Source organism: Accipiter gentilis, chromosome 19 (assembly GCF_929443795.1).
Source record: "Accipiter gentilis chromosome 19, bAccGen1.1, whole genome shotgun sequence".
Taxonomy (NCBI): Eukaryota; Metazoa; Chordata; class Aves; order Accipitriformes; family Accipitridae; genus Astur; species Astur gentilis.
The window spans coordinates 28210644-28482043 of record NC_064898.1 but is presented as its reverse complement, the minus strand read 5'-3'; the positions used below and the strand labels follow the sequence as shown (position 1 = coordinate 28482043).

General features: G+C 56.4%; 17 protein-coding genes, 1 long non-coding RNA gene and 2 other non-coding genes across 42 annotated transcripts; 11 read left to right on the top strand and 9 right to left on the bottom strand.

The window, feature by feature from the left end:
* Positions 1-9374: 9374 nt before the first annotated feature.
* Positions 9375-42872, bottom strand: LCMT2 (leucine carboxyl methyltransferase 2). 3 transcript variants are annotated; one of them, XR_007508837.1, is made up of 15 exons: positions 42765-42872; positions 42353-42477; positions 40101-40182; positions 39569-39749; positions 37046-37202; positions 36421-36610; positions 35886-35993; positions 34052-34142; positions 31595-31852; positions 30428-30658; positions 26520-26617; positions 20673-20860; positions 20448-20583; positions 16450-17700; positions 9375-9574 (listed from the first exon to the last, which is right to left on the bottom strand). XR_007508837.1 is itself a non-coding variant. In XM_049823178.1 (15 exons), exons 1-14 carry the CDS (start codon positions 42801-42803, stop codon positions 17533-17535), a joined length of 2052 nt encoding a protein of 683 aa, XP_049679135.1. In that variant the 5' UTR covers positions 42804-42872; the 3' UTR covers positions 9375-9574; positions 17494-17532. The 3 variants fall into 3 exon arrangements, 1 of the variants encoding a protein (XP_049679135.1); XR_007508838.1 differs by having other exon boundaries at positions 34052-34094; XM_049823178.1 differs by having other exon boundaries at positions 17494-17700.
* Positions 42873-60304: 17432 nt separating this feature from the next.
* On the top strand, positions 60305-73243 carry LOC126048328 (uncharacterized). Its single transcript, XR_007508843.1, has 3 exons — positions 60305-60442; positions 60521-60703; positions 72814-73243. It is a non-coding gene; the product is annotated as an uncharacterized LOC126048328 (long non-coding RNA).
* A 308-nt stretch (positions 73244-73551) lies between these two features.
* On the top strand, positions 73552-127821 carry DCHS1 (dachsous cadherin-related 1). 3 transcript variants are annotated; one of them, XM_049823171.1, is made up of 21 exons: positions 73552-73672; positions 77820-79630; positions 98147-98335; positions 98448-98679; positions 99747-99983; positions 100362-101381; positions 101588-101775; positions 106737-106833; positions 107004-107161; positions 109203-110037; positions 110349-110588; positions 111061-111186; positions 111488-111697; positions 112295-113158; positions 113519-113632; positions 118474-118685; positions 118867-119021; positions 120346-120476; positions 120990-121276; positions 122079-122217; positions 122480-127821. In XM_049823171.1, the coding sequence occupies exons 2-21, from the start codon at positions 77879-77881 to the stop codon at positions 125092-125094; spliced, it is 9801 nt and encodes a 3266-aa protein (XP_049679128.1). In that variant the 5' UTR covers positions 73552-73672; positions 77820-77878; the 3' UTR covers positions 125095-127821. The 3 variants fall into 3 exon arrangements, with proteins under 3 accessions (XP_049679128.1, XP_049679130.1, XP_049679129.1); XM_049823173.1 differs by lacking the exons at positions 73552-73672; positions 77820-79630 and adding an exon at positions 80448-80505; XM_049823172.1 differs by lacking the exons at positions 73552-73672; positions 77820-79630 and adding an exon at positions 92245-92309.
* Positions 127822-133582: 5761 nt separating this feature from the next.
* On the top strand, positions 133583-139981 carry TPP1 (tripeptidyl peptidase 1). Of its 2 annotated transcripts, XM_049823179.1 has the most exons (13): positions 133583-133668; positions 133849-133938; positions 134010-134149; positions 134230-134380; positions 134974-135095; positions 135883-136082; positions 136305-136503; positions 137775-137963; positions 138203-138275; positions 138604-138724; positions 138920-139078; positions 139156-139293; positions 139793-139981. In XM_049823179.1, the coding sequence occupies exons 1-13, from the start codon at positions 133658-133660 to the stop codon at positions 139931-139933; spliced, it is 1734 nt and encodes a 577-aa protein (XP_049679136.1). In that variant the 5' UTR covers positions 133583-133657; the 3' UTR covers positions 139934-139981. The 2 variants fall into 2 exon arrangements, with proteins under 2 accessions (XP_049679136.1, XP_049679137.1); XM_049823180.1 differs by lacking the exon at positions 133583-133668 and having other exon boundaries at positions 134253-134380.
* A 176-nt stretch (positions 139982-140157) lies between these two features.
* Positions 140158-142183, top strand: TAF10 (TATA-box binding protein associated factor 10). The gene is made up of 5 exons (XM_049823187.1): positions 140158-140350; positions 140740-140897; positions 140984-141048; positions 141197-141311; positions 142014-142183. The coding sequence occupies exons 1-5, from the start codon at positions 140158-140160 to the stop codon at positions 142101-142103; spliced, it is 621 nt and encodes a 206-aa protein (XP_049679144.1). The 3' UTR covers positions 142104-142183.
* A 532-nt stretch (positions 142184-142715) lies between these two features.
* ILK (integrin linked kinase) lies at positions 142716-152111 on the bottom strand. Of its 5 annotated transcripts, none has more exons than XM_049823186.1 (13): positions 152022-152111; positions 147778-147877; positions 146306-146471; positions 145887-145982; positions 145627-145723; positions 145430-145513; positions 145176-145261; positions 144792-144901; positions 144417-144544; positions 144022-144143; positions 143836-143935; positions 143615-143745; positions 142716-143402 (listed from the first exon to the last, which is right to left on the bottom strand). In XM_049823186.1, the coding sequence occupies exons 2-13, from the start codon at positions 147864-147866 to the stop codon at positions 143253-143255; spliced, it is 1359 nt and encodes a 452-aa protein (XP_049679143.1). In that variant the 5' UTR covers positions 147867-147877; positions 152022-152111; the 3' UTR covers positions 142716-143252. The 5 variants fall into 5 exon arrangements, with proteins under 5 accessions (XP_049679143.1, XP_049679140.1, XP_049679142.1 ...); XM_049823183.1 differs by lacking the exon at positions 152022-152111 and adding an exon at positions 149999-150108; XM_049823185.1 differs by lacking the exon at positions 152022-152111 and adding an exon at positions 149924-149992.
* Positions 150419-165971, top strand: RRP8 (ribosomal RNA processing 8). 3 transcript variants are annotated; one of them, XM_049823175.1, is made up of 18 exons: positions 150419-150729; positions 150809-151022; positions 151147-151603; positions 151725-151854; positions 152189-152295; positions 152429-152525; positions 155555-155725; positions 158925-159233; positions 160024-160106; positions 160535-160673; positions 161161-161295; positions 161395-161518; positions 161681-161817; positions 163415-163528; positions 164041-164222; positions 164474-164699; positions 165076-165286; positions 165466-165971. In XM_049823175.1, exons 1-18 carry the CDS (start codon positions 150631-150633, stop codon positions 165732-165734), a joined length of 3204 nt encoding a protein of 1067 aa, XP_049679132.1. In that variant the 5' UTR covers positions 150419-150630; the 3' UTR covers positions 165735-165971. The 3 variants fall into 3 exon arrangements, with proteins under 3 accessions (XP_049679132.1, XP_049679133.1, XP_049679134.1); XM_049823176.1 differs by lacking the exons at positions 150419-150729; positions 150809-151022; positions 151147-151603; ... (1 more) ...; positions 152189-152295; positions 152429-152525 and adding an exon at positions 153342-153510; XM_049823177.1 differs by lacking the exons at positions 150419-150729; positions 150809-151022; positions 151147-151603; ... (1 more) ...; positions 152189-152295; positions 152429-152525 and adding an exon at positions 153697-154294.
* A 10659-nt stretch (positions 165972-176630) lies between these two features.
* Positions 176631-177874, bottom strand: TIMM10B (translocase of inner mitochondrial membrane 10B). The gene is made up of 3 exons (XM_049823241.1): positions 177706-177874; positions 177449-177544; positions 176631-177346 (listed from the first exon to the last, which is right to left on the bottom strand). Exons 1-3 carry the CDS (start codon positions 177742-177744, stop codon positions 177071-177073), a joined length of 411 nt encoding a protein of 136 aa, XP_049679198.1. The 5' UTR covers positions 177745-177874; the 3' UTR covers positions 176631-177070.
* A 76-nt stretch (positions 177875-177950) lies between these two features.
* Positions 177951-185453, top strand: ARFIP2 (ADP ribosylation factor interacting protein 2). Of its 3 annotated transcripts, none has more exons than XM_049823240.1 (9): positions 177951-178070; positions 179065-179172; positions 179358-179466; positions 181088-181198; positions 182218-182333; positions 182583-182804; positions 183125-183282; positions 183393-183567; positions 183910-185453. In XM_049823240.1, the coding sequence occupies exons 2-9, from the start codon at positions 179074-179076 to the stop codon at positions 184063-184065; spliced, it is 1146 nt and encodes a 381-aa protein (XP_049679197.1). In that variant the 5' UTR covers positions 177951-178070; positions 179065-179073; the 3' UTR covers positions 184066-185453. The 3 variants fall into 3 exon arrangements, with proteins under 3 accessions (XP_049679197.1, XP_049679195.1, XP_049679196.1); XM_049823238.1 differs by lacking the exon at positions 177951-178070 and adding an exon at positions 178127-178653; XM_049823239.1 differs by lacking the exons at positions 177951-178070; positions 181088-181198 and adding an exon at positions 178139-178653.
* An 800-nt stretch (positions 185454-186253) lies between these two features.
* LOC126048166 (FH2 domain-containing protein 1-like) lies at positions 186254-190764 on the top strand. The gene is made up of 11 exons (XM_049822758.1): positions 186254-186475; positions 186690-186860; positions 186943-187004; positions 187475-187577; positions 187659-187744; positions 187818-187918; positions 188001-188071; positions 188162-188269; positions 189409-189479; positions 189654-189930; positions 190021-190764. The coding sequence occupies exons 1-11, from the start codon at positions 186254-186256 to the stop codon at positions 190762-190764; spliced, it is 2016 nt and encodes a 671-aa protein (XP_049678715.1).
* A 3284-nt stretch (positions 190765-194048) lies between these two features.
* On the top strand, positions 194049-202071 carry TRIM3 (tripartite motif containing 3). 8 transcript variants are annotated; one of them, XM_049823279.1, is made up of 12 exons: positions 194049-194102; positions 195332-195494; positions 197431-197668; positions 197835-197986; positions 198074-198254; positions 198511-199234; positions 199347-199450; positions 199525-199692; positions 199764-199944; positions 200596-200666; positions 200785-200925; positions 201304-202071. In XM_049823279.1, the coding sequence occupies exons 2-12, from the start codon at positions 195364-195366 to the stop codon at positions 201454-201456; spliced, it is 2244 nt and encodes a 747-aa protein (XP_049679236.1). In that variant the 5' UTR covers positions 194049-194102; positions 195332-195363; the 3' UTR covers positions 201457-202071. The 8 variants fall into 8 exon arrangements, with proteins under 8 accessions (XP_049679236.1, XP_049679235.1, XP_049679234.1 ...); XM_049823278.1 differs by lacking the exon at positions 194049-194102 and adding an exon at positions 194763-194811; XM_049823277.1 differs by lacking the exon at positions 194049-194102 and having other exon boundaries at positions 195052-195494.
* A 1568-nt stretch (positions 202072-203639) lies between these two features.
* Positions 203640-207572, top strand: HPX (hemopexin). The gene is made up of 10 exons (XM_049823511.1): positions 203640-203725; positions 203978-204048; positions 204197-204277; positions 204789-204955; positions 205328-205481; positions 205737-205949; positions 206088-206189; positions 206396-206526; positions 207010-207154; positions 207238-207572. The coding sequence occupies exons 1-10, from the start codon at positions 203661-203663 to the stop codon at positions 207462-207464; spliced, it is 1356 nt and encodes a 451-aa protein (XP_049679468.1). The 5' UTR covers positions 203640-203660; the 3' UTR covers positions 207465-207572.
* Positions 207573-209738: 2166 nt separating this feature from the next.
* Positions 209739-216898, top strand: APBB1 (amyloid beta precursor protein binding family B member 1). Of its 3 annotated transcripts, XM_049823225.1 has the most exons (14): positions 209739-209770; positions 210234-211015; positions 212956-213146; positions 213236-213292; positions 213373-213458; positions 213649-213685; positions 213997-214134; positions 214222-214349; positions 215033-215147; positions 215338-215422; positions 215634-215717; positions 215816-215931; positions 216010-216186; positions 216260-216898. In XM_049823225.1, exons 2-14 carry the CDS (start codon positions 210394-210396, stop codon positions 216425-216427), a joined length of 2004 nt encoding a protein of 667 aa, XP_049679182.1. In that variant the 5' UTR covers positions 209739-209770; positions 210234-210393; the 3' UTR covers positions 216428-216898. The 3 variants fall into 3 exon arrangements, with proteins under 3 accessions (XP_049679182.1, XP_049679183.1, XP_049679184.1); XM_049823226.1 differs by lacking the exons at positions 209739-209770; positions 210234-211015 and adding an exon at positions 212327-212513; XM_049823227.1 differs by lacking the exons at positions 209739-209770; positions 210234-211015; positions 212956-213146; ... (3 more) ...; positions 213997-214134; positions 214222-214349 and adding an exon at positions 214763-214886.
* An 83-nt stretch (positions 216899-216981) lies between these two features.
* SMPD1 (sphingomyelin phosphodiesterase 1) lies at positions 216982-220582 on the bottom strand. The gene is made up of 6 exons (XM_049823228.1): positions 220325-220582; positions 219045-219808; positions 218398-218569; positions 218234-218310; positions 217616-217761; positions 216982-217527 (listed from the first exon to the last, which is right to left on the bottom strand). Exons 1-6 carry the CDS (start codon positions 220547-220549, stop codon positions 217118-217120), a joined length of 1794 nt encoding a protein of 597 aa, XP_049679185.1. The 5' UTR covers positions 220550-220582; the 3' UTR covers positions 216982-217117.
* A 3202-nt stretch (positions 220583-223784) lies between these two features.
* Positions 223785-226913, bottom strand: CCKBR (cholecystokinin B receptor). The gene is made up of 5 exons (XM_049823198.1): positions 226677-226913; positions 225331-225582; positions 224975-225239; positions 224716-224843; positions 223785-224415 (listed from the first exon to the last, which is right to left on the bottom strand). The coding sequence occupies exons 1-5, from the start codon at positions 226837-226839 to the stop codon at positions 223901-223903; spliced, it is 1323 nt and encodes a 440-aa protein (XP_049679155.1). The 5' UTR covers positions 226840-226913; the 3' UTR covers positions 223785-223900.
* A 311-nt stretch (positions 226914-227224) lies between these two features.
* Positions 227225-233308, bottom strand: CNGA4 (cyclic nucleotide gated channel subunit alpha 4). Its single transcript, XM_049822757.1, has 7 exons — positions 232464-233308; positions 230426-230536; positions 230190-230296; positions 228510-229505; positions 227983-228434; positions 227685-227839; positions 227225-227399 (listed from the first exon to the last, which is right to left on the bottom strand). The coding sequence occupies exons 1-7, from the start codon at positions 233306-233308 to the stop codon at positions 227225-227227; spliced, it is 2841 nt and encodes a 946-aa protein (XP_049678714.1).
* On the top strand, positions 232240-244419 carry FHIP1B (FHF complex subunit HOOK interacting protein 1B). The gene is made up of 13 exons (XM_049823237.1): positions 232240-232330; positions 232832-232875; positions 237699-237984; positions 238070-238672; positions 240399-240557; positions 240626-240712; positions 240860-241027; positions 241223-241302; positions 241547-241716; positions 241835-242872; positions 242953-243131; positions 243230-243392; positions 243734-244419. Exons 3-13 carry the CDS (start codon positions 237847-237849, stop codon positions 244027-244029), a joined length of 3081 nt encoding a protein of 1026 aa, XP_049679194.1. The 5' UTR covers positions 232240-232330; positions 232832-232875; positions 237699-237846; the 3' UTR covers positions 244030-244419.
* Positions 244420-264476: 20057 nt separating this feature from the next.
* Positions 264477-267229, bottom strand: RPS11 (ribosomal protein S11). Its single transcript, XM_049823499.1, has 5 exons — positions 267137-267229; positions 266652-266783; positions 266360-266435; positions 265526-265655; positions 264477-264649 (listed from the first exon to the last, which is right to left on the bottom strand). The coding sequence occupies exons 1-5, from the start codon at positions 267149-267151 to the stop codon at positions 264526-264528; spliced, it is 477 nt and encodes a 158-aa protein (XP_049679456.1). The 5' UTR covers positions 267152-267229; the 3' UTR covers positions 264477-264525.
* Positions 265223-265315, bottom strand: LOC126048536 (small nucleolar RNA SNORD35). Its single transcript, XR_007508891.1, has one exon. It is a non-coding gene; the product is annotated as a small nucleolar RNA SNORD35 (small nucleolar RNA).
* LOC126048522 (small nucleolar RNA SNORD35) lies at positions 266129-266221 on the bottom strand. The gene has a single exon (XR_007508877.1). It is a non-coding gene; the product is annotated as a small nucleolar RNA SNORD35 (small nucleolar RNA).
* Positions 267230-271400: the final 4171 nt, after the last annotated feature.

The window sequence follows — 271400 nt, the reverse complement described above, 5'->3', positions numbered from 1 at the left end:
CATGTCGGAGCCAAAGCACTCGTCAAAAGGTGCGACATCTCAATGGCAGACGCCAGGCACATAGTGGCCACCTGCCCCCATTGCCAAAAAGCACCCCTGTGGTCCAGCGGAGTTAACCCCAGAGGTCTTAGGGCCTCGGAGATTTGGCAAACAGACTTTGTCCTCTGCCAATTGTTAAAACCCAGAGTCTGGCTCGCCGTAACAGTCGACACATATAGCGGCATGATTATTGCGACCCAGCATGCGAAAACGAACTCTAAAGCGAAAATCCAGCATTGGCTAACCGCTATGGCATGGCTTGGTATGCCAAAACAAATTAAAACAGATAATGGCACAAACTTCATTTCTAAGTCGACTCAAGGGTTCGCCACAAAATGGAACATCACCTTAAAACAAGGCATCCCCTACAATAGCACAGGACAAGCCATCGTAGAAAGGGCGAATCAAACTCTAAAATCTAAGCTAGAGACCCTAGCCAGAGCAGAAGGGTTCACCAACAATATCCCTCCTCCAGAACAACCACGCTTATTAGCCACCGCCATGCTAGCGTTAAACCAATTTCCAAGGGGAGATCAAACACAGACCCCTTCCCAAAAGCACTGGGCCACCGAAGCCTTAAAAGAAGGTCCACCAGTTAGTATCAAAAAAGAGCTAGGAAATTGGGAGTCAGGATGAAAGTTAGTCCTGACAGGTCGGGGGTACGCAGCAGTAGAAAAAGACAACATTATTAAGTGGTGTCCTTTAAGGTCGATAAAACCTGCGTTGCGTAACGAAACTAACAAAACCTCTGAGTTTCTTTTAACAGGTCTACAGCTGTGATTCCTCTCGTCAATTTCACATTTCACCACCAGAGCGAACACCGTCGATCCCGCGACAGCATCTATGCCTCTGTGTCTCCCTATTCCTAAGCTTAACTTATACAGTACAGGCAAGATCGGACATTCACCCCTATCAGCCATGCACCTGGACACTCCGCAACCCTACAGACGGTAGAGTAATAGCACAAGTCGTGTCTAACACCCCTAGTTTTATTGTTAGTCTCAAAGACATATTTAACTTTCGAGGAGAGAATTGCATTAACTGGCAAACATATTGGTGTCCCGGTTCCAACGCCGGGAAAAGCTACTGTACCTATCCCGGTTATCGGTTCTGCGGATATTGGGGCTGTGAAACTATCGTAACCAGTAATCGGTGGAAACCGCCCAAGAGAGATAACTTCCTGTACATAAGCTACTGGCCGCCAGAATACAAACAACCCACCTTTGCTGTAGACGGGATGGTTAGTGAAAGGGGAAGCTGTTCCCACTTAAACGTACCTTAACTCCCTATCTGAAGTGGCATTACAGAATAGGCGTGGACTGGATCTCCTACTTATGCATCAAGGAGGTCTATGCGCTGCCCTTAATGAAGAGTGCTGTTTTTATACCAACCATTCAGGAATAATTAAAAAAATCTATGGCAGAGCTCCAAGAAAGGCTAGAGCGACGCCGCAAAGAATATTCTCAGCAAAATTGGTTTAATTCGCTCTTTACCCAATCCCCCTGGATCGTCACCCTTATATCTACTTTGATGGGACCAGTTATCGTTATTGTTCTCACGCTTATAATCGGTCCTTGCCTTTTAAACAAGCTAGCTCAATTTGTTAAAGCCCGCCTAAATCAAATTGATGTTATGTACTTAGAACAAAGACAGCTTGTTTAGTTATAACAATTCGCTTGAAACGCATTATAAGTAACTAATGTATTATAGTTGCAGTTTTGTGTATCTGTCGGTGATCTGTCTTTGCTTGTTGTTACTAACACAGTTATATAAGTTTATTTGTTCATGGAGGGGGGGGAAATGTGGTTAGACAGGTAACCCGATCGGAAGATTTCGCGGTGTACGGAAAGGTAGGGCCCCACCCCCTCCAGTTACGTTAACCAATAGCAGTTCAGTGGTGACGCAAGCGCACCGTGGCTATATAAGGAAGCAACACGGGGAATAAACGCTTTTCGCCATCCACCACATTGGTGTCCGTGTGTGACTAGCCCGAACGGCCTGTATGTTTTGCCATCGTGTCTTCTCCGAACCGGGTCGCCTTGCCTCACAAGAGGCAACAGAGAAGCTGTCGTCTCCTGGCTTAGACAAGCATACTCTTTGCTGGGTGAACAACTGGCTGGATGGACGAGCCCAGAGGGTTGCAGGGAATGGGGTTAAATCCGGTTGGCGGCGGGTCACTAGTGGTGTTCCCCAGGGCTCAGTGTTGGGCCCGGTTCTGCTTAACACCTTTATTAACGATTTGGACAAGGAGATCGAGTGCCTCCTCAGCAAGTTTGCCGACAACACCAACTTGAGAGGCAGAGTCGATCTCCTTGAGGGTAGGAAGGCTCTACGCAGATATCTGGACAGTCTGGATCGATGAGCCGAGGCCAACTGTATGAAGTTCAGCGAGGCTGAGTGCCGGGTCCTACGCTTCAGTCGCGGCGACCCCGTGCAGCGCTATGGGCTTGGGGAAGAGTGGCTGGAAAGCTGCCTGGCAGAGAAAGACCTGGGGGTGCTGGTTGACAGCCAGCTGAATGTGAGCCAGCAGTGTGCCCAGGTGGCCAGGAAGGCCAGTGGCATCCTGGCCTGTATTGAAAATAGTGTGGCCAGCAGGAGCAGGGAGGTAATTGTTCCCCTGTATTTGGCACTGGTGAGGCCACACCTCGAGTACTGCATTCAGTTTTGGGCCCCTTGCTACGGGAAAGACGTTGAGTTGCTGGAACGCATCTGGAGACAGGCAACCGAGTTGGTGAGGGGCCTGGAGCGTCAGTCTGATGAGGAACGGCTGAGGGAACTGGGGTGGTTTAGTCTGGAGAAAAGGAGGCTGAGGGGAGACCTTATTGCTCTCTACACCTACCTGAAAGGAGAGTGTAGCTAGGTGGGTACTGTTCTCTTCTATCAAGTAACTAGAAATAGGACGAGAGAAAATAGCCTGAAGTTGCGCTAGAGAAGGTTTAGATTGGATATCAGAAAAAAAATCATTTACTGAGAGGGTTGTCAGGCATTGGAACAGGCTGCCCAGGGTAGTGATGGAGTCACCATCCCTGGAGGTGTTCAAAACACACGTAGATGTGGCACTTTGGGACATGATTTAGCAGGCATGGTGCTGTTGGGTTGATGGTTGGACTTAATGATCTTAGAGGTCCTTTCCAAATTTCATTATTTGATTCAATGTGATTTGATTCTATTCTAGGGAGCAGAAGAGAGATGTAGCAAGAAAGGAAAAAAAGGAAGGGAGGGAGAACAAAGAGAGAGAGACACAAAGACTGGAAGAAGGACAAAGGGATGGCAGAGGAAAAAATAGTGATAGGCTGCAGGAGAGAGATGGAGGCATTCAAAAAAGACACAGGGAGCATGACAGAACGAGAGTGAGAAAAAAGGGACAGCAGGACAGCACTGGAGGAAAAAACAACTGCTTGATAGGCTGTGAGAGAGATATGGAGGAAGAGAGAAAAGAGAAGGGACAGCTAGCTGGAGAGGGGGATACAGTTAGAAAGGATAGAAGAGGGAATGGAACAGAGAGAAATACAGAAAAGATGGCAAGAGGAAGCAGGGCAGAGGGACAGCAATAGAAGAAAAAAGGGAGAGGGATCTGGACAGATGGAGAAAAAAGCAGAAGGAACAGATACAACATGATATGATGGGACAGGAAGTAACACAGAGCGACAGATGAGAATAATGACAAGAGATAGAGAGAGACTATGAAAAGCACGGGAGGTTGGAGAGAGACAGAAGACATGAATAAAAAGAGCAGGGAGCACCACAAAGGGTCAGAGAAAGACAAGAACAGGAAGGACAACAGGGACAGTGAAATACAGAATAACCCCCCCACACCCCACCCCCCATATTATCCACTCATCAAGCCCATTTGAGTTACACAGTACCTCAGCCCCTTTAAGGAAAGTAACACATTCCCCGAGCCCCTTTTGGCGCCACACCACGCCCAAGCCCCTTTCAGGGTTCTCTAGCTACAGAAACAATTTCAAAGTTGTGCAATTACTAGAGCCAGGAATGCACCCCCTTTCCATTAACCCAGCAGCAGCTACATTTACCTCAAAGTATCTACAGCTCGCCCTTGGATGCCTAATTCCAACAGACACTTTCACTTACTTCAACAGCTAAGTTTACCTATGGGCACTAAACACCCATGCTTCCCTCTACACTTCCCTTTGTGATTGCCATTAGTACTGTGATTCCCACAAGGTCACCTAATTACCTGTCTTTTTTTCATTTTGTTTTTAGTGCTTCATTTGGTCCATTGCTCATTCCACATACTTTCAGCTATGTCAGTATTTAAAGTCCAATTCTACAGCATTCTTTTTCTACAATATATAGAAAAGACTTATGGCCTCACTGGTCAAATATTTGACAGTATTAGTTCTAGTCCTCTTTCAATCATTATTTTTACAAATACATTTAAACTCCAAAAAATTTAGCATTACCTGAAGAAGAAATGCCACTATTTAGTACCTGCAATTCTCTACGGAGTGGTCTTTTCCACACTCCTCTCTCCCATTACATCCGTCGCTGCACATCCAGAAGTTTTACTCCCTGAGGTGACATTACCTGCACGATCCCTGTTCCCGGGCAGCAAACGAGGGAGCTCCGCTCATCTTGACAGACTGTCCGCTTCCACACCTCGACACAAAACCAGAAATTGAAAAATTTCATTACATCACAAGCTACAAAGAGCACCCAAATATTTTACAAACCCACCACAGAAAAATACAGTTACACTCACACACTTCACAACCCTGGCCTACTCCATGCTGACCATCTAGTCCAACTCCCCCCACCCTTCGCCTGCAAAATCCTCAACTGTCTCCCAAAGAACATCCACCGAACAACATATTTCCCTGTGCTGACTGGCAATTACCAGGTCAGATGGGGCTTTCAGCAACCTGGTCTCGCAGAAGGCGTCCCTGGGGGGGTTGGAACTAGAGGATCTTTATGGTGCCTTCCAACCCAAACCATTCTATGATTCTATGACATTCAAATCCAACTGCAAAACTCCTCTGAGAATGGCTGGTGAACTCTCCTCCCCTTCCCCAGCAGTCCCAAAACTTTAGAAACCCCTTTTCTTCTCCTCAACTGTCAGGAAAGGAACCCCACTGCTTTCTGACACCTCCTGCCCTCAATTTGCACCCCTGAACCCCCTTCAGTGCCTACTCCTCAGGAGCCGCTCTTCTGAGACACATCCCAAATTCTGGGGCCACCTCCTCACCGACAGCTCCCCAGACACTCTGAGCTCTGCTACATGCCCACAAAATAAAGTCCCAAGGCTTGTAATCTATGAGGGGCCTGCCACAAGCTGCAAAGATTCTAGGGACAACTTGGCATTCTGTGGGCAATGAGGAAAGGCATCCCAAACCCTGAAGGGCACTGTGCCTCACGGCCCTTCTGCTTTCTTCAGAAATACTAAAACTCCATATACAAATATATACAAGATGCTCACCCTAACCCCTGCTAAACAATGTCACCATCAGTCCCGTTAAGAGAGATATCAACAACCTACACAGCATACAGCAGAACTGGTAAAAAAACCAATGTTCCTTCTTCAATAAAGTTGGGAATTCCAGGAAAACACAATGCATGAAGAATTAAAAAAACAAAAAACAAACAATGCATACTATTAAACCATCTTTCTATCACTGAACACTCAAAACAATATTACTGACCTGGAAAAAAGAAGGGGGGGTAAGCTGCATACAAGTGTGTCGTGGTTTCAGCCCAGCCGGTAACAAAGGACCACGCAGCCGCTCGCTCACTCCTCCTGCCCCCCCTCCGGTGGGATAGGGAGGAGACAGAGGAGAGAAAAGGAAAAAAAAAAAAAATGGAACCTCGAGGGCTGAGATAAAGGCAGTTTACTGGGACAACACAAAACAAAATTACAACAACAACAAGAACAGTACTAATGAAAGAGTATACAAAAAGAGTGATGCACAATGCAACTGCTCACCACCCTGAATCCGACGCTCCACCACTTCCCCCACCAAAAGATGAGTGCTCCCCCCAGCCCACTCCTCATTTATATACTGAGCATGATGTCACACGGTATGGAATAGCTCCTTGGCTAGTTCAGGTCAGCTGCCCCAGCTATGCCCCCACATCACAGGTTCCTGTAAAAATTAACTCTATCCCAGCTGAACCCAGGACAAAGTGTTACTTTCTACCACACATGCTGCTGAACCTTGACTGGTCCTGAAGCTCTTACCTCAGGCAGACACCTCTTCCCAAAGGGCTGAGCCACCTCAAAAAGCTGCAAAGCACTCAAGGAAGAGCTGAGCACCAACACCAGAGAAACCCAGGAGCACAATGAGCTCCCTCAGCAGAGGCTGTGGCTCAAATACCCCCGAGCCCCTGCCCACCACCCTTAGCACAATCCCCTGGGGAAGGGGAAGGGCAAACCACCAGATGTTATAGGGTCAGCTGGAGGGGCAGCAGCACTGTTCTCACCTGCCTTAAATTTACAGCAAATGAGACCCTGAATAGAGAAAGTAACCCCCCCAGGAAATGACACTACTTGCTCCTGTACTACAGCTACACCTATTGCATCAGTAACATGAGCAGGTAGGGAATTCAACTTAATTTTTCTGGGGTGTAGATTGAAAATGATAGATGTCTTTCTAAACTAGGTAAGAAACTAGCTTATTAAATGGTGGTGTGTCAGAAAGGGCATGGCATGGCAGTTCGTGTGGGTAGGACGCAGCCCCCACCTCCCCCTCCCAGCTCGAGAAGGCTACTGAACCGGTGGGTATCGGCCTCGGAAGGAAACACTGGTATGGCTGCCACTCAGCTGAAAGCCATTGCTAGGAAAAACATGGCGATGTGGATAGAGCTAGGAAAAATGTAGAAAGAGAAATTAAAATGCAACTGGGTACAAGAAACATGAGAAAGCAGTAAAAAATAGGGAGCCACAGAGAGGGAAACGTAGAAAAAAAAAATTATAGATGAAGTGGTACAGGGCAGAGTTGGCAGAAGAGTAACAAGTTTTCAGGAGCCAGGCAGGCAGGTGGGCCAGTGGAGGGAGAGATGGAAGGAGGAACAGGCAGGGAGGCGAACGGAGATCTGGGGAAGGGTGGCAGAGATGGAGCGGGATGCACGCAACTGAATGCGCGACTCTCCGCAGCTCCTGGCGCCGGCAGGAGACCCTCACTGCCCCGATGCTTTTCTCTCCGCCTCGGCGGCAGGCGCCTCAATGCTCCTCTCTCACGAGGCTTCCCGGTGGCTCGTGTGTGCGGCCAACGGAGGCGCCGAGCTCCCGGCGCCATGCGCTACTGGCGCGCTCTGTCAGGGATGGCTCGGAGGGATACTTCCTTGCCATGGGAGCTGGCTGTTCCTTGCTGGATGTGGCTGCCTGTGGGACCCCCTTGGATTCCCTCCTCAGACGGTTCACCTTCATCAGCTTCCTCGGGTGGGCGTGCCTGGGCAGACCCCTCCCCAGCTCAAGGGAGGGATTCCAAAATAGGAACAGTGAGCTGGATGGAGGGGGACATCGAAATAAAACTTAAAAAGCAATAGGGTACAAGACACATAGGAAAACATGAAGAAATAAAGGCAGGGAGATAGACTGGGAGATACATAGAAGCAAACGAGAAAGCCGCGGGATACAGGAAACAGGAAACAATTTAAAACCAGGGACATGGAGGAAGGTAGAGGAAGAAATAGAAAAAAAATTCAAAAAGCGGCAGGGTACGATTCACATGGATGCAAATTAAAAATTAAGGCCAGGAAGCTGGAGAGAGTCATACATATAAAGAAAATTTTAAAACCAACAGGGTAAAGGAAAGAGTGAGAAGAAATAAAGAAGAGGAAGAGGGAGCCAGATAGAGGGAGGCATAGAAAGTTTGACAAGAAATGAGGTAAAAAGCAGAGGCAATTTCCTGGTTTTGGCTAGATAATTTTCTTCCTAGTAGCTGGTATAGTGCTGCATTTTGCATTTAGCATGACAATAATGTTGATAAAAGACTGATGATTTAGTTGTCGCTAAGCAGTCAAGGATGTTTCAGCTTCTCCTACTGCCCTGGCAGTGGAGGCTGGGACTGCAGACAGCTGAGCCAAATGAACCAAGGGGGTATTCCATACCATATGATGTCCCAGCCAGTATATCAACTGGGGAAGTTGACCCCTAACCCCAGGCCCTGACCCCTGGCCTTGAGCCATGACACCGTGACCATTGATCCAACGGCCTTTTTCACCCTGTGACCATTGACCCCTGGCCCAGTGAGCCTTTGACCCCCTGACTTGGCGAGCTTTGAGCCTGACCTGTGGTGACCATTTCACCCCCGTGACCTTTGACCTTTTACCCAGTCACCTTTGATCCGTTACCCTGGTGACCTTTGATCTGTGACCCCACCCCCAGTGACCTTTGCACCATGTGATCCTTGACCTTGATGACCTTTGAATGTTGACCCAATCCTGTGGCCTTTGACCCCTGATCTGGTGACATTTGAACTCTGACCTGTGACCTATGACCCCAGTGACCTTGACCCCCTTGACCTTAGAGGTCTGTGACCTTTGACCCATGATCTGGTGATGATTGACCCGGTGACCTTTGACTCCTGACCCAGCGACTTCTGACACTGTGACCTTTGACCCTGACTCTGTGACCTTTTACCTCTGACCCGTGACCTTTGGCAATTTTTGACCCGGTGACCCCCTAACCCTTGACCCTCTGATCCAGTGACCTTGACCATTTGGCACCCGTGACCTTTGTTCCCCTTGACCTTTGACCCAGTGACTTTTGACTTTGAGTCCTGTGACCTTTGACCATTGACAATGACCTCTTGGTGATCTTTGACCTTTTGATCCCTTGACATTTTTCCCCTGATCTGGTGACCTTTGACCTTTTGACTCCAGTCCAGGATTACCTCTGACAGTGACCTTCAACCTTTGATCCTGACCCATGACCTTTGACCAATGGCCCCGGAGGCCTTTGACTCGTGCCCCCTGGTGACCTTTGAGCCCCCTGACCCCAGTGACCTGTGGCCTCTGCACCCCCCAACCTTTGACTTCCGACCCCTTGCCTTTGACCTAGTTAAGTACAGCAGTACTGCAAAGTTGCAGTAGAAAATAGTTTCTGCCCTGGGAGTAATATTTTTTTAACTCTTTACTCCCAGAGACTGAGCCATCGGCTACTGCTCTTTTGTTTTAAATTTAAGTTTTACAATAGCAACTTCAAAGTTTTACAATACATTTTTACAACAGCCACTTCAAAAAACGCACTATAAAATTACTTCTGCTGTGGTATTAATTTTTTTATTTTTTTACTTTTTTATTAAAAGAGTAAAAAAAGGCTCCTGAGTCTGTCCTGAGTGCTAGCACACTCAGTGACTGTACCATATTCTACTTTTTATTTTATATTTTATTTGATTTCAAAGTTTTACAGAGCATTTTCCAATATATGTCTTTTCCACATTCCTCGCTACCATTACGTCCATCGCTGCACATCCAGAAGTTATACTCCCTGAGGTGACGTTACCTCCATGATCCCTGTTCCCAAGCAGAAAACGAGTGAGCTCCAGTCCTCGTCACACACTGTCCACTTCCACACCTAGGCACAAAAATAAAAATTAGAATTATCATTAGATCACCTAAAGATTTTACAAACACACCATGGAATAATAAATACAGTTACACTCACGCACTTCACAACCCTGGCCTACTCCATGCTGGCCATCTAGTCCAACTCCCCCCACCCTTCACCCACAAAATCCTCAACTGTCTGCCAAAGACCATCCGCAGACCAACATAATTCCCTGCCCTAAATGGCAATTACCACATTCCAGGGGAGCACTCTACGGGAGTGCCATTCCTGGGAGCCTTGAAAAAAATCGCCCTGCTGCCAAAACCCTGGCCCAAGCCTGACCCCCGTCCAAACATTGGCGATAACATTGCCTCACAGAGCGCCCAGGTCCAGGGGAAAAAAAAAACCCAGCCAGCAACTAAGCAGCTGCTCGCTCACTCCCACCACCACCCAGTGGGTTAGGGGAGAGAATCGAGGGGAAAAAAAAAAAAAAAAGTAAAGTAAAACTTGTGGGTTGATATAAAGACAGTTTAATAGGACAGAAATGAAGATGATAATAAAATAATTGGAGATAATAATATACAAAACATAATACTTTAAGATAATATACAAAACAAGTGATGTGCAATGCAATTGCTCACCCCTCACCTACCGATGCTCAGTATAGTTCCCAAGCAGTGATCAGCATCCCCTGCTCCCCACCCCCAGTCAACTCCCCCCAGATTATATACTGTGCATGTCATCATAAGGTATGAAATATCCCTTTGGCCAGTTTTGGTCAGCTGTTCTGGCTGTGTCCCCTCACAACGTCTTGTGCGTCTCCAGCCTTCTTGCTGGCTGGGCATGAGAAGCTGAAAAATACTTGACTTGTTTTAAGTACTACTTAGCAACAACTGAACACACCAGTGTGTTATCAACATTCTTCTCATACTAAATCCACAACATAACACTATACCAGCTAGAAAGAAAATTAACTCTATCCCAGCCAAAATCAGGACACCAACAGACAAGAAAGAATTAAAAAGTAGGGACAGGAGGTAGGTAAAAGCGGATGTAGGAAAAAAAATTAAAAAGCAACAAGATTAAGAAAATAAAGGAAAAAAATTAAAAACAGGAACATCAAACTAAATAAACAAAATTTTAAAAGTGACAGCATTTTTAAATTACATAGCACAGACTAGAATAAAATATAAAGACAGTGAAGTGGATAAAAGTAGATAAAAGAATAAAAGCAACAGGTCACAGGAAATAAAAAATAGGGTTAGACATCTTGATAAAAGTAGACAGAAAATTTTAAAAGTCATAATTTAGAGAACAGATAGGAAAAAAAGAAACAACAGAAACAGAAAAATACATAAAAGTGGACAACGAAACGAAATTCAAAAGTGAAGGCATTAAGAGAGGAAAAAATTTTAAAATAGCAAAAACCCCTAAATAGACGGTGTGAGAGCCTGAAAGAGTTAATGCCTCAAACATCGTGGTGGGGCAAGTTCTGCTCAACAAACTCTGCATAACAAGGAACCCTGCATAGCAAGGAACCACAGGTGAAAAGAAGCAGATCAGCACCCATCAGCAACAGGAGGGGGAGGGCATGCCAGAGGGTGCACAGCTCCCTGTTCTGATAAAAGCTGTTCTGATCTGCCCAGCAGGGCAATTCACCAGGCTGTTCTGATATGCTGAGCGGGACAGCTCACCGTGCCTGACCATCTGCAGGGAAGGGCAAGTTACCCCCCACATGACCCCCAAGTCCCAAAGGCTCACACACTGCTCAGGACACCTAATTAACCTAGTAAGTTCGAGTGCCTGCCCAAAGGAGGGGCAAGGACAATAAAAGGACACAAACTGAAGCCCCAGGTGTGCAAGCCCACCGGGACTGGACCCCTCAGCTGACTGAACCAATGCTGGACCCAGGACTGGCGGAATCTTTCTCTTCTCTCTCTCTCTGTGTCTTGTTTCTCTCTTTCTTTTTCCTTTTCTGTAATCCCTACATTTTATCCCTGTAAACATAAACCGTTGACCAAGTCTGGGACTAGGAAGTGAACCCAGCTGCCCCTGGGCTCCTCTGTGAGAAGGAGTCTAGAAAGCAAAGGGGTCTGCTCTGAACCTCCTGACTCGACCGGAGGGCTCTCTATCTTGTCTTCCCTGAACTGATCCAAAAATAAGCAAGGCCTGTAGTATATGTTTGGTGATGTAGGGTTAGCACAGGTTACACAGTTTACTGACGTACTTTCGTGCCAATTTTTGTGGTGAGTGAATAAAGTTGAGTTTTGTGAGTTAAAGGATCCCTGGTGTCGTTTCACTTTAATCCTGACCTGGGAATCAGCAAACCTGAGTTGTCATCCTGAGAAACTGAGATGTGACAGACAAAGACATAGAAAGAAAAATTTTAAAAGCAACTGGGTACAGGACATACTAGAATGGATTAAAAAATAAAGACAGCAAACTGGCTAAAAACAGACAAGGAAAGAAAATTTAAAAGAGATGGGGTACAGGACAGGAAAATTTTTAAAAAGGGAGTGACATCTTGATAAAACTAGCCATAGAACGGAAATTTTAAAAGTGACAAGATGCAGTAAAAGGGAAAAAATTAAAAATTGGGACAGAAAACAAGATAAAAGTACACCTAGAGAAAAATATTTGAAAAGTAAAAGGATTATGAGAGAAAAAATTGAAAAATAGGGAGAGTGAGCTACATAAAAGTAGACATAGAAAATTCTAAAAGCAATGCAGTTCATGACAGACAGGAAAGAATTAAAAAATAGAAACACTTACTCGATAAAAGACAACATAGAAAGACCATTTTAAAAGCACAGCATTAAGGGATTAAAGGAAAAAATAGGGACAGCAAACTAAAACAGAGACATAGGAAATTTTAAAAGCAATGGAGTGTAAGACAAAAAAAAATTAGAAAATATTGATAGGCTGAAAAAGAGAGAGATACATAGAAAGTAAAAGTGATGCGGTATAGGACAGACAGGAAAGAATGAAAAAACAGTAATATGCAGCAGCATAAAAGTAGACATAGAAGGAAAATTTATAAAGTGATGGGGTACAGGACAGGAAAGAATTACAAAATAGGGACAGAACTGGATAACAGAGAAAATTTTTAAAAGTGATGGGAATAAGGAAAAATGGAAAAGAATGAAAAATAGGGACAGCAAACTAAAGAAATTAAGATGTAGAAACAAAATCTAAAAAGCAACAGGCTACAGGACAGACAAGAAAGTATTATACAATAGTGACAGCAAACTAAATAGAGAAATAGAAAGGAAATTTAAAAGTGATGGAATGCAAGACAGCAGAAAAATTAAAAAACAAGTGAACTGGATAAAAGGTGACACAAAGAAAATTTTAACAGTGACAGCATTAAAGAAAGGCTAGGAAAAAAAATAAGGATAGGGAGAATGATAGAGAGACACAGAGAAAGAAAGTGTAAGAAGTGGCAGGGTACACGACAGCCAGGAAAGAATCAAAAAGCTGTGATACACTGCTTGATAAAAGTAGACATAGAAGGAAAATTTAAAAACTGATTGCATACAGGACAGGAAAAAAATTTAAAAATAGGGAGAGAAAAATAGATAAATAGAGATATGGAAAGAACATTTTAAAAACAATGGGGTGCAACACAGAGACAAAAAAAAAATATATATATATAGACAGTGAACTGTATAAAACTAGCCATAGAAAGAAAAAATTTAAAAGCAACTGCTTACATGACATACGGGAAAGAATTCAAAAATAGGGGCAGCAAACAAATAAGCAGACACAGAAAGAAAATCTTTAAAGTTAGATGGTACAGGACAGAGGATAAAATTAAAAAACAAAGACAGTGAATAGGTTAAAGTAGGCATAGAAAGCAAATTTGAAAAAAAGTGACAGGTGTCATGGTTTAACCCCAGCTGGCAACTAAACACCACCCAGCTGCTTGGTCGCTGCCCCCCTGCAGCAGGATGGGGGAGAAAAATCAGGAAAAAAAAGTAAAACTCACAGGTTGAGATAAAGGCAGTTTAATAGGTAAAGCAGAAGGCACACAGACAAGCAAAGCAAGACCAGGAATTCATTCCCCACTTCCCCTCAGCGGGCAGGTAGGTGTTCAGCCATCTCCAGGAAAGGAGGGCTCCATCCTGTGTAACGGTTACATGAGAAGACAAATGCCATCGCTCTGATTGTCCCCCCTTCCTTATCCTTCCCCCCAGATTTATACGCTGAGCATGACACCATATGGTCTGGAATGGCCCTCGGGTCAGTTGGGGTCAGCCGTCCTGGCTGCGTCCCCTCCCGGGTCCTTGTTCAGCCCCAGCCTGCTCCCTGGTGGGACACGGTGAGAAGCAGAACGGCCCTTGACTCTGTGCGAGCGCTGCTCAGCAATAACAAAAACATCCCTGGGTTATCAATGCTGTTTTCGGCACAAATCCAGAACCGAGCCCCATACGAGCTACTGGGAAGAAAATTAACTCAATCCCACCCAAACCCAGCACAACGGGGTACGTGACAGAGGCAAAAGAATTAAAAAATGGGGACAGCTAACTAAACAAACAGACATAGGAAGAAAATTTAAAAGGTGATGGGCTACATGACAGACAGGCATAACTTAAAGATGGTAAATAGGTTAAAGTAGACATAGAAAGAAAAAGTAAAAAGCAATGGGGTACACAACAGTGAGGAAAAAATTAACAAACAGTGATACACAGCTCGATACTAGTAGACATAGAAGGAAAATTTAAGAAGTGATTGGGTACAGGACAGAAAAAAATTTTAAAAATAGCCGCAGTGAACTAAAACTGAAAGATAGAAAGAAAAAGTGACACAGGGGCACAGGACAGAGAGGAAAAAAAAAAAAAAGACAGCGACCTGGATAAAAGTAGACATAGAAAGCAAATTTTCAAAGCAACAGGGTACACAACAGACATGAAATAATTAAAAAATAGCAATAGGCAGCTTCATAAAAGTAGATGTAGCATCGTGGTTTAACCCTGGCTGGCAACTAAGTACCATACAGCTGCTCACTTACTCCCCAACAGTGGGATAAGGGGAGAATCAGGAGGGTACATGTGAGAAACTCATGGGTTGATATAAAAAGTTTAATCATTAAAAAGACATTTTTTTAAAAAGTTGTAAGAGGAAAAGAAAAAACAGCAAATGAAAACAATTGCTCACCACCAACTGACCGATGCCCAGTCAGTCTCAAGCAACTGGGTACAGGACAGAGGGGGAGGAATTAAAATATAGGGTCAGGGAGACAGATAGGGTTAGACATAGAAATTAGATTTTAAAAGTAACAGGGTACAAGGCAGTGCAGAAAAAATAAAAAACAGAGAGAAGAAGCTGGTCAGAGAGAGGCATATTAAAAATTCAAAAGGCAACAGGGTACTGGGCAGACTTGACAGAAGAATAACAAGTTTTGAGGAGCCATACACAGAGGAGGGCAGGCAGAGAGGGAGACAGAGGAAGGGAGGCAGGCAGACATCTAAAGAAGGGTGGCAGAGGTGGGCCAGGGTGTAGAGGAGAGGATGTGCGACTCACCACAGCTCCTGGTGCTGGCAGGAGGCCTTCACCGCCCTGTCGCTTCTCTCTCTGCCTCTTCCTCCTCCCCAGTGCCAGCTGCCTGACCCTCACCCACTTGGCAGCACGCAGTGGACGCCTCAATGCTCCTCATCCACAAGGCTTCCTTCATACATGGTGGCTCACGCATGTAGCCAGCAGAGACTGGGGACAGCTCAGAGGGATCCTTCCTTGCCACAGGGACTGGCCATTCCTTGCTGGAGTCACCTACCAGCCAGATCCCCTTGGACTTCCCCCCCAGCCAGTTCCCCTGCCCAGGCAGACCCCTTTACAGCTGGAGCCCCTTCACACAGCAGGGGCAGCCCCATCCTCAGCCTCACTGGCCACATCTGAGGCTGTCCCAGCCCCAGCAGGAGCCCATCAGGAACAGGGGTAATTGCCAAAGCCCCACAGCACATCATCCCTGCCCCTGCACTCACCCACATCCAGGGACACGGAGGAGGCAGGAAAAATTTATTAATTCACATAAGAAATCCTGGCAGTGAGTTGGCTACAAGGCTCAGTGCCCAAAGGCAGCAGGATGGGGGGATAAAAAGGAAGAGAAAAGCAGGAGGAAGGACAGAGGGACACAGAGGTGCAAGACAGGGAGCCAGAAAAGGGGATGCTAGGAACAAGAGAGGGACAAGAAGCAGGAAAACGGTGCAGAGAGAGAAGAGTGGAGAGACTGAGCAAAACAACAGGGATGGAGATGGAGGAATAAATAATAGAAAGCAGGGGAGAGAAGGGGAAGGGACTGGCAAGACAACAAGATAAAGACAGGACAAGGGACAGGGAAACATTCTCAAGTGATACGGGAGAAGAAACAGCAAGAACTAGAAAACAGAAACAGGGAGCCAGGTAGAGAGAAAAATTGCAAAAAAGCAACAGCATACAAGAAACATAGGCAAGACCTAACAACTAGGCACAGGGAGATAGAAAGAGGGAGATGTAGAAAGAAAATGTAGGAAGTGACAGAGTACAGGACAGAGAGGGAAGAGTTAGGAACTAGAGACAGGGAGATGGATAGAAGGAAACAGAAAGAAAATTTTGAAAGCAACAGGGTACAAGAATCAAAAAGTAGGTACATAGAGCTGCATAGAGGGAGACGTAAGAACTAAATTTGAAAAGCAACAGGGTACAAGAAACACAGGCGAGAAATTAAAATAAGGTCAGGGAGACAAAGAGAGGGAAAAGTAGCAAGAAAATTTCTCCAAACTCTCCCGTTTCCCTGCTGGGATGAGACCTTTTGCAGGAATTTGGTACATTTATCTTTTTGGCACCTACAGGAATCCAATTAATTATAAGGGGTTCTGAAGTAATTGAATTTAAAGAACAAAAACACAGTGATACAAAAATACCACCTGAATTGGCTGGAGTTCCCAGAGAATTTTGGCGTACATCAGGAGATGAAGTAGGATTATTGAAATCTGCTGAACGAGTTGTGATAAAAACAAAAGGAGGGACTCCTCCTTCAATTCAGCAATATCCAATTATAAATGAAGCTATTCCCAGCACTGAAAAACAAATTGTGCATTTTTTGGAAAAGGGGATTTTGAGAGAGTGTCGTAGTCCCTATAATACCCCAATTTTGCCATAGGGTATTTTAGAGATCTCCCTTTCTCATTTTCTAGTTTATACTCCAAGGAATCTCTGTCCAGTACTTTTCCATGGGGCTTTCCCCAAAATAAAAACCTCCCTGAACTAATTTGGCCATCCTATATAAAATACAGACAGACAGAAGCATAGGTCTCTTCTCAAGAACATCATCCTAGTTTGAACACTGTTCTCAAACACTGTGTTCCAAGCACAGTCTCCTCGTCATGGCACCTTCCCAGGCGTAGAAGAACAGTTCAAATGTTAGCAATGAGGCTGAGTCGTGATTTCACGTAGCATCCCCCCACCCCTCTCTTATCAGTATGTCATTATGCTCCCAAGAAACAAGCAAGGGCTACAGCTAGCAGGGTCTGAGCTGCTGGCAACAAGTCAGAGGGGCATGAGTTTGTCGTATCTAGACTAGACATGACTTTTTGAAACATTAAAGTATGACCTACGATACACTTCCTTTCACTTATTTAATTATGCATGACTGAACATTTCCAATGGCTTTTTGACTCAGTGATTTCACTGTACCTCCAAGTCAGCACGGGTGCAAAGTCATGTCCCTTTTGAACACAGCACTGTTCTTTGTTTCAGCTCTAAGGACTACTGCTATCACCACAGAGCTACTTTTGAGATACTTTATTTACAGCAACACAAAGAGTAGTACAAAAAAAAGACAGATGAGATATGCAACCCCTTGTCATAACTGTCCCTCCTACTCCCACCTTTACAAATTCATTCTGGATACAAAAGCTTTGTGGAAACTTTTTACTGCTCTTGCATGTACAAGTGAATAGATGTCTTGCCACAGTGCAGCAGCATGGCTCAGTCCTGTTTGGTCCCAGTCAGTGGCTGGTCAGGATGTTGCTGAGGCTCAACGAGACAGGCTTTGGGTTCAGGTGCGTGCCAAAGGAGAAGCAGTTCCCACCACCGCCAATAAGCAACAACTCCTTCTCATTTGGCAGAAAGACACTACTATGATTATGTAGCATTAATGGCCACTCCAGATGCTCCTAAAAAAGGAAAGGAGATTTTGAACATACAGGACTTCAAAACATGTGTACCTTATACAATGCTGTAGAGATATTTCAGATGGTACTTTCATTAGAAAGTTAAGAACAACCACATTACGTCCCATCTAGGACCATTTAGTCCACTATACCACAAATGTGGGCAAAATTAGATAGCTAGAGAACACAGGAACAAGGAAACCACGATATACTCCTCTAGTGTTCGCCACCCACCCAACAACTTGCAGTTCAGTGATTTTTAATGAGAATGTCTTTTTACTCCCTGAACTTTAATGTGTTTCCTTCCAAGAACACAGCCAGTCACTTTCTGAATCCGTGTAACCTTTGGCATCCATCTCCTGTGGTAAGGAGTTCCAGAGCTTACCTATGTTTCATATGAAGCACTCTTTTGAAGCATATTGCCTGCTAGCTTCTTTTGATGTCTCCTAGTTCTTATATCAAAAGAAGCAATGAACAGTCATGGCCTCTTCACCACAAAGGAGACAGCCTAAAGTATAGTTATACATCTGAGGTCCACGAAACATCTGATTTATAACCTGTGTATCTGACAATCTGCAAAGAAGCTCTGTCGTAATGACCTCTAATATTCAAAAGGCTCAGGAAAGTGAACCCTGGAGACACACTTGTGGCAGATAACAGACTGTAGCTGTAACAAAACTGCTGTGTTGGCAATTCATTTATTGTTGGGGCCGCCGGAATATGAAGAGGACAGGTTGTAGAGGCTTCCCTTGTAAAATGCTCAAGACAGAAGGCAACTTTTATGAGGGTACTCTCGTCTGTATTCTTGGAGAAAGTTTAAGGGATAGTGATTAAGAGAGATATATCTGCCCATGGTAACCATTCCACAGCTTTTTCAAGCACAGAGAAAGCTGCCAGCCAATGGTTCTGGTGCTATCACCTTCTAATGCATGTATCAAAGCAGTAATACTAATAGTATCCAGTATGCACAGAAAATCACCGACAATTCCAGTCTTTCAAAACTTGGGACCAATCCACATACACTGTACAGTACTATCAATACTTTAGCACAGTACTGGTAGGTTCAAGAGCCTACAGAGTTTCACCTAAGTCAAAGCAAACAGCCCATAAACAAAGGCAGCTACCAATCCATCTGCATTGAATGGAAAGTTCTATTCTTTTAGATAGAACTTCAACTTTATTATCACCATACCCGTCCTCACTGCTATCCAACAAAAGTAGCCTATTTTATCTAAAGAACCCTAGGCCACTTAAAACTTCTGCTGTAGAGAGTAAGAAAAAACTAAACTACACTTAAACATACTTCATGCTTTATGCCCTCAGGAAAATGCTGCAAGGTCAGCCAGATGCATGCATGCTACCCATTATAAACAACAGACCAGTCACGAATTCCAGTTTCACCAAGAACAGGATCCATAGGTACAGGTATCTAAAGAAATTTGTTTCTTTACATAAAAGATAAATAAAAACTTGTCAAGCAACAGAAGCTTTCTCATAGAATCATAGAATGGTTTGGGTTGGAAGGGACCTTTAAAGGTCATCTAGTCCAACCCCCCTGCAATGAGCAGGGGCATCTTCTAGATGGGACATGGGACAGAGACAACTAGATCAGGTTGCTCAGAGCTCCGTCCAACCTGACCTTGAATGTGTCCAGGGATGGGGCACCAACCACCTCTCTGGGCAACCTGTGCCAGTGTTTCACCACCCTCAGCATAACAAATTTCTTCCTTACATCTGGTCTGAATCTCCCCTCTTGTAGTTTAAAACCATTATCCCTTGTCCTGTCACTACAGGCCCTACTAAAAAATCTATTGAAAGGCTGCAATAAGTTCTGCCCGGAGCCTTCTCTTCTCCAGGCTGAACAACCCCAACTCTCTCTCAGCCTGTCCTCACAGGACAGGTGTTCCAAGCCTCTGATCATTTTTGTGGCCCTCCTCTGGACCCACTCCAACAGGTCCATGTTTTTCTTGTACTCCAAGCAATATTATCACAGATGAGGGCTACTCACAGATTTAGACTAAGTTTTGCCCAGAGTATGCCAAAATCCTGCTATCCTGACATCACCTGTATGATTGTTCTTCACTGAATCATAAAACAGAATCACAGAATAGTTGAGGTTGGAAGGGAAGTATCACCTAGTCCAGCCACCCCTGTTCAAAGCAGGCTCAACTACAGCAGGTTGCTCAGTACCTCGCCTAGTCCGGTTTTTAATATCTCCAATGATGGAGACACCACAGCCTCTCTGAGCAACCTGTTCAGTGTTCAATCACCCTTACAGTAAAAAGTTTTCTTATGTTTAAGTGGAGTTTCCAGTATTTCCATGCTGTTTTCTTATTGTACTTCAGGCAGCAGCTATAGCATGCAGCAATTTCCACCATGAAGTTTTTAATTAAATTATACCTCCATAAAGACTAACTGAGGCTCTGGTTTGATCTGTTCTCTTCTTCCACAGACATCCTGAAATTACTATGCTTGTGCCCATCTCAGTTCTGCTCACCCTGTCTGGAATAGAGGAGCTCCATGCCCTACAGTCTTCTGCACACTCGGACTCTCCCTCTCTTAACATTATTATGATCTCTGGGCTGGCAAAAGCACTTCAAAATTAGATTCTACCTTGAACAGGGAATGTTTATTCCACTTACAAATTTGCCTACTTTGCATTCCCTACTCCACTTCAGGTAATAGCCCTAAAGTTACCATGTTCCTTCACACAACACTGTTTACCTTGAAAGAAAAATTTCAGTACTTACCACATTAATCGTATAGTCCAAGCAGAGACCAGTCATTAAGTCAATGACAGTGATGCCTGGCACAGAGGATGAGTGAAACCACACGCCACCAACAAGCAGAAGTTTTCCATCATGAACATGTGCAGTATGTGAATACCTGTGAGTTCAAAATGAAATTGAACTCCATTAGTAACAGAGGTAGGTAGAGACAGGCCACGGATTCACTGCTGAATGCTGTCTACTTACCTTGGGATGAGAGGAGGGTGAGTCTCTACTGTCTGCCACTGAAAGCCATGTTCAAGCTCCCTCAGAAAGAAAACTGAACCTAAGGGCTGCTCAGCTGCTCCCAGACCTCCTGCAACTAGCACTCCTCCTTTCCAGCTACATGCGCTGTGAGAGTGACGGCTTTCTGGTACTGGACCCTCGACAGGAATCTAGAAAAACACAAGTCCAAGGCTGAAGTTTGCCAAGCTAAGTGTCTTCTTCATGTCCAGGCTCTTAAAAGATCTCTTCTGTTGCATGTCCTGTGGGATGTAATATTCTTTCCTGCCACAGGATAGGAACAGTTGCTGGAGGGGAACAGAGTAAACATGATAGGCAACAATCAAAAAACCCCAACCTACACATGTTCCTCTAGGGACAGCTAAGCAGAAGTGTTTCCATTTACACCATCTCCAATACTTCTCTGGCCCTCAGCATATTTAATATCATTCAGTCTTTAGAGGGTTTTATTTCTGCACATTTATTAGAGGTTACTGTATTTGCATTCTTGCATGCTGCTTTCTGTTCAAGACATGCACCTGAGAACCACAAGTGTACAAACACATAGACTAATGCAGTGATCAGTAAAGCAGGTGATTGGTGGTTCAAACCACAGAGCAAGATAAAATGCTGAACTGCAGTACTAATATGCAGAAAGGAAAGCTTTAGTGCTTGCACTAAAGGAAAAAATGTAAGATGAGGGGTTTAATGGAGTATCATAGCAAACAATCTGTGGAGAAAATTTTGGAGGCCATCTGGTCCATCCCTTTCTCCTAAAGCAAATTCATCTATTATCATCTAGAGGGATTGTTATTTAATAGTTTCGAAAGTCTGCAGTGACAAGAATTTCTCACCTCTTTAGGCAGTCTAGGGCTGCTCTCCAGCCTCTTTTCCCCCAATTTGTATGTATAACCAGGATTACTCTGTCCTAGGTACAGAATCTGGCACTTGCTCTTGTTAAATTCCATATGCTTGGTAACTGCCCAGCTATCTAGAATCACAGTATCATTTAGGTTGGAAGAGACCTTTAAGATCATCAAGTCCAACCGTCAACCATGCCCACTTAACCATGTCCTGAAGTGCCTTGTCTACATGCTTTCTGAATACCTCCAGGGGATGGTGACACCACCACTTCCCTGGGCAGCCTGTTCCAATGCCTGACAACCCTTTCAGTAAAGAAATTTTTCCTAATATCCAATCTAAACCTCCCCTGCCGCAACTTGAGTCCATTTCCTCTCGTCCTATCTCCAGCCACCTGACAGAAGAGACCAGCACCCACCCCACTACAACCTCCTTTCAGGCAGTTGTAGAGAGCAATAAGGTCTCCCCTCAGCCTCCTTTTCTCCAGGCTAAACAACCCCAGTTCCCTCAGCTGCTCCTCATAAGACTTGTGCTCCAGGCCCCTCACCAACTTGATTGCCCTTCTCTGGACACGCTCCAGCACCTTGATGCCTTTCCTGTAGTGAGGGGCCCAACACTGAACACAGGACTCGAGGTGCGGCCTCACCAGTGCCGAATACAGGAGAACAATCACTTCCCTGCTCCTGCTGGCCACACTACTTCTGATACAGGCCAGGATGCCGTTAGTCTTCTTGGCCACCTGGGCACACCGCTGGCTCATACTCAGCCGGCTGTCAACCACCACCCTGAGGTCTTTTTCTGTCAGGCAGCCTTCCAGCCACTCTTCCCCAAGTCCATAGCGTTGCCCGGGGTCGCTGTGACCCAAGCGCAGGACGCGGCACTTGGCCTTGTTGAACCTCATACAGTTGGCCTTGGCCCATTGATCCAGATCTCTCTGTAAGGCCTCTCTACCCTTGAGGGAGTCCACAGCTCCTCCTAGTTTACTATCATCAGCAAACTTAATGTACATTCAATTCCTGCATCCAGATCATCTGTAAAAACATTAAAAAGCACTGGCCCTATAATTGAGCCCTGCAGAATCCCACTGGTGACTGGCTGCCAGCCTGGTGTAACCCCATCTACTGTAACTTTTAGAGCCTGGCTTGTCAGCCAATTGTTCATCCATCATATTATGGACTTGTCTAGCTGTATGCTGGACATTTTGTCCAGAAGGATACTGTGAGAGACAGCATCAAAAGCTTTGCTAAAATAAAATAAAAAAAAAAAACAAAAGCACATCTACTGGCTTCCCTTGGTGAACTAGACAGGTGACCTTGTCATAAAAGGAAATTAAATTAAAGCAGGACTCTCCCCTCATGAGGCTAGGTATGACGAATGACTGTGTTGTCTCTCAAGTGTTTTTCAGTAACTCCCAGAATAACCTTCTCCATAATTTTACCAGGCACCAAAGTGAGACTGACAGGCCTGTAATTACCAGGCTCTTCCTTCTTATCCTTCCTGAAAATTAGGACATTTGCCAGCTTCCAGTCAACTGGGACCTCTCCAGACCCTGAAGATCATTGAAAAATAATGGAAAGAGTTCCTGTAATAACATCGCCCAGCTCTTTCAGTACTTTGGTATGAATCCCATCAGGCCCCATAGATTTATGTGCATCCAGCTGGAGCAGCAAGTCTCGAACAAGTTCAGAGTCAGCTGGGAGTTTATCATTCCCCCAGTCACAGTCTTCCAACAGTGGGTTCCGGGGGTCCCAGAGCCCACCATCCATATTAGAGGTGAAGAAGGCATTGAAGTCTCCACTTCTTCTATGTCCCTATTTGTGAGGTGACTGACCTCGTCAAGTAACAGACCAATGTTATCTCCAATTGTCCTTCTGCTGTTAATATATTTTAAAAAGCCCTTTTTGTTGTCCTTCACAGTACTGGCCAGCTTGAACTCTAATGAAGCTTTGGCCACAGGAATTTTCTCCCTACAGTGGCAAACAGCATCCCTGTAGTCCTCCCATGTCACTTGTCCTTGCTTCCAATGTCCATACACTTTCCTTTTCCACCTAAGTTCTAGAAGAAGATCCCTGCTCAGCCAAGCTGGCCTTCTGCCCCACTTGCTTGACTTCTGACACTTGGGAATTGCCTACTCCTGTGCTCTTAAAAAGTAACCAGCGTTCATGGACCTCAATGCCTTCAAAAGCAGAATCCCAGGGGACCTTACTAACTAGTTCCTTCAGCAGCCTGACGTCCCCATATCCAGCATCGAAGTTTTGCTGGCAGTTCTTCTCCTACCGCCAAGAATTTGAAACTCAACTACTTCATGGTCACTGTGACCAAGACAGCCACCAGTCACCACTTTGCCCGTGAGTCCTTTGCTGTCTACACGCAACAAATCTAGGAGGGCACCTTTCCTAGTTGGCTCCTTTAGCACCTGCACCAAGAAGTTATCTTCAACGCGCTTCAGAAATTTCCTGGACCTGTTTGTGTCTGCTGTATGATGTACCCAGTTGACATCTGGGAAGTTAAAATCACCCATAAGGAAAAGGGCAGCTGATCTAGAGGTTATCTCTCAATTCCTTATAGAATAATTCATCGGTGTTGCTGTCCTGGCTGGGTGGTCGATAGTAGACTCCCACAACAACATCTGCTTTATTTGCTTTCCCCTTAATCCTTACCCAGAGGCTCTCAACCATGTCGATGCCAACTGCAAGTGCCATACAATCCCACCCCTCCCTTGTATACAGCACCACCCCCCCCTGCCTTGCATGCCCTGCCTATCCCTCCTGAAGAGCCTATAACTGTCCATTACAGCACACCAGTCACAGGACTCATCCCACCAGGTTTCTCTTATGCCAATGATGTCATGGCTCTGGGACTGGGCCAAAGCTTCTAGCCCCTCTTGTTTATTCCTCATGCTGTGTGCATTAGTATAGAGACATTTCACATTTGGTCCAGTGTACTCAGCACATCATGGAGCAGACTGAAGGACCTTGCTAGCACACCATCCCTCAAACATTGGCATGCCATCCTGTGGCTAATCACTAATGAGCCTGGTTTTATCACTTTCCCCCTTCAAATCTAGTTTAAAGCTCTTTTGACGAGCCCTGCTGACTCCTGTGCAAAGACCCTTTCCTCCCTTTGAGAAAGGTGCACCCATCTGTCGCCAGCAGGCCTGGTGTCATGCAGACTGACCTGTGATCAAAAAACCCAAAATTCTGCCAGTGACACCAGTCACGGAGCCTGGTATTGATCAACTGGGTCTACCTGTTTCTTCCAACATCATTCCCTGCAACTGGAAGGATAGAGGAAAACACTACTTGTGCTCCTGAACCCTTAACCAGTCGTCCCAAGGCCCTGAAGTGTCTTTTGATCGCCACTGGACTTCTTACTGCAATTTCATTGCTGCCTACATGAAAAAGCAATAATGGCTAACAACCCAAGGGCCGTACCAGTGTAGGAAGTTTTCTTGTAACATCTTTGACCCAGGCCCCATGGTGATCACAGACTTCCCTAAGAAGTGGGTCTGGTCAGCATATTGGGCCTTCTGTTCCCCTCAGAAGAGAGTCTCCTGTAACAATGACGCGTCTTTTTTTCTTAATGGAATGGTTTTGATGCAGGGTGTAGGCTGACTTAACCTTGGCGACACCTCCAACCTAGACGAGCCATCATCCTCATCATTGTTTCATTCCACGTTCAGAGCCTCATACCTATTGTACAAGGACACCTGGAAAGGTGAGGTAGTCACGGAGGAGATGTGCCTGGCGCACCAGGCAGGAACTTGTCACCATTCTCCTCTATCCCTTAAATCACCACATTCTGCCACATGGAGAGAGGACAGGGAATCTTCCATATCATGTGTCCTGTCTGCCTGACAGGTCTGTCCCAGGCAAGGTAGGGTGCGGTTCCAGTAGACAATCTCCTTCTCAGACTCCCTGATACTACTCAACCTGTTCTCCTCTTCCCAGAGCTCCTCCACAAAGCGGGGGAGTTCCTCTACCTGGATGCACCTCTCACAGGTGTGCCCACTACTGCCGTCCAGTACTGATGTAGGAGTAGTACACACCCTGCACCCTGACACCTGGGTAGCAGCATGTTCCCATGGGAGCTCTGCCTGGGAAGCTGCATCAGCCGCGGACACAGCCTCCTGCTGGGTAGAGGCCACCGCTCCCTGCCCGAGCCAGCAAAGTTACAGCACCCTGCCATGCAAACTGCTGCGCCAAGCCCTGGCTGACACACCATGCCCTGTCTGCCTGCCCTGGTCACTAGCATTCCTTAGGGTTTTCTTTTAGAGATGGCGGGGGATGCTTGGCCATGGTTGCTCCTGGCCCCATCTCTGTGCTCCCCTGAGGTTTCCCCAGTTCAGGAAACATCCCTGCACATCGCGCTACAGTGGCCACTGCAGATCGTGCTGGCACCGGAGCTGCTTGCCTCGGTGACTGAGAACGCTGACAGGGAAATCTTATCAATGTGTATAAACGCCTAATGGGAGACAGGAAAGAAGACAGAGACAGAACGTTCTCAGTAGCATCCAGCAACAGGGCCAGAGGCAATGGGCACAAACTGAAATACAGAAAAACCCACTTAAATATAAAAAACCCCTCACATTTTCCTATGAGGTCAAGCACTGGAATAGGCTGCCCAAAGAGGTTGCGGAGTCTGTTATCTTTGGAGATAATCAAAACCCAACTGGACAATACCCTGAGCAACCTGTTCTAGTTAGACCTGCTTTAAGCAAGGGTGCTGGACCAGATGATCTTCAGATGTCCCTTCCAACCTCAACTATTCTGTGAAGACTGTATTCCACTAAATAGCAAGGTGTTTAGAAGTTAGCTCTAACTCTAATCACCGTGAAGTGTGACAGTACTACCAATGCCATCCACTTCAATATGGTAATAACACTGTGATTTAGTTGGGCTTCCAATACAGCAGCATGCATCTGTGAAGTGAAGGCAATTTCTACTCCCCAGGGCCTCCCTAAGTTCTTACCACAGTGCAGGAAAGTTCCTGAGCGTGCAGGAAATACCAATCCCCTAGCACAGGCTCCATTGCAGAGCGGCCACCATACAGAAAAAGGTACTTCTCGCCTACAGAAAAAGACAACCAGGAGAAAAGATAAGTTAGAATTTGGTATGTCACAAAAGCAAAAATTTCCATTTGCATAGAAGGGAAGCTGACCAAAGATAGAAATTAAGGCAGTCAGGCAGAAGTTTTCTACACTATTTATATTAAGACATCCTGCAACCCAATGAACATTTCCCTACTTTAGCAATAAATGCAAGAAATTGTTTCATAGATACAGGAATTACTCTTGTATCTAGATCTTTTATAAGACACATGAAAGACTAAATAGTTTTACTAAAAAGCTGCATTCTTCACATTTGCGGTCATTCAAAAGACAGCCATCATCCACTACATTACATAGTTTCTGAATGTTAAGGTCTGAATGGAAATCACACACTGTAGTCCCAAAACCAAAAGGAGAAAACATGGCTTTTAATATACCTGATAGACTTAAGGAATGAAAATTCAGGCAATGGAAATATTACACCTGCAGAACTAACAAAACTATAAAACCCTAAGTACATAAATCATAGCAACACAATGACATTTATCCCAAGAAAACAGATAAATCCTCATAAAATAGCAAGAACGTGTGTTTGTTCACACAAAACAGAGATAATGATAATTTAAGTGTGTAGGAGTTAATCTGGAGAAGCCTCAAAAAGAAGGTACAAAAGTACTTTGGATAGATGTCAAGGATGTGTGTTAACTGCACTGTGCCCTGTCAGCTCACTTCTTCATAATGGACTGTGCAGATAAGACAAGTGTTGGTCACTTACTTCAGCTACAAAGCAAAATCAGGGGAAAAATAAGATGATATGATACAGTCTGACAAAAACAAAACCCAATGTATTATTTATAACATTTTATTTTCCCATTTAGCATTTGCTTCCTTGATGTAAAATATTGACTGGAAGGCTGAACTCTAAACTACGTTATGGTGTTAATTAAACACTGCTTCACAAATTCAAAGTATGCTTCAGACTACACTAACAACTACTTAACAACTCCCCTGGTGTTCCCCTTCAATAGCTCCCTGCCACCTAGCGGAGAATTAAACAGCTTAAAGAAATGACAGCTTTCACGCTTGGGATTCCACCAAGTCCCACCACTGACTTGCTAACAACCGCTGAAGTTTTTGCCCCTTACAGTCAATATCTTTTACTAGACAAACCTTCAGCGTGCCACTGCAAGGCTTGATTCTAGACCTATTCAGAACTACTGAATATTTGTCAATTGCTACTAGAAGAGTAACATTTCTTCTGAGGCACTTCTCCTGGATTAAGAGCTAGGGATCCTGCTCCAGAATGCTCCAGAATTAAAATGTTACACTTCAGAGAGGAAGTTCTGAAACTTCTTTCTGGTGTGATCAATCATGAATAACTTTAGCCATAAATGATCTCAAAGAATCGGTCTTCCACAAGAGATTATTTCCCTAGGTTTCAATTCTACTTAACACTGGGTATTATGTGGTTTAAGAAATACCATATTTCAAGTTTCAAGAAGAGATCTCAAAGCCTCTTTTAATTTCTTTTCTACTGGTAGGCTTGAGAAGTGGGCCAATACGAACCTCATGAAGTTCAACAAGGCCAAGCACAATGTCCTGCACCTGGGTCAGGGCAATACCTAGCATCAATACAGACTGAGGATGAAGGGATTGAGAGCAGCCCTGCAGAGGAGGACTTGGGGGTACTGGTGGATGAAAACTTAGATATGAGCTGGCAATGTGCACCTGCAGCCCAGAAAGCCAATCGCATCCTGGGCTGCATCAAAACAAGCATGGGCAGTAGGTCAAGGGAGGTGATTCTTCCCCTCTGCTCTGCTCTCATGAGACCCCACCTGGAGCAATGCAACCAGCTTTGGGGTCCCCAGCACAAGACAGACATGGACGTGTTAGAGCGGGTCCAGAGGAGGGCCATGAAAATGGTCAGAGGGCTGGAACACCTCTCCTATGAGGAAAGTCTGAAAGAGTTGGAATTGTTCAGCCTGGAGAAGAGAAGAGAAGGCTTTGGGGAGACCTTACTGCAGCCTTTCAATACTTGGAGGGGGCTTATAAGAAAGACTGAGAGAGACTACAGGGCCTGTAGTGACAGGACAAGGGGTACTGGCTTTAAACTAAAAGAGGGTTGATTTAGATTAGATATAAGGAATAAATTCTTTACTATAAGGGTGGTGAGACACTGGAGCAGGTTGCCCCGAGGAACTGTGGATGTCCCATCCCTGGAAGTGTTCAAGGTCAGGTTGGATGGGGCTTTGAGCAACCTGATCTAATTGAAGATGACCCTGCCCAGAGCAGCGGGGGGTTGGAACTAGATGATCTTTATAGGTCCCTTCCAACCCAACCCATTCTATGATTCTATGATTTACATAATGGCAGAACGGTATTCACCATTCTGGGTTTTGTTCTTTTAGTAGTAATTCATAGCGCTAAGAATTCTTAACATTTGTTTTGCTTTTCTTTTAAGCATCTGTTCATCATTACAAAGCCTTACTGACTAGCAGTCCTACGTTATGTGCTAAAAAGCTCACCTGCACACCCACAGAGGACCATAGAGGCAAAACAAGGTGGGGAAACCCAAATAACATCCTGCCTCAGCTATTTCCAGACCCATCTCAAGAGAGCAATCAAGCCATAAAATGCTCATTTCCTCATGCACATGGGGAGCACAGAGAGGCAGCAGCAGTTGTGCAGGCAAGAGAACCCCAATTACACGCTTATAGAAGCAGACCATCTGTTCTGGCTCCTCCCAGGGCTGTCCCAGGAGAACTATCAGCCCCATTGTCCAGCTGTGAAACCCATCAAAATGAGTGAACAGGACCAACTCTCTGGAGCACTTTTGAGGGGGTACTGCCTAGGGGTATGGGACACATTATAAGATGCTGAGGAGAAGCATTGGGGGTTTGCATAAGACTTAATATGGGATGCTCAGGAGGGGAACAAGAGGCAGGAAAAGGCATGGGTTTAGGTGATTTGGGGAGGTACAAACACAGGAAGACAGAAGGATAAAAAGATAAAAAGGGCTAATCATACGTAAACAGGTTGCTGGTCAGTATGCCTGTCTGGCCACATCCTGCACCTTAAACAGGAACAGCTGAAATGAGTCTTTTTCATCTGTGGGTAGGTGTGTTTGTGAAACTGCAGTTACAAGTATATATTGTAGCACTTTGAAAAATACATTATGAGCTTTTTTCAGCACTATACAATCATACATACTTTTTGATTTCTGCCCTGCATCTAGAAAACTAACAAGATTGCAGCTCATCTGTAATAGAAGTAATTATCACAAGGTACAAGTCAACCATGTATTAATGGCATAGATGATTGAAATCCTGCTCAGTTGTTGGATCAACCAATTCAGTTGCTCAGTTCAGGAAACTCAGCTGAGACTGTCCAGTCTCTCCCTTTTGTCAGATTTAGTAAAGCCTCTCACAAACACTTTCAGACTTGACAAACAAAAAAGGCACAACAAGAACTGGGTAGATATAAGGAAAATATATTCAAATGAAGTTTAAGCCTTAAGTCTTTAAGCCCGCAAAAACAAATCACCACTGAACAAAATTTTTTATTAAATGTAATTGGATTCTCTAAGTCCTGATGAATCTATCAAGATCATATTCTTTCCAAAATGTTCAGCAAAAAAGCTATTGTTTCAGCCAAAGGAACACTACGCACCAACATTAACTGTATAGCCTGTACTACATAAAAAGTTAAGGCAATATCATGACAGCTTGCCTTTTAGACCTCATTGTATGGACAGGACTGCCCCATATATTCTGAAATTTGTATACTTCCGCATACATACAGCCATTTCCACTCTTTCTAGGCTTTTTACCTTTGAATATTACTTCAGTTGTACTGTGTCTCCAACGCAAAGCAGCTGGTTCAGCAGCAGGCTGCAGACTTACAAGCTCCACTGTAATGTCATCTGGGTCTGACGCATTACAGGTTTCAGGGAACTTTAGCCACAACATTCCCAAGCCTGCACTTGATGGGGATGTTCGTCCTCCTACCACCAGGGCCAGGCTGTTCGAGAGACATGACACAGTATGGTACAACCGCTCAGCTGTGGAGATTCAAAAAAAATCACAGTTCACACAAATCTTTCTCCCACAAAATTTATAGAACCATAGAATCATTTAGGTTGGAAAAGACCCTTAAGATCACCGTGTCCAACCGTTAACCTAACGCTGCCAAGTCCACCACTAAACCACGCCCCTAAGTGCCACATCTATGTGTCTTTTAAATACCTCCAGTGATGGTGACTCAACCACTTCCCTGGGCAGCCCATTCCAATGCTTGATGGCCCTTTCAGTGAAGAAATTTCTCCTAATATCCAATCTAAACCTCCCCTGGTACAACTTGAGGCCGTTTACTCTTGTCCTATCACTTCTTACTTGGGAACAGGGATCGACACCCACCTCGCTACAAACTACTTTCAGGCAGTTGTAGAGAGCGATGAGGTCTCCCCTCAGCCTCCTCTTCTCCAAGCTAAACAAACCCAGTTCCCTCAGCCGTTCCTCATATGACTTGTTCTCTAGACCCTTCACCAGCTTTGTTGCTCTTCTTTAGATGCAGTCCAGCACCTCAATATCTTTCTTGGAGCGAGGGGCCGAAAACTGAACACAGTATTTGAGGTGCGGCCTCACCAGTGCCAAGTACAGGCAGATGATCGCTGCCATAGTACTGCTGGCCACACCATTTCTGACACAAGCCAGGATGCTATTGGCCGCCTTGGCCACCTGGGCAACTGGGCACTCATCGACCAACACTGCCAGGTCCTTTTCTGCCAGGCAGCATTCCAGCAGCTCTTCCCCAAGCCTGTAGCATTGCATGGGGTTGTTGTGATCCAAGTGCAGGACCCGGCACTTAGCATTCAGAACGTTCAGATCTCTTTGACTGCCAGCATAATTGCACTGTGACATCGCTTTTCCACTAGATATCATTTTGTTCTTAGCACAAAAATGTCTTCCTTGCACTTGCCATCAGGATGGGAACTCACCCCATCTTTTATCAGGATTTTCCTTTTTCACACAGCCAGCTTTCCAGTAGCCTGCATGCTTAATTAGCACATGAAAATTTCTCATACGGCAGTGCTGTCCATCCTCCTCCCCAAAGCCTCCAGTGGTGAGAATCACATTGGGTTTTATAAGAACAGAGTGGTGACCGTAACGTCTCAGGCCAGAAATTTCAGAGTGCATTGCACACACTGCTGCAGTGATACTCCCAGCCATCCTGACAGTCTCATCACGATGAGGAACTGTAAGCCAAAGAGAAACAAAGAACTTACGCACAAGGAAGAACCAAGGACTACATTTTAAATGCGAGATCAAGCAAGTCTGTTCAGCTTTTCAAGAAGACAAAATTGTGAAGCAAGTTGACAGAGCACACAGACAATCTGACATGCCCTCAAAATCAAGCTGTAATTGTTTAAACTACCACTGTGCCAACTTTCAACTTCTGCTTACTGGTCCCTCAGCTCCTGACAGTTCTGAGACTGCTTTAATGGGGTGGAGGTAAGACTGGCTAAAAGACTGCAGTGTCCTAAACTGCTGTAGCAAGATAGAAATTACTGCAATACCTTCAAAAGGAGTACCTTTCTGATGAAGACAGTATTTGGCTACTTAACTAGCAAAGAACAGCAGAAAAAGGACAAACACCTGGAAGCTGGATTTCAAAGTTTCTTGCTAGAATTTGATCCTACCTTCACAAAAGCATTGAAATAAAGTTCTAAAGCATGAAGTATAATCTCTGTTAATTCCAATGGTCATACTACAAGAGAATATTTTCAGCTATGTAAATATCTTCTCTCTAAATACTATATCCCTTAGTATGAAACAAGCTTTCAACACAGGACTCTAGCTCACCTCTGCATTTTACAAATTGTTTTCTTTTAATCAGTTTTGAATTTGCATCTTCTTCGTTTCAATCAAGTGCCTTATTCTTGTGTTATAAGAGATGATAAGGTGGAGGAGAAGCAGCACTCAGTCTCTTTTTTTGTATGCCATACCCAGAAAAATGGCCTGAATGTTGTTTAGTACAAGACACTACTTTCTGTTGTTTGATGAAGTAAAAGATTTCATCTGCTTGGACTTAAATCTCTTTCTACAGATGGATCTTTTTAAGACTGAGGTTTTTTTTCATTTTGGAAAATATACTTAAATCATGCTCTGTTTGGAAAATTTAGTACTTGCACTGTCTTGAACAGGGACCCAAACCTATTTGAGAGGATAGTTGGGGGCACATACTGGTATTTGAGATGCACCTTTTGCCATTACCAGTAAAAAATATCTAAGCATGGATAATTTACCAGATTTTGAAGGCTCTTGCTATCAGTTTTGAATACAACAGAGACAGCAGCAGAAAGACCCTATTCCTGTCTCTAATGAATGAAGTGTCTTCACTGTGTTAATGTCAGTTAAGCAAATGTCAAATTATTTTTTTTAACGTAAGGATAGGTCCTATGCATTTAGGAGACTTTCAGGTTTTAACATAAGGACCAGTGACAATCACACAGTATATTTAACCACACCCACATTCACTTAGCTTCGGTTTCACTACATGTTTTCACACCTAACCAAGACACAACACAATGGATTCAGTAGCCTTGTTGGCTTAAGGAATGCCATCATGCCTTATCCTTTTGTGGCTGCTTTTCCTGCTCCCTAAAACACAGATTTCAACTGAAAGTTGCAGACAGAACTACTTGTGGTGCTATACTGTGAACAAGACTAGTGATGTGAAACAGGTTAAAAATAACCTTCTGTTTTCCACCCTGAAAAAGGAAGCAAGCAGCTAAAAGCAGGAATTTCTTGGACTGCTACTGCTGCCAAGTCCTTTTTATCATGGAAACACAGTCTTGGTCTTGGCTTTTCCCCAGAGGTACCACTTTTCTCCCAGCTGATAAAAGCAACATACAGATTTAATAGCATTTCAGAAACAGAAATACTACACGTACAATTCCACCCACAGGGGATAACAGAACAGAAACTGTGACATGCTCCTGAGTGCTCTGCTGGACAATACTTTGATAGTGCAGTAAGTAAAACATAACAACCTTTTGGGAGCTGGAAGGATAGAATGGCTCAGAGAGTCATGTATGGAGGCAAGTGGGAATAAGTTGAAAAGGGAGAGTCTGTGGGATCCCAAAAATAGGAGGAGGAACAGAGCAGACTGGCATTGCAGCCATGCACTGGAGGGCCCTACGTATAAACAGAAGGAAGAGCTGTTCAGACTGGAAGGTTCAATAAACTGAAAGAATTAAACTGATCAGAACCACCAGAGTCAGGACATTGCCCTGGCCTCCCTATGGACAGCAGCACCATTGTTAGAAGGATGGAGAAAGCTACCCGCATGGCAGCATCCCATCTGTTCCTTCCAGAGTTTTATTGTCTCCTAAAACCTCTCAGAGAAGCCTGCATGACATAAAAGAATACTACGAAAACTAGTCAGTATGTACCTCTCATATTGGATAACAACGGAGTCCAGGAAGGTTCCATCCCCTTTGATGCAGTCAAGACAAAGTAATGAGAACATTTCAGATGCCATTCCTGTAGCAAGCCCAGAGAAAAACAAACAAACAAACAAACAAACAACAAAAAAAAACAATCCCCCTCAAAATCTCAGAGCAAGCAGTAGTAAGGATCTCAGAATGGCCAGGGTGATCAAATCAAAGACCAACCTAGCCTAGCACTGTTTCTAACAGTGGCCAAAATCAGAAGACTAAAGTTGAATCTGAGAAAGAGCAAGTATATAAATACTCTCCTCACTCCAACCTTCAAAAATTTACAGCTCAGGGATTTTCTAAGCAAGAAGCTGTGTCTTTATATTGAACAATCCTTGACGGATTTCTCATCCGTGAACCCATCCAGTTGGTCTTTGAACTCACATAAACTCCTATCACCTCTAACACGGCAAGGAGTTCCACAGCTTAATTATACATTGCATGAGGATATATTCAGCCAACTACGTGACTGGAAGGTATAACCATGAATTTAAAGGGTGCAAGAAACCACAATATTGGCATCATTGACCCAAATTCTACCAGAAGTAAAAAGCATCTTTTGAAAAGTGATAGCCAAAAATTAATGTAAATACCAAAAATGGAAGAATCCACTATTTTTCCCTAGGCTAATTATTCTAAAAATTAGTCGCCCTCAGCACTAAGTGTGTATTTTACATTTCTTATCTAATTTGATCAAGCTTGTTTCCAGCAAGACCTTGAACTTACTTTATCTCAAGGGCTAATTGTAGACCTCTCTGTAATCACATATCTTACTCCTATGCACATTTTTTCAGCTTGGACTGGTGTACATGTTAACCTCCTCTACAAGGAAAATTATAAAAAGTCCTTTCTCACTGTATGAGCAATTGCCTTGATCTACAATAATTCTTGTACACATTTCTACACCACTTTGCAAATCTGCCAGCATCTTTCAGTCATCCCTTTTGCATTCATGAAGCAGAGCAGATCCTGCATGTTGGCGAAATAAATGCAAGCACATTAAATTGTTTTCATACTGTAGGCTGTTAAGATTTCTAGAGAGAATTATAAACAGAGAACCACAAAATCAAAAGGGAAACTTGTAGTAAATATCCTACAGGATATTTATCTCAAAGTTACTCAGTATCTTTGACTTACCTTCTCTTCTAGACTTCAAATAGTCACAAACTTTGCCAGCAGTTAACATTAAAATGGCAAAGAACAGTCATAGTTAAATTTCAATCATTAATATAGGAATACCTGTACAAAGTCAGACAAAAAATACCTGAACGTAGTAATCTGTATCCAGCAATGACAAACAGTAATAGCCTACGGAAATACAAGACAGCAGTACAAGTGCAATCTACTTCCCCCAGGAATGGTCCCATCCATTTGCAGTCAGGAACCTCACATCAGGCGTACTTTTACGTATTCAGTAATCCTCAATGGATTTCTCGTTCATTAAAATAATTGCCTCTTGAACCCATGCAAACTTTTAGCATCTACAACATCTTTTATACCACCAGCTAGTTTGCTATGCTAAGACTGTCTCCTTGAGAGACCACTCACCAAGGAAGGAACACAAAGCTTTTCTAGCACCAATGAGAGTCTTCTTCCAATGCTACTCGCCCCAGCTTCACATTGAGCTTCCTGCAGGCTCTGTATTAACTAAATCTGATTCAAGATCCTTTCTGACTACATGAACACCTATACCTCAGAAGCTCTTGTACAGAACTGTGATCATAAGAAATTGCAGACACCTTACCACATCAAAGCTAGGTCACTGGTGTTCAGAATAAAGGAGGGTTACCTCATATTCATCAAAAGGCTCCAGAGCCTGCACTCTTTGCTGCTCATCTTCTGGAGTACAACAGGTGAAAAACTCATTCATATCCATGACACTGCACTCAGTCCAGCCCTAAACCAGAAATCACTCAAAATTATTACCTCTGGAAGGATAGAGGATCACTTCGCAGAAGAAAACAAAGACCCTGAAATAAACACCTGCAGGAGCCTTTAAGACTGTCTAGCTGGAACAACAGCAGACCAGAATCTGGTGAAGATAAATCTCTTACCTGTAAAGCTCTTAAGAACTTAATTTATTATATCTAAAGTCTCACAGGAACCCACCTTGCCTTAATCCCATACCAGAAAGTAAGCTGCAAGTTGGTTGGAATGACCTTCAAATGACTAGTCATGCTACTAGAGAAGGCAGTGTCTCAGCCTTGGCCCTGTTTGCTTCAACCCGTAACTGACACAGCTGATGACTTCTGAAATTATTTAATGTTACAATCTTTCCCAGATAAATCATGCTTCATGTGTGCCCTAGAGCTGCAGGTACTTACCTTTTCAAAAAAGCGCCTCTGCTGTGCCTCACAATCAGGGTACTGTGCCAAAGAATGAAGTACCGAGTTCAGCTGGCTAAAATGCTGCTGCATGACATGTCCAAAGGGGTCCTCTGGGTGCATCTGCTCATACAGCAGAAAGCACGCCTGAGAGAAATGGTCTGCTGCCCATTGAATCAAGGCATCTGACCTGTCAGGCAGATTGTGCATAAGAAATTAAATAACTGAGGGCCCAACTATCATCTGGCAGATGCTATACATCTTCCTGCAACACCACAAAGCATGCTATTAAGGCATCCTGACAGAGGTAACAGACAAAAGAGAATCCTGTGCTGGGGACTTACGAACATCTCCTCCCCACCTGTGCAGAGAATTCAGGGGATGAGAAGAAGAAACTCAAAATCACTTGTTCGAGGCTTTTCTTCTTTTTTCCCTCCCTTTTAGGATGTAATGTGGACATCAATTACCCCATCACAACTACGATGTAAGGAGTTGTTTGGGACTTCCACAGAATTCCTGAGGCTTTACTTATAAGACAGCAGGTCTTCCAGCCCCAGGTGATGTACATACAGAGAAGCTTGTTCGTTTCATTTTACCACCTAGCTAACAGGATAACGCAACTGACCTGCTATTTTCCATGTAGGTGAGCACCACCTCTGCTATGAAGAGGGTGGGCATTCCATTGTCCAGTCCTGCTTCCTCGAGGGCTCTCTCCAGCTCAGACAGCTCTGATAAATCCACTCCCAATAATTTATAATCCTCTCCAGAAAAGGCAATGACTCCTGGGAGACAAAAATGATACAATCTCACTATAGCACTGATGCAATACTGAGACCAAAAGGGACAAGTAGGAAAATCAACCCCACAGGCAATTGCTCACAAGGCTGTGCCCATCAAGTCAATTTCTTTGGGCCATGTACAACAAAATCCCCATCACTAAATGAATCATAAAGGGACAGTGTCAAGAAGCGATCCGTTAAATGCAGACCTAAAAGTCCATTATTCCTAATGCAAATTTCACCTACAGATTTCTCATAGAATTATCACATTTACTATAACAACAAAACTTTATCATATTTACTTTAACAACATTTTTATAGAACTACTGTAATTCAGAATCAAATCTTAAAGGCTGTCTTTTATAGACCTCTCAGTTTAGGCTCAGAAAGTACCATTGCTTTGACAGAATTTGAATGGTTTGCCTCACAACCATAAAACCATTCTTGAGATTTTGGGGGTCTGTTTGTTTGTTTTTTAAATACATGTCATTTCTGTAAAACAGCATTGAATCCTGAACCAACACATGCTAGCTGTCTGCAAACACCAGGACTAATCTCACAGATCACTGTTCTCAGGAAATAAGGTCCAATTTATGATTTGCAAGCATTACCATGACATACCTCCATACTCCGTAAGAGCATCATAAGCTATAGCTTGTTGACCTGTTTCAGCCAAAACCAAACATAGACAAAGCTAATTGTAAAGTACATTTAGAAACCAGCTACTCTGTACCAGTACAATCCAAGAATTAGACCTGTCCTGAGAACTGTTAATCTATACTGTTCTCAAAGGCATCCATTACCAGAGGCAAAATGGCCTTCTTCAGAAGCCCGTCCCAGGGTTCCCTGTTAATTTCTTCTAACAACTAACTTGTCTATCCATCACTTCCTGCCCTCTGGACACAGAGAACAGGGTATTCCCAACTCTTCTGACAACCCGCCCACCTTTTAATTTAAGTACTTGAAGATTATTGGTATGGACAGAATTCTTTGCCACGGGATGCTGCCAATACTAAAAACATGAATGGATTGAAAAGGAAACTGAACAAGCTCATGGAAGAGCTACTAAGACTTGTTCAACTGCTCACAGGAGCCAAGGACTTGTGCTCTGCACCTACCTCTGTAGCTGTCCTCCATCTGTATTTAAATTGATTATTACAGTCTAAATGTAGCAGCTTACATATCTATGTCTCTATTGTATTTCATTCCACATTTTCCAGACCATTCATGCACTTTGTCAAAATCCTACTCTCATCCACCATATTGCAACTTTCCCTATTTCTTGCTGGTTTATTACATTTTCACCTTCTACAGCGTATCATCTAAAATATTAACGGAAACCTTGAAGGAAATCAGGAGAAACCTCTAGTGAATCCCATACTTTACATTCCTCCATTTTGCCACTGAACTGCCCCTTAGTACTTAGCTAGCATAATAATCCTTTCAGCTCTGCTTAAATTCTACAGTAGTTTTATAAGGCTCATTTTTTCCTGCCTTGGATGGAAAAAAAATTCAGGTAACATAACGACTAATGTTTTGTTACAGTCAAGACACCTAAGAATCATAGCTTCTCTCCTACCCATAAACCCCATAAATCACAGTATAATTTAGGTTGAAAGGGGCCTTTAAGGTCATCTGGTCCAACTCCTTGCTCACAACAGTTACCTGTATCAGGTTGCTCAAGGCTTTGTCCAGTCAAGCTCTAACTATCTCCAAGGGTGGAGATTCTACCACCTTTCTGGGCAACCTGTTCCCATTTCTAACTACTCACATGGCAGAAAAAAAAAATAAAAAATCATTATACGTAACTGGAATTTCCTTTGTTGCAATGTGCAACCATTGCCCCTTGACTGTTTGCTTCATGCCTCCAAGAAAAGTCTGGCTCCATCCTTTCTATACTCTCCCATTAGGTAGTTAAAGACTGCAGTAAGACTTACCTCCCTCCCTCCCAACCTCCTCTTCTTAAGGGAGAACAAACCCAGTTCTCTCAGCCTCCCCTCCTATGTCACGTGCTCTACCACTTTATAATTTGTGTGACCTCTCACTGGACATGCTGCAGTTCGCCACTGTCTTTGTACTAGTGAGCCCAAAGCTGGACACGGTACCTCAGAAATTGTTACAGAAAGAAACTGAACTTGGTTTGATATAATACGCTCCTGACAAATCCATTCTGGCAGCTATACATCATCTTATTATCTCCCAATGCTTATGAATGATTTATTTGTCCCAAAATTTTTCAGAAAATGAACATGCTTTTCATCTACAACTTCGTAGTTCCTCTACCATCGTATCTCACTTTTTAAAGGATGAAGCTATGTTTGCTTCTTCTAAACATTTAGTAACTAGAAAACCTTCCATAAATATCGTACCTAATTCTTCCCCTCCAGTATCTCCCACCAGTGCTGACAACTCTTTCTTTCTTTTGATCAGAGTAGCTTTCTGGCATGCCACACTTGGGAAATCCACCTCATATACCACAGTGTGATGCAGAAGACCTATGTCCTTCAAACGGAAGTATAAGGAGTCAAAGCCAGCACCTAAAGACAGGATCTGCAGAGAAAGTATCAGAAAAAGTTATACTCAACTCTAGCAGCATCCTGAGCATCTAGGTGTGAAAAATATTCAATCACATCATCTGCAGAGTGACAAAATCAGACAATCTCCTGCAAGAGGTAGAAGAATTTTGTGTAGTTATTGCCCCCTCCCAGATACTTCTGTCAAAGGGACAAATGGACAGACTCAGCAGTGCCAGTCAGATTCTCCGTGCTCTTCAAAAAAGATCCTCTTCTAGGAAAGGATCACAACAGATGCACTAATAAGCTACTGCAGTGCCAAGATGCCAAAAAGACTTTTCACATATACAGTGGAAATTGCTAGTACTCCCAGACAAAGAAAATGCACCTGTGTCCTAGGGTAGCTTTGGGTCTTCAGCAGGAAGTCTTGAATGCAGTGATCTACAGCACGGGCGCGGATGTAATAACCCCTGTGGAATGAAATTCAGTTGTAATCACTGTCCAGGAACCCTATTTCTCCAGCACTGGCATCCTCCATTTCAAAAAAACTGATTTTTTCTCTCTCAGCTTCTACCCCACATTTATAGACCTGCACTGGGAAACATCTGATGATTTGTCGTATCTAAAGCTTGTTAATAAATACAGATCTCCTGTATTCAGTAAGTGTATTAACCAACAAGATTATGGATAACCCAGAGAAAACGTGTAGATATCCTAGCTGGACCTGTTCTGTTTTACATAAATAAATACTCACTGGATGAAAAAGTACGAATTCAGACAGTTAGGATGCTCCCCTGCAATGTGGGTGGCCAATACCAGAGTTCCTGCCCCAAATCAGATGCCATAACAATATGAAATTAATTCCTTTACTTACAAGAGGCTATTGGGTATAACAAAATGAATGACACTGTGTGCAAATGCAGCGAGAGGTGAACAAAAAAGGGAAGAGAAGCAAAGTCAGGAAAGGAATTTCATTCTCTGTTTTCTGAATGCATGGAAGTCTAACTCCTGGAAAGTGATTACTGTTTGCCTAGTCTGGTAGGGACTGGCGTCTCTTTTTCCTTGGCATTCTCTTTTATTGTGTTTCATCATGTCCCCACCAGGCTTACCAGTTCCTATCACCCCCTTTAGCAAGCCAGTTGTCATCCCCACGCCTCGCAGGGACTAAAGACTTCACTAGATACTCTAAGACGTCCCAAAATTCGTCATGACAGTGTTGACAACTGCAATACATAACTCTTTCTATGAATTTAGTTTGGCATGCCAATGCCATGTGACAAGTCAACACAGGCTCAGCTTCCTGACCTGATGAGCAACACTTGTTTTCATAGGCCTGCAAGCTTCTGCTTGAATACCACTTCCCCCCCCCCCCCGCCCCTTGTCCTGGTTTTGGCTGGGATAGAGGCAATTTTCTTCTTAGTAGCCAGTACTGTGTGTTTTGGATTTAGTGTGAGAATAATGTTGATAACACACTGATGTTTTAGTTGTTGCTAAGTAGCGCTTATCCTAAGTTAAGGATTTTTCAGTTTCCCCTGCTCTGCCAGCAAGCAGGTATACAAGAAGCTGGGAGGGAGCATGGCCAGGACAGCTGACCTGAAAGAGCTGAAGGGATATTCCAAACCACAGAATGTCATGCTCAGTGTATTAACTTGGGGGAGTTGGCCAGGAAGGGCAGACTGCTGCTCGGACATCAGTCAGTGGGTGGTGAGCAATCGCACTGTGCACCACTTGTCTTTTCTCGTTGGTTTTTATTTTATTCCTTTTTGTTATTATTATTATATTTTTTATTATTATTGTTAGTATTGCATTTTATTTTACTTTTGTTATTAAACTGTTCTATCTCAACCCACAAGTTTTACTTTTTTTTTTTTTCCTATTCTCCTCCCCATCGCACTGGGAGGGGGGAGGAGCAAGCAAGTGGCTGCATGGTGGTTAGTTGCTGGCTGGGGTTAAACCACACCATCCCTGAATGAAATTCCTTTAGCAACTCACAGACACTTTGACTGCATTAAACTATTAGCCTTGTATTACTTGTAAACTCCACTACCATGTTAAGTGTAGAACCCTCTACACATGCACATTAAAACATTCGTGCTTGTGTCCTGCAAAGCTCCAGAGAAGACCTGCTAGTCAGTCACCACCAATTCAAAAGATAATACTGTTTCCCTGAGCCACCAAATACCTTACTGAAATTGTAATGTTCTTGAGAATTAATGAGAAAACCATTGACATGCTAACATTTTTAGTACATTAGTTTTCCAATCTTCCCGAAAGCAGTTTTCAGCAGCATTGAGTACAGGAGTTAGGAACCAGTACAGCCACACATTTCACTCAGGACAAAGCTTTCGATTTTTGCCCACAAACCATGTAAAAAAAAATTACACTAACAGTCTAAAAAGGTTACCTTCCCAAGAGACAGCGCTCTGCAAGTTGCCACTCCAGTCACCATGCGTACCTCCCTTAAAATGCATTTTAAAAAGCTGTGCCTTAAACAACAGTGACAACTCAAGGGGCCCGGGGAATCACTAGGGCCCTTCCACACCCCGAGAGGCGGGAGGCAGCGAGCCCCACGCCGACCCGCCGGCGCCGGGGCTCGGCAGCCACAGAAGCCGAGGGCCCCGCGCAGCGCCCGCTCCTCACCGGTGCACAAGCGGGGCTCGCCGCCGCCGCCGCCCCACCAGGAGCTGCAGGAACCGGTCCTGTACGTAGCCCCGCGCCGCCGCCGAGCACTTGCTGACGGCGCTGCTGCCGCCGGTGCCCTGGACCTGCCGGGACAAGGACACGTTTAAGGTCCGCGGCGCCGGCGCTTCCGTCCGACGCCGCGGGCCGGAAAGCGGCCGGGCCTAGCGGGGCGTGACGGCGGGGCGAGGCAGCGCCAAGGGGGGCAGTTACGCCCGGCGCCGCCGAACCCTGTTCACGTCCCAGCCTCCCCTCCCCCCCCCGCGCCCGCGTTTGCCTCCCCTCGTCCCCCGAAGCCAGTCCGGGCCCCGCCACCCGCGCCGGGGCCACGGCTGCGCCGAGGGGCGGCGGCGCCCGGCCGAGGGTCACTCACGGCGGCGGCGCGCGGGGCGCCCGGACGCCCGCGGCCCATCCTGCGCGCAATGGGCCGCCGCGCCGGGAAGGCCGACCGCACCGTCGGGCGCAGGGAGTGACGCGCCGCGCGCGGCGCCCGGCGGAGGGAGCGTCGGGGGCGGAGGCCTGCCGGCGGAGCGCGCCCCCTGGCGGGCCCGCTCCCGCCCCGTGCGTGTCCCGTCCCCGGGCGACTGGCCCGGGCTGGCCCCCCCCCGCGTGGGATCCCGGCCCCCGGGGTCCCGTCCTGGCCGCCCCACTCTCAGCGCTGCAGCCGCGGTACCCGGCGGACCCGCAAGCGCAGTCCCGTACCTGGGCCCGGTAGCGAGGGAGCGCCAGGAGCGCGTCGCCATGGGAACGGGCGGCCTCTGGGCGGTAAGCGGCGGGGCGGGGGGAGAAGCGCTGCCTCAGGAGCGGGGTGTGGAGCTCCCCGGGGCGGGGTGCCCATCATCTCCTGGGACGGGGCGCGGAGCTCCCCGGGGCGGGGCGCCCATCTCCCGAGACGGGGTGCGGAACTCCCCGGAACGGGGTGCGGGGCTCCCTGGGGCATGGTGCCGAGTTCCCTGGCGGGGTGCAGAGTTCTGTGGAGGGGTGCAGAGCTCTGCGCAGCAGGACCCACAGCCGTTCTGCCCCTGCTTGTTCCCTGGGCTGCAGTTTAGAGCAGAGCTGGCACTGGTGACTGCCTGTGGTTTGGGACATGGTTTCTTGGGGGTTCACAAGCTGGCAGTGTTGAGGACAAACAGGCAGGGCCATGGGAGTATCTATGGTAGAGGAGGTGAATGTTTAGTGCTATTTCTCCTTAGGATTTGTACTAGGTGGTATAGAGGAGCCGTGGTAGCCTGAGCTATGTAAGATGTCAAGAGTACTATGCTTACTGTCCCACTCAGTATCTCTACACATCTTGTACTCCACAAATTAGTATGTTGTGTATTACATAAGTTACAATCTCAAAATGTCACTTTTATAGTGAATGGTCAGTGTTCATATTTCTGACTGGGACCCATAAAGCTCAATCGTCAGCCCAGTGCTAACATTTTATCAACAACTATGTGGAAATTTTTCTCTGAGGTGTATTTTATTACTGTTGCCTTTTAGGTGGTTCCTGGCATATCTGAAGTAGCTAGTCTTAGCTGCTGCAGTTATAGCACAAGATACAGCACATTATGGTAGCTCCTATATTTCTATTTGTATTCTAGATGTTTGCACAGTTTCTGCAGAGGTCAAGGCTTCCTTTTCGTCCAGGTTCCCTTTTCCTAGCTGTTCATCATTTTGTTGATCTTGTCACATCTCTGGGATCTGGGAATCATATTTTGATTTAGTTACAGGTTAAGACTTACAGGGAATGCTAGCCCATCATGCTGGCACTTCCGATCCTACAGGATTTCCAATTTTACTAGCATCTTGAGAATTATGATGGAACAAACACATGGCAGCAAGTTGGGGAGTGGCCACTGAACTCACTGCATCCAGGCATTCCAGGAAGTGCTTTCCAGTTCTATGTTTCTATATCCATAACAGCCTTCTGTGCAAACTCTGTGAGCTGACACTGAAACATGAACGGGGCAACTAGGGTTTAAAACAAGAACACAGACCCAAATAGTTTGGGGGGGCAGACAGGGGGCTGGGAGGTTAGTTTCCTGTCCACACGTGTGCTCCAGGAAGGGAGTCTCTATATCAGATTACCTTGATAAAGGGTGAGAAGGTGGTGTGCAGCCATTCTTGGGTCTGCGTGTCCAATACCTAGCTGTCACAGATATAAAATCCTGTAATCACTCATAATTTTATCAGTCTCTGGCTTAGAAGCAGATGGCATTTTTGCTTCTATGTCCTTCTTAGTTTGGAAGGATGTTTTGGAGCCTGATTGCTGTAGTAGCTAGACATCTCCTCCAGATTTCTTGTTGCATGTATTAATGGCCAATTTATATCCATTTATTCTTGATTCACAGTTAATCTGAAATTGTTCCTTTACCTTTCTGGCACTGACTTCAATTGTACAAGCAGACAGATTTATCACCTCTTGGTCTGTGTTTTGCCAGACTAAGGCTAGCTAAGCAAGTTCTGCTACTGCGAAGTAGAAAGCTTTTAAATACATTTCTGATACGGGATGGATGCTGTGTGCGGAGGGTATGCTGTCATAGACCTGGCACTGCCCTCTGGTTTGGACTTCTTCACAGGCTGACACGGGGGAGGGGATGCCTCTTCCCTGGTGTGCATGGGCAACCTTCCCCTGCCTGGTCTCTCCTCCCACTCCTCTGATGATTCCCCTGGGGCTCTGCACGACATTCAAAGCTCGTAAGGAATGCACAACTCACCCCAAATAACAGAAAACACATAGCAGAGCAGCACAAGGCATCTAGGGGCCCCATGCTGCTCCCACCCCCAACTGGGCAGGCGGTCTGAAGAGAGGGGAGTACATAATGAAAAGCATTTGCCGCAGCAGCTATCTATAGTCTTTTGTGTTTGGGAGCAGGCAAGAGACAGGCGTGGCCCTGCCTGCCTGACCTCAGAGTTGACGTCAGAGAACCCCAAATGAATAACAGGGAGTGCTCCAGTGAGAGAAGCACAGCCAGGCTACCCAGCATGGAAGGTGAGACACCAGCACCACTAAACAAAAGAGATAAAATGGGAGGTATTGTTCCCACAGAAGGGTACTCTGTATCCACAGTATCAAGACTCTGGCTTCAATTCAAGCTGGGCCAAAGAAATTTGTGTCTTTCTATGGGCTGACTCAGAAGCACAAAATCAGTACTTCTGATCTACTACTAGCATTTTCCCTTACCTGTTGTGCTTTCTTAACTACTTGGATGCATGCTGAAGGTTACCAGTTGCAGCTCCATATCACCTTGCACCAAGGAAACAGTTCTAGGAATGATAAGAACGTAACAGATCTGTGTTGTGCCAAGCGGTAGGACTGTGTCTTAAGAATATTGTTACCCAAAATACTTGATTCTAATGCCACTGATATTGTCCTGTTGCTCCCAGTCACTGCAAGAGTAGAGGGCTGGATTCATCTGCCAGTCTAGGACAATGTGGTAAGAATTGGATCCAGGAGAACATAGGGTATGAGTCTCAGATTTCGATCATTTTATTGTAATGTAATACCACAGAAAGGCCTCAGTGACAGGGCAAGGCCTTGTCGGGTTAAGGCCGGTGCGGCAAAATGTAGAGGTAAACAATATAACTTGTAAGTCTTATACACCCATGGAAGTCTTGAGTGTACAACCTAAATACTTTGTAAAATACATCTGTGTCATCAAAGAGACTGTGATTAACAAAACAAGATACAATCACAGAATCATAGAATGGTTTGGGTCGGAGAAGACCTTTAAAGATCATGTAGTCTACCCCCCTGCCAAGGACAGGGACATCTTTCACTAGATCAGGTTGCTTAAAGGCCCATCCAACCTGACTTTGACCACTTTGAATGCAATCACAGGAACCTACTTTCTAGTCATTGTTAAGAATGTAAACGTCTCAAAAAAAAATCCATCACTATCAAGGAAGATATTGTGATTTTCTCATTCCTTGGTGTTCAGTGGAATCTTTTCACCTTCAAAAACAGTGATGGAAAGGAAGTTTAGAAGATATCCTTAGATACTAATGGCAGTGATATTGGAAGTGGAGAGAAGAAACAATCATCCTGTGTCTTGTCACAGAAGTTAGGAAGCGCAGGAAACAGTTGCGAGGACTTTTAAAAGATAAAAAGAGTGGTTTGTTTTATTGTCTTGTAGAGACTGTGCAGTAGAGATGGGGGAACTGAGGTAAGGATATTGGCTAAAATACTAGCCTGGAGGGATAACATTTGCACCAGTATTATAATGGGCTTAGATTTGTGACTCAACAAGGAGGGTAGAAAGAACCAGCTGAGGAGATCTGAGGACAAAGAATGTTGAGGTGGGGTTTTGTTTTTCTTTTGTTTTTCTTTTGCAGAGATCTTGGACCTAAGGATCGTGGGGAATTACCAGTGCACTGATATTTATAGGATGAAAATGACATGTCTTGTGAAATTGTTGGACACGTAATACAGTATCAACCCTGGACAAAATAGTGGAAGGGTTGACTGCACATTGTAAGAGGGAGTGATGATTGCCATTAACTATACAACCAATATACATTTCTGAGAAAGATAATTACATGTCTGTTTGGAATACTACCAGTGGAGATATGTCGATATCCTAGGAGGTTTGCTTCCCTGTTTTATTCCCATGCAATACTGTGGTCTTTTAAAATCTCCTTGTTAATAATTCAGAACTTCATTAAATGATGTTGTGCATTCCATGTTGAAGGACAAGAGCATGACCTTAGGCACTGCTATGATCAAGTCTTTCTGAAACACTACCAGAGCTTTCTGAAAAATGTCTTGATGTCTTCTCCTTTCAGGAGGATGCTCATACACTTCATGTGATACCAACCTTCACTCTGCCTTTCATCTGTTTGGTGGGAGGCACTCTTCATCTCCTTACCCACCACAGAGTGTCTGTACTACCTGCTGCTTTCCCCATTTTAAGTAACACATTACCAAATGTGTCTGTTGCATTTACATTCAGTGATTCTCTATATTTTGTGAGTAAACATGGATTGGGGTAAAGCACCTCTCTAATAAACTGATATGGCACTTTATGCTGTATTACACTTATGTTCGTGCTATTTAAAGACCTTATGACACCATCTCAATTTGCTTTTTCTCTCTGAACAGGTTGAACTCCAGTTTGAGTTATTGTCCAGTGTGGATTTTTTTCAAAGAGGTATGAGCAAGATAGGACCCTTCAACTTCCATTGAGGGAAGTTTCAAAATTAACCTTTCTGCCTGTGTTTAGGGGCCTGATGTATGGGGATGCTGCTCCTCCAGCTGCTTTAATCAGCAGACTCAAGCTTTTCAGAGCTCCCGTTGTATTTTGGAGATAAAGACCCTGCCTTGTTCTTCTCTCCAAATGCAAAAATTATACACTGGCTGTTTCACAGTTTCTTTGGTGACTTGAAAGCCTTCAAAAATCTGTATCTTATATTGTTTCTTCCTCAAATCTCTGTCTCAATTCCCCATCTGTAAAATAGGGATAAGACTAAATTTCATACCTCCAAGAGGTGAAGCACGAGAAAAAAAAAAGAATTTTGGCACATCATAGATAGATAAGGGATTTCTGTAAGACATTTGTCAGTAGTACATGAAGAGCCGATTAAACACTGAGAAGTAATTCATCAACTTTTGACTTAAACTCTGTTGCTGTATTTTACAATGGATGATTGTCAGCCAGCAGGGTTGTTTCTAGGAGACTTCCCCAGAGCAGTTCATGGTTACAGATTGGTGGCTGTGCCCTGGAAAGCAGGAATTAAATGATTTATTGATTGCATTAGATGACCAATAGAATATGAGTTCTCAGTTTGATGAAACAGCTAGACCAAAAGGTATTTTGAAAGGTATATAAGGAGGACAACATCATAGGATAGGATAGGATAGGATAGGATAGGATAGTTCAGTTGGAAGGGACCTACAACAAGCATCTAGTCCAGCTGCAAAGAAGGATGGATTGGTATTACATACATATATTTCATTAGTATAATAATTACTGGCACAATGTCAGAGTTCTGGGATCAGCATTTTGAACCCATTCTGGTTACAAGTTGAAAGGAGTTCTGGTTTGAGGTCTCCCCTATATTCAGAGATTGAAAGCATAGAGTGTCTTCAGTTTTAAAATGGTTGTAAAATTAACCAGTATGGAACTACAACAGCACTTTCAGAAAAAGAAGTCCAATCTGTATTTGGACTGTGAGTAAATTTTGCCAGGGTCCCAGGTACGTGATGCCTTCTGTGTTCCCCTGGCAGGTGACATTATTTCTTAGCAATTTCCAATTTCCTGATGTTTCAAGGATCACCAGTATTATATTGCCATGTTTGCCAGCAGACATAGCACTGCTTTCCCCAAATTAGAATTCCCTATCCACATGATGTTAAAACCAGAATCACATTCGCCATTTTTTTCCTAGGAGGCTCAGATGAACAGGACTAACAAAGGGAAAGTATATCCCCAGTGTCCTAACCCCCAGTTCTGCAACCTCCCATTCTCTCAGCTTCATCCTGCTATTATCTCTGCTCCCAGGAACTCATAACCTAACACAGACATCTAGCCAGTCTCCAGGGAGTCTCTGGTCCATGAGTTTGGTCTTGTTTATAGCATCTGAGCCACAATGTCATCACTTTGGGGCCCCACACATAGATGGCAAGGGAGGAAACAATATAAATTATGCTGGCCCCTGCTTTCTTGTGGCGAGATCTGTACTTGCCAGAAGCTTCTAGCCTTTGTTCTGGGCTGGGAATGAGTTTCATAATGGAGAGGGAGGCACTTTCTATTCTGAGTGGAGAAAGTAGTACCAAGGAAGGTTTTAATTGTCTTCCATCAGTGCAGAGCAGCCAAGCTGCTTGCAGTTGCAGGAGTTGATGAACAGTGCAGTCCCAGTCCAGTCTATTACAGTGTGAAGGGCTGCAGGAATGAACCATATTCTCACCCCGTGGTAAAGGGGTCCTTGTTGGAGGATGACATCAATTCTTAGTAAGATCCAGAATAGAGCTCTTCCCAAGAGGAGAGGACTCCCTCTGCCAGACTTGGAGCAATAGAGTAAAGCAAACATCAATTAGAAATGGAAGAGAAGTACAACAGGCTTTTCTCACCTTTGTCCCATCTCTAAACTCTGCTTGAGGTGACATTGTACTATGGAGAATGGCACTCTGGGCTTGTCCTTCTAACCTGTCCTAATGACTAATGTAGAGCTTGGGCTACTGCTGTTCATAGCCTAGCAGGGAATGTTGCAAACATGTGGAAGATTTTCTTGTCTTCATTTTTATGCCTTGCCTTGCAATCATGCTCTTTTCCTCTGGGGTAGCCTGGTACAGTCCAGCACTTCAGGGTCCTGCTATGAAAATTATCTGCTCAGCATTTTTCAAATGCTTTGAGAGAGGGTTCTTGTTTATGTGTCATTCATACTTTTTTATTCCTCCTGTCTTGCTGATGCTAATTCTCCATCTTGTTACCTTTATCTGTTAGTGGTTCACATTACCTTTACTAGATCCTTCCTTTGCCTTGTTTTTACTTTCCCATTGTAAGTATAAATCAAAATCCTGCATCCCTATCACACGAGCTGCTACTTCCTTCCCTCCCCCTTAGTTTAACTAATATTTCCTTCCATCTTTTCTGCTTACTCACCAGGTCATGTTGCTGATTTTAACATCACCTTGCCTTCTCCTGCTGTTTCTGAAATGGCCTTTGTAAAAAATGCATCTGTCCTTGGCATCTTCATGGCCTCCCTGTCTATGTCCTGAGTCCTTCAGAGACTTTGATGCCTTTATTTGACATTTCTCAAGGTCTAAACTCCTGATGAATCATGTTGCTTGAATCGGGTCAGGCTGTGGGGGAATGGTGCTTTTCCCTTGCTGCCTCTTCCCTACCCTGCTTCCTTCCCTCTTTTCCTCTTCAGAGCAGTGCTGTGTTCAGCTTCTTAGTTTTGCTCTCACCAGGTCCACCCTGCCAGCATTTCTCTCTTCTTTCAACTTCTGGCTCTTTCTCTTCTTCTGCTCACATTCATTGCTCACACTTCTCCACTGGCTAATTCTCTTCATGCTCTGTTGTCCTCTACCCTTGATTTATTTTCCCCTTCTCTTCCATTACAAGGTCAACCCTGAAAGTCCTCAGCCCTTACACGCTCCTGGGATCTCTTTCACCTCCTGTACTGATATTAACAAACTCCCATGAACAGTCTGAATTCTGCCACTTCACTGCCTTTTCTCCCACTCTGATTTTGCCATCTTCCTAGATTAAAATGAGAAGGTTCAAAGTTTTACTTACTCACTTGTCCTCAATTTCAGGTTTCTTTAGACTGTTTTAGCTCATTTCTCAAACACTTTCCTCCTCCTGCTTTCAGTTCTTTCTTTGAAAGAGCTCTCTGCTTCCTCCCACAGGAAGGGAACAGGAAATAACCTCTTCTTTCCCTTTTTCCTTGCTTTTTCATTCTTCTCCTCTTTCTTCTCCCCATCACAAATGCAGAAATTTCTTACCTACTTTATTCTGTTATTGTAATCCCAGGTAACAGTTCTGAGGATTTCAAGTGCAGCATTTCAAAGAATTTATGTGACTCATTGTTTTCTCTAGAAGGGAAGATGAAGTTTATAGATGGTATTTTTACAATGAATAGGGGGTTTGCGGCATAGTGAGCTCTGGACTTCAGCCTCCAAGGCTACAGGATACAATGTGAGTGAGACATAAAACCTGTGATGCACAAAATCACTCAGGAACAAAGCAAATGCTGTCAGATGTGTTAATTTTCTGTAAATGACACCTAAAACCTTATATTTGTCTCCTTTATTTGAGAAATAAAGAATCAATAATAAGCATAAAACGGAAGACCTGTAGTTATGTGTAATGTAGGTGAGGGATAATGTTTTTCAGAATTACAGGGTTCTAAAAGCTGCATATTGTTCACTCTGTTACATAGCTGCTAAAGCCACTGCATGTCCAAATGTTTCTTAGGTGAGTGATGTTGGGTATGTTGTCTCTCTAAGTGCAGATCTGGACACTGGATTGGACAGACCTGGGAAAGTGCTAAGAGTCATCTTTCACCTTTGACAGTAATGAAACCAGAAAAAAAATGTTCTTATTCTATATTATAATAGACTAATTCCACTTGGAAGGGACCTACAACGATCATCTAGTCCAACTGCCTGACCACTTCACGGCTGACCAAAAGTTAAAGCATTAAGGCATTAAGAGCATTGTCCAAATGCCTCTTAAACACAGACAGGCATGGGACATCGACCACCTCTCTAGGAAGGGTGTTCCAGTCTTTGACCGCCCTTTCTGTAAAGAAATGCTTCCTAATGTCCAGTCTAAACCTCCCCTGATGCAGCTTTAAACTATTCCCACCATCCCATCCTTGCATGCCAGGGACCAGGGCTCAGCACCTCCTTCTCCACTTCCCTCCTCAGGAAGCTGCAGAGAGCAATGAGGTCATCCCCAGGCTCTTTTTCTCCAAACTAGACAAACCAAGAGTCCTTAGCTGCTCCTCATAGGACATGCCTTCCAGCCCCTTCATCAGCTTTGTTGACCTCCTCTGGATGCATCCTTCTTAAATGGTGGGGCCCAGAACTGCACACAGAACTCAAAGCAAGGCCACACCAATGCTGAATACAGTGGGACAATCCCCTCTTTTGACCGGCTGGTCACGCTGTGTTTGATGCACCCCAGGATGCAGTTTGCCCTCTTGGCTGCCAGGGCACACTGCTGGCTCCTACTGAGCCTGCTGCCGACCAGCACCACCAGATCCCTTTCTGCAGGGCTGTTCTCCAGCCACTCCTCTCCCAATTTATACTTGTGTCCAGCATTACTCCATCCCAGGGGCAGAATCCAGCTTTTGTTTTTGTTAAATTTCATGCCATTGATGATTTTCCAATGCTCCAATCTACCTAGATCCCTCTGCAAGACCTCATGTCCCTCAAGAGAGTCAACAGCACCTCCCAGTTTAGTAGATTCAGCACTTAACTAATAGCGCATTCAAATCCTGCATCCAGATCATTGATAAAAATATTGAACAGCACTGGCCCTAGGATTGAGTCCTGAGGAACACCGCTAGTGACTGGTCACCAGCCAGGTGTAGCCCCATTCGCTACAGCCCTTTGAGTGCTGCCGTTCAGCCAGTTCTTCACCCAGCACACCATGTACTTGCTCATCTCACAGGTGGACAATTTGACCAGAAGGAAACTGTGAAGGACAGTATCAAAAGCCATACTAAAATCCAGAAAAACTGCATCCACCGCCTTCCCTTCATCCACTAGATGGGTGACCTTATCATAGAAGGGTATCAAATTAATTAGACAGGTCTTTTGCTTTGTGAACCCATTTTGATGGTGTCTTGTCCTTTAAATGCCTTTCAATAGCACCCAGTATGATGTTCTCCATAATTTTTCCATGTACTGAGGTTAGAGTAACAGGTCTGTAGCTTCCTGGGTCTCCTCTCATGCCCTTCTTGTAAACTGGAATAATGTTGGCTAGCTTCCAGTCAGCAGTGACCTCCCCAGACTCCCAACACTATTGATAGATGATTGAGAGGGGCCCTGCTGTAACATCCGCTAACTCCTTCAGTACTCTGGGATGAATCCCATCAGGCCCCATGGACTTACCAACTTTCAAATGAGACAACTGGTCCCTTACGATTTCAGTGTCCACAAATGGAAAGTCACTGTTCCCACAGTCATGGTCTTCCAACTCAGAGGACTAGGCAGTCTAAGGTCTGTCATTAGCATTAAAGACTAAGGCAAAAAAAGCCTTGAAAGCATTCTGTGAGTCCTCTTTCAGCATTAGAGGTAACTGGTGCAGCAAACATGCCCATCTAGAATAGGAAAGGAGTGCTGAAGACTTTGCTCTAGTCTCGAATGTCTTTCAGTGTGCATGGAAGAAAGGAGTAGAGGATGCCATGACCAGATGAAATTGGGAAGCATCCAGCTTACATAGCATAGCTCAGGAAGCAAAAGCATAAGCAAGCTGTCTCCCTGGGTTTCCAAGCCTGGAGAGAAATGCTTCACATAGAAATTTATCCCAAATTAACAGAGACAGCCATCCACTATTCTGCCTTCTTGCTATCCATCCATTTCCTCAGCCATGCTCACATTAGATCAAGAGCCTCACAACTGTAACAGTGGCACATAATATTCAAGTCAGCTGCACAAGTCAGCCTTAATAAGAGGGGAAGTAGGAGAGCTCTTAAGTGCCCTGCCTCCTAGTAGATCAATACCTGAGTATGTAAAAATTAATCTTGCTCTGCAACATGCTAACAGGCAACTTTTGGAGTCTTGGTGTTCTAAGAAAAAGACCCACACAGTTAAGATTCACAGAGGAATTCTAACAAGAGGAATTAGGTCAAAAGAATCGAGAGAAACGAGCGTTAGAGAAGAGTTTCTTGCAAAGGGAAGGACTGTGGAGAAGTAGAAGGTGACTTGCTACAGGATTCTGTGATGCAGCTCAAAAGCATCTGAACTGGCAACAGCAGAGTGCCCTACATTAACAGGAAGCATCATTCACTGGCCAGGTGCATTTTTCTGTCTCTAGCAAATGTTTCTATAAACTGCTGCAAAGAAACTACTGTAATACCTGCAGCATCATCAGAGTTCAGCTGAGCACCCCTCAGTGATGATCAGGGTATTCCCACAAAATTAAAGCTTGCCCTCCCTCTGCACAGTACCAGCTCAAAGCCTCCAGATAAGAATAGACCCACTGGATGTTTTACTTTTTGGACTGATGTCTTCATTTATGGGGTATGCATTTCACATCCCTCTCTATACAGGTGGTGGGCATTTCTTAAACTGATGACAATAATGAAAGCAAACCTTTTAGCGTGAGAAAATTTATGCCCAAATCTTAAGTAACTGGGTTGTTTCAAAAATTAAGATAGAATGAAACTATATTTCAGTTTCTCATAAAAGCAAGAAAAGGTGTCCTAGTCTGTGTACAAAGCTGCTAGTAGCATTCTGGGGAAGTGTTATGATATGCTTCCTCTTTTCTCATGTTTTTCTAGGTATGTGCTGTCAAAGAGAAGACACTAGGTTAGATGGATCTTTGGTCTAACATACCATGATTATTCTAATGTATATGTTATGATACATATAAAATATATTAGAATAATGTCTATTTATATACATATATTTATAATTTATATATATAAACACACACCCACCACCACCCCAAACACACCTCTTAGCTTTGTCAGTACTTCTTCTAAGGCATTTTTTTCTCTTTTGGATGCTGATTGGGATTATGACAGCTCTTTGGGGGGTATTGTTGGTTTACTGGAGGGGTTTTTTGCCTGCAGTTTTAGAACTGAATAGATAGATGTAAGAACTTGCAACACACTAAGAGTTTGCCAGCTCTCCCTTTTGTATAACACAAACACACAAGCTCCTGAGAAACACTGTGAAGTTTTTCTTTTATAAGACATCTCATCTTCCAGAAAAAAAAACCAAAACAACGTCTGTATTGAATCACAGAAAGGTGCTTAGTGTGTATAGGCCTACACTGCTGAAATAATACTGATTTTTGAGGATGGTGGAAGAGAAAAAAAACCTGAAAGTGAAGTTTCAACCATTTCTTGGACAAAATGTTTGTTTTAGTGAAATCAGCGCAGCTTCACTGAGTTACACTCGCTATGGTAATACACTTCTGAAGAGTTAGAAATTATACTTGAACTGCCAGTGGAATTACAGAGATGAGTAATCATCTAACAGAGTAAAAAAAATCTGAATTTTTCTGATTCCTCTGCTATTGTGACCCCTGCTTACATCATTTTACTTTGAACACTTTTTGAGGTTTGTCAGATCCATAATGAATGGACAATGCTTAAATTGCCTAAGGTCATATTTTTGCCTTCATTAAAGAACCACAGAACCTGTGGCTTGGGGCAACCCCCAGTATCAATATGGGGTGGGGAATGAAGGGACTGAGAGCAGCCCTGCAGAGAAGGACTTGGGGGTACTGGTGGATGAAAAGCTGGACATGAGCCATCAAGGTGCGCTCGCAGCCCAGAAAACCAATTGTATCCTGCTTGATGATACAATATCCAGGTTGAGGGAGGTGATTCTGCCCCTCTACTCTGCTCTCGTGAGACCCCACCTGGAGTACTGTATCCAGCTCTGGGGTCCTCAGCACGGGAAAGACATGGACCTGTTGGAGTGAGTCCAGAGGAGGGACACAAAAATGATCAGAGTCTTGGAACACCTCTCCTGTGAGGACAGGCTGAGAGAGAATTGGGGGTTGTTCAGCCTGGAGAAGAGAAGGCTTTGGAAAGACCTTACTGCAGCCTTTCAATACTTGGAGGGGGCTTATAAGAAAGACTGAGAGAGACTACAGGGCCTGTAGTGACAGGACAAGGGGTACTGACTTTAAAAGAGGGTAGATTTAGATTAGATATAAGGAATAAATTCTTTACTATACGGGTGGTGAGACACTGGAGCAGGCTGCCCCAAGAAACTGTGGATGTCCAATCCCTGGAAGTGTTCAAGGTCAGGTTGGATGGGACTCTGAGCAACCGTATCTAGTGAAAGATGTCCCTGCCCATGGCATGGAGGCTGGACTAGATGATCTTTAAAGGTCCCTTTCAACCCAAACCATTCTATGATAACCACAGAACCACAGAATGACTGAGGTTGAAAGGGACCTTTGGAAGTTGTATTGTCCAAACCCCATGCTCATGCAGGATCAGCGAACTGCAGATCTCCTCAGTGAGCTTCTTTAGACTCATAGGTGCAAATCAATTTGGCCCGTTGATTTAAAAAAAGCGTTTATTATTGCTAGACTACTGTTTATTATCTTCTAATGTTTTCATCTTGTTTCTCACACATACAAAAGAGAATTTTGGCTAACTATTCCTTCTTGGTATCAACAACAGTTTTACTGTCTCCACATAACAGACTACCCTATGCTAGATTTCTTTGTTCTTAGTTTACTTCAAAAACAGAAGCGTACCATTTTTATTATCTTTAGTGCCGTCAGGGTTTTATTCTTTCTTTTTCCCTTTGCTTCAGTTTTACATGACCTAGGAATTATGTCACTTAGAAGTTATCTATTTCCCCTTCCTAATTGCCTCCTTTTCTATTTGCAGGATACAGATTTGACTTATGCCAAAAGCAGGCATGTTCCCATAATTAAAACTTTTGGCTTTTTTGCAATCCATGGTAATGTAGCACTGAATATTCTTATCCTTGAAAACCTCTAATCCTTGAATCTTGTTGACCTCTTCATTTAAGTATGTCTTGCAGTTATAAGATCTACAGTCTAATTTCATGTGTAACCATGAGTTTTATCTTCAGAACAGTAGGATTCAGATTAATCTGGGATACAGTTACTATCATTCATAAATCATAAAACCACAGAAAGAGTACTGTGAATCAGCCTGTCATCTTGTAAAACACATGCCACAGAACTTCCCTGAATTATCTTTTCTTTGACTCACTAACATACATTTGGGGGAAAAAAAAGAAAAGAAAGAAAAAAAAACCCAAAAAACACACACAAACACATTTTGATTCAGGAGTTACCAATGACCAGAAATTCACAACATTATTAGTTAAGTTGTTCATTTGTGACTTAGGCTGTTTAAAGCTTGCATCCTGCTTTTGAGCTGAATTGGTCTTTTTTGTAAGATTCCATCCAGGACAGTTTTGCATTCTGTTACAATCAAGCTAACAGACCTGTAATTGTTCAAAATACTTTTTAAGAAATCTCATCCTAAATATAGGTACTGCATTAGATACTTACCAAATATTTCACTTCTAATGTGGTAGAATTGGTTAAAAATTGTTTCCATTAACAATTGCTACAGTTATGTATGACCATTCTTTCCATTCTGGGTTGCAGAGGCAATGTAAGAACCAAATTAAAATTAAATTCTAATTGTTTCCATCTGAGAAATGAGCATTTCCATACCCTTATTACTACTAGCACCTGTGCTTTTGACACCATGCTTCTCAGGTGTAGAAATCAGCCTCTTTTCCATTTCTATAGATTCTAAGTTTATCTTTATTATCTTTTTGAAGTAGTTATTCATACAGGGAAGTCTGGTTCCATAGCCAATGAAAGTGTGATATTGGGCCTCAGTTCAACAACAACAAAACAAACAAAAAAAACTGGTTGAAATTTTAGACTGTTAAAACATGGAATGGGATTCAGAGTGCTGAAGTACTGTAACACTGCATCAGAGAGTGCCATAGCTTCAAAGGGAATACCGAGAGACACCTTAGCCAATGTGCTTCTATCTTCAAGAAGGGCGAAGAGGAAGATCCAGGGAACTACAGGCTGGTCAGCCTCATCTCAGTTCCTGAGAAGGTGATAGAGCAAATCTTCCTGAAAACCATTTCCAAACACAAGGCAGCAAGAAGGTGATCAGGAGTAGTCAGCAAAGATTTATGAAACGAAAATCATGCTTAACTAACCTGATAGCCTTCTACAATGAGATGACTTGGTGTAGGAGGGGAGAGCAGTGGATGTTGTTTGCTTCAACTTTAGTAAGGCTCCAGTTGTCCCTGCTTTGAGCAGGGGAGCTGGACTTGATCTCTAGGTGTCCCTTCCAACTTCAATTATTTTGTGATTCAGTCCTTCTTATGAAGACCACATATATTCTGGTTTGGAGGTACCCAATCCCAGTTTGTGAAACAAATCTTAGTAAAACCAAGGACTCTTATGGACTTCCTCATTTTCCAGCATTATTTCCTTCACTTCTTCATTTATTACAGAGAATAATTATATGGACATAACCCACTTTTTCCATTGTTCCTTAAGGTATCCCACCTCATTGACACTGTCAAATTGAAACACAGGATTGCATTTAAACATACAAAAAGAATTTCTCCTGTGAGGGGGGTCAAACACTGGATCAAATTGCTCAGGGATGTTGTGTAGTCTCCTGTCTTGGAGATATCAAAAACAAAACCAGACGCAGTCCTGAGCAACCTGCTGTAGTTGACACTACCTTGAGCTGACAGTGCTTGCTAGAAGTTCTTCAGATGTCCCTTTCAACCTCACCTATTCTATGATTCTTTGATTGCTTACTATCTTGACATCAGCACAAAACACTGTCATTGTCACCCAACATTAAGGGGACAGTCATGCAGTACACTAACATCAGGGAGGATAATTAGAGAGTCATACAATCATAGAATGGTTTGCGTTGGAAGGGATGTTTAAAAATCTCTAGTCCATGGGCAGGGACATCTTTCACCAGATAAGGTTGCTCAAAGCCCCATCCAACCTGACCTTGAACGCTTCCAGTAACCATATGGGTTAAACACTTCTCACTTCACCTTTAAAAACACCTACCTGCAGGGGATGTTTTTTCCTTCTTCCATTTGAATTGTGGGATACTTTATGTAACTGCAGAGAATGTGAGTCTCACAGCTATTGCATGGAGTCACAGATTTTAAAGCCAGTGTTAGTTTACCCTTCATATCTTTTTTTCATAAGCCTTAGTGTGATTTTAAATTTAACATTTCAAAATTTATGATCCTCTTCTCCTCTCTGATATTCTCTTTGGTGAACGTGAACAGGGAAGGATCTTACCTATGATTGATGATGGAAGTCTTTGGCAGCCACTAAATTGCCTTCAGGTCACAGGCACACAAAGCAGACAAGGTACAATTTCCAGTTTATAGCATTTATAAATGTCTTCCTTACAAAATCTAAACACCTTCCAGAAGTTCATTAGGTAGGACTATAAAACCTCTCTGATGTGCTCCACTGACAGCATCCATGAGGTAGGGGATGCAGTAAGGAAAGGTGGAAAAAATGGAGCATGTCTATATAATTCTCTGTCTACAGTAAACTGAGATGAGGCTGACTGGCCTGTGGTTCCCTGGATCTTCCTTTTTGCCTTTCTTGAAGATAGGAGTGATATTTGCTTTCTTCCAGTCCTCAGAAACCTCCCCCAGTCACCATGACCTTTCGAAGATAATCAAGAGTGGCCTTTCAGTAATGTCATCCAGCTCCTTCACCACTTGTGGGTGCATTCTTTCAGGTCCTAGGGACTTGTGTAAGCCTGGTCTGATAAAAGTGGTCCCTAACATTACCCTCCTTCACTAAGGGTAAGTCTTCCTTGCTCCGGAGTTTCCATTTGGTTTTAGGGGCCTGGGATTCCTGAAGGCTGCTTTTCTGAGTGCTTTGTCACCAGGGTGCTTGCCCCACAAGCAGTGGACCCACATTTTCCTTAGTTTTCCTGTTGCTGCTGATATACCTGCAGAAGCTTCTCTTGCTGCACTTCACATCTCTTGCCAGATTTGACTCCGGGTAGGCTTTAGTTTTCCCTACCCCATATCTACTTTCTTGGATAACATCTCTATACTCCTCCTGGGTTACCTGTCCCTTCTTCTGTCTCACAGTGGCCTGAGTTATTTTTAGATATTTAAGAATCGTTGTCTCATAAACCAAATCTACTTTCTTCCTCCTGCTAGGAAGGTTAAAGGTTATGTAAAGCAGAACCAGCTAAGTGGTTGTTTATAGCCTGATTCTGCTGTTGGAGGAGCCATGCAGCTGTGATTTAACCTGGAGGTCTGAGTAACCTTTTAAAGTGTGTGGTAGTCTTATACGTGCATTTTTAACTTATGGGATGTTTTTGCATTGTGATTTGGATTAGAGCGTTTGATGTTTCGTAATGGTAACATCTTTGTCAAGTTATGTGCGTCAGAGCAGCTTAAACTGCAAGTTAATTTTTTTTCCGGGTTTTTAAAATAATTTAAACACGATAAATTTAGCACACACACACTGGTCTGTGTCTGGGACTCATAAGCAATGCTCCAACACAAAATAACCAATAATCCTGAGATTAAGACTGTGTAATAGATAAACTTCCACTAGATGGAGCTGTATCATACCAGTTCCTTCCTTCCTGCCTGCCTGCCTGCCGGGGGGGAGGGGGGGTGAGAGAGCAGAGGAGGGTGTGCGCTTCTGTATCGTCCTCGCTAGTTTAAGAACCACGGCTTCCTGTGTCTATTTGCGGCGGGTATATTTAGTGCAGTTCAGACCTTATATATGCATGCAGCATATTTAGCACGGGCCGTTTGGTCCGTGCACATTGTTGCCAGTTTGCCTGCTGGCATGTAGAGGAGGATAGTGTATTTGCGGGATATCACATTGCATCCCAGTGAGCATCAGTTCTGGATAATAATTTGTCAAAAGCAAAAAGAAGGTCAGACCATCTGCATTTTTCTTTTTCCTGGAGGAATCATCAGATCTTACTTCAGAACCTGCCCCTCTGTGACAGAGCAGAGCTTCAACCCAAGCTGTTGAGTGAGGAGAACTCAGGTGTAAGTGGGTGATTCCTGGACAGTCACATCGCCCCTGCAGACTCCTCCCAGCTCCCTGCTGCTAGGCAGAAGAGTCCAATGGAGCCGACAGCATGTGGGTGAGACTTGACTCTGCTGATCTCAGAGCCTTTCCTTCCTGAACAAACATTTTCCATTCTGAAATAATCACCTCACTATATATAGAAAACTGCTCCAAAGCAAAAGCCATGTACTTTGGGAAGGGATATTCCTCAAATTGTTTTTTTCCTTTTACAAAACACCAGCAGGCCCTTTGCCATCCAGCTTGTATCTGTCTGTGAACACCCTTGATCAAAGGCTCATGTTTACCTCACACCAAAATAATCGGGATTCCCCATGCAGCTCCTGTGCTCCCCACCCCCACCCCATGGATCTGAGACCACGTCTGTAATCACAATCCACAGTATTTCGGAAACCACCTCCCCATCTCACTTCCTCCCAGCTGATTTTCAGGGGAACAGAAGGAGACTTGTTTGCTACCAGGGAGGAAGTCCAGGCCTTAGTGAGCAGCTTTCTAAGAGGCACCTATGAGAATGGTGCGTTTTAGTCAGCGTATGCTTGCAGAGGCCGCTGCCAAATGAGGTCACCCTGCTGCAGAAACGTGGATGAAGAGATTCCAGAAGAGGAGGATGGAAGAAGCCAGGACAGGAAGTAGAGCAGTCAGTAGCACAGGGCTCAGCTCCGTCAACTCCCCTCTCTGGAAATGTTGATTTCAGTTTTATCTTGGCTCACAGACTAAAACGTATTAAATGGTTTCCTTCTCATCATTCTCTCATTCCCTTTTCTCATCATAAAAATAATTTCTTGGTTTGACACAGTTCAGCCATCAATTTGGGAAGACTTTAAGGGGGCAAGCAGCACAGATTCAGAGGGCAGTTCAGACGCTAGGACCAGGTGACACTGTCTGTGTCTTTTGGGAATCACAAAGCTCATAGAACTTCAGGGAAAGATTCCTCTTTCAAACCCTGTAACTTCTGCTGAACTAGCACATCTCTTGAGAAAGATCATAGAATCATAGACTACCAGGTTGGAAGGGACCTCAAGGATCATCTCTTCCAACCGTTCTTGGCAAAAGCACAGTCTAGACAAGACGGCCCAGCACCCTGTCCAGCCGAAGATGGACAACCTTGACTGCTAGGCATCTGTTATGCCTTTTTCTTCGTTATTCTAGTGATTAATTCCTCCTTCCATTGAACTGTTGCTCTTTCAGTTTGTATAACTGCAGTTCTACCCCATTGCTCCTGTTCTGCCTTCATTTGCTAGGTTGAAACATTATACACAATTAAAATTTTTCTTTCTTACCGATACTTAGAAATCACTTATTTTTTTAATCTTTCTGAAGCTCTCCATGTGGAAACTTGTTCTACGGATCTTGAGTCATTCTTATGACTCTTCCCTGACCACTTTGGGTTTTCTACAGTCTTTATAAATATCGAACATTACATTTACATCACTAAAGCTGCAGTAATATAATTTCCCTATTGTTCTCTGGGCTTCTGTTTAATCAGTCCATACTTCCTTGCAGATTATTAGTCAGGACAGTAAACCACATTGATAGAAATATTAAAATTATTATTATTTCTTGGTAGGAAGATTATCCACTTGGTAGGAACAATAAGCTATACAGGTAGAGACTGAGAAACAACGGTCTACACAGTAGTTCTCCATGTTTAGTTTATAGTGACTTGTAGGCTGAATATGAATCAGCTGAGGATATGTTGTTGCAAAAAACAAATAACATCATATGAGATGGTATAAACAGGCATATGACTTGCAGGATGCATAGGTATCATTTCTGGCTGTGCTTTGCTGTGATAAGGCCCTTAGCCACAGTACTGTGTCCAATCTTAAGTCAGTGCACTTCACAGAATGTAGACAAATCTGAGAAAGTCCAGAGGAGATGATTAGAGGTTGAGAAAATACAGTATGGAAAGATTAAATGCTCTGGGGCAGTTTAGCTTAAAGAAGAGTGAGAAGATGTGATAACCACCTTGATTTGTAAAGGACAGTTGCAAAGAAAACAATCTATTTCCAGTGTTCATGACAGATAGTACAAGAAATAATGGGTTTAAATAATAGCAAAGAAAATTTAGCACTGAATAGATTGACTGGCAGGTTTATGAAGTCTTCATTATGGGAGGACTTTAAGACCTAGTTAGGTACACATCTGCTGAGCATGACAGGGACTTCTGGGTTCAGCTGAACCCTCTTTGAGGTATGGGAATGAAGCAGCTGACAGCCCTAGATTTTTTTTTTCTACTGTTTAAAATCTACCTATACTATGCTGTTTAGAAAGTACCTGCAAAGAATCTAACTGCTATCTCACTTGTAGCCTTATCCTTCCACGCTCTTTGTTGTATCTACTTACTTGTCTTCGCTTTCGATTATTTTGCCTTCTGGGCATGAATTGTCTTATTGCTGCACTTGAAGTCTTAACCTTTAGATGCTGCTATAACTTAAAATAATACCAAATGAGCTGTTTGAGAAGTCCCAAGCTGAATTACAAGAGAGCTGCTAGTTGGGAATGCAAGGAATGGGGAAAATTAAGAACAAGTCCAGGGCTGGGGCAGATGAAACGATGAGCAGTGGGACTCCCAGCCTGCAAGATGCATGGTATAATGTAAGTTCAAGACAAGGAGGTAGCAAGGAGCAATGTTTTAAGCCCAACTATTTCACAGGTTTTGCTGTGCTAGAAAATTTCTCTAAAAATGAGGCAAGGTTGACAATCAAGTGTTCAGGGCATTTAGGACTGTACTAGATAGAGCCCTGGAAAATAGACTGTGGGAGTCCTTACCAGCCTACCATAAGAAAGATGGGAAGCAAGGGGAGGTGATAGCTGGGCAACCTTACTTCAAGCATGATGTAGCATAAGTGTGACGTTAAGACCACTGCTCAATCCAGCTGCTTCCAGCACTGCCAGAACTTCACCACATTTCCAAGATTGTAAACGTTCTCAGAAACAAATTAACAAAAGCCATGAACTCTACCTGCTCTACCTTAAAAACATCCCATTAGATGCAGCCCAGGGAGCCGACCTTACATTCAGGGCTCCAGGCTGCTTGTGAACAAACCCTATAGCACAGAAATATGCCTGTTGCAAGGACTTTATGACAGGAGCTTTGTGTCCATCTAGACAAGCAGGAGATGCAGAAGAACTCTTCCACTGTAAGGTTCAAAGCTGTCTAGTCAGGTTCCATCCAGCAGCAGTGCACTAGCAGCATTTCCTTTTGACCAGGCTGTGAATATAGAGCTGCAAAGCTGAGGTACCTGCTCCGTTTGCTAGGTGAAATGACCTTGCAACTTTTTCTCTGTATTTCATGGATTTCAAGGGCATTCCAAATGGCAGAGGCAAACTTGGGATCTCACCTGAAAAAACTTACTTCTGTCTTAGGGAAAGCTCCTTCCTTCCCCCCCCCGCAACCCCAGCCATGTATCTTCCTAGCAGGTGCCTGTCTTCTTTTATTTTTAACGTCCATTCTGAATGCAGGAAGCCTTTGCTTGCTGTGAGCATCCGGGAATCAGAGCCTAAACACATCCTCAAAGGATTTCCTGTTTGGGACTTTTCAGCCAGACTCTGGCCTGCAAGAGTGGAAGCCTGTGAGCAACTTAGTCCTGCTGGGCTACCTGCCAGATTGCTCCTATCCAGTTCAGGAGCAAGATGCCATCTAGCAGGAAGGTGCTAAACTGCCAGACCACATCCCACCTGCTATGGATGAGGGTGGGAACATGCAGAGTCCAGTCCAGGTGGGGATGTGCATGACTCCAGGATCAGGATCATTGTGGTGGCAGAATAGAAACATGAGAGATAGCATGACATCCCATTACATTGGAGTATTTGCCTGTAGATCTAGGGAAATGTAAAGCATGCAGAGAGCATGTTTTCTGTGCTGCCTTCCAGCTATGCTTTGGTCACTGCTGGCTCCAGTTTGCCATGTTTCACCAGCTCCTATGTTATTTCAGTTTCTGAAGTTCACCAAAGCACTGATTAATCCAAAGAACTCAGTCATCTCCCTTCTTCATACTCTGGCCTCCATATCATTAATATTAAAAGGCATGACACAGCTGGGAGCCTTGCAGTCTGGTCCCAACCTTTACTACTGCCAGTATCCTTCTGCCCTGAATAGCTGAGTAGCATATTTCTGCTCTTGTTTCTGTGTCTTAGTTGCTCTTACAAGGCATAGCTTGACTTACATTTTTCTACCAGTCCACATACAGCTCCAAAGATACTTGCATGTCAGAAAGACTATCCAAGATTTCTCTGAATGTCCATGCCCATCATATGGATCTGTTCTCCCTCCTCTTGGCAAATGGCTCCAAGAATATATAGTAAATTAGAATTTACTAGGAGACCAGAAGGAATCCACTAATTTCCATCTCTAAGTAGAGGCAGCATTTGTGTAAAAATTGCAAGTCTGAGAGGAGGGTTGTTTAATGATCTGAGGTAACACCATGGGGCTGAAGAATAACAAACATCACAGATACTGAAGAAAGGAGGACTGAAGTGAATGACCTAGGAGAATGCAGATTGCTTGCAGTAGTATAAAGGATTCAAAGCAGATTTTAAAGGGAAATGATAATTTGAAAATATGACAATAAATGGCAAATGTGATCAAATGCAGCAAGTTTGCTAAATCATGCCAGACTAGCACATTAGACAACTTTATAAGTGATTTTTTGGGGGCCAGGAAAAAAGGTTGATCAGACTGCCTGCAGTGCTACAGTAACACATGAGAAATTATTTATTCAAATGGAGAAAACAGAAACTAATACAAAACACGTAAGATGCGGAAGACTGGCAGAAAAAAAGGAGGATTACCAGTAAATCAGAAGTTTTATGCTTGATGAAATGCACAGTCTTTTCAAGGATCAGTTTTGGAGCTCATCTATTTAATTTTTTTCAGTAAAGGTCTCAGCCCCACCTCCCCCCCCCCCCCCCCCCCCCAAAAAAAAAAAAAAGTATGCTGATAAGTTTGGTCAGTGACACAAAGAAGCAGCATAACAGAAATTGAATGAAATTCATAGTAGACCACCCTTCATGGTTAAAAGGGGTGTCCAGAAATACATAGTTCCAACCTCTCATTTGAAGACAGACTGTCAACAATACTAGGTCGGATCAGCCTTGAAAACTTGCAAGGAGCTGAGATTCTCAGCCTCTGTGAGTAGCTTTTTCCAGTGCTGCACTACCCTCCTGGTGAAAAAAATTTCCCTAACATTCACTCTGAATCTCCCAAGCTGACATTGTTACTGTTCTATTGTCTGCTACTATGGAGAAACATTTGGTTCCATCATCTTTTTAACCTGTCCTTCAAGTAGCAGTAGGGTGCCATTAAAAAACCCCTTAGCCTACTCATCACTAGACCGAGCAAGTCCAGCTTCTTCAGTCTCTCTTTATAAATCAGTCGTGTGTGCCAGGCCCCTACCTATCTCCTACAGGTTTTCCATATCCCTCATGAACAGGGGGAGCCAAAAATGTACATAGGATTCCAGGTGTGGCTTCACCACCTCCCAAGTCAAGGGGGATAATTATTTCCCTTGATCTGCTGCTCACCCTTCTCCTAATGCAATGCAGTAAGTTGATTGCCTTATTTGCAATGGAAGCATACTATCAACTCTTAATTCAGTGTCCACCCCTACCTCCACATTCTTTTCAGCAGGACTAACTCAGCCAGTTGGATCCCAACCTGTACCAATTATGTATGGGGTTATTCTGCCTCGGGTGCAGAACTTTGTACTTCTCCTTATTGAACTTCATGAGGTTTCTGCTAATCCGATTCTTTGAGTTACTAGACATGTCTCTGGACCAAAGTTCTGCTGTGCAACATATCAGCCACCCCTCCTAGTGTCATCTGCAAACTTGCACCCTGTGTCATCATAGAATGTTAATGAAGATACTGAACAATACTGGGTCCCAAATCAATGCTTGGCATGCTTTGTTGGCTGCCAGGCTCCAACCCCATGTTGAGTCATTGATCGCTATCCTTTAAACCCAGAGGTGCAGCCAGTTTTCAGCCCACCTAATGCTCCATTCATTCAGCCCATACTTCCTCAGGTTATAAATGAAAATTCTGTGGGAGCCGCTGTCAAGGCACTTTGCATCCACTGCTTTCCCTTCATCCATATAGCCAGTCATTTTGTCAGAGAAGTTAATCAGGCTGGTCAAGCACAATTTGTGCTTGCTAAATCTATGCTGACTGTTCCTGATTGCCTCCTTGTTCTCCATATGTTCAAAAATAGATTCTGAGAGAATGTGGTCCATGAGTTTTCTGGGAACAGAGATGACCCTGACAAATGGGTGGTTCTTTGAGTTCCTCCTTGCCTTTCTTAAAGGTGAATGTAATGTTAAAATCATAGAATGGTTTGGGTCGGAAGGGACCTTTAAAGGTCATCTAGTCCAACCACCCTGCAATGAGAAGGGACATCTTCAACTAGATCAGGTTGCTCAGAGCCCCATCCAACCTGCCCTTGAACACTTCCAGGGATGGGGCATCGACCACCTCTCTGGGCAACCTGTGCCAGTGTTTCACCACCCTCACAGTAAAAAATTTTTTCCTCATATAGTCTGAATCTACTCTCCTTTAAAGCCATTACCCCTTGTCTTATCATTACAAGCCTTTGTAAAAAGCCCCTCTACATCTTTCTTGCAGACCCCCTTAAGGTACTGGAAGGCTGCAATAAGGTCTCCCCAGAGCCTTCTCCAGGCTGAACAACCCCTAACTCTCTCTCAGCCTGTCATCACAGGAGAGGTGTTCCAAGCCTCTGATCATTTTTGTGGCCCTCCTTTGGACCTGCTCCAGTATGTCCATGTCTTTCCTGTGCTGAGGACCCCAGAGCTGGACACAGTACTCCAGGTGGGGTCTCACGAGAGCAGAGTAGAGGGGCAGAATCACCTCCCTTGACCTGCTGGCCACACTTTTTTTGATGCAGCCCAGGATGTGGTTGGCTTTCTGGGTGGCGAGCGCCCATTGCTGGGTCACATCCAGCTTTTCATCCACCAGTACCCCCAAGTCCTTCTCTGCAGAGCTGTTCTCAATCCCTTCATTCCCCAGCCCGTATTGATACCAGAGCTTGCCCCAACCCAGGTGCAGGACCTTGCACTTGGCTTTGTTGAATCTCATGAGATTCACATGGGCCCACTTCTCGAGCTTGTTCAGGTCCCTCTGAATGGCATCCTGTCCCTCATGTGTGTGAACCACACCACTCAGCTTGGTGTCATCTGCAAATTTGCTGAGGGTGCACTCAGTCCCACTATGTCATTGATAAAGATATTAAACAGTACTGGTCCCAATATGGACCCCTGAGGGACACCAGTCATCAGTGATCTCCATCTGGACATTGAGCTGTTGACCACTACTCTCTGGATGCAGCCATCCAGCCAATTCCTTATCCACTGAATAGTCCATCCATCAAATCCATATCTCTCCAATTTAGAGAGAAGGATGTTGTGGGGGACCCTGTGAAAGGCCTTACAGAAGTCCAGATAAGATGACATCAGTAGCTCTTCCCTTGTCCACTAATGTAGTCACTCCATCATAGAAGGCCACTAGGTTGCTGTCATGGTTTAAGCCCAGCCAAATAAAGCACCATGCAGCCACTTTCTCACTCCCGCCTCCTGTCCCGGTGGGATGAGGAGAAAATATAAAGGCAGGCTTGTGGGTCGAGATAAGGACTGGGAGGGATCGCTCACCACTTGTGTTCCTGGGCAAAAGACAGGCTCAACTTGGGGAAGAAACAAAATCAATTTAATTTATTACAAATTAAAACAAACCAAGGATATTGGGAAGTAAAACCAAACCTGAGAACACCTTCCCCCCCAGGCCTCCCTCCTTCCTGGCTCAATCCCACTCCAGGTTCTCTCCACCTCCTCCCCCCAGCAGCGCAGGGGGACAGGGAATGGGGTTGGGGTCAGCTCACCACACCTTGTCTCCACCGCTCCTTCCTCCTCAGGGGGAGGACCCCTCACTCGTCCCCTGTTCCACCATGGGGTCCATCCCACAAGAGACAGTCCTTCACAAACTTCTCCAATGTGGGTCCTTTCTGCAGGCTGCAGTTCTTCCTGAACTTCCCTGGCATGGGTCCTTTCCACAGGCTGATCTTCAGTCACACACTGCTCCAGCATGGGCTTTCCTGTGGAGTCACGGCCATCTTTGCGGGCCTCCGCTCCACTGTTCACCTCCATGGGCTGCAGGGGGACAGCCTGCAGTCTCACAACAGGCTACAGGGGCATCCCCTCCTGCCTTCCTCACTGACCTCGGTATCTGCACAGGTGTTCCTCTCACCTTCCAATCTCCTCCCCCACTGCAGGTTTCCCCTCTTAAATCTGTTCTCCCACAGGTGTTACCACTGTTGCTGATGGGCTTGGCCTGGGCCAGAGGTGGGTCCAGGTTGGAGCCAGGGAAGCTTCGAGCAGCTTCTCACAGGAGCTACCTCTGTGGCCCCTGCCCTGCTACCAAAAAAACCCGCGCCACACAAACCCCTAACAGTTGGTCAGGCAGGACTTGACCTTGGTGAAGCCACCCTGGCTGTCTCGAATCAAATCCTTGTCCTCCATGTGCCTTAACATAGCTTCTAGGAGGATCTGTTCCATGATCTTCCCAGGCACAGAGGGGAGGCTGACAGGTCGGCAGTTCCCAGGGTCCTCCTTTCTACCCTTTTTAAAAATGGGTGTAATGTTTCCTTTTTTCCAGTCACCTGAGGCTTCACCTGATTGCCATGACTTTTCAAATCTCGTGGAGAGTGGCTTGGCAACTACATCAGTTAATCCCCTCAGGACTCTGGCATGGATCTTTTCAGGTCCCATAGACTCATGTATGTTTGGGTTCCTCAGATGGTCTCAAACCTAATCTCCTCTCACAGTGGGAGGGACTTTGCTCCCCCACTCCCTGCCTTGAGGTCCATCCACTCAAGAGGTGTGGAAAGAGAGGTTGCCAGGGAAGACTGAGACAAAAAAGTTGTTGAGTAGACTCAGGGAATCATAGAATCATATAATTGTTTAGTTTGGAAAAGACCTTTAAGATCATCAAGTCCAACCGTTAACCTAACACTGCCAAGTCCACCACTAAACCGTGTCCCTAAGTGCCACATCTACATTTTTTTAAGATACCTCCAGGGATGGTGACACAACCACTGCCCTGGGCAGCCCATTCCAATGCTTGACAGCCCTTTCAGTGAAGAAATTTCTCCTAATATCCAATCTAAACCTCCCCTGGCACAACTTGAGGCCATTTACTCTTGTCCTATCACTTCTTACTTGGGAAAAGGGATTGACATCCACCTCGCTACAACCTCCTTTCAGGCAGTTGTAGAGAGCAATAAGGTCTCCCCTCAGCCTCCTTTTCTCCAGGCTAAACAACCCCAGTTCCCTCGGCCGCTCCTCATAAGACTTGTTCTCTAGACCCCCAGCTTTGTTGCTCTTCTTTGGATGCGCTCCAGTATCTCAATATCTGTCTTGGAATGAGGGGCCCAACACTGAACACAGTATTTGAGGTGCAGCCTCATGAGTGCCGAGTACAGGTGGACAGTCACTGCCCTAGTACTGCTGGCCACACTATTTCTGATACAGGCCAGGATGCCATTGGCCTTCTTGGCTGCCTGGGCGCTCTGCTGGCCCATATTCAGCCGGCTGTCAACCAACACCCCCAGGTCCTTTTCTGCCAGGCAGCTTTCCAGCCACTCTTCCCCAAGCCTGTAGTGTTGCATGGGGTTGTTGTGACCCAAGTGCAGGACCTGGCACTTAGCCATGTTGAATCTCGTACAATTGGCCTCAGCCCATCCATCCAGCCTGTCCAGATCCCTCTGTAGAGCCTTCCGGCCCTCAAGTAGATCAACAGTCCCACTCAACTTGGAGTTACCTGCAACAGGCTGAGTACCTCAGCCTTCTCCTTATCTGCTGTTACCAGTTTGCCAGTCGTGTTCATCGGGGGAGTACACTTTATTTGACCTTCCTTTTCTGGCTGACATACCTATAGAAGCCCTTCTTACTATTCTTCGCATCCTTTGGCAAGTTCAGCTCCAGCTGCACCTTGGCCTTCCTGACCTCATCCCTAGACAACTAGGCAAGGTCCCTATACTCTTCCCAGGATACCTGTCCCTGCTCCCACTGCCTGTGCATTTCCTTCTTGCCCTTTAGTTTAACCAGCAGGTCTTTACTCAGTCATGCTGGTCTCTTGCCTTCCTTTCCTGATTTCTAACACATGGGGATCAAGAGATCTTGTGCTCTATGGAAAGTGTCATTAAAGATCTGCCAGGTCTATTAGCTTATTTCCAGTCATCAAACACCTCTCCAAAGGCACAATTTTTTATATGTAATGGACAGCAGCCTTGTGATCACATCAACATCTTTCAGCACCATCAGCCCCACGTATTTGATTAATCTATCAAAAAGTAAAAGTTAATGCATTTGAACCTATATCAATAAAGGCGCTGCTGCAAACACCAAGATATTAGAAACCATGGAGAGTATATGCCTAAATCACATTGTGGATCTTGGTCTTAGCAAGGTATTAGAAAATATTGGGCCAGAAGCTGGAAATTAGTCAGAAACCACAGAAGAGGAAGAATACCTGTGTGAGTCACATGTGAGATAGTAAGATGATGCAACTATGAAAAAGAAAATGCCATCCCAAAGTGCCACAAGCAAGACATTTCCAGTAGAGAAAGGAAGCCTTCCCTTAAATGCTTTTCTATAAGGTGCAGATGACATTTCTTCAGAACACAGTGGGAATTCTGATCTGCTATATTAAAGAGACATTAATTTAAACTAGAAGACATACATATGGAAGAGCAACTAGAATAACAGCAATGGATAGCTGATCATAAGAGTAAGAGCACATGGTTTGTTTCCTTTAGAAGAAGAGATGCTGAATGATATGCTTACTGCTGTTTCTGAAAATATCTGGGAGGGAATAAGGTAATGTAAGAAAAAACAATTGTAGACAAAAATAAAGAGAAATAAGGACACAATAGCTAAATCAAGGCTGAAATGTCATTGTTAAAACTGGAACAGACACAAGATTGTAAGGACCATGTCATTGGGAGTCAGATCAAGACTCCCTCTAGCCCAGGCTCCAACAGTGGCTATGAGTGGATGCACGGGAAGGTGTGGAAGAACAGGAGAAGCATAGACACGATATTTCACCTAAGGACACCTCCAGACTGAACTCTTTGTGACTCACATGACTTCATGGGCTGGAGGTGGTGTCCTCTATTCAGGAACCCTCAAAGGATTTCTCTTCTGTGAACTAATCAGGCACCTCTTGGGCCAATGTAGATTTTGAGCATCCACAGCATTCTATGGCAAGAAGTTCCCCAGATCCACAGTCCCTCACATGAAGTACCACCTTCTTTTGTGTATTTTGATCTTGGCTTCTGTTAGGCTCATTTCATGCCTCTTTCATATTGGAAGACACAGTGAACAAAATCAGCTCCACAGAGCTGAACAAAATCACCCTCCACAGACCACTCATGATTTCATTGTTCTCTTCCCCATTTCCCTCGTTTGCCTCCTTTCCAGAATGAAGACTCAATTGTTCCATGCACTGAAGCTGATCTGGACCTTTATCGTCCTTGCTCCCCACTTCTGAGCTTTTTTCCTGCCTTCCTGTGACCGTCTGAAGATAGATGTAGGAAGAAATAAACTGAATATATTATAGCTCAGTGAATTTATGACATGAATTGTAAGATGTGCTGTTCAGGGTCAAAAGGATTTGTTTCTCCAGGGTACCTTTAGATCAGTAAAAGTAATCCAGAGTTACTTTTTATTTCTAAATCCAGATCAGCCTAGGTGGTATTCAGGAAGGGATGCAGACATGCAAATCTTGAAAGGCTCCTTCTGTATGAAATTAGTCTGGTGGTCCATATTCTCTGTTTGAATTGATTGTCACTGATGGAAGAAACTAGACATTTTCCTAATGAAGCAGACTGAGCTGTGGCCTTCATAGCACATGATCTTAACAATGGACTGTCACCACCTGTAGTCAATGGCAGTTTCTCTACTAAGAAATAAAAGAAGGCCCAGTAGTGATTATCAGCCTGGAGGCTGAGTGGCCCCCAACAGACACACCGATACTGCTGTGACCTGGCCCGTCTGGAGCAGAGAAAAACGGTCTGGGTGGTCAAGCTGAGCCAGGGAGGAAGCCACCAGCAGAGAAGCCTAGACAGTCACTCACCAGAGTCTTGGTTTGTCTCTTGGTAGGCTGGTGGGGCCCCAATCACCGGCAGCGCAGGCACTACAGATGAGTACCTTCCAGCCTGGACATTGGAAGCCCTGCTGTGAGGCAAGGTGGTGGCAGGTTACAGGTACTTGGGCTCTGGGCTCTGTGCTAAGCAGGAGCTGTGGCAGAGAGCAGAGAATGGGCTGTGCCTCTGCGATCGTGTCCCCACATGCCCTCAATGTCACCCACAGCCCCCCTCCATCCCCTGCCCGGTCCTCTCCTCGCCCCGTCCCGTCCCACCGCTGCCCTTGCCTCTTGCTCCTGCCTACCCCTTCCCATTTTCCCGCGCTCCCGGCGCCCGTTGCTTCCTCCCCGTCCCTCTTTACCCCGGCTCCAGCCCTTCCTCCCCCTCCGTGCCAGCCTTTTCCGCGACGCTGCTCCCTGGCCCCTCCGTGCCCCGTGCCCGCCGGGCCGTCCCGTCGCCCCGGACCCCTGCCCGGGGCCGCTCCGGGGCCGCGCTCTGCCGGCGCGCTCCGGTGGCGGGGCGGGGATGGGGGCGGTGGGGGGAGCGGGGGGCTGAGGGCGGCGCTGGGTCGGGTTTCAGCAGGAGCCTCCGCGCCGAGCCAGCGCCGACCCGCCGCCTGCCGCCGAGGGCTCCGCGGGGCGACCGCGGCACCGGGGCGGCCGCGGCACCGGGAGGCCGGCACACCGAAACACGGGAGCGGCCGCGGCACAGGAGGGCACCGGAGCGGCGGGGCGGGGGGGGGGGGGGGCGCCGAGCGGCCAGCGGTGCCGAAGCCACGGCGGCGGCGGAGCGCCAGGATACCGGAGCGGCTGCGGGACGTCTCGGCGGGGCCGGATCCTGCGGGATGTGAGCGCCGCCAGCGCGGGACGCACGGTGTAAGTGCCAGCGCAGGGGACCGACCCGCTGCTGCTGCCCCGCCGCCCGCGCCCGGTTCTCCGCACGTCGGCATTGCCGCACGGCGGGCCGGGCGGGACCGGGACCGGGACCGGGACCGGGACCGGGGCCGGGATCGGGACCGGGACCGGGGCGGGGACCGGGACCGGGACCGGGTGCTTTGTTCTGCCTCTGCTGCGCAGACAATGGGGCGGGAGGTGGAGGGGGGGAGCGAGGGGGGGCGCGCCCGCGGCGGCGCAGCACCGCGGATCCGCGGCCGGACCGGCCTCGCCCGCGGCGCGGCGGCAGTGGGGCCGGCGCTGGCAACGGACGAGCGGGACGGTGCGGGCGCGGGACCGCCGCCGCCGGGGCAGATGCGCCGCGGGGCGGGCGCGCAGCGGTCGCGGCAGAGGAGCCGCGGAGGCGCCGGGCGGCGGCTGCGGGCCCGAGCGGAGCGGAGACCGGGGCTGGCAGAGCCCCGGCGCGGGGAGTGCACCGTGCGGGACGCCCCGGAGCGCCCGGGGACGGGGCTGTGCGCGGGGACTGGGAGCACCGGCAGGCGGTGGGCCCGGCGGCTGGGCAGCCCCGAGCGGGGCGAGGAGCGCCAAGAGCCGGGGGGACCGGGCCGCCCCGGGGCTCTGAGGGAGAGAGAACCCCGACAGCCGGGGGGCACCAGTGGACAGGGGGCAGACAAGGCCCTGCCGCACCTCTGCGACGGGCATACAGCATTGGCAGGGGCCAGGTCCGTGCTGAGGTGCATGTGGGCTGGGATTGTGGGAACTGGCTAATGCGTGAGGAAATTTTATTAGAGCTTCCTTTGCGGGGGAAGTGTTTTCAGGGACAGGACAGCCTGCAGGAAGCCCTGGTGTGGCACAGAAATGGGATGCGTAGGGATGCAGTGGAGCTTGACTGCATCTTCATTAGAGGATGGTCACCACCGCTGGCCACTGCTCAGAGCTGATATCAGAGGGAAATGAGTCTGTGTGGCTGGACTGGGAGTGAGCAATGAGAAAAGCATATTCCAGGTCAGTGACTGGTGCTCAGCAAAGATGAAACAGGCTTCTGAATCCTTCCTCATCTGGACTGAAGTCTCAAAAACATCATTACATGAGTCATGGCCTCTCATGTGAGACTTTGGGTATGGCATTAGCAGCATCTGCAGCTTTGATGGAGCTTTTGCACAGCAAGCGCTCTGACATCTGTTTGTGGCATGCACAGTGGGTGCCATCTTTCCAGCGTCTCTGCTGGGGCCGCTGTGGGCCTGCTTCCCCTTCCTCATGGCTGACAAGAGATGCGAGGTGCCACTGGCAGGCAGGCAGGGATGCATGCAGTGGTCCCTCTGTAATGCCATATCTTTTTTTTCTAAATGTGACTTATCTGCTAAGTGTAGGCTGGGCTTTCCTGGTGCCCTGACCTATCAGCCCTAGGCTTGGAGATGCTTATGTATATTTGCAGCTCACTCCATTTTAGCTGCCATTCCTATCAACATCCTTACAATGGCTTTGGGCCCCAGACACCTCTCTGGACATATTCTCATGCTAGCAGTTTTCTTCAGAGACTTCTGCTGCCATTTTTCACTAGGGAACTTGGTGCCCGATGGTGGGAGGGACGGAGAGGGAGCAGGGCAGTCTGGCTCACATTACATAGGCTGGGCCTGGACCAGTCAAGCCAGCCCCTAGCACTGAGCTATCTGCTAATTGGAAGCAGCTGTTCAGATTTGGTGACTCTGCATCCACTGAGGTCACTGCTGCCTTCCTCTATGACCCAAGCCTGCAAACTTCATAGGAACAGAAGGCTGCTAGTACCATGGATGCCCTTCTGCCGATCCTGGACTGGTGCAATCTGGCAACCTGGCAGTTGCATCTCCTGTTGAAGACGTAGCTAGGCTCTGAAACTACCCACTTCTATCCAGGGAGGATGGAAAGTTTACAAAGACTTTCATCACCACTTCCCCACCCCAAGGACCCTAATTTCTGTTCCATGTTTGCTCCAGTGCTCTCAGCTGCTCTTCACGCTCCCCAGATTTGCTTTTCAAGTTTCTCTCCTCCCCACCAGCAGCCCATAAAGCCCTGCTGCACTCCCTTCTGCTTCTCAGGAGCCACATCACTAATCAAACCAGGTGGTTTTTCCCCATATCTGTGCCCTGATCTGTTCCAGCACTACCCAAGCCCTTTCAGCTTCATCCTGGCCTCAGCCACTGAGATTGCCCCAGGGAGCCTTGTCCTCTACCTGTTTTTCTAGTCTCCTTTTTATTTAGTTTTCGTCTAACCTCCTACCAAGGCTTTAAACCCTCTCCCTGTACCCTCCCATGACCTGAACAGCTGGGTCACAGTTAGGACGGTGCAGTTTCACCACAGAAGCAAACTTGGACCCCATTCCCCCAGCACTGCATGTTCTGGATGTATGCAGTTAGCCCTCCATCTGGGGAAATTTAACTAGCTGCTACAGAGAGAGAGAGAGCACGAGCTGTCTCGGACCACTGAGTTAATGCAGATCCCCAGCTAGCAGCCCACAGGGATGGAAGTATCTTCTATTGACTTCTGCTCCTGAGAGATAATGAGGATTCATACTTGCTAAGTGCAAGAAGAGTGTGGGGATTTACTTGCCATAGACCTCAGGCACTGGATGCTTACTGAAGTAAACAGACACTTCTTTATATGTACAAAACACTTTTTAATATTTTTCTTTCTGTCACTAACCCAGGATTTCCACAGGGAAAACCAATCTAAACAGCTGACCCAAGGTGGGAAAGAGCACCCAGGAATAATCATCCTGTGTCCCCTGGAAAGGGTTAACACTGCTGTAGGTTTCTTTAGGTCAAGGGCTGACAGTCCCCAAACTAGGCGATGTCAGCCACCTCCATCCCCCAAGACAGGGAGGTTCCTGCCGTCCTGCATCTGACATGAGCGGCTCCTGAGTGTGGTTATGGGACCAGCAGCAAATGCTTTCAAGAGAGTCCAAGTGTGAGCTCATGCTGCCGCCATCCCTGCAGACCACTAAGCCTCGTTTACCGGGGGCTGAAAGCAGCACTGAGGCTGGTGATCTTCACAAGCTCCTTGACTGCTGAGTTTCTCTGGCTATTCACAGGGAGGGTGGGCAGACCCCTGGGGGCTGACAGTCCTTGGGCACTGGGAGCATGTCCAGCGTGTCCAGTAGTGGTGTTGCTGCAGGGAGCTGCTCCTCCCTGCTCGTCCCTCCCCCACTGCTGCAGTGAAATGAAGCTACGGCAGGGGGAAATGAAGTGAAGGAGCCAGAATGAGCAAGGAGCAGTGAGAAGGAGACAAAGGAGGAGAGTAAGCAGTGGAGGGTGTGGGACCGGGAAGGAGCCAGAGCAGCTGGCAGTTCAGAGGGAGTTGCTGCGTTCCTACTGTACTGCCACCACCCTCCATGGTACCAGCTTGGGGCATCCACAGATCTCTATGCCAGTCCAAACAATGGGCCCTGTCTGATTTTATCCTGGGCTTTCCCAGCTGTGGGTACATCCTTTGCAATACAGCCATTCTGATTTATTGTTCACTGGATGTAAGCCTGCTCCAGTTCTGCTTCTCCCTCCCAGGGACACCAGATTTGCACTTCATGGGGTTTTTGGCACCTAAATCCCTGTTGTCCTTAAAAGCATGCTACTGGGGGTGGGGGCTGGGGGGGTCTCAACACGGTCACTTGTTGAGCTCTCTCCCATTTTGAGACCAGCTTTTTTCAGGGTGGAGAGGTGCTAGGCTGCTGTTCATCCAAAAATCTCTGTCATCTTGCAGGCAGCTCTCTCAGCCTCACAGGAAGCATTCAGCTGTTAAAGGCACAGGAACACTCTGCTCTAGGGCAGCTGGCTCCAGTGTTGCCAGGAGGGCGGGTGGTTGGGAAGAATGCTTGACTATGTAGGAAACAGCTTATGTGATAGGGTACTAGCCGCTAACCTCAGCGCACTGTCAGGTGTGATCTGCTTAGCTGACATTAGGTGCTGCCCCAGGTCTTCATTCTGGGCACCCTCTGCTCTGACACATTTTCACCTTTGCTCCTTGTGAGGGATAGGTGATACAGAGCAATTGAGCAGCAGGTATGTGACAGGCCTTCCCTCTTTAGGTTTTTTTTTTCTCCTGTCCTTCCTTTGCTGCTCCCTCTTAACCAGCATCCTCTGGTCTGCATTCCATGCAGGATTAAAGCGCACACTGCAAAGGAGATCAAGCCACCCTTTGCTCTGCAAGTCACTAGCAATGGAGCAGATGAAGGGGTCAGCCATGTTTCTGCTGGAGCTGCTAATTCTTGGGGGCCTGAGAGCAGGGAAGGGCTCTGCCGTCCTGGGCACCCTGGATCTACAAATCGATGAGGAGCAGCCAGCTGGCACCATCATTGGGGACATCAGTGCTGGCCTGCCCCCTGGAACTAGCGCCTACATGTATTTCATCTCGGCACAGGAGGGCAGCGGAGTTACCACTGACTTGGGGATAGATGAGAACACCGGTATCATCAAAACAGCTCGTGTCCTGGACCGAGAGACTCGGGACCGCTACAGCTTCATTGCTGTTACCCCAGAGGGCATCACAGTAGAAGTGAACATCCAAGTGAATGACATCAATGACCATGCTCCAGCCTTTCCCAAACAACACAGCACCTTCCAGATCCCAGAACACACACCCATTGGCAGCAGATTTCCCTTGGATCCAGCCTTTGATGCTGACAGTGGCCTACTCAATACACAAGGCTATGTTATTAAGGGAGAGAATGTGGGGCAGGCCTTCCGTCTGGAAACACGTCGAGGACCAAATGGAGTCCTGTATTTGGACCTGGTGGTCAGCAATGTCTTGGATCGGGAGAACCGTTCATCATACTCGCTGCTGTTGGAAGCCTATGATGGTGGCTCTCCTCCCCGGAGTACTCAGATGACGCTGGATGTGTTCATCCAGGACATCAATGACAATGCTCCTAGCTTCAACCAGAGCCGCTATCATACTCTCATCTCAGAGAATTTGAAACCTGGTAGCAGCATCCTGCAGGTCTTTGCCTCTGACGCAGATGAAGGTGACAATGGGGATGTAATTTATGAGATCAACCGGCGGCAGAGTGATCCTGACCAGTACTTCACCATTGACTCCCGGACTGGAGTCATCAAGCTCAACAAGGGTCTGGACTATGAAGTAAGGAAGGTGCATGAACTGGTGGTGCAGGCAAGGGATAAGGCTGTCCATCCTGAGGTCACTACAGCCTTTGTCACTATTCATGTGCGTGACTACAATGACAACCAGCCTACCATGACTATCATCTTCCTCAGTGAAGATGGCTCCCCGCAGATCTCTGAGGGAGCCCAACCCGGCCAGTATGTGGCACGCATCTCTGTTTCCGACCCAGACTATGGTGAGTACTCCAATGTCAATGTCACACTGGAGGGAGGGGATGGCAAGTTTGCCCTCACTACCAAGGACAACATCATCTACCTGATCTGTGTGGACCAGCTTCTGGATCGGGAAGAAAGAGACTCCTATGATTTGCGGGTGACAGCTACTGACTCAGGAACACCCCCACTCCGGGCAGAATCAGCCTTTGTGCTGCAAGTGATGGATATCAATGACAACCCTCCACTCTTTGACCAGCAGGAGTACAAACAAAGCATCCCTGAGGTTGTGTACCCAGGCAGCTTTGTCCTCCAGGTGACAGCTCGTGACAAGGACCAGGGTCCCAATGGGGAGGTGCGGTACAGTATTGTGCATGGCCATGACACCCACTCCAGCTGGTTTGCCATTGACCCTGCCACAGGCATCATCACCACCGCTGCCCCACTGGATTATGAGAAGGATCCTCAGCCTCAGCTGACTGTGCTGGCCACAGACAGGGGAACCCCTGCCCTCTCTTCTTCAGCTGTAGTGTATGTGGCCCTGCAGGATGTCAATGACAATGAGCCAGTGTTCAGGAGTAATTTCTACAATGTGTCCCTGAAGGAGAACACCCCTGTTGGGACCTGCTTCTTACAGGTAGGTACAGCTGTCAGGAGCTGAGCTTGAGGAGGGCATGGACAGGGCTGTGAGAGGCTTGGGATGGGAGACCTGCTACTGATGGCTGTTTGATGCAGTTGTCATGGCTTAGATGGGCAACGGTTGCAGCAGGAATGCTAGAACAGAGATCCTTGTGCTCAGTGTGAGTCGGAAATGGGGCAGAGCACTGTTATACCCTTTCTGCATGCGAGTACTGGGTGGCATCACTGACACTATGGGCACACCTCCAGGATGTCCTTTGTGCAAAGCAGTGTTGACCTCAGCTAAGATTGGGGCCCACTGTGCCAGGCCTTGCTTGCACAAGTGTGGAGCTGCCTTGCAGGACAAGACACTCAAAATGGTACTCAGGAACATGAGTAAGACCTCTAGGAAGTTGCTTGTAGCCAAGCAGTTAACTGCTTTCTCCCCTGTGAAGTCATCAGCCTAAGTTCATCAGTGTTAGGCTGGTTGTGAACATTGGCATTAATTATGCACAACTGGTATCGTTATATTACCTTGGAAACAGCACCTGTGGGATTTGAGCTGAGAGACTGTGCTGCATCAGCCTTCGTGTAGTGAGGGGTCACAGGTGCGGCCTGGAGAGCTGCTGCCCCTCTGACAGGTTCTGCAGACCCTGAGATGTGCCAGTGATGCCATTTGTATTTTGTATATTTTGTGTTCTCTGCATTTGCTGTTTCAGTCACAGCTCCGGCCCTGGAGCCCTGGTTGCTGGAGACAGGTGATGGAGCCCGTCTGAGCCGGGATGGAGAGATGTGGGGCTTGGGGCTGACAGTGGGGAACTGGTGCAGTAGTGCAGCAAGGCACTGCCAACCAAGGCAGCATCCAGACTGTCTGTTGGGACAAGCACCTGTGAGGTTTGGGGCACTTCTTTGCTGGAGTCATGGGGCACTGGGATGTCTGGCTGGGGCCGTGAGGAGCTCTGGGGCCAGGTGGTGAGCAGTGCCCATGGGGCCAGGAGGAGGGGGCAAGGGGGAGAGCAGGAATTCTGGGGCCCATGAGACAAGGCAGGAAGAGGTCCTGCGACCTGGCCAGGGAAAAGGGCCTCCAGATTGGCCTGGAGGAAGAAGTGGAGCTGGTAAGAAAAAACACTCTATGGGTGCAGTGCTGGGGCATGGCGGGGTGTGAGCATGTGGGCTAGTGAGTGTGGGCCATGCAGGGCGTGTGAATGCAGAGGACTGACAATACGGGATGGGAGTGCTGGAGACGGGCTTGTGGGGTGGGTGAGTGCAGGGGACGGGGGGGGTGGAGGAATGGGGTGGAAGGAAGGGCCAGGTGTAGAATAGAGAAGGGACATGGGGCAGGGGCAAGTATAGGATGCAGCAGATCTGGGGGGCGAGGGTATGGAATGCGCCAGGGTGGGATTGCGGGGGGGAAGTCTGGGCAGAAGAAGTGGGTGGGAGATGAGGAGGAAGATTTGGGTTTGGTCTGTGCAGGGCAACACTCCACACTGTCCCAGGTGGGTGGGAATGGGACAGGACCAGGGCTGGGGACAGAGATGGGGAAGGGGTTGGGGGTGGGTTCAGGGACAGAGTCAGAGTGGAGGAGCCATGTGTCCCTGGGTGAGCGTGGAGGCCCCAGGCGCGTGCAGGGATGTCTTGGCTGCAGCAGCCCCCGAAGGGAGGCCCCCCCTCTCTCTCCTTCTCCGTGCCTTCCTGCTCAGTGCCGCTTGCCGTGTGGGAAGGCGTTCTGTAAATGCAATTGGAGATGATGGCTGGGCTCCTGACTGTGAGTGTAGGGACAGGCCTGAGAGAGAGCAGGACCTGAGGAGGAGCTGGGGCGGTGCGGGGCCATGGAGATGGCACAGAGAAGCTGGTCCAGCTCGTGGCTGCCTGGCCATGGTGAGGCCAGTGTAGCGCAAGGGCCAGCCCAGCTCCGCACTGTGCAGGGGAAGGTTCTGGCCCGGCGGCCGACAGCAACTGAGGGTTTGGCCAGATTTCGATGGTCTTGGCTCAGCCCTCATGTTTCATTTGGAAACGGCGCGTCTGGGCTGAGCGCAGGTAACTCCCGCGTGGCCTCGGCACAAAGCAAACAGCTCACACATCTGCTGCTGCTTCCTCTGAGCCGGGAAACGTGAGAGGATGGGAAAGGAGGCTGGCCAGGCTGCCGGCTCGGCACTGGGCCGCAGCAGGAGCGAGCCAGGTCGGGGAGCCGGGTAGAGCTGGGGCAGGGAGCCTAGGTCTCAGAGCACGGCTGCCCAGTGGGCCACCCCTCAGCCACAGCATCCATATTGCCCTGAACAGGAGGGCTTCATAGGTGCTGCCAGGGTCCATGGTGGCCAGCAGCCGGCACCATGTCCCATGGGGTCACCCATGTCAGGTGTGCTGCCCCACAGCCCCTGTGTGCAATTACTCCCACTTGACTACATCTGTCTGTGGCTTCTAGGCATCAGGGCTCATCCTGCCTTGGGAGGTTAAGGGGTCTCTGTCAAGGTCTGGATTTGGTCCAGGTGTGCATAATGGTCACAAGAGCTTAGGGCACAGGCAGGCCCTGCCAACATGATGTGCAGGACACAGGACAGCCTCCAAGGTCAGCACAGAACTGAGTGGGTTCAATCCTCTGCTGGACTGCCATGTTTCTAAGCAAAAAACCTGGGAGGACCAGGTCTATTTTCAGATGGTGATATCTGCTCTCCGTGGGCAGGACAGAACAATGGGGAACTGGGGAGTCCACGTGAGTGACCAGAGGAGACTTGAAGAACGGCTGCAGGTCTCCTGCTCCCTTGTACACCCCATCTTTTGCCAGGTCGGTCTTTGTGTTTGGTGTACGAACAGAGACGAGCAGAGCAGGTTGCTGGCCTGAGCTCCCAAGAAAGAAAACGGATCTCATAACATCTTCTTTATTTATTACTTGTGTTTATCATGGGCCAGGTCCCACAGTAGCAGACTCTGCATGAGCACTAAGCAAAGGAAATAGCAAACTCACAGTCTGACATGAGAGAGAAACACCAGTGGAGAAGCAGCCCAGGGAATCAGTGAACACGACACCAGCAGAAAATAGAGCAAGGGATAGTCACTGACTGGTTGTCTGTTTCTCTCTGTGGCCATGAGTTGATAATATAGAAGCTTTAGGGCTCATCAGACTACATTTGAATGCTATGGTTATGTGATGTGAAGCACTGTTCTGGTATAAATTCACCCTGCTGGCTTAAATTTGTTTTAAACATTTGACTTCGTACCAGCAAGCTACATGCATGGTCAGATACTGTCTTCCTGGGCCTTTCTAACTTTTCATGCTAAATCAAGTATTGTCTGTCCTCTGGCAGCCAGCATAAAGCACAGAGAGCTGTGTAAACCCCATGTTGTGAGCACAGGCTGATTTGACAGAAATGTGAATGAGATGAGATGGTGGATTATTGATTCTTGCATAGATCCAATATTAATTATTTTGCAACCAGGGTTTACGTATTTCCTTTGTACCCATACACACAATTGTTGGGGAACAAGACCATCAGAAATCAAAGCTGACCAGCAACACACCTAACATGTAGTTGTATCTTGCAGTTTTGAGGACAAGCCTGATGAGTTTTGAAGTTTGAGTACTGATTTGTGATTCTGTGGGACTGGCTATCCTGCATGCACAGCACCGGGACAGCTTCTTGGCCTGTGCCCAAGATAGGAAGACCTGCATGAAGTGCTGTAGGCTAGACCAGGCCACATATACTGTATTACTGAAAGAGAATCTTGACGGCTAATCCTGATGCATCGGTTATGCTACTGAAGGGGGCAGCTGTGAGAGGACATGGGGAGCAGCCATGCACAGGGACTGGAACAGCAAGAGGACTAATGCTCACCGACTTTGCTGCCAAAGAGAGTGGCGGGAGGTGGGGAGGACATTACTACATGCATTCGTTTTCTTGGGACACAGGATTTAGCACTAACCTATTTTCAGACCTTTGCACGACATAAAGCAGGCCTCCCCCTCCTCAGAAACAAGAAGGCAAGCTTCCTGAGGCAAGATGGGGAGACGCCTGTGAGCTTGCTGGGGAGCAGAGTGAGGCGAGAGAGCACATCATGCTTCTGGAAGAGCAGGCTGTAATGTGGGAGAGTCTGGGGGTACACAAGGAGTGGGGACATGGGGGAGATGCTGGTACATGGGGAGGTTGTGGGGGAGGTGAGTGCTGTTGTTACCGCCAGAAGAGCTGCGTTTGTTCCAAATTCCTGTGAAAGTTATTTCCTTGCGCTGCCAGCAGCCTCCTCCTGGGCTTGGCACAGCAGCCAGCGCCATGATTAATTCAAGTAGCATTTCCCCTGGAGCTGCAGCAGCTTTTCCACTGCAGCCGAGAGGCCCCAGCCCCTCGCTCTCCTCTCCCCCCATGCTCCGCTCCTCCCCCCAGCCCCCTCGCACAGCTCCCTCCTTCCTCTACACCGATCCCCAGCCCCCTCACAGCTGCCCCTTTTCCCTCACCTCTGCTTCAGCCCCGGGCCCCTTATAACCCCTCTTCCTCCCACAGTCCTTGCTCAGACCCTGCCTCCTCCATGTCTGCCCACAGCCCCACACCTGTGCACGCTGCCCTCCAACGTGCCTGTCCCTGCGCCTCCCCTCCCAGAGCCCCAGCCCACCAGCATCCCCCCCCCTCCGCCCCACTCTGCTCCCTCTTGTTCTCTCCACACCCTTTGGTTGCTGCTAGCTGCTGTTGCCTACTCCCCCAGGGGCCTTTGCTGTTTTGCCCCCAGGGCAGCTCTCACTGGCAGTGCTCTCTCTCACCTGCATGGCCCTTGGGACACCCCAGCCTCTTCCTGCTCCCCATCCCTGCTCCATCTCGTGCTGCCCTGAGCCCCAGCCTCACCTGCACGTCTTGCCCAGCTGTGTCCCATCTCTCTGTGCAGACCTGCTCTGTGACCACTCTCTGCCTGACCTCTGCACAGCCAAAACCCAGCCCAACACCCTGGAGTCCTTCTTGGCATCAGTGCCCCCCCATGAGGCCATGGCCAGACCCTGTCACTTTCCACCCTGCACTGTTGCTGCCCCACTCTAGCCCGCCACCTTGACCACTCATCCTCTGCAGAGGCCCAGCTTCCCTGCCCTGCTCAGCTCCCAAACTCCTGCATGCTCTGCTGGGGCTCCCAGTGCCCTGTAGGTCCCTGCTGCAGCTCCTGTTTCACCTGCCTGCTGCTCCCCCAGAGAGGACACCTGGGTGCCCATGTGTGAGCTGTGCTCCTCCTCTTTCTGTGCAGAAAAGGCAGTGTTCACCCCAGGCTCCTGCAGCCTGTTGCCCAGCCTCGCCTGCCACGGTCCTACATCCCTGCCAATGTCTGTGATTAAACTGCTTCTCCTCCTCAAAACTGAGGGCTGTACCCCATCCCAGAGCAGTGCTGGAGGCCATAGGCTGCTCCTCTTCTCCGTACCTTGGTGTGTATGGCTGTGGCAGTCCTGCGCCTGTCCATGCCTAAGCTGTGGCTGTGGGGCTGCCAGTCAGAGCCCTTGCCAGTGCCCTGTAGCTGCTGGGCTGCGGGGAGCTAGCGGTAAAAGCAGGCAGTGCCGGCAGCTGTGCAGAGGGCTCCCCCGGACATGGCGCTCCCTGGACCCTCAGGGTCTGACCCTCGCCTCGGCCACGTGTGCTGGACAATCGCTGGGGCTGAACCCTGACCCCCGCTTACTCCCCCGAGGCCTGAGCATGCTGGAGGCTGAGATGCAGCCCGGGAGCCAGAGACTGCTCCTGAAATAGCAGCCGTGGCCGCTCCCTGGCTGCTTTTAGCTGGTCAGCAGCTGTGCCAGGGCTGGGGAGGGCAGGATGCCTGGCACACAGTCAGGCAAAGGGAGCCGTGCGTGGGATCATTGACCACACTGGCGCCAGCCTCCCCTCCTCTCCCACCAAGAGCCGTCACTCAGAGGGGCGGGAGCCCAGAGCCAGATGTTTGCCAAAGCCACAGCGTAACATGTGCGTAGCAGAGATCCAGCCAGGGCAGGGCTCCAGATGAGCTCCCTGCCTGCTGACTGTGCTCGCTGGAGGTGGGGAGGATAGCCAGAGAATGGAGGCCTGAGCTGCTGAGAAGCTCTCCATCCCTTCCCAGCGCTGTGGACTGGGGGGGGGGGGTGTGTGTGTGTGTGCGGTACATGGGTCAGCAGTAAGGCTGGGAGGGCAGGGGATGGCTGTGTTTGAGGGGCTCTGGTGTTTGCTATGTGGGTCTGTGGGAAGGAGAAGCCTTGACTCCTACAGGTGGTGCAGCTGAGGAGCCCAGTGTGGGGCTGTGCTTCTCCATCCATCCCCACCTCTGGGACACGTAAGAGCTTTGTGGTGCCTTGGCTCTGCTCGTCCATCCTGGCTTGCTTGGGGACTAGGAGGAGGGCATGAAATAACAAGGCCTCAACGCCCATCTTTGTCCTCCCAATTCTTCATGCAGTGGGGAGAGGCACACTTGACCAGCACCTGCCCTCCTTCCCTCACAGCAGTCACACCTCCCTAAGACTGGTGCTCTTGTTTCTTTCTGCCTAACCCTGAGCCATCTTGCTGCTCTTCTTTGTCATCCACTTCTGTTCTACTTTGGCCACAGCTCTCCCATGAGGTGCTCTTCTGCCCAGCTACAGTAGCTGCAGGGTGCACAAGCGGAGTCTTCTCACCAAACTTTCAGGGAAGAAGGGGCAGGTAGCAGATGCTGCTGCACAATGCTGGCAGGGCTGTTGTGCAGGGCTGGTGGAGTAGATCAGCTCTCTCAGAAGGGCTGGAGCTGAATGGGGAACTGGGAGGTTCAGGAGGGCCTTTGGCTGGAGATCACAGAATGATTGAGTTTGGAAGGGACCTCTTGATACAATCTAATACAACACCCCTCTGCTCAAGCGGGGCCATTCAGAGTCAGTTGCCCAGGTCCATGTCCAGATAGCTTTTTGGTACCTCCAAGCATGGAGACTCCACCACCTCCCTGGGCAACCTGTGCCAGAGCTTGGTCACGCTCACAGTGAAAAAGCGTTTCCTGATGTTCAGAGGAAACCTTCTCTGTTTCAGTTTGTGCCCATTGCCTCTGGTCCTGGCACTGGGCACCACTAGGAATAGCCTGGTGCCATCCTCTTGGTGTCCTCTTTCATGTAGGGATTATATCCCCCCTGAACCTTCTCTTCCCCAGGCTGAACAGTCCCAGCTCATAGAAGAGATGCTCCAGTCCCTTCATCATCTTTGCGGCCCTTCACTGGACTCTCCAGTATGTCCATCTCTCTTCTATGCTGGAGAGCCCAGCACTGGACCCAGCACTCCAGCTGTGGTCTCACCAGTGCTGAGTAGAGGGGCAGGATTACCTCCTTCAACCTGCTGGCAACACTCGTCCTGATGCAGCCCAGGGTACCATTCACCGCCTTTGCAGCAAGGGCATATTGCTGTTTCATCTTCAACTTGGTGTCCACCAGGACCCCCAGGTCCTTTTTTGCCAAGCTGCTTTCCAACTGGGTGGCCCCCAGCATATATTCCTGCACAGGGTTGTTCTTCCCCAGGTGCAGGACTTTGCACTTCCCCCTGTTGAACTTTGTGAAGTTCCTGTCAGTCCATTTTGCCAGCCTGCCAAGGCCCCTCTGGATGGCAGCACAATCCTCTGACATTCAGCCACTCTGTCCAATTTTGTGTCATCAGCAAATGTGCTGAGGGTACACTCTGCCCCATCATCCAGATCATTAATGAAGATGTTCAGCAGGAGTGGACCCAGTATTGACCCCTAGGGTACACTGCTAGCTTCTGGCCTCCAAGTAGACTTCGTGCCACTGATCCCCACTCTCTGGACTAAGCCATTCAGCCAGTTTTCAGTCCACCTCACTGTCTGCTCATCCAGCCCATGCATCAGCAGCTTGTCTGTGAGGTTCTTATGGGAGACAGCGTCAAAGGCCTTACTGAAGTCCAGCTAGACAATATCCACTGCTTTTCCTTCATCTACCAGGCCAGTCATTTATCAAGTTGGTCAAGCATGACTTCCCCTTGGGTGAAGTCATGCTGAGTACTCCTGACGATTTTCTTGTCCTTCATGTGCATAGAAATGGTTTCCAGGAGTAGCTGCTCAATCACCTTCCCAAGGATCGAGGTGAGGCTGACTGGTCTGTAGTAACCTGGGTCCTCCTGCTTGGCCTTCTTGAAGATAGGAGTGACATTTACTTTCCTGCAGTCTTCAGGCACATCTCCCAAACACTATGATTGGGCAAAGATTATTTGAGTGGGCTCGCAAGCTCCCTTAGCACCATGGGTGCATCCCATCAAGGCCCATGGAATTAATCTATGTCCAGTTTGCTTAAGAATTCACTGACCTGATCTTCTTCATCAAGGGTGCAGCTTCCTTGCTCCAGCCTTCATCCTGGTCTCTGGGACCTGGGATTCCTGAAGACCAGTCTAACTAGTAAAGACTGAGGGAAAGAAGGCATTAAGTACCCCAGTCTTTTACTTGTCCTGTGTCACCAGGTCCCCCGTCTCCTTCAGCTGTGGGCCTACATCTTCCATAGCCTTCCTTTTGTCTTTTGTCACCTATGCACTTATAGAAGCCCTTCTTCTTGACTTTGACATCCCTTTCCAGATTCAAATCCAGTTGGGAGTTGAATGCAAACAGCTACATTTTCATGTAATTACAATGATCAGTTAGTGATTTCAGCAGGAAATGCCCCAGATGTATTCCCTGACCCCCTCCATGGTAGTGGCCTCTTCTATGCTTATGAAAGAAAAGTCTTCAAAACATAGCATCAGGTTCATCCCCTGGGTTCCTTAATAGATTCTTGGGTGCCAAGGGGCACATGCCATTTCATTTGTGTCCATTATATGGAAAGAATAATATATTTTGTCCGTCAGTTTCATCCAGTTTCTTTTCCTGACTTGACATCAGCAACCTGATCTAGTTGAAGACGTCCCTGCTCATTGCAGAGGGGTTGGACTAGATGACCATTAAAGGTCTCCTCCAACCCAAACTATTCTATGATTCTATGATTTTTTTAATGCAAAAACAACAGTAGCATATCCCAGCCTTATGCTACCACTACATTGTGCAGTTCCTTTTGCATTTACTGTCCTATCCCTTTTCCCCTTGCCTCTCATCCTTTAGGCCTTTCCCAGTTCTCCTCCCTGGCACACAGATGGTGATTGTGCCAAACTAGCTATTTTATTTTAACGTTTTGCATTTTTGTGTGGTTTTCAGTTAGTACATTTCTCTTGCTGGCTTGCCTTTTAAATACTAGCATTCACATGACTGTCATGATATTCATAGGTCTGAGTTTACAGTATCTGGCTAATCACGTCTCTAAATATTCACTGTTTGTCATGCATATAGACTTGAGAACATCCTCAGCCTTTTTATGGTGGTCACAAACAACTTCTGTAGACACAGAGAGGCTGCCCAATGTACAAAACATCCTGTTGGGGTTGTCTGTAACAGTTCACTGCCCACTCAGCAGCTGCCAGCATTTGAGTGCCTTTGTCCCTTCTCCCCCATCCTGCTCTGGGCCATGGCTGCAGCACTGATTAACAACTGTCTATACTAAACATCATATCTCCAAAGTCTGCAGTGAAATGCAGCTTTTCCCCTAAGGATGCTGTTGGTTTCTGGCCCTGGAATCAATCTCCAGCCCCTGATCTACAGCTGGATCTCCAGGTTGTCTGCTTCCTTCAGCAGCACCAGGATGCTGGCCTCTGGTTCAGGCTGTCCCCTCATATTGAAGTGGCATATTCTCCCTGGCTTCACCCTGCCTCTCCCTCCTCTTGCTTCACTTGTTTAGTAAAAAAAATCTTAATTCCCCTCCATCAGGTTTTCCTCTGCAGCCCAGCTCTTGGTTTGTGCTGCTGCACAGTGTGTCACTTGTTCTCTCTTGTATTCTCTTCTTATTTCCCTTGATTTGTGTAAGGAGGAAACAACAAAAACCAAGCATACAACCTATTTCCAAATAACCTTAAAATTGTCAGCCTATCTTGTTAGGAGTCAAGTATGAACTAGCACTGAAACATTAACTAGTGACGGGCACAGGATCCTGCTGACCACTGCTGTCTTTTGCCTTAGTGTATCTTGTTCCAAGCCAAATACAGTGGGTGTCTCATGGCCCTTGGGAAGGGGGTTGGTTCATGCTTCTTTCTCCCTTACCCAGTGATTATTTTCTCTCTTTGGCTACGTATCACCTGGGAACTCTCAGCCGTGTGCTAGCTCGAGGAGCCTGTACCTTTGCTAGGACCCAGGAGTGGAAAGAGTTTTAGGAAAGATGGACCCTGGACATGCTGGAACTGTGAAAACACCCAAGACAGAAGTTCAAGAGGTGCTAGAGGTGGGCCTAGGCTTAGTGCAGGGGGTCAGTGAAGCCAAGGCAGTGCCGCAGGAGAGAAGCAGCCAGCAAGCAAGGTTTGGGGAACAGAGAGTGAACACATGAATATGTGTACATTCTGCTATGTGACACAGGTGAGTAGAGGCTTTGTAGGATTAATATACTGAATCACTGCTGTTTGCAGTGTCTGGGAGTGTCACTGCATATTTGCGTGTCTGGGAGATGTAGATTCCGTTGGAAAGACCTCCAGCGAATCTGTACCTGTTGGTCCTCACTGGACCTCAGCACGCTGTGACCCCCGCTGTGAGTTATGGACAGAGGTGGGGGCAGCTGCAGAGTCACATGGTGGTATATATATATGTGGAGAGATGCTAGGGTGCTGTATGACTTTGGCTTGGTGCAAGGCTCCTGCCCTCTTGTAGGGACACAGTTATCTGAGGAAACCTCAACTAGTCCTGCAGCCCTCTGCCTATAAGATTAACAGGGATTTGAGGACTGTGTTGCTGGAACCTTCCGAATGCCTTGCATTTGCCCAGCCCCATGGGCACAGGAAAGGAGTGCATGGGTTCAGAGGAAGAATTGTGAACTAGCCTGTGTGCGACTAGGAGAAGAGGAGGGGGAAAATCTATTGCTGGGACTGGCTGGATTTGCTGCAGCAAATCTGGGGCTGCTGCTGAGTGTGCAACGGTTGTGAGTCCTGAGATAGGGATCCTACAATGTTCAAGACAAAGGGCCATATAGCACAGGGCTACATTGAGTGCTGAACAAGGAGCCAAAGAGCAGCTATAGTACAGCAGAGCAAAGTTCTGTATAGCAGGGTAAGCTGTTTTACTAGTGTCCAATAGCCTGTGCTGGGGAAAGGGTGCAACAGCTGGATCACTGAGTCATAGAGTAATTCAGATTGGAGAGACCTTGGGAGGTCGTTGGTCCAACCTCCTTCTCGAAGCAGGGGCAGCTGTGGGGTCAGACCAGGCTGCTCACAGCCTCATCCAGTAGCATCCTGAAAAGCTCCAAGGAGGCAACCTGCTCCAATACTGGACGGTCCTCACAGGGAAAAAGCTTTCCCTGGTGTCCAGCTTGAAGTTCTCATTTCCACCAATGCCTGTAGTCTCTTCTTCTCTTGTTGTGCACCACTGTGAAGAGCCCAGCTCCATTTCCTCGAGAAGCTCACCGTCAGTGCTGGCAGCTCCCTCTTAGGTCTGCAGCCTTCTTCCCTGAAGGCTGAGCAAGCTCCGGTCCCTCAGCAGCTCCTCACAGGGCAGGTGCTCCAGCCTCTGACGGGTGCAGTGGCCGCCCCTGAACTCGCCACAGTTTGTCAAGGTCTTTCCTGTACCAGGGGCCCAAAACTAGATGGGGTGTCTAGATGTGGTTTAGCAAGGGCTGAGTAGAGGGGAGGATAATGCCTGCCCTCGACCTCCTGGCTGTGCCCTGTTCGTGCAGGCCAGGGTGCTGCTGGGCTCTCCTTGCTGCCAGGGTGCACTGTGGCTCACGTGCCGCTCGCTGCCCACCCAGGTCCCCGGGACATTTTCCCCGGAGCTGCTTCCCCAGCCTGGCAGTCCCTGCCTGTGCTGTTGCAGGGGTGCTCTGCTTCCTGGAGCAGGACTTGGCATTTGTCCTTGCTCAGTTTCGTGGGGTTCCTGTCGGCCCATTCCTCCCTCCTGCCCACGTCCCTGGGGGTGCAGTCCTGCCCTCGAGCATGCCAGCTGCTTCCCCCTCACCAGGCTGGTGTCATTTGTAACCTTGACGAGCGTGCCCTGGGTGCCTGCCCTGGGTCATTGCTGAAGATGTTAAGCAGGCGAGGTCCCCGGGCTGGTCCCTGTGGTGCTCTGCTTGTCACCTGCCTCCAGACAGAGCACAGCTCGTGAACCACCACCCTCCGAGCCCAACCCTCCAACCCTGTTTTTACCCACCTGGTTGTCCAGCCCTCCAAACAGTAACAGCCTGCCCTGGGTATGAGGTTGGTGGGAGAAGGTGTAAAAAACCTTCTTAAAGTCAAGGCAGTTGTCATCCACAGCTGTCATCCATTCAACCACAGATCCCATCATTGCATCACAGAAAGCAAACAGGATGGTTGGTCCATGCTGTCTGTTCCCCTCCCAGGCTCCTCCATGTGGCCAAAAACATGCTCCAAGAGGACTCGCTCCATGATTCTCCCAGGGGCTACAGTGTCACTGACAAGACCAGACCATCATTTTGGCCTTTTTTGAAGGTGGGGTGCAATATTTGCTTTCTTCCAGTTGTCAGGGATCTCCTCCAATCTCCACCACATTTGCCAGAGCAGCCCTGCAAGTCTGTTTCTGTCACCATCCATTGATGCAGCCTGTTGGGTCCCATGGATTTGTATGGATCAAGTTCACAGAAGAAATCTTGACTCAGTCTTCATCCCTGTCTGGTATCTCTCTGAACCCTTTCAAAAAGCATGGAGGCCTGGGAGACCTTGTTGGTGAAGACTGAGGTAAAGGAGGCATTGAGTGTCTCAGTCTTATCTGTGTCTCCTGTCACTAAATCACCCACTGCATTCAGAAATGGGCCTTTATTCAGCCTTCTACTACCAAGGTAGTGGTAAAGGCTCTTCTTAGCACCCTCAATTTTCCTTGCAAGTCTCAACCCCACATGAACATTGACTTTCCTGACACCATCCCTACATGCCTGGGCAACGTTTGTAAATTCCTCCTTTGTAGCTTGCCTCTGCATCCACCACCCATATGCTGCATTTTTGCATTGCATCTTAGCCCTAAGGTCCCTGCTTAGCCAAGGCCATCTGCTGGCATGTCGCCTTGTTTTCCTGAGTACTGGGATGGACTGTTCTTTTGCCTGGAGTATGCTGTCCTGAAGGCTCGCCAGCTTTCCTGAGCTCCCTTGGCCTTTAGAGCTCCCTCCCAGGGGATTCCTCCTACCTACCGGTTCCCTGTATAAGCTGAAGTCCTGCTTGAAGTCCAGAGTCTGTACTCTGCTATTGTCCTTCCTCACTCCCTTTAGGATCCTGAACACTACTACTTCATGGCCACTACAGCCAAGGCTACTGCTCATTACCACATCCTCAACCAGTTCTCCCTTGCTAGTGAATAGCAGATCCAGCTATGTGTCACCCCTGGTTGGCCTGGGAAATTGAAATTCTTCATGAGACCCAGGCGCTGTGATCCAGAGGCTTCCCTCAGGTACTGCTGCCTCCTTGGCAGCTTCAACTCAGGGATTTCCTGGCCCAGCATTGATGTCCTTGTGTTTAAAGCCTTTAGTGATTTTTCCCTGTGAATGTGGGTAGTTGCTTTCTGAATCTATACAATTTGATATCACTGTGCCCTGAAGCGAGGAGTTCTGCATTTTTTGCATTTTTGTTGAACCCTGCACCGCCAGCGCACCTTCACAGTTTGAGGCTGTGCTGTGCTGCCCTGCAAGGAGAAAGGCAGACGTGAAGAGAGATGGAGTGCCTCAAGCCCTGGCTACGCTCTCCCGCCCATGGTCAGGTGCTGGCTCTGCACAGCCACAGCAGAACTGTGGAGCACCACTGTATGGCCAGGGGATATCCTGGGTAAGGGGTGGTGGAGGAAGCTGGCAATACAGGGAGGTGACAGAGGTGTCACAAGGAAGGCACCAGTCCTAGTGCATGTATGAGGCCTGGGACATGATGGAGCTGTGTGGGGCACAAGAGGCAGGTAGGGATGGGGTGTGCTGTGGAACACGGGAGAGGTGTAGTAGCCTGTTGCAGGCCAGACCCAGCCATGGCTATCACGGTGTGCAGTGCTGGGGGACACCAGTACTGCCCTGGACTGAGTGGGCTCTAAGTGAGGCTGTGTGAAGGCTGGCCTATCCCAGGAGCATGCTGTAGGCAGAATGAGAGGACAAGGCATGGAGGGAGAGTAATGCTCCATGTGCTGTGCACAGCTGCAGCAGGTTCAAGAGAAATACCATGCTTGCAGCCAAGCACATCTTAACAAGGCCGAAAGACAGGCAGGAGCATTGGCCCTGTGCTTCTCAGAAACCCTGGCCTCATTCTGGACTCAAGCAGGATGCTCTGCAGGACCCTGAGTCTCGGTCTCCCTCTGTCTTCAAGACCAAGGAGCTGATTGCTGTCAGAAGCACATCCGATGTGCAATAGCAGGATGCATTCTTGCAGCCATTATCTCCTGATGGCAAAGGATTTCCCTTTGGAGAATGGGGTCCTACAGGATCAAACAGGAAAGCGACAGGCCAGAAAACACTCTGACTGTGCAGCTGGTTTATCCAGGAAGGGGATGGGTTGCCTGGTCCACCCACCAATACAGAGAGGGTTTCTGAGAACAACTGCCCCTTAGTCTTACAAGCACAGAATCGGACTCGGGTAGTAGCAGTGATCAGAAGTAGGTCTTCAGCAGAGAACGTAATGAACCATAGAAACAATTCACCATGGCTTCCTTCTCACTGCTGATCTGGCTGGGTCTGTGAATGGGAACATCTGGACTCTTGATGTCAGAGCTCCAGGGTCACCACACTCCCTGCCTCATGGAGCACCCTCTGGAGTCCCAACATGGGAGACAGTGCTGGGCTCTGGCATCACTGCTGTCTGACAACACGACACGGAACATTTTCACCCAATATGGGGAGTCTCCCTGCACTTCTGCTTTGTGAACACTTCTGTTCTTGGCACATGGGATTCCAGCTGTGCATACTGTAGTCTTGGGCAGAAACACAGCACTTCGCCTCTGCACATTGTGCCTGGTGTATCCGTGGTGATCCTGTGAGCTTGTGCAGGTGTCCTGTGCAGATGAGGTGACCCCACTGCTTTACCCACATCTCGTATCTGCATGCTGACCCTGAAAGTTCATGCAGGTGTCTTGTTCCTAGCTGCAGCCTTCTCCTCTCCTTTCTCCTCTCACATAGCTCCTCCTGGGAACAGCCAGTCTTGGCCCTGCAGGGTGTTCAAAGAAGTCAGAGGGGAGGGTGCTGTAGGGGCTCCATTCAGGCTCAGAGCTCTGACTCCTGCTCCCACACATTCAAGCAGCAGGCCTTGCACAAACCCGAATGGTGTGTTTCCTGGGTTGTCCTATAGACAGCTTAACCCCATTTCCCTCTTATTTCTCAGGCAAACATCAGGAGCCTCATAAGTAAGCTACAGTAAAATCAAGCTGTCCAAGATTTGGGGTGGGTGCTAAATACAGAGCCTGGGGCTGCCCTGCACTAGCTTCTAGAATTGTTCCTAGAAAAATATCCAGACTTGGTTTAAAAATTTCCAGGAGTGATGAATTCACCACAGGCCTTGATGAGCCAATTTGGTGGTTAATTATCTTCACAGCTAAAAATGTGCACCATGTCCCAGACTGCGTGTGCTCTGCAGTCTGCAGCCATGGTCCCAGCTACACATGCCATACCTGGTGGCTGAACAAACCCTGTGCTGCCTGTGAGAGAAGTCCCCAGGAGGCATCACCCCAGCTGCAGCAGGGATCAGGCTAGCCCCAGCCCATGGAATGCACACACAGGACATCAGCAGTCTGCAGGCACTGCTTGCCTATGGGCAGGAGAGCTCGGCCTGAGGGATGCACCAGCCACAGCCCCACTCCCTGTCCACACAGTGGCAGAGATGCCAAGCAAACTGTCCAGCTGCCCCAGACTGACACAGTTAGCTGCTCCTTCAGGTGTTTTGTTGTTCCTGTGGCTTCTCCCTGAGCACTAGTTTAGTACCACCCCTCCCAGTGAGATTAGGACCAGATGCAAGTCTCCTGTAGTGGTTGCACCAGTGCTGGTGTAGCAGTGACATGAGCTCTCTTGGACCCTGTGTGGGCTTGTACAGGCAGGGTTTGTGTAAGACCATTGGTCCACCAGTCCCACAGCAGGATGAGGAAGTGGGGTACTGGACACATGAACAGGGAACTTTTCAGAGAATGCTTTGCCCTGGCTTTACAGCTAGGTTTGGCTCTGATGCCAGACTGCTGGCTCCATGAGGCAGTCTTGCAGGGACATGGCTCTGGGTACCAGGGAGCAGACAGGGAGATGGTGCTGTACAGTATAATAGTGAGAGCTTAACTGTTTCTCCCCTGTTCCCCAAATCGGACCCAGCTCCTGTGGCAGAAAGCTGGATTTCTGGATAGCTTCCCCTGTGGGTATCTTAGGATGGTGACCATCAGAGGATGGTTAAGGTGGGGAACATTAAGGGAGGCCATTCTGGAAGCACCAGAGCCCTTGGCCCGAGGAGCCTAAGGAAAATATCTTACTCTGCTGCAGAGCCTGTGACTGTACAGTGTATTAAAGCAGCTGACATGCATTTTAGAGTGGTTTCAGAATGGTAAGCAGTTCATTTTGAAGGAAAGAAGTTATTAATTTGCCATATAGTGCCTATTCTAATCACTGTCGCAGCTTATCAGTTTCAGGTGCGTTTCCATCTGCAGTGGTAGAGAACGCTACCAGCTAAAACCCAGGCATGGCATACAGCTCAAGTCTATTGGTACAGGGCTTTTAACCCAGTAATAATATCCAACATGGAGCCAGAATACAGGTAACCTGAATACAGGTTTCCGCAATGTCAGTGAGGTCAGATTTATACTTGCAGATGAGCAGCTCCACGGCAAAGGGAGCTGGGGCAGGAGGGAGGGAGGATGTTGAACTCAGGGGTTCTGATTTCCCAAAGTGCTTTCTGGCTGGGCTGCTGTCATGGCACCTGTGGCTCTGAGTGCTCTGCAGCTGGAGCAGGGAAGGGGGATCCTGTTTCATGGTGCTTCTTCTGGCAGCTGCTGCAGGGTTGGGGAGCAAATACTCAGTACAGGGAGCATGGTGCTCTTTGTAGATGTGCTCTCAGCTTCTCCCCTCCGGCATCCCCTTAGACCGCAGGCGGCAGGGCAGGAGAGCTGGTAAGGGTGTGTTGCAGGTGCTGCCTCCCCTCCTTGGAGACTGTGGATCACAGGGCAGGAGAACTGGCAATGGGCTATCTCAAGTGCTGCCTCCCCTCCCTGGGGTGCAGAGCATATGGTCACGCGGGGCGGGGAGGTCCCACCTCTACCCGATTTATTTTTTCTTCCCTGGCCCAGCCATCCTCTGTACTCTCTCTTGTTGTTCCTCCATCTCTGATGATCGGGTGAGTGGTTCAGGTTAGGGGCCCTGCCCGAAGGAAAGAGCTGTTTGCAGCCCCCAGCTGGGCCCTTTCCTTGGCGCGCGTGCAACGTTCCTGTGCTTCTCGCTCACGGGAGCCGAGGCCCCAGCGCTGCTGCTGGGAGGAGCTGTGGCTGATGAGGCCTGAACTCCACTTCACCCGGGCCTGGCCCAGCTGCCTCCCTCCTGGCTCCGTCCTCTAGCTTTGTTCTCTGTGCAGAGCTCCCAGCTGGTGGATGAGCCATGGGCAGTGATGCTGGGGTCAGGGGGAAGGAGCTGTTTTCTGCTGACCTGAGCTCAGCAAGGAGCCCAAGGAGGACCTGAGGCCTTGTAAGCAGGGAGCAGCTTTAATCCTTCTGCTGTGTCTGTAACTGCTAATGCAATTCATGTCCTTCATGGGCCCTGGCTGTCACAGGGCAATGCCACCCTCAGCCATCATCCTCAGAGCCCAGGGCTGCTGGGCACAGAGCTCTGAGAGCAGAACAAAGCCAGGGTCATGGTGAAAAGGGGGCTGTTGTTCTTCCTTGTCTTGTCTGAAGCATCTTTGCAGAAAAGAAGGAGCAGAGGGCCAGGGGCAGCTGCTGCAAAAGTGTGGGTTGTCCCTGGCTGGCTGATCAAGCAGCATGCAATGTGGATGCTTGGCTGCTAGATCCTTGGCATCTGTCTGAGGCTTGGACTTTCTGCACCCCCTCTCCGTATGGCCTTTTCCTTTGCTAAGGCAAGTCTGTTGACCTGGGTCATGGATGTTGCCCCAGGGGTGCAAGAAGGGAGATGTCGCCCGAAACAAGGCACCTCCGGTGGTGCAGGGACCCATGGCAACACTGTAGATAGAAATCATGGTGCAGCTCTTGCAAGTCTGCAATGCTGTGCTCCCCCCTCTCTGTGTCCCCTCAGAGGGACTGGGCCAGCATAGGCTGATCCTGGGGTGCCCTGCAGCTGCCTGCAGCACTGCCCAGGGCACTGTCTGCAGCCAGTGAGCCCCTGGGAGGCCCTGTCCCCTTGCAGGGAGGGCTGCAGAGGAAGTGGTGGCTTGTCTGGGACAAGAATCGCAGGGCTGAGGTGGTAACTGTCAGTCTGCTTTACTATGGCCAGCTTGGAGGACTGTGCAGTGGTTGTGGCCATGGAGCAGAGGGCAGCACTGGATCGTGGAGATGATGGTGGTGACAGGCACCACCTGGTGCTGGTGGTCTTCTCTGTGATGCTGGCCCTGCTTATGTAGTGTCTTCCCTCATCCAGGTGACAGCCACAGATGCAGACAGCGGCACTTTTGGCTCCCTTTCCTACTCCATTGGTTCTGGCATCGGCAGTGTTGTCCCCACGCAGTTCAGCATTGACAAGCACACGGGGCAGCTGTGCACTGTGCAGCCTCTGGATCGTGATGAGGGCACGTCTGCCTATGATTTTACCATCACTGCTGTTGATGGGGTGAGTGCTGGAGAGGCCGCGGGGATGTGATACTGCTGACTCAGCACTGTGCAGGGTATACTGTTGTCCTTGCCCCTGCTCTTGCACCATCTCTGACCTGGTCCTTCCACAGGGTGGCCTGAACTCCATGGTGTATGTGAAGGTTTTCTTGGAGGACATAAATGACAACCGGCCAGTGTTTTACCCGCTGGAGTATGCTGCCAGCATCAGCACACAGAGCATGCCAGGTACAGCTGTGCTGCGTGTTACTGCCCACGACAAGGATGAGGGGCTGAATGGGAAAGTGACCTACCGCATCGTCCAGGGAAACTCACCCCCTCTCTTCTCCCTCAACAAGGACACAGGTGAGAGAGCTCAGAGGGCAGCCAGAGTTGGCAGCAATCAGAGCAGTGGGATGCGGGCAGGTGTAAAAGCCACCCTGAGGGTCACTGCTTGGCCATCTCAGCAGTGCAGTCTGCCACCAGAATATGTCTGTTTCTCTCCCTGCCACATCTTCCCTGCCTCGGCTTCTTGAGCCTCTGGCATCCCCTTCCCAGACTGTCTCTGACCTCTTCTTTCTGCTCCCTGCTCTGTTCCTCATTTGTCCCGTCTTCCTTCCTCTCCCTCATTCCCCATCCCTCGCTTACTGTGGCTTTCCTCTTGCATGCTGCTTACTTAGCCCCATCAGGCTGTATCCTGTTTAGTTTCTTGTCCCTGCCCAGTTCCCTCCTCTCCCCTGCTCAGTTTACTCTCCTTCCCTATAACGCTCTATCACATTCGGTCCTACCTTTCTCACTGGCTGCATCTGCTCTGCCTTGCTTTGGACACCAGAACAAAAGCAGTTTCTGCTGGGGAGGTGAGTGCATGGGCATGTGGTGCCAGGGGCTCTCAGCAGGATGGGAAGGTGTCCTGTGCTCAGTACAGGCATTAGAGTCTCTCCACACTGGTTCCCAAGTTCTTGGAACATGACTGGTATGAGACAGGCCTACCAGCCAACCCAATCCAGGGCCACCTCCTTTGTAGGACCTGTCGAGGATGGTCCTTCAGTTTCACATCTCCTCCGAGAGCCTCCCCACAGCCCAGATCCCATCTGCTGTGTGGTGACTCTCACCCTGCACCCCACAATGGAAGCCCTATTCCCTCCTTTCCCTCTCCCAAGACCTTCCCTCTGGCTCATTTCCCCCAGCCCTTACCACTGTTTATCTCAGGGCTGTGCTTAAGGTTGAGAAAGGAGGATTTGGGGAGGCTTTCCCAGGAGGGTTCCTCTCCTTTACTTCACTTCTTCCATGGCAAACTCCTCCCTGTGAAGCGCACATTGTTTGCTGCCCCCTTAGGTCTTTCTTTTCGAGCTTATGGTTTGGCCTGTTCTCTTGGTGCCAGATGACAGGCAGGGGTGCAGGCATAGTAGCCTCTGAACTGCTTTCTTCCCTAGGTGTCATCTCCCTCTCGTGGTCCCTGAGTGGTAAAGCCAACACCCTGGTGCAGCTGGTGATCTCTGCAGAAGATGGTGGGGGCCTCCAGGCACAGCCAAATGCCCGGGTGAACATCAGCATCGTAGAGGGCACGGTCTCACCCCCTGTCTTTGAGCAAGCTCAGTACTTCTTCACAGTGCCTGAGGACATGCTGCAGGGTGCCAGTGTGGGGGCTGTCCGGGCCCAGAACCCTCCAGGTACGGGCTTGTCCCTTTTGTATGCAGTCACTTTCCCTGTCCCTGCATCATCTTGAAGGTCTAGTATCACACTTCGTCACAGAACAACCCTGTTCTGGGAGCTCCTTGCATGCACAGAGGCACGCACATCCGAATGTGCACCCGTGCGATTGTCATTCAACTCAGTGCATGCTCTCACACATGTGGTTAGACACATGTACACACACACTTGTGCACATGCATCTGCGCATACATGCACGTGTACACAGTGCTACTGTACAACTCCTGAACAGTCTGCAGCAGACAGCACTGTCCAACCCTGCTGCTGTCTGTAAGGGGGCTGAGGACGTGAGCCAGGTACACAAATCATTCTTCCTGTCTTCATTTCCTTGTCCACAGGTCATGCTGATGACATCTTTTATTCCATCTCCTCGGGGGATCCTCATGGCTACTTTTCCATTGACTCTGCCTCCGGGCAGCTCCGCACCAGCCTGCCTCTTGATCATGAGTCCCAGGCAGTCCTCATTCTGGATGTCCAGGCCCGAAGTGGTTCACCTCCTGCCTATAGCAACACACGTGTGAAAATCTCTGTGTCAGATGTGAATGACAATGTGCCAGTGTTCCCAGCCCCCTCTGACTCCATTCTGCTGCCAGAGGCCACAGAACCTGGGACTACAGTGTACACTTTGCAGGCCGAGGACCGTGACAGCGGTGTCAATGGTCAGGTGAATTTTGAGCTGCTGTCAGGAGGTGATGGCACCTTCAGTGTGGAGCGCTCATCAGGGGCGGTGAGACTGATCGGGGCCCTGCAGTATGAAGCCAGCGCAGCCTACAGGCTGGCCATTGTGGCCCGAGACAATGGTGTTCCCCAGCTCAGCTCCACATTCACGCTGCTGGTACATGTGCAAGCCGAGCACGACAATGGGCCCATCTTTGATACACTCACCTACCGCGTAGAGGTGCAGGAAGGTGTGCCTGTCTCCACCCGCTTCCTGCAGGTGCGGGCACTGGCACGCGATGCAGAATCCGTGACCCTTACCTACCACTTGCGTGCAGATGGGGATGCTGCCAGCTTTGGCATCATGCCTGAGAGTGGTTGGCTCTATGTCAAAAGCGCGCTGGACCGGGAGACACGAGACCTGTATGTTCTCACAGTGCTGGCCTCAGCAGGAGGCAGTGGTGCAGGAGGGGAAGCCCGGAAAACAGGCACCAGCACTGTACGGATCAGCATCACTGATGAGAACGACAACAGCCCACGGCTGAGTGAGGAGCGTTACTTCTTCACTGTTCCTGAGAATCAGGCTCCTGGTAGCAGTGTGGGGAGGGTGATGGCAAGTGACCGGGACGCTGGGCAGAACAGCCGACTCACCTACCGCCTGCTCCAGCACGATCCCAACTTCCTTATCCACACACAGACAGGTGAGAGACTTCCTGGCTTCCTAGGCTGGGGCTGGCTGGGGAGAAAGCCCAGGGCAGGTCAGAAGTGATGCAGACCAGGCCAGTGCAGGAACAGAATATTCATCTTCCTACCCCTGCGGTGCTGGGCTCCCCAGCAACATGCCTGAGCGCAGGCTCTTCTTTAAAGCAGTTTTTGGGCTGAGCTGTGTCCCACTTCTCCCTCACAGGGGAGCTCAGCACCAAGCATAGCCTGGACCGGGAGCAGCAGTCCAGCTACCAGCTCTTGGTGATCGTGCAGGATGGGGGAGCACCACCCCGCAGTGCCACAGGAACCATCTATGTCACTGTGCTGGATGAGAATGACAATGCTCCTGCTTTCCTTCATGTGGCCAGTGGTCAGGAGCTGCCCGTGCAGGTAAGGGCAGCAGGCTGGAGCTCTGGTGAGGCAGGGGTGTGATAGCCGCTGGGTTTGGGGGCACACAGTTCTGCAGGCAGAAAGGGAGTAGGCAGGGGCACCCGGGGGAATATCAGGGTGGGAGGTAAGCAGGCACAAGTTGCGTCCATGCAGCAGCCAGGGCAGTCTGGTAAATCTGATTGAGATGTGGTAAGATGGGCATGTCCTTGGGAAATACAGACATCCCTGTGCACGGAGCAGGTGAGGACTGCAGAGGGCTCTGAGACCGATAAGACTGACCAGCAGGCAGATGCTCTTGGCTCATACATGCCTGCAAAGAGGGAAGGTGAAAGGGAGCCCTAAACCTGACCCACACAGCCAGGGATAAAACACTTGTGAGCATGGAGGCATGGGGTGCCATTAACTTTTAGGTCTTGGGACTTTTGCTATAGCCACTTGTCTTTCTGGGAGGTCAAGAAAGCACTGCCCAGCTGGACTTCGCACCCACAAGGATTTTCTGAGAATCTGCTATGGGTTCCAGCCCAGTTTTCCCTCTCAGCACTGTGTGGTGGCAGCGGTCACCCGGGCACTGAGTGTGCTGCAGATGGAGTTATGTCTGTGCTGCTCAACAGAAATGGGTGAGGACCAACCTCCACCCCCATCCCCAGCCGGCTGCATCTGCTCTCCTGTGGCCCGTGTGGAGTGGCACATGTGGCGAGGGCTTGCTGGAGCTGGCCGAGTGGCACTGGCAGCAACAGAGCAGGATGGGCAACTGAGGCCCTGTCCTCATCTCTTCTGCACAGAGCGGGGAGAACCTGCAGCTGAAAGGATGTGCTTGCTCTGCACATTGCTGCACTTCAGGCAGTGTGCTCAAAGCCACTCGCACTGTTTTGGGTTTTACACATCACATTGATGGCCCCCTTTCTCTGTTGCAGGTCCTGCCTGAGCTGCACACCAGAGGCAGGTCAGAGCAGGCAGGACTGTGTTGGCAGGTCAATGCCACACCTGGGTGGCCATCAGCACAGGACTCTGGGGACACTCTGCAACTCCAGTCAGGCCTCCCCTGTTCATTACTTTTTCCCTTCCTGTTCCAGGTCGCAGCCATCCTTTGCCCAGCCTTCTTCTTGCATGTCCAGCTGGCACTCTCTGCTTGCAAAACTGTCTGGCAAGGCTTGGCCTGGATGAAGGCATCACTCAGGGCCTGGTGGAGGCAGAGGCAGGCAAAGTTAGTCTTGTCCTCTCTCTGAGCAAGGCTCTGGTCTTTGAGTCGCTCCTGCAGGCCAGGGACCAGCCAGCCGTGGCATTGCTGAGACTGCAGCTGAACAGGCTCTGCAAAATGGCATTGCTCACACTCTGTGTCTGCAGTCTGCTGACTTGCCTGTCTCCTGTGCGGGGACACCTGCAACACACTCACACAGCAGGCTCTGCAGTTGATTCCAGTGTTTGGGGGCGTGAAATGCTGGGAGTGTCCTGCTAGAGCTCAGGAGGTCTCTTCTCCTACAAAGGTACCACAAAAGCATATGCATCCTTCAGGAGACAGAGCAAGGCGGGGACAGATTTAGACTCCTGAAGGCAGGTAAATGCTATGACAGTTTTGAACGAAACAGATATTTGGCCACTTTGGTTTGAAGCTGTCCTGCTAGAAACACTGGTAGAGAAGGGTGAAGCACAGGAAGAGGCCAACGTTAACCGTGATTTAGGTGTAGAAGAAAGGCTTGGAGGGAAAAGTAAAAACTGAATGATAAATGCAAAGCTCCATGATTTATTGCAGACTTGGCCAGTGAAGTATATGTATCAATGGTCATTAGGCAAAGCAGAGGGATTTTTCTGTATCAGCACCTTGCTTTAAGCATCGGCTAGAGGATATCTCCCACTGTAGGGTTGCAAGATAAGCTTGTCAAGCATATTGGTAACACACTGGCAGGATCAGGTGGTGTTCACACAGGAACTACAGTAGTAATGGATCCTCTCAAGGAACAATCACTAGGAGAGGGGAGAAGGAGCAAAGGGAAGGAAGCAGTGGTCTGTTTTCAGAGAGGGGGGTGTTGCTGGTGGGTGCCTAGGACTGGTGCTGGTACCCTTGCTATTTAGCATTTTCGCATACCCTCCAGAAGAGGCGATTGTTGATGTTATTGGTCTATTTGTAGTAATAAAGGTGAAGGCTCCCTGTGAAGAACTGTAGAAGGATCTTGTTTTACTGTTCAGTCAGGAAAGAAGATGGGAGATGAAATTCACTGTTTCCAACTGGAAAGTTTGCCATGCCAACACGCATGGCAAAAACCAATATGAATTTCACTTACACAGTGGTGGGCTCTGAATTGGCTACTTAAGTTTAGGGAGAAGATTTGGGCATTGTAGTGAATGCTTTGTGAAAACATCAGCTCGGGGATCAGCTGCAGTCAAAAAGGCAAATCAAATGCTGAGTTTTATTAGAAAAGGAACAGAGAATGAAAGAAAACATCATTGCCCTACATTTCAAATTCTGCACACACTCTCTGCCCGGCCTCCATTCCACTAAATAAGCAGTAATGCTAGAAAAGGTTCAGAAAAGGATGTTAATGTGATCTCCAGTAGATAATGATTTCCATGCAGAAAGAAAATACTTGAACATTCTTTGGCATGGAAGAAACTGCAGGAATATAACAGAGGTGTGCAGTGAATGGCACAGAGAAAGTAATGGGGAAATTAGAAGTTGCTTTTTTTCACAACACAAGACCTAGGCAGCTTCACAAGAAATGACCAGCCAGCAGGTTTAAAATAAACAAAGGCAGTACTTTTTCATGCAGAACATAATTAAATTGTGAAATCATTGCCAAAAGTTGCATGGGTTCAAAAGTAGATGAATTCATGGAAAGAAAAAAATCCATCAAAGGCTGTTGAACAAAAATATGATCTGTGGCTCAGGAAGTGACTTAGCCACAGACTGCTGGAAGCTGGGAAGGTTTCACAGGAGGATTATTCCATACATACCCTATTTCTTGCATCTTCTCTACATATCCGCTGCCAGCCACTGTCAGAGCTATGCCAGTGATTGAGATGGCTCTCTGATGTTTGGAGCAAGCTTGTATTTGCAACAGCCTTCTTGGAGGGTGGACATCTGACCTGGACAAGCCTGCCTGGTAGCAATTTTACTAAGGCTGAGGTTTTTGCAGGGGCAAGACCACTTCTATTGTTGTTTATTCCTCTGTTTGTGCATCAGAAATGGCATTTGTACATGGAGCCTGTATGGATGCTGCTCATTTAACTCCTCTGATGAGTCACTGCTTTCCTCAGATGGAGTTTGATTCCTTGTGGAAGATGAGGGTGACCATACATGCGAAGCAGGAGCCCCTTATATCCTGGTTGAGGGCGATTAGGGACAGCATGAGGGGCAGGCCCTGCCCCAGCCTGTTACACAGGAGGAATTGGAAGGGGCCTCCTAAGCATGGCCCTGCTCAGAGGTGTCCACACAGACACTCCTTTTCATAAACAGCCAAGCTATATTTAGAAGGTCTTCTGCCTCCATCACTGCTGTGAAATGCTGTTGCAGATTCCTTGATCTGGTAGTTAGAAACCATCTCTTAATTTCCAGCCTAAACTAATTTCTGACCACTTTATACTCATTTGTTCTTGTGCCAATATTGTGTTTTTGCTTAAATAGCTCTTCTCTCTCCTTGGAATTTCCCTCCCCTTTCCCCAGTGTTTACAGAGTGCACTCACATCACTGCTTGGCCTGGCTAAACAAGTCCAGCTCCTCTGGTCTCCCCTCCCCACGCACCACCAGCATGGTGCCAGCAGCTTGTGCAACAGCATTAACGCTTGCCTCCTCTCAGGAGCTTGCAGCCTCTTTCCTTGAATTCTTGTTCAGATTCCACTTGTCTTTTTCATAAATGCATTAATGTGGTATCACACAGAGATCACCTAGTACAGCTGGATCTGTGAGGATGATTTGTGCTGTGGGATGTGCTGATAGGATGTGAATTTGAGGTCTTTAGTCTCAGGATGTGAATTTGATGTCTTCTGGTGTGGAAGAGACTGCAGAGTCTGTGCCAAGTGGGGAACCTGCTCTACCACTGAGGTGTGGGTAGGTGCAAGGAGTCTGTGCTGGAGGAGAGACAGGTCTACCAGCAGGCATGGGTTGTTTGCTGAGGATACTCCCAAAAACTGACAGGTGGTGAGGGGCAGTAAATGGGGATGCATCCATTTCCATGCATCCATTTCCATAATTATCCAGGGAGGGTGCTTGCATGCAGTGCTATTGCATGTGGTCTCTGTCAGGAAGCTGGTAACTCACCTCAGAAAGTGGGGTTAGCTGAGCACGTGCATAATTAATGTCTTGATGGTACTATGATGCACTGGCATAAAGTGGTGGTATTCAGTGCCTACAGACAGGCAGTCAGCAATGCTAACCACGAACAAAGGAGAGAAGGGAAAAGCCCTAAGAGCCTAGGTGTCCGAGCCCAGGAAGAACAGCCAGCTGCATTTCCAGAGATCGCAAGCCTCCCTGGGCTGGCTGGTGGGAACTGAGGAAATCGCCTTCCATTGCCAGGGTGACTGGCCTCTGAATCTGTGAGTGCTCACACCTTGCATTTGCAGCTGAAGAAGTCTGTTGAGGGCAGAGAGAACCAGGACTGTCACGGAGCCCTCAATTTTCCTGGTTGTAGAGGCTTTGGGTGTAACATGGGTGACATAGCCTCCTCCCATCACCATGCAGCTCACTGCTGCAGCATGCCCCAATGCTGCTAAGCTGGTTGTTAAACAGGGCAGAATGGGAGGACGGCTAGCAAGGCAGAAACTGCCTTTGCCAGCTTTGCTGCGGACTTCTCCATGTTGTCCAGCCTCAGGCACAGCCTGTGGGTCTTGTCAGGGGGGTCTGTGCCTTGGGTGAGGTGCAGGGCTGGTATAGGAAGGTGCAGATCCTGTACCGACCGTGCTCAGGGGTTTGGGGGGGTAGTCTGAAGGGTGCCCTGTGCCACTCAGCTGCTCCCTGGACTGTGCTGCAGGTGCTGGAAGAGAAGCCATCGGGACTTCTAGTCGCCTCCCTGCAAGCCAAGGACCCCGATGAGGGTGAGAATGGGACCATCATCTACTCACTGATAGGTATGAGCTGCAGAACTGACTGATCTCTGCCTTGCAGCTATCACCCTTGGGGGCAGATGGGTGCCCACTGCCCAAGCCCTGCCACACCACGCCCCCTCCTCCATCCCAACCTGCCCCCTGCCTTCCCTCTTCTCTGCCTTGCCCTGTAGCATTTCACCTTCTTTCTGCAGGAGCCTGGGCAGAGCGTTTCACACTGCACATGGCTACTGGAGAGTTGCGGACTGCCACAGTTCTACGCCGGTCTGATCGTGCTGAGTACATCTTCACTGTGACAGCCAGTGACCGGGGCACGGTGCCTCGCAGTACATCAGCCATCATTCGCATTCAGGTATCCAGCACCCTCAGCTCCTCTTGTCCCTGCACCATCTACCCCTTGCTCGCTTCTCAGAGGACACCATCCAACTACTTGGCAGCCTTCCTTTGCCTTCATCTGAGGACACCTTGCTCAGCTGTTGATCCAGCCCTAAAATCTGTGTGGAGAACCTGGGATGGGAAGGGGTGGGTCCATCTGCCACTGTGCATGTTCTCATTTGTAAAGTGGTCAACAGCATTAATAGTAAGCAGTTCTGTCTTTTCCAGACTTAGACAGACAACCCGGTCCTAGCTATGCTGTTGCAGAGAAGACCTTAGAGGTCCTCTGCACAGAGACATTGATTCTTCCCAGCATCTACTGAAAACAGTGTGCTTGACATGCAGGGTGTTCTTTACATCTCTATAACTTTGGCACTCACTGTCTGGTGTATTGGCCTAGACAGCCAAGTCCTTTCTCTGTTGCTAGTAATGAGCTTCCTTTTACAGCAAGAGATTCGTTCCCTCCCAGTCAAGGCACTTTCACAGTACACCAGTTCACATCTTCCTGTCCCTGTTCTTGCAGTTCGTAAGGCCATTAGACTCTCCTTGTTTGATGTTCTGCTGCTTCTCTGTGCTGGCAGTGCCTTCTAACATCATCAGCAATTTCATAACACACTCAGCTTTCTTTTGCCCTTCCACCTATCAAAAGTAACTGTCAGCACCAACAGCCATCTCTGCAAAGGCCCGCTAATCACTCTCCTTGAGCCAGTCGATTTTTTAGTCCTTTCCATCACACAGCCACACTGATACTGCACCTTTCCCCGGTTAAATGAGTGATCTCTCATGTGCTGCTGCATCAGAGCCCAGCTAAAGCCCAGGCAAGCTAGATACACTGCATTTCCTTTGTCCTTGAGGAGAGAAGAACTGTGTTAGCCTGGCACATCTGCCTTTAGCCATTCCACAATATGTTTTACACCATTTCCTTTTTATGCCATGTCTGTAACTGTTCTTGTCATTAAAGTTGTTCTACAGCCTTCAAAGTGTTGAGGCCGACTGGCAGACTGATTGTCCCTGAAGTGCTTGTTTGCATTCTTCTACTGTAGCTATGTGCTTTACAGTTGCCAGTTTTGATCCCCTCTGGGCTGACAGTTCTGCTGTATTCTCTTTTTCCCCAGCTCCTTGACATAAGCGCACTGAGTTCTTCAACACGTTTTCCCTTCAGACAACACTATGGCTTTTCATGCATCCTCCCTCCCATCCACAGGTGTACCTCATCCCCAAATTAACTTCAGTATCTTTAATAAAAGTAGTGGTAGTATTTATTTATCTTTGGGTCACACCAAGTCATCTTTCTTCTCTGTACCTCTCATCTGGATGAGTGTTACCTCTCTTCTTGCCCACTCTTGCTTATGTTTTGCAGAATGGTTTCTGCTGGTGTCTGTTGCCTTTGCAGTATCTAACACAGCCACAGACTCACAGGCTGGTTGAGGTGGGAAGGCACCTCTGAAGGTCATCTTGTCCAACCCCCCTGTTCAAACAGGGCCACCCAGAGTCAGTTGCCCGGGACCATGTCCAGACAGCTTTGGACTGTCTCCAAGCATGGAGACTCCACCACCTCTCTGGGCAATGTGTCAGTGCTCAGTCACCCTCACAGTGAAAAGTGTTTCCTGATGTTCAGAGGGAACCTCCTGTGTTTCAGCTTGTGCCCAAGGCCTCTGGTCCTGGCACTGGGCACCACTGGGAAAAGCCTGGCTCTGTCCTCTTTGCACCCTCCCTTCAGGTATCAATATACTTCGATAAGATCCCCCCGAGCCTTCTCTTCCCAGTCAGCAGCTCTGTCTGTCCTTACCTGCCCTAGCTCCCCAGGTGAAGCTCATCTTTCACCCTGTCAAACCCATGCTTATCCCCAGTACATTTTTCAGGCTGCTATTCATCTGTTAGGCCACAAGAGCTGAGACCTTGCCTCCTGAGACCTGCTCTCTGCGGGCCCCATGTCCCCCCCTCCACCAGCTCCCTGATAGGACCTCCTGGCACCCAGCACCCTGGTGCATGCCCCTCACTGCTGCCTCTCCTCACAGGTACTGCCATCCTCCCGGGTGCTGCCACGGCCTGATGCCACTGTGCTGAACCTGCACCCTCTGGAAGGGGTCAAGCCGGGGTCTGTGATTGGCTCGGTGGCACCCCCAGATGCCCCTGCAAGAGGACAGCTGACCTACACAGTGGTAGGAGGTGGTGGGGATGGCACCTTTGTGGTTGACAGTGTGACAGGGGAGATTTATGCTGCCCGGGAGTTGGACTATGAAGCTGGGGCACGGCACGTGCTTCAGGTGAGTGCTGAGGATACGCAGCATGGCTATCCCTCCAGCCGACTGGTGCTGGTACAGATCCACGTGCAGGACTGCAATGACCAGGCACCCACCTTCCCTGAAGACCCCATTACCATCGTGGTGCCCGAGAATGCCCAGGCTGGCTCATCCATCTTCACCTTCCAGGCGCTGGATGGGGATGGCGTGGGTCCCAATAGCCAGGTGCGCTACGCCCTGCTACACCAGAAGCCCCCTGGGGCTCCCTTCCAGCTTGACAGTCACTCGGGGCTGCTGACCCTTCGCCAAAGCCTTGACCGGGAGGCTGCTGCCTCCTTCCTCTTGGTGGTGGAGGCCACAGACCAGGCCCGCAACATCAGCCAGCGCCGCTCGGCAGCTGTCACAGCCCGTGTGTTTGTGACTGATGAGAATGACAATGCGCCCATGTTCCTCTCACCTGCTGCCGTCAGCGTCATGGAGGACCAGCCGACGGGGTTCGTGGTACTGCATGTGGTGGCCCAGGACAACGATTTGGGAGAGAACGGGCGTGTGAGCTACTCATTGCGAGCGGGCAACAGTGATGGCCGCTTCCACCTTAACGCCGGCACTGGTGAGGGCCCAGCAGGATGCAGGGTGGGCAGCAGGGACACTGGGAACACAGGGGCTGAGGAGGGCACAGGGATACATGGGGATGTAGTGTGGTGCACAGGAGGAGAGCATGGGCTGGGGAACCCGGAGGAGGGAGGTGGGGTGCTGAAAGCCCTAAGCATAGCACCTGCTTGGCATGATACTGCTGTCTCTCTTGAGACCTGGCTGTCCCTGACTCACCCCAGTGCCTGCAGTCTTGTGATAGCTCTGTCCTGGGAGCAGTCGGGCCTGGTGCTGTACGGTCCCAGCTCGCCCCTCTCCCTGTGCCTGCAGGTGCACTTTCCATTGTGCGGGCCCTGAACCGGGAGGAGGTGGTGCAGCACAACCTGACCGTGGTGGCCATGGATCATGGTTTCCCACGCCGCTCCGCCACACAGCTACTGTCCGTGCTGGTACTGGATGTCAACGACGAGGCTCCCACTTTTGAGAAACCTGAGTATGAAGCACACATCATGGAGAACTTGCCAGCTGGCAGCCCTGTGCTGCAGGTGCTGGCCATGGACCGGGACCTGGGTGAGGATGCAGGGTGAGGGTGAGCTGCCCAGTTTGGTCAGGGGCCCTTCCGGAGATGCAGCACCCGGGACTGGGTGCACTCTGATCCCTTCCACCTGGCTTGGAGAGCCTGGCTGACTGTGGAGGGAAGGATCTTGACCTAGCCTGGAGATGAGAGATGGGCTGAATCCTGGGAGAAGCTGAGGATGAGAACAAGGACTGTGATTCCCTCTGCTCCCCAAGAGAATGGTCTTTATTCCCTGGAGGTTCCTTGGCCCATCTTCACTTCCACAAGCTGGGCTGGGCTGGGACCTCCCTCCATCACACATCTCTGCCCGTGCTTTACTTGCCAGGGAGTGAGATCATCCTCTCCTGCAGCCTGTGTGACCCCTGGGCTGAAAGCCTGGGAGGAGGGAGGTGCAGGGCTGTGAGCCAAATGAGAGGCTTCTGGGGTTGCTTCTGGGCTGCCCTTAAACCATGTTCCTCCCTGCAGGTGCCAATGGGCAGGTGTCCTATGGGGGTCTCTTTGGGGGACCGTTCTCCATCCACCCACAGACAGGGCTTATTGTCACCACACATGCCCTGGACCGCGAGGAGCAGGAGCAACACGTGCTGATGGGTAGGGCTGTGCTGGCACATGAGGGGGGTGCAGCAGGCGTGGGGGTAGGAAACATAGGGGAGGCAGATGGGTGCTCCCCACTGCTGGGGTAGGGCAGTATTGCAGGGAGGGCAAGCCATGGGAAGTGATGGGGGTTTGTGGGGCATGTAGGGTTGTTGGGTGGTTTGAGCATGCAGGAATGCCAGTGATCCCATGCCTGGCTGCCCTTGTGATTTTCTGTGCATTTGCATATGATGGTCTATCTTGATAGTAGCTCCCAGTCAGCAGGGTAGCCTGCAGTGCTCTTGCTGTGTTCCTGCAGTCTATGCACGGGATGGTGGCCTTCCCCCCAACCTCTCCAAGGCAACTGTGCGGATAACAGTAGGGGATGAGAATGACCATGCACCATACCTGGAGAGTGAGTCCTGCTCTGTGGAGGTCCCTGAGAATCAAAGCCGTGTGGCACTCTACACCCTGCGGGCCACCGATCCTGATGGAGGCGAGAATGGGCGCTTGGAATACCACGTGGCAGGTGAGGTGCACAGGGAGCTCTGTAGCTTCTTTCTCGGCAGTAGGTAAGGGCTGTTCACCCTGGTTTGCTGGTGGCTCTGGGAAGCATCAGCTGTGGCAGTTCCTGTTCCACTTAAGTTCTCTCCTGCTCCAAACCACATGTAGCTGCTGCCACCTCTCAGCCCTCTAGTTTCTCTGTCCCCAGTAAAGAGCACCCCAAGATCTGGACAGGCTGCACTTCCTCATTCCCCATGGTCTTGTCTGGTTCCCCAGGCTTGGACTAGTTCCATACCTCTCTTGGGTGCTCTGACCTGTTGAATTTACAAGTTGCTAAGTGAGATCTCTCTGCTGTTATCATGCCATGCGTTATCTGGGGGCTCCCTGTGGCAGCAGCACTGGCCTGTAAGCTCTTGGAGCCAGTTCTTACACGTACACACACAGACCTGGACCAAGGAGGTTCAATCCCACTGGGCCCTTAAAGAAAACAGCTCACTCTACCCTCGGTGCTGGGCCACAATGGGATGGACTTCATGCTGTCTTCTCTGGGCAGCACAGGGCAGGTCCTTCCTCGTACCAATTATAGTCATGCTGTCTTTTTATTCCCTTTCTTCTTTTCCAGATGGAGACCCTGGGCAGGATTTCAGCCTAGACCCAGTCTCCGGTGTCCTTTCCACTGCACGTGCCCTTGACCGGGAGCAAGTTGCTTCCTACAGCCTCACAGTGGTGGTGCAAGACCACGGCACCCCTCCGCGCAGTGCCACCATGTCAGTGAACGTGCGGGTGTTGGACTTAAATGACAATGCACCTGGTTTTGCTCAAGCCACCTATGTGGTGGAGGTGCCAGAGGACTTGCCTGTTGGTGCCCTGGTGCTGCAGCTGGTGGCTGAGGACCCCGATGAGGGCACCAATGGGCAGGTCTCTTACTACCTGGGCAATGAGTCACTTGGCATGTTCCAGGTTGAGCCGCAGAGTGGGCACATCAGAAGTGCCCAGGCACTGGACCGGGAACGCCACCCCAGTTACAGCTTCCTGGCCAAGGCTGTGGACTCAGCACCATGGGAGCCCAAGAGCGCAGCTGTGCGTGTCATGGTCACGGTGCGAGATGTCAATGACCATGCCCCCGCCTTCCTGCACAGCCCCCTCACTGTCAACTTGTCCCGCCACACATCACTCAAGCAGGTCGTGGCCACCATGAGGGCAGAGGACAGGGATGCAGGTGCCAATGCCTCCATCCTGTATCGCCTTGCCACCCCCAACTCCGCCTTCGCGATCAACTCCTACACAGGGGATATCCAACTGCTGCAGCCCCTGGGCTCGCTCAGCCAACGCCAGCGGACGCTCTTCATCCTGGCCACAGACCTGGGGCAACCGGCACGCTCCTCTACCGGTGTGGTGGTGATCCATTTGCAGGAAGAGCCCTACCGGGGGCTGCGCTTCCCCCGGAGCACCAGTGATGTGGCCCTGCCAGAAAATGCTGCTCCAGGTATCAGCTTGGCAAAGTGACCGGCAAGTGCTGGGATGAAATGGGACAGGAGCGGAAGTGGGTGCTGGGCTGACAAAGCTGTGGGAAACTCAAACCAGGGAGCACTGCAGGGTCTTGGGAAGTCCCATTATGCTTTGGATAGACCCAAGGGACTGCAGGGTCTGACTGGTGCCCAGGCTGTCCAGGGTGGTAATCCCCATGGGTTTGCCTCAGGGTGTTCAGATCATTGTAGGCAGTCACAGGTGCCTAGTTGCTCCTAGAAGGTCTTCAGGGGTCACGGTGAGAACACACCACCCTGATGCTCTCCGCCACCTGTCCCAAGACTCTGCTGTCCCTTCACACTATTTAATTCACTTCCAGGCACTGCTGTGGCAAGCATCCAAGCTATGCACATGGGGGGCTCTTCTGGGCGCATCACGTACAGCATCGTCAGCGGCAACGAGAAGAATACTTTCCTTATCCAGCCCAGTTCAGGTACAGCACCAAGAGCACCTGGGGAAGCAGCAAGTGGGAGGCTACCTGTGCTCTGCCAATGCCTGCTCAGCTATCACAAGGCTCAGAGCCATCCTGAAGGCACAGGAACACAGCCTACACCTCTATACCAGTAAATTAAATAGTGTTAGTATTTGGACATGGACACTAACCTGTCATTGTCTAGAGGTTTTTAGCACAGCTCCCAGCACAATTTTGGTTCCTCCTAACTGGACCTTTCCCCAAAAACTCCTAGGCCCAATTCAGGAGTTAGCAGAGGCCAGGACCATCACTAAGATGCAATCTGGGTGCAGCCCCTGCCTTAGATGGCAAATCCAGCCAAATGACACAGCCTATGTTGGGGCCTTGGAGCCAGGCACCTGGACTGTCGCACTTTATTCTCTGGTGTGCATGTAGCTGCTGTGACTGCAGCACTGCTGTGGATTCATAGTTGTCTCTGTGCAGTCCCAAAGGTAACAATAAACGGGGAACCACTCACTGTCCAGTGAGGATTCTAAGGGAGCCCGGAGCCCGCCCTCTGCACCAAACTCTTCCTTGAGCAGTCAGCAGGTGCGGAACATATCAGTGCTGCTTGTGGGTGGCTGATAACCCAGGCAGAGCAGCAAGGCAGGTTGCAGACTGCCCAGTGACCCTGAGCAAGCTGGCATTGTTTGCACTGCATGCTTGAAAGGGCAGCCTTTGAAGGGCCACACATCCCTTGGCATCAGGGAAAGCCTGGCTGAGGGTAGGGTGAGGGGTGCCTCGCTGTGAGGTTAGTGCTTGCCCTGTAGTTTGGAAGAGACTGGGATATCACAACCCCCAGTATCAATACAGGCTGGGGGAAGAAGGGATTGAGAGCAGCCCCACGGAGAAGGACTTGGGGATATTGGTGGATGAAAAGCTGGACATGACCCAGCAATAGGTGCTTGCAGCCCAGAAAGCCAACCACATCCTGGGCCGCATCAAAAAAAGTGTGGCCAGCAGGTCGAGGGAGGTGATTCTGCCCCTCTACTCTGCTCTCATGAGACCTCCCTCTGGAGTACTGCATCCAGCTCTGGAGTCCTCAGCACGGGAAAGACATGGACGTGTTGGAGTGGGTCCAGAGGAGGGCCATGAAAACAGTCAGGGGGCTGGAAGGCCTCTCCCGTGAGGACAGGCTGAGAGAGTTGGGGGTTGTTCAGCCTGGAGAAGAGAAGGCTCCAGGGAGACCTTATTGCAGCCTTTCAGTACTTAAAGGGGGCTTGTAAGAAAGATGAGGACAGACTTTTTAGCAGGGCCTGTAGTAGGACAAGGAGTATGGTTTTAAACTGAAAGAGGGTAGATTTAGATTAGATATAAGGAAGAAATTATTCAGTATGAGGGTGGTGAGGCACTGGAGCAGGTTGCCCAGAAAGGTTGTGGATGCCCCATCCCTGGACACATTCAAGGTCAGGTTGGATGGGGCTCTGAGCAAGCTGATCTAGTTGAAAATGTCCCTGCTTCTTGCGCGGGAGGGTTGGACTAGATGACCTTTAAAGGTCCCTTCCAACTCAAACTATTCTATGATATTGGAAAGTCAGTCCTTGGAGCCCAGACATCAAGCTGGAGCTTCTTGTTAAAACCCCATTCTCTTGTGCCTCCTAAATGGTTGGGTTTGGGACAGGATCCCAGGCTGACAGAGATCTTTCTGACACTGTGCTTGTGCCCTCTGCAGCCCATGGCCACTGTGCAGGTCCTTGTGAGCCACCCATGGTATGGCAATGCGTTGGCGCCATGATTAAGTACTGGCCACTGCAAGTCACCCGTGGGCATGGTGGGAAATGCTCAGCTATGCACAAGTACCCATCTGAAATCACAGTGCCCATGGCAGCCCGCTGTCACCATGCATCCCCTCAGCTGCCATACAGACTCCTCAGCACCCTGGTGTCACTGCAAGCCACTCACTGCTCCGTTCTTCTGCTGCAGGCAAGCTACAGCATGGGCACTGAGAGCACTGTGGGGAGGCCAGACCAGCACATTTTCTCATGAAGGGGGTCCGAACCCCCATTAGGGGATGGCCCCACTGAGTCCTGAGGAGCCTGAGCTGCAAGTTTCCTGCTGCAGCCTTGCATCATGGCAGCCAGCCAGCATCATGCTGAGCTGCCCCCACAGGACTGCCTGCACCCCGGCTGTCCCACAGGGCCTGATGCCACCTTGCAACAAAGCTACACGCACAGCCTGACTGCAATTCCTCTGTCACCTGGTGCATGCCAGCACCCAAACAGAGTAACCCCCAATCCCAAACTGAGCTCAGGAGTTGGTAGTCTGCAGTTCCTGAAACCCAGAGTCAATGGGCAGGTGTACTAAAGTCCCAATCAGGCTTACAGAGGTCTTTGACTGTGGAGAGCTGTTGTCCCCAGGGCTATTCTGCATGCTTTCAGTTCCCAGGGACTGCTGCCTGTGAAGGAGCAGGCTTCACACAGTGCCATAGGAGTGTGTCTGTCTGAAGCTCCCATTCAGGAGTGAGCATTTGATAGCTATGGAGCTGGGCCAAAGCTGCTATGTCCATGAAGGCAGGGCTGACAGGGTGGCACCCTGGCCAATTCTGTCTGGTCCCTGAGCCAGCACCCAGGTCTCTGAGCCAGCAGTCACCATGCTCCTATGTGCACCCGGGTCTCTCAGCCACAGCCTACATGGCTGCCATTATAGCCTGCAGGTGAAAACAAGCCCAAGTGACTCCCAGGCTGCCCATGGGGCTGCCAGAACCATGCCTTGTCCTGTCTGTCCAGTTCAGAGCCAGGCTATGCGAGAACAGCAACTGCTCAGATCTGCCCAGTGGTCTGCCCCTGAGCAGACCTGGTGCAGCACAGCACCACTGCACCAGCTTACAACTGAACCCCTGTGCCAACAACTCAGCTGGAACAGACCTCACAGAGCCCTTCTTCTCCTCTGTGCTTTTCTACCCAGGTCTGCAGCCAGAACCTACACACAGGGACCGTGCTCCCCACTGGGAGGCTAAGACCTGTGAGGTCAGTCATGCAGAGAGGTCCTGTCTCCCTGCTGTCCTAGGTAGTATGAGCAGGGCTCTGCTACACCATGTGCGGCTGTTACACTGGTCTGCGTAGCAAGCTGCCATGCTGTGCAGCAGCAAGGCCTGATGGGGTCACAGAATCACATCCACCCCCTGTGATCACTGTCCCTTTGCATCCCTTCATCTTGCCTCTGCTCAAGCTGTGTGTGCCAGTGGTTCTCAGAATACCCTGGACATGTCCTGGCTGCACCTCTGTTGCACCTTGGTTGCTGTGGCAATACCACTTCATCTCAATGAGGAAACATTTCCCTCAGGCAAAGTGCCCAGAATACAGGATTTTTCCCTTAAAACATGTCCCTCCTTGAGTCTGGTTTGTCTGTAAGGGCTGCCCTGCTTTCTCCCAGGGCAAGGGACTGTATGCTGCAACCAGATACGGGGTGCTGGAGCACCACAGTGAAGGAGGCCAAGGGAGGCTGGCATAGTGCTGCTCTCCTGCCCTGTGCCAGCTGCCCAGCAGTGCTACACTGGGCCCCTGTCCTTCATCTCTGCTTTGATAATGGTCCAGTACATGGGCACCAGTCCATGACTGTCCTCAGCCATCCCCAGGCTTACGTCCTCACCAGGGAGGACCAGAGGTGATCTCCACAGGAGGTGTGTCAGAGCTTTGCATTGGTGAGCATACTAAAGTGCCTGCTTTGGACAAGAGCAGAGCTAGGGCATGTCACAGGAGCATACTCAGCCCCATACTGTGGCACCTCAGGCTCTGCTGCTTCTGTCCCAGGCAGGAACAACCCTCAGAAGGCAGACTGCTGCTGACTGCTTTCCTTGTATTTTCTCTGGGCCAAACCAGACCTGGAGGCAGGGCCTGCTCTGGCAGCCAAATGGTGCTGGAGGGACAAGGAAGCACAGCTGGCTCCCAGCCCTTGGGTTGCAGGAGGTGAGGACACAGCCATTCTCCAAACCAGGCCACCATGCTGGTAGCTGTATTCTGTGTTTTCCATTCGGACATACAGCCTGATTTCAACTGTGTGCATTGGAACTCATTTTATCATGCAAAGCTGGCCGCAGAGCTCTTACACAGAAGCTAAGTTTGTCCAAGGCCACATAGCTGTTCTAGATGCCTGATATGGCATCCCTATCACCTGACCAGTTCACCTGGTGGTTGCATGTAGATGCTGAAACAGGCTGCAGAGAGAGTGAGGCTCCGCAGGACTCCCCAAGGCAGGAATTCAGCCACAGGAGCGCAGTTCTTCCTCATTACATTTGAATGCATGCCTGTAGGAATGCTGCCAGTCAGGATATCTTTTTGGATGCCCTCCACCTTCCTGTGTGGGACAGCAATACCTTGTCACTACAAAAGCCCAGGTGCACAGTGGCTCAGGAGGACAAGAATGGATGTCTGTCCTCAGACCCCTCGCAGAAGAACTGCTGGCAGCTCCTACAGTGTCTTTGTAAGGATTTGACCTAGACTAACAGATGCAGTTTGGTGAGTTTGGCTTGGATCTTGATGAGCTTGTGGAGCAGTATGGGGCTTGACATGGAGCAGTTCTTTTTCAAACTGGCCATGCCTCAGATGGTGTCTTGATAATGGGAGGACTATTGCATGCTTTAATGTAAACAGAAGCTGTCTGTCCTGCGCAAGGTGCAGGATTTATCACCCAGGGCAGCTCACTGGGACTGATAAGAAGGCTGTCAGTTTGGAAAGGGCTCAGAAGAGCTCAGTGTGTTTGTTTGGTCTATTTGAGAATGGATGGATGAGCAGAGGGATGGACTGAGTGTAAGGGAACAAAAGAGAAGATGAGGGATAGATGTGCTGGCTCTTCACTCACCTCATCCTGCTGTTTCCCTGCTCCAGGTGCCATCTCAGTTCAGGACTCCAGCAGCCTGGATTTTGAGGCCAGCCCCCGGCTGCGCCTTGTGGTCCAGGCAGAGACAGCAGCTTCCTTCAGCTTTATGGCCATAAACCTTAACCTGCAAGATGTGAATGACAACTTGCCACGCTTCCAGCTGCAGAACTATGTGGCGTTCATCTGGGAGTCACAGACCTATGACTCACCAGTCATCCAGGTATCACTGCAGGCACAAACAGGGGCATCTGGAACTCTGGCCTGCCTCTCTGCTGGGGTGAGGGGCTGGGGGCCTGTGCCCTGGGCCTGGGGCTGGCACCTATGGATAGGTCTAGTCTTGGAGGTTTGTGGTTTGCAGGGCTCCACAACTGCACTACTGAATCTCTCCTGTGGCTTTGCAGGTCCTGGCAGATGATCTGGATCAGGGAGCAAATGGGCAGGTGACTTATGCCATCAACCAGTCCCTGCCAATGACAGGCTTGTACCACATAGATCCTCAGACTGGCACTATCACTACTGCTGCCATCCTGGACAGGGAGATCTGGTCCCAGACCCGGTGAGTGGAGACAGACTAACTTGTGCCTCAGATATGAGGGGGGCATAGCTGTGGAGCAGCATCGCCAAGGCTGCGGAGGATACTCTGCTACTTTGTGCCACCCAAAGCTGTCTCAGCCCTGTCTGTAAAATGTTTTTGCCAAACAGCAGGAACTTAGGCTTAGTGTTAATATGGGGAGCAAATGGTGTTGAAGGCATGACAGATGGCTGTGAGATGAGCCAGTGCTCTGTTCAGCCTGGTCTCTGCAAATCTGAGAAGATTGGCAGGGGGGGCAGTGGACTCTTCAGTGGTTGCATCCATTCCCTTCCGTGCCTGCTTAATCCAGACCACATATGCTCAGTCCCTTCCCACTCCCATGCATTGCACCCTTCTGCCCTGCCACACATGCTCCAGGTGCTATGCACTGCCCCGAACCCTCTTGCAAGCCCTCCTGCATTCAGTGCAGGTGCTCTGGACCCCTTGCCGTGTGCACACACTCTAGACATCATCCAGCCAGTCTAGCTACATAAGATAACGGCAAACACTACAGACAATGAATTTAAGACTTCCCCTGCCCTTTTACACATGCATCGTTCAGATGCAAAGAACAACTTCTGCCACCCCACACAGGCTACGTTCTCTCCCCCATATGCTCCAATGGCTACATGTCTCTCTCCCCTCATGCCAGGCATGGGGAGGCCTACGGCATTCATTCTGTTCACATACTCATCACCATTCCTTAAAGAGGCTCCGTGCATTCCCCAACACCCAGATTGCTCCAAATGCCTTTCTCCCTGCACCCCACAACATGCTCTGCCTGCATCATCTCCCACACACATTCCAGACTCTGGCCCCTTGCATAGACTGAAAATGCTACGGGTGCATCCACTACGTCCCCTTGCAAAAGCCTCCAATCACGCATGCATCTTTTGTCCCACGTGCCCATGCGAGGTCTGTGCATGAATACACTGCTCACCACATGCTCCAAACACTTGTGCCCAGATTCACTGCCTGCTCATATGTTCCAGGTGCTGGACACAAACCCATTGCCCTCCAAACACGCACCTCAAATATGCATCCATCTGCTGTCCTGCCCCACCATACTGTGGATGTACACACATCCACTGCCCCACACATGCATTCCAGATGCTCTGCACATATCCATTGCCCCAGACACTCCAGATGCTGTGCATAGTTCCACTACCACATGTACACACTCCAACCCTGTGCACACATGCAGTAATCCCCTGACATGTTCCAGATGCTGTGCATGCATGCATTGCTCCCTCACACATATGGCCACACATCTGTGAACCTTGTGCTGTGCCCTTGTGCTTGCCCACAGTTTGGTGGTAACGGCAATGGACAGAGGGACTCCGCCTCTTGTGGGCTCTGCCACGCTGACCGTCGTGGTGATGGACATCAATGACAATAGCCCCACCATCCCGTTTCCCTGGGAGGTGCGGGTCCCAGAGAGTAAGTGCAGCTCAGCCCCATGAGGTAATGCGTCACTGATGGCAAAAGCTGAGGCGCGATGGACACCTGTGGGTCGGGAGAAGCCCCCATAGAGGCCTGTCCATTCCCTTGCCAAGGGCTGGCTTGTGCTGACCCGCTGGCTGAGCTCCCCCTGAGCTCTTCGGCATTGCCCTGTATGTGATGGCCTGGGGCTGGGGGTTGTACAGCCCCTATGCTGCAGCTGTGTCCTGAGGGAACCAGTTGAATTCCCAACTCATCCCTGGACCTTGCTCACACTGTAGGGGCTCTGGCTGCACACACCTGCCCTGCCTGCTCTCTCTCCTTGGCCTGTGTGCCCTGTGCCTGTGCCAGCCTTGGCCTGCCCTGCCTAGCTCCCAGGACCTTCCCCTTCACCCCTAGCATCTCCCCCTTGTCCCCAGTGCTCAGGCTCTGGACTGAGCTGGTCTCCCACCACATGAGCCAGGTCTTCTCCAAGGTGGTGGAGCTGCTTGCTCATGCCTTGCCTCTCCACAGACACACTGCTGGGCACCCAGATAGCCCAGCTGACCGGGAATGATGTGGACTCAGGCCCCGCGCTCTCCTACACGCTCATGCTGGATGGTGATGCTGTGGGCACATTCAGTGTGCTGCGGTATGGGGGACGCATTGCCCTGACGGGGCCACTGGACCATGAACAGCGCAGCCACTACACTGTCACCTTGCGTGCCTCTGACACCCGCCATGAGACCGAGGCCAACCTCACTGTCGTTGTGGAGGATGTGAATGACAACGCACCGACTTTCAGCCAGGGCTTCTATCAGGTACTGTGCACACAGGTGTGCCAGGCAGTGTGGACCATCCTGCACGAGCCCCTCTGCTGCTCCTGCCTGGCTCACCTGGCCTTACAAGGCACAGAGATCCCCTTGAGGATGGGTCTGAGCCCATCCTGGCCCCTCTCTTCCTGGGCTCCCATCCACATCCTGACACCTGTCATGCTGTCACTGTGGCATGGACAGGAGGCTGAAACCAGGCACATAGCACTGGGATCAGCAGCTGCGGGCTTGCACAGCTGCATGCAGACGGTTCATACTGGAATAGGTGGGAACAGTGGGAAGGCCAGAAGTGGTGGGAGATGGGTCACAACCTGGACAAGTGTTTCTGGCGAGACCTGTGCTGAGGGCCCATAGGCAGATCACTGGATGAAAGCTGACTTTTGCAGTGTGCTACATCTCTGGAGTAGAGGTGGGAAGCTACAGAAATGCTTGAAGGTTGTGAGAGCACAGACCAATGGAACTGTCTGTATGTGCTGTTTGGCACACCAAAAAGACAAGAGCTGTTTTGATTTGTATAAAATACCCTCTGTGGAGAAAGTATCAGCTCTCAGAGTAGCAGAGCAAAGTAGAGAAAAGGATCAGGAACTCAATGCTGAAGCTGGTTGGGAGTCGCACTAACAAGGCTAGGTGCTGTGCAGGTGGGATGGGCCCCCTCAGTGTGCCAGCCATGAGCTGAGCCACCTTGGCTATCACTGCCCTGACCAGCCCCAGACCTTCTCCCAGCCCTGCTGGCTGGCTGGAGAGACCGCATGGGGGACCTGGCGCTGACTGGGGCTTCCTCCTCTTCCAGGTGACGTTGCCAGAGCACACGCCTGCAGGCAGCATCATTCTCACCGTGAGCGCAACTGACCCAGACTCAGGGAGCAATGGGAATGTCACCTTCCACCTGGCCGTGCCCAGCCCTGACATCGCCATCGACCCCAGCAATGGTGCGTGCTGCTGGCTGTTGTGTGGGCCCCATCTTGTGGGTTGCTCTGACAGTGCCTGCAGAGGGAGGTGCTCCCATGCTGGCCCAGGCTCAGCCCCTCACCAGGTCACAGTCTGGGTTGGCCAGTGAGGCAGACATGGTGGTGTGTCCATCGAGCGCTCCCACCACAGCATCCCAGATGCCTGTTCCTCCAGCCAATAACCCTAACACTCTTCCCAGCTCCCTGCTGGCCCCATGCTGACTCTGGCTTTGTGCCCTCACAGGGACCCTCTTCACCATACGGCGGGTGGAATTCGACGCCAGCCAGCCCACCCTGGACCTGGTGGTGGAGGCCCGTGACTGTGGCTCTCCCAGCCTCTCATCCTGGGCCACAGTGCAGCTCCAGGTGCTAGATGTAAATGACCACAGCCCCAGCTTCCAGGTGCCACACTACAATGCCAGTGTCCCTGAGGACCTGCGCCCAGGAACCACCGTGCTAACGCTAGAGGCAGGTGATGCTGACCTCTCCCGGGAGAATGCCGGCTTCGACTACACCATCGTCAGTGGCAATGGCGGCAATGCCTTCCAGGTGGAGAGCCGGGTGGCCTGGGCAGGGGGGCATCTCCGCACTCAGGGTGCCTTGGTGCTTGTGGAGCCCTTAGACTTTGAGGCCATCCCGGTCTACAACCTCACTGTGGCAGCCTCAGACCGGGGCCTGCCACAGCGCAGCACCACAGTGCCTGTGCTCATCACCGTGCGGGATGTCAACGACAACCCACCCGTGTTCACCCGAGCTGAGTACCGCACAGCGGTGAGTGAGAGCGCACCACCCGGCACGGAGCTGCTGCGTGTGGTGGCCCACGATGCTGACTCGGGGCCCCGTGGCCATGTTCACTACACCATCAGTTCAGGTGACCAGCATGGGCTTTTCCAACTTCACGAGAGCACGGGAGCCCTGTGCCTGGCACGGCCCCTGGACCGGGAGGCCCAGGCACTGCACGCACTTGTGGTGCAGGCCACGGACGTGCCAGGCGGACACTTTGCACTGGTACCTGTAGCCATCGAGGTGAAAGACGTCAACGATAACAAGCCGTACTTCCCAGTGGAGGTGCTGAGTGCCAGCATGCGGGAGAACCTGCCTCCTGGCACACTGGTCACCACGCTGCGTGCCGTCGACGCAGACACCGGTGTCTTTGGGGAACTGCGGTACACAGTGCTGGAGCAGCCAGTGGGTGAGCCCGGCATGGCAGAGGGCCGGGATGCCTTCGCTGTCAACAGCAGCTCTGGGGAGCTGCGCTCCCGACTTACGTTTGACTATGAACGAACCAAAGCCTTCCAACTCCTAGTCAGGGCCACTGATGCTGGCAATGCCTCCGCCACGGTGACTGTGCGGGTGCTGGTGACAGGGGAGGATGAATATGATCCCATATTCCTGAGTCCCTCCTTCAACTTTGAGGTCCCTGAGGGCGCCCACAAAGGGCAGAGCATCGGGCGGGTGCTGGCAACAGATGAGGATGAGGGGGCCGACGGCGTCATACTGTACTCCCTGGCAAAGCCCTCGCCGTACTTTGCCATCAACCAAACCACAGGCACCATCTACCTGCGTGTGGACAGCCAGCCCCAGGCTGGGGCTGGGCGTGCCAAGCGAGAGCCACGCGAGATGAGCCTGGAGGTGCAGGCACGCAGCCCCCTGCCCGCATCCCGCTCGGCCTCTGTGCAGGTCACCATCGACGTCACACACACCTCCTTTGGCCTCGCTCCAGATCTCAACCTGCTGCTGGTGGCCGTGGCTGCCTCACTGGGGGTTGTCGTGGTGCTGGCCGCTGTGGCCATTGTGCTGGCGCTGGTCCGCTCTCGTCACCGCCGGGGCCATGAGAAGCCAGAGGGGGACAGCCCGCTGGGCCGCGTGCAGAGTGGCTCCCTGCAGAAGCTTGGCCGCGAGGAGCCGGCGCTTCCCGGGGGTGAGCACATTTACCACCAGGCCCTACCAGGGTACGGGGGTGAGCCGGCAGGGCCCTACACGCGGGGCGGCTCGCTGGACCCCTCACACTCCAGCGGCCGAGGCTCCGCTGAAGCTGCTGAGGACGATGAGATCCGGATGATCAATGAGTACCCTCGCGTGGCCAGCATCACGGCCTCCATGCAGGAGCACATCTCTGCCCGTGGCCCTGACTCTGGCATCCAGCAAGATGCTGACCAGCTCTCTGACATCTCCTGCGAGCCGGCCGCCCTGGAGAGTGCCCAGTGGTTCAAGAGCAAGAAGGGCTCCGGGCTGCTGCTCCCGGGGCCGCCCCCGCAGCTGTACCGCGAGGATGGAGGAGGCAGTGCCTTCCTCGGCGTGCGCTGTGGCCTCAGCGTCTCCTCACCGCCTCAGGACTATGCCTTCCCAGAGGATGGCAAGCCCTCCGTGGAGGGCTCGCTCACTGCCATCGTGGCCAGCGACGAGGAGCTCCGTGGCAGCTACAACTGGGATTACCTGCTGAACTGGTGCCCCCAGTTCCAGCCGCTGGCCAGTGTCTTCACAGAGATTGCCCGCCTCAAGGATGAAAGCTCCCTGCGCAAGCCCTTCCCGACCAAGCCCAAGGCAGAGCCCAAGCCCCGCATCGACCCCCCACCCCTCATCACCTCAGTGGCCCACCCGGGTGCCAAGTCTGTGCCCCCCAAGCCACCGCCGGGCAGGACCTTCCCACACCCATCCTCCCTGCGCCGCTCGCCCATCAGCCATGAGGGCTCCATCTCGTCCTCTGCCATGTCACCCAGCTTCTCCCCCTCGCTGTCCCCGCTGGCTGCCCGCTCCCCTGTGGTCTCGCCCTTTGGAATCTCACAGGGGCCTTCTGCCTCCGCTATCAGTGCCGAGCACTCGCTGGAGCCCCCCGAGGAGGCCGAGCTCAGGATTTAGACCTGGGCCCATGGACTCCTCCGCCCCACCCCACAGCCATGGGGTCAGGAGTGGGGCCAAGCCCATGGCTGCTCTGCGTGGGTGCTAATCCTGCTCTCCTAGCACCTTGCCTGGTCTGGGGCCCCCATGGGCTGTGGGTTCCTTTGTCCTTTGGGGCCGTTGCCTCCTGTCACTCCCTGCGGTCTGGCAGACTCAGTGCTGGTTTTGATGCCCTATGGACTGCTGATCCTAGTGCCAGCACCCCAGGGCGATGGCTCCTTGTACTGCTCATGGTGTCTCAGATCAGCGCCTGGCAGGATGGTGCTTCATGGTACTCTGTGCTCTGAGAGAGGCTGGGAGCAGATGGGTGCTCTCTGCCCTGCTGTGCCGGGGTGCTGCAGATTGCAGACCCTGCCCTTCCCCAGCCACTTGGCACTTGCCTAAGCCACACAGCAGCCTGGGTGCAGCAGGACGCTGAGCCATCCCCGCTGGCCCCTTCCCCACAGGAGGTCGCAGGGCTGGGGAGAAATGTTCCCAGGGCAGGGATGCACTGCTCAGCAGGTGCAGCCACAGCAGCCTGCCGGCCTGCCTATGCTGCCTGCGGGGATGGGGATGGCTGAACCTGCTTCCTGATAGTGAGGGGCAACCCATCCCAGGTGAAGCTGGAGTGGGAGGAGAAGGCAGTGCCCACTTTCTGCTTGCCTATCCGTGGCTGGTGGGGGGAAAGGAGATCCTCTGGGGTGTCTCAAGACCTTCCACCTGCCACCACTGCATGTGACCCTTTTAAGGGATCTCCTTCCTAGAGCTGCTGGGGAGCCCTGTTCCTCAGGGCCTGGGCTGGGAGGTGGATGCCCTGCTCAGCATGGGAGCCCCATTCCTGGAGAAGCTGCTTCAGGGGCCAGGTACCACTCTGGGCTGCGGGTTGGCTGGGGTACTGGACATGGACACTGCCCAGGCACCAGGTAGGCTGTGCAGTGGGGCTGGCAGGAGCAGCAGCATGAGAGCTGCAGCAAAGCTGACCCCGAGACAGCCTGGCCCCAGGAAAGGCAGCAATGTGGCCACTCAGCAACACAAGCCAGTGACCTCCTCCCACTCCATCTGCTCCAGGCCTGGTGGCCAGCCTGCAGCTACAGGGGAGCAGGTGGGAGGGGGTACCCCAAAAAGCTACATGGCCTGAAGCTGGCATGGTGGCAGCCAGCATGTTACCTTACAGCCACTGGGTGGGAAACTGGGCAGCTGGCCTCCCCCAGGGCCCTGCAGTGTGACATGCTCACCAGGACAGTCTGGGCCACCAGGGACACCTCCAAAATATGGGTAGGTGCCAGACTCCCAGCTCCCAGGCCCCAGCCCTCTGTGCAGGGGCTGCTCTGCACCACCCCTTCATGCCATGTTCTGAGCGTGGTATAGAGCCAGACTTCAATGGGGCAGGTCCCCATCCTCACTCCAGCACCACTCACAGAGCCGGCCTCACGGCTGGTGTCATGCTCACGCTGGGGTCAGCTCCCTACCCAGTGCTCACCCCACAGCCCACGGCTGCTCACAGTGGAGCAGGCACGCATTGCGTGGCCCTGTGCCCTGGGGGTGCAGTCCTAGGGCCTGCCACTGCCGCCCTGGATGCTCACAGTCGCTGTGATACACACACGGGCATGGGTGCAGAGGGAGGGCCTGGAACAGGGCATGTGGAGCACTTGCGGCAGCCCCAAATACAGTCAGCCTGGGTGTGAGCATATTTGTGGTGTCAGGGAGGAAGCCCAGCCATCTGAGAAGGAGGTCTGGCAGAGTTTCCTTCCTATCACACTTTTCCTAGACCCACTCTGTAGCCTCAGCCCGAAGCATGTCGGCACCATGGCTGCAACCCCAGCCCCAAATGTTTTATCACAGCAGTGAAAACCCATCACTTTTGCCCACTCCCCCCCACTAAGAACCATCTGCCACTGCAGCCACATCTGTCGTGGTCTGAGCCCTAAAGCTCCCAGTTTGTGCTGCAGGTCCCAGCCTAGCCTGCACTGTGGGTATTCCCACACTGCGGGCAAGCGCTGCACCCTGATCCCCACAATGCACATGTGAGTGGGTCCCTGGTGCCGGCAGCCCTGGGAGCTGTCCTGGGCACAGGGCAGTGACATGGGACAGGGATCTGCAGCAGTGATGGTGGCACCAAGGCAGCTGCAGGGCCATGCCTGCACTGCCTGGGAACCACGGAGGACCCAAGGCAGCTCTGGGAAGGGAGGATGGGTTCTGCCTCACTCAGCGCAGGGACAGCCCATGGAGGCTTTTGGGGCGGGCACCCCTCATCCCTTCTCTCCTGGATGGGCTGTTCTGCTCACAGGCACTGTGGGGAGCACGCCAAGGGTGCCATGTGCTCCCTTAGCCCTGCGCAGGCCTGCAGGGTGGCCAAGCAGCCCTGCTCCCCCCTGCATGTTTGGGACAGGGGAACACAAAGAGCTCACTCCACCCCCCCCCTTGCACGCTACATAGAAGGGTCAGACACACGGCAGCCCCACTTTGGTCTGGGGGAGTACAGCCATGGGCTGCTAAGCCCAGCCAGGAGCCAAGCCTCCAGTTATTTATTTTTACACATTGTACTACGATTCCTGTTTTCTACTTTGTTTGTACCTTTTGTATCGTGTCTCGCTGAGCTGCATGTATTGGGCGCTGCTCATCGGCCTGCACACTGGGCCATTCCAGCACAGCCTGGACCCAAGTGCCAACTTCTCAAAGAAATGCCTTAATAAACCACACTTGTTTGTACAGAGATGGACATCATCACTGCTGCTCTGGGCTCGCATTGTGCTGGCACTGTGGGCCCACCGGGTGCTGGGGAGAAGCACCAGCAGGACTGGCAAGCGGGAGACTGACCTGAGGCACAGTGTGGCTCAGCATGTGGCTTGGCTGCCGGCAACATGCCATGAGCCACAGGCACCCAGGGGGGACCTGCACCCTGCACGTGGCTCTGGACAGTTCCTTGGGTGGGAGACCTGGGACTAGCTGGGGCACGTGTGCTGTGCTGTGGCTGCTTCTGGCCCCTGGGACAGATGCTGCCAGCTCCAGGCAGCCCTGCTGCCTGGCCCCAGCTGCCCACCTCCTGGCCTTAGCAATGGGTCAGGCCAGCACACGAGGTGCAGCTATTTCAGCCTTTTGCACAGCAGAGGAAATCAAGAGCCCGAGCACTGCACTGTGAGCCTGGCCTGGGTGCCTCTGACTCCTCCTGTGGTGCATAGCATGGCTGCACGTGTCCAGGCATCGCTGCACACGTGGCCCTGGCCAGGCCACCGGCACCACTACATCATTCAAGTCCCTTTTATGAGAGGCTGCCGAATCTGGCTGGTGAGGCTGCCACAGTGCTGCGGCCCCAGGTCTAACAAGTAGTGAGGTTGAGCATGTTTTCCCAACAGGCGCACACACACACAAGCACAGGTGTCCAAGACACGTCTACATGTGCGCACACAGCTAGCCATGCAGAACAACATGGACAGACATAAACAGCACCAAACAGCCTCATCCTGCTCCCCTCGCTGGCTGACGAACGTCTGTTAGCAGGAATATACACATACAATGTGGAGTTCTCCAGTAGCTGGGATTAGACACAGTCTGCCCAGTCGGTAACCCTGGACTCCCAGTCTCCCCAGTTGCTGACACCTGGACATATGAGTCCCTCAGGCCATAGTCCCACTCCAGTTGCTACAGACACGCCCCACCCCTCCACCCCCATTACAGACACCAACACACGGATAGACACACACACTGTGGATCCCTGTGGTAAGTGGGCTTAGAAAATCAGTCTACCTAGTAGCTTGCCTTTGGATCTCCTCCCCCACTGCTGTGTAAGACACAGATAGACAGAGACACACAAGTGGTTCTCAGTTGATCTCCATACCCTATGGTCTCTCTGGCAGTTGTCTAGGACTCTCCTGATCCTGCTGGCAGCCTTCTCCCCTGTGGTCCTGCCACACACACGCACATGGACACACACGCACACGCACAGGTACATGCATGTGCCCACACACACACTGTGTCTCTCCCCTCCCTCCCACACCACTTCACCTATTCACTGCCTTGTCCAGATTGCTGTTTGCTAGCAATGGCAGACTTAACGCACCTATGCTCACTCTCCAGTTTCTGGCACCATGGGCACACTGGCCCTGTGACCTGTGATCTGACTCCATGCGTCTGACACTGACACACACATGCACACAGAATGGAGTCCCCCCTGACCCAGGAAAATAGAAATTGAGTTTGAGAAGAAGACAGGACAGGCTGTGCAGTCATCAGATGCAGGACATGGCCAGACAAATGTACTGACCATCAATCCAGTGACATGTGACCAGACACTTTTATCCCATTTTCCCATTCTTTGTTCCCCCCCCAAACCACCTTGAAGCCTCTTTCCTCACCTTTTAGTTCCTCTGTGTCGTGGTTTAACCCCAGCCAGCAACTAAGCACCACACAGCCACTCACTCACTCCCTCCCACCCAGTGGGATGGAGGACAGAATAGAAAAAAAGTAGATCTTGTGGGTTGAGATAAAGACAGTTTAATAGGACATAAAGGAAGAAAATAATGATAGTGATAATGATAATAATAATAATAGCATGGCAATAATAATAAAAAAAATGGAATATACAAAACAAGTTATGCACTATGCAATTGCTCACCACTCACTGACCAACGCCCAGTTAGTTCCCTAGCAGCGATCTGCCCTGCCCTTGCCCCGGCCAACTCCCCCCAGTTTATATACTGGGCGTGATGTCACATGGTATGGAATATCCCTTTGGCCAGTTTGGGTCAGCTATCCCAGCTGTGTCCCCTCCCAGCTTCTTGTGTCCCTCCAGCCTTCTTGCTTGTTGGTCATGAGGAGCTGAAAAATCCTTGACTTGGTATAAACACTACTTAGCAACAACTGAAAACATCAGTGTGTTATCAACATTATTCTCATACTGAACTCAAAACATAATGCTATACCAGCTACTAGAAAGAAAATTATCCCAGCTGAAACCAGGACACTCTGCTAAACATGCCATAGTAAGTCTCACGCAATCCTAAAATGCTCTGTGTTTTGCCTCTCGTAACATCCCATACTCCTAGGCAGTGCCCCTTCAGTCTGTGGCATGATGGGGAGAGCAGCTCCCATTCACTCATTCTGATGGGTGCCACCCTCAGACCATGGGGTTGATCATGAGCCAGTGACAGCCTGGGCAGAGCTGGGGAAGGGTGTCCCGTTCTCTGACTGGGTTATTGGGGTTCCTCTGCCTGCCACTGTTTCTCTGTGCTACTTTATCACATAACCTAACACCTTCCAGCTCCCTGACCAGTAGCACCAGTAATGCCAGTGCGTGCCAAGCATGCTCTCCGCTCTGTGGCTGAGACCAAGGGGGTCTTTTGCCATCAGGAAGGACCTTGATGTTACTGTTCTCCCCTGGCATTGCCTGACCTCGGGTGATCCCAACTGTCCAGAGGAGGGGGCACAGTTGCCTCCATCTGCAGGAACAGCACGCAAGCATACCTGGGGCGAGAAGAGCTCCACCAAGGACACCTTGGCACCTTCACTGCATGCTCAGGCTCTCTTGTCCCCTGCCTGCCACAGACCAGCTAGTCAGACTAGCAGCAGATGCTTGTTAGAGTAATTAGCTCTGGCAGGGCAACCTAATCTTTGCTGGCCAGACAGATCCAGGAAATAATCTCCTGCAAATCTCATCCCACTTAAAGTCCTGCCCAAAGCTGTAACCAGCTGGACAGCTGGGTGGGCTGCAGCTCTCTAGCAGCGCACACTGCCCACACCCCAGGCCCCCAGCCAACGTGACTCAAGGCTGAGCAGTGGTGAGTCCCTCCAGGCTGCAGCTGTAGCTGCTGGGTCAGTCCCACACAGGCTGGGGCAGCTGGCTGGGGGGTCCAGGGCAGCCAGGAACCAGGAACAGGAAGGTGGGCCACCCCATAGGTGGTGGGCCAGGGTGAGGGTTGGGACATGGGAAGGGCTGCGTGTGCAGGTGCAGGACAAGGAAGCAGCAAGGGCTGCATGGCTGGAAGCACAGTGCAGCAGACTAGGAACAGCCAGATGTGGCCTGGGTGCAGGGACTGCGCTCTGCCCTGCAGCTGCTCATTCTGGTACCGTCAGGGCCCCACGCACCTCCCTGCACGTTCCTAGTCTTTCTCTCCTCACAAGGTCCTGGGAAGGGTCAGCACCCAGGGCCACCTCCAGCTGGGCAGACCCATGCTTTGGCACTACCCTCACACATAGGACGGGTGTCTTCCAGCCCTGACAGGCAGCTACCTCCGTGTGGTTCAGGAGCAGGAGGTTCCTGTGGCACAGTGGAAAGCTCTTCCCACCAATGAGGCTGGGGGCACAGGGCTTGGCTGGGTGTGAGGGGATGCTGGGCTGTTCCCTCCAAACCTTCTCTGCTGCACTGGGCCCCGTGTCCCCTGGCCCCCAATCCCTAATGGCTGCCCTGCACCCACCATGCCCAGCCCTTTCCCCTGTGTTCCCAGGCCACTGTGTCCCCCCACACAGCTCCCCTTGCTCGTCCCCCTCACCCCGCAGGGTGCAACTGCACGGCTTCAGGCAGGCAACCAGCTCCAGCTGCTGCAAACCACACAGCGCCACATGCATGGAAACTCTACATGTGTTTCTAATTGCAGGGACCAGAAATGCCCTAGGGCTTTGCACAGACATTCATGCTATGGGCAGCACCCACAGAGGAGTGCTGGCATCCTGCAAGGAGTGGAGATGGAGCAGCAGGTTCCTGGAAGACACATGAACTAGCCTCAAGGTGGCAGGGAAGTACCTAGGAGGCCAGACAGGGGCATGGGTGAGCCTGAGGAACGCGGGCTGAGGTCCCAGCATCAACGAGATGCTGAGTGGTGTTCTGTGAACAGGAAAGATGCTGATTAAGCCCCAGTGGGTCTCCTGGCTGCCTCCCTTCACCCAAAGGGAGCAGGGCCAAAGGTCTGCAGCAGACACTGCCCGCCTGGGCAAATGGCATCGCCACCTCTCAGCTGCACCCTTGGTGCAGCTGGAAAAGCACTGCCTGTACAGCAGGGCTAAAAGCAGGAAGGTGAACAGCAGGACTGCTACAGCCATGGCCTTTCCTAGGAAAGGACCTTCACCTACCCTGCAACAATCTAAGCATCAGCCCACTTCTTTAGTGGTGCCTCGTGCTGCTACTAACACAAGAGAGACCCTCCGGGCCTCTCTCCCCCTGGCAGCTGCAGCTCCGGACAGCCACAGCCAGCTCTGGCGTGGGAGGCATGGCAGCCTGGGCCAGGCAGGTGGTTTTCCCATTGTCCGTCTCTTCCTGGCTTGGACTCTGCTCTGCAGAAGCAGGAAAGCAACTGGGAACTGCTGGAGCCACGGTATGCAGCATGTCTGTGCATGTGACCAGAGCTGGGACAAGGGCTAGGCTAGCTGAGCCAAACTGGCCTGGGGCAGATGGGATCGCAGCACCCTCTGCCTTACCATCCACCTCCAAAACCCCCTCCAGTACTGCCCTTGGACTCATGGGCAGGGGGACAATCTCCAAGGATGACTGAGGCACCATTTCCAGAGCTCCCTTGCAAAAATTGCTTGAACCTTCCACAACCCCGAGATCTGCAAGTATCATAATACCACTTTTGTGATCCTAATTAGGAGAGCTCCTAGGTGGGAACGAGTATCTGAGAGAACAAGCACAGGAAGCTGAGAGCTGCACCTCAGCAGCTGTGGGAGCCAAGTGGCTGCCTGTGACAGTGCCAGCTGGACAGCAGGCTGTACTACTTGCTTGGCGGTGTGGTGTGAACATGACTCCTGCCGAATGGCCCATCACCACCTCACAGCTCACTCCCATGACCGAGCAAGAACACGTGCTTATAGTCCTGAGCCTCCCCCGTACCCTTGTCCCCCTGTGCTCCTGACTGACCAAGACACCCAGTGCCCACAGCTTCCCCACGTCCCTGCATGCAGCCCCAGGTGGCTGTGGTGTGGATGCCAGCAGGGCCAGGCAGCGGCAGACCTAGACATCCAGGTTGCGCAGATGTGCCCTGCCACCGACTCCATGCCTCCTGGCTGTTGCTGGACTCTGCGCACAGAGGACAGCCTGGGTGCTCATGCCCTGGGGCTGCAGCCTGCTCATACGGCTCACTGTCCCAAGCCCTGGGGTAGGCACAGAGGAACAGATCCCAAGGGGGGCTTAGACCTTCCAGTCCCTTCCCAGCAGCCACCCTTCAGAGCCAGGTTCCAGCCTCACGGAATGGGGACCTCCAGCCCTGCCCTCTCTGTGCAGGCCCTGCTGTTCAGAGCATCCCTCCCTTGCCAGGGCCTGCATCCCCCCACAAAGATCTGCTCCTTGGTGGGGGTGCTGGGCAGGACCCCTGCCCCTCCCCAGCCTGGCGGCGCGGCCCCGCTGTGCGAAACGCCGGGGAGGATCGGCTGGCACCGGTCCCGGCACTCCGGGTCCCGGCGCAGTGCTCTCGGCCACAGCCCGCGGCCCCGGGGGCACCCAGGCACCCGGCGGCTCTAGGGCCCTGCCCACCATGTGACCGCGGCTTCGGCCTCCTCACGTGACCGGGAATCATGCGTCCGCACACGTGATCGGGGCGCTGCGGCGGGAGGCGACGGGATGGCGCGGGGGTAACGGGGACCGGGGGTTCGGGGGGGTCAGGCGGGGCTCCCCGGCCCGGGGGTGACGGGGGCTTGGGGTGGGGGGGGGTGTCAGGCAGGCAGCTGGCGGTCCCCGGGTTTGCCCTGGGGCGGCAGGCGGCCCGGGTCCCCGCCGGTGCCCGCTCTGCCCTGACCGCCCGCCCGTTGCAGGTGTCGGGGGGTCCCCGCCGTGCTGGCGCTGTGTGCGGCCGCCTGGAGCTGCGCCGCGGGGCCGACCCTGGAGCGTGACCAGCCGTTCCGGTAGGTGCCGGGGTCGGTGGGACAGGACACGGGGCGCCGGTGCCCACCGGCCGCTCACAGCCTGCCCGCAGCGTGCCCCCAGGCTGGACCCATGGCGGACGCGTGAAGCCCGGCCACGAAGTGCAGCTGACCTTCGCCCTCCGGCAGCGAGGTGTGGGGCGTCTCGCCCAGCTCGTCGATGCTGTCTCAGACCCCCGCTCGCCACGATATGGTAACGACTGTGTGCCTGAGCCCGCCAGGCCCCATCAGGCCCTGCAAGCAGGGTGCTCTGACCCTCTCCGTGCCTCACAGGCAAGTACCTGTCCCTGGAGCAGGTGCGGGACCTTGTCCAGCCATCCCCAGCCACGCTCATGGCAGTGCTGAAGTGGCTGCAAGGCCATGGAGTTGAGACCTGCAGGAGTGTTACCACCCTCGATTTCCTGGAGTGCCGCATGCCAGCGAGGTGAGCCCTGGGTGGGTCCGGGCCCCGCTGTGGCGGTTGTGCCGTTCCCACAAAGACAGAAGAAGCCAGACCCTGCCCCTGCCTGCTGCGACTTCCCCTGCCCCAGGGCTCTGCAGTGCAGTCCTGGTGATGGAGGGCTGAGCCGCATTTCTGCCTGGACTTGAGGGCTCCACAGCTAAGAGCCAGCTGCCTGTGTGCCCGGTCCCAGTGTTGGGGGGAGTCACAGCCAGTGATCCGGAGTACTGGAAGCGAGGCGTGCACATCTGTTAGGTGCTTGGGCCAGCCCCGCTCCTCCTCTTGCCTTCTGTGGGGCCACAGAGGCCCCACTGGAGGACTGGGGGTAGAGTTGCAGGGGACCCTGCAGCGTCAGAGCTCTGGTTCAGTCTGGTGATGGGAATTGGTAGGGTATGGAAGGTGCTCTTTGCTTTATGAGGTCACCTGTGCTGGTGGGAAGTGGAGCTCATCCCTGACTCATCCCAGCAGCAAGTGGAGTGGAAAGGGTGCAGGAGGCAGGGCAGAGAACGGGTATGCTGCTGCACAGGCTCGCTGATAGTGGTGCAAATCCTGGCGCGGTGGCTGTCCCTGTGTTGCAGCACGGCCGAGCGCCTCCTGCCAGGGGCTGAGTTCCACCGCTACGTGAAGGGCCAGCACAGTGTTGTGCGCTCCCCACTCCCCTACGCTGTCCCGGAGGAGCTGGCTGAGCACATTGACTTTGGTACGTCCTACACAGGGGAGCTGAGGCTGCCCAGAGCTCTCACTGCCTGGGGTGTGGGTGGGAGGTTAAGCATTGAGCAGCCAGGAGTGGCCATCTCGGTGTCCCAGAGGACGGTGTGGCAGGCCCTCTAGCCGTGGTCCCAGCTGCCCCAGGCCGCCCTGAGGAGCTTTGTGCATAGGATGTAGATGTCCCATCCCTGGAAACGTTCAAGGTCAGGCTGGACGGGGCTCTGAGCAACCTGATCTGGTTGAAGATGTCCCTGCCTGTTGCGGGGGGGACGGACACTAGATGACCTTTAAAGGTCCCTTCCAACCCAAAGCATTCTGTGATTCCATGGTGTGGACAGGCGGCAGGCAAAGTAGGTTTTTTCCTACTGGTGCAGAGAGTTTGGGTGCAGCCTGTCTCTGTGGATGTGCAGCTGCTTCTGAGGTGGAAAAACTCCCTCCTGTGAGTCCCTTTCACGTGGGCTTCCATGGCTGTTCCATGAGGAGAGCAGAGGGGTGCCAAGCTGCAGTAGTGGCCTGGCAGTGGGGAGGCTGAGCTGTGCAGCCTGGGAATGTCTGTGAGGACTGGCAAGGAAGCCGAGGGAGCAATTCCTCACCTCCTGTGCAGCGCTCGGGGCAGGTGCCGCAGGGGATGGGGTCCCCCAAGCCCTGCTGCAGGCCAGCCCTCCCAGACACAAAGCCTGAGTGAGGATGGTGAAGGAGGAGCCAAGGGGCCATAATACTGTCCTGCCGGAGCTCTGGGCCCTAACAGCTTCTTCTTTTCCTGCTTGCTTGCGCACCAGTGGGTGGCCTGCACCGGTTCCCTGCGGAGAGAAAGGTGGTCAACAGAGCCTGGGCCAAGAGGGAAATGGAGTCAAGGCAGCACTATGGAGGGAGAACAGCTTTCCACCTGGGCGTCACACCTTCCATCCTTCGTAAAAGATACAACATGACGGGAGGAGACATTGGGCTACTGCCAAACAACAGCCAGGCCTGTGCCCAGGTAACTGGTAGAACTGGTTCCGGGTCAGATGTCTGTAGGCCATGGGAATTCCACACATTGGTGGTCCCAGGACAGCTGTGGGGATTCCTCAGCTGCTGGTGGGAGCACCTGGTGGGCTAGCATTTCACAGACCTGTGCTGGGCCAACTTTCTAAGTGAGGAGAAAAAAATGTACCTTGTTATTTCAAGAGAAGATAACCTTGTCTGCTCCTTGTTCCCCCAGTTCTTGGAACAGTATTTCCACCAGGCCGACCTGGCTGAGTTTATGCAGCTCTTTGGCAGCAGCTTTGGCCACCGCTCTGAGGTTGACCAAGTGGTTGGGCACCAGGGCAAGGGCAAGGCTGGGCTGGAGGCCAGTCTGGATGTGGAATACATCATGAGCACGGGTGCCAACATCTCCACGTGGGTCTTCAGCAATGCAGGTACTGATTCCCCTCCAAAGTTGCCTGGTGACTCCTTCCATGCCTCCCACTTGCTGTAGCACCAACACACCTGTCCACTGTTTTGGGAAACACTTGTTCTCTGCATAAAAATGGCTGTACTGGGTCTATCTGGTATCTGCCAAAGGGGAACGCCTGGACTGGGCATACATGAATGGTCCGCTGGCTGTGGCACATCCCCAGAATGCTTTCCCAGCTACTACAGGCACACACCTTCTGGGCTTCCCAAGTTGGAGCTGACGCTGGTTTCTAATAGCTCATAGGGAAATCGTCTTCCATTGATTTGTGTAGTTGCTTTTGAACCCATGTGAACTTTCAGCATTCAGAGTATCCTGTAACAGGGGCATCCACACCGCAACTACACAATGTAAAGTAGTTGCCCCACTCTGCTGCCTTTCTGTGGAGGGAGAGCACAGCAACTGTGTCATATTATTTTTTTTCTGCTTCTTTGGGGTTGAAGCTGATCTCACTTGTGAATCTACCAGTGGTGTGGATAAAGGAGAGTAAGGCAATTTGAGAAAACAAGGTTGCAAAATAGTCTGCACAAGCATGGCTACGGTGCCGTAGGACAAAGTGTCATCTGTCCCAGATCTGAAACTGGCTGAACAGGAGATGGAGTGCCCTTAGGACTGCCAGCTCTGTCTTCCTGACGGTGAAGGCAGACACAGCTCGGCATTAACTTCCACGTCCTCCATGCAGTTACTGATGTGGAAAGGGCACAGAGACGGGCAGTTACGTGAGCAACTGAGAGTGAGAAGGGGTGGCTGGAGCTCTGCTCTTCCGACCTCATGGAGAAGGATGAGGGGCAGGAAGGGACCCTGGCAGGTGGTGGTGGAATGTACATCATCAGACTACTCTGGGACCCACTGTTGGGTTAGAGGGGCCAAGGCTTGGCTGAGTCTCGGAAGGGCTGCGTGGCTGCCTGCATGCCAAGGGTGGCATGAGTGTAGACGCCTTGCTGTGGGGTTCGGGGGGACCCTTTAACCAGACCCGCTGGCAGAGCAGGAGCCAGGTGCCATCCATGGTGACAATCCCCAAGATGGGGCGTGCTGCCAGCAAGAGCTCACAGGAGAGCTCCAAACCAGCTGTGCCGTGGATCTGCTCTCTGTAGGCAGGGCAGGAGCTGGAGGACCTTCAGCTCCTGGTGCTGGTGGTGCTGTGGAGGCATGGTGTCCCCCTATGCTATCCCCCACTTTCCCTCGAGCCTGGTGTCCTAGGAGGAGCAGAACCTGCTCCCCACTGTATCCCTGCAGGGAGGCATGAGAGCCAGGAGCCCTTCCTGGCCTGGCTGCTGCTGCTCAGCAACATGTCATCGCTGCCTTGGGTGCACTCTGTGAGCTACGGAGATGACGAGGACAGCCTGTCACGAGCCTACATGGAGCGTGTGAACATGGAGTTCATGAAGGCAGCTTCCCGGGGCTTGACCATCCTGTTTGCCTCAGGTGTGTGCTGCTGCTGGCATGGCGCGGGTGCATCCGAGGCTCCCGGCACAGCGGGAAACCTCTGTGCTGAACACCAAACAGGGATGCTCTGCCTCTGGGCAGCCAGGATCCCCTGCCTGGGAATCGCAGCCCGGGAGGTTGAGAGACCCCCTCCCCCGGGTTGGTCCTGGGAGCATTTGGTGGGTGAGGGGCAGCTCGAGTGCTGCTGGATTACCCTGTCCGTCCATCTCTGCTGGCAGGTGACGATGGTGCTGGGTGCAGAAGGGTGTCTGGTGGGAACCACACTTTCCGGCCCAGCTTTCCAGCCTCAAGGTAGATGTGAGGAGGTGAACCCGGGGCCTGCGGGGAGGTGAAGGTCTGCGCAGAGCCGGTGGCTGCAGCTTGCCCGCAGCCGAGGCCAGCCAAAAGCTGCAGCTGTGGCACTTCGAGGCCCAGCCCCTGGCTGGCTGCTGCCTCCCGCTGGTTTTGAGCCCCTTTGGGGGTCTCCTGAGGGTCAGCCCCACCAGCGTGCCCAGGGACGCTTGCAGACCTCGGAGCTGGGGGCACCTGTGCAGCTCCTGGGGAGGGGGCTGGCGTGTGGGGTGCCACTGCAGCCCCAGGCAGTCGGGTGCTCACCCACCATGCCCACCTGTCCCCCCAGTCCCTACGTCACCACTGTGGGCGGAACGTCCTTCAAGAACCCCTTCCTGGTGACTGCAGAGGTGACGGACTACATTAGCGGAGGGGGCTTCAGCAATGTCTTCCCCATGCCCGATTACCAGGTGAGGAGGCGCCTGCTCTGCCGGACGCCGGGGCCCGGGGGGGACCACGTGGCGCTTGGTGGGGGTGACGATGGGCCACGGTCGGCACAGGCAGCCCCGGGGCTGGGCCGCAGGCCAGGGGAAGGAGGGACAGAGATGAGCAGGGGCAGAGTTCCGCTGCCAGGCGTCCCACTCCTCGCCTTGCGCTCTCCCCAGGCCGCGGCAGTCAGGCACTTCCTGCGCTCGGCCTCGAAGCTGCCTCCCAGTTCCTACTACAACAGCAGTGGCCGTGCCTACCCTGACCTGTCCGCCCTCTCTGACAACTACTGGGTGGTGACAAACCGCATCCCGCTGCCCTGGGTGTCGGGGACATCGGTAAGGAAGACGGACAGCCCTGGGCCGGTCGGCATCGGCGGAGCTGCCAGGTGCTGAGGCAGTCGTGTGTCTGGCAGGCGTCCACGCCTGTGGTGGGGGGCATGGTGGCCCTCATCAACGACCGGCGCCTGCAGCGGGGGCTTGCGCCCCTGGGCTTCCTCAACCCTGCGCTCTACCAGCTGCGGGAGCAGGGGCATGATGCCGCGCTCTATGACGTGAGCTGGGGCCGGGGCTGCCAGGGGAGCGGCTGGGTTGGTGCCCATGGGTACTGGTGGGGAGGCCTGGGTCTCCTGCTTGGGGTCGGGCAGGGCAGGGCCAGCAGCGTCCCGGGGGGGGGGGGGGGTGGTATGCTGCCTTTCCGCGGGACCTGTGTCCCGGGGGTGGGGGGGTGTCTCCGCTGCCTTCCTGCGAGGGGTGAGGTCCCCTTGCGCTGCTGGGAGCGTTGGGGGGGGGGGGGGGGGGGATACCGGTGCTGCACAGGGGTACGTGTCCTCGGGTGGATCCGTTGCTGCCTGGGTTGGGGGGGCGGCGGGTGTCCCGGGGGTTCCCACGCCCCGTGGGAGGGGGTGTTCCCGGGGGTTCCTGTCCCGCTGTGGGCCGCGGGTGTGTGTGCGCGCGGGGGAGGAGGAGGGGTGTCCCCGTCGGTCTTCCCGCCGGGGGGGGGGGGGGGCAGGGGGAGCCCCTTCCCGGCCGTGCTGAGGCCTGTCCCCGCAGGTGACGCAGGGCTGCCACCTCTCCTGCCTGGACGGCACCGTGCAGGGACAGGGCTTCTGCGCCGGCCCCGCCTGGGACCCCGTCACCGGCTGGGGCACCCCCAACTTCCCCCGCCTCCTGCGGGCGCTGCTGGCGCCCTGACCCCGCCCGCCCCGGGGCAGGGGCGGGGCCGCCGCGCGCCCGCGCGGTCCCGAGCCGGGAGGCGCCGGCGCCAATAAAGCCGCGTGGCGCCGCCCCTCCCGTCTCCGTCTGTGCCGCGCGCCGTCGCTGGGAAGCGGGGGGGGGAGGGGCGCCGGGGCCAATGGGGCGGCGCGCCGCGCGCAGGCGCGGGGGAGGTGGCGCCCGGTGTCGCGCGGCGGCGGGCGATGAGCGGCAGCGCCGAGGCCGACCCCGCGGCCGCGGCCCCGGCCGCCCCGGCGCCGCCCGCGCCCGCCCCCGCCGCCGACAACAAGCCCAGTCCGGCCGCCGTCGGCAGCGGCGTTCCCGGGGCGGCCCCGGGCGCGGTGGGCGGCGCGGCGCGGGGAGCCGAGGGCGGCGCGGCTGGCGGCAGGGGCCCCGGTGAGCGCGGGCGGGACGGGGGGGGGGGGCGGGGAAGCAGAAGGGTCGGGATACGGGGCGCTCGTAAGCCGGGGGAGCGCCGGGGGGCTACGGGAGGGAGGAGAACGGGGCCGGGGGGGGTCCCCGGCGGCGGGAGCGCGGGGATGGGGGGGGGGCCCCGAGGACAGGAGCCAGGCACAGGGGTGTTCCCGGGGGGGCGCGCGGCCCGTGAGCGTGCCCCGAGCTCGGGCACCGAGCCTGTCCGTCCGCGTAGCCCGTGGGTGCCTGCGGGGTGCGGGGCCCCGGGACCGCGGGGCTCCTGGGGGACCGGGACCGGCGGGCGGGGGGGACCGGGTAGGGCCGCGGCTGCTCCCGAGGAGAGCTGCCCGCTGAGCGCCCTGTGCCCGCAGTGCCAGTCTCCGCAGCGGTGGCTGCAGCTCCCCCGGAGGGGGCTATGTCCAACGGGGTCTACGTGCCACCCAGCGCGGCCAATGGGGATGTGAAGCCGGTGGTCTCCACGACGCCGCTGGTGGACTTCCTCATGCAGCTGGAGGATTACACGCCCACGGTACACGGGAGGCACTGGGGGCAGGTGGCACGCAGGTGACGGGCTGCCACAGGGAGCGGAGTTCCTCCAACTTTTCTCCTGTACAGATCCCCGATGCTGTCACGGGCTATTACCTCAACAGAGCAGGATTTGAGGCCTCTGATCCACGCATGTAAGTGGCAGAGCGTGGCCTCGAGGGCCCTCTACGGGGTTTGATAGCTGGGATGCTCCCTCCCACCCCCCCACCTGAAATTCCTTAATCCCAGGGGTGCTCTGTGCTGTCTGTGTGAAATTATCCCTTCTCTTTCTCTGCTGGGCAGCATTCGTTTGATCTCTCTGGCCGCACAGAAGTTTATTTCTGACATTGCCAACGATGCGCTACAGCACTGCAAGATGAAGGGAACAGCCTCGGGCAGCTCCCGCAATAAGAGCAAGGTGAGAGAAGGACAGAATGGCTGCTCGGATGAGGGGAAACGTCCTCTCCAGGGGCTGTAGCAAGCTAAGCTGTCCACCTGTTAGAGTTAATTGCTAATTAACTAATTGAATGCGGGGATGCAGAATGTAGAGGGTCTTGAATGTGTTGTGCTCCTGAAGGGTCAACACGTTTACTAATAAGCAAGGGCTCCACTGGTGGAAAAGGGGCGCTGGTGAGAAAATGAGGTGGGCAGCACAGTTTGTGGAATGTTGCTTTGATGGATTCACAGGAACGTGTGAGTAGCTGCACGTCATCAGATGGAGGGCCATCTAGCCCTGCGTCCTCCCTCTGACAGCGACCAAAACTCTGATGCTTGGGGAAGAGCATAAATGGGGAGCGAGCGTGTAGTGGAATTCTCCCAGTCATCTTCCGTTTGTGGTTCGCGGGCCTCGTGAGGGTGATGTTATTTATCTTTATAGCGTTGAGTAATGCTCAACGTCTTTCTGTCTATTGAGCAGCTGTGTGCACAGAGCAAACGAAACGTGTGGTACCTAAGAGCTGGTTAATGCCCCAAACCCTGGCCTGCAGCTGCTTCGGGGAGTTGTGCACGTATGGGTCACCACAGCTTGTAGGGGAAAAATCCTAAATCCCCAAGGTTTTGAGGAATGCCTGGCAGCTTAGCTCGTCCTTGCTGTGACTGACGCTACTCCTTGTCCCTTTAGGATAAGAAGTACACACTGACCATGGAAGACCTGACACCAGCACTTGCAGAATATGGCATCAATGTGAAAAAGCCACATTACTTCACGTAAAGACTGAGGGATTGTCACTGGGAACTTTTTTAGGGTTGCTTCTGTGCCATTAAACAGCTGGGTAGTTTTTTTTGTGGAAAGGCATCTTGTCTCCTGCCTGTGTGCTAATGCCCTGCCTACAAGTAAAAGAGCACACAAGCTGGCCTGCTAGGGCCTCTGTTCTCACTACACTAACAAAAGTTGGTCCCGTGCCTTTCAAAGGCCGGCACAGAGAGGTTGGTTGTAGGGCTCATAACTGGTGGATTCTAGTTGCACTGTCTGCCGTTCCCAGGAGGGCTTAGCCCTGCCCCAAGAAGCTGAAGGAAAGGGTGTAGTGGGAGCAGGACTGCCCACAACTCTTCTTCTCTTTGTCCTCCAAGCATACCTATTGTCTCTCAAGAGGAATGCTCAGGGGCCTGCATTGACAGCCCTGTAGACAGGGCCAGGCCCATCTCTCAGGAGCGGAGGGTGCTGTTAACCTACCTGCTTTTCCTTGCTCTAGTCACTGGAGCCTTAGTACAGGTGCAGATCCAGAGCCTAGGACTCTGCAGTCTGTTGGGCAGCCCCCGCATCAGCCTCACCCCCTTTCTGTGGACAACACCCCGTGCACATATGTGCCTTTCCACCAGCAGCCAGTTTTCATAACACGTTTATTTCAGATGCTGGTGGCTTTTCCGCATGGCCTGGATGGAAATGATAGAGTGAAGCGCGAAGCTGGGGTGGTGCTGGGCGCAACAGGCAATTTTCACCCTACTGTCCTTAGTAGGGAAGAGCACCAGGACTGGGCGTTGCCTAATGTGAGACTGTTAAGTGGGTGAGCTGCTCTGGGCCTGGGGATGAGGGGGCCGGGGTGGCTCCACAGACCTGTCCCAGCCTCACAGTTAGCAGAGCCTAAGCCATGCTCAGTGTCGTGGGCCAGGCCTCCTGCTCAGTCTCTGCCCGCAGCCGCCAGGGAGGATGGAGGTGCTGCCATAGATTTGGTGCTACAGTGTCTGAAGCCTGCAGAGCAGCTCCAGAGAAGGCAGCGTTTTCTGTACCGTGTGTCCATGGCTGGCTCAGGGTGAGGGGGCATTCCCTGCTCCCCCTTGGCTCTGGGGTTAAAGAAGGCACTTGGGGGATGGCGGGGAGGGGAGCATGGCAGCATCGGGTGGCTGGGAGGCACCTCCCTCCCTACTTCTCCTGCATCTTCTCCAGGATGGGCACAATCATGTCAAACTTTGGGCGCTTGGCTGGGTCCTCATTCATGCAGATCTTCATCAGCTTGCAGATGTGGGGGGATATGCCGGGTGGGATGGTTGGACGTAGCCCCTCCAGGGCCACCTGGGAGCGCAGGAGAGCAGGGCAGGATCAGAAACCTGAGCCCAGCCCTGCATCAGAGAGGCAGAGCCCATCATACCTCTGGGAGGAGTCGGAGTGGGCTCTCCTTCAGTGGGGGCCTTGCCTTGCCTCCCCTCCCCTCCCCGCTGCCTGCTTAGGCCCCGTTCTGCCCTGGCTGATCTGGAGTGGTGCGCATTGCCCAGCCCTCTCCTCACCTTCATGCCTATCTCCATGTTGGACAAGTCTGCAAACGGCACCTCACGGGTCACCAGCTCCCACAGCAGCACTGCAAAGCTCCACATGTCAGCTGAGCGCCTGTTAATTTCCTCCGGCTTCTTCTGCAAGGCTGTGGGGAATCCAGCATAGGGGGCTGAATGGGGCTGAGGTGGAAGAAGGGGCCAAGCAGCAGCGGGGGGCCTGGCTACCAGGCACTCACCTTCTGGTGCTACCCACGCTGGTGCGTACATCCTCCCTGGGCACTGGAAGGAGAATTTCACGTCAGCCATGCTGATCCGTGCTGTCATGTCTTCATCGATCTGGGGAGAGAGAGGTGGTCAGAGAGGAGCCTGCCCTGCCCCGGTCCGCAGGAGGAAGGGCTGGGCCACACGATGCTGACACTCACCATGATGCTGCGGCTGTTGAGGTGGTGGCGTGGAATGAGGGGCTCCAATGTGTGCAGGAAGGCCATGCCCCGTGCAATGTCAAAGGCAAATTTCACTGCCTGCATCTGGTCCACCACGAAGTCTGCAGGGAGGGAGGCAGCATGAGCGTGAGTGACAGCAGGGGGGTGCCACGTCACTTGTGGTGTGTGTGGGAAGGTGTGGTGGTGTTGGCAGCTACGCCACACACGGGATGTGGGGAAGGCATGCGGGCTGGAGACTGAGCTTGCCCTGGGCCCACCCTGGTGTTGCAGCTGGGGGGGACCCCTGCCACCCCCCAAACACATGGAGAAACAATTTCTGGAGGATGGGGAGACTAGCTTCTGCCCCTGGCTCTGTCACCCCCATCGGCACTCACTTGTCCCCTCATGTAACACGTTGTAGAGGGAGCCATAGGGCATCCAGTGGCTGATGACAATGGGGTGGGGTGCGGGGGGGGACTGGCAAGCGCCAAGCACCGGTAGCACGTTGGGGTGAGAAAAGATCCTGCAAGAGAAGTGACAGCCCTGAGAACAGTGGGTGCTGCCCATGCCCCCTCATCGCTCCCCTGCCCTTTACACCAGTCCCGCTGCACCGTTCTCCCAGGGCCTTCTCGCATCATCTGGGCCCTGCTCAGGAGCACTCCCACCCAACCCTACAGACCTGGTTGGCTCTTGCCTGTCTTGTACTCGGCTGGAGGTAATGTCTGCCCTCAAGAGCCACGGCTACCTTGGGGAAGGATGTTGGTACTCACCGCAGCTTTGGGTATTCCTCGTTGAAGTCTCGGCTCTTGCGAGTTGTCCAGTCCCGGATTTTCAGCATTTTGATGACAATGTCATTGCCTTGCCAGCGCCCTTTCCACAACTGCAGGGAAACAGGTGGAGACAGTCACTGCGGGAGGGCCACACGGTCTCCGAGCATCTCCCAGCCCCTTGTGCAGGGCTGTGGGGCCAGCAGAGCCCAGAGGACCGAGAGGTCCACAGCGACATGGAGCGACTGCAACAAAGAGAGCCACACGCCCGGATGTGGAAACCCACCAGGCCGTTGTGCCCCAGTTCTGCGCTCCACAGCCAGCAGAGAGAGCAGTGATCTGCACGGGTGCAGCTACCCTGTCCCAGGGGACAACAGGCCTACGTACCTCTCCTGACTGGTTCTCATTCAGTTTTTGGCTCAAGCTCAGCTGTTTGAAGTCTATTCCAGCAAGTTTGTTAAGAGTCCCGTTTCCTGTAAGAAAAGGAGGAGATGCAGCCTGTGGCTGCATGGGCCTTCCTCCTGAGGTCTGCCTGGGACCGCAGAGGGAGGCAGTGCCAGTGGGGTGCCTGCCCTACCGCACAGGAGAGCTGTGCTCTCCCCTGCAATGGCATGCCCCGTGAGAGAAGGCTCTGTCCTTACTGGGACGCGTGCGGGTCGTGCCCTTCCAGAAGGTATCCTTGTAGGGGATCTTGGTGAGGCTCTGGCCCAGCTTCTCAGCACGCTCTGGAGAGGGACAAGGAGTTGGGCAGCATGAGCAGAGAGCTCACTGATGCTGAGCGCAGGGGCTGCAGCAGGACCCAGAGGCAGGTCATGGGGTCAGGATGAGAACCTATTACCTTTCAAGACCTCTCGCAGTGGTGTCTTGGCTTTGTCAATGGGTGTCTCGCCATATTTGTTAGCAATGCTGACCAAGGCCCCATTGCCCACCAGGTCCTGAGGGAGGAGAAAGCACGCATCTGCACAGTTTGCTGTCCTCTTCTGAGCCTCTCCATACACACCCAGCCCTCCTGCCTCAGCCCTCCTCTCCCTCCCCATGCTCCCCTCAGCGCCCTCCCTCGCCCTGGACTCCTGCCTGTGTCCAAGTGCTTCCACTCACCTCCGCCACCTGGTCATGTCCCCAAAAGCAGGCGTAGTGCAGAGGCGTGTTCCCATGCTCGTTCACTGCATTGATGTCTGCTTTGAACTGGATCAGCTGGGGGCAGGAGGACAATCCCCATCAGTCTTGAGCAGGTCCCCTTCCACCCAGCCAAGGGCAGGAACACCACCAGCAGCATGTTTGCTGCCTTAGTGCTGCCAAGGTCTGCTGTTGGGAATGGACTGAGGCTGGGTGCAAGGCTTTTGTGGGGCAGGTGGAGGTGCTCAGAGGTGCCAAGGTGGGGATGCAGTAAGCTCATAGCAAGGAAGCCAGCAGGTGACAGTGGGGAGCGAGTCCTGGGTGGACAGGGCAGAGGGCTGCACAGAGTCCTGCTCAGTTTGCCACAGGTAGGGTGCTTGCTGGCTGCGGGAGGCAAGTACCTTCTGCACGATGTCGCGGTGGCCATGGCTGGCAGCCAGGTGCAGCGGGGTATCATCACCGCGGTTCATCACGTTGATGCGTGCTCCCCGCATGATGAGCATGTCGACCACATTGGAGCGGCCCTCACGGCAGGCCCAGTGCAAGGGGCTAAAGCCATGGTCATCCCTGCGGAGATGGCAAGGACAGCTCTGCTGATCGGCTGCAGCCTGCCTGCTGTGTCCTCCCTCAGCATGAGCAGGGAGAGAAGGACTGAGCATGGCCAGGATGCTGCTGACAGCACCGCAGCCAGGCAGGTATCACCCTGCGCACCCGCCAACAGGCCACGGCAGCAAAGCGGACGGGTTGAGCAACTCTCCCGCTCTCTCCCATCCCCACAAGGGCCCCGGAGGCCCTGGCCAGATCCCATCTCCAGGGCTGAATCACAGAGACGCTGGCAAGAGCTGGATCCCCCTCCCCCGTCCCCCCTTGGCTCCTGCAGTGCCTGGCCAAGTAAGGGAGGAGGAGACCAGCCAGGCCTTAAAAGGAGATTAGGGCCTGGCAGGCGGGGGCCACTGCATCCCCAGAGCCCCTCCAGCCCCCCGGCACGGCAGACCCCATCTGCCCTCCGCCTGCCCCGCACCGCCCCTATGGATAGGCAGGCCAGCTAGCCCCGCAGGCAGGGGGTACCCCAGCACAGGCACCTGGGACCAAAGCGCCCCAGTGAGTGCCAGCTGACCCCCAGACCCTCAGGCATGACCCATGGGACTGGGACAGGTCTGTGTGACTGGGACGGCCAGGAGGGACTGAAAGAGATGGCCAAGGGAAGGCCCCTTCTTCAGAATGAGTTCAGGGAAGGTGCTGCTGTGGCCTGACAAGGGATGGTCGGTGTGCGGGCAGAAGGCTGTGCCTGCCCACAGGCAATGGAAGTGTCTGCTCTAAATCTTGTGCCTGGCCTGAACGCCACTCCTGAAAGGTAGGCGGGCCGCATGTCAGACCGCGTGGTCCTGTGGGAGCTCCCAGAGCAGGAAACATGCTGTGGGGAGGAGAGATCTGGGGCAGGGCACAGGTCGGCCGGGCAGGAGTGCCCTGCAGTTCCCAGCCCTCCTGTTAGACCCCAGCCGTGATCCCACATGTTAGCTGCAGTGCTCCCAGGAGAGGGGACAGTGGAAGTGGTCACTCAGACACACCAGCCACACTGGGGATGGGGAGATTCTCCCCAGCACCCCCAGCCCAACCCCTGGCCAAGACACGTCCCGTCCCACCAGGAGCAGTGGCGGCTGAGGAAGCGGCGGGAGGATGTGCGGCCCTCATGCCTCAGCCATGCGGTAACTTCCTCCCGGCGGGGAGGAGCCGAATCCCACCCCCTCCCCAGGACACGGAGCAGAGCGGAAACGAGCCCCGGCCCTGGTCCAGCACCCTCGGCCTGTGACGTGGCCGAGCTGGGGACAGCAGCCCGGTGGGTCCAGCCCGGGCCAGGTCTCCTCCTGCTCACCCCTGGTTGAGGTCGTTCTCGGTGTTGTCCAGCCAGAGGCGCACGGCCACCGCGTTGCCCTCCCGGCACTGCGTGAAGATGTCGTCCATCGTGGCTCTTGCTGTGGGGAGGGCTGTTGTAAGGACACGGGGCCCTGCTGTGGAGCAGGGCTTGCTGCCCCCCTTTCCCACACAGCCCTGGGACCTGGACATCGCCTCCCACAGCCCCTCTGCTCCTGGCAGCCCCTCAGCTGGGGCACCTCCCAGGGGGAGCCAGGACAGGAGCCCCGCATCCCCCTCCTTGGCAGCCCTGTGGAAAACCATGGGGACTTGCTGAAGGCTGGGGACAGAGCTGGACTCAAAGCTGAAGGGGAAGTTCACGACTGACTCCAGTGTCACGGGTGCCTGCAGCAGTCCGCAGGAAGCAGATCTGGCATCCACAGGCTTATCTGCAGGCCCAGCCAGGCCCGGATGCCTGCATCTCCCAGTGGGGGAGCGGGTCAGGGAACAGAGCTGGAGGAAGTCCAGCACCACCCTGCATGGGATCCCACAGCTCCACAGACCCTCCCGATCCCCAACTCTGACCCAGGCTTGGCTCAACTTGGCACAGCATCATGCCCAAGAAACTGGGACCCCAACGGCCCACAAGCTCCCCCTCTCTCCACTCTAAACAACAGACACCCCAGCCCAGAGCCAGGTAAAGAGCACACGTCCTGGTTCCATTTTTAATCCCTTGACAACAGCAGCCCCACAGAGACTCAGGGATGCACTGCCCTGAGCTCCCCAGCAGTGCGGGGCCGTGCCTGGCAGGTACTTTCCTGTCTGGGGGTCTACAGCATCAAGCAGGGACATGAGGCTGCCCGCAGCTAGTCCCACAGTGCAGGTACAGGGACAGACTGAGCACGATGGCCCCGACGTACACCCATGAGAGCTTAAACCCAGCGCCCCTCGGGGCCCCCGCAGGGCCTGGCGCTCGCCCAGCTGCAGCAGGACCCCCACCCGCTCTGCGCAGGCGGACGGTCCCGGCGTGTTCCCTGCACCTGGCAGCCGGCCTCTGAGGACAGCCGCTCTGCCCGTGTCACACGCTTCAGGCGGCTACGTGGGGCAAGGGACGCAGGAGACTGGCCTCACAGCCTGGAACCTCAAAGGGGCCTCACAGGCACCAGAATTGGCTCTGGCACTTCCAGGGCAGTGCCGGCTCCGCTCCTGGCTCACCAGCTGCAGAGGACAGAGCAGCCCTGCCTGTGAGCTGCAAGGAGCCAGTGCCAGGCCCTGACCCGACGTCCTGTGGGTCCTGCCAGCCCCAGGGCTGATGGTGCTGCCCCCAGACTGGATTTTTCACTCACCCACCTGGGACGGGACCAGGGAAGGGGCACCCCAGCAACACCTCATCCCCGTCTCAGACCCACGGGCCTTGCATCCTGCTGTCACCGCCACCTCTCCTCCACCAGCTGTGTCCCCCGCCTGTCACCACACCAGCCCCTGCCTCGGTCCTGGCCCGGCTGCCAGGCCTCCCCTGGCTCCTACCCGGGCTGAAACGAGGGTTCCTCTACTCCCCCATGGCCAAGTAGCCACGCCAGCCCTGCTGAGCCCCGCCGTGGACCCTTTCCCCACCACCCAGGCCGCCTGCCCCCCCCCTCCCCGTTCCCCGTCAGACCTGACCCAAGACCCTTCCCCGAGACCAGCTGCAAGGACCCCACTCTTCCCTGAAGCCCCCCAACCCCTTCCCGCACAGCCCCAGCCCTGCAGACCCCAGACCTCGACCCAACCGCGGGCCCCAGCCCGCCCTGTCTCGTTCCAGCGGCGCTGACCCCCCGCCAGCCACCGGCACAGGAGCCCCGGGGACGGCCCCGCGGATCCCTGCCCGTCCTCAGCCGGCCCCTCGCCCCTGACCGCCCCAGAGACGGCTGCCACCAGCCAACCTCTGCCCGCACCACCCCCGGGCCCTGCGACCCCCGCTTTTCCGTTTCCTGCCCCGGCCCGGCCCCTGCCCACCCCCCGGCCCGGCCCGGCCCCAGCCTGCCCCTGCTCCCAGCCTGCCCCAGCCCGGGCCCACCCCAGACCAGTCGCAGCCCGCCCAAGCCCACCCCGACTCCCACCCGCCCCAACCCCAGCCCAGACCGGCCCCGACCCGCGCTCAGCCTGACTCAGCCCGAGCCAACCCGCACCCCCGGGCCAGCTCCCTCCCGGGCGTGGCCTCCACCCGCAGTCGGCCTGGCCTAGCCCGGACCGGCCGCCCTTACCGGCTCCGGCGGCGGCGCAGGGCGGCGGCTCGGCGGGCGCGGGGCAGCGCGTGGGCCCCGCCCCGGGCCGTCCGCCGCCAGCGCCCCCTGCCGGCCACCCACCGAGCCGCACCGGCTCTGGGCTGCGCGCCACGGGCACGGGGCACGGGGCAGCGGCCGACCGCACCGTAGGCGGCACCGGGCGCGGCGAGACCGGGCACGCAGCCTGGGCAGGGGGCGGGGGGCGCCGGCCGGGGCGCACCGAGCTGGGGCGGGGCGAGCCGGGCAGGGGCAGGGCGAATGGGGCTGGGGGCGGGGCGAATCAGGCTGGGGCAGGGCGACCTGGGCAGGGGCGGGGCACACGGTGCCAGGGGCGGGGCGACCTGGGCAGGGGCGGGGCGCCGGGGGCGGGGCGAAGGGGGCTAGGGCGGGGCTATTTAGTCTGGGGGCGGGGCACCCGCGGCACGACCCCGCGCGGCCAGGTTCCTCGGCCTCCCGTCCGCAGGGTGGCGGTGTTTCGGCAGTTGCTGCCGGGGCCGCTCTGGGCCCTCCGCGCAGGTAGCCCGGCGGGGCACACGTGGGTAACGGCGGTGGGGTTAGGCCGCGCCGCAGTCGCCGTTCCCGGCCCAGGTGGGCCCCGCGGCCGCTGGGCTATGTTCGCAGAGGAGGAGTGGAACGACGGGGCGGAGGGCCGCGCTCGGGCCCAGGCCCGGGCGGGGCCCCACGGCGCCCCCGAGGGCCTGGGCCGGCCGGTAAGGGGTGCGCGCAGGGGGGCCTCGGAGGGCCGGTGCCTGGGCGCGGGGGAGGTGACCGGTCCCCCGCCCCCCACAGGCCCCCGCGGCAGCGGCGGGGAAGCGGCGCCGGCGGCTGCCGGGGGACTGCGCGGCCGAGGCCGACTGGGATGGCGAGCCAGCGCGGAAGCGGCCCGGGGAGCGGAGGCAGGCGGCCGGGCGCCGGGCTGCGGCGGCGAAGGGGCGCCCGGCGGGCTCCGGGGAGCCCCAGGCGGAGCGGGAACCGCAGCGGAGCAGACCGCGCCCGGATAGAGGTACCGCCGCCCGCCCGACGGGGCCGGCTCCCGGGGCAGGCTGGGCCTGCCGGGGGTCCCAGGATCGGGGCCTGGAGCCGTCCGCCGCCGTCCTGACTTGCCTCTGGGTCCCCCCCTACCCCAGACGCGTCGGCCGAGCTGCCGGCGGAGCGGCGCCGGGGGAGCGCCGAGCCCGGGGCGCTGCGGACGGGGGCTGCAGACGGGGAGACGGCGCGGAGGCCGAACAGGAGGCAGCGGAGGAGCAAGCGGCAGCAGAAGAAGGAGCTCCTGGCGGGGCCCGGAGGGGAGCAGGGCCCGGGCAGGCAGGCGGCGGTGGTTTCAGGTGCCCCGGGACCGCCCGGCCCAGATGCGGCACCTGCGGGACGGTCGGCGGCCCTGCGGGCGCGGATGGAGGAGCGGCTGCTGTCTGCCCGGTTCCGGTACATCAACCAGCAGCTCTACACCTCCACCAGCCGGGAAGCGGCACAGTTCTTCCAGAGCGACCCTGAAGCATTCGAGATCTACCACCGCGGCTTCGCTCAGCAAGTGGGGCGCTGGCCAGAGAACCCCGTGAATCGCATCATCCGCTACCTGCGTCGGCGGTGAGCGGTCAGAAGCAGGAAGCGCCAGGCCCAGGGCTGCCCCTGAGCTGCGGGGAACCCGAGGAGGTGGTGAGGGGAGTGGGAAGGGGCGTTCTGAGCCCCCACTCCCCCCCCCCCCCAGGCCAGCCTCGCTGGTGGTGGCGGACTTTGGGTGCGGTGACTGCAAGATTGCGAGCAGCATCAGGAACAAGGTGCACTCCTTTGACCTGGTCCCTCTCAGCCCACTGGTCACCGTCTGTGACATGGCCAAGGTAGGGGGGCCAGGCAGCACAGAGGGGATGGGGTGAGGGATGGCAGCTCCATGGGGAGGGGACGGTGGCAATGCATGCACCCCACTCCCCAGGCTGTTGGTAGGGGTTGGGGGGACAGGAGTTGTGATCAGGGATCCTGAGGGTCCTGTATGCAAGAAGGAACACACCTCTGTTCGGAAAACTGGGGCACCTCCCGTCTGCAGGCTCCTCGGAGAAGATGCTGGGTTGAATCCAAGAGCCTGGGAAGCGGCAAAGCACGGAAGGGCTGCCCCGTCACCATCCTTCTCCTCCTCCTCTTCCTCCTGGGGCGGGCGTCCCGGCTGGTGTCTGGCAGGTGCCTTTGGCAGCTGAGTCGGTGGATGTTGCGGTGTTCTGCCTGGCGCTGATGGGCACCAACCTGCAGGAGATCCTGGAAGAGGCCAACCGCGTGCTGAAGCAGGGGTAGGCAGAAATGTGCACGGGGGCCAGGAGGCATCGGGGTGAGTGGGGAGGCGCAGGTTGGCGGTGAGGGGTGGAGGCACTGGGCCGTGGCCAGGGAGGTGCTGCCACCACTCAGGGCTGGGGCGTTCCACAGGGGAATCCTGCTGGTGGCAGAGGTGGCCAGCCGCTTTGAGGACACCCGAGCTTTCGTGAACGCCGTGGCTCAGCTGGGCTTCAAAAGCGTCTCCAAGGTGTGTCCTCAGATATGCACAATGCTGGGTGCACCGGCAGCCAGAGACCAGCCTTCCTGCTCTGGTGGCAGGGCAGCATGGCCCAGCCTGGTGCCAGCAGGGAGCAGGCCTGGGTGTGGTGACAGCGTATGGGGGTTTGGGGGAACCTGGGGGCTGCAGTGCTGGGGTCTGGGATGGAGTATGGTTGTAGGGGGGAGCTGGAGCCCAGCCTGGTGCCAGCAGGGAGTGGGCTCAGGGGCAGTGATGGTGGATGGGGGTAGCAGGGGACCTAGAGCACGCAGGGGCTGTGGTGCCGAGGTCTGAGGGAGCTGTGGGGGCCCGTGGTGCTGGGGTCTGGAACGGGGTCTGGGGGAGGGGGGGGCCGTGGGGGTTGTGGCATGGGGGTTAGGCGTACCCGGGGTGCAGCGGGGGTTGTGGTGCTGGGGTCGGGGGGAGCCGGGGCCCACTGGGGACGTGGGGGGGGGGGGCGGGGCGGGGCGCGGGAGGTGGTGTTGGAGCCCGGGAGTGGGTTGGGGGTGCCGGCTCCCGCGGGGAGGTCCAGGCGCTGAGACGGTGCTGCCCCAGGACCTCTCCAGCGCCTTCTTCCACCTGCTGGAGTTCGCCAAGACCGGTCGCCCGCGCCGTCACCGCCCCGCACCCGGTCTGCGCCTCCGGCCGTGCCTCTACAAGCGCCGCTGAGGGCGGGGCGGCGCGGCCCCGCCCCGCGCAGGCGCAGTTCCCAATAAAGCCGCTCTTTCCGCAAGGCTCTGGCGTCCCGGGGAGGGGAGTGGGCGGGAGGGGGAGGCGGGGCGTCGCGGCGCCTGCGCAGTGCGCGCGGGGCCTGCGCGGCGGCGGCGGCATTTCCTGCCGGGGGATGTCGGGGCCGGGCGGCCCGGGCCCCGGCGGGGGGAAGCTGGACATCAACCGCGCCGGCGTGGCCGAGCTCGAGGGCGCGCTCAGCGGCATCGGCCGCCGCCGCGCCCGCGGCATCGTGCGGAAGAGAGAGGTGCGGGTGGGCGGCGGCGGCCCGGCGCCGCTGCTGAGCGGCCGGGCCTGGGCGGGTGGGCGCCGCGGACCCGGCCCAGGAGGCAGGGAGGGGGCGGCCGCTGAAGCCGGCGGGGACAGCGCACGGCGCGGAGCAGGGCGCCTCGGCCGTGCTGCCGCCGCGGGGAAGCGGGTACGGAGGTGCCGGACGAAGCCGCCCCCCCCTCCCCGGGGACGGCCTGGGCTGCGCGGTCCGGCCCCGGGGCAACCGACCGCCCCCCTGGCCCGGCGGAGCTGGGGGGCGGGCAGCGCCGGTTTTCTTCGCTGTCCGCAGCCGCGCCCGGGCGGGGCCGCTCCCCAGGGCGAGGGCCGCCGCTGGAACCGGGGCCGAGGGAGGCTTTGCCGGCTCGCTGTGTGCCGGGCGAGGCCCGCAGGCAGCCGCGGAGTGGGTCAGCCTCCCGGCGCTGGCCGGGTCAGCGGTCCCCGGGGGCAGAGCTCTTCCCTTGCACAGGCGGGCCGACCCGGCTCCGCCGTCCCCTTGTGTTTGGGGTAGAGTCTCCGGGGCAGGTAGCAGGTGATGGTGAGTGCCGAGAGCGGAAAAAAACGCCTTCCTGGGTGGAATGGGCAGGAGCAGGAAGGGGTAGAAGCCTGTCTGGTGTGGTCACGCTGGGCTGGAAATCCTGCCACTCTCCGGGGGTTGAGTGTTCAGCTGTGTCGTTTGGAAATGACAGAGTAGGAGAAAAGCCTGCGTGTGGTAGTCACTGACAGGATGACTGAGCTGCCAGTGTGACACAGCCACAGAAAAGGTAAGCGTGATATTCGGCTGTATCTGCCGTGGCACTTTTTTGCAGTGACGGGAAAATCAATGCCACTTTTTTGCCATTAGTGAATGCCATGAAGAACTGGCAAGATCACAGCTGGAATACGGCATCCGTGTTGAAATGGGTAGAGGGGCGAGGCAGGAGAAGTTGGGGGAAGGGGAGGCTAGCTTGACAAGGCAAGACTAGAAGAGCTTGACTTTTTTTGGCCTGGAAAAGAGGAGGCTGAGGGGCGCAGGGTCACCAGCTGTAAATACAGCAGGAACGTAAATACTGGGGAGGTGGAAGAGCCATTTAAACAAAAGGACTGCTGGTGTGAGAACAGGTGAGGATGGCTTCACAGAAGTGGGGTGCATCACTAGAATTGTGCTTTTTGGTAAAACCATTTATAGGGGAGAAGCAGCAGAAGTGCCTCAAAATGGTGCATGACGGATTTGAAAGGATGGTTGGAACCTTGTCTTGGCCCTGATGTTTGTGTTAGTTGGAAAGGGTGGATGCTTTCAACCCTGGAGTCCTGCCGCCTTGGTAACAGCAAGGCCATCCCAGTTGGGCTTAGGCTTTTAGGCCTGTGGCAGAAGCCACTTGCAGTCCGTGCGGGGTGTAGGTACGATTGGTGGCAACACATGGTTCTGAGTGCAGGACTCGGCAGCATTCGACCTGGTGTTTTGCAGGATGGTGGGTGCCTTGCACAAGGACACGCATGTGTGCATGCCTGTGCCTGTCAGGAGGCAGGGGCTGTTGCCATTCACTGGAGCCGCAGACAAGGGAGATTGACTGTGTGGTCCAGGGAACGCTCCCAGTCTTGGTACTAGTCAGCTAGAAGGCACAATTCCCCTTTCTGACCTTCTAGCCTTTGCTGTTGGGCCACTACTCGCCTTGCTAATAGCAGCTCTGGTGCTGTTGCCCATTCCTTGCAGTCATTGCAGTTGTCGCTCAGGGCAGGAAAAGTTTGTGGAAACAGGAGGGATTACATGGGAACAGCTGTTCTGGGCATAAGGCATCCCTTACCATGGATGGGGAGCAGTAGCAAGGACTTGCAGTACAAAGGCATCTACCTGCTGTGGCACCCCAACCCTCTTTACCCTGAAGGCCTAAAGGGAGCAGGTGGTTGTAAGTGAGATGCAAGCTGGTAGGTCTGGACTGGCTGAGAAAGAGAGCCAGTCTGAGGAGGGTGTGAGTAAGCTTGGTCCTGCTTTGAGGCTGGTGCCTGGGTTTCTCAGTTCCATATCGAATCTTCTCTCCTGACAGGAACTGAAGGGCTTCAACTCACTCGATGATCTTCTCCATGTCAAAGGCATCACCACTCGCATCCTGGAGCTGAACAGTCAGCGGATGACTTGCAGGAGGAGGCCAAGCAGTGAGGAAGCTGCGAGGGTGAGCCCTGGTCTGCAGGGGGACAGTAAAGCTCCTGCGCCTCAGGTAGGAAAAGAAAGGTAGGATTCCCCTGCCTACCTGATACGGAGGTGATCCTCCCTCCAGCAGTGCAGGAATTAGGGAGGGGGATCTTGCACTGGGAGAGGTGGTAGCTGGTAGAGGGACAAAGGAGGTTTACAGGGGAGGAGTCATATCTGCTTGGGCACTGGAATGGGGAGGCCCAAAGAATGCTGTGCCCTTTCAAACAGCTGAGCGGTCTGTCCACAGTCTCCCTCTAAGGTGGCAGCTGGCTTTGGGGAGGATCCTGTCAGGGAGGCTGAGATACTCCGGGCCCAGCTGGCTTTGTGGTGTCCTGCCAGAGGCTGCAGTGGCCCCTGAGTACAGAGCCTTGCTGGGAGCTGCTCTGGCTGCTGTGATGCGTCTGCCATGACATCCCTGATAGAAAAAATGCTTTGACCCCAGAGGACACTCGTGGCTTCCTGCTGCCTCCCCTGCCCCCAAGCAGCTAGCCGTCCGTAGGTCTCCTGCAGACAGTTGTTAAGTTCCACTAATTGTTCATCGCTGGAGGCCAGAACTGGGCGTGGAGAGAGATTCTTCCCCTGGACCGACAGCTGAGGAGGCCAGAGTCCCTGTCTCTTGCCAAGCTCTCTACCCTGTCATCCGCCTTGTCTGCGGAGAGCGGCAGCCAGCACGCTGCCTGCTTGGGCTGGCACACACCCAGGTCGGCTCTGGGGACTTCTTCAGGAATACATCTTCCTGCGTTGCTGTCCGTGGGGCTGAGGAAATTCACTTGCCTAAGAGCAGCTCTGCCCTGCCAAGCTTGAGCGTGCTGTGTGGGCAGGGGAGGATGGTTGTTGGAAGGTGTTTTACTGCCTGGGAGATGTCAGTGACTGTCCTGCCCCCCTGCTGCCCCAGGAGTGTTGTCACAGGGTGTGTTATTATCCAAGACCTAGATGTGACCCCCAATTCTAGATGCCAGAGGAAGTGCTTGAGAAGCCCGGGTTCAGTGCTCCCTCCTGAAAAGGTGTGTCCAGATGGGCTCTTGTGTTGTGTCTTCTCATCTGGCCACCACCTCTCTGCCCGAGAGTCCAGTCCTGTTCCAAGCCCACCTGCCAAACAGGGTCCAGTCTAATTGGGTGGTGTGAAGAGATGACCAATCTGCCTTTGATCTGGGCAATCTGTCCAGGGATAGGTGCTTAAGCACATGTGTGCTGAGGCCTGCTTTCTAAATGGAAATAAACCCAGCCCTAACTGCGATAAACGTTGTAGTGCTTGGTAGGAGCCCTATAAAGCAGCAGGATTTTCTTGTTCACCAGGTGTATTCTTCTGTTGTGACCAAACCACCTCTCCATTTCTTTTCTTCTACAAAATATTTTCTCCAGATTTTGAATCATTTGGGGGAGGAGGTAGAGCAATATCTTCCAAGTTTTAAGCATTCTGTTTAAAAATGTGGATTGGCCATTGCAGAACTTGAGTGTGTAGGACAACACAAGGGGTAGTACTGCTTTCCTGCTCACACTTCTCCACTGTTCAGACTTTTTAGCCTGAAGCTTGTGCTTAGTGCGACCCCTCAATCCTTTTCAGCTTTATAGCAGGCACAGTCCCAGGTGCCTAGGTGGCCCTGCTCTCTCTGTCTTTAGGTGGAGAACATTGTCTCTGGGTGTATTGAAATGCATTTAATTTGGGTGAGCCTAGCTTACCCAGTGATGCAGATCACACCGTGTGACTGTCCTGTCCTTGCTACCTACACAAGTCTTAGTCTTAAAATGTAATCGGAAAAGATTTTGTCTACTCCCATATCATGAATAAAACAAGTATCGACTACTGTGGTTTTCCACACGCACCCCTCCTTACTGGTCTGCACTAGGCCCATCAGCAGAAAATCTGCAGTTTCCCATTAACAGGTACATTTTGAGATCTGTTCATTGGCTCTTTCTTGATATAAGCCATCTCATCCAAAAACCATTTAGGGGCTGTGGCCTGCCAGTGCTTTCATCAGAAGCCTGTGCCCTGGTCTAATGCTTAGAAGTCTATGAGTACGTCTCATCAATGTGATTTATGTAATACTTTCTTTAATCAAATGTAACACTTCAAGGAATAAACTCAACTTTATTTTAAAAGACCTATTTTCATAAAGTCTCATCAGCTGGTACAAAGCATGTCCCTGTCATTTATCTTGTTCTTTTTGAATCCTGCACTGGTCTCTCTATTGCCAGATGTCAGGCTATGTAAAGACTCATTTTTCTACTGCCTTTCTCAGTTTTGGCACAATTTTCACACTCTCCTGGTCTTTGCAGTTTCTCCTGTATTCCAAGATTTACCAAAAATAATTGCTGTGGGCCAGCGATCTCCTGACCTACTCTCTGGGACTCTTAGGTGCAAATTATACTGGGCTGCTGATTGCAATGTTTCATTGGTATATTGGAAAACAGTTCCTCATTCCCATGTGATACAGGGGCGTTGTTCTGCTTCCGCCAAGTAATTACTGAATGTGTCTGCTTTTTTTTTTTTTTTTTTTTTTTGGTGGTGTTACTCACGGTGCTGCTTTGGGGAGGAAGGGTGCAGATGGCATTAGATGGACACACACTACTCACGACCTCTCAAGTAATTGTTGCTCTTGGTCAGATTGGCTGGAGGGCGAAGGGACCTTTGCACCATGCTGAGGGCTGAAATGCAGCATGCACCTCCTTTCTGATGCTGGGGTCCTGCCCAGGCATGGCAGTTCATGTGTGCGGCAGCTCTGCTCCCTGTTTTGACAACTGAAGGGCAGAAGAGGGCTGTTTCTAGCTGCAGGCCAGGAGATGGCTCGCTCTGCAGAGGTGGAGCTGGTGCTCGCGAGTTTGGCATTGTTCAGCAACACTGATGCTCCTGCAGTGTTTGTGTTTTCTGCTCAGGTACAGAGTTGTCAGCTGCCACGTAATTTGGTCACATTGCAGCTGTGCTTCCCTATGGGGCTGGGAAGTGACCTGTCTCCAGATAGTGCTTGGCCATAGCTGCCCCTTGACCCCAGAGAGCACCTTAGCTTAGTCATCTGCTCCCCTCTTCCCATCTCAGGCTCTGCTTAGCTCGTCGCCCCCTCTTTTGTACTGCAGAGGGAAGCCCTTGTGTTCCTTGGGCTGTTGGTCTCACTGGCAGCCCCCTCTGCTCCCCAGCATGTCCGCCAGCCCGGGCGCCAGGGCACCCTGAGAGCTGGGGCGCAGAGCTGCAGCAGACAGGCCTGACCCTGCCTCTCCCTATGTTGTAGGTGGTAGCTGAGGAGGAGGATGTTTCGGGCCCCTGGGAGCCGGAGCGCTCTGGGAAAGGGAGCCCAGGGTCAGGACCAGAGGCTGATGGCTCCAGTGGGCAACGGGTGCAGGAGCCGGTCAGCTCTACAGTTTGCGGGGAGCAGGAGCAGGAGGAGGAGGAGGAGGAAGAAGAGGAAGAGGGCAGCTGCTACAGCGAGGAAGGGGAGGATGGCAGCAATGTCTACTTCTATTACACCATCGGAGAGCGCTGGATAGACTACTTGCAGCGGACAGAGGATGGTGGCCTCCTCCGTCATGTGCGGCCCAAGGTAACCCCACTGGGAGTGCAGCCTGAGGCAAGGGCTTCACCCCAAAGAGCAGGGCTGCCCCCTGGCAGGAGCTGATGCTGGCATGTTGCCCATGGTCCTGACCTGGTAGCTGGTGGCCTTGGAGCCTATCGGCACCCACTGCTTGCCGTGGCAGTGGTGCCAGAGTGGGCCATGGCCTGCTGTAGCACTTCAAGCTGCTGCTGTATGGGATGTCTGTCTGGCTGTCGTCGGTGCTGCAGACCCCTAGGACACGCTGGGCTGCTGCAGGCCAGCCAGGGAGCTCAGGGCTGTCAACTGGGTGCTGGCTGGTCTGGGAGCCCCACAATGCAGATTGTGCTCAGCAGTTGTTGGCCTGCCTGGCTGTTAGGGCTGGGGGAAGCAGGCACTGTCCCAGTCTGTCCGAGTGCTGCTGGCAGTCCCTAGCTGTGCCAGGCCCCAGTGGAGCCACCCTGCTCTGCACTGGGGTCCCTGCGTTGGAGTGCAGAGCCTGAATTGGGGCAGCAGGAGTCTGCTGGGGGATCAGGCAAAGGCCTCAAGGAGGTTTCTGCGGGACGTGGGCACTATGGTGAGAAGCCCTGGCCAGCCCGGAGTGCAGGGCTGCAGCTGATGCCTGGGTCGGCTACTGGAGGCGGCCTTCAGCTTCCTTCTGCAGGTCCCCTACGTGAGTGTGGGCTTGGAAGACTTGCTAGGCTGGGTCTCCTACTCTGTCGCTTTTGGCAGAAAATCAGTGACACAGAATGTGCGCAGAGGGCTCTGCTCCAGCCTACTTTAACTTGTCTTCTCCTCGCAGATGAAGCGGAAGTCGGAGAATGGCCTGGATGGCAGGGCCCTTTCCCCTGGTAAAAAGCTGTGCAAGGGCTCTGAGTACAGCAGGTAAGATGGGTGCTCTGCATGCTGAACAACGAGCTGACCTGGGGAGTGGGAAGACCTCCTTCTACCCGTCCCATCCCTCAGTCATCTAGGTGTCCTGCTGAGATTGTGGAGTCTCCATCCTTGGAGAGACAGAAAAGCTATCTGGGTGGCCCTGCTTTAGCAGGCGTTTGGACCAGATGGCCTCTGGAGGTGCCTCCAGCTTCAACCAGTCTGTGATTCTGTCCTTCTGTAGAGCAGGCTGGGCTAAGGGGACTGCATGTGTAGCTGTGGTCCCAGTGGAAGTGATGGGGAAGGGGGTTAGCTTGGTGGGAGGGTCATAGCTGGTGGTTTATGGGGACCTCTCTTTTGAGAACTGTTTGCACAGTATGGCCCAGAGTAGCACTGGCATATCTCACCTTTGCTTTGGTCTCTCCCCGGCTGTGGTCCAGGACACTGGGTCCCTGCATGCCCAGTCCCACCACCACCTTTGGGGACCTGCGCAATGCCAAAGCAGGCCAGGCACGGCGCCGCCGCATCCCCTCAGTTGCCCCTCCTCCCGAGCTGCAGGACTGGCTCCGCACCTTCCAGGTAGGCTCTGGAGCATTGCCAAAGGGCTTGCCTCAGAGGGTACTGAGAAGCTTTGGGTTTGATGGGCAGGCAGGAGGGGAGCCAAGCCCTAGGGACTCTGTCTGTGTGAAACCCACCACAGGCAGGGGTTTGGGTCCCACGGTGGACTTCTAGTGAGTTTTTGCCTCAAGTAAAGGAGCACAGAAGTGGTATTAGCCCCACTCTTGCTCCCCGTCATCCTGGAGTGGTGTTGCTTTGTCTGCCATCACACAGCACCTGTGTTCCATCTTATATGACTCATGGAGCTCCCAACCCCATCTCTGTGGCTCCTCTCTGTCTTGGGATCTAGGTAGCAGAGCCCTGGCCTGCTCCAGAAGTCCGGCTAGCCCGTCTTGCCTGTGCTGGTTGGTGTCTCTGCTAGAGTTGGGGTGGGGGCATAGGCACTGCACAGAGCCACAGGGGAGCCTGCCATGTGTGCAGGCATCATGACCGATGTCCCTCTTCTCAGCGCTGGAGTGGCCCGGAGAAGCTGCTTGCTCTGGATGAGCTCATTGACCGCTGCGAGCCTTCTCAAATCAAGTACATGATGCAGGTCATTGAACCCCAGTTCCAGAGAGACTTCATTTCCCTGCTGCCCAAGGAGGTGAGTTGAGGCAAGGGACAGGCTGGCCCTGGTGCTGGGCAGCAGTTACCAGCCATGGGAGTCCACTGTGCCCTTGTGATTTGGCTTCCACTTCTGCAGCTGGCACTCTATGTCCTCTCATTCCTGGAGCCTCGGGACCTGCTCCGTGCTGCCCAGACCTGTCGCTACTGGAGGGTCTTGGCTGAAGATAACCTGCTTTGGAGAGAGAAATGCCGTGAAGAAGGTAAAGACCCCTCCTCCATATGGCACGTGGCACGTTGTGGCTGGGATCTGTGGTGGGGTAGCCCACAGCTCCCACATACGTGCATCATCTTAGCTCCCCAATAGGGTGAGGACATGGACCACCTGTGTAGTTTGAGGCATCCGCTGTGTTTTCCTCCTGCAGGCATTGAGGAGCCCTTGAACTTGAGGAAGCGGCGCCTGCTGAGCCCTGGATTCATGTACAGCCCCTGGAAATTCGCCTTCATGCGGCAGCACAAAATCGACATGAACTGGCGCAGTGGGGAGCTTAAAGCCCCCAAGGTGGGTGCTTTCAGGAGTCCTTGCTGAGAACCAGATGCTAGAGCTTTGACGTGTAGGAAGCTAGTACAGGAAGGAAGTAGCTGAGAAATGACCATGACCAATAGGCTGAGAACAACACTAAGAATTTTGTAAGTGCCTCAGGAAAAGATTCACAAACCTGACCTGTCTTCTGGAGGCACAGGCCAGAGGCATTCACCTGGCAATTTTTGAATTTAAAGGTCATTTGAAGCTGTAGGTCCTGCCAGCTTCCTGCAACTCCTTTCCCTGCTTGTAGAGAGCAGATCCACAGCACAGCTTGCTTGGAGCTTTCCGATGTGCTCTGGCTGGCAGCACAGCTGATCGCAGGGATTGCTACAGTGGGTGGTACAGGGCTGCAGTTCTGCCAGCAGAAAAAGTGTCACCCTGGACCCCAGAGAAGGGCATTTCCATTCCTTCACCCTTTCTCTGAGCACCTGTGGCAAGGCTGTAGCCAACCTTGACATCGAGGGAGTGGTACAACCCTTCTGGGGCTCAGCCAAGCCTTGTCCCTGGTACAGGGCTCCAGAACACTTGGGTGTTCTCTCCCTGCCAAGGTCCCTGCCTGCCCCTCATCCCTGTCCAGCAGGCAGGGAGAGCAGAGCCCCAGCCACCCCTTCTCTTCAGGTAACAGTCTCAGTCCTGCTGCTCTCCACCTCCAGAGACTTTTTCCAGGTCCCCAGTGTTCCCAGCCCCTTCTCTAAGCCCCTGCCTCAGTGGCACCCAAGGTGAGCAGTAGGGCTCTGCATGGTGCCGTCGCTGCAGGGGCTGCACACCCCAGCAGCAAATTGGCATGAGGCAGCCCTTTCCTGAGACCCCCAACACCCTCATCTCGGCGCCTGCCGTGAGCAGAGCTCTCCAGGGCGCTGCCAGCAGGGACGTCTGCCCCCAGGGACGTCCACCCTGTACCTGTCCCTGGCTGAAAGGAAGTTTAATACGTTCCCTGCAAAGGGCAGCTCTGGGTTTGTTTTCACACCAAGCTGCTGCTTGCCCACAAGGTGCCCCTCCTTGTGGCTTGGCCAGGTCTGTCTGACCTGCCTCCTCCTTCCCTGGGACCCTGCCTAACCTGCCTGAGCTCTGCCCGCCTGCAGATGTTGCTTGGTCATTGCCCACCTTTGCTGCTCTCTTTGCACATCACCATGTTGGGGAGGTGGCAGCTGGTGCCCAGCTGTTTGTGCACTGCCTGCCTTTCACCATGTAGAAAATGGAGCTGAGGTCCTAAATGTGCTCTGGGTGGTGGCTGCCAGCTTTTGATCTAGGACAGAACAACAGCTCTGAGCTCGATAGCTTGTGCAGCCTTAATAGCCACGAGGGTCCATCCATGTTCTGGAGTCCCCAGGTAGCCCACTGTCCCGCAGGAGAAGCCGCCAAATGCCTCCCTGGCTCCTGCTGTAGCTGCTGCCCCGCAGAGAAGCAGCAGGGAGGTGGCACGTGTTACAGGGACCCATCTCTTCTTCCTCCCCTCAGCACTTACTGCTTCCCTGCCATTCTCAAAGGCTGCTTTTGAGGCTTGAGGTTCGGCAGGCTCCAGTGCTCTGAGCTGCCCTCACCTCCCTCCTTACTCATGTTGTTCTCCATGCAGGTGCTGAAGGGACACGATGACCATGTCATTACCTGCCTGCAGTTCTGTGGCAACCGGATAGTCAGTGGCTCAGATGACAATACGCTCAAAGTGTGGTCAGCTGTCACGGGGGAGGTGAGCTGTTGTCCGTAGTAACATCATAGGGCTGCTCCGCTGGCACGCTCAGGAGTCATGCTGATCCTCTGCATTGCCGCAGGAATGGGTGGAGGTGTGAGAGGTATAGTGGACTTTTAGGTGGGTTTATCTTCTCTCTGGGGAGAGGATTTGACAGATCCTGTGGCTGCAGGAACAGTGGGAAGAGCTGTCTTAAGCTACAAGTCTGTTGGTGCAGTAACAAATGAGCAACAGTTGGCCACACATGTGTTTTCACTGGCAGTCAACAAGTGTAGACTGCCTTCCTGGAGATCCAGGAAGGGCAAGAAACTCAATTGGGTTTAGAACAGCAAGTGATCATTATCACAGAGAGGACTCTGGTCGGGGCCTGAGTCTGTCTGCAGGGAGGTGGATTGCTGACCTGAAGAGCCTTACTGATCCCTTGCCTGGAGGAAGTCCTACACTTTGCTTTTCTTTTTTGCTGTGTTGTTCAGCCTTTCCCAAACCAGTGTCTCACATCTTGTTCTTTGCAGTGTGTGCAGACACTGGTTGGCCACACAGGGGGTGTGTGGTCTTCCCAGATGAGGGACAGCATTGTCATCAGTGGCTCCACGGACCGGACACTCAAAGTGTGGAATGCAGACACAGGCGAATGCGTGCACACTCTGTATGGGCACACGTCCACAGTGCGCTGCATGCACTTACATGGGAACAGGTATGGGCGTGATGGTGTTTGGGGCCTGGTCTGTGCTCTGGAATGGGGCAGATTAAGCTGTAGAAGCATTAGGGGCCAGGGCCAGTCTGGCATGGGATACAGGGCAGGTGAAAGTGCCGAGGTGGTCAGGGCTTGGGCTGATCTGAGTAGCGGGGGCTACTCCTTGGGGAAGCTGGTGTGCCTGGGGTTATCTCAGATGAGCGACATCCAGAGTCGACATAATCAAGCTCCAAGCTCACCCTTGCCCACAGGGTTGTGAGCGGCTCACGGGACGCCACTCTGCGCCTCTGGGACATTGAGACTGGGCAATGTCTGCATGTGCTGATGGGGCACGTGGCTGCTGTGCGCTGTGTGCAGTACGACGGGCACAAGGTGGTGAGCGGTGCATACGACTACACAGTGAAAGTGTGGGACCCCGAGAGTGAGAGCTGCACTCACACACTGCAGGGACACACAAACCGCGTCTACTCCTTGCAGGTAATACCCTGGCTCCCCCTTCCCTCCTGCTCATGCGCTGCAGGGACATGAGCCCTGCCTGTTTTGGCAAGTAAGAGGCTGTCTCTCCACCCCATGCGCATGCTGCAGGGATGCACAGGCCATGTGTGTTCCCTGCAGGTGAGACACTCTCTGCCCCTCCACCCTGACCCACACACACACACGCACTGCGGGAACACCCCCCCCCATGTCCGTTTCCTGGAGAGAAGATGCTGCCAAACACATGTGTACCCTGATCAGCCAAAGGGGACGTGAGCACATCACTTAATCTGCCATGCCTCAAGTCTCTGACGCTGGACTGCCAAGAACACTCCTCTTTCTGGGCAGGCCGTGCTGATCTGTCTCCCTCTCTTGGCAGTTTGATGGGACACACATCGTGAGTGGCTCTCTGGACACGTCAATTCGAGTGTGGGATGTAGAGAGCGGAAACTGCCTACACACCCTCATGGGGCACCAGTCACTCACGAGTGGCATGGAGTTACGTGACAACATCCTTGTATCTGGCAATGCTGACTCCACAGTCAAGATCTGGGACATCAAGACGGGCCAGTGCCTGCAAACACTGCAGGGTAAGTGCGGGAGGATGGAACAGCTCCCCTCACTAGGGCTGTTGGAGAGGGTTCATGTTGCTCCTAGCTGCCGGACATGGCAGGGGCAGGGCAGATGTTGCCCAGCAGTGGGTGCTGCTAAAGAGCCTGGGGTTGGAGGTGGGAGCACAAGAGCACTAACAGATACCCTCTGCTTCCAGGGCCCAGCAAGCACCAGAGTGCTGTGACCTGCCTACAGTTCAGCTCCAAGTTTGTGGTGACCAGCTCAGATGATGGTACCGTCAAGCTCTGGGACCTGAAGACGGGCGAGTTCGTGCGCAACCTAGTTGCACTGGAGAGTGGGGGCAGTGGGGGCGTAGTGTGGCGCATCCGCGCCTCCAACACCAAGCTTGTGTGTGCAGTGGGCAGCCGCAATGGCACAGAGGAGACCAAGCTGCTGGTGCTGGACTTTGATGTGGACCTGAAATGAGCCTGGCCAGTCCAGGTTGGGATGGAGGATCCCGCGGGCTGGGTGTAGCAGCTGGTCTTGGTGGGGCTGGCCCCGGAGCAGGCGCTAGCCCCCCGCGGGCTGTAAATACTGTTTGCAGCTGTCTGGGCCTTATTTATATATGTGTGAACTCCCTGTGGGGAGCCTGCGCCCGGCTGGGGCACTGTACAGATGAAGCAGCATGTTTTGTACACACTAATATATCGATTTATTTCTGTACCTGGGGCCTTCTTCTCCGCCCCTGCTGTTCCCTGAGGCCTTCCTTCCTGGAGCTTGTCCCTTCCGGGGGAGCAGCTGGTGCTCCCGTTTGATTGCAGGCAGAAGTACGGAGGGTGGGGGCTTTCCTTAGAGTCACTGACCTCAGGGACCAGCTCTCTCTTCCTGCACACACATGCCTTGGTCTGGTGGAGTGCCCTCTGCCAAGAGTCCCATAGTCTGTGGACTCCAGCTTCTTTATTTTGGGCACAGTAGTGGGCTGGCAATGTGCACGAGGCACTGAGCACACAGCGTTGGGGAGATCTTGCTGGGCAGTACCACAGGTGGCACAGCCTGATGGCTAGCCAGGCATGTAGGCTCATGAAGCTGTCCTAGGAAGATGTAGCCCCATCCCATTGTGCCTGAGAGGGAGCAGTGCTGTGAGCAGACATGGGTTTTTTTCCTTCTGCACTGCTCTGATCCAGCCAGAGGGAAACAGACAGGGTTGGGCAGAGTGAGAGATGGTACAGCAGGCAGCAGCTGTCTGGGCAGCACCTGGAAGTGGACCACAGGCAGATGAGCCTGGGCCTGAGCTTTGCTGCAGGCAGGGGTGTGTCTGTGGTGGGGAGGGTAGCACTACCTGCTGGCCCAGCTCTTGGGACCTGCCCCCTGAAGCAGTGCCAGTGGGAGGTGGCATGGGTGCTGGAAGGCAGAGAAGTGGGAAGGCAGCGCAGGCTGCCCTGCCATTGCACTCAGGTAGGTGCATACCTACATTTCCAGCTGCTTCCCTGGGACCTGTGGCCCTACGGGGTACAGCACAGCCACAGCCTTGGCAGGCACCCTTCCTCCTTGCTGCAGTGCTCGCAGGACAGCAGAGCAGCAGGGTGACTGGCAGCCCCCCCTCCCTTCGGGCCATCCTGCAGACAGCTGAGGACCTTTTCCATGCTCCTCCAGCAGCAGCTGCTGCAAGGGTCAGGGCTTGGTCCTGAGATTGTCCGTGTTGGAGATGGCTTCTGCCTCCTGTCCTTGTGTCTGTGGTTCTGTTGCAGCCCTAATAGCAGCGCGAGGCCCTGTTCTGCTAGAAGCCTCAGGGCTGCATGCTGGGAACGGAGGAGATGGGAGAGCATACGTTTTCCCGGCCTTCCCTTTCCCCAAACACATGTGCTGCCCAGCTTCTCTAGGTAAGTTCTCATTCTTACCCACGTTGAGGCAGCCCCAGAGAGGGATAAGGAGGCTCCGGGATTCAGAGAGGAGCTGGGCTGCAGTGTCCGGGCACTGCTGAGCCAGGCTCTGCATAGCAACTGTGTCTCCATCCCGAATACAGCCTCCATAAAGAATTGACCCTGAAAGCAGAAGGAACTGTCATCAGTCCAACTGGTTTGTAGCATCCTGAGCCCAGTCTTCCCAGCCCCTGAAGGCATGGTTCATGCTGTGTGCTGCTGCGTGATCGTGGAGCTGGGAGAGCAGCTGTGGGACTGCACAGGGGCAGCAGGTGCGGGCTCAGGCAAGGGGAGCAGTGCTGCTGTCGGTGCTTGGGGCTCACTGTTGGCAGTGTGCAATGGCACAGTGCATGGCACCAGGAGCGCCCCGCTGTGCCCTGCTGTGTGTGCTGGCACAGCGCCTGGCTGTGGGTGTGCAACAGGAGTGCTGTCAGGTCCAGGGCATCTTGCAGGAGATGGTGACAGTGCGTGGGTGCTGCAGGGTGCAGGCTGTCGGTCCTGCCTCTCCCCCAGGCAGGGAAGGTGTGCAGGGGTGGGTTGTGCCATGGCCACGGGTGACTGTACCACCAGAGGCCCATGATGGTCCCCCACCCACCTGCAGCAACACAGTAATGTATTCGACGCATCATGGAGCAGAGTGAAAACCCTCACTAGCACACCATCCCTCAAACATTGCTCTGCCACCCCATAGCTTATCACCAGTAAGCCTGATTTTGTTCCTTTCCCCCTTTGAACCTAGTTTGAAGCTCTTCCAAGTCATAAGCAAAAATACTTCTCCCCCATTGAGAAAGGTGAGCCCCTCAGGCCCCAGCAGTCCTAGTGTCACATAGATCATCCCCTGAGACCATCCCCTGGGCGCTTTAATTGGTAGCCTACAGGTGCATGTGCTGGGTCAACCTCCATGCAAACCATGACGGTAGGCTTGTTTCACCCATCATTTCTCCATGCCTCTGCAATAGCAGCTGCTGGTGAGGTATGAACCGAGCCACATACAGCCGCCTGGCATGGAGAGCAAGCCTACCTGGGCCTGCTGTTGTTTCAGATGTGTCTGTACAGCCAGTCATCTGTACCTTCATGCAAAGCACTACTGTCCAGAAAAATTGCCCATCAGACCATTTCATATACACACTGTGCATCACCCATAAAAAGCCAGAGTTTGCCCTTTCTGCTCAGTTCCTTCCAGCCAACAATCCTCGATTCTATAGAGCCAGTGAAAGACAGGGACAGGAGACAAGGTTTGGCTCACCAGCGTGTCCCCAAAAGCCTTTCAGCATTTCACACCAACACCGTCCTAGTGCATGTGGAATGCAGAAGGGTTCTCGGCTAGGATAAACCAGCAAACTGACTCAAAGAAAGCATGAGTGGAATGGCACACCATGGGCCATGAGAGGGTGAGGGGTGCTTGGAGCAGGGGGCAAGTAAAGGAGCTTGTAGACAGATCTCGAAATGCAGTGAGGTAGGTAAGGCCAGGGCTTTACCTGTATCACTCTGCTGACAGCAAAAGGGAGTGTGTGAGTGCATATGTACACACACAGACACATGTAGACCCATGTGTGCACACTTGCACAGGCTCACAGAGCCTCTGGGGACGTGGCAGGGGTCAACTTGTGCACCTCTACAGTGATGTCTTCAAGGTTCCACCTTTGAGATCTCTGCAGGAATGACCAAGACCGGAGATGCAAAAAGGCCGTGTCTCATTTTCCTGGGAGCAGATGATTTGTCCAGCAAAGGATGCTGACATTGTGGCAGACTGAAGAAACCACTGACAGAATCTCTCCAATTTTCTGCAAACAATACAAAACTGGGAGGAGTGGCTGATGTGCCATAGGGTCATGCTGTCATCCAGAGGGACCTCGACAGGCTGGCAAAATGGACTGACAGGAACTTCACAAAGTTCAACATGGGGAGGTGCAAAGTCCTGCACCTGAGGAGGAACAACCCTGTGCAAGAATATATGCTGGGGGCCACCCAGTTGGAAAGCAGCTTGGCAAAAAAGGACCTGGGGGTCCTGGTGGACACCAAGTTGAAGTTGAAACAGCAATGTGCCCTTACTGCAAAGGCAGTGAATGGTATCCTGGGCTGCATCAGGAGTGTTGCCAGCAGGTCAAAGGAGGTGATCCTGTCCCTCTACTCAGCACTGGTGAGACCACAGCTGGAGTGCTGGGTCCAATGCTGGGCTCTCCAGCACAGAAGAGAGATGGACATACTGGAGAGTCCAGTGAAGGGCCGCAAAGATGATGAAGGGACTGGAGCATCTCTGCTATGAGCTGGGACTGTTCAGCCTGGGGAAGAGAAGGCTCAAGGTGTCCGTGTCTATTTGTATAAATACCCGAAGGGAAGGTGTAAAGTAGATGGACCCAGACTCTTCTCAGTAGCAACCAATGAAAGCACAAGAGGCAACAGGTGCCAAAAAAAAAAAAAAAAAAAAAAAAAAAAGGAGGTTCCATTTAAAAAACATTTTTACTGTGAGGATGGTCAAGCATTGGCACAGGTTACCCAGAGAGGTTGTTGACTCTCCCTCCATGGAGATTTTCAAAACCCAACTGGACATGGTCCTGGGCACCCAGCTCTGGCTGACCCTGCTTGGGCAGGGGCTTGGACTGGATGATCTCCAGAGGTCCCTGCCAACCACAGCCATTCTGGGATTCTGTGCTCATGCTTCAGCAATGAGCTGGCAGGTTGGAGAGCAGATTGGACAATAAAGATGATGGCTGACTCAGAAAATGCAGATCTGTCTATAAAAACACAAAGAAGCCTGTACATATGTGTGCCGATGTCTGTGTGTGCACATTATATACAGGCCTTCAACAATATAAAAAGAGGCCCTTCATAGGGCACAGGGGAGTGAGAGAAAAAGGTGGCTATAAAAAGCACCTGGTACAGGAACAAGTGCTTTAGTGGAAAGGGCATACCCCACTTTTTTTAAGACAATATAAATGCAAAGGGAGAAGAGAGTTTAGAGCATGACATGATAGACATTGGTGCAGTGAGATACCGCATTCAGAAGTGCTTGTCTGCAGACATGCAGTGAAGGTGCACATACAGACAGTTAAAACTCAAGGAAGGTCCAGACACTTCAGCCAGTACAAAGGGGATGATGGCAGCGCCGCATTCTGGCGCTACGGGGATGCAGTCTCGGACAGAGGCAGTGCCACAAGGCAGCACAAGCAGGTAGGGCTGTGGCAAGGGAAGACTGGAGTGAGCCAGGTGGTTCAGCAGCTCGGCTTTGCCTCAGCTTTACCTTTCACATATATGCAATAGTAGAGTGGTTTGCTCTCAGACAAACAAACTGCGCTGCTCGGGTGGTGGTTAGCCTATTACCAAGTGAGGTATGCTCTTTCCCAGGTTTGAGAGCTGGATAAGCTGCGCACACTGTATGATGGGAGACTTGCAGTCTGGTGGTGCAACTGTGAAGTAGCTTCCAGGTGAAATCCGGTGCAAAAGGGGTGAACAGCTATTGTAAGATACACTGAGCCAAAAACCTGGGGAGATGAGACATGCAGTGATCTGGAGGACAGGAAAGAAATGGAGCAGAAAGCCTTGCCAAGAAGCCCGCTGATCTATGCAGCAGGATGAGATCTGGCATCTCTGGGTAGGTCACGAGTTCAGAATTGCTGTAATAAGCCATCATCAGCTGCGCTGTGAGGGTCCACTTATGCCTGTGAGCTCCTGTTGCACTAATCAGCTGCACAAAACCTCAAGCAGTTGTGCAAGCTGCAGTGCACAAAGATGTGTCATCAGCTGCTGTACACTGCCCTCACCCTGCTCGTTACAGTAAGCAATTTGGCAGCCATTGGCCAAACAAATCTGTCCACTTGCCTTTAGGATAAATTATTTCCCCAAAATAGTATAAATCACCAGGGCCCCTAGTTTAAACTGTTCTGGATCATTTTGCCTTTTCAAAGATAGCTGCAAAATGTCAGTGACAAAGGAATAGAGTTCAAGAAAGGAATCTTAGTTCTCGTCCCACACATACACTATCTTCTTGAAAGCCTAGGCAGATGCCATTGTTCTTGGCTGAATTTTCTGTGACATTGTTTATGGGCAAAACACATCTTTCCCAGTGGAGAATGCTCCTCCCAATGGAGGAGCTTGTCAGAGACCTCTCCAATGGCTCCAACTCCTCTTTTTCATAGAATTGTAGACTGCCAGGTTGAAAGGGACTTCATGGATCATCTGGCCCAACCTTTCTTGGCAAAAGCACAGTCTAGACAAGGTGGCCCAGCACCCTGTCCATCTGAATCTTAAAAGCGTCCAATGTTGGGGAATCCACCACTTCCCTAGGGAGATTATTCCAATGGCTGATTGTTCTCACTGTGAAAAATTTTCCTCTTGCATCCAGTTGGAATCTCCCCAGGAGTAACTTGTACCCATTACCCCTTGTCTTTTCCATGTGACTCCTTGTTAAAAGGGAGTGTCCATCTTCTTTATAGCCACTCTTAAGATACTGGAACATGGTGATAAGGTATCCTCTAAGCCTTCTTTTCTCTTCTTTTCTTCTTCTTTTTGGCTGAACAAACCCCATTGTCTCAGCCTTTCCTCATAAGGCAGGCTTCCCAGTCCTTGGATCATCTTTGTGGCCCTTCTCTGGACCCTTTCCAGCCTGTCCACAGCTTTTTTGTATAGCAGGGACCAAAACTGGTCACAGTATTCCAGGTGTGGCCTGACAAGCGCTGAGTAGAGTGGGATAATGACTTCTTTATCTCAGACTCTGGGAGCTGGACACCAGAGGAGAAAAACAACCAGGAGAAAAGTAATGCCAAACAGCAGGACTGACAGCAGTTCTGCCGTGTGATGGCTCGCCTGGGGAGGCAAATGAGCAGCCCTCTGGGAAGAGGAATTTCTGGCGCCTGGAGCTGCTCCATGCAAGCCTGGAACCTGTAAAGATGACAGATACCCCGAGGGTCCTGTCCTCTGTCACTGCCAGACATCAAGCTGCCAGGTTACAGTGAGGATTCTCATATCAGTCTCCCTGTGCGTGGCTTCACACACTCACCTGCTTACGCACACAGACAGGCCTGCCAAGACTTTCTGTCTATAATCTGATTAGGAGCAATAACATGGATTAAAATAAGTGCATGTGTGTGAGGAAAATGACGTAATTGCTGTTAAGGACACCAGCATTTCTTTTACAGCTGACAGCTCGGCACCACGCGTCTGTCAGAGTTGTCTTGGGACCGCGCTCTCCGGGGAAGGGAACTGGGTGTTTTCTGCAAACATCAGCTTGCCCTATGTAGGAGAAATGCTGTCTCATAATGGAAGGGCTCAGTTTGGGAGATGGATGCTGGAGCCACTAGGCAGCCCAAAGTAAATCACTGGAGTGCCTGGAACATTCTAATCCATAAATTTTAGCACAAAGGGTGCTGCAGACAAATCTTTGAGCAAGACTAGCTGACAGCCGGGTGGCTGTGGGGCCAGCGTCTGTGCTCCGCTGCGTTGCACAGCAGTGAGCAGAGGACAGTCGCAGCCAGCAACAGGTGTAGCTGATGCTGCAAAAATGTTCATTTCCCACAGCTAAGGAAAGCTCACATTAAACTCAGTCAGGAGGAAATTTTCAGACAGAAGCAGCTTGTGAGATCTTTTCCACTTTCTTCGGCTGTGAAGCTGTCGGTTCTTGGCAAGCAAGAAAGGACAAGAAATTTAGAAGGATGTTAAGTATTTGCTAGAACATAACACTTTGAAATCAACAGACCTAAATAACTTGCATTACGCAAATCAGCTTTTATTAAAGCTGTATTCTAAGACAGACTGAAAGAGCAACTGCTGCCCCACTCAGCAACCGCTCTTGGTCAGACCAGAATCCAGTACAGGAATGGAGCAAGCATCTTTTCCCACCAAGGATGCACAGCCTGCTCGCTTGCTCCAGCCCTCTGACCACCCTTGCTGCCACTCCCTGGACCTTTTCCAGTTTGAGAAGAGGACCATAAGGAGGTTCTCTTTTGTCCTCCACTATTACCTTCACTCCTTTTCGTAGCACTTGATTTGCTTTTTGACCATCCCTGAGAACTGAACTGCCATTTGCATAGAAACAGCTGTCATCCCCTGGAGATCTGACCCCTGAGTGGCAGTGGCCAGCTCAGAACTCATCACTTCACAGGCAAAATGTCAAATGGGTGCCCCTTTCCATTTATTTACACTGAGTTTATCCTGCCCCTGTATCACACAGTACTGCGATGTCCTGCTGCAGCTCCTCAGAGCTTAATTAGCTGTGTTAGCTCAGTGCTGTGAATAGACTTTCTCGCCTCCCTCTCTGCCACAGTGCGTCCAGATCGCTTGTGCCCAGGCTGACCAGCAGTGGTCCCCGCAGGGGTCTCTGTGGTACTTCCCTGGCAACCTCTTTCTGCAGGGAAAAACAACCTTCTCCCCTGCTCCTGTTCTTTACTCAGTCACTTCCCAACAAAGGACCTGCCCCCTTTCTCCACGGTACCAGTCGCTCCTCGGCAGCCTTTGCCGAGGGACCTCGCCCAGGCAAGGAAGATGTTCTGCCAGGCACCCTGTGCCTACACTGCGCAGCTGCTTCGGGGACCTCTCCCGGCTCTCCGCTGGCAGCCAGACTGAACCTCCCTGGTAGCACTGCTCACAGCTGGCCACTGCCACAGCACAGCTGGATTTGCCATCTAAGGACGTATGGCAAGAAAGGCCCTGGAAAAATATCAGAGGGGCTGCTCTTATGTGACAAACCTTCAACGGGCTTCAGTTTTCAGCATCTGCAACAGCTTAGCCCCTTAAACGTGGCAGATGGGAGATCCATGTTAACTATGAGCCAAAGAGGAACTGCACTGCAGAGGTCCCTTCCCCTTCCATTCCTCCAGCTCCTGCACGCTGGTAAATGCAAGGGCAGATGATGCATGGTGCCAAGAGCTTGCAAGTATTTGAAAGAGATGATAAACAAAATGAAACAAATGGCCCGAGTTCCCTCTTTTTTGTCAAATCCATCTGTTGTCACACAAAGCCATCCCAGCAGCTTCTCCCGACCCCAACTGACTCAGAGCAGCGCTACGGTGTGAAGCAGCTATGGGCTGTGCCAGCACAGGGTGCAGCCGTCGGCAGGAGCAGCCGTCGGCACGTGGGTTCAGCCGGAGACAGATGCCAGTGCGGGTTTTGCATCGTTGTGGTAAGAGGTAAACCAATACTGGGTCACTGAGAATTCGGAAAAATGTGCCAAGGTTTACTTAATCATAGCCAGAACTAGAGCCTGACATCAAATGTATGTTAAGCTTATGCTCTTTTATTTCTGTTGTATAAATGTTTCCAGTCTCTGCAATACAAAACCCAAACGCTCACTGCACCGGAAGCAAGCATGCTGCTTTCAAGTGAGGCCATCTCTTGCCTATGTCGGCTCCAGGCTGGCCAAAGCCGGGATGTGCCATGCCCTGTGCTGCCCAGCAGTGCCCGAACCGGTGGCACTGTGTCGGGGGCTCCGCGGCAGCACCACACCCCAGCAGTGATGGCTGCTCTGCACTGGCTCCTGCACTGGGGCAAGCGCTGGTGAGGCCACATCTGGGCCCCACGTGGGGCTGAAGCCCCTGGCCCATGCTGGTGGCAGCCCCGCAGCCCCCAGCCATGGCACAGGGTCCCAGCGTGCGGTGAGCAGGGACACCAGCCTCCGTGGGCTGGGCTGCCGGACCCAGGGAGAGGAGGGCAAAGATGCCTCAGCCGGTGGCTGTCCCTCAGGGAGGTGGCGGTGCCAGCTGGCTTCCAGCCCCAGCAGCCTGTGTGGGGCCGGAGCAGAGCGGGGCCTGGGGCACCTCCCGGGCAGAGCGCCAGTGCGGGCACCCAGCGCCCACGCTCCACTGGCATCCGTCAATCCTCGCCAGTGAGACAGGAGCCGGAGCGGCAGCATGTGCCGGTCAGGCACAGGCCAAGGCTGGATGTTTACATGGTTGCCAGCAGAGGCAACACCCTGCGCACTCCGCGCCTGTCACCATTGCAAATGAGTGGTTTGGGCCACTTAAAGAATCACCGTCAAGGGTACTAGCAAAAGTGATGCAATAGCAGTTTATAAAAGTGCGACTTCACAAAGTTGGATGGCAAGGTTCGCTCTATTACTTAACACGTGGATGAAGCGTACAAAGGAAGTCAAGTTGGAATCAAACTAGAATGATTTATGCAAAGACCAAAGACACAAAAGGGTAGGGGAGCCCCTCCCATTGAGTCACAAGGTTCAGGGAAGACCCCCTTGCTTTCTAAACTCCTGAAGGACCTTAGGTGTGGCTGGATCCACTCCTAGTCCCAGACTTGGGCAACGGTTTATGTTTTAAGGGATTATATGTGTGCAGCAGCAGCCATCTAAGATTCATCCACAGTTTAAGGAGGATCACAAGATTTAGCAGCACTTAATCCTTGACTAATTGAACATTTACAAAGTGATTCAATAGTATTTACTACAATCACAACAATGACTTAATTATAGATTCGAAAGGGCAATATTTATACTATACCTACTATCGGATACCCAGGTCAATTCACACACGCACACAGACAGACACTAAGAGATAGATATAGATATATACAAACAGAGGTATACCTGTTAAAAATTACCCATTCAGTGAAACATTCACGTCAAATGCCTCAGCATTTCTCAGCAGGCAAAGGGTTGAGCTTCAACGGGCAAAGGGTATCAGCCCAGGTCCCGTTGTCAGCTTTCAGCAACGGTCCTCCGATTTCTGCAAACTGGAGTCCACAAGCTCCAAGAAGCATCCCCCTCAGTGGGAGATGCTGGTCACAGCCCACTGCAGTCCAGGAGAGCTCAAAGGGCCTCGCTTGGGACCGCCGTTTGTCAGTTTGTGAGATGACTGGCTTTGGTCGGTGTAATTCCATTCTAGCCATTAATTCTTGTCAGGCAATGACAAAAGTGAGTTACAACACAGGCAGCGGGAGTCTCAGGTACAGATCCAGGCAACAGGAGCCCAAGGTGCAGTTGGGGGGTGCCTAATTGTCCTAACTCACTGTACTGTAGTTGGGATAAGGAAGTACCGGACTGTCCCAACTCGCTGCACAAGAACACAACATTGGCTGGTCCTGACGTTGCAGCGTGGCCTGGGGGGCTGCACCACCACACCAACACTGCTGGCACGCCCTGCACCACCCGGGAAAGCACTTGGCCTCAGTGGCTGGACCTGGCAAGCCCCAACCCGCCATAGCCTTGAACTGACTGAAGCCCACCAGGTTCAGCTGCCTCCACCACCTTCTTGCTGTACCCAGGGCCAGACCTGGCTGTGCTCCACAAGGATGGTTCTGCTGCCTCACTGAGGAAGGGCTCATACCCACAGAGCCATACCCTGCAGCCTGTTCTGATGCCAACAGCCAAAGTGGGGAAGGACTCCAAAAGGGCTCCCAGAACGAGCAACACCAACCCTGCACCTCAGGGAGAGGAGCCCTTGCCCCCACGGGGTGCACCATCCAGGAGGGACCAGCAGGGCCATGGTTCTACTCACCCTCATGACACATTAACAGCAAAACGTTAATGAAAAAATGTTTTATTATCACTAGGAAACCATTTCCTTGCAATACTAGCGCCCCAGGTCTGGAGCAGGAAAACCAAGTGCAGGAGCTGTTAGGAGACAGTTCAGGAGGGAACTCCCCTGGCCGGAAGGGCAGACACTGCCATTTCTTTTTTGGTGCACTCTGCACCCCCCACCAGCCCCAGCCGGCACAGAACAGGCTTGGCCACTGCCAGGAGGCTCTCAATGCTGACACTCTAGAGGACGCAGACACTCAAGGCCAGGTCTGGGTGCAGAGTGGATCTGCGGCTCCGGAACAGGGCTGCCGGCAGCACGCGGAGGCCCAAACTGCACCACAGTACCAAGACGTTACTTCTCCCGCTGGTAACGCGGGGCCTGGCTCCATCCTGTCACCATCCGGCCCACCACTGCCGTCGTCAGAACCAGGATGACAGCTGTGCTACGTGCCAGCACCCGGAGCCCCTTGCGAGGGTCCGCCGGGGCCCGGAGCTGCCAGCGAGTCAGGAGCGGTTCCTGGTCCCCCAGCCCCCAGCAGGGCAGGCGTCGTCGCCGCCACCGGTCCCTCCGTGGCCGAGATCTGGGACGCCTGGGCTGCGCTGGCCTCATAGTCGGAAGCGCGGCGCTGCACGAGGGAGGGCATCAGTGCCACATAGGCGCGCATCAGGCGGTGGTTGGAGTGGACCAGCTTGCCGGCGCAGCTCTCGAGGCACGTCTCCTGTGGGACGGGGAGGATCAGAGCGGCGAAGGGGGGCTCCAGCCGGGGCCTGCCCGCCGGACCGTGGGCTCTGGCCACCCCCGGGCAGCCCCGCGGCCTCACCTCGCGCCGGGTGAGCAGGCGGTAGTTGAGGTTGGAGACGCAGTGGCGGAAGCAGAGCTCGGTCATCCGGTTGTAGACCAGCAGGAAGTCCCGCAGCTGGAAGAGAGGCGGCACTGGCACACGCTCACCCCAGGACCCCCGCCAACCCGGCCCCCCTCTCCGCAGCGCCCGGGCCCCCACCAGCCCAGCCGGCCCGACCCCCCCCCCCCCGGGCCCCCAGCCGAGCCCCCGCCAGTCCCGGCCCCGGCCGCCCTCACGCTGCGGAGCTGCTGCTGGTGCTCGGCGCCTGGCTCCATGCCCTGGGGGGGGAGGGGTGAGTCTGCCCGGCCCTGCCGCCCTCGGCGGGGCCGCGCCACCCCGGGCCGCCGGGGCTCCGAGGCGGCGCTTCCGGGCGGGAAGGGCTCTTCCGCCCCGCTTCCGCCCGGCGCCACCGCCCGCCGGTGACGCTACGTCCGGCCCGTCTCCCGGCGGCCCCTGCTGGCGGCGGTGACGCGGCTTCCGGCGCGTCCCGGGCCGAGGCGGAGCGGGGCTCCCGAGCTGCGGGCGGGGGGCCGGGCCGGGGGCACCGGTGGAGGAAGCGGGGCCGCCGGGTGCCCGGGAGGGCGGGCGGGTGCCCGGGCAGGTAAGCCCGGCCTGCGGGGTAGGGGGGGTCGCCGGGGGCCGGGCGCTCCCTGGGCTGCCCGCCGTCTCGCAGTGGAGAGCCCTTGGGCGACCGCCGGCCCCGTCTCCTCCCGTGCGCTCGTCTCCGCGCGCCAGTGCCGGGGTGGGGGGGCCGTTGCGGGGGCCGTTCCCCAGCCGCGGGGGCTGCCGGGGGGGGGGGGAGCCGCGTCGTCGGCACGCAGGCCTCGTCCCCTCCAGGCAGGGCAGGGCCCTCTCCCGGGGGTCCGGCTGCCGTCGGGGCTGCGGCCCCGCCAGGGCAGGCAGCTAACGGCGCCGCTGGAGTGCCCGGAGTCACCTGCCCGGGAATGTGCTTGGACCGGTCTGGGCGCAGCGGGGCCCTCGCTGCTGCTCCTCCCTCCGGTGCGCGGCCTGGCTTGCCGACGTGGCTCTTGGCTCCCTTTTCCCGGGCTCTGGGCCAGGAGCTGGTCTGCTGCAAAGCCCCGGTTGTCCCGGAGCATGGTCTGCCACCCAGCTGGGACAGACGGACTGCTGCTGCGCCCCGGAGAGCCGTGAGGGCCGGGGGAGAACCATCTCTTCTCCAAAACGTGCGAGCCGTGGGCTGAAGGGGCGGGAGGGAACGTGCCAGCCATGCTCCGGTACCATGAGCCAGAGCTGGGGCTGGCTTCTCTGGGACGTGCAGCTCTGCCAGGAGCGTTCTGGGAGCCAGGAGGCTGCGAGCAGGACCGGGGCGGCGTGTCCCGAGGGAATGCCGTGCCGTGCAGTGTCCGCAGAGGCTGCTCGGTGCATGCGGCTGCCAGCATGGGTCCAGCTGCCTGCTGTCCTCTGCCTGTTCCCTGGCCATTGGGAGCTCATCCCAGGCCTTGGCCCCGTGGGCTCCTGGCCTGGGAAGCCTGGGATTTCCCTGGCTGGGTGAAGCCCCGGGACCCCAGCCACACAGGGTGGTCTCTGTCTCTGCCTGGTCCCCAGGCTCCAGTAGAGCATCTGTGTCCTTGCAGGCCCTGAGGATGTCAGACGGGATCATGAGCAAGGCCGCCACCATGGAGATCCCCATCAGCAGCAACGGGGACACGGGTAGCCTGCCAGAGGATGACGGCTTGGAGCAGGTTTGTGGCTGAGGCCGGGTGGGGACGTGCCGGACCCTGGGATGTTGTTTTTTGGGCTGTGTGAGGTGGGGAGGGCAGGGCTGTGCCGCTCTGCCCCAGGCCCTCTGCTTCAGGGCCGGGCCGTCCTCTCAGCCATGCGTCCCAGCTCTGTGCCTCAGCTGCCTGTGCTCCTCCCTCCGCTCCAGGACCTGCAGCAGGTGATGGTATCGGGGCCCAATCTCAATGAAACCAGCATCGTCTCTGGCGGCTACGGGGGTACAGCTGAAGGCATTATCCCCACCAGCACCATCAAAGGTAGGCTGGACCGCGGCACAGGCTTGCGCAGATGGGGCTGGGGCAGTGGGGGAAAGCTGGGGCTGCGTGACAAGGGTAGTGCTGCTCCTCACATGACGGCAGAGGTGGGATGGAGAGGCTCCATCATGGGAAGGAGGCCACAGCTTGCCTCACCACCCTCTTGTTCCCCATTGAGCTGTGGGAGCCTGTGGAGAGGGAGGTGTGCTGCTTGAGCCGCAGGGCCCAGGAGCCTGGTCCCTCTGTTGGGGCACGGCCTGTGGTGGTGCCAGGCAGGGAGGGCTGACCCCCGGCCGGGCCTTGCGGAGGGTTCTGTGCACAGGCAGGAGCTCTGTCTTGAGCCTCAACCATGTGGTACAATACCTCCTCCCTGGGATGGCGGCTCCTGCCAGTGCAAGGCGGATCCTTCCCTTTCTTCCCTGGCGGTCTTGGGCTGTGCCGATGGGCTGGTGGAGCCTGGCTGCCTGGGACTGGAGGGGCCGCCACCCCCTAACCCCGCTCCTCTGGTGCTCCCCAAATGCCATAACTAACAGGGAGGCTGCACGGGGTGCTGTGGGAGGGCTGGGCCCTGGGTGCTCCCCTCTCTTGCAGGTGTGGGGCCTCCTGCTGGGGACGGCCCAGCCGGTCGCGTGGGGGACCTCGGGGCCACAGGTAGTGGCTTGTGGTGCCTGGGCTTTACAGCGTACTGACGCACAGCAGCTCTCAGGCTCCTCCTCCAGTGGTGAGGAAAGACTCCAGTGTCCCACCTCTTCTCTGGTCTTGGGGAGCTCTGGGGATGCGCTGGTGCCGGTGGTTGTGTCGGGGATGGCCTGCCCGTGGTGGGATGGGGCAGGGTGGCTCTGAGCCCTACTCTCTCCGCTCATTTCCTTTTCTTGTTGCTCAGGCTGGTCCTGGGGTTGCGGGTGCTCCTGATTGCAAGGCCCAGCTGCGAGCATCCTGCCTGCCAGGCAGCAGTGTGGGCAGGAGTGCCACAGCCCCAGGGCCCTGCTGCTCCCCACACCCCCCACGGAGGTATGCCCAGGCATGGGGCAGCGGTGGCCCAGTGGGTCCACGGTGAGCGTTGGTGGTACTGGGCTGGGCTGGGCCAAGTTGGCACTGCCGAGGCAGCTCTGGTGCAGCTGTGTCTCTCGCCCTCTGTCCCTCATGGTCCTATTTCACACGAGTCTCTGTCCCCTGACTTGCCCAGTGGGCTCTTCCGCAGCAGACAGCTGCTCCATGCTGTGCTAGGCTTGAGTGAGTTGATTTGCACAGGCGGAGAGGACGTGTGCGTTTGCTCCCAGCCTGCTGTGCCGAAGAGCAGCACGAGCGGGTGGCAGAAGGAGGTGTGTGCTGTGGTTGCTGTCCCTCTTTGTCTGTCACGTTGGGCCTGTCCAGCTCTCGGCTCATGGGGCATGGTGACGCCAGCTGATGGGACAGAAGGAGTGGGGAGGGAGCACCTGGTGCGGGAGGTATCCGTCTGGCAGCCAGCCATGTCTTGTGATTTCACGTCACACTCATCTGCTCCCCTTGCTCTCCCCTGCTGCCATCCCACCCGCACACTCATCCTCTGTCCTGGCCGTTCCTGCCCCCATGCCCAACACACCGCCCCATCTCCTCTTGCCCCTCTCTGCTCAACACCTGCCAGCCCCTCCATTTCCAGGCTGTCTTGTCCAACCTCACCCACCCCGAGGACCATCCGTCTCCCCCAGTGCATCTGCCGCCAGCAGGATGGCCAACCAGGCGGGTGCTTCAGCAGGTACTGTGGCCACCCAGCCCCTGGCTGGCACTCTGTGGCCCCCCCCCCCCCCCTCCTGAGCTTGGGCCCCTTGCCCCAGGTTAGGGTGCCTGGTTAGTGCTGGGGTCCCTTGGAGCACAGAGACTTGGCTGCAGCCCCACATAGTCACCAGCGTGCAGGCAGGTGAGCCCGCTGCTGTGGGAGGAAGACCACCACTCACCTCCCCCAGCAGCCACAGCAAGGTCTTGGTCTGGGTGCTCTGGGGGGAGAGGATGGTGCTGCCAGGGCACTGGGTGGCTCAAAGGTGAGATGCAGATGGTGCCTGGCTGTGCGAGGAGCCCCCGTGGGTTGCCTCCCCCAGGTGCTGCCAGTTACCTCCTCTCTCCTCTGGCCCACTTGGTGAGGAGAGGGGTCAGGCAGGATGCTGCTCTGGGCTGAGGGGAGCACAGTGCAGCATGGAAGGTGCTGGGACCCTGTCTGTAAGAGCAGGGGTGGCTGGGCTGGTGATGAGGTAGGCTGGGGTCAGTGCCTTCTGCAGGGTCAGCTGCCACTGCTGCCAGTGCCGGGGCCCTGCGTGGGACCTCTCTGGAAGGGCTCATAGGAGCAGGTTCCCTGCTGTGTGCACGAGGTGTTGCTTCGTGACGCCTGCAAGCCAATTAGGCACGCAGCAGTGCAAGATGGGCTGGAGCCCATTAATGCTCCCAGTTTGTACCCTTGCTGCTGGTGGGGGAGAGCTGTTCCGGACTGGGGCCTGAGCAGGGCAAGGTGCCTAGTGCTGCGCCACTGCAGGTGCAGTGGCAGCTTCCCAGGCAGGGCTGGGTGTTGCCTGGACCACAAACCTGTTGTGCATGGGCTTTGTTGAACCCCAATGCAGCCCTGTGGCAGTCCTGTGCTCCTCCCAGTGCCCTGAGCCCTCTGGGTGCAGCCACAGTGCCCCACTGTGAAGGCACTGTTGGTTTTGAGTGAGCAGCCTGGCCTGTGTCATCACGGGTGCTGCTGCCCTGCTGAGCTGATGCCATGTGGGGCTGTGTCTGTTCCAGGCTCCGGGCTGCACCAGCCCCACCCCAGCCCAGCCGTCGGAGGAGAGGAAGTTGTCCGTGGCATCGCCGTGGAGAAGTTTGACATTGTCAAGAAATGGGGTATCAACACGTACAAGGTGAGCTGCTTCCCAGGACCATCAGGATGGTCTGGCTCGCTGCCGGGGCCACCGTGCAGCAGGCTGAGGAGGGTTGGGCCAGCCCCTGCACTAGGGGCAAAGGAGCAGTGGGAGGTGGAGGATGCATCTGGGGATCTCCCTGCAGAATTTGTGGGGACAGCTGTGCTGCAGCTGCCTGCAACAGCAAGGAGCCGTTCCCGTTGGCCAGGGACCTGGGGCCTCCTGATGCCTTCCTCCCTCACCCTGCAGTGTACCAAGCAGCTGATCTCGGAGCGGTTTGGCCGGGGCTCCCGCACCGTGGACCTTGAGCTGGAGACGCAGATTGAGCTGCTCCGGGAGACAAAGCGCAAGTACGAGTGTGTGCTGCAGCTCGCACGGGCTCTCACCAACCACTTCTACAGCCTGGTGCAAACACAGCATGCCCTGGGGGATGCCTTTGCGGACCTCAGCCAGAAGTCTCCTGAGCTGCAGGTATGCCCACAGGGGAGGTGGCACCTGCCATGCCTCTGCCTGTGCTGCAGCCCCTTGTGGCTGGGGAGGAGACCTAGAGACCCAAATCAACCTCAGGCTCTGCAGCACGGCTGGGGGCAGCTCTCAGCTCCAGGTGCTTGAGGAGAAGCAGGAGGAGGCTGGGGATAACAGTGCTCAGTGAAGGCTGTGGGGCAGGGGAGAGTGTGAAGGGCCGTGTCCCAGCACCTCCTTGGAGCACCCAAGGCCAGGCTGATTCTGGGCATGTGGGAGGAGAGAGGGGGCCTTGCTGCTATGGACCCTGACTTGTCCTCCTCTCCCAGGAGGAGTTTGGTTACAATGCAGAAACACAGAAACTGCTCTGCAAGAATGGAGAAACACTACTGGGGGCTGTCAACTTCTTTGTCTCCAGCATCAACACGCTGGTGAACAAGACCATGGAGGACACGCTCATGACGGTCAAACAGTACGAGACAGCCAGGTAGAATGGCAGCATGGCCCGCGAGCCGGGTTCCTGATGGGTGCCGGGCGTCCCTGGGGGGGGAATTGCAGAGCTGCAGTGTAGCTCCGACACTGGCTGTCCCTGCACAGGCTGGAGTACGATGCATACCGCACAGACCTGGAGGAGCTGAGCATGGGCCCTCGGGACGCTAGCACTCTGTGCCGGCTGGACGCAGCCCAGAGCCAGTTCCAAAGCCACAAGGACAAGTATGAAAAGCTGCGTGCTGATGTGGCCATCAAGCTCAAGTTCTTAGAGGAGAACAAGGTGGGGAGGGCCGTGGGGCGCAGATTGGGGGTCTGCCGTGCATGTGTTTTGTCCCTTGGCCATGCTGCCTTGCAGCTGCCCACCTGACATCTCTCTTTGGGTGGATAGCACCTGTGAACGGGGAAGGGCAGGGGAACGCCCATCTCTGCCCACCTCTTGCTGTCATGGCTCCTGCCTTGTGGCCTTCTGGCTTTCAGGGCTAGCTTTTGGGAGCTGCTGGCAGCAGCTCCAACCTCCCCCTCCTGCACTGGGTGGGCATTGTGTCTCTGCTCCCTGCCCTTTCTCTGGGTGCTGGGCAGAGGAGCTGGCTCGCTGCAGGCTGACCCCTCCTGCTCTTCCCAGATCAAGGTGATGCACAAGCAGCTACTGCTCTTCCACAACGCCATCTCTGCCTACTTCGCTGGGAACCAGCAGCAGTTGGAGCAGACCCTCAAGCAGTTCAACATCAAGCTGAAGACCCCCGGTGCTGAGAAGCCCTCCTGGCTGGAGGAGCAGTGAACCCCCCCTCTGCCCCCCCACGTGCTCTGGCTGGGGGCACTATGGACCTGAATTCTGACCTCTGCCCGCTGGTGTGGGGCCGGGCCGCGTGCTCGCGGAGTGAGCAGGGGACGCGGCCTGGGCCCTGCTGCAGCTGGGCTTCGCCCACCGGGCATGGGGGGGGCCTGGTTTGGGGGGGGAATGGGAGGCTTCAAGCGGGGCCCTGGTCCTGCCTGGGGAGAGGACCCCGGAGAGGCTGGGTCTCCCCTGTTCCGTGTCTCCCCCTTGGGCAGAGCCCAGCCCTGCCCAGCTCATCCATGCTCCTTTAGCACAGACCCCCAGCACGATGGCCGGGAGCCCTCCCTGCCTCCTGGCACCCTGGGGGGGGCAGCAGACTCCTCCCTTGCTGGGGTCTTGTGCCCCAGACCCCACCGCATGCCTTGGGTGGGGTGGGACACTCCACAGCTTTCCCTCTGCCTCCCCTGGGACAGGACCGGAGTGTGCCCCTCCCCACCAGGCCTCCTCCGTGGGGCTCCCCACTCCCTGGGGCCCAGCCCAGGAATACCCCTGCCCTGCGGCAGAAGTGTTCGTTTCCAAAATGAAGACGAAGCTATGGAGGGATGACACCCGGACAGCCGGGTCCCCTCCCTGGCCTGGGGGGGCTTCTGGCTTCCCAGCCCCACGGCTGGCAGCAGGGGCTCCTGCCTTCTCTCCCAGCTTTGGGGTTGCTCTGTCTCCCTCCTCGCTGAACCCTGGTGTTTCCCAGGTAGCTGCTCTTGCACTCCCTCCCCAGCCGAACTGGGGGCTGCCCCCCGCAGCCTCACACTACACTCCCCCATGTGCAGGGTGAGCCATGCAGGCTGCTTCCAGAGCTGCGCTTGCCCGGTCTGGTGGGGGGCCCATCCTGGGGGCTGGGGGAGACCCCACGCACTGCTGCTAGTGAACTGTGGGCAGGCAAGTGCTGGGCAGATGCGGGTCCTCTCGCCACCCTGATGCTTGGGCCCTGTTGGGGCCACCAGGCTGTGGGGACTTCAACCAAGGACCAAACGCTGGCCACGTCCCAGGCAGGTGCATGTGCATGTCTGTCTGTGTGTGCTGAGGGTGTGTGTGCCGAGGGTGCGTGTGCCATGCACGGTGGGGCCAGGGCCCTGGCCAGCGTCCCAGGGGCCAGAGCTCTGTCCTGCTCCAGCTGAGTGTTGCTTCCAGCCCTGGCCACATGCAGCACTTGGGCACTTTCTCCTGAGACAAAACAGTTTGTTTTTCTTGCTAATTTAATCCCTGGTAATTTAATGTCTGGATCTGACACACCACCACCACCCCCCCCCCCCCCTTTCCTGGTGAAGGTCTGACCCCCTCTTCCCTCCCAACTTCTGTAAGACTCCAGAATAAAGCGGTACGGATCGCTTGTGTGTGCAGAGCGGTGGGCAGGGGCCCCCCGGGCTGGAGGCCGATTTGGCCGGGGGTGGGGGGGCAAGGCTGCCCCTGCCCTTCCTGGGCCAGAGCCAGGAGGATCTGGGGAGGCAGCAGAGCTGCCCTGGGGGGGGGGGGGGGGGGGGGCCACATTGCCCAATGCTCTCCCAGCCTGGCTGCAGGGGCTGTGCCCCCCTGCCTGGGCTGCTGGCACTGAAGCAAGGGGCCAGGGTCACTCTGTGCTGGGAGCTGGCAGCTGGAGGATTGAGTGGTGATCAGGACCACGTGATCCTACTTGTTCTCGGCCTTGCCCAGATCAGCAACTGTGCGGGAATGTCTCTCGGGGGGCTCGGGGCTCCACTAGCCCTGTGGTGGGATCGTGGCTGCCTGGGGCCAGCAGGAGACCATGAGACGGGCCCCAAACCGTCCCCAAAAGAGACAGGGATGCCCTGTGCTGTGGCACAGCATTGGGTTTAGACAAGCAGCTGCTATTGGGAGAGCCTGGCTGTGGGATGCTGGAGCTTGAGGAGGGCACTGGGCCAGGGCAGGGGGGAAATTGCCTTCCGGGGGGGGGCACGGGGGCTGCAGGTGCCCTGGCCCCTGGCTCAGGAGGGCGGGAGAGGGCTCTGGGGGAGACTCCTGCTCGTGCTAAGGTCTTCCCTGGGCATCTGCTGCGGTTGGCCATCGGACTCCTGGGGTGACAGGCCTTCACTCTGATCCCCCGCAGCCGTTCTCACCCTCCCAAAGCACATGCAGGGATCAGTACCTGGCTGCCGGGACATCTCTGCTCCAGCCTGGGATGCGAATAGGGAAGACGCTGGGGAGTCACCCCGGGAGAGGGGCCTCGTTCCTCAGGGACGGGCGGGACCGGGGAGCTGTCTGTCACCACAGTCCCGCTGGCAGCACCGGGGGCTCGGAGGGTCCCGGGGGCCGCCGCGGGGCAGGCGCCTGCAGCGGGGCTTCCCTTCCCCGGGCGCGGCTCCAGCCGGGTGCCGCGGCCCCGAGGAGGGCACCGGGTCGGGTACCCGGGGCTGGCTCCCCGCGTCCGCACCGCGGCCCCGGCGCTCCCCTCCGCCGCCAGCCCGGACGGGGGCGGGGCCGGGGCGGGCCGAGCCGTCGGAGCCGCGGGGCGGCCGGTGCTCCGTCCCGTCCCGGCCATGGGCTCCCCGCGCCGTCCCGCGCCGCCGCCGCCGCCGCCCCCCCCGGCGCTGCCCTCCCCGCCGGCGGCCGCGCAGGGCGGGCGGCTGCGGGCACTGCACTGGGAGCCGGTGCCCGCGGCGCGGGTGCGCGGCCGCCGCTCGGTCTGGGTTCCGCGGGCCGCCCCGCCGGCGCTGGACCTGCCGCGCCTCCGGCTGCTCTTCCGAGAGCCCCGAGGGGCCGCCCCGGGGCAGCGTCCGCCGCCCGCGGTGAGACCCGCGTCCGTCCCCCCCGTCCCGGCCGAGTTCCCCCCGCGGTCCCTGACCGCTTCGTGCCTCCCCCCCCTCCCAGGCCGCGCTGCTGGAGCCCAAGCGGAGCCTCGCCCTCGGCGTCTTCCTCAAGCAGGTCAAGCGGTGAGCGGAGCTGCCCCCGGACACCCCTGGGGGACACTGTCCCATCCCTCCAGAGAGACACACACTCCCCCGGCAACCCGCACCCCCTCCAGAGGGGTTGCACACACGGAGGGACCCATGTGTGTGTGTCGCCGGGTCCAGCCCGTGGGGGAGGGGGCGGGGGGGGGGCAGAATGAGAGCTATCCCCAGGGGTCCTGGCATGGGGGATGTTGCGGGTACCTTGCTCCACTCTGGGGTCCCGCACACAAGTGAGGAATAGGGGCTCCTGTTGCCCTGTGCACCCAGGCATGGACGTGGGGGGGTCCCTGCCCCCCACCATGCCCACTGCAGGGGGTCAGGAAGGTGTCTGCCCCCCTTGGAGGGATGGGGGGTGTCTACTGGCCGCCGGGGGGTTGTTACCCCATCAGGCAGCAGAGCGCTGCCCATGCGGCCGGGCCAGGGGGTCACCCATGTCTGACACATTCCCCCAGGCCTGTCCGCCAGATCGTGCGGGACATCCAGGAGGGTGTCGGGGCGCCCTATGGGGCAGAGAAGCTGCTGGAGCTCTCCCGGATGCTGCCCAGTGCCACAGAGGTGAGGGCTGGGGGGGGGGGCCGGGGGGGGGGCCGGGGGGGGGGGGGCGTGGCCCCTCCTGACACCCCTCTCTGCCTGCAGGTGGCCCGGCTGCGGTCCTTCCCCGGCAGCCCCCACCAGCTCGCTGACCCTGAGCTCTTCATGCTGCTGCTGACAGAGGTGCCCAGGTGGGAGCTTGGGGGGTCCCGTGTGCCAGGGGGTTCCCACACCCCCACCTGCTCACCCCACATTCGTCCCCAGCTACACCCAGCGCCTGGAGCTGCTGGTGCTGAAAGAGGACTTCTTCCCCCGGCTCACCACCCTGTGCGGCTCCATCCAGATCCTGACGGATGCTGCTGTCGGTGAGTGACACTGTGGGGTGTGCCAGGACTGTGGCTGGGGCGCACCATCCCTGTCCCCACTCACCCCTTGGCCGCTCCCCAGAGCTGCTGGAGTGTGAGGAGCTGCACACCATCCTCCACCTCATCCTGAGCGCCGGCAACTACCTGAACTCGGTGAGCCCATGGCGTAGGGGGCCTGCTGCCCCCCTGCCCCCCCACCCCCAGCGCAGCAGGGCCGCAGTGACTCCCCCGCTCCACTCCCAGGGCAGCTATGCTGGCAGCGCTGCCGGCTTCCGCCTCGCCTCACTGCTGAAGCTGCCCGACACCAAGGCCAACGAGCCAGGCGTGGACCTGCTGCACTTCGTGGCGATGGTGAGAACCGGTGGGGCTTTGGTGTTTGGCCTCCCTGCGCTGCTGGGGGCCATGGCCGGATTAATTGCGGGGGGAGCTCGTTCTTGGCAGAGCATTGGGTCCGTGCCTGGAGCGGGCTTTTCCCTGATGGGGGTCTGAAACAGAAGGTGTTCCCTGTGCACTCCCTCGCTCTTCTCCCTGGCCCTCAGGTCTGCTCCAGGCATGGCTGCAATGGGCAGGGCCTCGTCCTGGTCCCCTGCCCACTGTCCCCGTGGCAGCATCCGCCGTCCCCGTGGCCCTTCTCCGGGCAGCAGCTGGCACGCGAGTGCCTGGCTCTGTCCTGGGCTGTGGCTGCCAGCCCACACAGGGAGCGTGTCCCGGCCGAGCTGTGCTGCCCTGGGAGGTGCCAGGCTCTGCAGCAGCTCCTCTGCCCACCGGCCGCTGAAGGCCCTGGGCCAGCCTGGCCATGTGCGCCTGTTGCCTCCAGCTGGCATGCCACCACTGGGCTGTCCCCGGCTGTCTCCTGCTGCCCGGGAGCCACGGGGTGCAGCCAGAGTGGGGCTCGCCGGGGGATCCCCGTGGCTGCGGGTACCTGCATGTGCCCAGGGAGACCCTGCTCCCTCCCCTACCCTGCGCAAGGTCACTGCCTGTGCTGCCCCGGCAGGCATGCACCCAGCCTGCGTGTGGGGGAGGCTGTTTTCCCTGGCAGACGAGCTCCAGTGCCGTTTTTCCCATGCTCGCCCCCGCTCTGCCCGGTGGCAGCTGCACTTCTGCCCACAGGGAGCCGGCACTGCCGCCTGCGGCACGCTCCATCTTCTCCCTTCTGCCCTCCTGCCCTCGGCACCGGCTTGTCCCTCCTCTGCCGGGTCTGGATCTTCCTGTCACTGCTGCCATAGTACCCCCAAAGGCCCGTGTGCCTTCAAGGACGTTTTTGTCCTTCCCGGTCAGTGTGGGTGTTGGTCCAAGTCACTCCCGCAGCAACCTGGCAGCACATCTGGCTGGGGACGCATGCCCCGGGCTGGCCCCAGCCCCACCAGGCAAATGGGGAGTTACCTCTGCCATTCCCCCGAGGTCTGGCTCTCCAGCACAGGCAGCTCTGCCGGGGCCCTGGGGATGCCCCCGGCCCTGTGGGGGCTGCTCGCTGCCCCTCTCACCCACAGGAGGCAGCCAGAGTGGAGAAGAGCCTGCTGGACTTCCCTGACAAGCTGCGGCACGTGGGTCCAGCCTCGCGGTAAGGGCATCCCCACGTCCCAGAGCTGAGCGGGGACCCTGCTCCACAGGGTGGCACCTGCCGGGGATGGGAGTGGAGGGGCAGGAGGGTTCCCAGCCACGGGCAGCATGGCAGGGAGGGGTGGCAGAGGGGAGTGGAGCGTTGGGATGGGTGATGACCCGTGTATCCCTGCAGGATTGAGGTGGCGGAGGTGGAGGGGGAGCTGCGGCGGCTGGCGGGGCGGCTGGAGGGGGCCCGGATCCTGGGTGCAGAGGGGCTGGGGCCGCAGCTGCAGCCCTTCCTGCGCGTGGCCGAGGAGGAGCTGCGCGGGGCGTGGGATGCGCTGGAGCAGATGCACCGCGCCGCGGCCACCACCCTTGACTTCTTCTGTGAGGACACAGCACCTGGCGGCCTGCAGGACCTGTGTGCCATCCTGCACGGCTTCACAGGCCGGCTCCTCACCGCTGCACAGGTACCAACCCCCACGCCCGATTACGGGTGGAGCCGGTGTTGGCTCTGCCACCCCACGCCTGGCCAGCCCCGACCCGCCTCTGCCCCGCAGGAGAACCGGGTGCGGGAGCAGGCGCAGCACCGGCGGCAGCAGCTGGAGCAGGAGCGGCTGAAGCGTCGTTCCATTGCCACGTGCTCCGCGCGGGATGTGGCTCCCCAGGAAGTGGGGCCGCGCGGCCCCTTCCCACTCACACCCCAGCCTGGCTGGCACGGCCTCCGCTCCCTGCGCCCCAGCTCTGAGCCCTGCCTGGCTGCCCCGCGGGGAGATGACCCCCTTGGGTCCCCTGGCCCCCCAGGCTGCGGGAGCCCCCGCCTGCCCCCTGCTCTGCAGAGTCCCACATGGCCGCCCAGAGCCTCCCTGACCCCACTGCGGCGGCACACGGCCCCAGCACTGCCGGCCCTGCCCGAGGTGAGGGGCTGTGACCAGCCCTCCCCAGGCACGCCGGCCAGCAGGCAGAGGGTGCTTTTCGAGTCTGGCCCCGAGCTCTGCCTGCCGGAGCCGCCCCCCCCCGGTCGCAGCCTCAGCCCCCGCCAGCCCCACACCCTTCTTCAGCCTGGCCAGCCTCTTCCAGCGGAGCGCGGCCCAGAGCAGGTCGGGGTGCCCCCAGCCGCCCCTGGCCGCCCCCCCCGAGGGCTCTGCCCTGCTCGGCTTCCTCCGGCGCCTGGCGGGTGGGAAGGGGCATGGAGCCCCCCCCAGCTGAGGGGCTGCGGGGCCGGGGCAGCTGGGCCGGGCTCTGGTTTTATCCTTCCCTGTGTCCCTGCTCCCATCTGGTTTGTTTTGATAATAAAAATCTGAGACTCTCCCTGGCCTCCTGCTCCCTGGGTGGTGGCCACGCTCTGGGTGTGTCCGCCGCCCCGTGTTGTCGTCACGCGAGGCCATGGTGGCGCCTGGCTGCCTGCGTCAGGCACGGCACAGCACGGTGCTGGCCCAGCTGCCCTGGGGGCCCTGTGGCCGCAGCTCCCCCCCCTGCCACCTCCATGCTGGGGCTTCGTGGCCTTGCCGCAGCACCTGGTGCTGCTGCCGCAGCAGCCGTGTCCCCTGCCCGGTGCTGCCCCAGCACTGGCCCAGGGCTGTGTCCCCGCCGAGCGGGCCCTCCGCCAGCCCCATCACTGTGCCCTTTGTTGTTGGACTCGTGCCGGCCGTGCCAGGCGGCGCAGAGGCGGGTGGTGCAGGACCCTGTCCCCAGTGGGAGCTGTGCCTGGGCTGGCCACCACCTGCCCCAGCCTGGCCCGGCCATGCTGTGGGGCTGCTCGTGCCCTCCCAATCACTGTGGCTCGGCCAGCACTGTCACGGCCCCAGGACCCTGGTGCTGATCCCTCCTGTCCTGGCAGCCCCTCCCAGGGGGCCATCACGGGGTGTGGGGGGGTGCAACCCAGCCTGAAGGGTGACCAGGGAGGGGAAGCAGAGCCGAGTGGGGGCCAGGCTGGCCGGGGACGCCGGAGGTTGCTGGTCCAACCTCCTTCTCGAAGCAGGGGCAGCTGTGGGGTCAGACCAGGCTGCTCACAGCCTCATCCAGTAGCATCCTGAAAAGCTCCAAGGAGGCAACCTGCTCCAATACTGGACGGTCCTCACAGGGAAAAAGCTTTCCCTGGTGTCCAGCTTGAAGTTCTCATTTCCACCAATGCCTGTAGTCTCTTCTTCTCTTGTTGTGCACCACTGTGAAGAGCCCAGCTCCATTTCCTCGAGAAGCTCACCGTCAGTGCTGGCAGCTCCCTCTTAGGTCTGCAGCCTTCTTCCCTGAAGGCTGAGCAAGCTCCGGTCCCTCAGCAGCTCCTCACAGGGCAGGTGCTCCAGCCTCTGACGGGTGCAGTGGCCGCCCCTGAACTCGCCACAGTTTGTCAAGGTCTTTCCTGTACCAGGGGCCCAAAACTAGATGGGGTGTCTAGATGTGGTTTAGCAAGGGCTGAGTAGAGGGGAGGATAATGCCTGCCCTCGACCTCCTGGCTGTGCCCTGTTCGTGCAGGCCAGGGTGCTGCTGGGCTCTCCTTGCTGCCAGGGTGCACTGTGGCTCACGTGCCGCTCGCTGCCCACCCAGGTCCCCGGGACATTTTCCCCGGAGCTGCTTCCCCAGCCTGGCAGTCCCTGCCTGTGCTGTTGCAGGGGTGCTCTGCTTCCTGGAGCAGGACTTGGCATTTGTCCTTGCTCAGTTTCGTGGGGTTCCTGTCGGCCCATTCCTCCCTCCTGCCCACGTCCCTGGGGGTGCAGTCCTGCCCTCGAGCATGCCAGCTGCTTCCCCCTCACCAGGCTGGTGTCATTTGTAACCTTGACGAGCGTGCCCTGGGTGCCTGCCCTGGGTCATTGCTGAAGATGTTAAGCAGGCGAGGTCCCCGGGCTGGTCCCTGTGGTGCTCTGCTTGTCACCTGCCTCCAGACAGAGCACAGCTCGTGAACCACCACCCTCCGAGCCCAACCCTCCAACCCTGTTTTTACCCACCTGGTTGTCCAGCCCTCCAAACAGTAACAGCCTGCCCTGGGTATGAGGTTGGTGGGAGAAGGTGCCAAAAGCCTCGTTACAGCCATGGCTGTTGTCACCAGTGGCTGTCACCCGCAGCCCCTGTTGCTGTGCCACGCAGGGCAGATGGGGCAGTCAAGGGTGACTTCACCCCAGTCACCTCCCGGGACCCTGCTCGGCCATGGCCGTGGCGGTGGTGCCACACTGGTGCGGCCCTGCCAGATGGCGATGGTGTGAGGCGGGAATGCCACCCGGCCGGTTCCTCCATGAGGTTGGGGACAGTTCCCGCCCCCCGCCCCCCCCCCCCCCCCCCCCGGGCCACTGCACCCGGACGCCCACGGGCAGCGCCTGCTCGGGGACCCTGGGACCTGGGGACCCCACGTGCACCGGTGGCCCCACACCATGGTTGCTTGCACACTCGCACGAGGGTGTGCGCACACCCCGGGGCCCCCACGCCTGCAGCGTCCCTGGCCCCCGCCCCCGCGCACCTTCCAGCACCTCTCCCACACTCGGCACCCAGCAGCAGCACGGGGCCTGGCCAGACCCAGCCGCGGTGATACCGGAAAGATCCCACCAGATCCCTCCATCCCTCCTGCCGACCGCCCAGGACCCGTGTCACAGGGGGATGGCTCCGGCAGGCAGGTGAGCCCGCGTGTGCCAGGGCGTGTGCTGGGGCATGTGCCGGTGCGTATGGCATGTGGTGGCGGGGGGGGGGGGGGGGATGGTGGTAACACAGGGCCTGGCATGCTCACCCCGAGGGTCCATGGGTCTCCGTGTCCCCCAAGGGCAGCAGAGAGCAGCAGGACAGGGGTGGGCGTGCGCAGGTGCTGAGTGGGGCAGGGCTGTGCAAACCCCCACGGGAGCTCAGAAACACGGGTGGGGACAGACACGCCTGTGCGGGGAGGACAGCGTGCACACCTACACATACACACACACCTGGGGGGGGGGATGTCTGCATGCACACAGGTACAGTGTGCACACGTGCCTCCCCCCCCCCCATTGGTGTCGTGAGGGGATGCTGCCCCCCCCGCCCCCCGGGGCCGGCTGCACCCCACATTTAAGCTGCGAGTGGGCTCTTCCCCCACCCGTGTCCATACAAGAAGAGGGGACACACACAACACACGGGCCACCCACCCACCCCCCCGCACTGTGCACACTGTGCCCCCCCCCACTTTGGGGTCTGCCAGCCGGGACCCCCCCCTCCCCACTTTGAAGGGGGGGACGGGACCACATCGGGGAGGGATGCGGTTGCCGTGGCGACAGCCGGGTACCCTGGGGATGCAGGGGGGCGCGCCCGGAGCCCCCCCACTGCAGAGCCACAGCCCGGACCCGACCATTCGTGCTGGGGGGGTTTGCATCCTGCTCTCCTCCCCCCTCCCCCCTACGGGACCCCTCCCTCGCGGACCCCCCCACTCGGGAACGGCGAGGCGTCGCGGAGCAACGCCTCGCCGTTCCCGCGTGGGGGGTCTGCGAGTGGGAGAGGTGTCCCGCACGGTCCGAGGGGGGTAAAAAGCGTGTGACCCCCCCCTCCCACCTCTCCGTGGTGCGGTCCGGTCTGGCAGCTGCCTTCCCTGCCCATCCCTGGCGCAGTCTCTGCCGCGCCGCGCCGAGCCGGGCCGGGCCGAGGATGCGCGCTGCCGGCCCGCGGGGGGGGCTGAAGCGAGGAGGGGGCTGCGTGGGGGGTGAGTGGGGGCGGGTGTCACGCGTGGGGGTGGGGGTGCCGGTGTCACGCGTGGGGATGGAGGGGACGGGGACACAGGCCCGCCGTGCGGAGGGAGCTAGCAAGGGATGGGGCGGGGGGGTGTGAGGTGGGATGGGCCCCGGTGGGTCCTCTGGGGGGGGGCAGCGCCGGCTTGTCACGAGTGGGGGGTAGCCTGGAGGGGCTGGGGGGGGGCATGGGTGGGACGGTGACAGGGGGTGGCGGGGGGACAGGGACAAGGTGGGGGGCACAGGGAGAGGAAGGATGGGGGAGAGGGACGAGCGGGGTGGGGGCTGGGGACAGGAGGATGGGGGGGTCTGGGGACAAGGACATGAGGTTGGGGACAGGGACAGGAGGGGGGGACAGGGATAAGGAGGAGTGGGGGGTGGGCGACACAAGGAGGAATGGGGGGGACACACAAGGCCAGGACGGGGCGGGAGGGGGGGTGGGCAGGGACAAGGAGGGGCGGGATGTGGAGCCGTGCCGTGCCCGCAGCACCACGGCGGGACCCGCAGCCGCTGCGGCTCCCCGGTCGTGCCCCCCCGCAACTCCATCCAGTCCGCCGCCCCCCGCCCGCTGCCCGGAGCCCCCATCCCGGCGCGGGGGCGGTGCCGTCGGGGCGGGCGGTGCCGCACAATGGCGGCCGGGGCGGGGCCGGGCCGGGGCCTGGAGCGCGGGGCCGCCGCAGCGCCGTGAGCGGGGCCGGGCCGGGGGGCGCGGGGCTTGTTTGGGCGGGGGGTAGACGGCGTGTCCCCCGTGGGTCCGGCTCGCGGGTGCGCGGAGGCGCCGGGGGGTGCGCGGGGACCCCAGCCCGGGAGTGCCCGGGACACGGGAGCGGGGGGAGATCAGCGGGGGGGGGGGGACGGGACGGGACGGGGGGGCGGGCAGGGGCTTTGCGCGGGGTCCACCGCTAATGGGGTGAGGGTTATGGGCACCCCGGCGCTGGGGCGCAGGGCAGAGCTGTGGGTCGCGGGGACTGTGGGGCTGGCTCTGGGCGCCCAGGGACCGTGAGCGGGGAGGGGGGGGAGGCAGGGGGACACCCCACCCCAACTCCCGTGCATCCCAGAGCAGCTGGGGCCGAGGGTCGCAGGTGACCCCCGTGGGGCTAGGGGGCTCCGGCGTGCCCAGCGTGGGGCGGCCGTGGGGCCCGATCCTGGGGGTCGCGGGGAGCAGTGGGGCCGCCCCGGCCCCGCTGACCCTCCCCGCCCCCAGGCTGAGCGCCACGGGGCCGCGGGGACGCCGCCATGGCCAAGCGGGAGGCCAGCGCCAGCCCGGTGGTGCGGCAGATTGACAAACAGTTCCTGGTGTGCAGCATCTGCCTTGACCGCTACCGCAACCCCAAGGTGCTGCCTTGTCTGCACACCTTCTGTGAGAGGTGAGACCCCACCGCGCCCCACCTGCGCCCCTGGACCTGCTGCACCCTGACTGGGCCCCGCTGCATCCCTCCCCCTGCGTCCCCGCTGCGTCGCTGCTGCGCCCCCAGCCCCACTGTGTCCCGCTATGCCTTGCTGCATCCCACTGCATCCCCTGGCTTGCGCCCCTCCCGGGCTCCGCTGTGCCCCCCTGCTGCGTCCCACTGCATTCCTCCAGCACCCTCCTCACGCAGCTCCTGCAGGAGGGGAGCTGGGGTCCCCGCACACCCTGGCATTCGCTCTGCACCCCTGCTGCGCTCCACTGCACCTCGCTGCATCCCCTCAGCATTCCCTGCCTGCAGGAGGTGAGCTGGGGCTGCTGTGCTCCACGGCACCCCTGCTGCGCTGCACTGCATCCCCGCTGCACCCAGATGGCACTGCACTGCATCTCCACGGCATCCCCACTGTGCCCCACTGTACTGCACTGCATCCCCACAGCATCCCCGCTGCATCCAGATGGCACTGCACCGCATCCCCACGGCATCCCTGCTGCACCCCCACTGCACTGCACTGCATCCCCGCTGCATTCCCTGCTGTGCCCCTGGGCCCTGCTGCATCCCTGCTGCACCTTGTTGCACCCACGCTGCATCCCTGCTGCCTCCCAGCTGTCAAGCACTACACCCCACTGCCTCCCCAAGCATCCCCCAAACCCCCAGTGAAAGTGGAGCCTCCCCCACTCAGCCTGTCCTCTCCATGCATCCCCCAATGCCCACCATGGGGCAGCCAGAGGTCCCCTCTGCCACCCCGGCCCCCCCACAGCTGGTGGTGAGCCAGGGCCCCATGGCACCCCTGCACCCCCTTGCCCCTCTCCAGTGAGAGACAGGGCTGAGCTCCCCTGCACCCGCAGGGGTGGGGAGCTGGGGGGCCCCCCTGCACCCCACAGCTGCCCCCCCCCCCCCCAGCCCACATGGGGGCCGGACCCTGCTGCCCGCAAGGGCTGCACAGCCTGTCCCTGTGTCCCCCAAGCCCCCCGCTGCCCCCAACCCTGCTCGTCCCTGTGGGCTGCAGCAGCTGGGGCTGATCCAGCACTGGCATCTACCAGCGTGAGGGGCTGGGGGCATGCCTGGGGCCAGGCTGGGGCGGGAGGCTGCACCTGCGGTCAGTTGTGGTGGTGGGCTCTGTACTGATGTCTGCTTTCTCTGTGCACCCCCCAGAGACCCCCTGCCCCCCACCACCACCCCCTTCCCCTGGAGCCTCACTTACCCCTGGCTCTGGCCCAGCCCCTTCCCCAGCCCAGCCCTGCCTGGCCTCTCCCCTCCTGTCTGTCTGTCCATCCACCCCTCCGGGCTCTGGCTGCAGGTCCTGACAGGCACCGCGGTGCAGCCCTCCTGTCCATCTGTCCTGCCGTCTGTCTGCCCCTCCGGCCCCCGCTCTCGCTCCTGCAACCCCCATGTGCCACAGTGTAGCCCTCCTGTCTGTCTGTCTGTCCCGCTGTCTTGTCTGCTCTTCTGGTCCCCTCCCTCTGCTCCTGGCCCACACACTGTGGTGTGCTGCAGCGTAGCCCTCCTGTCCACCGGTCCGTCCCACTGTCTTATCTGCTCCTCCGGCCCCATTCCTCTGCTGCTGCCCTATGCACCCTGATGCCTCCTGTCCATCTGTCCTGCTGTCTGTCTGCTCCTCCAGCTCCCTCCCTCTGCTGCTGTCCTGCACACCCCAACCCCTCCTGTCTGTCTGTCCGTCCTGCTGTCTGTCTGCCCCTCCCTCTGCTCCTGCCGCATGCACCCTGATCCCTCCTGTCTCTGTCCTGCTGTCTGCCCGCCCCTCCAGCCTCATCTCTCTGCTCCTGCCCCATGCACCCCAATCCCTCCTGTCTATCCGTCCCTTTGCCCCCCCAGCTCCCCTCCTTGCTTCCCTGCTCCGCGCGGGTCCTGACCCTCTGGTTGTCCCCGTTCGCCCCAGGTGTCTCCAGAACTATATCCCGCCCCAGAGCCTGACCCTCTCCTGCCCCGTCTGCCGCCAGACCTCCATCCTGCCCGAGCGCGGCGTCGCCGCCCTGCAGAACAACTTCTTCATCACCAACCTGATGGAGGTGCTGCAGCGGGACCCCGAGAGCTGCGGCCCCCACCCCGGCCGTGGCCTGGACCCCGTGAGCGCCGTCACTGGCCAGCCCCTCTCCTGCCCCAACCACGAGGGCAAGGTGGGTCGCCCCGCCGGGGCTCTGGGGCTCCAGGGGGGCTGCAGGGACTGGGGAGGGGCTGCAGGGGCTGGGGAGGGGCTGCGGGGGCTCAGGGGGGCTGGGAGCCTGAGGGGGGCCAGGGGCTGGGGGGGGGCCATTGCGGGCAGCCCTGAGTGTCCCTGTGCAGGTGATGGAGTTCTACTGTGAGCCGTGCGAGACAGCCATGTGTCGCGAGTGCACTGAGGGGGAGCACCGGGAGCACGTCACCGTGCCGCTGCGCGATGTGGTGGAGCAGCACAAGGCAGCCCTGCAGCAGCAGCTGGATGCTGTCAGGAGCAGGTATGGGGCCAAGGGGGCCGGGGGGCGCCAGGAGTCTTCTGGGGGTCCCCTCCACCAGTGCCCACCCAGCGACCGGCTCCTCCGCAGGCTCCCACAGCTGGCAGCGGCCATCGGGCTGGTGTCGGAGATCAGCCAGCAGCTGGTGGAGCGCAAGAACGAGGCGGTGTCGGAGATCGGCAGCACCTTTGAGGAGCTGGAGACGGCGCTGCGGCAGCGCAAGGGGCTGCTGGTGCGGGACCTGGAGGCCACCTGTGGGGCCAAGCAGAAGGTAACACCCCCCACACCGCTGTGCCCTGGCACCATCGTGCCCTTGTGCCGGCATCCCTCCCCTGTGCCCCCTGCCCGGCTTTCCTGAAAAGGGTGAACGTGCCCTGGCCGTGTCAATGGTGCCAGCCAGCCCTGCCTGTGCAGGCAGCTGGACTCCAGGTGCAGTGCCATGAGGGCCGGCCAGAACCACGGCCAGGGTCTGGGTGCTGGTGAGGGTCCCAGCCCGGCGGTGAGGGTGACCTGCTCTGTCCCGGCAGGTGCTGCAGGCGCAGCTGGACGCCCTGCGCCAGGGCCAAGAGAGCATCCTCAGCAGCTGCGCCTTCACCGAGCAGGCGCTGCACCATGGCACCGCCACTGAGGTGCTGCTGGTAAAGAAACAGATGAGCGAGCGGCTGAGCGAGCTGGCCAGCCAGGAGTTCCCCGAGCACCCCCACGAGAACGCCCAGCTCGACTATGTGGTGGAGACCGAGGGTGTCCGCAAATCCATCCTCAACCTGGGCGTGCTGATAACCACCAGCGCCACGGCCCACAAGACGGTGGCCACGGGCGAGGGGCTGCGGCATGCTGTGGTGGGGCAGCCCTCCTCGCTCAGCGTCACCACTAAGGACAAAGATGGGGAGCTGGTGCGCAGTGGCAGTGCCAGCCTGCGCTTCCAGGTGACGGCGCCGGATGGCGGTGCGGCCGAGGCAGAGGTGCAGGACAACAAGAACGGCACCTACGAGCTGCTCTACACCCCCCGCGCCGAGGGCGACTTCCTCCTCTCCATCCTGCTCTACGGGCAGCCCATCCGTGGCAGCCCCTTCCGCGTCCGCGCTGTCAAGGCCTCCGACGTGCCCCCCTCTCCTGACGACGTCAAGCGCCGCGTCAAGTCCCCCAGCAGTGGGCACATCCGGCAGAAGGCCGTCCGGCGCCCTTCCAGCATGTACAGCAGCGGCAAGAAGAAGGAGAACCCCATCGAGGATGAGCTCATCTTCCGCGTGGGTGAGCAGCGGGGGCTCCTTGGGGCTTCCCAGGTCTCCCCGGGCCAGTGGGGGCTCCTTGGGGCTCTTGAGGGCAAATGGGGCGCCCTCTGACCTGTCTCCCTCTGCCGCAGGAAGCCGCGGCCGGGAGAAGGGGGAGTTCACCAACCTCCAGGGCATCTCCACTTCCAGCAGTGGCCGCATCGTGGTGGCTGACAGCAATAACCAGTGCGTGCAGGTAGGACTGAGGCCCCACCCCCAGCCCCGGCCCGCCCCCCTGCCTGGCTGATGCCCCCCTCGCTGCCCCCCCAGGTGTTTTCCAATGAGGGACAGTTCCGGCTGCGGTTCGGGGTGCGGGGCCGCTCCCCTGGCCAGCTCCAGCGCCCAACCGGCGTCACCGTGGACATGAACGGGGACATCATCATCGCGGACTATGACAACCGCTGGGTCAGCATCTTCTCCCCCGAGGGCAAATTCAAGGTGAGGGGGCAGCGGCCGGGCGGGGGGGCCATGGCTCCGCACCCAGCCCTGACGCCCCTCCCCGGCCACAGACCAAGATCGGGGCTGGACGGCTGATGGGCCCCAAGGGTGTCGCCGTGGACCGCAACGGCCACATCATCGTGGTGGACAACAAGGCCTGCTGCGTCTTCATCTTCCAGTCCAACGGCAAGCTCGTCACCAAGTTTGGGAGCCGCGGCACGGCCGAGCGGCAGTTTGCAGGTACACTCGATGGTAATACACCGACTGGCAAGTCCCCTCTTCCTTACTGCATGCCTTTGGCTTCCCGCTGCGCCGGGGCCGGGCTGGGACGGTGAGTACCGCACACCTCGCCGATGGCAGCTGGCGCCCAGCCGGCACTGGGACACCTGGGTCTGGGGTCTGGGCTGGGGCTCTGGGTTTGGGTTCTGGTTCTAGTTTTGGGCTCGGGTTTTGGTTCTGGGCCCTGGGTTCTAGGCTGGGGCACTGGTTCTAGGTTCTGATCTGGATTCAGGTTCTGGGCTGTGATTCTGGGTTCTGGGCTTGGGTTCTAGTTCTGGTTTTAGATTCTGGGCTCTGGTTCTGGCAGTGGGCTCTGTCCCTGTGGGTCAGGGCTCTGGGGTCTTGGTCTGTCCCCACCACTCATCCTGCTGTGGGTCTGGGTGCCCCCTCCAGCCATGGGGGCCCTGGCACCACCTGTGCTAACCCCATTGTGCTGGCCTCACCGGCTGCTCACACAGCACTAACCACACTAACCAGGCGCTGGGGCTGAGCCACCCCCTCCCTGGTGTGGGACCAAGGGGCGTCCCCGCGGCACTGCTGCTGTGCGGGACTGGGCCTCTCCATCCCTGTCTGGGGCTGAGCCCCCCATCCCCATCCTGGGGCTAAGCCCCCTCCCCTCCCCAGGGCCCCACTTCGTGGCGGTCAACAACAAGAACGAGATTGTGGTGACCGACTTCCACAACCACTCGGTGAAGGTGAGTACTGCCACAGCAGGCGGTGGGGGTGTCTGCCGGGCGTCCCTGGCTCTGTGCCGTCCCCCACTTGTGCCGGTGCTGTGTGCTGGGACAGCCTGCGGTGACACCCTCTGCGCAGGTCTACAACGCGGACGGCGAGTTCCTCTTCAAGTTCGGGTCGCACGGGGAGGGGAACGGGCAGTTCAACGCCCCCACGGGGGTTGCTGTCGACGCCAACGGCAACATCATCGTTGCCGACTGGGGCAACAGCCGCATCCAGGTACTGGCACCGCAGCCCCGTGCTGCCCTGGGGGGGGACTGGCCCTACAACCCGCGGGACCCCTCTGCCCCACAATGCTGCACCGGTCCCTGGAGGTGCTGGGCCAGCACCATCCCTGTCCCACCGCTGGGAGTGGGTCTCGCCAGCAGCCCGGGCGCAGACAGGGGCTGTTGGCAGGGAGGGGGCTGCAGGCAGGGATGGGGCTTGTGCCCCAAGCACTGAACCCCGTGCAGGGCAGCAGGGTGCTCAGCAGAGCGGGGACAAGGTCCCGGCATGCCAGAGGCCATCGGGGTGGCAGGGGTTCCCTGGGGAGGTGGGGTGGCAGGGCAGCAGCGGCAGTGGGGATGTCAGGGACAGCGCGTCTGCCTGTCCCCGCAGGTCTTCGACAGCTCGGGCTCCTTCCTCTCCTACATCAACACGGCCGCCGACCCCCTGTACGGGCCGCAGGGCCTGGCCCTCACCTCCGACGGACACGTGGTGGTGGCCGACTCCGGCAACCATTGCTTCAAGGCCTATCGCTACCTGCAGTAGCTGCCACGGGGATGGGGATGGGGACGCTGCCCGTGCCGCGACGGCACCCACGGGAGAGCGCCCGCAGCGGGGTGCCCTGAGCGACGGCTGCCCCACAGCCATTGCTGCCCCCCCCAACCATTGCAGCCCCACAGCCATCGCTGCCCCCTGCGCGCCGCACCGGCCTTCATGTGCACTTTATCCCAGGGGGGCGGCTGGGCCCCGAGCGGGGGCGAGGACGGGTCTGGCTGGGGCAGGGGCTGCTTGGGGGGCCATGGGGCCATGGGGCCGTGGTCATGCCCCTCTTCCCACCCCACAGCAGGGCCAGCAGCCCCACTGCCCCTGCTGCTGGGGGTCCTGCAGGCACGTGGGGGTATATGGGGTGGGGGGGGAGCCGCCGGGCAGGGCTGGGGGCGGCACGCGTTGCTCGGGGCTGTGGGGCAGCAGGTCCTGGAGCCCCCTGCCCTGTGGGGACTGCCCTCTGCCGGCCCTGCTTCCCCGGCACTGCGGCCCCGCTCCCCCGGCTCGAGCCCCGGCTGTGGGGGCGACCGCGCGTGCCTGCCTGCCCCACGGCGGGGCTGTGTGGGGCTGCTGCCGCACGCTGACATACTGTATGTACAAAATAAAGTATTCTGGAAGTACCTTGTCCCCCTAGCACTGCCAGCCCCACAGTGGGGGGGACATGACAGTGAGGCTGATGGGAGCTGGGGCAGCTCCCTCCCTGTGGACCCATGTCATGACCACAGCTCCACCTTCACCGGGGTCCCTGGGGCAAAGCCTCACTGGGTGGTGGTGGGACCCACTGTCCAGGGGCTACGGGGCGGGGGGGGGGGGCAGGCAGGTGCCCAGCACCAGGGGAGGTGGGGGCTGAGCCGGCCTGGGTGCTACTGATGTGCTCCTGGAGACCCCAGGGTGCCCTGTGGGGCAGTGGGACCCCCAGGCTGCACTGGGATGCCCATGCCCTGGTGGGACCCTCAGGCCACAGCGGGATCCCCAGGCCACAGCAGAGACAGGCAGCACCAGGCAGAGCAGGGATGGGCACAGTGCCCGGAGCTCCCTGGCACTGCCGGACACCTGCCTGGCACAGCCTCCTGCCACTGCTGACCCGTGCGCAGGGACGGGGTCAGATTGGTCTGTACTGGGAGCGGGGACAGGGTCAGACTGGTCCACACTGGCACTGGGAGTGGTGGGGTCTGCGCTCACCCTACCCGTGGCGTTCTGCACCCCCAGGACGTGCACCCCACAGGGAGCAGCACCCTGACCCCCCCCTCCGGTGTTCCCAGCTGCCCCAGGCACTGAGCCAGGCTGGTTGCCTGTTCCTGCCTGTCCCTGCCCGCGGCTGGTGGCCAGAGCAAACAGGCACACTGGGGCCAAGGCCCTTCCCAGCACTGGGCTGGCAGGGGACTGCTGGGAAGGGGCTGGGATAGTGCCAGCCCCTGCCTGCTGCACCCCTGGCTCCTGGGCACCCTGCTGGAGGGGGAGCCCCCTCCCCAGACCCACTGCATGGGGGGCTGAGCCCCACTGGGATCTAAACCCCCTCCCCAGCTCTGCTGCATTGGGGGCTGAGCCCCAAGAGGGTCTGGGTCCTGTTGGAGTCGGACCCTCACCCCTGTCCCTGCTGCGCTGAGCCCCGCTGGGGACTGAACCCCCCCCAGCCCCACTGTGTTGGGGTCTGAGTCCCACTGGGGGCTGAACCCCCCTCCCCAAACCCACCGTGTCAGGGGCTGAGCCCTGTCAGGGTCTGGGCACCATTGCAGTTGGACCCTCATCCCTGTCCCTGTCACCTCGGGGGCTGAGCCCCACCAGGGTCTTGAGCCCCCTCCCCAGGCCTGCCATGTCAGGGGCTGAGCCCCGCTGAAGGCTGAACCCCATGTCGGGGGCTGAGCCCTGTGATGGTCTGAGCCCCACTGGAGTCAGACCCTCAACCCCATCCCCATCTCTGCCACGTTGGGGGCCAAGGACCTGCTGTGACACCCAGTGGGGTGTGAGCCCCATTGCCGTCCCCCCCAACCCTCCACTCTGGCTCCCTGTGCTGCCCCTGCCACGTTGAGGGTTGATGACAGGGGGGCCCCCCCGCACTGTTGTGTGTGCCCCCCCCCCCCGCATGGTTGAAAGTTGCGTGGGGCGGACCGGGTTGAGCAATGGGGCAGGGCAGGTTGTGCAACAGCCCCTCCTGCCCCAATATAGGGCCGGGGGTGGCAGAAGCCCCAGGCACAGCATACACCATGGGGGTCCCCACTGCTGTCCTCTGCCTGGCCTGGGCCCTGGCCCTGGCACGTGCCTACCCCCTGTGAGTGGGGCGCTGGGGACCGGGGGGCATGTGGGGTGCTGGGGGAAGGGTGTGGGTCAGGGAGCTGGGGGGGGTGTATGTGGAGCAGCTGGGAGAGTGGGGTAGGGGGTGTATTGGGGCAGGGGGCTGCAGAGGGCTGTATGGGGTGTGGGGGGGTGTGGGGCGGGGGGCTGCATGCCAATGTGGGGGCACGTACGTGGCTGTTTGGGGGGGAGGACTGTGCTATGAGCCCATGGTGCTGCCTGTCCCCAGGACCCAGAGCAAAATGGAGGCAGCTGGAGGAGGGCACCCTCATGGGGTTGAGCCCCCCAGCAACGACACTGGTGAGAGCCCATGGGATTGGGGTGGGGGAGGAGGGCAGAGTCGCATGTGGGGCACAGAGGGGTGTGTGGGGCACGGCAGGGGCTGTGATACGGGGGGGGTGTCTGTCTCGAGGGGGGGGCTGTTGCACCATTCTGACACCCCCCCCAGACTTGGCCCAGCTCTGCGCAGACGAGGGCAGATTGGACGCCACCACACTTAGCGAGAATGGCACCATGCTCTTCTTCAGAGGTGGGGCCGGGGGTCACGGGGGGGGGGGCGTGGGGCTGGGGGGGCATGGGTCATTGGAGGAAAATGGGGTCTGGGGCAAATAGTGGGAGATGGGGTCTGGATAGGGGCTGGGGAGAAATGGGATATAGGGGGGGCAGGGGAATGGAGTTTGTGGGTCTGTGGGAACTCGGGGGGGGGGGGGGAACATGGGTCCTGGTGGGTCTATGGGAAATGGGGGACAATGAGCCTGGCACTGGCAGGTTGGGGGGGGAATAGGATAGGGGGGGTGTCTGGGGGAGATGGGAAGGTGTTGGGGGGAAGATGGGGTCCACAGGGCCAGATCATGGGGGGGGGGGGGGGAAGGTCTGGGTAAATGTGGAGTGGGGTGCAGAGGGGGCTCTGGAGGACAATGAGGGGCGGGGGGGGGTGGCTGTGGGGCACCCTGGGGCCAGGGGCTGTGGGAGCAGAGTGTGGGGCAGCGCCGTGAGCCCCTTCCACTGCCTGCCGTGGGGCTACCACTGTCCCTGCCCAGGCGAGGAGGTCTGGGAGAGCTCCCATGGGGGGCTCCGGCTTCATGCCCGCCCCCTGGCCGCATCCTGGCCCGAAGTGGGGGGCCCCGTCGAGGCGGCGCTGCGCCTATACAGCCGTCAGCACCCCCAGGAGCACCAGAGCCTCTACCTCTTCCAGGCACGGCCGCGGGTGGGGGGCAGTGGGCGGTGGGTTGGGGGCAGCAGGTGGGGGGTAGTGGGCAGTGGGCTGGGGGCAGCAGGTGGGGGGGCAGTGGATGGGGGTCCAGGGCTGGGTGGCCCCACATGCCGCCATGGTGGGGCCAGGCAGGCTGCTTGTAGGTTGGGGGTCTCCCACTCTGCCTGGACCCCCGAGTGTGTCCATGGGGCTGCCGGGAGGGATGAGCCTGGGGGTCCTGGGCTGTGGGTTGGGTCTGGGAGGTGGGTGTTCTTGCCCTGGGGGGGGGGGGGGGGGGCTCCTGTCCTGGGGGTCTCCCCCCGGGTCTGGCCCCACGGGGGTCCCTGGGGTGGTGCCTGTGGGTCTCAGCCCATGGGATGCTTGCAGGGTGAGCAGGTGTGGGCCTACTTCGGGGGGCAGCTGCAGCCCGGCTTCCCCCGGCGCATAGGGGACGAGTTCCCGGGGGTCCCTGGGGGGCTGGACGCCGCCGTGGAGTGCCACCCCGAGGACTGCGGGGGCGAGACCATCCTCTTCTTCAAGGGTGAGCGGGGCCTGGGGTCAGGTGGGGGAGCAGGAGGCTGATGGCCAGGGGGCTACTGTGGGGTCCAGAGGGGCAGCCATGGAGCGCAGAGGGAGCTGCCGTGGGGCGGCAGTGGTGGGTGGCAGAGGGGCTACTGTGGGGCATGGAGGGGCTGCAGGGGCCGGGGGGGTGTGGTGCGGGGCTCACATGCTGGCAGCCTTGCCGAGCTTTGCCAGCTGTGCCAAACCGCACTGGCGGTGCTGTTGCTGTGCGCAGGGGACACGGTGTACGCCTTCGACCTGGTGCTGCGGGTGACGAAGCCACGCACATGGCCGGGGCTGGGGCCCTGTGACGCCGCCCTGCGCTGGCTGGAGCGGTACTACTGTCTGCGGGGAACCCACTTCCAGCGCTTCGACCCCCTCACTGGCGAGGTGCCCCCCGGCTACCCCCGTGATCTCCGGGACTACTTCATACCCTGCCCGGGCCGAGGTGAGTGCCTGGCCACCCCCTGGGGACCCCCTCCCATGGGGACCTGAGCCCCACAGCGGCAGAGGGTCCCCGGATCCTGGGGTCTGGCTCCTGCCCGCAGTGCCCTGGCCCTGCTGCCAGCGCTGCAACTGCTGGCAGGGCATGGGAACGCCTCGTGGGGGGCTGCTGGTGACCGCTGCAGCAAGATGCCCTTCCAGGCCCTCCTCTCCGATGACACTGGACGCATCTACGCCTTCCGTGGTGAGGGGCGGCGGGGGGCTAGGGTCAGCCGGGACAGTGGCAGTGCTGGGGGCTGTGTGGCGGGGGCTGTGGGGCGAAGGACGGTGGTCCTCTGTGGGGCCATGGAGCGTGGGGCTGGCTGTGCTGCGGGGCCGTGGTGGTGGGCTGCGGTTGCGGCTGTGCCATGGGGCTGTGCCGTGGGGCAGGGCTGCTGACACATCCCGCAGGGGGTCTGTCCTTCCGCCTGGACTCTCTGCGGGACGGGCACCACGCCTGGCCCCTGGGACAGACATGGCCGGGACTGGAGGGAGAGGTGGATGCCGCCTTCGCCTGGGACGGACGCACTTACCTGATACAGGTCTGGCCCCGTAGGGATGCCCTGCCCCCATTCCCATCCCCTGTGGGTCCCGCCCGCATCCCCGGCTCGCTGCCCCACTGGCAAGACCCCCCTTCAGGCCTATGCCTGAGATGGGGCAGCTCAGGCACCTTGATTCTGGCACCACGGCTTGCTGGGGGACATCACCCCTGGGACCAGGGCATCTCGAAGTTCCACCCCCCCCCCTCCCCCTGCCCCGGGGCAGCCTGGAGACGTGGAGGCACAGCATATGGCAGTGGCCCCCAGGACTGTGCTGCCCTTGCCCCCAGTGCCCCCGTGGGATTGCACCTCCAGGCCCAGAGCCCCCAAGCACCATCTAAAACCTGTCCCCAAGCCTGCCCCAGCCTGCAGGCAGCCCCGTGGCCCTGCCTGTCTCTGCCCATCTCCAGCTATCCTGTACCTGCCTGATCCCTCTCCTGTCTCCATCCCTGCCCACCCGTGGCCCACACCATCTGCTCTCTCCAGGGCTCCCAGGTCTCCATCTTCCTCTCGGGGCAGGGCCACCGGCGGGTGCTGGGTTACCCACGGGCCCTGCAGGACGAGTTGGGGGTCTCCAGCACCGACGCTGCCTTCACCTGCCCCGGCTCTGCCAACCTCTACCTCATCACAGGTAGGCAGCTGGTGAGCCGGGACCCTCTGGTGCCGGGGTGTCTGCCGGGTCGGGCGTGGGGCTGATGGGTGCTATGCTGACAGGGGACCGCATTCAGCTGGTGGACCTGACGCAGACGCCGCGGCAGGCAGGCGAGCCGGTGCCGCTGCCCCACGACCACGTGGACGGCGCCATGTGCACCAACGACGGCGTCTTCCTCTTCCACGGCCCCAGCTACCATCAGTACCACAGCGTGGCCCAGCTGCTGGGGGCCAAAAAGCCTGTACCCCCCCAGAGTATCGCCACCCACTTCTTCCACTGCCCCCAGTGACCGGCGCTGGTGCCACTGCCTGGGCCCGCACGGTGCTGCCAGTCCTGGGGCTCTGCTGGCCCTGGCATGTCTGTGTCTGGGATGCAATAAAAGCCAGGGAGACCCTGAGATTCCCCTTCTCTCTCTGGGGGTGCTGGGGAGGGTGGTGGGGCTGGTGCAGGCGGGTTGCAGTGGCCGTGGGGCAGCATGGCACTGTCCCTGTCCCTGTGCCTGTGCCACCTCGGCTGGCTGTGGCAGGGGCAGTGGGGCAGGACCTGGCGGGTGCAGGTCCTCAGGTCTTGCGGGGGTGTCCTGGTAGGTGACTCCCAGGGGATGTGGTATGGGGGGGCAGTCCATGGCTGTGCCAGGTTGCACCGGGCTGAAGTGGGCTGTACCATGCTGTGCTGTGCCGCAGAGCACCACCTGGTGCTGAACCACACCATACTGTGCTGACTGAATCGTGTTGTCCTGTAACGTGCCACAGTGCACTGTGCTGTGCCGTGCCTCATGGCACTGTCGTGCCATGCCATACCATACCATACCACACATTGCTGTCCTGTGCCCTGCCACGCTGTCCCACACAGCACCCTCTCCTGTTGCTCTGTGCCACACTGTGCCATGCTGTGTTTTACCCCACCATGTGTCCTGCACCACACTGTGCCGCACCATACTGTGCCGCACTGTACCACACTGTACTGACCCACACCACCTGCACTGTGCCACACTGCACAACTCCATGCCGTTCCATCCTGCCTGGAGCCATGCTATGCTGAGCCATGCTGGTGTACTGGGCCGAGCCGTGCCCTGCCACACCACAGCCCTGTGCTGTGCCATGCCGTGCTGTTTCTGCCCGGCGCTGGGGAGGGCACCCCAGAGCACTGGGTCCAGTGCTGGGCTCCCCAGTACGAGCCAGGGACATGCCGGGCAGAGACCAGCCAGGGCCGTAGGAGGATGCGGGGGCTGCCCAGCTGGAGAGGAGTCAGCTGGGGGGGTCCCATCCGTAGGCAGCAGCACCTGCGCAGGGGCAGGAGGATTCAGGCTCTTTGCGGCAGGGCCAGGGCCAGGGGTGCAGACTGGCACACGGGGGGCCCCACTGAGCACCAGGAGACACTCATCACTGTGGGGGTGACACAGGCACGGGCTGCCCAGGGCAGTGGTGGGGTCGCCATCCTCAGGGGCTGGACATCATCCTGGGCTGGACCAGAGGGACCCCGATGGTGCCACCAGCATCACTGGTCTGTGACTGACGCTGCCATTCCCTCCCAGCACACCCTCCTCCTGCAGTGCCCCTCTGTGCCGTGCTGTACCAGTGCCCTGTGTGCCCCCTGTGCCGTGCTGTACCAATCCCTTCTGTGCCCACCCCCCGCTGCCCCATGCCTGGCTCTGCCACCGGTGCTGTTTGAGGCCGTTCTGCGCACTTGTGTCCTGTCCAGTGCCGCGCCGGTACGTGCTGTTCTGTACCATTCTGTGCCACGTGTTGCCATACCGTATGTTAGACCATGATGTACTGTGCGCTACTGTACTGCACCGTGTGTTACTGTGCCATGACAGATCTTGTGTCCCTGCACCGCGCTCTGTCCCCCCACTCGGCACCATCCTGCTCCATGTGTGCCAAGCTGTGCCGTGCTCCACCCTTCTGGGTGGTACGCTGCCCCTTGGTGCTGTGCTGTGCTGTGCCGTGCCATGCCGTGCCATGCTGTGCTGTGCCAGACGGGATGGTGCCATGCAGGTCTGTGCCATGCTACGCCGCACTGTCAGGTGCTGATCCGGGCTGCTCCCCACTGTCTGTGCCATGCTGTGCCGTGACACACCATGCCGTACTGTTACATACCGCGCCCTTCTGAGCCGTGCCGTGCTGTCCTGCTCCACCGTGCTCCCTGCTGTCCTGTACCGTGCTGTGCTGTGCCGTGCCATACAGTACCATGCTGTACCGAACTGTGCCGTACCATACCGTACCGTGCCGTACCATGCTGTACTGTGCCGTGCTGTGTGCCATGCCGTGCCGTGACACGCCGTGCCGTGCCGTGCCGTGCTGTGCCGTGCTGTCCGGGTCCTTCCCGGACCGCGTCCCGCTCCATCCCGTGCTGCGCCGTGTGGACCGATCCCTGACGGTGCCGGTGTCAGTGCCGTGCTGTACCGGTGCCGGTGCAGTGCCGTACCATACCATACCATACCGTACCGTACCGTACCGTACCGTACCGTACCGTTCCGTTCCGTTCCGTGCGCGTGCCGGTGCCCGTGGGGGTGGGGGTTCTGTCCCCGCCCCGCCCTCGGAAGCGGAAGCGGAAACGGAGCCCCCCCGCCCCCCGCCCGCGGAGCCGCCGCAGGTACCGGCCGGGTCGCGATGGGGCCGGTGTCGCCTGGGCCGGGGGGGGGGGGTCGCGGGGCGGGGGGAACTGGTGGGACCGGGACCGGGACCGGGGGTGGGGGGGGCTGACGGAGCTGACCAGCCCCGGCCCCGCTCTCGCTCTGCGCTGCGGGGAGGGGGGGCGGCCTGGCCGGGCCCAGCCGGGTTTGGGGGCAGGCGGGGGGCTGGGGGAGCCCGGGGGCGGGCTGGGGAAGGAGGGAGGGCTCGGCGGGGGGGGGCGGGCGTGGAGACCGCCCCCCACCAGACCCGGGGTGAGGGTTCTGGGGCCGAACGGTAGGAGTGGGGGGCGGGCATTCCCGTGGATGCGGGGTCCGCCGTGGGGGTCTCCTCCCGGGGAGGCCGGGGCCTGGCTGCGGGGGGGGGACACGGGGCCGCGGGGGGGGCGCCGTGGCCGCGGCTGCCCCGCTGCCCCCCGCCCGCAGGGCCCATGGACGCGGAGGTGCCCCGGGGGCTGTAGGAGCCGCCCGCCAGGCTCAGGTGAGGGTCGGGCGGGGGCTCGACCGGGGGGGCACCCGCCGCCCCGCCTTGTGCCGCCCCGTGCTGCCTCACCCCCTGCGTGCCCCCCCCGTCCCGGCCCCAGCGATGTCGGGGTCCCTGAGCAAGCGGAGCGACCTGGCCAACGACAACAGCCGCCTGGGGCTGAGCCTGGGGCTGCAGGCCCCCCCCGAGCCCGGGCAGCTGCTGCGCCCCAAGGGCCCCCTCGGCTCCCCCCAGGGCCCCCGCCTCTATGGCAGCACGGAGCTGCAGGGTGGGGGGGGGCCGCCCGCCCCAGCCGGCGAGGAGCCGGCCAATGCCAAGTGGGTGAAGGACGGGCAGAACCAGCTGCGCCGGGCGGCCGAGCGGGACCAGAATCGCAACGAGCTGGGGCCCCCCCCCGAGGAGCTGGAGGTCTCGGCCCGCAACGCCCGCAATGCCGGTGGGGGGGCCCTGCCCCTGCTCATCGACCTGCGGGGCACCGAGGAGGACGAGGAGGAGGAGGAGGACGAGGAGGAGGAAGAGGAGGAAGGGGACGGGGACTCCACGCCAGTGCAGAGTGACCCCATGACGGCCGAGTCGGAGCAGAGTGGGGAGCGGGTGCCCCGCGAGCACGGCCGCAGTGCCAGCCTGCTCTTCGGGGTGCGCAGCGGCACCGCCAGCGACGAGGACTCCAGCTGGGCCACGCTCAGCCAGGGCAGCCCTGCCGGCAGCTCCCCCGACGATGCAGGTGGGCACCCGCGGGCACTGGCCCCATGGCGGCCCCACGGCTGCCCCGCGGTGACCTCTGACTGTCCAGACTGTCCCGCGGTGGCCTGTGACTACCCCAGGGCAGCCCCCGCCTGCCGCACAGTGGCCCCTGCCTGACCCGTGACTGCTCCCGCCTGCCTGGTGGTTGTCCCTGCCTGTCCCACTGTGATCCCCACCTGCCCCATAGCTGTGCCTGACTGTCCCGCGCCTGCCCCTGATTCCCCCACGGCTTCTCCTGACCACCCTGTGGTGTCCCCTGCCAGCCCCTGCCTGCTCTGCCCGTCTCACAGCGGTCCCTAGCTGACCCACAGCTGCTCCTGCCTGCCCCATGACTGCCCTGATTCCCCCATGGCTGCCCCATGACTTCCTCTGATGACCCTGTGTTGGCCCCTTGCCTGCCCCACGGCAGCCCCTGCCTGCCTGTCCCCTGCCTGTCCCCATCCCGCTGTGCCCAGCCAGGTCCAGTTCGCCCCACATCTTCCTCCCCCGTCCTGGCTGTGTCCACTGCTGCCCCCAGCCCTCCCCACCATCGCTGCCTATGCTCCCTCCGTCCCTGCTGGGTGCTGGTCCTGGCCCCCCGGCCCCTCTTGGCTCCATGGCACCCCACTGTGTGCCCCCCTGCCTGCGTTGTACCCCCCAGCACCCTTCCCTGGCCGTGTCCTTCTGTGCCATTGCTGGTGGCGTAGTGCCCACTGTGCCCTATGGCGCTGGCCCTGCTGCGCCATCACCCCCAGCCCCTCTCTGGGGGTGTGGCCCTGCCAGTCCCTCCGTGCCCCCCAGCACCTCCGTGTCCCCTCCCCAGGCTGTAGATCCCCTCATGTCCCCAGCTCCCTGTCCCCACGCCTGGCAGTGTCACCTCCCTGTCCTGTGTGCCCCCACACCCTGTGCTGTGCTGTCTGTCCCCTGCACTCTCTGTGTCCCCATCCCTCTGCTCCCGCTGTTCCTGCGCCCCCCCCCCCCCATCCCTGCATCCCATCCCTGTGTCTGTCCATCCCTGCCCCCCCCTCCCCGTGCCCGTCCCCGCCCCCCCACCCCCCCGCGCATCCCGGTCCCGCTGGCGCATCCCGGTGCTGCCGTCAGCGGTTGCCGGGGAAACGCCTGGTCCAGCCCGGCCGCAGGTGAGCGCTGCCGCGGGGACTGGGATGGGGACCGGGACGGGGACACGGACCGGGAGCGGGCTGCCCCACAGCCTGCCGTGGGGCCAAGGCTGCCGCGGGGCCCGCCGTGGGGAGGGGGCTGCGGGTGGGGCAGGGCCGGGCCGGGCCGGGGGGGGGTTCGGGGCCCCGCGGCGGGTGGTGAGGCCGCGGGTGCGGGGGGGGGCTGTGGCGGGACAGGCCCCACGGCGCCCCACGGCCGGGGCCGCGGGGGCTCCAGGCTGCGCTCTGGCCGGCAGCCGGCACGACCCCCGGCATGGGGCGGTGGCACCATGTGCAGCACGGACTACTTCGTGGCCATCGTCCTGCTGGACACGCGCCCAGGTAGGGCCGCGGCGGGGGCCGGGGGGGGGGCGCGGGGGGCTGCGGCACCGCCCCGCCGTGGGGTCTGGCCTGGGGGCTCCGCGGGGCCATGAGCCACTGCGGGGTCCCTTGACGGGGGGGGTGTGTGTCTGGCACCCTGACCGGCTTCAGGGCTGTGTCCTGCTGGGCCTGGGGGCTCCCCGTCCTCGTGGTGACGTGGGACCCCCCTTCTTAGTGCAGTGAGGGGCCCTGGGCCCTGCCTGAGCACAGGCACCCATCTTCACGGCAATGGGGGGCCCGGAGTCCTCCCTGGGGGGGTGCCCACCTCACTGAGCACCGGGTGGGGTGCCGGGGGCAGGGAGGCTCCATGGGGCTGAGCGTGGGACCCGTGCTGTGCCGGGGCTGCCTGGAAGGGCCCATCCCCATGGCGCCCGGCCATGACCGGCCTTTGCTTCTCCCCCAGACTCCTTCTGGACCCGCAACTCCTTCGAGACGGACTCGGACCTGCCTGCAGGATGGATGCGGGTGCAGGACACCTCAGGCACCTACTACTGGCACATCCCCACCGGCACCACGCAGTGGGAGCCCCCCTCGGGGCTGGCCCGTGGCTCGGCCCCCGGCTCCCCTGGCAACACCCCCTCCGAGGAACCACCGGTGAGTTGCGACCGTGGGGACCCCCCGGTCTTGGGGCTGTGGGGCTGCCCCATGGTGCATGACCTGAGCCGGACCTGCTCTCCCCACAGCTCGCCTGGACGGGCTTCACCCCGGCTGAGCGCTTTGGCGAGGGAGATTTCTGGAAGGTGAGAGGGGGCGGCGGGCAGCTGGGGGGTGCAGCACCCCAAGGTGCCTGGCCCCTGCCAGCCCCCCCCTCCCTCCCCAGGACCCCGCAGCAGAGGAGGTGGATGATGAGCTGGGAGCGCAGGATGAGGAGCTGCCATCACCGGGCCGGGCCTCGCCGAGCGTGGGGTGCGTGGGGGGGGACATGGAGGGTGTGGGGCCCGCAGGGAGGTGTGACCCCAAGGGATGGGCAGCGGGAGGGGGTGGCGTGGGGGTAGCATGGGGCAGGAGCTGGGCCCTCTGCATGGGGTGGGGGGCTGGGGTCTCCCCACCGGTGTCCAGGGGGCAGCAGCCGGTGACGGCCCCTTCGCTCTTGCAGCGCTGCCCTGGCCGAGGAGGACAAGCCAGGCTCCAAGGTAGGCCTGGTGCCCAGCCCGGACCCCCCCACGCCACGGGTCTCCCACTGGCTCATCTGGCCCCTTCCTCACCATCGCTGCCCCCACCGGGGTCTGGGGTCTGCCCCGCTGCCAGGGGGCAGCTGGGACCCCCACCCCAGTGTTGCAGCTCGGTGCTGCCACGGTGACTGCCACGGGAGGGGGCTCAGCCGAGTCCGGGTGTGCGGTGCCCGCACTGCGGGGTCTGCCCTGCCCCAAGGATTGTGGGGCACATGAGGGCAGGCGGGTGGCTGGGGTCCCCATGCCGTGCCTGCCCCATGCTGTCCCTGCAGCGCTTCGCTGTGCGCTCGCTGGGCTGGGTGGAGATGAGTGAGGACGAGTTGGCACCAGGCCGGAGCAGCATAGCTGTCAACAACTGCATCCGCCAGCTCTCCCTGCACCAGCGTGGCCCCTCTGGTGCTTGGGGGGAGGTGAGTGCCCCTCTGCCCTGCCCGCCGCCCTGACCAGCAGCCACCAGCGTGGCTCCTGGGACCCCCTGCTGATGCTGCTCCCCTCAGGGCCGGGCGATGCTGCTGCTGCTGGAGAATCAGACACTGAAGCTGGTGGACCCGCAGGATCAGGCCCTGCTGCATGCGCAGCCCGTGGCCAGCATCCGTGTCTGGGGCGTGGGGCGTGACAGCGGCAGGTGGGGGGCGCGGGGGGGTCCCCTGGGGATGTGCTGGATGCGCAGGTTGGGGGTGAAAGGGGATCTGTGCCTGTTGGGTGGAGGGGGGCTGCGCGGGATGGGGCCATGTGGGGAGCACGGTGCAGGCAGGCACGGGCGCAATGTGGGTTCTGTGCACACGGGGGGTGGGTGTGGGGCGCATCCCCTCCCACAGGTCCTGAGGACGGGGTGGGGTGTGTCCAGTGCCTGCAGGGTGTGCGGATCTGGGGCATGGGGCTGTGGGGGTCCTGTGCTGGGGGGGGTGTGGGGCTGTGCAGGATCTGGGTGCATGTGGGATATGGGGCTGTAGGATCCTGTGCACCCATGGTGCGGGGGTGTTGCAGGGTCCCAAAGCTGAGCTCCCAGGGGTGCTGAGGTGGGGAGGGGTTTCGCAGGTGAGGCACAGCCCCATGCGGGTGGACTCATGTGGCGGGGGCCAGGGGGGACATGTGTGTCCTGGCCCCCCTAACTCTGCTCTCTGGCTCTCTCCTGCTGCGCTGGCCGGGGACGCAGGGAGAGGTACGGCAGCCCAGCCCTGCACCAGTCCTCCCAGTCCCATCCCTCACTGGGCTGGTAGTGGAGGCACCCAGGGTGGCGCGGCGTGGAGCTCAGGGTGGCTGGTGTGGCCGCGGGGGGTGGGTCCTGAGAGCAGCTCCTCTGTGCAGGGACTTCGCCTACGTGGCCCGGGACCAGCTGACACAGATGCTCAAGTGCCATGTCTTCCGCTGCGAGAGCCCCGCCAAGAACATCGCCACCAGCCTGCACGAGGTCTGCTCCCAGGTGAGCTCCCCCGAGTCCTCCCCAGCCAGCTCTGAGGTCTGTTCCTGGGTGAGACCCTCCCCACCCCAGTGTCCCCAGGGAGCAGCCGGCTGGTGGGTCTCTGTGGGGTGCAGTGGCCCCATGTGGTGAACAAGGGCTGGGGGCTGTGGTGTGACAGCTGGTGGGGGCCGGTGCCCCGTGCTCTCCCTAGATTATGGTGGAACGTCGAAGTGCCCGGGCACTGGCTAATGGCCTCTCCATGGACCCCTCCAGGCTGGTGGAGATCCCCTTCCAGGGTATGGCAGGGGGGGCTGGTGTGTGCTGGGGGCTGTACAGATGGGGGGGGGGGTGTGGGTGGGGGGTGTGGTAGTTGTGGTATGGGGACGGCTGTTGGGGAATGGCTGGGGTGGGGGAGGGGCATTGGGGTGCAGCGGTTTTAGGGGGCTGGGTGTTGGGTGACGCAGTACAGCAGTGTTGGCGCGAGGCCGACCCTGCCCTGTGCCACAGTGGAGTTCCCGGCGCCCAAGAGCGAGGTGGTGCAGAAGTTCCCGGTGTGCTACCTGGGCTGTGTGCCCGTCGCTAAGCCTGTGGGTGAGTGGGGGGGGGCACTCACACCCCATGTTGCTGCTGTGGGGCAGGCGCGCCGGCCCCCCTCCTGCATGCCCCTGAGCCCCACTGCCCATCCCCAGGCATGGATGTCATCAATGCGGCACTGGAGGCAGCACTGGCCACCAGCAGCAAGGAGCACTGGACCCCCATCGTGGTCAACGTGGCACCCGCCACCCTCACCATCACCCACGAGCAGGTGGGTCCGGCCCCGCGGTGCCCTGTTGCCATCCCCATCCCAGCAGCATGGCGGTGACCCCTGATCGCGTGCCTGCAGACGGAGGCGGTGCTGTGCGAGTGCCGTGTGCGGTTCCTGTCCTTCATGGGGGTGGGCCGGGACGTGCGCTCCTTCGCCTTCATCATGGCCAGTGCCCCGGGCGCCTTCCGCTGCCACATGGTCTGGTGCGAGCCCAACGCCGCGGGGCTGAGCGAGGCGCTGCAGGCCGCCTGCATGGTGAGTGTCCTTCACCCCGGCCCCATCCCTGCAGCCCCCTCCCCGGCCCCGCTGCTGACCCTGCTCTCCCCAGCTGCGCTACCAGAAGTGCCTGGACGCCCGGCCCCAGGCCTCCAGCTCCTGCCTGCCTGCACCACCTGCTGACTCAGTGGCTCGCCGGGTGGGCTCCTCCGTCCGCAGGGGTGTGCAGACCCTGCTGGGCAGCCTGAAGCCCAAGCGCCTGGGGGCCCAGACGCCATGAGCCGGGACAGGGGGGGGGGAGCGACCGAGACCCCTTCCCTACCTGCCGCCCCCGGGACAGGACGGGGGGGACAGGACGGATGGGGCGGCAGTGCCTGGGATGTGCAGGGTGCCGGCGGGAGGGTGAGCCTGCGCCAGGGGTCGGGCATGCGTGTGTGCAAGCGTCCCCGTGCGTGAGGGGCTACAGGGCATGCGCCAGGGGTGCACGCCGAGTGCCATGCCCTGCCATGGCTCTGGCCCCTCCGGCTGTGCCTGTGGGTTGTGGGTCCTGCCCCACATGGCGGGGCGAGCCCCCCTCGGCCCCGCGGGGACAACGGCGCTGGCATGGCAGGGGTGCGGGGCTCGCCCTGCCCCGATGCATGTGGTCTAACCTGCGGCGTGGGGCTCCCCGGGGCTGCTGGCTCTGGAGCCACCACTCCTGCTGTAACGAAGATCTGTGTTGTACTAAATAATTAATAAACCCATTCCACCAGCCCGGCCTGGTCCCTTCCCTGCGGCACCCGCCTGGAGGAGGATGAGGAGGAGCAGTGGGGCCGCCTGCTCCCCAGTGCATCCCGTGGGGCCTCGGGCAGGAGCCACTGGGTCCATCACACCTTTATTGTGCCGCGGGTGGTGGCGGCGGCCGACGGGAGCTTGGGGACGGGCAGGGAGCTGCCTCAGCCCCCACCTGTCCTGGCTGATCCTGCTGCCCTCAGCAGAGCCGCCGCTGCTGCCAGAGCGCCTGGATGTGTGGGAAGGGCAGTGCCGGGCGCAGGGGCTGGCAGAGGCTGGGGTCAGCGGAGCGGCCGGTGCGGAGGGCGCAGAGTAGTGCTGCCTTGCAGGCGGCCAGGCAGGGCTCGCGGGGTGGGTGGCCCTTGTGGAAGTGGAACCAGAAGCGCTGGAAGAGGCGCTCATCATCCTGGAAGCGGCGGATGAGCCGGTCCCAGTCAGCTGGGAAGGCACTGGGCAGCCCGTAGGCCTCGCGGGCGCGGTAGAGGCGCTGCCAATGCGGCTCTGCCCCTGGCACATTGGCCTCAGTGAGGTTGAGGATGAAGGTCTCATGGTCCAGCACGGCGTGGGAGCTGCCGGGGTAAGCGCCGTCCACCTCATACACGCGGTAGCCTGCAGTCAGGGTGGGCACCATCACGGGCGGGCGGTGGCGCCGTGGCCAGAGGGGTAGGCAGTGGTGGGGTGGGGGGTAAGGGCGCACCGGGGTTGAGGTTGATGTAGGTGGTGACGCTGGGGGCCACAAAGGCAATGGAGACGGGGCGCGTCAGTGTCTCCTCATCATAGAACATCTCGAACTCATCCACATGCGTGTGCCCAAAGAACTGAGCCGCGATGGTGCCCTCAAACCTGCACCAGGCCAGGGCGTGAGGGCTGCCGGTGCCCAGACCTCTGCCCTGGCCCCACTGTGCTGCCCGGCAGCAGGCATGGTGCAGCCAGTCCCGTCCCTGCCCTGCTGCCCTGCACCTGGCATAGTGCAGCCAGTCCTGTCCCTGCCGTGCTGCCCAGCAGCTGGTGCCGTGCAGCCTGTCCCATGACCCGCAGCACCCCCCCCCCCGCCACCCCATCATGCCGGGTTCAGCTGACACCGCTTGTCCAGGCTGTGCCCGTCAGCGCTGGCTCCTGCCCGGCCCTTGCCCTGGCTCCGGTGCAGCCCTGCCTAGCATGGGCAGCTTTGGGCTCCCGACCCCAGACACTCTGGCATGACACCGTCCCCCGTCCCCGTCCTGTCCCCCCCCCCCCCGTCCCCGTCCCCTCACATGCCACCGCCCAATCAGCTGTGGGCCAGGCAGCGCGGGGGTGGGGGGGCCACAGGGCTGACCTGCTGACGATGCGGTAGTAGTTCCAGCTCCAGCTGCGCAGGCAGTGGGCCGGGGGGATGTGCCCGATGATGTGCACCTAGGAGGGAGGGGAGGACGGGGGTGGGCTGGGGGGTGCCCGAGACCCCCTATGTGCAGGGACAGCATCCCCCTACCCTGCCCTCACCTTCTCCCCTGCCTGCTCAGCAGCTGCCAGGACCCCCACCAGCCACTGCAGCTGCCCCGCGGGGTCGGTGGAGTTGATGAGGAGCCAGAAGTTGGCCTGGGAGCAGAAGTTCATGTTGAGGGAGACGAGGCGCAGCCCAGGCCAGACCTGCACCGTGTAGAAACCAGCAGTCCTGCAGGCACAGGGTGGGGGGCGGTGTGAGTGCTGCCCACTCCCCCGCTCCGCCACACCCCTCCTCACCATGGACCCTGTGCCTGCCCTGGGCCCCCCAGCTCCCTGCCCCACCCCAGCACCCCCCCCTCCCCTCTGCCTGCCTGCCCAACGCCCCCCCACACCCACCCTGTGCTGGAGCCCCCCTTGCCCCTGCCCACCCAAAGTGCCCTGCACCCCTACCAGCCCCAAGCTTCCCCTTGCACCCTTACCAGCCACAAGCTCCCCCTTGTACCTCCCAGTATAAAGACACCCACCCCCCATGCTAACCTGAGACACCTGCACCCTCCCAGCCCCAAGTTCCCCCACCCCAATCCCTCCTAGCCCGGGACTCCCCCTTGCCCCCCCAGTATAGAGACTGCTCTGTGCTCTCCCAGATCTGAGCCCCTGCTAGCCCTAAGCCCCCCCTTGCCCACCCAGCAGGCAACCGCCCCCACCGGAGGGTCTCCAGCGCCGAGGGGGGCAGCCAGTCCTGCCAGGCCTGGGCCATGGCATTGTACAGCCAGGCGGAGGACTGGTTGCCCCGCACGTATGGTGGGGGGAAGGCGTTGACGGGGGTGGCCTCATGGTTGCCTACAGACGGGTAGACGGGCAGGGAGCCCAGGTGCTGGCGCAGCAGCCCGGTGACGGTGCGCAGGGCCAGCAGCTGGTCCTGTCGGCTCTGCTGCCAGACATCGTGGGCCGGGATGTCGCCTGTCCAGTACGCAGCGGCAAAGGGGGCAGCGCTGGGGAGCTGGGCCAGCAGCGCCTCAATGGTGTGCAGCGGCAAGTCACACTTGCCGTACTCGCCCCAGAAGCCGGCGCCACCAGGACCGGGGCGGACGGCGCCGCGGCAGCAGAGCGGGTCAGGGCAGGCGGCCTCGCTGCCTGGCACATAGTGGCGGTCCCAGTGCAGGTCGGTGAGGAAGAGGAGGCGGGCGGTGGGGGCCCCGGGTGGCGGGGGCACCGGGGGCCGCACCGGTGGCTTGGGGGTGGCGGGAAGGGAGACGTTCCAGGCGCCGAAGATGTCCCAGCGGCCGCAGTGCCGGCCCAGCAGCAGTCCGCAGGCCTCGCCGGGACGCAGCACTGAGCGGGCCCAGGCCGACACCACGTCCCGCTGGAAGAGCTGCACGGCCTGCCGGCAGATCTCGGGGCGCGCCAGCCGCAGGTCCTGGCACAGCCGGGCCGCCACATGCCCCACGCGCGCCACGTTGGGCTCCAGCTGCGGGACAGGGACCGGCTGGACTGTGGCCGGCTCCCTGGGACGGCTCTGCCGTTGTCGCTGCCCCTCGCCCGCCGGCCGGCAGCCCCGAGGCCGGGGTCACCCGCAGCCGCCCAGTTCCCCGCCATGCCCCAGCCCAGTTCTCCTTTTGGGGAAGGAAGCGGGAGCCCGCGGGGGCCCGTCCCCAGCCCGTCCCCGTCCCTCAGAGCGGAGCCGCTGGCCCGTCCCGTCCCGGCCCGTCCCCGTCCCGGTCCCGTGCCTGTCACAAGTCACGACGTGCCCCAGCCTGCCCCGGCCCCGTCACGAGGTCCCGGCCCGACCCAGCTCCCGCCGCCAGCCCCGTCCTGTCCCCGGCACCGTCACCGCCCTGACCCGTCACCATCCACCTCCCGTCCCCGTCCTCTCCTGACCCCGTTCCTCTCCCGGACGCCGCTGGCCCCGCTCCGCTCGTCCCTGCCCCGGTCCCTGTCCCGGTGGCGGTCCCGGTCCCTGTCCCGGTGCCGGTCCCGTCCCCACCTGCAGCGCCAGGTCCAGCGCCCCGAAGAGCAGGTGACAAACCGGGCACGACACGTTCCGCCAGCCCCAGCGCGGCGCCGCCTCCAGGAACGCCTCCGCCCCGGCAGGGGGCGATCCCGCCGACAGCGACAGCGACAGGGATAGCGACAGCGATAGCGATAGCGCCAGGGCCAGCGGCAGCGAGAGCGGGGGGGCCGGACCGCGGCCCCGATCCCGCGCCGCCATGGCCGACAAACGCCTCCGTCGCCGGGGGCGGGGCCTGGGCCGCGGGGCGGTGCCGAGGGCGGTACCGGTGCGCGGGGCGGGGGGGGGGAGAGAGCAGGGCGGGGGCGGTGCCTTTAAATGGCGCCAAGAGCATGATGGGAGATGGAGTTTCTGTGGGACACTGTGGGAGATGGAGTTTCCTTGGGCATTACGGGAGATGGGAGTTTCCTTGGGCGCTGTGGGAGATGGAGTCTCCTTGGGGCACTGTGGGGGATGGAGTTTCTGTGGGACACTCTGGGAGATGGAGTTTCCTTGGGCATTACAGGAGATGGAGTCTCCTTGGGGCACTGTGGGACGTGGAGTTTCCTTGGGGCACTGTGGGAGATGGAATTTCCTTGGGGCACTGTGGGAGATGGAGTCTCCTTGGGGCACTGTGGGAGATGGAGTTTCCTTGGGGCACTGTGGGAGATGGAGTCTCCTTGGGGCACTGTGGGACGTGGAGTTTCCTTGGGGCACTGTGGGAGATGGAATTTCCTTGGGGCACTGTGGGAGATGGAGTCTCCTTGGGGCACTGTGGGAGATGGAGTTTCCTTGGGGCACTGTGGGAGATGGAGTCTCCTTGGGGCACTGTGGGAGATGGAGTTTCCTTGGGGCACTGTGGGAGATGGAGTCTCCTTGGGGCACTGTGGGACGTGGAGTTTCCTTGGGGCACTGTGGGAGATGGAATTTCCTTGGGGCACTGTGGGAGATGGAGTCTCCTTGGGGCACTGTGGGAAGTGGAGTTTCTGTGGGACACTGTGGGAGATGGGAGTCTCCTTGGGCACTGTGGGAGATGGAATTTCCTTGGGGCACTGTGGGAGATGGAGTCTCCTTGTGGCACTATGGGAGATGGAGTTTCCTTGGGCACTGTGGGAGATGGAGTCTCCTTGGGGCACTGTGGGAGATGGAGTTTCCTTGGGCACTGTGGGAGATGGAGTTTCTGTGGGACACTGTGGGACGTGGAGTTTCCTTGGGCACTGTGGGAGATGGAGTCTCCTTGGGGCACTGTGGGAGATGGAGTTTCCTTGGGGCACTGTGGGAGATGGAGTTTCTGTGGGACACTGTGGGAGATGGAGTCTCCTTGGGGCACTGTGGGAGATGGAGTCTCCTTGGGACACTGTGGGAGATGGAGTCTCCTTGGGACACTGTGGGAGATGGAGTTTCTGTGGGACACTGTGGGAGATGGAGTCTCCTTGGGGCACTGTGGGAGATGGAGTTTCCTTGGGGCACTGTGGGAGATGGAGTTTCTGTGGGACACTGTGGGAGATGGAGTCTCCTTGGGGCACTGTGGGAGGTGGAGTTTCCTTGGGGCACTGTGGGAGATGGAGTTTCCTTGGGGACTGTGGGAGATGGAGTTTCTGTGGGACACTGTGGGAGATGGAGTTTCCTTGGGCATTACGGGAGATGGGAGTCTCCTTGGGGCACTGTGGGAGGGAGATGGAGTCTCCTTGGGGCACTGTGGGAGATGGAGTTTCCTTGGGGCACTGTGGGAGATGGAGTTTCCTTGGGGCAGGGGCACTGTGGGAGATGGAGTTTCTGTGGGACACTGTGGGAGATGGAGTTTCCTTGGGCATTACGGGAGATGGGAGTTTCCTTGGGCATTACGGGAGATGGGAGTTTCCTTGGGCATTACGGGAGACGGGAGTCTCCTTGGGGCACTGTGGGAGATGGAGTCTCCTTGGGGCACTGTGGGACGTGGAGTTTCCTTGGGGACTGTGGGAGATGGAGTTTCCTTGGGGACTGTGGGAGATGGAGTTTCCTTGGGCACTATGGGAGATGGAGTCTCCTTGTGGCACTGTGGGAGGTGGAGTTTCCTTGGGGCACTGTGGGAGATGGAGTTTCTGTGGGACACTGTGGGAGATGGGAGTCTCCTTGGGGCACTGTGGGAGATGGAGTCTCCTTGGGGCACTGTGGGACGTGGAGTTTCCTTGGGGACTGTGGGAGATGGAGTTTCCTTGGGCACTATGGGAGATGGAGTCTCCTTGTGGCACTGTGGGAGGTGGAGTTTCCTTGGGGCACTGTGGGAGATGGAGTTTCTGTGGGACACTGTGGGAGATGGGAGTCTCCTTGGGGCACTGTGGGAGATGGAGTCTCCTTGGGGCACTGTGGGAGATGGAGTCTCCTTGGGGCACTGTGGGAGATGGAGTTTCTGTGGGACACTGTGGGAGATGGAGTTTCTGTGGGACACTGTGGGAGATGGGAGTTTCCTTGGGACATTCTGGGAGATGGAGTCTCCTTGGGGCACTGTGGGAGATGGAGTTTCTGTGGGACACTGTGGGAGATGGGAGTTTCCTTGGGACATTCTGGGAGATGGAGTCTCCTTGGGGTCCTGACCCGGCCGTGTGGGTCACTACACCCAGTGCTCGTGCAGAGATGCCTGCAGGTGCAGGGAGTTTGTGTCTGTCTGTGTGTTGCAGTACGTATGCGTCTCTCCCACTCTGTGTGTGTGTGCACACCTGTGTCTGTGCAGGTGTTTGGCTGCAGCTCTGTTTGCGCATGCATGTGCTTGTGTGTGCATGCACGCATGTGTGCCAGGGTGTGTGCAGCAATGTGTGTCTGCGTGTGCGCACATGTGTGAGTCCAGTCCCGGTGGGCACAGTGCATCAGGACTCCCTGGGTATGCGTGGGAGATCCAGCAGGACCTGGTGTCATGCTGTTCCCCACTGGTACCACGCTGTCCCTGCACTGGTGCAGAGTCCGGCAGGGCTGTCCCAGACACGGCCATCCCCAGCCCCGGGCACTGACCCAGCACTCCTGTTGGTTGCACCGGCTGCTGCCCTAGGGTGCAGGCATTCCCGCAGTGGAGGGGCCCGGTCCCATGGCCCCCTGTGCCCCAAGCGGTGCGGAGTCCTGGTCCCTCATGGCTCTGGCCCGTGGACCCCCCAGTGCTGGTTCAGGCCGAGTGCGGTGGGAAGCAGCAGCGCAGGCGGGCGCAGGCAGGCGCAGGGTGAGTTTATTGTGGCCAGAGCCCAGGAGTGGAGCGGGGAGACCCCAGGCTGGGCTGAGGGCACCTTGACCCCCCCCACCCCTGGCCTGTCTGGCCCTGAGGGTCTCCCTGCCCGCTCAGGGAGCCCCTGCCCCAGCTCTGTGGCCCCAGCCCAGCCTGGGCACGGTGGTGTGTGCAGCTGGGGGGCACTGGGGGTGGCACTGGGGGTCCTGGGGCTGTGCAGGGGCTGGTGAGGCCCTGGAGCAGATGGGTGAGGGGGGGCATGGGGGACCTGGAGGCTGGGGGTGCACTGAGCTGTGCCAGGCACACGGGGGGCACAGGGAGGGTGTCAGGGCAGGCGGGGGCGCGCGGGGTGCAGGCAGAGCCCGGGGGCCAGGACGGCCAGCTCAGGGGGGTCCGAGGCTGCTGACGGTGGTGTAGCTGAACTTGGAGAGCGAGGCATTGGCGTTGGCCACCTCCTCCTCGAGCGGGCGGCGTGGGCAGGCGCGGCGGCAGCCGGCGCAAGTGGCCAGGAAGGCTTTGCGGAAGCGGCGGTTCATGAAGCAGTAGATGAGGGGATTGGTGCAGGCGGAGGTGTAGGAGAGGAGGTGGATGAAGGAGATGGGCGTCCCCGAGAGCGCCCGCTGGGCCGCCTGCGGGGCAAAGGCACGCCACGTGTTGGCGGTGAAGACGGGCAGCCAGCAGAGGAAGAACATGGCCACGATGACCACCAGCATGCGGATCACGCGCCGCTTGGCCACCAGCTTCGCCTCCGAGCTGTTGATGCGTGCCCGGTCCTGCTGCGCACCCGCTGCGCCCAGCGCCCGCAGCTCCAGCGCGCCGCCCGGCCGGGAGAGCTGCAGGTAGCAGCCGTCCCCCTCGTCGCAGGCGGGTGCCGGTTCCCTGCTGCCGTTGCGCTGAGCTGTGGGGCGGAGGGGATGTGGTCATGGCTGTGGCACCGCGGGGACCTGCGTCGCCCTGAGGCCCTGAGCGCATCCTCCACTGGGACACAGCAGGGTGTCGGGACGGGATGTGGCACAGGGCCCTGCGCAGGGACAGGTCCCCAAGGAAACCCCCAGCTGTGGGGACCCAGGGTGGGGGCTCAGCTCTCCCCCTTGTCCCAGGGCAGGGACCTCTTCCCATGGGGCTGTTCTGCTGCGGGAGGTGAGGGCAGGGCTGAGCGGTGGCCCCAGCCCTGCCCCATGCCAGCCTGGTCCCTCACCTGCAGCCTCCCCCTTGATGTCCAGCTCGAAGCGGATGCCTCGGTATAGCTCGCGGGAGATAAGCCCATAAGCCACAATCATCACCACGCCCGGGATGAAGAAGAGGATGAGGAGCAGCAGGACATACCTGGAAGATGTGGCACCAGTCGCTCAGTGGCCCCTCGCCAGCCCGGCCGCAGCAGTGGGGCTGGTGGCTGGACCACATTGTGCTTTGTGCTGGGGTGCTGGGGGTGGATGAGGGTCCTGGGGTTGACTCACCAGGCCTGCCGGACTTCCTCGCTGGGCCACTTGTGGGTGCACTGGCTGATGGATGGGCGGGTGCCATGGGTGGACATGGTGTGTGTGGTGCTGTAGACGGCATACGGCAACATGAGCAGCGCCGAGGAGAACCAGGTGCTGGCGATGACCCGGTAGGCGTGCGACCGCGTCTGCCAGACGCGGGACTGCAGCGGGTTGCAGATGGCACTATACCGCTCGATGGCGATGGCCACCAGGCTGAAGGTGGAGACCGAGACGGAGATGCCTGCAGGCAGCAAGGGTCAGCGTCCACAGCGTGTGGAGTGGCACGCAGGGGCTCAGCCCTCTCCCAGCCCCCGCCTGCCACCCCCTCGTACCCATGAGGTAGGCCATGAGCTTGCAGACGGCCTCTCCGAAGACGAAGGTGCCCATGAGGTTGGGGATGAGCGTGAAGGGCATGCAGCAGATTGCCAGCATCAGGTCGCTGAGCGCCAGGGAGAGCAGGAAGGAGTTGGTGACGGTGCGCAGGCGGCGGTTCAGGAGCAGCACAGCCACGACCAGGGCGTTCCCGCAGACGCTCAGCACAAAGATCAGCGTGTACAGCAGGACACGCACTGTCAGGTCCAGGTCTGCGGGCGGCAGGGTCACGGGCTGCCATGCAGACACCCTGGTGGCACCCCAGCAGGGGAGGGCAGCGTGGCCGAGATGTCCCCCCCGGCAGCCTGCAGGCATCCTGACGCAGGCGGGCAGCGTGGCCGAGCACGGTGCAGGCACCTGGGCTCCACCTCCAGCCGTGTCCAGCAGGCTCGGTGGGGAGCTGGGAGCCGGGCACCCGGGTTCCCTCCATGTGGATGTGACCACAGCAGATGTGGGGCCGGGATGCCCTGGCTGCTCCCCAGCTCGGCTCCATGGACATCCCACTGCCTGGGCTGGGTTCCAGCGCCGGAGCACCCTGCGGTGCTGCCCCTGTCCTGTCCGTACCCCAGGGCTGAGCCCTCAGCCATGCTGGCAGGATGTGGCTGCCTGCAGCTGCCCCTGGGCCTCTGCCCTCCCGGTGCAGAGGGAGCTGGATGCCCGAGCCTCCCGCTCCCCCGGCCGCCCTGGGATGTGACTGGAGCTGTTCATGCCCGGAACCGAACAACAGCCTGTGCTGGCACTGCATCCCACTGCCCGCGGAGCCCCGGCTGGGCACGGTGGAGTGGGCCCGGGGGTCCTGGCCCCCGGTGGTGGGGCAGGTGGGCAGTGGCTGTGCCCCTGCTGGGGTCCCCTCCACCTTCCCACTGCCCCCTGGGCCGAGCCCAGCTTGGACCCCGGGCAGCCCCTGCCATGCTGCCCCAGGAGCCGGCACTGGGACCGGTGGACCGGGGACCAGGGCTGAGGCTGGGGACAGCGGCCGGCGGGGCGTGCCGGGCCCGGTGTGGCGTGCCGAGGACGCACGGGGGGCACGGCGGGTGCTGTGGGCTGCACCGCGCACGCAGGCAGGGAGCACCGGGGCACACGGCGGGATGAACCGGGGTGCGGCGGGCAGGCGGGTGGGGTGCGCCGGGATGGACCGGGCAGGCGGATGCGGGGCACCGGGGTGCGTCGGGCAGGCGGGTGCACCGGGAGTCACGGCGGGCTGCACCGGGGTGCACCGGGAGGCACGGCGGGGCGAACCGGGGCGGGCGGGCGGTGTGCACGGCGGGACAGCGGGGGGGTCCCTCCCGTCCCCTCCCGGTCTCACCTTTGGGCGCCGGGGGCCCGCGGAAGCCCCTGCGGAGGAGGTCGCAGGCGGAGCCGTTCCCGGCAGAGCCGGTGCCGGTGGCGGAGCCGGTGGCGGAGCCGGAGCCGTTCCCGGGGCGGCAGAGCAGCTCCTGCAGCGACTCGTTGAGGCGCCGCGGGTCCATGGCGCCGGCGGAGCCGCCGTCAGAGCCGCCCCGCGACCATCGCGCCCGCCCCGGCGGCGACACCGGGAGGACGCTCGGCTCCGCTCCGCTCCGCTCCGGAGCCGCCGGGAGAGTGAGCGGGGGCGGCGCCCGGCGCGGGGCGGGCCGGGGCCGGGGGCGGGGGGGGCGGCGGGGGGAGCCCGGGGGGGGGGGGGGGCGGCGGCGGGGAGCGGGGGGACGTGGGGGGAGGCAGGGGAGTTTGCGGGGTGGGGGTGTGCGGGGGACGGGGCTGGCGGGGGGCGCAGGGCGGTGGGCGCCGGGGACAGCGGGAGCGGGGCAGGGGGGGCGCGGGGGCGCTGGGACCGGGCTGCAGCCGGAGCCAGAGCCGGCGGGGCCCCGGGCGGGTTCAGGGGGTTCGGGGAGGGGGCCTCGCCCGGTGGTCGCCGGGGGCGTCCGCAGGGCCGCGCCCTGGAGCGCTCCTGGGGCACCGGGCGGCGGCGGCGGTCACCGGGCGGCTGTCACCGTGGCGGCGGTCACCGGGCGGCGGTGCGGGCGCCCGTGGCTGCTGGCTGTGGGTGCCCCTGGGGACAGCACGGCGGGGCTGGGGGACCCGAGCTGCCCCCGGACCGGGCCCGGCTCGTCCCCAAGCCCGGGCCGCCCCGCTCCGGGCCCCCGCCCGGTTCCCGCCGCCGCTTTTCCGGGACCCCCCGGCACCCCGGGCCGCCCCCGCCCCGGCACAGCCCGGCGCCCAGCCCTGCCCCTGCCGCTGCCCTCCTCCGTGTCCCGCCCCATCCCCGTCCCCGTCCCGGTCCCGGTCCCGGTCCCCGTTACGGCTCTGTGCTGGTTCCTGAACAACTCGTCGTTACCCAGCAACGGTTGTCACGGTTACCCAGCAATGGTTGTCGTCACCCAGCAGCTGTTGTTGCTGCTGTCGTCCCCCCCCCGCCCGCCCCGGGCAGGCCACAGGCTGCCCCCAGGTAACGCTCATCGCTGGGGGCCTGTCGCCCTCGCACCCCGCACCCTGGGGGGACCCCGTGCCGTGGGGGGACCCTGTACCCTGGGGGGACCCTGCACCCCACTGCCACCGTGTGCCACAGTGGGACCCCATCCCCCAGCAGGATCTGGTCCCCGGGCAGGACCCCCTGGCATTGTGGGACCCTGCACCCTGCTGCGACCCCGCACTCTGGTGGGACCCTGTGCCCCATTGGGATTCTGTGCCATGGTGGGACCCTCTGCCCTGGCAGGACCTGCTCCCCCAGCAGGCTGCCGCCGCCGGGGCCGGCACTCGAGGCGCTCGATGCGCAGTGCCAGCTTGAAGGCACTGGACTCCAGCTGAGCCAGCAGCCGGGCCGCCTGGGTCTGCAGCCCCTCCAGGGCCGTCTCCAGCGCCTGCACCCGCTGCTTGGCCTCCTCTGCCGCCGCCGCTGCCACTGCCTCGGCATGCACGTCCAGCTTGCCCATGCGCAGCAGGAGCTCACGGCCCTTGGCCTCCATCATGGCCCGGGCGCTGGGGAACTCAACCAGCACCTCTGCCAGGTCCTCCTTGGAGAGGCAGAAGAGGTCCGAGTAGCCGATGCTCATGATGTTGGCTGTGCGCCGGTTCCCCGAGGTGTTCCCTGGGGAGGTGGGGGCTGCAGTGAGGCCGGGGGGGGGGGCCAGGGGACTGCAGTGGGGTGCAGCAGGGGGCTCACCTTTGATATTGATGAGGCTGATCTCTCCAAAGTAGAGCCCCTCGCCCAGGATGGCAAGCTGCGTGATGCCGTCCTCCGCCACCACGGCTAGCCGCCCCTCGCGGATGAAGTACATTTCACGTCCCACGTCGCCCCTGCGGCAGACAAACTCGCCGGGGCCGAAGACCTGGGGCTGCAGCCGCAGCACCAGCTGCTGCAGCACGCCGTGCTCCCAGCTCTGGAAGAGACCGACGCGGCGCAGGGCCGGCAGGTGGACGCTGGCTGCCACGTCGGCCCGCAGCCCCCATGGCAGGTGCCGCAGCACTGACCGCTCCGCCGGCAGCTTCCGCTGCGCCCGCAGGTGCTGGTGCCAGTCAGCCACCCGCCGCGACAGCCGCCTGCCCACGCCCTGCGCCCGCAGGTAGTGTCGCACCGGCTCGGGGTCAGGGTAGAAGGCGGCATCGGCTGCGTTCCTGTTGGAGATGACAGAGCTGATGCTGCCCGTGATGGTGGCGAAGCCCAGCACAGCCAGAAGGAAGCCGGCGGTAACGAAGAGGAACTCCTCCTCGCGCTGGGGCTCTGGTGTGTCACCCACGGTGGCGAGGATGAGGGTGGAGAAGTAGAAGCTGTGGAGGTACTGCCGCAGTGGGTGGGCAAAGCCAGGGCGGCTGGCGTTGGGGCAGACCCAGGCGTCAGTGCCCAGCCCCAGCCAGGATGAGAGGGCGAAGTAGAGGCAGCTGTGCCAGTGGATAGTGATGAAGACGTAAAGCATCAGCTTGGCGACACGGAAGGCATTGGGGTGGCCTGTGCGCGTCTCCCAGTGGTCAAAGGCCTCGAAGAGCCGCGGCACCCGCAGGCAGCGGTTGGCACGCACCGCCGGCACCCCCGGCCCCAGGCGCAGGTAGAGCAGGTCGGTGGGCAGCACCGCAGCAACGTCCCAGGGGAAGGATGGGGAGCTCAGGTAGCGCTGCCGGATCCGGCCATGGTCCCGCACCAGGATGCCATCCTCCAGGAAACCTGGGGGTGGCAGCGGGTCAGGACCCGGATCACTGCCGGGGCTCCTTGGTGGGGGCATGCTGGCACTGGGGGGTCTCCCATCAAGCGGGGGGGGGGGGGGCTGAAGTGAGGGGTGACGGGCTCAGGGTGCCCAGGGTTTCCCTGTGCTGGGAGGAGGTTAGTGGTGGAAGACCAGGTGGGTGCCCACTGCAGGGCACAGAGGGGTCCCTGGGCCTGGTTCTCCTGGCAGGGACCCAGGACAGGCATCCCGTGGGACGTTGCTGTGGGCTGGGGGTCTCCTGTGCTGCCTGGGCTGCCCGTGGGGCTGAGGGTCTCAGCGGTGGGTGCTGGGACCCCAGAGCACCCACCCAGGCCCACCCCCCCCCTTACTGGGCTGGCTGATGGGGTGACAGCCGTGCCCAGGGTGTGTGTGTGTGGGGGGGTGTGCGTGTGTGTGCACCCGATGGCCTGAAGTGTGGATTGCTGCATACGTGTTGTGTGCGTTCATGTACACATGGGCATGCACATACATGTGCACGTGATGCATGGCTGTTTGCACATAGCTGTGAGTGCACACAAACACGTCTGTGCACACAGGTGAGTGTGCATTTGCATGTGCAATTGCAGCCAGGTGTGGAGGAGGCGTGGGGCAGGCAGTGGGGCCAGGGTGGGGGGGCTGGGGCATGCCGGGGCGCAGGCACCGACCGGTGTGGAGGTGCACGGCGATGTCCAGCAGGTAGAGTGCGTCGCAGAGGTAGTCCAGGCTTAGCCACAGCACTATGTGCTGCTCCTGCAGGTCGGGGAAGCAGGACCTGGTGGTGCAGGCGGTGTCACTGGGGCTCAGATGGTGCTGATGAGTGCCAGGATGCCCTGTGCCCCCACCCCGCCACAGGTGCTGGGGGCCTTTGGCAGCAGCACCTGCCCTGTGCCCTCCCAGGCACCTGCAGATGAGGACGATCCAGTTGTAGAGGACGGGCAGCACCATGATGGTGATCCAACAGTAGTACCAATCTCCAGAGGGGTCCAGGGTCCAGCTTCGGGGGGTGGCGGTGCTGCCGGGGGAGGCAGAGGGACCTCAGGGCTGCCCCATCCCCGGCTGGCTGCGTCCCCCCACCCAGCCAGGCTGCGCCCCCCCCAGCCCTGCACTGTGGCCCGCTGCTGCTGGCAGCTCCTTGGCTCAGCCAGCCCCTCATCATGGCATAGGGTGCTCCACACCCGCAGATCCTGTGGCACTGAGGGGTGTCCCCGCCACGTGCTCCCACTCCGGTCCCCATGGTGGGCAGCCGTGCCCTGCTCACCCCCAGGCATGTCCAGTGCTGGTGCCAGGCTTGGCTGTGGCGATGAGCCCGGTCGTGCCGTGTGGCTGGGGCCAAACCCAGCGGTGGGACAGCACGGAGCTGAGTCTGTGCATCCTGCACTGCGGGCGCCGGTGAGGGTCCTGCACCTGTCGTCCAGCACCCAGTGGGTGCTGCAGCCCAGCCACGGCACTGAGCACGGTCCCTCGGCAGGATTCAGCTGTGTGACTCCACCAGCGCCGGGCGCATCCTGGCAACATGGGGCTCCCCAGGGCACTCACCGGCCCACTGGGACACCAGGGCTGCAGACAGCCGTGTCTCCAGCCATGCTGGGCGTGCTGGGGCAGCAGAGCCATCATCTGGCTCTGCTGGACCGGGGGCCAAGGGCTGTGGCAGACCGGAGCGGGGATGTGCCATGGGGTGGTGTGGAAGCCCCTGGGCCGAGTTTGGGCGCAGATGGAACGAACTGGATCCCAGCCGTGCTGCTAATGAGCAGGGGGCACACGTGGCCTCTGCAAAACTACCAGTGCTGGGGTCAGGGGTGCTCTGGGCAGGGGTGCAGGCTCCAGCTCTAGGACCATGGGGGGTGGCAGGGCCAGATGGACACAGGGGCTGGGTGCCAGCACCGGGCCGGCGTGTGCTGGGGGGCACCCTGGATCACCCGTGGAGGTGGTGCTGGGAGAGCTGGCCCTGGGTCTGCAGGGCAAGGACACGTGCCAGAGCGGATGTCCCAGGGCCCCGGGCAGCAGGAGCTGCAGGTCACGGTCAGGTGCGGGTGCTGCTGGGGGCACCGTGCCCACGGGAAGGTGGGAGTGGGGCCAGGGGCAGCCTGCAGAGTGCCAGGGATGGTGCCCAGTGCCCGGTACAGGGGGTCCCCCGGTGCAGGTGGGCACAGCAGGGTCATGGTGCCTCATGCGGCCAGGTTGCCCATAACCGGGCAGTGGCTGGTGCCCGGTGCTTCTGCGGCACCTGGGGCCGTGACTGTGCCCTGTGCCTGCTGCCCGGGGAATGCCCGTTTCTCGGTACAAGGGCAGGGCCCGGGGACTGCCCCAGTGCTGGTACCCGCGGCTCCCTGCCTGGGGCCCAGGGGCAGGCTCTGGTGCCCGATGGTCGGTGCCAGGCAGTAACCTCTGCAAGATGCGGTGGCAGTTCCGGGTAACTGGCGCACCGTGCTAGAGCGGTGCCCGGTGCAGGGAAGGGGGGGTTATCCGGTGCAGGCAGTGCCCGGTGCAGGGGGGTATTACCCGGTGCGGGGGCTGCCTGGTTCCCGCGCGGCCGAGCCCGCCCCCGCAGCGCCCCTCTGCCCGCCTGGCCCCACCCTACTCCAGGCCCCGCCCCCGGGCCCCGCCCCAGGCGCGGCGCAGCCAATGAGCGCTCCGGAACGCCCGGCCCCGCCCGGCCCCCAGCTGTCAGGCCCCGCCTATCAAGGCGGGCGGGGCGGGGCTGTGGGGCGCGGCGGGCGGGGCCGCGGGCGGGGCCTGCGCGGCCGGTGCGTCGGGCGGCGGCGGGAAGATGGCGGCGGGCGCGCGGGGCCCGCAGCGGGGGCGGCCGGTGAGCGTCGGGGGCGGCGGGAACGGGCGGGAGGGAAGGAAGGAGGGAGGGAGGGGGAGAGAGAGAGAGAGAGAGAGAAGGGGGGGGGGGACCGCCCGCCGCAAAGGCCCGGCGGGGCCGTGCCGTGCCGTGCCGTGCCGTGCCCGGCCCGGCGGGCGCCCTTCTGCCGGCTGTAACGGGGCGCCCGGGCCGCCGCCTGCCCTTGGCCGTGTGGGGCTGCCCGGCCGCCGGGTGTCCCCGTGCGGGGGTCGGGGGGGCCTGGCCGGGAGGGGCGGCGTCCGCGGGGGTGCCCCGCTCCCCGGGGGTGCGTGGGTGCCCCGCTCCCCGGGGGTGCGTGGGTGCCGTGAGCCGTGGCGGGGAGCGGCCGGGCCGGGGCCGGGGCCTGGGCCGGGCCTCGCTGCCGTGGGTGCGGAGGGGCCGGCAGATCGGGGGTCGGCCCTGTCCGCGGCCGGCTCGGGGGGAGCTCGGCCCCGCGTCCGACGCCTCCTCTCTCCTCCCCAGGTTCGGCGCTGATGGGACGGGACCAGCCGCGACCTTGACTCCAGGTAGGCGGCCCTGCCTCGGGCAGGGCAGGGAGCTCCCTGGGGCTGGGGGGGGGTCCCGGTCCCGCCGTGACCCCTGGGCGGAGGGCCGGGGGGGCTGCCCGGGGTGGGCAGCACCACCCGCAGCGCTGGGGGAGCCCGGGGTGGAGGCGCTGGGCACCGAGGCTGGGACGCCCGGCTGGCACTGGGATGTGGTGACCCGGTGGGGGTCTCTGCCCTCGAGGGGGCTGCGGGGCCCCGTGGTGGCTGGCCGCACTCGGCCAGCGCTGACCCCAGGGAAGCGCCCGGCTCTCAGGCTCCTGCTTGCCGCTGCTGCTGCCGCCGGCCTCTGCCCCAGGACAAGTGATTTTGGGTGGGATGCCTCCGTCCGGCAGCGAGAGGTGGCGGGGTTGCCGGCCTGGTGCCTCTGGTGTGGTGGCGGGTGCAGGCAGCTCATTGTGGGGTGGCCTTTGGCCTGGCTGGGAGCAACAGCAGCCCTGCACCATGCTCTCACTTCCTGGGGTGCAGAGGAAGGGTCTGGTGCCCACCGGGCACAGGGGTGGACTGAAAAGCCTCCCCTGGGAGCAGCTGGCACCTCTCTGCCTGGGGCTGCCGGCTCCTTGTCTGCCGCTCCTGGGAGCCTCTGGGAGTCCCTTGTTCCTCTCTGCCTGCGTTGGGCTTTGTCCCTGTCCCTGCAGGTGTCAGGGGGCAGCCGGACCCTGGCAGTGGGCTCTGTGCTTGGTGGCTCCCTGGGTGTGTGGCCCTCACCAGGCCTTGGCAAAGGCAGGGTGCTCTGCTTGGTCTCTGGTGTGCGGGTCCCAGGTTGAGGTGGGCGGCTGTGCCCCTGGCATCTCTGCCCTCGGTGTGGCGGCACCCTGGCTGCCTCCCCATGTCTCTGGCCACCGGACATCTGCTGCCCGTCAGGACACTTCACTGCAGAGTGGCCTGGGAAGCTGGTGCTGGTGGGCGAAAGATGGGCTCCTGATGCGTCAGCGGGCTTGGCGGCACCGTGCCGTACCCTGGCAGGTCTTGACTGGTGGCTGGGTCCCCTCTGTGTGCAGCAGGGAGCTGAGGCCCGGGGTGAGGAGGGAGCAGGTGCCAGGACGGAGCTGGCAAGTCCAGGCCCTCGGGGCCATCATGTGGCAGACGAGCCCCTTGCCAGCCCAGCCATGGGGCTGCCCGCCCTCACGCCTGCTGCATGGCTGTGGCTGTCTCCTGGTGTGTGACATCCTGTGGGTGCCACTGGGCTTTGGCTTCCTATCCCCATCTCGGTGATTGCTTTGCTCTGCTCTGGCTTTTCCCCTGCCCCACTTCACCGCCTCTGCGAGGGGCTCATATGGTGACACGGTGCTGGGCAGTCTGACTGCAGCCTGGCCTGGGGCCACAGGTGCCAGTGTGCCTGCCGGGGGCTTGCCCCGGCATGCTGGCCTTTGGCGACGTCTAACTTTAGCAACTGCAGTCAGACCTCATCCACGTGGGAACAGGATGCCAGTCGTGCCGTGGTATAAATACGCCTGGCCAGTGCCTGAACAACAGGAGGGGTGTGCGCCTTGCGCCAGCACTGCTGTGTTCAGCTGCCCGGGGGTTCGTCCCCCTCATTAACATGCTTTGAGAAAGGTGCTGGGCCCTGCCCTGCCCATGTTGGCTTTCAGCTGTCCCTCCTCCAGCCCTGCTGCCATCGACTTCCCTCTTTCTGCCTCTTGCGGTTTGGGTTTTCTTTAATGGCCGCTTTCGTTTCCCTTCTGTCGTGGGGCTGTGTCCCAGGGATGGGCCACCTTCTCCTTGTGATGTGCCTCGTACCAGCTTCTTGCTGGTCCTTGCCGAGACCCGTGTGTGTGTGCTGCTGGCGGGGCCGCGGTGACTCACTGTGCCGTGGGGCTGCGCGGTGCAGGGCTGCTCCTGGTCTAGTGGCAGAGTGGAGGCCAGAGCCATGCCCCGTCCCAGCACAGGGGCCACACATGCTGGCTGCTCCTGGCTACATCCCCTGCGCCAGGCTGCCATCTTGAGGGAGGGCTCTGCGCCTGCCCCCCTGTCCCGGCACGCTCCGGCATGCCTGCTGTGCTCGGCATGCGTGGCACCCGGCTCCGCTCTGGCTGTCCCCATGGCGCATGCTGCCCGGCTGCCCGAGGAGGTTATTTCTGGCAGGGCTAGGCAGCTGGGGCTGCTGGCTCTCTGCACTGTCACTCTTTCCACACGTTGCTGAGGGGGGTTGGCAGGGGCCCGTGCTGGTGCAGGAGCTCTGGGATGGGTACTGCGGGGCTGTGATGGCTTCTCTGGGGCCAGCCCCTGCCCCAGGCTCCCTGGGGACCCTGGCAGGGTGTGGGTGTGGACAGCCGGCTCCCAGGGCAGCACGGTGCTCTGTGCCCATCCCCATGCTGTGGTGGGCCTGAGCGGTGGCGGGTTGCCGGGTCGCAGGGCCCTATAAATATCCCCACCGGCTCCCTGGCAGTGGTGTCGTGCCGCACTGTCTGTGGGTGCACCATTGGTGCTGCTGCAGCTGCCAGGATGGGCTTTCCCCAGCCTTTTTAAAGGCCGACGCTGCTGCTGCCCCCGTCCCCAGGGTGACAGTGGTGTTGGGGCTGGTGGGAGCCCCGTCCTACGTGCTGCCTCGGCCATGGTCAGTGCCACTTGCAGCATTGCCTTGTGCCGTGCTGCCTGTTGGCCCTTGTGCTGGGCGAGCTCATGTTTGTGACACTGAGGATTTTGCTTTGAGGACCCGCTGCCTCTTCCCACGATGCTCCTGCCTGGAGGTCCTGCCCGTGTCCCCCTGGCCCTGGGGCCTCCACTGTGGAGGTGGCTGGTGCCACCACAGGCTCTGGTTTTGATGGCAGCCTGCTGCTACGGTCTCACTGCCCTCCCCAGCTTCCTTGCTGCAGGGTGGGGAGCATGTGCCGGGATCAGCGTGGGCTGGGTGAGATGGAGCTGGGTGGGATGAAGCCAGGGTGCTGGTGGGGCTGGGAGAGCAGACCCCTGGCTGGGCTGGGTGGGCCAGGGGAGGTGCCAGTGTTAGCGTGGGTGCGTGAAGCCCTGCCCCCACTGCAGGACCGCCAGCAGCTCTGGGTGGGGACAAGGGATCCCACCTCCAAGGGATGGGGACAGCCCAGTGTCACGGCGGTGGCAGGGGTAGTGGCAGGTACTGAGACACTGCTGTTGGGGGCAAGGTGCTGAGTGGGGACCTCTGCTCGGTGTGAGGGGTCTGCGAGCGTTCCCCCCTCCCCAGGCAGCAGCTCCAGGGGCACCTCCGTTCTATTCCTTCCCTTCCCTTCCCTGCCTGTGCACGGCAGCCAGGTGCTGGGGGCTGCTATGGGGCCAGGCCCCTGTTGCCGTTGTTGGGGGGGGCCTGTGCCCCCCAGGCTGGATGCTGCTGGGCCATTGGTCCCGCCGGGTTTGGGGCACAGGGGCGGGTGGCTGTCTCGGCTGTCCTGGCTGAGTGCTGGGTGCTCCCCACACACGTGGGCCGGGTGCCGTGGGCTGGGCCGGCTCCCGGGTTCAAAGTGCAGAGCTGGGTGTGGAGGCAGGGCCAGTAGCCAGAGCCCTCCCGGCCTGTGCCGCCCCGGCACGCTCACCCTTCCTTTTCCCTGGCCCAGCTCCGGCACTCCTTCCTCTCGCCGGGTCTGGGGTCAGTTGTGGGGCAGTGCCGCGGCCCCAGCATCCAGCCCCTTTTGCGGCACGCAACCTTTTGGGGCCGGCACGGGGCTGGCAGTGCCTCGTGGGTCAAAGCCACTGGGTGTGGTGGTGCCACCGGCTCTGGCACACCACTGGGGAGCTGCGGCCCCGTGGCCCTGCTCACTGAGGTAGGTGACGCGGCTGCTCTGCCCCGACCTGTCCCGCTGCCCTCCCTGGCCCCTGCCCAGGGAGCTGTGCCCAGCATGGGGCTGCGGGATGGTCTTGGCACCGACTTTGCTTCCACGTGTGCTGTGTCTCCTCCTGCTTGGCTTGCTGCGGCGGTCCCTGTCCCACTCAGCGGTGTTGTGCCACAGCCCTGTGGCTGCTCTGGCCTCAGCTCTGGGGCCTGGGGCCAGCACCGTGCTGGCTGTGTGCTGTCCCAATGCTGCTCGGCCCTCAAGGGCTTCCCTGGTGCCTCCCTGCCGGGCTTGCTCCTCCTGCAGTGACCTGCTGTGCCGTTGGCCGCAGCTGAGCTGGCGGTGCCCGGCAGGGTGGTCGCTGCTTGTCCCGGTGCCACTCCTCTTCCATGCTCTCTGCCTGCTGGTCCCGTGGCCAGCGTGGCAGCAGTGGCTCCTCACCCTCTTCCCTGGCAGCCATGACCCAGCCCTGCAGCGCCTGACCCACAGGTGCCAGCGGCTCTGGCTCTGGAGCGGCGTGGCAGCCCCATGGTGCTGCTCTCCCAGCTGCCCGGGTGTCACGGGGCAATGCTTCTCCAGGGCACCGGCTGCCCTCAGCGGGGAGCCGTACCCCACTGCTGCGCTGGCAGGGCTGTGGCTGCACTGGCCTGGCCAAGATAAACGTGGGGGTCCTGGGGTGGGGCCAGCTTCCTCGGCTGGCACCTCTGGGTGCTGGGCCAGGGGGAGGGTTTGGTGGAGGGCAATGTGGGCAAACAGGCGGCTGCCCCCAGGCAGGGCGGGCAGGACGGGGCTGGTGCATTTTCCAGCCGTATTGCCGTGGGGAGCAGAGGCAGTGCGGGGGGGCCTGTGCTGGGATGGGGGTGTTGATGGGGAGCCAGAACCATCCTGTGCATCCCAACCGCATGGCAGGATCTGCTGCCAGGCCCGGCCTGCCCGCCTGCCCTCCTTCTCACACCCTGTTGCCTGGGCATGGGGTCGAGTGCCCTGGCAGCGCCGGGTGTCCCCCGGGACCAGGCAGGCTCTGAGCCACCGCTTTCCCTGCAGCCCAGCCCGGGGTGGCAGCAGCATGGAGAGAGGGGCCCCGTGGCCCGCCTGCTCCTCCGTGCCCCTGCGGCGCTGCCAGGCAGCAGTTGGATCCGGCCTGGCCCACGGGGTGCCCCGCCTCTGCCCGTGACCGTCCCTCACCCTGCCGATGGAGAGGATGAGCTGGCTGAGCAAGCTGAACCCGCGGGCGGCCGGGCAGCGTGCCCCCCGCAGCGCCAGCCTACAGAGCCCTGTCACGGCCGACCCCGAGACCTGCCTCATGGTCTTCAAGAACCACTGGTCCCAGGTGAGCCGGGGACATGGGGGGCCAGCAGTGGGGACCCCACCTCTGCCTGGCACTCAGCGCCGCTGCCATGCCCACCCTCCTCCAGGTCCTGCGCATCTTGGAGCGGCGTGGCTGCAAGCCGGCACCTGATGACCTCAGCGCCGTGCGCAACAACACCTACCAGATGCTGAACTTGCTGGCGGAGGACCGGCCGCGGGGGGAGGCGGCCCGGGGGCCCATCCTGGAGTTTGTGGCCTCGGAGAACCTGCTGGAGCGGCTGCTGTGCTGGCATCTGCAGGGCGACTTCACCGAGGAGCGCAAGGTGGAGCAGCTGAAGCTCTACGAGATGCTCATCAGCCAGGCCCGGCAGCCCCTGCTGCGGCACAAGCCGGTGCTCACGCCGTTGCTGCGGCTGCTCAGCCTGTGCGCTGAGCCCACCTCTGCCCCGCTGGAGAACAGCCTCGTCCTGCTGCTCAACCAGCTCTGTGTCTCCGTGGCCAAGGAGCCCTCCATCCTGGAGCTCTTCTTCCACAGCCACACGGACCAGGGCCCCGCCAACCTCATCATCTTCTCCCTCCTCATCCCCTTCATCCACCACGAGGGTGTCCTGGGGCAGCAGGCCAGGGATGCGCTGCTGCTCATCATGGCGATGTCCGCCAGCAACCACGCCGTGGCCAAGTCCATCACCGACAACTCCTACTTCTGCCCGGTATGGCTGGGGGTGGCTGGGCTGACCCGATGTGATGCCCCCCCTCCCCGGAGCAGTGCTGGGACCCGGCCGGTCCCCAAGAGCTCTGGTGGTGATGTGGGATTGGGTTTGGCTGTTGGGGCAGGAGCCACAGGTGTCACTGGAGGAAGGTCCTGCCCTGGCTGAGGAGCCTGGGCCATGGAGCAGGGAGGGCTTGGAGATGGAGGGCTTGGTGGCAGGCTTGGGGACAAGGGAACCAGTTCCCTGGGAACAGTGGGGGATGTAGGGCCCAGCAAAGCTCCCCTGCTTTGAATTGGGATGGAGGAGGGCAGGTTTCCCCATGGGATTGGTGTTTGGAGGAGGGTGGTTGGGTCCAGCAGCTGGAGACCTAGAGCCTCCAGCAGCTGGCAGGCACGAGCAGAGTAGGCAGGGGTCCAGGGCAGGCAGGAGCAGAGCAGGCAGGGGTGGTGCCAGGGGACCTACATGGACAGTGGGATCAAGTGCACCCTCAGCAAGTTTGCCGGCAACACCAAGCTGTGTGGTGTGGTTGGCATGCTGGAGGGAAGGGATGCTATCCAGAGGGACCTTGACAGGCTGGAGGGGTGGGCCCGTGTGAGCCTCATGAAGTTCAGCAAGGTCAAGTGCAGGGTCCTGCACATGGGTCGAGGCAATCCCAAGCACAAATATAGGCTGGGTGATGAGTGGATTGAGAGCAGCCCTGCAGAGAAGGACTTGGGGGTACTGGTGGATGAAAAACTGAATACGAGCCAGCAGTGTGTGTTTGCAGCCCAGAAAGCCAATCGTATCCTGGGCTGCATTGAAAGCAGTGTGACCAGCAGGTTGAGGGAGGTGATTCTCCCCCTCTACTCTGCTCTCCTGAGACCCCACCTGCAGTCCTGCATCCACATCTGGGGCCCCCAACGTAAGAAGGACATGGACCTGTTGGAGCGAGTCCAGAGCAGGGTCACAAAGATGATCAGAGGGCTGGAGCACCTCTCCTATAAGGACAGGCTGAGGGAGTTGGGGTTGTTCAGCCTGGAGAAGAGAAGGCTCTGGGGAGACCTTATAGCAGCCTTCTAGTACCTAAAGGGGGCTAGTACTTAAAGATGGGGAGGGACTTTTTATTGGGGAGTGTAGTGATAGGACAAGGGATAATGGCTTTAAACTGAAAAGGGGTAGATTTAGATCAGATGTAAGGAAGAAGTTCTTCACTGTGAGGGTGGTGAGGCACTGGAACAGGTTGCCCAGAGAGGTTGTGGATGCCCCATCCCTGGAAGTGTTGAAGGCCAGGTTGGATGGGGCTTTGAGCAACCTGGTCTAGTGGAAGGTGTCGCTGCCCATGGCAGGGGGGTTGGAATGAGATGATCTTTTAAGGTCCCTTCTAACCCAAACTATTCTATGATTCTGTGACCCAGGCAGGCAGGAGCAGAGCAGGCAGGGCAGGTGCCAGGGCAGTGCTGCAGGCATCTGCACCCACTTTGCTTCTGCTGCCTGCCCTGCCTGCCCTGCTGCCGCTCTCCTTCTGGCTCCAGCAAAGCGTAGGTCCGGTCCTGGCTGCATGCCAGCTGGGCTGGGGTCTGGTGGTGGATTCCTATGGGCTGCTATGCTGGGCTGCAGGATGGGGGTCCCAGGTGGGCTCGGCCGAGCAGGGTACCGTGGTGTCTGTCCTTGTGCGGGCTACCTGGTGCTGTGGCTTCCTGCCAGGGGGGCTGGTGGCTTGGGGGGAGCTGAGTGCCTGTCCCCCCAGGTCCTGGCCACGGGCCTGAGCGCCCTGTACTCCTCCCTGCCCCGCAAGATCGAGGTGCGGGGGGACGACTGGCACTTCCTGCGCCGTGAGGACTGGATCGGCGTCTCCTCCCTCGTCCTCTTCATGAACTCTCTGGAGTTCTGCAACGCTGTCATCCAGGTAAGGCTGGCGGGCTGCTGGCCCTGTGTGGGGCTGGCTGTGGCCCTGACCCCCACCCTGCTTCGCAGGTTGCCCACCCCCTCGTGCAGAAGCAGCTGGTGGACTACGTCCACAACGGGTTCCTTGTTCCTGTCATGGGGCCGGCGCTGCACAAGGTGAGGGACCTCCCCGCAACAGGTGTGGAGCTGCCTGCTGGCCTGGGCAGGAGGTTTTCTGCCTGTACCTCTGCCTGTGTGGGTGGGCAGGGGGCCCCATGGGTGCCCACGTGGCCCAGCCCCACGCCGAGCTGCTCCCACCCGCAGACCTCCATCGAGGAGATGATTGCAAGCACAGCCTACCTGGACCTGTTCCTGCGCAGCGTCAGTGAGACGGCCCTGCTGAAGACCTTCTTGCGTTTCGTCCTGCTGCACCGCCACGACAACAGCACTATCCTCGACACACTCGTGGGCCGCATCAACAGCAACTCCCGGGTGAGAGGTGCCAGGCTGACCCCACAGCCCCCTGAGCTGCTGCCTGGCCGTGGCACTGCCCTTCTGCCCCACTGTGGGCTGCCCCATGGGACTGCCTGGCTGTGGTGCTACCCTCGTGCCCCACTGCTGCCCCATGGGACTGCCCGGCTGTGGCGATGCCCTCCTGCAGCTCCCTCACCTCCGACCTGTCCCCAGCTCTGCATGGTGTCCCTGAGCCTCTTCCGGACGCTGCTCAGCCTCAACTGCGAGGATGTCATGCTCCAGCTGGTGCTCAGGTAACCTGCCCTGTGACGCCGGTGCAGGGGGGGCCGACCTGCTGCTGCCCCGCGCCGGCTTCTCTGGGACCTGGCCTGGGGTGTCGCTCCCGACTGTGCTCGTGGATTTGGGGCAGCCGCATCGTCTGCCCTGCCGCTGAAAGCACTGGGGTCTGGTGAGGCCCCGTGTCGCCAGCCACAACCCACTCCCTTGCGTGTGTGTACCCCACTGGCGGCCCCCATGTGCAGCCCTGTCTCCCCCCAGGTACCTGCTGCCCTGCAGCCACGTCATGCTGAGCCAGAAGCGGGCGGTCAGGGACCTGGACATCTATGGGAAGACGGCTGCCAAGTTCCTCTCCCTCATCCCGCGGTGCTGCCGTCCCGAGAGCCTGCCGCCGCCTGACCGGGAGGAGGAGCACGCCGCCTGGTCCAAGGGTACGGTACTGGAGTCTCCACGCCCCATCCAGCCTGCTGCCGCGGGGGTGGCTGTGCCGCATGGCTGCCACCCCATCCTGGCTCCGTGCTGACGCTGCTCCCTTACCATCACCCACAGGCCACGGCAGCCCCAATGTGGACACCTCCTCGGTGGTGACGGTGCCGAAGCCCTCCACGCCCTCCCGGCTCTCCTTCTTCATGCGGCAGCAGAGCGCGGCCCCCGAGGTGGCCGGCCCAGCACCGCGCTCCCCCGGCACGCCATCCGGCAGCCCCTGCCACCGGGCTGGCAGGTGGGAGGAGGTGTCAGAGCTGGACAGGAACTACCTGGAGTACCTGCGGGACGCACGGCGCAGCATCGACCGCTGCACCTGGGCTTGCCGCGTCTGGTCGGCACCCTATGACGGTGAAGAGCCCAGCGCTGGCGGTGCTGCCCCCCTGCCCGACGGTGGGCCTCCGCTTGGCCCTGACTGCCTCAGCACCCCGCGCCCCCCAGGGCCCCCCACCCCGCGGACTAAAAAGCGGGGCCTGCCGGAGGAGGGGGCGAGGGAGGGGCAGGGGGGCCCCCCCGGCAGCAGCGGTGAGCCCGGCGTGGGGGGCCCCAGCCCCGAGGCCCGGGACTCGGGGACCCTAGTGAATGGGGCGCATGGGCTGGTGGAGCCGGGCCGGCCCGAGGGGGACGTGGTGGTGAAGAAGGTGCGCCGGAGCCCCCAGGGCGAGGCCGATGGTGCAGGGCCGCCCCCCGAGCGGGAGCACCGGCCGGTCCTGGCGCAGAATGGGGCTGCGGCCCCCCCGTCCCCCCATCTGCAGCCCCCGGGCTGGGAGCCGCTGCCCTCGGTGGACTCGCTGATCGAGGAGCTGCTGGCCCGGGTGCCGGCCGAGTCCAACGGGGCCGGCGTCACCATCGAGGCCTTCACCGAGGAGCTGCGGGAGATCGAGGCTGAGATGAAGAACGGTGGCAGCGGGGCCCTGCCTGCCCCCCAGGAGCCCCCCGAGACGCCCCTGTCTCGCGAGGAGGAGGAGGCCTTTGCGAGCTTCGCTGCCCTGCCTGAGGGGGATGCTGCGGGGCGGGCGCTGCCGCGGCCGCCGGACCCCCTGGCCCAGCTGGTGACCAGCCCGCCGCGGGCGGTGGGGCCGCCCCCCAGCCAGCCCTTCACAGGTGGGGGGCTGTGGGGCCGGGGTGGTGGGGGTCCCGCTGCCCGCGGCTTTGCTTGACGTGCCCCCCCACTTTGCCCGCAGGCCCCTTTGTCTCCGTGCTGTTCGGGAAGCTGGAGAACATGCTGCACAACTCTCTCTACGTCAACTTTCTGCTGACGGGGCTGGTGGCCCAGCTGGCCTGCTACCCCCAGCCCCTGCTGCGCTCCTTCCTCCTCAACACCAACATGGTCTTCCAGCCCAGCGTCAAGTCCCTGCTGCAGGTATGCCCTGGGGTGGGCAGGGGTCCCCCGGGACCCCCCCCAGTGCAGTGCCCAGCCCTGCCCAGGGCCGGCCGTCACGGCATTCTCTCGCCTCATAGGTCCTCGGCTCGGTGAAGAACAAGATTGAAAGCTTCGCCGCCAGCCAGGAGGACTTCCCGGCTCTGCTCTTCAAAGCCAAGAAGTACCTGATTGCCCGGGGGAAGCTGGACTGGTCAGACACGCCGAGCGCGGTGCCCTCCCTGCGCCGCACCGAGACGCTGGGTGAGGGCTGGCGGAGCTGGCGGCGGCTGGGGCAAGGGCTGGGGCCGGGTGGGCAGCACCCCGTCGAGGCACAGCATGGAGGGCTGGGGGCTGCCCGTTTCTTGGGATGGGGCTTGGGCAGGGGGCTGCATGTTGCATTGCACGGTGGGCTGGGGGCTGCCCGTGGTGTTGGACAGGGGGCTGGGGGGTGGCACAGAGGGCTGGAGGTTGTTCAGAGGTGCAGGGGGCTGCACATTGCGTTGCACAGAGGGCTGGGGGCCATGCAGGGTTGCTGGGAGCTGCCTCTTCCTGGGTGCCGGGGCTCTGGGCCGTTGGTGCGGGACTGACCCGGTTCCCCGCAGTGAAGAGCCGGAAGCCGTCCATTGGGGAGCTGATCCTACGGCACACCAACAGCCCGACGCGGGCGCGCCAGGCGGCACAGCTCGCCTTCCAGCACGTGCGGGACGGGCAGGTGCTGCAGGCGTTGGCCGGGGCCTCCCTCTTCCGCGGCTCGGCCGAGCGGCAGAGCGAGGCACTGCGTGTCAAGAACGCCGTCTACTGCGCCGTCATCTTCAGCGAGTTCCTGAAGGAGCTGGCAGCTATTGCCCAGGCCCACGCCGTCACCTCACCCTTCCTGACCGAGCCCCCTGAGGAGTGATTCCCCCCCTCCCCACCCCTGCCGGCTGGCGCCTTTTTAACCACCCCCAGGACACGGACCTTTTTAATTTATTGGGGACGAATGTTTGGCTGAGATCTTGCTGCAATATGTACAGGAGTGACCAGCGGCCCGCTCCCCCCGCAGCTCGGGGGGCGGCAGGGCAGGACCCTGGGCAGCCCCGGGCGCGGTGGCGGGGGCTCGGCGGGGCGGTGGGGACGCGGGGCGGGCTGGCTCTGCCCCCCTTTGCCTCCCACCGCTCCCCAGGGGCTGTGTACGCCGTGGGGCCCTGCTCTTGCCGTTGCCCACCCAGCCCCTCTCTATGCAACACCCACCGCCCGCCTGCGCTGCGGGGCCCCCGGGGGTGTGGGGCTGGGGGGGGGCGGGCCGGGTCACGGTGGGGCTGGGGCAGTGCATGAGGAGGGCTGCGTGTGTCTGTGCTGTGTAAAAGCCCTTCTGTAATAAAGGGTCTGGTCGAGGGCATTGTCTGCCCCTGCCTGTGCTGTTACTGGGGCTGGGCTGGACTGGACTCCGGGATCCCCCCCTGTATGGCCAGGGTGCGGATCGGGTCCCCGATGGTGCCAGCTCCAGCAACGTTGGGGCACCCGGTTCTGTGTGGTCTTGGTGTTGGACACCCAGCAGTGGAGGCTTGGAAGCAGGGCAGGCCCAGGAGGGCCTGGGGGGGGTCCCTAGGGTGGGGGGCAGCTTGTCCCCCACAGCATGGGTGCCTGGCACTGCTCCATCTCCACTGTCCTGGCTGGGTGCTGCCAGGCATCCTGCTGGCCTGAGGCATGTCCTGCATTGGGGCTCTGCCCTTTCCCCCACCACAGCGCCCCTCTTCTGCTCTGGGGGGCTTGTGCCTTGGGTCATCTGTGGCCCCCTCCCCCAGGCATTGGCCCCCAGCCCTCACCCAGCATCGTGGCAGGGGCGAAGGGCAGCAGCAGGAGGAGGCACTGGCACTGCTGGAGGTGGAGGCCGTAGAAGGGATGTGCCACACCTCAGGCAGCACTGTGGCAGCGGCAGCCGTGCTGTCCAGCGCCCAGTCGAGGCAGAGGAAGCAGCCATTGCTCTTGGTGTGCAGCATCTAGTTCAGCATCTCGCCCATCTTTCGTATCGGGTGCCGGTGCAGGGCAGGCTTGTAGTCCAGCTGGCGCAGGATGTACTGCTGCATGTCCTGCACCGCAGCTGCCTTCTGCAGGTTGTCTAGGCACAGGTGGTGGAAGCTCTGGGGCAGTGCAGGATGAGACCCCCCCCCCCCCCCCCCCCCCCGTGCCCCAGCCTCACTGCCCACTCTCCTGTGTGTCCCCCAGCCCAGGGACAGGATGTGGAGTCCCAGGAGGTGTCATGAGCAGTGGCTGGTCTCAGCCCAGTAGCAGGCACCCTCTCCCCACCCTGGGAGTGGGTTCCTCAGCCACTGGGGGGCTGTGGATGCAGGTGGCTGCATCCCTGCAGTCCTCTGTCTGCGGTCTGGGGCGAGCCCACCCCACACCCCTGACTGCGCCTTGGCCGCCAGCCCCAAGCCTGTCTGTGGGGCGGAGGGGGTGTGGGCTGGTCATCTGCAGAGCCAGCTCCTGGAAAACTAGAGCATCTTCAGCAAGAGGCTGGTGGGGGTCACCAGGGTCACCAGGGTCCCCAGGCAGCAGTGCCAGGGCCAGACCTTGCACCCGCCCCGTGCTGACCCCTGCTGCCAATTTGGGGCTGAAAGCCCTGAGGGCCTTTAGTGTGCCCCTTCCTGAGAGGCATGGGGGCTGTTTTGCCCCCACCCCCCTGCGTGCTCCAGGGGTGTGATGCTCTGGGGATGGGGTGCAGGGACCTGCTGGGGTCTCTGTCATCACCTGGGGAGAGGACATGGCAAGCTGGTGCATGGCTGCTCCTCACCTTGGGCTTGCTGTCACTGGGGGTCCCTTCAGAGGGGAGATGACTGTGCGTATGGCCATGCAGAGGGTGGCTTGTGGCAGGGGAGCACCCTCTTCATCCACTGGCTGATCCCTGGGCACCGCGGCTGGGCACCACGTAGGCAGGCAGCTGCCCAAGGTCTGGCATGGTAGACGCCCCATCCTCAGCATCCCTCAGCCCCACTGCTCGCTGCCATTCCCCCAGCCCAGGCACCAGCCGTACACCTGTACTGATGGTGACGATAAATTCCCTTTCAGGTGTCAATTAGAATGCTGCCGATGACCCTGACTAGCTGTGACTCTAGGGTAGGAAAGCTGCTCCTCACTACTGGCGGCTGTTTCCATGGGATCTGTCACTTCTCCAGGTCTTTACATGGCAATGCATTTTATCGGTGGTGCCCAATGTTAATGTCCTGGTGGACACTGTGTGGGGCCTCATGACCCCCAGCAGTGCAGGTTGCATCCTCGATCAACCCAAACTGTCATCAGAGTTGCTCTCTGCAGAGCAGTGGTGGTAGGTGTTAATTACCTTTGCAGTCCTTTAAGCCTTCATTTGTAAGTTCCAGCTCATCCCAGTTGAGTTTGGCAGGATTTTGGTGCTCCTCCAGCCTGCCTAGCTTCCTCAGGCACTGACACGCTCTAATGCGAAGCTGACAGATGAGGTGGGAAACTTTTCTGGACCACGCTGCTCCTGGTGTCACTGTGGTTGGGAGTGTTGATGCAGGCTGACCATCCAGGCTGGCGTCCTTGCCAGGGGGTCCCAGATTGGCACCCCTCTGGAGTCTGCAATCATCGGGGGCATGGAGCTGTCCCCAGGCCTGGGAGGGGTCCTTTTCCTTTGCTGCTGCTGCCATGGAGCTGCCAGACCTGCCTTGTGTGTCCTGGGCTGGGGGGTCTTTCCATCCCACCATCCCTTGCAGCACAGGGACTGTCACCGGTGGTACAGGGGATGCAGTCTCCCATGTGGTGCGGTGGCTGTTGCACACAAGAAGGTAGGGTCCTGGTTTTCCCCACAAAGGCTCTTCGTGGTTTGAGGGTGACATCCCTCCCCATCACCTGTCCTTTCGCGACCCTCAGTGTCTTGCTGGTCCCTGCTCCACAGCATGGGGCCAACGTCCTACCCATCTCATGGGAACACTGTAGAGGTGGACAGGTGGAAAAAAGCAGCAGCCTGTGGCTTTGTGTCCTGTCGGCAGCCGCTCTCTGCTCGCTCCACTGCCTGTCCCCACAGAGGCATGCACACAGCCAGCTGGTGGCTCTGGTGCCCGTGGCACGTCTCAGCCCATGCACAACTGCCCTCCCTGGTGTGTTGGGGTAAGTGTCCACTGCCGGGCTGCCCGGCGCTGCCCTCTGAGCAGAGGTCTCCAAGTAGCCTTTTCTGCCCCAAATAGCCCTCTGGCCCTGGCACATGCGGCTTCCTGGGTGGGTGGCTCTGCCGCCACCGGAGCCCACAGCGACAACAGCTTTGGTGGGAACCTGGGAAGTAATTCCCACTGCCATGGGGAATTTGGGGCTCAGCGTCAGCACCCCAGAAACTGCTGTGCAGGGGACCAGGGAGGCAACGCAGCTGGTATCTCCAGCTCTGCACCCTCCACAGCTGGGGGCTGAGGCTGGACACTGCGAGTTGGGAGAGTGTCCGCTCTGGAGGCTGGGGAGGGGTTTGTCCGTGGGATGTCAGAGCAGGCATCTCTGGCTACTGGGGAAAGATGCCATGCCGGATGCTTCGCTGGCAGGCAGCAGGACACCTGGCTGCGTTCCCAGTGCTCGTGCTGCCCTGGTACCTATGGTGGTCCCCTGGCCCCCTCGGTGCTGCTCGGCACCTGTGGGGAAGGGGCTTCCCCAGCACTGCTGCCTTGTGTGCCACAGCCAAGCTCATGGGCAGAGGTGCTGGGATGAGAGCCTGCCCAGGCCATGCCCTGCTGATGGAGGGTCCTGGGCGCAGGGGGATCCAAGCAGCCCGTGGCACCTTCCTCCACGCGCCCCTCTCCTGCTTTGCTTTTGCTGGCTGCTGCTCTGTGGGTGCAGCAGGTTGGGGCAGCTTTGCATGTGGGGGACGTATGACTGGCCCCCCAGCCCCGCTGGGTTTCATGCCGCAGCCGGCCCATGCATGGCATTGGGCACGTGTGATGGACAGGTAAATGTGACCTGGTTTGGTTGAGGTGGTGACAAGCACGATGTGGGTGTTGGCTCCAGGGAATGTGGCTTGGCTTGTTTTTGGACCCCACCAGCAGCACAGCAACAGCATTATGCAAAATCAAAGTGACACTCCCGACAGCCACGTGTGGCCAACACGGGGTTTGACTCTCCTCCAAGAGATGTGGGAGATGCGCAGGCTCGTTATGCTGACAAACAAAATAAGGGCAAAGTTTTGGCAGTGACAGGCAGCCTAGGCAAGGCAGGGAATGAGCCTCAGGTCTGCTTCACACTGCTCCTCACACCCGGGGCTGGTTTGGGGGTCTGGGTGACCTGGTGGCAGCTGAGCTGGGCTGGGGGCTGTGACGGGGCTGTGGGGTCCTGGGGGGCTCCTTCCCTACCCCCTCCAGCCCCTGGGCCATGAGCACCCTCCTGCCTCGCTGCCTGGCTCCGCAGGTAGGGAGCCGGGCTTGGGAGTGGGGGCTTGGGGATGGTGGGAAAGGGCGTGCCAGGCATCTGCGTGTGTGCATGTGTATGTGTGCATGCGTGCGCAAGCCTGTTCACTCCCTGCTGCAGTGGCACCAGGCTTGCTGCTGTCCCTGCTCTGGTCCCAGCCCCTGGCTGGGGACCTGCAGGTGTTGAGGGAGCTGGCACAGGGATGCTGCGTGTGGGGTGGGGCCGGAGATTCGGCAGCCCATCACTCTGCCTGGGGACAAGAGAGCTGCCTGGTCGGCTGGGGGACGCTTTGCCTTCTTCCCTGCCCTGGCTTCCTTTAACGAAGGACTGAGCAGAGAAACAGGCAGAGAGGCAGGCAGGCATTGGGAACCACAGGGAGGGAAACGAAAAAGGAGGAATGGCTGGAAGGGGCTTGTGTTGCACAGATACAAACACTGCTGCAGGTCTGATCCTGCCCTAATGTGCCGCACCTGGGGCATTGGCAGAGCATGTGCTGGGGGGGACGCACTGTCCCATCCCACTGGCGGGAAGGGGCTGCCACCGGAACCCCGGTCTTGGCGACTGCTGGGGGCTGGAGGGAAAAGACACGTACCCCAAGTGGGAGCATGCCAGCATGTCAGGCGTTTCCTCCGCTTTGTTTTGTCTCTTCCTCCATGAACGGCAGCCGGGGCCTGACTCACGTCCTGAGCCTGGTGTGGCCAGTGGGTGGCACGAGGTCGGCCATGAGACTGGGACACTTGAGACCCCCAGGGCCTCTGGGACCCTCAGGACCACACTGCCTGTTCATGGCCATCACTTGAATCTTTCCTAACGCTGCTCCCTGCGGAGCATCCCTCCCTGGCAGCAGGAGTCAGAGGGGAAGGGGTGGTTTGGGTGCGGGAGGGGGGGCAGTAACCCTGCGCTCACCCGCTGCATTGCCATGCCTGGATTTGTGCAGTCCATGTTGGGACCATCTCCGTGGCGAGTGCCAGCTCCTGGAGGCTTGGCTCTGCATGGAGAGAGAGCAGGAGGAGGCAGCTGCCTGTGAGGGCTGGGGCATGGGTGGAGCAGGAGGGGAGGGGATGGGGATGGGGATGGAGTTTTGGGGAGAGGTGTCAGCTTCAGCAAACCTCCTGCTGTGAGGCAGCGCATTGCTCCCAGACCAGCACTGGGAACGGGTGTTTTGGGAGCCCAGGTCACGAGCCTCAGCTTGATGGCTTGGCTTTGCAGGCAGCTGGAATCCTTGCAGCCCCCCCCACGGCTGGGGGGCAAAGAGCCCCCGGATGAGGCTGGGGCAGAGGGGCAGCTCCTGCAGCCCCCGCCCTGCCTGGGCCAGCAGCTCCTCACCCTCTGCAGCCCCTACTCTGCTTCCAGGGGGCACCCAGAGCTGTGCCCCACCACGCTTCAGCTTTGGCAAGCCCTGAGCCCAGCACAGGCACAGTCCAGGGCTGCCGAGCGGCTCCGCTGATGGCAGGAGGGCTTCGCTCTCAGGAAGGGGAGCTGTGCTTTGGCTGTGGGGCCCACGCAGCTCCTGTGTGTGGCATCAGGGTGCGTGCTGGCAACGTCTGCACATGCAGGAGCGATGAGGTTTGGGAGCAGCGGGGTGGGGGGGTGTAGGGCTGAGCTGTGCTGTATGGGCAGGACAGGGCTGAGATTGAACGGGCCTTTCTTAGAGGCCATAACATGTGGGAACTGGCTGATGAATATTCCTTACGAAACAAGCCAAGAGGCATTGTAAACATCAAAGATATCAGGACTGTCCTGTGGAAGGGAGCAGACGTCCTCGAGGACTTAAGTGGCAGAAATAGGATGGAGTTCAATAGCACAAAATGCAAATTACTGCAGTCAGGGCTAATGACGAGAGCTTCTGCCGTGGCCTAGGAGCTTGTGATTCACAAGCGTGCAGCAAGGTCAAGCCCTAGGTGCCCTCCCCAAAAACGATGCTCCGATACGCCATGGCTGAGATGCAGCTGCCCAAAACGCAGCCTGCCCCGAGGATCCTGGCTGGGGAGCGGCTTGACCCCTGGGCAGGTAACAGAGGCAGCACTGCCCCTGGCACGGGGATGCCTTGCAGGGCATGGTCAGACTCGTTATTGGTGCTGCAGAGCAGAAGGTGCAGGACTGGCCCCTGTGTTGAGCCCCATGGCCACAGATGGCCCCGACCACCTGGAAACCCATTTATTGAGCCCCGTCCAAGGCAAAGGGGCTCAGATGCAGCCGCTGGCTGTGGAGGAGCCATGTTTATAGCACAGCTCCTGCTCCCCTGGGGATGCTGGCTTATCCCTCAGCCCAGAAGCCCCGTGGTGAGGAGTGATGGATGTCCCATGCCCTCCCCTGTGGACGCAGATCCAGGCTGAGCCAGGCTGGAGCCACCATGGGACTGGGCGAACAGCTGTCCTGTGCTGGGTCTAGAGGAGGACGCAGGGTCATGGCAGTGTGGCTTGCCCCCCAAACCAGCCCCCAGCACTTGCCTACCCACAGCCTGGTCTTGGGACCCAAGAGAAGCATCTGTGTCCCTTTCCTGGCCGGGATGGGGGTGGCAGCCAACGTGTTTTTGGTTTGAGCTGTGACAGGCTTGACGTTTGGGCGGGGAGTTTTTCTGAGGATCACTTTTTTCTCTCTGGCAAGAGGAAACTCTTGCTCAACCACTGCAGATGGGAAATTGCAGATGGAGATGTCTCAGGGCTCTGGTTATCACCTGAAGCACCAAGAAAGACCAGGAGAGGCAAAGGGGGGATGTGTGAGCCGCACTGTATCTCCGCTGGTGGGAGATTTACTGGCCTGAATTTGGCTTTGCCGCGACTTCCAGGCAGTTTCCCACTCACTCCAACAGCAGGTAACAGCATGGCTCAGGGGGGTGCATGGGCAGGATGGCTTTGGCTGTGATTTTGAGAGCTGACCTGCTCCTGGGCAGGATAATTGCAATGCATGTGAGTAAGAGTCTGCTCAGTGGCTAGAGAGTGAATGTGAATTTTTACTACTATTATTGCTAACAGTAAATATTATAGTGTTACAGACTGATGTTTGTATTTGTTAGCTGGCAACATATCAGTCATAGTTCATGATCCTTAGGGGTAATAAGTTGTTTCACCATGGCAATGTCTTCATAATAACAGTTTCTTGGGACTTATGATTATTCTCTCTTTTTCCTCTTTTGGGCTCAGTTTCTGCTGCTAAAAGAATGCTTTCTTGCTTAAAAACATGTAAAAGCTCCCCTTGTCCTGCAGCACAGCTCAGTGCTCTGCAGGACAAGGAGGGGCTTGGCTTGTGACAGGACGGACACCTTTGGGTGTCTTCTCCCTGCCCCTGCAGAGTTCTGGATGGGCCATAAAGGGGAACAGGTCACCAGAGGCAGGAGACAAACTGGTCCAGTGTCCCTTTGGAGGGGTCCATCCAGTCTGTACAGGCTGCATATGGGTCAGGAAAGGTTTTTCCTCCTGGCTGAGTGGACCCGGACCTCAGAAATTTGGCAGCTCCCTCTGCGGCGGGGTGTGTGGACCACAGACCGAGATTCCCCGACATCACACCCAGCCGATGCCAGCAGGCTCAGACATCGGGGCTGCCTGTCCTCCCTCTGCCAGGGAGCAGCCGCTCAGGGACTGAAATGCTGCAGATGAACTCCAGGCTCAGCGCAGTGGTGGCTGAATAAAAAGGTCTCCTGGTCCTTCTGGTCCTAACCCTCACGGCACACGGAGGGGAACAGGTCAGGATCTGCGACCCATGGCAATCCTGTGGGCTGACATTCAAGCTGGACAGGCAGGGATTGCTTGTGCCCGGGCAAAGATTGCTTTGGGGAGGCTGAGCCCGGGGGAAACAGCATCTCTGTGGGCTCCCAGCCAGCATGCCTGCAGATGGGCCAGGTTCACCTGCAGTGGGATGATGTGCCACATCCTCTGATGAGCATAATGGGAGGAAAAAAATGACAGGATATTTCTGCATGGACTTTCAGGCAAAATTCCTATCCTTTCCTGTGGATGCCCCAAAACATCTTTTTTTTTCCAGAGTTGCAGTGCTCACATTTGCTTGCTGCATTTCCAGGGATGAAGCCAAGAAGTATGGGGAAAGAAACGGAGACAGAACTTACAGGGTGACTTTGGGAAAGAATGCCTGGTTTTGACTATTTTTCTCCCTCAGAAGGAAAAGCCCTGCTTGATGCTGCATATGGTTTTGTCCTGACTGTAACAGAGACAGGGTGAATGGTACCTTCACTGTGAGCCAGTGTCTTTGCTACCAGGGCCCATCTGCAATGGCACATGGGGGTGATGCAGAAGACTGGTCTAGTCCCTCTGCGCCTTTCTGTGAACCTGTACTCGCTGCCTTGCATGTTCATATACCAGGTGTCAACATGTGCATGTGTATGTAAGCACATTGCTCAGAGGCGCTAGCACAGATGTCATCCGTTCACACTATGGCAGTTAATCAAATTACAGGTCCTGAGATGCCACTGTCAATCAGCTGGGAGAGGCAATGGCACCTAAAGTGGGAGCTCTGCCCACGCTGCCAGGGGACGGGGCTGGCAGTTACAGGCAGGCTGTCGGAGCTGCCCCTTTGACCTGGCAGGGGTGGGCTGTTGCCATGCAGACCTGCCGAGTGGGTGAGGGCTCCAGGCAGACCCCAGCCAAGTCCCTCCTCACTGGCACATCGTGGGGCACCGGGGCTGGCACCTGTCTGCAGCATGCCTGTGCCCTGCAGCGCTGGGGGGCCAGCTTTCCCCTGCCAGTGCTGAGGACAGGCAAGGTGGGTGGTGGAGCTGCCCTCGGCTGCAGGAGTGCAGTGATGGGCTTGGTCCTCACTCAGGTCCTGCCTTGGCTCTGCCCAGTTCAGGACTGTCATCACCCTTTTCAGACCATGTCACAGCTCTCCAGGCCAGCTCCAGGTTGTGACACTGATGATGCCTTGTCCTTCTGCCAGCCACCTGAGCAGAGGTCCCTTGTGTGTGGCAGGGAGACGAGTGCCTTGGCCCAGGTCTGTGTGCAGCGCAAGCCTGGCCACGTCCTTCCATCCCAAACATCCCGAGGAGGATGCTCTCCCGCTGACAGAGCTTTTCATCTGCATTGCACCCGCCAGCCCACCCCACCTGGTTTTGCCCTGGGGGTCTCCTCTGTTGCAATGTGCTGCCCCAGGCTGAGCTTGACTCTGCACAGGGACCTCATACACTGTGATCAACTCCATTGTGTGGCTCCCTGCTACAGTTTTATCTCATTTGCTCTTGCTTTTAAGCCTATCATTCTTCTGGGCTCTGACAGATGCATTTTAAACCTTTTCCCAAAGCCTCTGCTTTCCCTGCTCCCAGACATGGGACCAAGTCCCATCGCTGGGCAGCCAGGGAGCAGGACCTGGGCAGTGCTTCACGGGGGTCTATGCCTTCTCCTCTCGAGAACTTCTCCTCCTGAGTATTTCTGAGCATCTCTGCAGTGAGGAGCGTTACTGAGATGTCACCTGGGTTGCTTGGCTGCTCAGTGTGATGGAGACCTGCATCCCCAAGTGAACAGCAATTGGGTCAAGCTGCTACTCCCCATCTCTGCGGGTGCCATAGCTCATCGGCATGGGATGAAAGCTCGTGAGATGGAAGTTCAGAGCTGATACGAGAAATATTTCTTTGTAAGACATACAATTAAGATGTGAAACTTGTTGTACCAGGATATTGTGTGTGATAAAATTTTTTAAAGGGTTTCATAAAGGAATTGGACAAATTTATGGAATAAATATACACAGTGTCCAGTAAAAGCAAAACAAAAAAAAACTGGTTCAGGAAGCTGTTAACTCCGAACAGTTTGAATCTGGAGTTTTTGGGGAAGTGCCACAACAAGGGTGTCCCATCCTTGCCCTCTTCCCTGGATGTTGGCTGCTGGCTGAGGCGGAGGGGAGGCAGCGCCAGACTTTGGTCTGGCCCAGCACTGTGATTCCTGTGTATTATACGTGCACGAGGGCTGCCCCACTCACCTTTTTCACAGCACAATGGCAGTGGCTGATGCCAAGCTCAGAAAACAGCAATCCCAAACCCCCCTCCCCGCATTCTGGGGGGATGTGCTGGAGCCGTGTGCTGAACTGCCCCACAGCAAGGCAGCACTCGCAGGAGGACCCACTGCGGCCGAGGGTGGGTGGTCAGCCATGCGGCAGCTCAGAGAGCCCTTTCCATGGCAAAAGGGCCAAATTGGTTTGGCATGTGCCTGGGCTGGAAGCACAGACGGTGCACAGGTGCTGTTCTGGGCGGGGGAACCCCGAGCCAGGGTGCGGAGAGGAGCGGTGCTTTCGGCACGTGACAGCCAGCAGCGGCAGAGGTGATGCCCATCCTGCAGCTGCCGAGACCACGGGACGGGGCATCTCCAGGGGCTGCTCCTGCTTCCTCCCCTACACCTTCTGCTGGCTGAGGCCACAGTCCCACTGGCTGTGCCAGGGATGAGGCTGGGACAGGGTTGCTCGTTTGGGGGCTGACTGTGCTCCGTTTTCAGGTGATAACTGCCTTTGTTCTCTGCTTTCTTGCACAGCACTAGAGCAGCACAGTGCCCAAAGGGCTTCTCCCAAAGGGGGTGCAGTAAGAGGGATCCTGTCCACAGTGCATACCCACATTTTATGGGCAGCCTGTGCCATTCTGTAAATAAATATGCTTCTGATCCCAGACAGCCTTCTCAATTTCATTATTGTATTCTGTATTTGTGTTGAGTGCCGTAGAAAAAAATGGGCTTGAAGGAGTAATTTGGTGGCCTGCAGTTTGAGGTGGGATGCTGGGATGAAGAACAGAACAGGAAAGGACCATTTATCCTTTTTCTCAACCCTGATGCTGAACTTCAATGGATGTGGAGCATTAAACCGTGGAATTCGGCTTTTGCCCTGGTTCATGTCTGAAGAAGCCATGACTTTGCTGTTGGTGAGAGCTGACTCCCAGCACTGCTGGTAACACCCTGGACACTACATCCTTAGAGCTGGTTTTAGCCTTCCTTTACTTGATGTGCCAAGTTTGGCCTGTAGAAAAAAAAAACCCACAAAATTATTAAAGCTTCATGAATGCCCGACAGACCACTGAAAGATGGCTGCTCGCAGCACGCTGGCTCTCACCCTGCTGTGAACCATGATGTGGCAGGACAGCCGAGGGACTTTGGGGTGAGTCACTGCAGAAGGTCATTTTGGAGGTTTGTTGCCCAACAAGCTCAGGGGTCCATGCTGCTGCTGGGAATTTGGGTTTGCTGGCAGGGGAGCAGCTTGGGGGCTGTCTCACCCCTTTGGTGGGGAGGAGGACATGGAGAAGCCCTTGTGAGACTGGCCCCAAGGCATAAGTGATGGGTCCTGGGAAAAGGCTCGGCAGCGGCAGGCAGTGCGACACTCAGCATCGCACCGCGGGTGCCTTGTGGCCATTGACCAATTGACCCAGGCCAAAGTCCCCTATGCACATGCCATGACTGCACCCAGCACACACCATCACACACCCCCGCCAGGGGGGAAGGGACAAAACAGACCCTGTGCTGAGTGCTGGCCATGTTACCTGCTGCCAAACTGGTTCAAAGGTTTGCATTTTGGAGGGCACATTGGGTCCTGCCCCCAGGGCAGGCTGTGGGATGGAGGGTGGATCTGAGAGTGGGCAGGGTAGTCAAGCTGACTGCCCTTGCAGTGATGGGGGATGCAGGGGCAATGGAGACCCCCAGGCTCACCGCAGGGCAGCAGCTGGGTTTCCAGAGGCTCCGGCACAGTCGGCCACAGGGCTGTGACCGCTCGGCCACCCCCTCTATGGGTGTCTGCTCCACCACGACCTGTCCCTGCTTGCAAGAGCACCAGGATGTGCTGGGGAAAAATCAAAGCTTAAAAACCTCCTCTGGGTTTGGGGTTTGTCCTGCTGAGAGCAGGACTTGGAGCAGAAACCCTCAGGGAGCCCTTCCCACCTGCATTTGCCCAAGCCTTCTGTCCTGAGCAACACTATGCCTCCATCTGCACCTCCTCCTCTTTTGCCCCCTGGATCTGGCCCACCTGGGCCAAGCATTTGTGCTCAGGTGATGAGTGTTTCTTGAGACAGGGGTTAGAAAGCAGGCTTAATGGCTATCATTAACAAACATGCTGCCAGAGGAGGATGGTGGTTATAGCATCAGGCAGTGCTGCACCATGAGGGGAGGCACCCGTGGGACAGGAGCAGCAGCAGCTGCTGTGGTGCCATGGTGCTCTGGCCACAACGTGGGGGACATCCCACAGTGGTGGGGTGTCTGCATTGCAAAGACACAGGGCTGCCACAGCAGGGAGTCCAGAGGAGGCATGAGGACAGGAAAAAGGGCCATTTCCAACAGTAAAACTGGAGGACCTCTGGGATATTGGCTGAGGGGCAAGCAATTCTGTTCTCTTTTATTTTCTGTCAGAGATGGTGGACTTCCATGGGACAGGTGGGTAAGAAACACCGTAGCATGAAGTGAAAATGCATCGAGACCAGAAGAAACTCAGTGCATGTGGGGCAGCATCTTGGGGAGAGGAGAGTTGGATACCAAGCGGTGAGCTACTGCGGAGGTGGAAATGGTGGAACAAGAACTGGGCAGCTCTGCACAACCTGGGTGTGCTCCCTTGTTGCACAGGAGAGGAAGGTTAAAAGCCTTTGCTTTGCCCATACTCCTTGGGATTCTCATAGCCATCGCTCCTCTGCACCCAGGGGACTGCAGGGACTACCCTGCCCTGGGGGGATGAGAGCCAGGGTACCCTGGGGCGTGCAGGCAGGGGACGCCTCCTCAGGGTTTCTGCACAGGGACCCACCTGGACAGGGTGCAGGGAGGGAGGAAAGCTTTGGGTGGGAAGTGGGGACACGCACGTGTTGGGGGGTGCAGCTGAGGAGAGAATCCGCATGCTTGGGAAACTTGCACACATGGCCTTACAGATCACCAGAAGCCTGCTGGGATAACCACGGTGCTTCTGCTGTGTCTTTCAGCTGGCCACATAAGATACGGCAGAATTGAGTTGGGCCGAAGTTCGCTCTCGCCCTGCCTAGTCTCCAACAGTAGCCGGATATTTAGTGAAGATTATAAAAGAAGGCCAGATAAAAAAGTGTATTCTCCCAGCTATTCCTCATCAATAATTCACATCTACCGGAGCTGAAGGCTGAACACAGAACACACCATTTGCAAACCATTGATTGGGCCTTCTAATCCCTTTTTGACTTATTTATGCTTTTGGCTTTCCTAGATGCCTGACACAATGAAACCATTCATTATTGGCCTCGCAAAGCAGCTCTCAGACTTCAATATCCTGTTGTGTCTTGTGTTTTTATTCAAGAAACATGATGGGCAGATGAGGATTTCCACTCTGGGACACATTCAAATGGGCTTTCCCTTGGTTTTCCATTAGGAAGCAATGCGACAGAGATGGGAGAGAGACCAAATGGGAATGCTGCAGGAAGTTGTGGAGGTCCACAGTCGCAATGCTGTTTTTGTTGCAGGACGTAAAGATAATGCACACCCATAACTGCTGCCAGTGCTTTGCTTCCTATTCCTCCCCTGCCTGGGAAGCCGGAGCTGCCATGATGGGCACTGTGCTGCGAGGGAGTCGGGGCGAGGTCCGGCCACATTGGGAAGCCTTTACCTTTTCCATCCTGGATGGGATCCTGGTGTGGAATCGTCTGGGCGTGGGTGGCTCTTCCCTCCTGCTCCAGGTCCTCGTGCTGTGGGAGGGTCCAGCTGTACCCGTGCCTCCTCCGGATTGAGGACATCCTGTGTGTTTTCCTGGATATTCCCCCTGTTTTCTCCTCCCATTTAGCCTCTATGGTAGTTATAGACAGCAAAACAGGCTGAGCAGTAAGTCACTGCCCCTAGAGTTGGCTGTTGGTTTCCCCCACTGTTTTGGCAGTCTTTCTGTGATTCTGCTGAGGTTTGAGTTATCCTCTCTGGTACCTGGGATGCTGAAACTGCAGGTGCTGCTCCAGGTGAAGTCTTGCCGCTGCCCCTTGCAACTGCTCTAATGCTTGCCTTCAGCTAATACAAAACCTTTTGCATTAGGCACTCTGGAGAAACTGTTGCCCTCTTTTTGTAGCTGTATTACAATCTTCTAGCTTCTAGCAGACAAGATCCTGGGATACAGAAAAGCATCTTTTTGTTAGTCTGCAGAGCATGGCTTTGTTCCATATACGGTTAAATTTAATATCAATTCAATTAATCCAGCCCCCGCTGTCTCTCAGTTATTTCTGAGTGATATCCAGCCCTTTGTCTACATTGGTGGCGTCTCCTGACTTTGCCTCTTCCTCCCCTGGAGCTTGCAAACGCCTTACCAACCACACCTGCTCACCATGCAGCTGGTGGAGCCAGCACTGAAAGTATTTATTTTCCTAATTCATAAATAACCACTGCTAAGTATGAAATGTTCTTCCCTCCCCCTTTCTGAAATGCCAAGGCAAAATGCTCTTGCAGCCCCCGCTCGGGCTCATGCCGGCAGGCAGCAGATGCGCTGCCATTAAACGGGGAACCTCGGAAGAAATATTGCACAAAGACTTTATAAATACCCTCCTGGTCTGAGGTGGAGGCGTGTTTTTTTTCCATGCCATGTGCGTGAGCTGTCAGACTGAGCGCCGGTCTCCCTCCAGGCTGCAGGAAGACGGTTTATTATTTGCAAATATCTCAAAGCTGTTTTTGAAAAGATGGGAAGGATTTAGGGACATGTTTGGTAACAAAGCGGAGCAGCAGAGAGCTCTGGCTCACGTGTGAAAAATGTTCCCTGCACATGTGATGGGGAGGGAACAAGTGTTTTGGGGACAGCGTTTGTGCTGTTTTCCTCCCCACCTGAGCTGGTCGGATGCTCCTGTATGGCAACTGCTTGACTTAGCAGAGAGGATGAGGTCAGACTGGTGAGAGCTGCCACATCACATCCCTCTGCGGGGCGGCAGGGATGCCAGGCAGGATGGTCCCATCAGGGCGAAGCAGGAGGGCAGAGCGTGATCTGCCCTTGTCCTGTGCGGATCTGGTTGCCCAGGTCCGGCAGGAATGAGGTAGCTGCAGGAACTGAGCCCTGGCTTTCTGCATGGTTGGTGTTTTTGAGGGCCCCAGTGTGCAACGAGAGATGAGAGACAGCTGAAAGCTGGCTCCAAGGCATCTCTCCATGTGGGTGCAACACCTTGCTCTTACCTTTGCAGTCATAACATCTGTTTTCCAGTTGGCTTGGTTTTACTAAGTACCAGTTCAGTCTCCCTAAGGGATGCTGCCTTGAAGAGGTGATGCCTGTGAGTTTGAAAACCACACATATGTTTGCTGTGATCAATCTGGGTGAAGGAAAAATCATGATCCTCCAGCTGCTGGGGAAGGGTCCCTCCAAGGCCATTTTCAGCACTTCTCGTGCCGATCCTGTATAGCAACTGGGGCAGGGGGGCATACGCTGGGCAGCCCCTGGGAGCAGCCCAGAGCCGGGACCCCGGGGCTGAGCCAGACCAAGTCTTTGCTGGCAGACTGGAAGTCAAGCTAAAATAGTTTGTGCAACAAGAGGCTGCCCCTGAGGGAAATATTTTCAAAAAGTCTTTTAATTTCCCCATCTTCAGTTTCTCACGATCATATCTGGTTTTTCTTATTTTTCCAGGTGAAGGCACATGACTGCAGCATCACGTATACTCTCCCCACGTACAAACACAAAGAATCAACCTGTTTTTCAGCCACCTTGTGTTTAAGCGAAGCAGTTTGGCTCTTCAGCTCCAACTCCAAGATGATTTCCACTCCAACCCACTTCTGCAGATTTTCCTTGAACCTGCACCACGTTTTCAAAGCACTTTGTGGGATGTTTCCACCTGCGATGCTCTCACCCTGCCATGCACACTTGGTAGAGCTGCCCCGCTGCTGGATGACCTTCCCTGCTTGTGCAGTTGGTGATGCCGAGAGCCACAGGACTGCGACTTCCCTGGTGGCACGGCTCTCATAACAAAGGTGCAACCCGGTAGTGGATTTCAGGAACGGCCAGACAAGCAGTCATCTGCTTGGGGAACACACACAACTTTTGTCAGTGGTGATTTCAGATTCCTGGTAATCTTCACCCAGTAGGAGGGCTTCTGTTAGGATCAGGACAGACCCTTGGTTGGTTCCAAACTATTTAATATTTTAAATCAATTAACAGATATATTTGGAAATCTGTTCACTGTGTAACTTACTTCCTCTGTGATTTGCTGATACATTTTTAATGAGAACACTATGCGATTGCTAAATAAAACTCATTCCAGAAGTTAATTGGCCAGGATCTATTTTCCATTAAAACAAGGCTGAAGCATGAACTTTTGTTACCAACTTTTAGAGCTTCATTGACTGAGCTGTGTATGAGATATTCTTTTTTTCTGTGTCTATGTGGGATCAAAACGAAACCAGCTCACCGCTAACCACCTGGGTCATCTCTCAGTGGCTTAAAAGGGGGCCATGGCTGGTCATTGCTCAGCCCACTGTCTCCTGCTCTGTTGCACCCTGACGCAGCTGGGAAGGGGCCCTGGTCTGCTCCAGCCTCTCGCTGCCTGTGCTGGGGGTCCCAAGTGGCACCCAGTGCCCAGATGTGGCCTCACCAGTAGCGCAGGGCTGTTTTCCAGACACCATCATAAACATTCATTGTGCCTGTCTGGATGAGCGGTGTGGTGATGGAGGGTTTCCATCCTCAGAGGTTCCTCATGCAGAGTGCGGCTAAGTATTTTCTCATTTAGTTTTTTAAATTTCAATTTAATTTTAATTTATATTTTCAATTTTTTTACTAATTTGAAACATTTAACCATGTTCACTGTAACTCTGGTGAAATTTTCCCTTATAATCTGTCACAGTGAAAGCAGTGAATTTTTTTTCCCCCCAAGCCTTTCTGCTGATTTGAAGTTACCTCAGAGCAGACACCAGCCCCAGCGAAAACGTTTAAAACTGGATGCCCTGCGGGGCTACTGGGGACTGATTAGAAGTGTAATTAGGATTTCCCGGAGAGGTTTGGGAGTATTAACAGTGGAGCTTTATGTCTTCAAAGGTAAGTGCATGGGTCCCACTCAACAATCGAGTCAAACGCCTTTGGTGTGACGACTGACACGGAGAGTCTGGTGAACCCAGGCTCCTCACAGTCACCAACGGGTGCACGAAAGGAGGGAGGAGCAGGTTTCTGGATTGGGGAGCTGCTGGTTGAGTGGCCAAGCTGCCTCCTCATGAAACACAGAGACACTAATGAAGAGGAGGGAACAGATTTAACAGCAAGGCCACTTATTCGCCCTCCCTCCAGCTCCAGGCCAGGCCCCCTCCCTCGCCTCTCACTGCTCTGTGAGATGGCTCAGCTCATCAAACCAGCAGAAAATGACCTGGAGAGAAGAAAGCCCGCTGTTTTCTGCCTGGTTAGCGAGCAAAACCTGCCGTGAGGGAGATGGAGGAAGGGCCATGAGCCCTGCTCAGCAGTGGCAAGCCACCAGATCAGCTCCACCAGGTTGTGCAACCACCCCCAGACACTGCTTAGTCTTGCTGCTCCTTCAGTAGCTTCTGAGCAAGCTGGAAGCAGCCTGATCTCTCTCCAAGGGCTTCTAAGGGACAGATTACACACTGCTGCAGTGGCAGAAGCTGATGTGCTCTTACCAAGAGCCAGCAAGCAGAGCCATGCTCAACACTGGATCCCCAGGGAGCGCTTGCATTGGGGAAGCTGCTCCAGCACAGCAGGGGGACACAGACCTTCCAGAGATAGTCTTGCTGTACATGGAAGTGGTAAATAATGAGCATTTTACCTAGATCTGCCTGGTGTGAAGGCAGTCAGCGAGGCATCCCTCAGCCAAGGTCATGGCAGGGCAGTGGGCTCTTGCTGCAATGTGCCCAGCACCTTCTCAGTCAGCACAGCTTCAGCGTGACGGTGCCACCCCCAAGAAGCTGCCCAGCCAGGGGCAAAGCCCAGTCAACTCTGCCTGGCAGCTGCACTGCAAATCCTCCTGCTGCCCGGAGCTCCCCCGAGACCACCACCTTTCCAGCTGCCCTCCCATATGCAAGCTCCTGTCTGACTCCTTGGCACCCAAGGATGTGCCTCCAGAGCTGCTCTCCCTGCTTGCTCCACAGCTGACCTGTTTCAGCCCTTGCCACAGTGACTTCTGGAAAGCACCGGCCAACCTCCTTTTCACTGCTCTGGCCTGAACTCCTGCCTCCCCTGTGCTGTGCTCCAGGCGGATGGCACAGCCAAGCTCCAGGCAGCAGAGCACAGGAGCCAATGCATGTGCTGCTCCGGTACTGACACACCAGCGAGGCCGTGACATCCCCCAGCCCAGGCAGGAACACTGGCTCCAGAGTTCTGCCAGGATCCTGTACCACCAGCTTCAGGGATTCTGTACCACCACCCGAGCCCCTGCTCCTCCTCCTCCCCCAGCCTCACACAAGGCTCATGAATTTAGGCAGAGAAACCTCCAGGCACAGCAACCCCCTGTGTATGCCAGCCCAGCAGCCTCATCTGAGGGTCCCCCCAGGTAACAGTCATAGCATGACTGCCTGCAGACATCTCAAACTGCCACGCGGACAGACTGGGCTGGTTCAGTTTGTTACTTCCCCATCAAAATGAGAAAGAGTTCAGGCAGAGCCCCGTGGAAGGACAGGAAGACTGCTGGGAAGCCTGGCAGGAAGGACCCTTCCTACACAGACAGGGAAAAGCCATCTGACCCAGCTGCTATCGGAAATATTCACTTGTATCCCAGTGAAAGCTGACCCAGTGTTTAAAAGCTTTCTGATCAGTAGCCACTAACAAAAATATCTAGGTACAAAGACCCACAGAATTCTGGGACCTACCTTCACTCTAGATTGGCTTTATTGGCAGTGTCTCTAGCCTGCCACAGAGTGAGCACTTCTTCCAAATCCTACTGAATTCCTCCCAGATGCAAGAGGACATCCCAGCCACAAAGGTACAAGGCAGCATGAACCACAAGCTCTCACACAAACACTACTGAATTTTCATGAGCCAGATGCACGTCAATAAAGAAGTCACCAGGATGCAGCGTTTTCTGCAAGCTGTGGGGCACCAAATCGCTCTTGCAGCCCTTTGCAGCATTAACTCAACAGGCAACGCTGCCAGAGCCAGCTCTGGGTTAAGGTAACGCTGCCAGCTGAACTACATGCATTTAAAAACACTGAATTTTGATTGTTCCACTTCTGGTTCTCATCATGCAGCCCTCCTGTCATCCATACTGTGTCACACCATCACTCCCTCCAGGCTCTTCCCCCAAAGGTGGGATCAGTCTCCTACAGAAGGGCTTACTTGGTTCCCAGAATAACATTTCCTATGACTGTTGGAACCACAAGCAACTATCACCTCTAAAAAAAATCTGCAGGAAAAGCAGTTTCTTTGGCATTAATTCCTATTCCCTTCAGCTGCTGACGCATCACAGCCTTGTAAAAATGTGCTTGGACGCCTTTGTGTGTGAAAACACCACATGGCATCTTTCTCTTTAAATACATATTTAAGCTTTCTGAGAAATGATCTTTAAAGTCACAACTGCCTTTGTTATCACTCAGAGGCTTTACATTCTAAACCAATTTATTACATAATCTTCCATCTGTTACCATCTGCAGCTATGCTGAGGAGGGGTGAAATGGCACACCAGAAATCAGCATTGAACTGCAAAGCCACAAGAACTCTCCAGAAAGTAACAAAAAGCAGTCAGAGCATGTCCCATTCTGCTTTTTCACTGTGCCCTGTTTTCCCACACATTAAGAACCTAAGCCTTGGTCAGCCTGTCCCAGAATACAGAGATGCAAAGGCAGCTCTCCTTTGGACAGACCATGCTGCACCTCAGACCGAGGAACACTCGCTCACCATACCGGTCAGATTGTCTGTCAGCTCCAGAGAAGAATACCAGGGTCCTGGTTTATCAACAAAGGCACAACACTCCCTCCTTGTCCCTCACCCAAACTCTCGGCATTTCTGAACAGAAAACTTGGGACTATCAGAACTTGCACCTACATAATACTCTCACATTTTCCTCAAGAGCTGCACTCACCTCACCCATTTCCATAGCTTGCTGACTTTGCATGTGCCGTTGTATCCCCATGCTATTGATTCCAGATTACACACACAGGGTGTTTTTACAAAAGTTTTATTTGTCCTGCATATCTTCCATACGCCGTTTTTAAAATTTCTGGAATTGCTTCTTGGTACCAGCAGCTTTTGTGACTTTGAGGACATTGAACCGGACAGTCTTGCTGAGGGGACGACATTCTCCCACAGTGACAATATCGCCAATCTGGACATCCCTGCAAAGACATTATTGCTATTTCAGCAGTTCTTGAGTTTCCTGCATTTGCAGTCAGTTTGCTCTGTAGCAGACATTTGCCTTGTGTGATGCTACCAAGCAACACAGCACTGAAAGTGACCTTGGATGTCTAAAATTGTAAAGCAGGGTCTTATTTTAAGTGTTGAGAAGATGAGTGTGCCTAAAAAGCAGCAGCAGCCCCCCCCCGCAACTGCCACAAAGTCTTGGAGTCCGTCACTCCACACTAAGCTCAAACTCGAGACAAACACAAGCTTTCTGCAAGAGCGAGATGAGTGCCGAGCGTTGAAGCGAAACCCTTCAGATGGGGAGTTTCCCTCCCATTCACATACAGGCTCAAAGCACTACTCAAGCCAAATCAGCTGGACTACAGTGCTAGTCCAGGTTTTCCTGGAAGCCCTGCGCTCCAACGACAGGCTTAGGAAATCCGCAGCAGACAAAAAAAAAGCCAGCCTCTGAACCTGTCACCTCTGGCCTCAGCATTTACTTCAGTTACCCTTTCTCAAGAACTGTTAACAGTGTATGGTTTCAGAACAGGCAGACTGACCAGAACCTGTCTTATGGTTCAGCAATTGCCACTGGCATTGTCAGCAGCCCCCCTCACCAACAGGGACTCTGAAGACCATCGTGAGTTTAGACATCACCACCAGTAAGCAGGTTCCAGGTCAGAAGCACCAACAAAAGTGCATGTGTCACACCAACGTGCACGCTCACTGCAGTTTCTACACAAAAGCCGAGTTCAGCATTCTAAACAATATATAACCACACATAGGAGACATTTGGACCATGTCTGGCACTCCCATACACCTCCTCTCCACAGGGAAACACTCCCCCTGTCACTGAGGGGACCTGCACACACCTGAAGCAGGGGGAGAGATGCACAGACATGTTCTTGTGGCGCTTCTCGAAGCGGTTGTACTTGCGGATGTAATGCAGGTAGTCCCGACGGATGACAATGGTGCGCTGCATCTTCATCTTGGTAACCACACCTGGGTGACAGAAGTTGGGGGGAACGCGACAACGATGAGCATAAGCTAGCGCGCACCGACCATTGGCAAACTGGGCTGGAGATTTGGGTTTTAACTAACAGAGAACAGATTTTTAGAAGCTATCCAAGAGAATCAGCAGGGATGAGTGACATTTGACACCCGAAGGCAGTACTAGTCAATTCCAGTTAATTTCTCCTTATATACCTTAGTAATAAATGGTAACACACCTTTTGGGGGGGTGTGCTCTGGTTCTATCAGGCTGAAAGGGCTTTCTTTCCACCTTACTGCCAGGCTACAACCTTCAGATTTGTATTATAAACCAAACTATTTCTCTTGTCTTTTTTAAGACCTTCTAAGCACACTGTGACACGCTTCCTGAAACCAATCCTCCCTACATTATCTGCTACTGTATTACATCAACATCTGCAACACAGAACACATCTGGAAGAATAACTGCCAGCAGCTGGTCCTTTCACTAGGCATCAGCAAAGCCGTGTGGCATTGTCGTCAAAGCCCCTTCACCATGAGACTTGGAAGACCATCGTGAGAGAATGGCATCATGTGCAGCTCAAGGACCACAGCAGAGTTTGCAGGCAGCTCTAGATCGACAATCCCAGCTCGTGGGCTTTGTCTGCTTACCCACTTCAGGGCAGTCAGGGGATTACGTCTATAGCATTACTCTCTAAGGAACCTTCACAACTCACCTGACAGGATTCGGCCACGGATAGAGACATTACCAGTGAAAGGACACTTCTTGTCGATGTAGGTGCCCTCAATTGCCTACAACGAGAAATGACTATCAGCATCTGGGTGGACAAACAGCTCAGGCAGCGCTGAAGCTCAGAGGAGCCACACCTACACCGGCCTATGAGCAGACGCACTTGGCAGGTCTGTCACGGCCTCTGGGATGCCGTGGGAGCAGATGCGGGGCCCGGGAGCACAGCCAGGAGTGGGACAGCCCTGCCCGCCCGGCTCCCGCAGCCAGCCGTGCCTCACCTCCTTGGGAGTCTTGAAGCCGAGGCCGATGTTTTTGTAGTAGCGGGGCAGCTTTTCCTTGCCACCCTCGCCCAGAAGCACCCGCTTCTTGTTCTGGAAGATGGTGGGCTGCTTCTGATAGGCACGCTCGGTCTGAGGGGGGCGAGAAAGGGGAGCATCACCGGCAGCCCCGGGGCACGGCACCTCCCCAGCCCCGAGAGCAAGCAGACCCCGCGGCACGGTACCACGCCGACATCGAGATCCCCCCGCCCCGGCTCCCCAACCCTGGGGCACGGTACCTCATGGAGAACGTCCGTCACACACACACACACATACCCACCCACCCACTCACTCACTCACTCCCGCACACCGCCGCCAGGCCGGGGCCGCAGCCCCACCGTCCCCAGCACCCCCGGGGCAGGGAGCAACCCACGGGGGGTAGTCGGGGGGGTGGCCCGGGGGGGGGGTGGCCCGGCGGCCGCGGCCTACCGCCGCGCAGCACCCACCTGCGTGTCCGCCATCTTGAGCCGCGCGGCGGAAAAGAGGCCTCGGGCCCCGCGCGGCGCCGCTTATCCCAGGGGCGGGGCGCCGGAAGTGAGTTCACGGGGAGGCTGGCTGAGTGGTGTCACTTCCTCCGCCACTGCCCTGAGGGGCGAGGCCAGGCCGGCGAGTGGGGACCCGCGGCCCGCACAGGCGGCCCGGTCCGGTCCGGTCCGGTCCGCGGGTATGGGGCCCCTCGGCGCTTTCCCCCTGGCTCACCCCTGTCTCCTTCCCTGCAGGGATGTGGCGTCGGACCGGGCCCGGTCGCTGTGTGCTGCCCCCACTCCCCACTCTCCTCCGGTTTCTGTGTAGGCCTCGGCTGGTACATGCAGGCCGGCTGTCGTGGTGCTGGGGAGAGAAAGGCAGAGCCCGGCTGGAGGTCCAGCGCTTTGGGAACCTCCTCGCTGATGTCAGATACAGAAAATCCTGTGGTAGATTAGGAAGCCCTGTTTTAAATGAAGTTAAGTTAGCTGAGATTGTTCTGAGCTTTTCTGTTCCTCCTGTTCAGTGGTGCCTCACTTGGAGCACCAGTTCTGATCCTTTCTGTGCTTCCTGACGGTGCAACCCTCTTGGCAGGAAAATGAACAAATGACTGGATACAGAGCAACTTAGTGGTCAAAGTGAGGAGGGGATACCTCCTCAAACGACCACCGAAGACCACACGAGACCCCCATGCATGCAGAGAAGGCATCTGATGTGGTGTTGTTATGTGATCCTATGCATATGCATCAGATAGTTTGAATATGTGTTAGGTAGGAGTAGTTTTAATAAATCAGATAAAATTGTTACTGTATAAAAGAGACACACCTGATGAATCTGGCATGCTTGATTTGCAGAAACTGAGCACCCTGCGCAGAATAAAGCAATCTCTCTCCTGAGTGTGTGAGATCGGTCTGTTGCACACCAGGTAATGAATCTGCTTTTAGGACAACATTGCCAGCCCTGTGGATTCTTGTCCCAGGCATGTTAGATTAGATCAGGGGACAGACAGCCACGCAGAGCCTGGAGGGAGGATGCCTGCCTGGGGAGCAGGGTGGCAGCCAAATCGGGTGCTAAAAAAAGTAGATCAAGGTGACGTAGGCAGGAGAAGCAGAGGATATCGGGAGGGCCCTTTCTGAGAGCAGATGCAGGGCAGCCTGGATGAGTAAGACAGAGTACATCACAGCCCAGGCTGACCACCAGCGCTTTGGTGGTTCAGTTTTACGCCGCTGGCTCAGTCACCCCACAGAACAGCTTTGCTCGTGCCTCCTCATTGGCCGGCATCTTGGGCTGCAACTCAGGAGGTGCTGACCTCTGCACAGCCTGCACATGAATTGGGGCAAGACCTTCTCTGTGTTGGTTTGTTATCTAGACAGCTGAGAGAGGAATTCTCAGGGGAAGTACATTGTGTATTGATACAAAGACCTTGGGTTTGTAGTGTACCTACCACAATCAGTTCCTTTGGGTGGACGAAGATTTAAATACAGCAGGGTTTGGGTGGGATTTTCTTCCAGGTCTCAGGCTGTGAGGGACAAAACCAGCTGTGAGGACACACACACAGACCAGGGGTCTGTAGATCTACCTGTGCTGCTCGACTTCCAGAAATGGGGGACCTTCTGGGTGGATGCCTCTGCGTCTGGACACGTGTTTGTGTTTCTTCAAGGTCTTTTTCAGAACCTGTTAGCAGTATTGTTGGAATTGGACCTAAATTATGTAAATTTTCAGCGATTGTGGCCTCTGACTTATTACGCACGGCAGGGTACCTCAGAAAAGGCAGTAAATCTATCTTTACTTAGTTTTACATAAAGGCAGCAGTATAATTTAACGTTATTGTGATGCAAATAAGGTTATATTAAACCAACAGCATATGGTACCCTGTTTACTGCATGTCACATTATTAATCGATTGTTTGAAGATTAAAGGGAGAATAAGGGCTTTTTAGAGCCCTTATGCTAAAAGGCATTTTGTTCTCTGTTAGTTGTCATCTGCCTCATTAGAGGTTGAGTGCAGGGGGAACTTTTGTGGCTGAAAGCAAAGTCATTTCTAGCCATGAAGAGTTAACTCGTGTGGATGGCGATGGACTTTTGCAGCAGGAGAAGTGAGGACTGACAAGGAACAGGCTCAAAACAAAAAGCAGCTCATTCTTCCTGCAGGAGTAAACTGGGGTGAAAGTCCTTGTTGGGGGACTGGGGATGTTGAAAGTTTACAGGGGCTCATGGAGGGACTGCATGTGTTCATGGAGGAAAAATCCATTCGTGTTTGCTGAATACATGTGAAAAACGGGCAGCTCGGGAAGTGTCCTCAGCTGAAAGTACTTGGCACTAGGATGTGGATGAGGCAAAGCAGACCTTGGCTCAGAAAGGGCTTTGGCTCTGCGACCCAGGCAGGGATTTGGGAGGATCCTGTTCAGTGGGCTGAAGTGGGACAGGAGTTTTTTTAAGTTTTGGTCACTGCAATGTTGATCTTTTTGTGTCTAAGTCAGTGCCTAGACAGGTTCTTGCACTGGTCACTGCAATGTCGTTGTCTTGAATAGATGGTAGGAAGACCTCAAGGATTTTTATATCTACTGTCTTCAAAGTCGTTTCAAACTCTCAGGGGAAAAGCAGCATGAAATAGAGATACCTAACTAAATTCTTTTGAAAATTGCCATTTTTATCCGCAAATTATCCATAAGCTGATGAATAAATAAAATAGCATTTCTTTACTCACCTGTTTGACACTAAAAATGAAACTGAGTCATCTACTGCCTTTAACTCCTAAGGAACTGTGAAGAGTAGGGGAATAAAAAAAAATTATAGCAATCTTTTTCTATTTTAGGTGGGCAAATACTGTGGGTGTTTTGCAGCTGCTCAGATCAACCTGCTGCCAGTGAAGACTCTCATCTTTGGGTTCAGCATCTGCAGCAGCAGTTGGAGAATAGCTATGTCGTTGTGGGACAGGACTGTGTCAAAACAAGGGAGGAAGGTGGGGGTGTCAAGCTACCGAGCTTGATCCTGATGATGCAAGACAAAGCAAAAGGGAATTTCAGACAAGGGCTTAATCAGAAATACCTGATTAACCCCTGATTAATCATCAGCAGAGCACAGTGCTGCAGCTTTATGAGAGAATATAAAGGGGGTGGGCTGCTAGGAAGTGAAGAAAGGGGCTCTTCCATCAAAATATGTCATCCAGACCGGGAGGTGAGGAGTCTTCAAGAGTCACTAGTGCTCCTGAGTCGTGATACCAGGGCGTTTCCCCTGATCCTGCTAGCAGCCGTCTGTTTAGGGCTAAGCGTTTCTTCTGATGGCCTGCAGCAGGAAACGGCTTAAGAACATTGTGTGAGGAGGAAATAGCAGAGGTAAAGCATAGACATTGTCTGGTGAGAGAGGGAGTATTCCTCTGGCCATTGTCTGGCTGTATGAGATACCATCAAGCCTTTGTCATAAGGAAATATGCAGAATCCATACTGCCTTTTCGGAGGAAACTCAAGGAAGCTTCAGAGATTGAGCTGAGAAAACCAATGATGACCTAGCAGTATGTTTCTTCTGGCAGCTGGAGAGAAAGTTCTGAAGAACTTTGAAATGATAGAGGAAGAAACCAGAAAACTGTGCTCTTGTGTTCTGACCTTAGGCAGCATTAGGTTATGATGAGGGACTATGAAGCTGCTTTCACTGATACTTTTTAAAATAGACTAGTAACTACTGGACAAGCTCTGTTTGGGCAGCTTGATCCTTTCCCAGTGTGCAGATTTGGCCTTGATGGCATCTTCAAGTCCCTTCCAGACCTGCACTTCTGTGCTTCCTCCCGTGCTGTCATGCGTGGCTCAATAAAACAGAAACATGAAGGTGTGGTGGATGTGGTAGGGAGAAGACAATCACTGGGGTCTGAAGGTTGGTGGCCTCTCCCAGCTGGGTGCTGTCAGCTTTCAGGGACCTCTGACTCTCCAGGGACACGGATCCTATGGACGCTCCAGTGAGCAGCTTCTCGGTCTCTGGCCACAGTGGGATCTGCTCTGGGAGTGGACTCGCTCTCAGCCTTGCTCACCCGACAGTACGGTTAGTGCTGAATTTATTAATTTAGTTTCTTAATCCCAACAGTATTGTAGATAGTAGGAACAATACTGTATTGATGGTTAGTACACACTGGGGTGTTACTGTGCAGCAGAAATGAATTCAAACTGCAGTTCCGTTTTACTGTCACTTAATTAGATCCTTGTTCATTGTTTCATGTTTTCTGTGAGTGGCATTCCTATCACCTGTCTGTCATGTGTTA

Excerpts from the sequence above, each read along its gene's own strand:
- DCHS1 (XM_049823171.1), top strand. The coding sequence starts at position 77,879 with ATGGAGCAGATGAAGGGGTCAGCCATGTTTCTGCTGGAGCTGCTAATT. Across the intron at positions 101,382-101,587 it reads CCTTATCCACACACAGACAG|GGGAGCTCAGCACCAAGCAT; the intron begins GTGAGAGACTTC and ends TCTCCCTCACAG. Across the intron at positions 110,038-110,348 it reads CCACCTTAACGCCGGCACTG|GTGCACTTTCCATTGTGCGG; the intron begins GTGAGGGCCCAG and ends CTGTGCCTGCAG.
- APBB1 (XM_049823225.1), top strand. The coding sequence starts at position 210,394 with ATGTCGGGGTCCCTGAGCAAGCGGAGCGACCTGGCCAACGACAACAGC. Across the intron at positions 213,686-213,996 it reads AGGACAAGCCAGGCTCCAAG|CGCTTCGCTGTGCGCTCGCT; the intron begins GTAGGCCTGGTG and ends CTGTCCCTGCAG. Across the intron at positions 214,135-214,221 it reads CCTCTGGTGCTTGGGGGGAG|GGCCGGGCGATGCTGCTGCT; the intron begins GTGAGTGCCCCT and ends TGCTCCCCTCAG.
- TAF10 (XM_049823187.1), top strand. The coding sequence starts at position 140,158 with ATGAGCGGCAGCGCCGAGGCCGACCCCGCGGCCGCGGCCCCGGCCGCC. Across the intron at positions 140,351-140,739 it reads GGCTGGCGGCAGGGGCCCCG|TGCCAGTCTCCGCAGCGGTG; the intron begins GTGAGCGCGGGC and ends CTGTGCCCGCAG. Across the intron at positions 140,898-140,983 it reads TGGAGGATTACACGCCCACG|ATCCCCGATGCTGTCACGGG; the intron begins GTACACGGGAGG and ends TCTCCTGTACAG.
- TPP1 (XM_049823179.1), top strand. Across the intron at positions 134,381-134,973 it reads GAGTGCCGCATGCCAGCGAG|CACGGCCGAGCGCCTCCTGC; the intron begins GTGAGCCCTGGG and ends CCTGTGTTGCAG. Across the intron at positions 138,725-138,919 it reads TCCCCATGCCCGATTACCAG|GCCGCGGCAGTCAGGCACTT; the intron begins GTGAGGAGGCGC and ends CGCTCTCCCCAG.
- FHIP1B (XM_049823237.1), top strand. The coding sequence starts at position 237,847 with ATGGAGAGGATGAGCTGGCTGAGCAAGCTGAACCCGCGGGCGGCCGGG. Across the intron at positions 241,028-241,222 it reads GCATCAACAGCAACTCCCGG|CTCTGCATGGTGTCCCTGAG; the intron begins GTGAGAGGTGCC and ends ACCTGTCCCCAG. Across the intron at positions 241,303-241,546 it reads ATGCTCCAGCTGGTGCTCAG|GTACCTGCTGCCCTGCAGCC; the intron begins GTAACCTGCCCT and ends GTCTCCCCCCAG.
- SMPD1 (XM_049823228.1), bottom strand. The coding sequence starts at position 220,549 with ATGGCGGCGCGGGATCGGGGCCGCGGTCCGGCCCCCCCGCTCTCGCTG. Across the intron at positions 217,762-218,233 it reads TACTACCGCATCGTCAGCAG|GTTTGAGGGCACCATCGCGG; the intron begins GTCAGCCCTGTG and ends GGCCTGGTGCAG. Across the intron at positions 217,528-217,615 it reads CTACATCAACCTCAACCCCG|GCTACCGCGTGTATGAGGTG; the intron begins GTGCGCCCTTAC and ends CCCTGACTGCAG.
- TIMM10B (XM_049823241.1), bottom strand. The coding sequence starts at position 177,744 with ATGGAGCCAGGCGCCGAGCACCAGCAGCAGCTCCGCAGC. Across the intron at positions 177,545-177,705 it reads ACCAGCAGCAGCTCCGCAGC|CTGCGGGACTTCCTGCTGGT; the intron begins GTGAGGGCGGCC and ends CCTCTCTTCCAG. Across the intron at positions 177,347-177,448 it reads GCCTGCTCACCCGGCGCGAG|GAGACGTGCCTCGAGAGCTG; the intron begins GTGAGGCCGCGG and ends CCCGTCCCACAG.
- TRIM3 (XM_049823275.1), top strand. The coding sequence starts at position 197,102 with ATGCACCCTGATGCCTCCTGTCCATCTGTCCTGCTGTCTGTCTGCTCC. Across the intron at positions 197,669-197,834 it reads GCCCCAACCACGAGGGCAAG|GTGATGGAGTTCTACTGTGA; the intron begins GTGGGTCGCCCC and ends GTCCCTGTGCAG. Across the intron at positions 200,667-200,784 it reads TCCACAACCACTCGGTGAAG|GTCTACAACGCGGACGGCGA; the intron begins GTGAGTACTGCC and ends CCCTCTGCGCAG.
- HPX (XM_049823511.1), top strand. The coding sequence starts at position 203,661 with ATGGGGGTCCCCACTGCTGTCCTCTGCCTGGCCTGGGCCCTGGCCCTG. Across the intron at positions 205,482-205,736 it reads GACCATCCTCTTCTTCAAGG|GGGACACGGTGTACGCCTTC; the intron begins GTGAGCGGGGCC and ends TGCTGTGCGCAG. Across the intron at positions 205,950-206,087 it reads CATACCCTGCCCGGGCCGAG|GGCATGGGAACGCCTCGTGG; the intron begins GTGAGTGCCTGG and ends AACTGCTGGCAG.
- RRP8 (XM_049823175.1), top strand. The coding sequence starts at position 150,631 with ATGTTCGCAGAGGAGGAGTGGAACGACGGGGCGGAGGGCCGCGCTCGG. Across the intron at positions 152,296-152,428 it reads AACCGCGTGCTGAAGCAGGG|GGGAATCCTGCTGGTGGCAG; the intron begins GTAGGCAGAAAT and ends GGCGTTCCACAG. Across the intron at positions 161,818-163,414 it reads GGGAGCTTAAAGCCCCCAAG|GTGCTGAAGGGACACGATGA; the intron begins GTGGGTGCTTTC and ends TTCTCCATGCAG.
- CCKBR (XM_049823198.1), bottom strand. The coding sequence starts at position 226,839 with ATGGACCCGCGGCGCCTCAACGAGTCGCTGCAGGAGCTGCTCTGCCGC. Across the intron at positions 224,844-224,974 it reads GAGGAAGTCCGGCAGGCCTG|GTATGTCCTGCTGCTCCTCA; the intron begins GTGAGTCAACCC and ends CACATCTTCCAG. Across the intron at positions 224,416-224,715 it reads CATCAAGGGGGAGGCTGCAG|CTCAGCGCAACGGCAGCAGG; the intron begins GTGAGGGACCAG and ends TCCGCCCCACAG.
- ARFIP2 (XM_049823238.1), top strand. The coding sequence starts at position 178,414 with ATGTGCTTGGACCGGTCTGGGCGCAGCGGGGCCCTCGCTGCTGCTCCT. Across the intron at positions 178,654-179,064 it reads AACCATCTCTTCTCCAAAAC|GCCCTGAGGATGTCAGACGG; the intron begins GTGCGAGCCGTG and ends GTGTCCTTGCAG. Across the intron at positions 179,467-181,087 it reads CCCCACCAGCACCATCAAAG|CCCCTCCATTTCCAGGCTGT; the intron begins GTAGGCTGGACC and ends AACACCTGCCAG.
- RPS11 (XM_049823499.1), bottom strand. Across the intron at positions 266,436-266,651 it reads GCTTCAAGACTCCCAAGGAG|GCAATTGAGGGCACCTACAT; the intron begins GTGAGGCACGGC and ends TTCTCGTTGTAG. Across the intron at positions 265,656-266,359 it reads CCGTGGCCGAATCCTGTCAG|GTGTGGTTACCAAGATGAAG; the intron begins GTGAGTTGTGAA and ends TCTGTCACCCAG.
- LCMT2 (XM_049823178.1), bottom strand. The coding sequence starts at position 42,803 with ATGGGCCGCGGGCGTCCGGGCGCCCCGCGCGCCGCCGCC. Across the intron at positions 42,478-42,764 it reads GCGCCCCGCGCGCCGCCGCC|GTCCAGGGCACCGGCGGCAG; the intron begins GTGAGTGACCCT and ends TTGTCCCGGCAG. Across the intron at positions 34,143-35,885 it reads AGCCTTTTGATGAATATGAG|GAATGGCATCTGAAATGTTC; the intron begins GTAACCCTCCTT and ends GGCTTGCTACAG.
- LOC126048166 (XM_049822758.1), top strand. The coding sequence starts at position 186,254 with ATGCGAATAGGGAAGACGCTGGGGAGTCACCCCGGGAGAGGGGCCTCG. Across the intron at positions 187,578-187,658 it reads TGCTGCCCAGTGCCACAGAG|GTGGCCCGGCTGCGGTCCTT; the intron begins GTGAGGGCTGGG and ends CTCTGCCTGCAG. Across the intron at positions 187,745-187,817 it reads CTGCTGACAGAGGTGCCCAG|CTACACCCAGCGCCTGGAGC; the intron begins GTGGGAGCTTGG and ends ATTCGTCCCCAG.
- ILK (XM_049823181.1), bottom strand. The coding sequence starts at position 148,079 with ATGGTTTTCCACAGGGCTGCCAAGGAGGGGGATGCGGGGCTCCTGTCC. Across the intron at positions 145,724-145,886 it reads GACATGACCAGGTGGCGGAG|GACCTGGTGGGCAATGGGGC; the intron begins GTGAGTGGAAGC and ends CTCCTCCCTCAG. Across the intron at positions 143,746-143,835 it reads AGCGTGGGTAGCACCAGAAG|CCTTGCAGAAGAAGCCGGAG; the intron begins GTGAGTGCCTGG and ends GATTCCCCACAG.
- CNGA4 (XM_049822757.1), bottom strand. The coding sequence starts at position 233,308 with ATGAGCTGCCTGCACCCGCCACCACACCAGAGGCACCAGGCCGGCAAC. Across the intron at positions 229,506-230,189 it reads CGCCGTGCACCTCCACACCG|GTTTCCTGGAGGATGGCATC; the intron begins GTCGGTGCCTGC and ends TGCCACCCCCAG. Across the intron at positions 228,435-228,509 it reads CAGCCTCATCAATATCAAAG|GGAACACCTCGGGGAACCGG; the intron begins GTGAGCCCCCTG and ends CCACCTCCCCAG.